The sequence below is a fragment of the Phyllostomus hastatus genome, unplaced genomic scaffold (assembly GCF_019186645.2).
Source record: "Phyllostomus hastatus isolate PE091 unplaced genomic scaffold, TTU_PhHast_1.1 phas_scaffold_755, whole genome shotgun sequence".
Taxonomy (NCBI): domain Eukaryota; kingdom Metazoa; phylum Chordata; class Mammalia; order Chiroptera; family Phyllostomidae; genus Phyllostomus; species Phyllostomus hastatus.
The window spans coordinates 5,288,039-5,576,396 of NW_025334039.1; the positions used below are offsets into that span (position 1 = coordinate 5,288,039).

The window sequence follows — 288,358 nt, forward strand, 5'->3', positions numbered from 1 at the left end:
ATAAATACAGTGATGCCATTGAGCCTGCTTTCTTGCAAACTATGAAGTCAAACATTTGCAGTAATGTCAACACTGACAACAATAGGAATAGCAAACATTTATTGAGGGCTTAGTATGTACCTTGCAAATTATAAAATGTAAATTAAAGCAGTGATGACTTGCTTAAGAAACCTGTTGGGAAAGATATGTCTTAATGAGAAGTGTACCCTAGCAGTGCTAAAAGAAAACTACTTTTTATTTAATGGGTTTCTTAGGTAGGTGCCTACCATGCAGAGTCTCATTAAATCCTGCCACATGGGTGTGGTCATTATTTCCAGATTTCCAGCGGCAGGGAGTAGTGTCAGAGTCAGACCCTGAGGCAGGGTTTGTGTGACTCCGAAGCCCACACTCAAACTCTGTGAGTTTCCTGGGCCATGTGGGCGGTGCCACTGGGAAGCCACGTGCTGCAGTCAGGTGGGCCAGGGACACGCCTTCCTAAGGTGGATTCCCTGGCGCAGACGTCGTATCCTTTCAACTATCTGTCCATCTTTCTGGTTATGCTAAGGGAAAGTCAGTTCGTTATCATTTGTCTTATATGTCTTCCTCATAAGGACATGTTAGTCTATGTTTTGAGTAAGACAACTGTATCTAACTAGAATTTATTCACACTGGTTGCTTTAAAGCATTTATTTTTATGACTATTTTTGGCATATGATACGGGTTTTCCACTTGTGGTAATAATGGAAAGTTTCTAATTAATATTTTTTAACTTAAAATTTTTTAAAGAAAAATAAAAAGATGTGTCCCACTTTTCTGTATCTTCTTTCCACTCAAAAATAACTCCTTCTTCCATTTTGGTCTGCTAGGTTTTTTGTTTCTGTTTTCTTTCAGTTAATCCTCCCTTTTTGCAAGAACTAGGAAAGTTCTTTATGAGCAGTTGTGGAATGAGGTATGGTGATTATTATTTTTTTAATTTTAAATTTTAATTATAAATAATATAATTATTTTGATTAGAAAAATAGATGTGCCATAATCTCTCCATTCCAACACAGTGCCATATCATTTTTCTTTCCTGTTTTTTCCTCATGTGCATTGGTTCTGGTTATGATAATATTCGTTGAATATTTGTTAATAGGCACTGTTTCTTAGCATTTTGCATCTAATAACTTGTTTAATCTTCTCAGCCACTTATGATACAGATACTGTTAACCCTGTTTTGCAGATGAGGAAACCAAAGCACTGCGAACTGAAGAAACTTACTAGAAGGACTGGAATCCAGGGAACTGGTCTGAGCTTGTGCTTTTCACCTCTCTACTGAGGGTTCCCACCTTTAGCTGTGTTTCATTAACACTGTTGTTGTTACGGCCTGTACTTATTTTTTTCCTTTTCATTTAAGCCTTACTTATAAACATTTTCCTCTTCCTGTGTAGTTTTCTAAATTTTTTTAAAAAATTTAAATTAATTTTGGTATAATTTACCTGAACTAAAATATGAATTTTAAGTGTTCGATGGATGAGTTTTGATGAATGCCGACACGTAACCATCACTATATTTAAGAGAGAACATTCCCATCACCCTAAAGAGTTCCCTGTGACCCTTCCCGGTGATTTCTTCCCCTGCCCTTCTGTCCCCATTCTAAGATTTCTTGTGACTTCATTTTCAGCCCATGAGTTATTTAGCAACATACTGTTTGATTTCCAAAATTTGTGAATTTTTCAGGCATCTTTCTGTTATCAGTTTCTAATTTAATTCCATTGTGATTAGAGAACATAATTTATATGATTTCACTTTCAGATTGGTTGAGCTTTTGGTTTATGGTCTAGAATCGTGGTTAGCACATTTATTGTTTAAAGGGCCAGATGGAAACTCTCTTAGGCTCTGTGGGCTCTATGATCGCTGTCGACTTTGCTGTTGTAGCATGAAATTCATATGAAACCCATTCATGCAAATGGGATTGTCGGTGCTCCAATAAACTATTCTCTGTTAATGTAGCCAACAGGTAGGCATTGGCCTCATGTTGTAGTTGGGTAACCCCTGGCCTAGAGTATGGTCCTTGTTCTGTGGGTGCCTGGAAAGAATCTGCATTCTTTTGTTGTTGGGTGAATGTTCCAAAATGCTAGTAAGGTCAAGTTGTTTTGATAGCGTGTCTCAGATCTTCTATGTCTTTAATGATCCCCTGTCTACTATTGATTACTGGGAGAGAAATGTAGAAATCTCTAACTGTGTTATGGGTTGGGCTATTTCTCCTTTCATTTCTACCAGTTTTTGCTTTGTGTATTTTGAAGCTCTGTTGTTAGGTGCCTTATACTCTTAGGATTGTTATATCTTCTTGGTGGACTACTTTATCATTTACTAATGTCACGCTCTGGCCTGAGGAACACTCTTGTTCTGAAGTACACTTTTCCTGATAATAAAATAGCTCCTCTGGTTTACTTCTCTCGGGGATCACTCCTACATTGCCTAATGTCCAAAAATAGGTATTTCCTATATTGTGCCCAGTGTTCTAATTTTTTGAGGAGGATAGGCAGGTCTAGTCCCTGTTATTTTGTCATGAATGGAAGCAGAAGTCCATACCTGTCTTATCAGTAAATGCACAATCTGCCGTCGGCAGTGGCACTTTTATCCTCTTAGGTGTTCTCTTAGTGAAGACTAGTTTGCGTTTTTCTCCTATTTTCTCTATTATAAACAATACAGTGAACATCTTGGCTGTAGTTTTTCACTATTTTGACTAGTTCCTTGGAGCGATTCCCAGCAAGTAAGATCATCGAGTCAAAAATTATAAACACTCTGATATATTTTAAAGTATATTGCAATTTAGTTTCCAAATATACTTTCCAGTAGCTTTTGAAAGTTATCTGAGATATGTTTTACCAATATTGAGGTAGCTATACTTGAAAATCTCAACAACATTGCTTATTTTTAAATTTCTTTGAATTCTAGAAATGTTGAGTATGCTTTTATGTATACTCCTGTATTGTTCTTTTTTTCTCTCTTTGCATATTTTGCTTATTAGTTTACTAGGGTGTCGGTATTTTTCTTGGAATAAAGATAAATTTATCTGTGCAAATGTTTTTTAATAGTCTGTTTGCCTTTTTTTAAAAAATGTAATTATACCTCCCCATCTTTTCTTTTGTGATTTCTTATACAGCTTACACATTTTTGAAGTTCTATTCAGATTTGATAAATATGTAATTATGTTTTTCTTTTAAAAATTATATTAAAAATTTTCATTCAACAAATTGAAACTTTACCTAACACTTACTCTGAGCCAGTCATTATACTAATTGTTGGGGACGTGATAGTGACCAAGATAGAAATGGCCCCTGACCATATGGGAGTAGGAGCAGGTGGGTACTTGTGAGGCTGTTAATCTAATTCTAGCCTCCTATGTGACAGGTGAGAAATCTATTAATTAAGCACCCATGATGCCTATTCTGTCATCTCTTAGAATTTTTTTTTGCTATAGTAGTGTGAGATTGTGTTTTAAATTAGTTTTTTTTTTTTCAGATTGCCAGCTATTTATTGGGTCAGGGTTTCCCACCCATTGATTTGCATCATCTTCATGACCCATAATCCATACCATGGAGGCAGTATAATGTGTGTGTTCTGGAGTCAGGCCGAGCTGTGTTTAGATCCTGGCTCTCCATGTACTGGCCAAGTCACTTCTGACATGTTGCTCATCCTTTCTAAACTTTTGTTTCCTCATCCGTAAAGTAGGCTGGTAATATCATCTACCATAGGATTATTGGGACAACTAAATGCAAAAGGGGTAACATTTTTTTTAAAGGCACTGCCTTATTATATAATTGTCAGGGGATCTTGATGAAAAATTGCTCTCTACATTGTAACATGATATGTCTCTCCATAGGTGAAAGCAATAACCATACCCAAAACAACATATGGTATGGGCCTGAGTTACATCAAGAAAAAGCTCATTCCACTAGGCAGTGTTCACTGATTTTTTTTTGTTTCTGAGTGAGATGCAAGCATAGCTTCCTTTTCACACTCTCAGCAAGACCCTTTCATCCTTGTTGGAGGGCACGTGGTCTTTCCATTAGCTCAGTGACATTGAATTCCCCATGCATGTAGGTGAGTGGAATATTGTATGAACCTGCATAACTTCAGAATTCAAAAAAGCACAGAACTCCATCAGACTTCTTTGCCTCTCAGGTGCAAGGAGGTCTTGGGCCTTATCATACTTCGATTTGTTTCTTTTGTTTTGATGTCAACTTCATACACATTTTCATTCTTGCTTCTTCTGGTCACAGTCACCAGGTCTTGGCTGGTACTTCTCCTAGATACATTAGGCACCTTTTCTGGATTTGTCTTCCTTTCACACTCTCAGCAAAGATCCCTTCCATAATTTTCAGATTCACAGGGGGCAGAAGTAGCAGCTAGCCGAAGGAATGCTGGGAAGGCGGAATGGGAGGCCGAGGAAAAGAGGGAGGGCTTTGTGTCCAACGCCCACTCAGCTCGTGGTTCTCAGGTCTTCAGCAAAAGCTCTAGGGGAGAACAGTGCACATGAGATCTTCCTGTCTCCTAAAATGAATGTGTTTTTTCTTTTTCAGTCCTAACTTAAACTAGATTGTTTCCAACTCTGACCTCTCCATTTGCTGGTTGGCATCTTAACCTTCACGTGTCCATCAGAAAGAAGCAATTTCTGGGACAAGATTTCAATCTGTGTGTAGCAAACATAGTTCAGAGGAAGTCCTAGAGGCGGTGGAGGTTGGTGGCTATGCCAGGGTGAAAGTTATGTTTTAAGTGTGATGTCATCCCCAAGTAAAGTGAAGTGAGCCGGATGGCGAACGAAGATGCAGACAGCTGTGCCCAACTCATGTCAAAGCCCCAGAAACCCATCCAGCCTTACATCTGCTCCACTCTGAATGATTTCAAAGAAGAGAGAGACTTTTTGGCAAACCGCATCTTCCCTCGGCTCAATGAACTCTGCAGCTCGCGGGGCACGTATTTCAAAGCTGTGGACCTGCGGCGGTCAGCGTTGAGGGGCCACTCGCCCTTGCCCTTCAGCCTGTGTAAACGGCACGTTTCCCTCCACTCCCAACATCTGAAGCTCTGCCTCGACTATGTGAACAGCTGCTTTCCCTTTTTCATCTGTATGCTGGGTGAGACGTACGGGGACTTTCTCCCCGACTACTTGCCTTTCATGTTCACCAAAGCCACTGACTTGTCAAGCTTGTCCCGAGTGGAGCAGAATCTCTACGTCGCTGCAGAAAACGGTTATCCCTGGGTCCTGGAGAATCCCAACTGCAGTCTGACAGAGCTGGAGATCATCCAAGCAGCATTTCTGAATGAGTCTCGATTTCAGTATTTCTACTTTAGGACCGGAGCCACGCTGCTGAAGGCTTTGGATGCAGAGAAGGAGGAGAAGCTGTCCTTAGGTTCTCTGATGGACAATGAGGAAAAATTGAGGATTGGCAAGCTTAAGGCCAAGATTATTAGCAAAGGGCTCCCTGTCAGATATTATAGAGACCTCCAGGAACTGGGTGAACTGGTTTTCAAGGACTGGTCGATTGTGATAGAAAAACTGTACCCAGCCACCTGCATGACTGAAAATATAGGTCAGTAAACATGGAGATAGCTAAATCTATTATCAGCATAAAGTTAATGTATTTTGTATGTCTGCCTTGTGAAAGGAATATAAAATGATTGAGTATATTCCTTAAACACTTAAAATTGTTACCATATTCCTATAACGTGTATTTCTCCACTTGAAGATCTTTGAAATTGAAACTAAGAGCAAATAATGGATTATGAAAGATTAGCAAGTTAAGGAGCTCACAGAACACCTAAAGTATCTAGCAGTTATAGATATTTTTTTTTGTAAATCTAGGGCAGAGGTTCTCAATGAGGGCTGATTTTGCCTCCAAAGGGACATTTGTCCATGTCTGGAGACGTTTGTGGTGTCCTGGTGGCATCTAGCTGGTGGAGGTCAGGGACACTGCCAAGCATCCTACAGTGCCCTGGATGGTCCCCCATACTAAGGAATTATCCAGCCCCCAAAGTCGGCACTGCCGGGGGTGAGAAACCCTGACCTAAACGGATGAGAACTAACTCTTATTGATCACCTGGTGCTTATGTTATCATACCTAATCTTTAAGTTTTAGCCTTACAACGTAGGTACTATAATTCCTATTTTACAGATGAGCACATGAAGGCTGTTTTGTAACAGTTAAGTGACTCACCTAATGTCACATAACTAGTGAGGGACCATTTTGGGATTTGAACCCAGGTTCTTATGACTCTAAAATTCATTCTTGTTCTCTTTCATCCTTACTGTTCAGAGGGTAATCATTGATTCTCTAGTATCCTCAGCATCACCTGGGAGCTTGTTAGCAAAGCAGGATCTTGGGTCCCATTCCAGGTCTACTGAGTTAGAATTTGCACATTCAAGTTTGAGAAGCACTGCCTGACATCATATTGCCTCTAAATGAAATGATTACCTTTATTTTTGAAAATAGCATCATGTGGATGTGCACCATATCAAAAAGGGAAGAGCAATGTCAAAGTTTCATAGTGCTTCTTCACCTAGTCAGACTTCAGGAGAGATGTGTGATGTCCTTACAATTATATGAAGAATGGAAAGTCCATATGCAATGTGCATTTTTTTGAGGGGGGATAGGAAGATGGACTTTGTCTTTAATTAGATTCTCAAAAAGTTCCACAACCCCCTGCCAAAAAAGGTTATGAATTACTATTGTAAGGGCCCAGTTAATACGGGAACACAGAACGAAGGGCGGGTGGTGCATTCAAATGCTTTTAAGGACCCGGCAGTTGGTAGTCCTTGTAATATGATGGAGCGCAGAGGAGTCTGTGGTGAAGGGAGAGAGCTGACCCACCTAAAGTCATTCAAATGCAGTGTCGTGGGCAGGGGTGCAGGTGGAATCCCATCTGTGCTGGTCAAACAAAACTGTCCACGAGTCAAATCATTTTGGAGCCCTGGAGAAAAACACTGTGCAATCATAATTCTTTTGGTTGTAAGTGACCCAAACTGGCTTCCACAAAAAGGAAATGTGTTCATTTATACAACTTCCAAGCCCAGGATTAAGTCTGATTCAGTTCAGTCTTTACCCAGGCCCTGGTTCTCACCTAGTCTCCCTGTGTTTCTGCTGTCCTGATGTTGCCACTACTCCGTGGCTTCTCCGCCATGGAAGGAAGAGGGCTGTAGCAGCTCCAGGTTCAAGTCCAGCAGAAATGGTTCAAGGTCCTAATGTGAATCTTTCTATCTCTGATTAGTCTGAGCTGGACTGTATTCTTGTATCTGTTGCAATGGCTGGTACTAAGAGAATGTGATGCTCTGAGGGGTAGCGCTGGGTCATGCGCTGCTTTTGGAGCTGGAGATGGAGTCAGACACACTGGAGTAACGTGAAGTGAGAACTGGGACAGGATGGGATCTCAGCTGATAATCTGGGGTTGTTACCCAAACTAGGGTAAGGGGAATGGGTGTTGGGCAGCTGAAAAATATCATGAATATCCACTACGGGCTTGGAGTTCTAAGGACAGACACACTCTCAGACCCCAGATTTTTCAGTTCCTATCTTGTAACCTTGAACAAATGACTTAATATTGGTAAGCCTTAGTTTCTTCTATGTGATATGTTAACATTAACCTTGAGAGTAAATGACCTGAAAACAGTGTGTGACACAGATAAGGCACAGGGTGAATAGCTAGTGAGAGTAAATAATAACAAATGAATCCTGGAAGAATATACACATTTGGTTAACATCTGGAATATAGTTAGTAGTGATATTCTTCAGCTAATATCAATCTGAACTGCACCTGCTGATTAATATTTAGTAATACGTTCAAGAATCAAGCCTTTTACCAAGGAGGGAGATGACAGGGGAAAGAAGGGGAAGTTTCAAGTCAAGGAGCAAGTATAAAAGACCCACAGACAAGGAAAAAGGGAGGGGGAGGATTAAATGTGGGAGGTGGGAGGTGGGCTGGGCAGGGGAGAGTAATGGGGGAAAGTGGGGACAACTGTGATTGAACAACAATAAAAAAGAAAAACAAACAGAATTAAGCCTTTCTATGTATTTGGGTTAGGGACAGATCATTTCTGCATAGTATTTTCCATAGTCTTTGATTTTGGTTATTATTTAAAGATTAGCTTGTTTTAGACTTTACTTTTGAATGTATGATATGTGGACCAAATGTCTGAATTAGAAGGTGCAGAAGGATTATAAAAAAGGTATTAGAAAGAAGTCCTAAATTATTATTATGACTGTTTTTCGGATATTCAGGGCCCTTTAACTGTCCAGTTTGTTCCAAAACCTCTCAGCTTGGGTAGCAACAGGCCATTTAGGTAGCTGGTAGTTACTGTAACACAATGCAGAACTATCAGGTCATATTCTTCACCCTTAGAAGCATCTCTGAGGTCCTTGGAGATGCCTGAGATTAGTTGGTGAGGTTCAAGATTGGTTCAAAAGACCCACTGAACTGTGGGGTCACCCCAAATCCTGTGTAGAATTTTGAAGTTTCAAGCTGCCCTTGGCCAGACTGTAGGTCTTCCAGGTCTATTCTGGCCCTAATGTGGACCACAGAGCAGCCCAGTTAGCTATGCAGGTGCAATGTGGAAACCTTGGGAAGTTACCAGGCTAATCTACCTGGTGTTCCTTTTCTGCATAACAACTTTCCCCTACCCTACCCCAGTTACACACACACACACACACACACACTCATACACACTCACACACTCATACCTGGGGAGTAAAGTTGCCCCCAGAAATAGGAGGTTATTTTGGCAGTCCAGAACACCCTGACTCTAATTAATTAGGAAATAGTTTAGAATCACAGTAAATTGACACTGGAAGGACTCTCAGAGATGATCCAGTCGTCTGGTCCTGCTCCTTATTTTACCAGAGAGAATAAGGGACTTGTCCAGTAGCAGAGTTGCAACTGTACCTATGGTCGTCATGGCATTAGGGTGTCTTATCCTAAAAATACACCCTCCGTCCCCAACCCCTGCCATCCATAGACACACATGTACCTCACAAGATTTAATCAGATATCTTCATTCTTAGCTAACAATTTGAAAAGATGAAGTAATATAGGTATGTAATAAAGCTACTTTGTTTTTGTTCATGTCATTCCGAAGTCATGAGATAACCTGGAACCCTAAGTAGGAGTTCCTGTACCCCTAGCATTAGGAAGATTAAATTGCTTGATTTGTGGTAAAACTGCTCACCTAGCCATGGAGTTCACTTCACCTCCAAAGACAAGTACAGCTCATCCTCATTGACCCTCTTAACCATCCATCCTCAACATTAAGGAAGGGCACGTGACACGGCTGAGAGTGATCACACTGGTGAACTTCAGCAGTACACAGCTAGCCCAGAGTGGATTTTTACAAAAGATTTTATTTATTTATTTTTAGAGAGGGAAGGGAGGGAGATAGAGAGAGAGAGAGAAACATCAATGTGCGGTTGCTGGGGGTCATGGCCTACAACCCAGGCATGTGCCCTGACTGGGAATCAAACCTGTGACACTTTGGTTCACAGCACGCGCTCAATCCACTGAGCTACACCAGCCAGGTGGATTTTTTTTTTTTTAATTTGAGACATATTCATGTGGCTGCCAGGGGATGCATTGGCTTTCACTCGAATATAGAAGGGGTTGTGGACTATGGAGCCAACCCAGAAAGAAGGTGATACAGGTACAGAGGGGTCAATGCCTTCCTGGGCTTTTATAGTAACTGTGTAATCGAAAGTGTGAAACTATGAATCTTAAGATATTAAAACTTATCTTTTTGGCCACAAAGACTACAAGCACAACTCTGAGCGTTTCTATCACGAAGAGTTTACTGAGAAGTGCCAGCAAGTGTTTGCGGCTTCCAAGGAGTCACACAGAACGTTTGAAATCTTGGAGAGATTTGCCTTAAAGGAATTGGAATTTGATTCTGACAACGCAGCAGCGGGTTCCCGTTCGGACTCTGTTCTCGGGTAAGACATTAAGAAATCCCAGCCTTTTGTACCAGGCTCAGGCAAAACCAGCCTGACTTTAATAAATGCGACTTCCCCAAATTTGGAATTTCTTCTGTCGCTTCTCCCATTCTGTGCCCATCCCTTCCTGTATGTGAGGCCCCTCCTGAAAGCCACCCCTGGCTGACAATTTCCTGATTAGATATCACTCTGCATGTGCAAAGGTTTCCTGGCTATTTCATGAACTTTCTTCCAGTTTCCTCAAGAAGATGATAAACTCTTGCAGGGCACGGTATTTGCCTCTTTTGTTTCTCGCATAGATCAAAATTGGTCTAAGTAATTCCTGACAATGATGGAATAGCTTTAAGGAGACGGAATTAGATTAGGAAATATGAATAATGCATCTGCACAGTGTTGCATATTTTACAAAGAGCTTCCCCACACATCATCAGCCCATTATTAATTACATTTACATATCCAGCCAGCACTAATTAAATGCCTACCAGGGGCCATGTCATTAATTGTATGTAGGCATAAGGAACAGAGTTACCTTCCCCAAAGCATGCGCTCTTTCATGTTTTAGCTGGGGTCCTCTACATGAAAACCCCCACCTTTTCCCACCCCGGGTGGTGACGTATGCTGTTTCCCACCCAAAGGCACGAAAAGGCTCAGATGTGAAGTAAGCACTGCGGTTGTCTCGGGTGTCCCTCCCAGTCTGGTCCTTAGAAATAGGGAGGTTTGGGGGACAGCTGTATTTCTTCCATCCTCATCCTCCAGCTCTTACCACAGATGTCACTGATGCTGTGGGAGTTGTGTGGTTTGAGATGAACCCCGGTGGCCGGATGGCTCAGGGCTGCCCTTCACCGTCTGTGGCCCTGTCTCAGTGCCCACCAGCTCAGCCCACTAAGGCGCAGAGCTCCCGGCATTCTTGTGTTTCTGGGAGCCCATGCCAGGAGGAAGAGAAGTTATGTGGTTAATATAGCATGGCACTCAGTTAAAGTTTTTAAGTCCATAGGATCTGAAACATATAGATGGCGTGTTACACATGCTTAGGTTTGAATAGGCAAAGCTATAGAGACGGAAAGTAGGTGAGTGGCTGTGAGGGGATGAGGGTGGGGAGGAAACAGAATGACTTCATGGGGGTGAAGTTCCTTTTTGGGGTGCTGAAAATGTTCATGGGTTAGATAGTGGTGATACTTCAACAACCTTGTGAATATACTGAAAACCATTGAATTGTACACTTAAAAATGGTGATTTTGGGGGGCATGTGAATTATATCTCACTTAGGTTATATTTTAAGTACTTTAGAGTGAACGAGAGATTTAATGCGTTTTATTGCAATTAAACAACTACAGTTGTGCCAATAAAATACAATTGAGTAAGTCCTTTGAGAAGAGCCATGTGGAATCATTCAGAACTCTGTTTGCTTTGCTGGTTGGAAAAAATACTATGTGCTATAATTTTCTGAATAGTGTGTATAGGTAACAGAAAAGGGCATTCTCTTGAAGTTTCAAAGTATTGTGTTGATAACCAATCATCTAGAGCAAATAGCATTTTCCCCTTGTTTTGAAAGGAGCCACAGAATGCTTTGCAGTGTTTTTATTTTCTATTTGTTTTTGAGAAGAAATCATTAGGACCCTAGCCTAATTATGTAGATGTATTATCTTTGTACTTTCCCCTTACTGATTTTTTAAAAAATTTTTATTTATTTATTTTTAGAGAGAGAAGGGAGGGAGAGAGAAGGGAGGGAGGGAGAGGGAGAGAGAGAGAGAGAGAGAGAGAGGGAGAAACATCAATGTGCGGTTGCTGGGGGTTATGACCTTCAACCCAGGCATGTACCCTGGCTAGGAATTGAACCTGGGACACTTTGGTTCCCAGCCTGCGCTCAATCCACTGTGCTACGCCAGCCAGGGCTTTTCCCTTACTGATTTTATCTGCTAAGAGCCCAGAAGAGTTTTAGACATGGGTGATATGGCAGTGAACAAAAGAGGCAAAAATCTCTGGTAATAATTTCACAATATAGACATATATCAAGTCATCATGTTGTACTCATAAAACTAGTATGATGGTATATGTCAACAGTCTCATTTTAAAACAGAACAAACAGAAGAATTGCATGTATATATATTCTAAGATCTACATAAAGGGAAAATGCATAGAAGAAGAGTGAAGGGAAATGGGATGAAAAGGGAGAGAAAAATCCCTGCCTCCATGGAACTTACTATGGAGACAGGCAGTAAGTATAATAAATGTGTGAAAAATATAGTAGATTAGATGCCTTTGAGGGCTATGGAGCAAAATGAAAACTTGGAAGAGAGTAGGCCGACTGGTAGGAGAGAAGGCAGCATGTGGGTAACTTCTGGAAATGGGGGAGGCAGGAAGCTTTGCAAATATGGGTTAGAAGGATGGTCCAGACAGAGGGGATGACAAGCACAGAGGCCCTGGGGCGGGAGGAGTGGCAGGGAGGCCGAGCAGCTGGAAGGAAGTTAGAGCTGCCTGCGGGGAGGGCGGTAGGGGTGAGGCTAGTGATGCAACGGGTGGGGGCAGGATGTGGGTTTTGTCTGGTCTCATGGGTCGCTGTAAGGACTTGGGCTTTCACTGCTTTTGAGCTGAGCAATGACCTGTATGACTCATTCGAAGGCTCACTCTGGCAGTGTGGCTGAGGATAGTCTGAATGAGGGACAAGGTGGACTTGGGACACAAAATCAAATCCTGCCAAATTTGATGGTTGAATAATTAAAGCAATGAGATACTAGTTTCTGATTCATATAAATGGAGATGGAATTCTTCTGGAGTAACTAGTAGTTAATGATTCTGCTCTAGGGTTCTTGGTTAAATGGGTTTTCAGACTGATCCTCTGGATTCGCTGACACTGAATATCAGGTTTATTTATTTTCATTCCTTCACTCACTCAACACTTGATGATCAGGTACTGTGCCAGCCACTAACTATGCCACAGGGAATGAAAGAAGCCTGGCATCTGCCCTCAAGGAACTTGCAGAAATGAAAAATCACTAGACACATACTTATTGCGCCGCAGTGTGTAAGGAGCAGCTCTGGAGCCTCTATGCAGTGCTACCCACAGACCTGGGAGTCCTCTGCATGCCCAGAAGCTTTTCACTAAAAATTAAGCAGTGGGCCAAGTTAATTTATGCTCATGCCAGTTCAAAGGAACCGTATTTCTGCTGTAGTACGAGCCAGAAGACCCCAGTAGAGGACCAGGCTGCTTGCTCCTCAGTGAGTCCCTAACAACTAGGGTCATCTCGTCGTTGAGTTTCTAACATCATGGCGATCAGGGTTGATGGGTACCCTCGGCATATGAGGGCTAGAGTTTTTTATTCTCTCCTAATATGATGTTACCTGGGGGACCACTCTGCTGCTGGTGGCTGTTACTCTGGGGAGGGGTGAGCAGGGCAGATACAAGGGCAGTGGCCTGACTTGGAAGAGTCTCCCTCCCTGGGCCCTTTACGTAACCCTGTGTTCATATTGGACAGCCCTTGGGTCTGTGTGGCCGAAAGGCCTTATGAGGTTGCCATCTCTGTACTGCCCTGACTTTACGTAGGACAAAGCTAAAGTCCAGAGGGTTTTATTGGGAGCCAATAGAGGCCCAAGTTGACAGATGAGAATTCATATCTCTTAGACACAAACATATGTGGGAAAAATTTTCTCCCTCTCTCCATCCATCCCTTCCCCTTTTCCTTGGTAAATATTCTTAGTCAAGAGGATGTACTAATATTTACTAATGTTTTACCCCTTTATTTTTCAGACTACACTCTCCCTCAAGCTCCAAGTCTATTTTGCTCTTATCTGGAGAACGTGGCTGTGGGAAGTCCACTCTGATTGCCAACTGGGTGAATTATTTCAGAAAGAAATATCCCAATATCCTGATGGTCCCTCACTTTGTGGGCAGCACCTGTGAAAGCAGTGACATCATGTCTGTGATACATTACTTCATCACCGAGTTACAGGGCAAAAACTATGGTAATGGACTCAAACTTCCAAATGTATTCAGAAAAGTTTGTTAGAAATCAGTTATTCTGTCTTCTGCTCATGTGGCTATTTTCCTCTTGTTTTAATTAAACCCCTCTATTGTTTCAGCTACATATGTGCCCATTTCTTCTCACAGAATTAAGTTTTCTTCCTCCCTCCCTCCATCCCTCCCTTCTCTCCTCCCCTCCTTACCTCCTTCTTTCCTTTACCAAGTATTGAGAACTTTGCGTGCCAGGGCACTATTCTAGGCAGTGGGGATACAACGGTGAACAAAATGGACAAAATTCTTTACCCTCATGGACTTTTTTTTTTATAAAGATTTTATTTATTTATTTTTAGAGAGGGAAAGGAGGGAGAAAGAGAGAGAGAGAGAGATCAATGTGCAATTGCTGGGGGCCCAGCCTGCAACCCAGGCATGTGCCCTGACTAGGAATCGAACCTGCGACACTTTGGTTCGCAGCCCGCGCTCAATCCACTGAGCTATGCCAGCCAGGGCACCCTCATGGACTTTTCATGTTATTGGGGAAGGGAGGGAGGACAGTGAGTGAACTCACTAGATAAAAGGTGTAGACTGTTTGATGATAATAAATTCTATGGAGAAAAGCAAAGCAGAGAAAGAAGGCAAGCAGTGTGTGCATGTAAGAACTGTTAGGATTTAAACATTGTAGCCTGGCAAAGCCTAACCGAGAAGGCACATCCGAGCAAATACGTGAAGGAGGGGGCCAGGCCAGCATCGCAGAGGCAGCCTCCCAGTCAGAGAAGACAAGAAGAAAACACCCTCCAAGGCAGGATGTGGCTTTCAACTATTGTCCCTCCTCCTCATGTATTGAACACACTCATTTACTCGTTCATTCATTCAGAATATGTGCTGGTTGCCTGCTCTGTGTCAGGCGCTGTCTGGGTTCTGGGTGCATTGTGAGTGAGTCAGGCACATGAGGTCATGGCTCCCATAGATAGGATGTCCCAGCTGAAAAAGGCAGATAAACAAACAGGAAACCTAATGGTGATGCATGCCATGCAAAGGGATGTGATGAGGTGATAGGGTGTCTATTTATATTGAGTGACCAGGGAGTGTGTCTCTGTATTATGGTCATTCTAGGTAATGTAACAAATCTCATTTCAGTGGCTTCTCTAATGTGGTTTCTCACTCATGAAACAGGCCAGTATGGGGTTCCTAGTTAGGTGACAAGTAGCTTCCCGCCACACAGTGATTTGGGGACACATGCTCCTTCCATCTTGAGGTTGTGTCGTCCTGTAATGCCTCAACTCAGAACCTTCTGCGTCTGGCTAAAGGGAGAGGGAAAAAGTGGAAAAGGCACACCTGTTCCTTTCAAGTTCCGGCCTGACAGCGATACACACCACTTCTACACTCGTTCTTCTGGCAAGAACCTGGCTACCCAGAGACTGCCCAGTCACACGGGCATGGGGGGGCTAGGAAGCTAACCCCATGCTCTGGCAGGGGGAGCATGAACTTCTGTAGGACAGGCAGCCCTCTCTGCAACAATCTCCAGGGACCTCTCACAGACAGGGAGCAGCCAGCCACGTGGCAATCAGAAGGAAGAACATTCCAGGTGGAGGGAACCGCGGAGGTAATACAGGCCGTGAGCTGGGAACCAAGCTGAGTGAGTGAGGAAGGGGAAGAAGAAGGCCAGTGTGACCAGACCGTAGTGGGCTGCAGCGGCCAGGTGCAGCCGGAGGTCAAGGCCGGGCTGCCTCACATTAGAGTCTTACAGGACGGAATGTTAGGTCTGGATTCTACCGAGTACTGTTAACCCAGAAGTAAAAGGCCTAAGTGGGAGGCAGCCAATATTTATTCAAGATAAAAGAAGAATTGCTATTCAGGAAGCACGGACTGGGGCAGAAGTCCAAACAGTGTTCTGATTCAGAGACAAAGACGATGGGTGTTTATGAGAAAGGGGAGGGAACAATGACATAGTAGAAGGAAGGCTCTTCTATGGGTGCAGACAAGCCAACCCAGTGACGGTAACTGTAAACAGTATTTCCATGTTAAGTCAGGTAGACTTCAGTCCAGTAGTCGTATATCCACTTTCTTGTTATTCTTGCAAACAGTTCTCCGGGACCCAATGCTGCTTTAGTGGGCCCAGTCCAAAGCTTATTTTCGCCAAGTTTAACCTTCCCAAGGTTTGAGGCATGAGACATGCAAGGCAGTTCCTCGGGGATGGCAGCTCTGACTCCATTTTAAAGTGGTTCCGTTTAATATTATTACTCTTTTTTACTGTGTAATGGGAGGCCAGTAGAGGGCTTTCAGCTGGGGTAGGACATGATTTCACTGATATTTTTGAAAGATCAAAATCAGGCTGAGGTGGAGAAAATGCATGTAGGGGAGCAAGCGTGGAGGCAGGGCCCTTGTCAGAGGCTATTGCAATGACTCAGGCAGGAGCTGAGGGTGCTGTGAGGGAGGGCAGTAGCCGTGGAGGTAGCAGGCTTGGGATGGATTGAGAATCTGCTGAGGAATCAAACGTCGGGGTTGAAGGAGAGGGTGGTAGTGAGGACAACTCCTAGTTTTTGGCTTTAGGGAACTAGGTGATGAGGGCCGTTCACTGAGATGGGACAGCATTGGAGGGGCGGGGCAGTGGCTTTTGAGGGGAATCAGAAGCTCTGCTTTGAATGTGAGATATTAAGGTACAAGGAATGCACAGGGAATGACAGCAGTCACGTGGGATCTACCTCTGTTCTAGGAGCAGTTGGGGAGCTCCACTGATACCGAGCTGTGTGACCTTGAGCAAGTTATTTTAACTCTCTGTGGCTCAACTCTCCCATCTGTAAAATGTGGGTAGTAAAAAAATGAAGAACAAAGGCACTTGGCACAGTGCTTGGCATATAGTAACTACTGATAAATACTAGCTGTTATCATCATCATCATCGTCACCAGGTGCCCACGGTGCGTTTACACGTTTGTGCATTTACATGTTTGTGCATATCTGACTGCCTGCTTTTGGGAATTCATCTGTTCTCCCCCGGGGCTGGTACCCATGTGTGCCTCTAGGTGCTGAGTGGGTACCTGGGGCCCAGGGTGAGTTGTGATGGATGTAGATTATCTCCGTGTGAGGGGACAGATATTTGAGCTTCTTTCTGTGGGTGTGGTAAATGTCTGTGAGTAAGTGGGGTGAACATGTGCACACGAGTTCTCCCTGGGTGCCTTTCTCAGGGTGTGTAAAGTCGTTGGTGTTAAAACTACAGGCAGCAGGTGTGAGTGGCTCCGGGAGGAGATGGCTAATCCTCCTCAGACACGTCCCGAAGGTGTTCATTGCAGCCACGCTAAGGTAGAGCTCAACCAGTTACACCCAATTATGAGTTTACTCCCAAAGTGAATTGTTATGTTAATGAGGTGTTTTTAGGTGCTGAAAGCCCCTAATAAAAACAGCTGCTATCTTTCAAACAAATAAATCTTTAGTGGGACAAAACTGAATAAATTCAGGAATGGCCTATGACACTTGACAGCCAGGTGACACCTTCTGTCCCTGAAAGAACACCCCTCCTTTTTGTCAATCGCTAAGTCATTTTGTTGCCAAGTATCATGGGATGATACTGGTTAACCGTTTTCCTCTCTCCGTAACTTCCCCCATCCCAACTGGGCATTCAAACACTCCAGATGTTACCATTTTAATTAGGTAACAGGCCTTGTCATTTAGTAGAGACATTTGGTCCTGCCAGAATAGAGAGAAATGTGTGGGGTCATTTTTCAATGCTAATAGTGCTGACTTTATCTTCAACATCATTTTGAGAAAAAATGATTTGATTGCCCAACATGTGATTTTATTTTTTTTATGTTTATTTTTTTAATTGCCCAACATGTGCTTTTAAAAACACTGAACATATGCTCTCCTCTGTATACCCAGATCTCGTCCACAGGCATCATCATCCTTGACTATTTGTTTGTTGGCCCAGGACTGTATTTTTGATGCTGATTATTAGTGATGTTGCGCTTCGTGGTTGTCAGGGTCTGTGTCCTTTGGGAGGTTCGCTCGCATTCATTTTGTAACTTAACCTCTAGGCCAGCTTTGAGACGGCTGAGCAATCCCTGCCTCCCAGGTGAGCTGTAAACACCAAAAAAACGGTGACAACAAAGCTTGAAATGCTGTCTTTAATGGTTCCTTGTTGTTTGAAGAAAGACTGTTAGAAAAATGTGTGTTTTAACAGCCCCTGATGGTGTGTGTGCTCACGTCCCTTCACGTCTCTAGGCCTCAGCTTCCTCACCTACAAAGTGAGCGGCTCGGACTAGACTAGATGAGGTCCGAGAACACCTTCTGCTCTAAAATTCTGACTTTTAAGGCCTGACATCCCCATGGTGCCCGTATTTTAAAGATTAAAACAAAACCTCAAAAGATGAAGCACCAAGATTAATATTTCTGCTCTTGCTCTTGACACATGTTATTTATCGTGTGACACAAGCTCAAACTCAATCTTTTTTGCTACCTTCTCCTTTATGTCTCACATTTGTGTGTAACTTTCTTTTTATTTATTTATTTATTTAAGATTTTATTTATTTATTTTTAGAGAGGGAAGGGAGGGAGAAAGAGAGAGAAACATCAATGTGCGGTTGCTGGGGGCCGTGGCCTGCAACCCAGGCATGTGCCCTGACTGGGAATCGAACCTGCGACACGTTGGTTTGCAGCCTGCGCTCAATCTACTGAGCTACGCCAGCCAGGTTATGTATAACTTTCAAGTCATTGATTTGATGATAATTTTCTCATATAAAAATATCTGTAAAATCAATACAACCCTCTTCTATAATATAAAAGAGGAGATCAAGTTATTTATTATAAAATAATGTGTATTTCCACATGCAAATGCGCAGACCTGATCCAATGGAAGGCAGTGGAGTAGGCAGGGGCCTTCCTCTCTGTGGCAAACGGCCGTGAAAGCAAGAGCTGCAAGAGCTCACTGACGTGGGAGTGTTGGGTTCAAGGCTCAAACATCATCCGCCATGTTGCTCTCAGGGTTGTGATTTTATGAAATAGTGGACAAATCTTGTTATCGTTTAAGATGAAATAATATATCATCTTCTATCAGTTTAAATGGCAATGGAATTCATAAAATTCAGTGTGTTTTTAACCCATGGGGAAAAGTATGTTTACTTGGAAAATGGGGTTGGTTTCAAGCTAGGTGATTATAAAGCTCCCCCTCCCCACGTTAAGTGCCTTGCAGAACATCTGACAGTCAGGTAGATCAGGGACTGAGCTTCCCCCCCCCGTGTGGTGGGATGTGTAGAGCCCCTGGAACGCCCTTGGTGAGTCCCACTGCTCTGAGCAACTTCCTGCTTCCTGAACGTTCACGCACCCCACTCGTTCCAGGCCTTCACCGAGGCCTCGTCTGGCTGGATGTAGCCTCGAGCTTGTCTCTACCTTCGCATTCTTCAGGGCTCATCTGAGATGTCCTCTCTGTGAACCTTGTCTTCATTGCGCTGGTTCTACATCAGACTCCAGCAGACTTCAGACTCATGTTCTGCCTTCAAAAGTGTTTTTTTTGTGTGTGTGTTCAGAACCCATTTCTACTTCCCTTAACTCCTTGACTCTGTATTATGGATCATTTTATCTCCCTCATCTCCAAGTCATCTAGTACAGAATCTTTCCCATAATAGGCATCCAGTAAATATTTGTCAAGCATAATTACTCCAAGTGGCTCGAACAGAATCTTAATGCATTTGAGAGACTTAATCCATCAGAGCTTCTTTGCATAACTTCATTTTTTAGATTCTAATGCGCCTAAGTGTCTACAGAAAATACTGCTTCTGAAAAATAAAAGGAAGAAGGAATCGTGTGTAGTAACATGCTCTTTGAATATTAGGTCGCTGATTATAAATTTTAGGTTGCTGCTACTATGTCACTTTATGGCAGTTTGAAAGGTGGTCTTCTCATATTACACCCTTTACCCTTTGCTGGTGCATAACTTAAGTCTTTCTGGTGAGTTTTGGAATCCAAGGTTCGGGGTCCAGTGTTGTGGGTAGAGGAGTTTAGGGTTGGTTATGTTAGGATGAAGATATGCTAGGACCAAAGAGACTAAGCACCGGGTGGGAGATGCCATGTGTGTGCACTGCTGCGCTGCCCAGGGTGGTGGCCGCGGCCCCTGAAAAGGCACCCGGAGTAAAAGGGGCTGCAGAAACTTCATCATCCCAGTAATCCAACCTCTCTCCTCCCGTTCCGCTCTTTGTAACATGCTTTTTGCATTTTGGAAAATGAGAGTAATGTTTTGGGTCATACACAATATTTCTTATATGAAATCCTGCAAATGTATAGGAGACATCTGGTGGTAAATATCATCATCTATTTTGGGTTGAATATTTTGAGGCTGCTAATGACACACAGACGTATATGTGTCAGCTGTACTGTTGTAATTAGCACCCATTGCTCCCACCCCTTCTGCTTCCCCATCCCATTAAATGTCCTAGCAATGATGGAACCATTTCTCTTAATTTAAGCAAATTTCTGTGCTATAGGTACTCAGCTTGAAACCGACGTTCTTAACGAAGACTCACATGTCTTGGTCTTCCCGCTTCTTGTACAAGTGTTCATTGCTTCCATCAGTTTAAAGCCGTGTGTACTTGTACTAGATGGAATCGAAGAGTTGGTTGGCATTTATGGCATTTCGGGACAGAAGGTAATCTCTTTTTTTTAGCATTTAACATTTGAGATTTTAACATTTAACATTTGAGATTTTAAAAAAAGATTTTATTTATTTATTTTTTAGAGAGGGAAGGGAGGGAGAAAGAGAGAGAGAGAAACATCAATGTGCGGTTGCTGGGGGTCATGGCCTGCAACCCAGGCATGTGCCCTGACTGAGAATTGAGCCTGCAACACTTTGGTTTGCAGCCCAAGCTCAGTCCACTGAGCTATGCCAGCCAGGGTGGGTAATCTCTTTTAAAAATAATACCTATTTTATAAGAAAAAAACCCCATAATTTAGAATGTACCTCTCCATTGCATTGCATATCTATAGCAACAGGCAGCATTGCTTACAGTTACTGCTCTACACTTTATGGAACAGATACTTATACAGCACTTAATGTGGGCCTGGCACCATTCTAGGAACTTCAGAGATCTTAACATCTTTAATTCTCACAACAACTGTATGAAAGAAAGACTGTGATCATCACCCTGTTTACATAGAGGGGACTCAGCATGGAGATGGATAGTGGTGGGCTGGGAACTCAGAAATGGGAAGTCTGGTGCTAGGAACTGTGGCCTTGACTCCCGCATGGTTCTGCCCCGCTATCCTATACTTTGGTCAGGCATTCATTTGGCCCCTGTTGTGTTCTTTGTGTTGTATATTTTGATCTGCCTCATCTACGCTGATTTTGCACTTACCAAATCCCGTTGATTGGTTACTATCTTTAGTTTTTTCCCCTGTTTGGAGTAATGTTGGATGAATGGAAGCTCTGACATGTCTTGATATCAATCATTACTTTGTAAAGCATTTTCTCTAAAACTATAAAATATATGTAGTTATAAATTATGTGAGTGATACATGTTTCTCATAGGAAATATGATTAAGGAGAATAGAAAATTAAATGTACTCACAGTCTCGCCACTGTTAAACTTGGTGTATAGCCCTCTTTTTCCTCCGAGTGTCTGTATCCACAGATCACACGTTTGCTTATGTAGATGAAGTTACACACCCTATTGTTATATAATTTGATTTTTCACTTAATACATGGCAACCACCTTCCATTCAACAAATAACTGTTGACTACTTACTGTGGGAAAGGCACTATAAGCCGAGACAGCCACGATGTCTGCAAATGGAGCTTTCATCCTAGCAGGAAATGGCAGCTATTAATGACGTCATCACACGAATAAGTATAAAAGTACCACTGTGACAAGTGCTGCCAGAGATCAGTGTGTAGTGTCCCGAGAGCCTCTACTGAAGGGACTTGACCTCTGGGGAGGGGTTTCTGGGAGAAGCACGAGGCAGAGCTCTGCCTGAAGGGGCTGTGCAGGCAGTTACCCGAAGCAGTTCGGTGCAGTGATTAGGAAACTGTCTCTGGAGCCAGACCCTCAGCCTAAGTCCCAGTTCTGCTTACTGTGGGAATGAATTAGATAAGACATTTAGCCTCTCTGTGCTTCCGTTTCCTCCTCTGACTTTCTAGAGGGTTGTTAGGAGGACCGAATGAGTTAGTGTATTAAATTATGCTCGGGATTTAATTTATAAAGGGGCAACGGAGTGCTGGGAAAGGCTGTTACAAGAATTTACAAGGATCTTATTAGGTGTTTATTTTATTCCAAAGTAAAACCATTTAGCGTAAGATCACATCACTGAACTAAGTGACAATTCTTCAGTGTAAAACAGTGTCTGTCTTTTTCAATTGCAAATGGCTCGATTTGCACTCTCTTGGGGTTCCTTTGGTCATACCTATAGTCCATTCTTCAGAAGTCTAGGATTTTGTTAAAGTATTGATATCTGCTTGTAGGAACCTCTTTTTAGAGTCCACATTTCACTATCAAATTCATAACAGACAGGTGTCAGTCAAGTGTGGTTCTAGGCGATGGGAATTGGTGTTTTCGTATCACCCTATTGCTGACTTCCAAGATACTACTTAACTTCCATAACTCCAACCCTTATCCTATACTTACTCCCTATATTCTACCAGCTCTCAGTTTAGAAACCATCAGGAAGTAGTTTTGAAATCTTTAAACTTTTCAAATGTCTTTGACTCCCCCAGGCAAAAGATTTCTCCTGGCTGCCACGCTCGCTGTCCCCTCACTGCAGGTTCATCATGAGCACTGTCTCCACCAGCCTGTCCCACAAGTCGCTGTGTGCCCGCCCCGACGTGAGGACGGTGGAGCTCATCAGCACAGAAGACGCAGAAGTGAAATTAAACATCCTGAGACACTATCTCTCCATTCCCAACAAAGACCCCTTCCAACAGATCAGACAGACGTTGAGCCAAAGAGCGAACCTCAATCCTCTAAAACTCACGATCCTTGCAAATGAACTGAAAGACTGTAGGATCTACCGAAATGAGTTTCAGTGTCTGAAGGAGTACTTGGCGGTGGACTCTGTTCAGGAGCTCTGGGGACTGATTCTGAAACGCTGGATTGAAGATTATAGCTGGACTTTTAAACAAAAAAAGGCACATTCAGATACCATGACTTCGGGAGGAGGTATGTGTTCACGGGGGGAAAGATATAGGGTGGACCCCCAACCCAAGGGGGAGGGTCTCGGGTTAGTGTTGTCAGAGAAAATATAGGATACCCAGTTAAATGTGAATTTCAGATAAGTAACAAATACTTTTCTCATGTAAGCATGTCCCAGACGGTGCATAGGACATACACTAAAAATTATTTGAATTACAGATAAACAATTAATCTTAAGTGTAAGTATATCCCAAATTTTAATGGGACATACTGCTATGAATAGTGAATTTGTGGTTTCCCTGACATTCAGATTTATCTGGATGCTCTGTGCTTTTATTTGCTAAGTCTGGCACCCTGCCCAGGCAGTTCTGTGGGCTGACTCTAAGGAGAATTGTATTAGGCACACATTTCAGTCATATTTTTCAGCGGTCTAAGAAATGGGCCTTTATTTATTTCTATAACTCTCTTGAATCTCTTTTGAGCCTACAGTTCAACTGACGGCAGAAAACCCAGGTAATTCAGGTTAATTCCATGAATTTTCTTTGTTTTCAGCCAATTTAGGGTTTTTTTCTCTTTTTTTAAATCAAGCATGGATTTGTGTGTCCTTCCTGGGTCCCCGTTGGGTTAAGCTGAGATCCGAGGGCCTTGGTGCTGGGTGTCTTTGATTGTCCTCTGTCCCTTCTGTGTTCCACTGAGGTGGCTGTGGTCCCAGATGGTCCAATGGTACTGACGTGGCTCCGTGTCTGGCATCCGTTAGGAGGCCTGCTTCCCTGTCTGTCCTTGGGTCGTTCCCTCTATGCTGCCATCTGCTGCCGCATTTCCTCGTCCTCCTGCGAGGAGGCCTCTCTCCTCAGCTAACTTCCATTCGCTTCTGGAGCCTACAGTCTTGTAGACACTCAACACGCCCGACATCGAATGTCTGCTCACTGCACCACGTAGAGGTCCCGACCCCACAGGTCTCCCCCAGCGCCCCAGGGCCATCTCTCCAGTCTGGTTCCTCCTAGGCTCCGGACCGGAAGCAGAGCTCAGGGCCTCCCTACTGTTGGGGGAGCATCCTGAGGGCCACTCCCCCCTGCTCAAAGCTAGCTGGGGTTTGGGGTGGGGGGCAAGGGCCCTGCTCAGCACCCCGTGGAGCAGCTCCATCGCTCTCTTCTCCCACTCCTACACCTTTCTTGGTTCAGCAAAGTCTCTTTTCTTCCTGGGCGGGGAAAAAAGTTTTCTTCCGATCCTCCTGTAATTGTCTGAACCTGTTGTTTTTTTAAAAACGTATTCCTTGAGTTGGCCAGGAATTTGTCTTTTTCATATTCAATGATCAGGCTTTTAAGTGTCAGAGTTTGTTCTCACGAATCACTGTCTGTGAGAACGTGAGTTTTTCTCTTTCGTTTCTTCTGTAACAACCTTCTTGTAAGGGCAGCGACTTTCGAATGGAGCAGGGATGGGAACACGGGGCAGGGAGAGAAAGAGGCAGAAATACAGAAGTACTTGGAATGGAAGAAACATGGCCTGGCACTGCAGCACGTTGTACACCCCCAATTTTTGCTCTGGAGTTTGCATTTTTGCAAAGAAAATTGACTTCAGATTGAGTGTGCCCTCCCTGACCTGCAAGTAGGTGAAAACAAGGTCTCTAGAAGATTCAGTCAGGCTGAGTGGTCCGTGGCTGTGCCTAGGACTACCCCTACCACTTCAGGAGTGTGCAGGAAGTCCCGCCTTCTCTCTCCCCTAGTGACAAGCCTTTCCCAGGTGACTTTCTTCCTCCCGGCACTGCCCACTGGCCCTACTCAGGCTCCGGGAGCTCAGCCACTGGTGCAGGAAGAACTTGGTGAACTGGGCACGCAGAGGAAGTTACACAGGTGGGGTTGAACAGCTGCCTCTGCTTGAAGACGGCCTGTGTTCTGGGCTCATTCCTCAGTCCTAGTACAGGAGGTCAATTCAGAGTGGGACCTCATTGTCATTTCTCTCAGTGGTCTAGGGATCCCTTGAGAGTTTGTTGATCACAAAGCCAGTGGGAAACCCAGCTGTGCTGGAAAAAATCTGAGGGTCAGGTGAGTAAGAACAGCTGGCTCAAGGGGCGTGTGCCAGCAGGAGAGCAGTCACACGGAAAAAGCACTCAGCCCGTAAATGCAAGCCTCATGTTTGGAAATCTTAATAAAGACTGCTCAGCAGAAATGCTAAGGATAATCATGGGCAAGCATGCCAGCTGGTCACCATAGCTAATATGGATTAGTTGTGACAATGTAGGTGATGACTTAATAATTAAGAATATGGGTTCTGGCCCTGGCTGGTGTGGCTCAGTGGATTGAGTGCCGGCCTGTGAACCAAAAGGTCACCAGTTCGATTCCCAGTCAGGGCATGTGCCTGGGTTGCGGGTCATGTCCCGAGTTAGGGGTGTGCAAGAGACAACTCATCAATGTTATCTCTCACACATTGATGTTTCTCTCCTCTTTCTCCCTTCCTTCCCGTCCCTCTAAAAATAAATAAATAAAATCTTAAAAAAATATATGGGTCCTGAAGCCAGGCTGTCTGCATTCAGATCCCTGTTCTGTGTGATCTTGGGTGAGTTATTTCACTTCCCTGTGCTTCTTCTCTCTCAGTTGTGAGACAGTGGCAGTTGTAGTATCTACCATAGGATGACTGAAAGAAACAAGTTAGTCACCTAAGACGTTTAGAATGGAACCTGGCACACGTGAGCTATTCTGTCAACCTCGTCATTATGTTGCCTATGCAGGGCTGGATGGCTGGGTGGCTGACACTCTGTGCTTACTGAGCATCTCACATTGTGGGTTGGCCGAGGATGAGATACTGCAGCTTTTGGACAAGCTGGGCTACAGGAATCATTACAAAGTGACCACGTTGCACTGGGCTGCCTTCCGCAACGCCACCAGACAGTGGGTCCAGGAGAAGCCCAGCGGGCTCCTGTACTTCCGGCACCAGTCTCTACGAAACGCCGTGGAGCACAAGCTTCTTGGTAAGACCTGAATCTGTGCAAACTTCTGATGGTTGAGGGGAGGTAAGTGTCGCATACAAGGGAAAGCTTGAAGCTGGGATTTCTTAAGTAGAAATGAATCTATAAACATGTATAAAAATGCTTATATAAATTAAGACTGGTACTTGGCTCACTTGAGTGGCTGAACATCCCAGGGTTTATTTTCTTATGTGAGACACTTCTGGTAGCAGGCATTCCAGGGCTGCTCTGGTGGCTCCACAGTGTCACCTGGAACCTAGCTTCTTGAGTGTCCCTGGTGCACCACACAGGCTTACATTCTCAAAGTCACCTCATGCTCGTGACCGCTAGAAGCCGCATGGCTGCTGGAGCTACAGCCATTGCATTTCAGACAACAGGAAGGAAGAAGGGAGGAAGAAGGGGTTGCATTTCCTTTTGAGGAGCTTTTCCAGAAATTTTCCACCAACATTTCCACTGTGTCTCTTTGACCCAGAACTTTGTCATTAGGCCACAGCTAGAAACGAGGGTTTCAACTGGTTTCATTCATTTCTACCTTAAGCCAAGGTGGGACTGTCATTAACAAAGAGGAAGGGAATGGATGTTGGGTAGGGATTAGCAGACTCTGCCCTAGTTCTGAAATCGAATTTTTACCCCCTTCTGAAAAAGACTGCAAGTCTGACCCTGAGAGACCGCGGCAATCACAGGCCCTACCCTAGAAGCAGAGAATGTGATGACAATTACTCTTACTTCAGGTCTGAGGACTTTATAAACCTTGAAATCACAGCCTCTGAAAAGAGTCTGAGTGCTGCGCAAATTTCCCTTTAAATTTCCTCTGTTCTTTTCCACTTTTTAAAAAGATAAATCCGGTTTTACTGTTTCCTTCGTACAGTGTAATCCTTCCCACCATCTATTACGTTGCATAATATAGCAAGAGAGCAGGGCGAGGAATGAGGTTGTTCTTAGATGTCATGTCAGCTTTTCTGCTCATTTGGTCTATGATGGGTTGCAATACACTCAACTTCTCTATTTTCCCAAGAAGGCTAACAATCTTGGAAGTGAGGGGACTAAAGCAGGGGTGTCAAGCTCATTTTCACTGGGGGCCACACCAGCCTCACGGTTGCCTTCAAAGGGCCGAATGTAACTTCAACTCCTTAACAGTCAAGGAGTAGTTACATCTGCACAGCCCTAAAATTATTTCGGCCCTTTGAAGGCAACTGCAAGGCTGATGTGGCCCCTGGTGAAAATGAGTTTGACACCCCTGGACTAAAGGGTCATGATGTGGCTGTTAAAATTCTGGATACATGCTGCACCCCTTCTTGGCCCTGTGAGCCCCCAAATAAAGTACTGCTGGTGATATTCACTATGGTCAGAGAACAGCAACAACAACAAGTGTCCGTGCTGCAGAAGCAGGCTGTACATACCAGGCTTTGCCAGCGGCAGCAGGAATGGTAAGCGCCACAGTTCTCTTCCGTGCTGCCGGGCATGAGAAGCAAGCCAGTCCTATAGGGATGAAAAAGACTCATAATCTGGGGCTATAGGACTTTAGTCTACTACCTTATTCTTTGGTAAAAGGCAAGTTTTTGACACGTTTTGACTAAATGTCATACTGATCATTTTGAGGCAAACTGGTCTCTTAGCCAAATGCACCTGTCCACTTCTTTCTTCTGAAATGCGTCCTCTGTCTGGTATGGTATTTGACTCGTAACTTACACTACTCCTGTTAGAAGCTGGCTAATCTAGAGAGACACTTTGATCCCTGGGCTCTGACGCAATAGCCTCTTTCCCCTTTGGTTACTATACTTCCCTCTTTGGTTGTATATACTTTGTTCACATGTGTGTACATGTGTGTGTACATGCATGCCTATCAGTGGGGTGGAAAGAGAAAAGGGCTATTAGGAGAGTCGAAAAGCTGACAAATACTCTTCTAGGGGCTCGAGGCCATTATCGCATCTGGTTAATATTGGCCATTCTAGCCACCATTTTTTTTAGTGCTTTCATGTTGGCATTCACTTCAGATACATCATTTCACCATAAGAAAACCAGATCTCAGCCAGGGGTCCGTCTCCCTTTGTCTCAAGGCAGCCAGGCCTGCAGGTGCCAGGGTGGTACTGGTTCCACTGAAGTGTGAGGAGTCATCTCCTGGGAGACCTGAGCCATGCATGCCCTCCTCCCCCAAAACCCACCCTTGTCAGGCTCTCAGGAGGCCCCTACTGGGAAGAGCCCTTTCTGTTTCTCCTTATAACCCCTAACCCCATGAGAGCTCCCCACAATCCAGTCTGCAAAGCCTATTTTTCAGCCTATGTTGAGTGGAAGGAGGCAGCAGAGCAGAACAGTTAGAAGTGGGTTCTGGTGTGAGACTGGGGGTGAGCCCTGGCCCTTCGACTTCCTGGCTGATGACCTTGTAATGCCATTTCACCACCCCATCCGCAGGCCCCCATTGGTAAAATGATAAGTGTCCCAAACTCAAACGGGTTCCTCCTTGCAAATGTTCAATGAATCAGTTCGCGTAGTTACGAGCACTTAGACGAGGCCTGGTCCACAGACAATTCTCAAGAAATATTAGCCATCATGAATTCCCTTTTTGTTTTCCTCCCCTGTCTCCTCTGCGGCCTCCTGCCCGCTACCTTTCCCAAGATGATCTGTACAAATTGACTGGGGAGGCCTAAGGATTATCCCGTTTCATCAGATACCCCCAAAGGGGTCTGAATTCCCTGGGGCCCACTCCAGTTGCACTCAATAGAGGCTTGCTGAATGAATGCACAGCTATTCCTGGATGCCGTTTTGGGGGGCTTGCCATTTTAGAAGCCCCCACACCTGTTGTTTAGAGAACCAGTACCGAACGTGGGCCTGTGGTGCCTGCCTTCAGCAGAGCCAGGATCTGGGGGGCAGAGCACTGGAGAGGAGGCGCCAGCCGCCTGCGCATGACGCTGCGGTCACGGGAGGGGCGCAGTTTCACTGCCCCCTGTCCTCACCTCACCCCCAGGCCTGCACGCGGTGTGGCCAGTGGAGTCCACCTCCCCTCCCACTGGAAACCACCATGGCCTCTACGAGAAATGATTTCTTCTTAAGAGGAAGGGCTTTGGAATCTGACAGAACCGGCGTGACCTTGTGCAAGGTGTTTACCCTTCTTTAAGCCTCAGTTTCTCACCTGCAAAATGGGGATGATTCCAGTATGTACCATAAGGGTACTAAAAATGCTAAGTATACTTAATGGAAGGTGCTTAATACAGCATCTGGCACAATGATGAGCATGGGGGTGACCACTTCAGCCGATTGCCAATATTTCCCGCTCTGCCCTCTACCATGGGAAGCACTGCCTGGTCCCTCTGTTGGGTGGCGCCTAGGGACTAGTTCTGTCCCATGAATCTTGACTTGCCACTGGCAACTTTCAAGGTAGCCACCGCCCCATCGGTCCTGGAGTGGATTTGGGGGTCCAGCATCCTGGGATGGGAATGACAAACCTTTGGTGTTTTAAGCCACTGAGATTTGGGGTCTGTTTGTCCACCCAGCAAGATGTAGCCCATCGTGAGAGATAACAGCACTACGTAAACGTCAGCCGGTGAGTCTGCCGCGAGAACTGCGCTGAGCTTTGTGTGCACGGGAGAGGCTGTGGCTTAGCCATTCCTCGCATCCCGTCTGCGATCAGAGGAGCACTGGAACGGAGTGAGGATGGTGGCACCCTGCTTCTGCAGTTACAAGTCATGTGCTGACCAGAGGCCAGCCGCCCGGTCTCTCTGGTTTTCAGTAGCTCTGTTGGCCATATGGGGATTGTATTCGAGTCCTCCAGAGAAACAGGACCAGTAGGAGATATAGAGGGAAACAGTGTAGATGTATAGAAAAATATTTATTATGAGGGATTGACGCACACTATTATGGAAACTTAGGATCTTGCTGTCTGTGAGCTGGAGGCCCAGGAAAGTGGGTAGTGTAGTTCCAGCTCAAGTACAAGGGTCTGAGAATCAATGCTGAAAATCCCAGTCCGTGTCTGAAGGTCTGAGAACCGGAAGTGCTGAGAAGATAGATATTCCAGCTCGAACAGGGAGCAAATTCGCCCCTCCTCTTTTTTGTTGCTATTCGGGCCTTCAGCAGATGGGATGGCGTCCATCTGCTCTGGTGGAGGCGATCTTTTCTCGGTCTACAGGTTCAAATGTGAACCTCTTCCAGAAACACCCTCCCAGACACACCCAGATGTAGTATCTCATCAGCGACCTGGGCATCCCATAGCTCAGTCAAGCTGACATGTAAAATTAACCATCACAGGGATTTTCACATCCTCCTCGAGAGACTGTTTGTAAAAAGATAAAATTGAACATGGTGTCTGATGTTAAAGTGTGTTGCACACTTTCAGTGCCACGTTTAACCCTCCAAATCCTGGACTCAAGCTAATATTTCTGCCAGTTTTCTGTCTCTCTCATTCCCCACCCATTTTCCCAATTTACGACCCACAAAAATGCCCGAGCCACACACAGTGCGGGGGGGTGGGCATTTCTTTTTTCCCCATGGGTTTCTTAGCGCTGCACATGCCACTTGGGAAAATTGGTGGCACATTTTAGACCAGCTAGCACAGAGTCTCCCCAGATGGGCAGGTAACACGGACGTCATTCCCAGCAGAAAGGCAGCCCCGGTCACTGTAGGTCTTACGAAGGGCTGGGCTGGGTGTGCCATCCAGCTGTGTGACCCACTCATCTCGCAAGAAAAAGTGTCCGACAGAAAATTAAAAATACTTGTGTATCAGTTTTCAAGGAGAGATATCTCCAAGGTTGAATGAAACAAAACCGTTTTGTTTTTGAGAAGCTTGCTAATGGGTTGTATGATCTGTTGGAACCATTTCTCTTTGGATATGAAGATGCAGTAACCTTGACCCCAACATTCAATTAGCCATTAGTTTGCCCAGCTGCCCTGTGGCCTATAGGAGATCCAGGCGGCGGATTAACTTCTCCAAAATGCATGCCCTCCAATATGTGAAAGTGCTTGTTTAAGCAGTAATGATGGTGTATATTTAAAATAGAAAAGTAGGTCACAAATATTTCCTTAGGGGAGGGAGGAAGCTCAATGTGACAAATCAACATGTTCACAAGCTTCTCAAAATCTAGGTCAGGGACCATAACTGTAAGTCATTATTTGGTAAATTTAGACTGACTTATAAGGAGATACATTTATAATATTTCAGTGTTTTTTCAAGCTACCTCATTGTCTCTAATTATGGCCACAGAGCTGTTCACTTATTTACTATTGTGTTTTCATACACTAAAAAGTCAGATGCGTTCAGCTGCAATTGATTTTTTGCATAGGTGTAATTACTCCTGTTCGAGAAAGCAACCCGCGTGCCTTTCAGAAACCAGTGAATCATAAGAAAACACATTTGCACCGAATTTTGGTCAGATACTTCCAACGGCAGACGGCTTTCTGGAGAGTGTACCAGGAGCTGCCGTGGCATATGAAAATGAGCGGCTGCTGGGGGGACTTGAGCAACTTTCTCTCAAGTCCTAGGTAAGTTGCCTTGTTTTTACGCTGTGTTTGGCAGAGTGAGCGTTTCCTTCTGCTGCTCTGCATTTAGTGAGCCCTGGTTCCCTTGAGCAGGGCTGAGCATCCCCTGAATGAATGAGCAAGACACACTCATTCATTCATTGGAAGGACCGTCATTTGGCATCAACTGGTGTGGCCAATGGATCCCCAGGGTTGCTCCCTTGGATCATCTGGCTCTACAGAGTGTTCTGTTCACCCTTTGACTCCCTGTGGGTTCCTCTCCAAGTTCAGAGGCATTCTGGGAAGAGGAGGACTTATAGCTGGGCAGGGATAAAGGATTGGCCATGTTCTCCTGCTAGACCCTCCTCTCCTCCTGCCTCCCCTCCTCACCCCCCCACTCCTATTCCCTCCCTCCCTTTCCCTTCCTTCCGTCCTCTTATGCGTTCCTTCTGCAAACATCTGTCGTTGGCCCCCTCTGTCTCCCACACTGCTGTAGGCTCTGGGGGATGCATGAGTGACTGAGATACGGCCCCAAGTCATTAGGTGCCTTCCATGTGGTGGGGAAGATGTGCAGCCAGAGAACTGCTGCACACGCTGGTAACGTGTGTGCACTGCCTCACCAGAGCAAACGCAGCCAGCTCTGCAAGCTCGGAAGAGGGAGCGGCTCGCTCTGCTTGGCAGGTCCTGGGAGCCCGCTCAGGGGAGGGGCCTCTGGGACAGATGGGTGGCATTGGCTTTGACTGCTGAAGGGTGACAGGCTCACAGTTATTTGTTGACCTACTCAAGGCATATCAGTTAAGAAGTTTATAACTGGGCTTACAGAATGTAAACAGAAGACTAACTACCTCCCTTCAAGGCATGAAATGCTCAAAGGACTTACGCTCACACACTGTGTTACAAGTGTCACAGACTTTGTATCGAAGATCCAAAGCCCGAGCTTCTGGACCAGGCTGCACCTCCTTCACTACTGGAACGTGTTGGCTGAAGTTGGGTACGATCCTGCCAGGGCCTACCTGTTCTCCGTGGCCAAGATTAAAGAAGACAAATGCTGCAAAATAAGGAAGAGGTGCACACTCTCAGGTACAGTGAGTAGTGATGTGTCCATGCCCCATTTTGCTGGGATATAGCACGGCCAAGAATTACCGTTTCCTCACGTAATTCTGATCGCCCCGACAGCCCTGTCTGAGTACTGCTCCCCACAAGTTAAGCCGACAATTTCTGAAGACAGGAAATTGAGAAAAAGTGTTCATTTTGAAATGGTTCTTCTTTCTTTTCTTGTTGTGATCTTTCCTTAGCGTTTTTTTTTCCTCTCTGTACTTTCTCATGGCTTCAACCACACCCCCAAGGCTGTATTTTCAGCCTTAACCTCTCTTTGGAGTATCCTGGCACAAACCTCACTTCCTGAGAGCTACTAACAGTATTACTGCTGCATCAGTGGCTTTCCCGAGTGACGGCGGACAGTTCAGATTAAGTAGTTGCGAAGCCTAAATCATTTCAGATTTCCCCCCAAAACTTCCTCTTGTGTGTTTCCACAATCGGCTGATGGCACCCCTCATTCAATGTGTAATTACTGTGGAGGGTGGCCTCGATCCAAGTTGGGAACACTCTTCCTTTTTAAATTTCAAATTAAAAAAAAATTTCAATTACAGTTAACATTCGGTATTATTTTGTATTAGTTTCCTGTGTGCAGCGTAGCGGTCAGACAACCAGGGACCGTTCTTCTTTGATATCCGTCCAAGGGCCTGGGCTCAGACAGAGCTTCAGTTAACATTCCCTCCCTTTGTTGTCCATCAGCATTTCCCCTTGCCTGCCTCTCTCTCTCTTCCATCCTGGCTTATTAAAGAGTCATAACCTCCCTTCCTTCTTCCAACAAGTGATAACTGCGCACCTGCCTGGGCCGTCGACTCACTGGGCACTGCTGACGCAACGAGCAGAGTCCCTGCTCTCGGGGGGGCTTACGGGAGGGACCGTAACAGCAGATGTTGAGCATTTGCCACATGTCAGACACTAAGTTAACTACTGCATATGTATTATTTTGTTTAATTCTCATAAAACCTCTGTAACACCATCACTACTGTATTTTGATTGAAATGGAGGAAACTGAGTCTCAGAGAAGTGAGGCGAGTTGCCCAAGGTCTTCCCGGATAGCAAGGAACAGATTTGGGCTAAACATGCCTCCATCTGTTTTGGTCCTTAAACAGGTAGCCTTTACCTTTATTCTCATTCCCAGGTATGACTTAGGTCATTTTGGAATTTGTCCGATCCACTGATCCTCCCTGTGGAAGGCCCCAAGTGAAGCCTGCAGGGTTGGCAGTGCTTAGGGACTGAGGGTGGAGGAAGGAGGTGGGGCTGAGAGACAGGGCGGGGCGGGGGTGTTCTGTATGCAGAGGAAGCTGGCAGCTAACCAGAGGAAGATTAGATCTCCTAGGTGAGGGCAAAGATTCTTCCTGATAATGCCTCAACTGCCTGTCCTAGCGTGGTTGTCATGGTGATGGAAGGGATGGGGCTGGGGGTTGAAAGCAGGAAGAAATCACTTAGCATTTCAGTGTGTGAGGAGTTTTAGGATGTAGGTGAGTTCCTAGTGCATCCCCTTGACCTAGGCTGCAGATACCCGTAGGGCTGTCCTGGCGAAAGTGCAAGCAGTTGCCTGCTGCTGTGTGACAACCATCTAGGATGCTGCTGACTAGTCTTTGTGTTCCTCTGGACCACGGGCACCCCAGCAGCAGTCCTGGCCTCTGTCATCGCCTTTGACACCTTCCTTCTACCTCGCCACTCAGGCTCAGTCGCCACCCAGTCCTGTAGTTTCACCTCCACGAAGTCTGGCACACTCATCTCGCACACCCACCACGTCCCCCATTTCCTCTCTCTGACCATCTTCACAACACGAGGCTGTGACCGCGTCACTCTGCACATGGCTGCCCACCTTCCTGGCTTGCCTGCCTCCCTGCTGGCAGAGTCAGTCCATGGCCAGTGGGGGGGGGGGGTGGCAGCTCCCTGAGGTACCCCCAGGACTGTATAGGTTCACTTTTCTTCCTTTTGGGTTGCCGAAAGTAGAAGTCACAAGGCCAAATACTTGTCACCAAAGCAATAGAAAATGTATTTTTCGAACTATAAGACACAGGTTTTTTTTTCACCACATTTTTTGCTTCAAAGTTTTTTCCCTATTTTCCTCCTCTAAAATCTAGGTGCACCTTATGGTACGGACCCCAGGTGCACCTAGGTTTTACAGGAGGGAAATAGGGGGAAAAACTTTGAAGCAAAAAATGTGGTAAAAAAAAAAGTGTGTCTTATAGTCCGAAAAATATGGTATTCTATTCAGTGGAACGAGGTTTAAGTACAGCAGGAACCCTGTATGATTGGCCCCAGGAGGGAGACCAGACCACAGTGGTTGGTAGTCTGGGGCTCCTCAAACATTTTTTGTTTCTACCCTGGTTGTGTGTGTAGCCACGCACAGCCCTGAGCCCATCTGCCCTCATGGGGTGCTGCTGGAGGTAAGGCCCTTAACTGGAATACCCTTTCAAAGCGGTTTGAGAGAAACCCTGTTTTATAGTCTGCAGTCTCGGGAATTGCTTGCCAGTTTACCCCTGCCTCCCTTTCTAATGAAGAGGCCTGCGCAAGTGCTCTCACTCCTCCCAGTCAATTCAACAGAACTTACCGAGTGCCTGCCTTGTGCCGACCATGGGGCTGGATGCCGGGGGTACAGCGGTGGGTGAGACACTCATGTCTCCTGCTTCACGGAGCAATTCGGCCTGAGAGGCGTGGTACCCAGTGCACGGAGCCTAGAGCAGGGGGAGAGGCCTTGTCTTAGGACAGTGGACATTATCCCAAAGAAGGGACATTTCATCTGACACTTGCAGGATGAGTGAGAACTCGGTGGACAAAGAGCAGAGGGAACAGCACAGCTGAAGATCCGGAGTTGAGCAGGAAATTAGCAAATCTGCAGAACTGAACAAGCCCAGCACAGGTGTCAGAGAGGCTGCAGAGGCCGCAGCAGCCCAAGTGCGGAGGGCTGTGCTCCAGCATGGGCCCTGACCCCGAGAGCAGTGGGAAGGCGTTGGGGATCTAAGCACGCTGGTGCCCGAGTTGGTCTTCAAAGTTCACTCTGGGTGTGGTGTGAAGAATGAAATGGACCAGCAGGTGAGAGGCAATGCTGGCTAGATGAGAAGGTGGCAGTGGGGATGCGGAGGACGGTTTGGACCTAGAATCCACAGCTTCGGTCATCAGGCAGGTACAGGAGGCAAAGCTGACTCCCACAGGTCCGACATGAGTGACCAGCTTGGTGATGCCTCCATCAGCCCCAACAGCAAGCACTCCCACAGAAGTAGGTTTAGAGGATGGAAGCCGTGTTGAGTCTGGAGTGAGAGCAGAACATGGGGAGCAGATATGCCCGGGCTCAGAGAAAGCTGGGCCAGGGACACACGGGTGGAGCCGGGACTGAGGCCCGGAGAGGGAAGAGGAGCTGGGTAGGGGTCGTCTAACTAGTCATCGGTTTTCCTCTTAATAGTCAATGGCTAGACTAACAAGTCAGAAATTCAAAAAGTAAGGGTGGATGCCAATTAAAGGCATTACATTAACTATCTGATACACTTTTAATGATTTTGTTCTCTGTGCTGGGTTGAAACACTCCTCTGATATCCCTCATTTTTAGTAAAAGCCTGTTACAGATTGTTTGGGGGCAGGAGGAAGAATCCAGCCGTTCCACATTTAAGACAGTGTGCATCAGAGAGGAGAGGGCTGGCAGCCCCGGGAAGTCAGCGCCGGAAGTGCAAGCCCAGGCGGGACAAGGGTTCCAGGTGGGACAGGGGCTCTGGTGTGAGCAGGAGTTTAGGGTGGACAGCACGGTCAGAGCCAGGCATCGCCGGAAGCAGGACGGGCCTGCAGGGAGGCGGATACGGGGCACATTCCTCTCCCCAGAGCCACCAGCGGGAAGAAGAGGCTTGAGGAGGGAAGGGCCAGATCTCGCTGCCGGGGGGAAGAGGAGCTTTCAGGCAGGCACACGTCAAAGTAGGAAGGGAGCCCTGGTTCTTGGGGACCAGCAGGGGCATCCTCCCAAATACAGTGCCTAGCCTCCCTCACCACAGATGAGTCTGAATTCCCTTTTCGAGGCTTAGTCTGTATTATCCCCATTTTTTTCGGAAAGGAATATAGGCTACTTACATTTTTGTCCCCTGCCTGCTTCTGGAAGGCAGTGAGAGTTTCCAAGGATGCCCGGCCTGTGTACTTGGGTAGCAGAGCAGAGGAGCGTCCGATGTAGCTCCCACTGCGGAGGATGTTAGTCCAGGACGGAGTGCACGCCCAGCTTCTGTTTCTCTCCCCTGGGTGTGTGGTTTGGCTCCCCCTCCTGGTTGCAAGGAGAACAAGCGGCCGGATGTCTTGGAAAGAGTCAGTCTGGACCGTGAACTCGCTTCTCCCCAGGTGTTTGTTGGCACCTGAACTTGCCGCTCCTCGCCAGCTGCATCCCTGACTGATGGCCCGTAGAGAAGTCCTTGAGCCTAGAGGACAACTTCTGTGGTTGAATAAACTTTTATAGATTATCGGATGCTCTTCTTTTTGGCTGGAGCCCCGGCTCGCATAAAAGTGAAGAAAACCCATTTCTGGCTGCAGTCTCGCTTTTTGGACAATGTGGAAAAAGAGAAGAGACAGAATAAGAGCAGGTGTGGCAGAAGGATGGGTCCCCAGCATGGGTCCATCTCCACAGATGGCTGGCTTCCCTGCAGGTGGCAGATGTGGTGGGGTGGGGAGAAGCATCCTGTCTTTAAGGGGCAGACGTTCTTATTAGGGCAAAGGGTAAATGGGTTACATCGCCGAGTCTTGTCAGAAGGTTGCAGTAATGGGACAGTGGCAGCTTTTTGAGACTAACGTGTGAAGCTTTGCCCTTGGTACCTTCAGAAACCTCTAAGTATTTTGGGTGGATGGAACAAAGTGGTTTATTAAAGAATTTAAAAAAACAGCTCTACAGAAAAATGAAAAGAACAAAAGATAAAATCTACAGTGGCCACAGAAAATATGAAATATTTAAGAATGAACTTAACAGGAAATGTACAGGATCTTGTATTTTTAAAAACTTTTCAGAAGTACAGAAAATAGCCCTTGTCAGTGTGGCTCAGTCAGATGGAGCATCGTCCAGCACACCACAAGGCTGCGGGTTTGATTCCCAGTCAGGGCACATGCCTAGGTTGCCAGGGCACGCTTGGGAGGCAGCTGATTGATGTTTCTGTCTCACATCGAGCTCTCTCCCTCTCTCTCCCTCAAGTCAATAGACATTAAAAAAATAAAGAAAAAGAGGCACAGAAAATAAGCTTTTAGTATGTAGAGACATATACCATATTCTTGGATGGAGCAATTCAGTGTTGTCAAACTATCTATTCTTCCCCAATCGATTTAAAGGGAGAAGACAATTCTAATGGATACCCCAATGGGATGAAAGCCTTTCTAAAATTTCAAAATGACGCCAATGTTCTTAGAGAAAAAATATGTGAGAATAACAATCTAATGAGGGCAATTTGAATATCAAATTATTTAAACCTATTATAAAGCTATAATAATTTTAAAATATTACTGGTAATAAAAGTGGACAGCTCTGTGGAACACAATAAAAAGCTCAGACACAGACTCAGCTATAGATTATGAAATTAGGAAGCACTAGAAGCATTTCAAATTAGATGGATTATGGAAAAAATGGTGCTTGGATAATCGCCCGCTATTTGGTAAAAAGTTACCTAAAACGTCATATCAAAATAAATTCCAGAAGGATTTAAGTTAAATATAGGAAAATAAAATCTTATCTACAAAGGGACAAGAAGAAAATGTAGGTGAGCCTGAGCAAGAAAGTAAAAGTAAATCGTGAAGGAGAAGATAATTGATAACTGTCTAAATAAATGCATGAAATTTCTATATGTAAAACAAAACAAAGTGAAATGAAACAATTCTGAGAAAACCAGAAACACAATTAGAAGGCAGGTGAGTAAGTAACTGGGGAAGTATTTGTAATATACATAACTGACAAATGATTAATATTCCTAGCATATAAAATGCTCTTAAAATCATTGGGAAAAGGACCAACCCGACCATGAAAACAGGCAAGATCGTGAACAGGCCGCCCAAAGGACAGTCCTTGTCTGACTTCGCTCCTCAGTGTCAGTGGCCGTTTACGGATGGTGCCCTCGTCTCCCACACAGGCTGGTCTGTCGGCTTTGCTCACACACACTCCCCGGGGTTATTTTCCATCTCTCTGGCTGCTCCTTATCTGTCTCTTTTGTTAGTTCTTTCTCTTCTACCTGGCTAAGTGTCAGAATCCTTTAAGGCTCTTCTCCTCCTGTGCTTCAAGTTCATGGTAAGCATACCATCTGTGTCTGTGGTTTTAGTACTTGTCTGCATGCAGGTGACTCTCATATCAATTTCTCCAGCCACACTTGACCCGCTGACCCCCAGACCCTTATATCCAACTGCCTATTTCACTCTCCGCTTGGATAGTGTCTCCAGAGCTCCTCAGACCCACTGTGTGCAAGACTGAACTCACCCACATCTTTCCAAACTCAGGGTCTCTTCCAGGGACCATCTCTCAATTTACCACCATGGAGTAAACCTTGACACTTCCCTCAAATCCATTTTATCACTGAACCCTGACATTTTTTACTTCCTAAATGTTTCTCAGATTTGTTCACCGGCACCACCGCTGCCCTTCTCTGAGCTGTCAGGACTGCTGTGTGCAGTTGTGCAGATTACTGACATGCACTTAAGGTTCTTCGGTGTCTTCTCATGGCCTGGTACCTCGTTTCTTCATGTCACCGAGTAATAATCTGTTGTTTGAATATACCACAGTTTGTCTATTCAGTTATCGAAGGACTTTTTTGGTTGCTTCTAGCGTTTGCTGATTATGAATAACACTGCTGTACATACTTGCATGTAAATATGTGTATGTATATAAGTTTTTAAATCAGCTGGGTAAATGCACCTAGGAGCATGATTGCTGGATCATACAGTAAAACAATGTTTAGCTTTATAGGAAACTGTCAAACTGTCTTTTAAAGTGGCTTCACCATTTTGCATCCCTACCGACAGTGAATAAGAGTTGATGTTGTTCTGCATTCTGATTAGCATTTGATGTGGTCAGTTTTTCAAATTTGAGTCATTCCAGTAGGTGTGTAGTGGTTATGCTATAGTTGTTTTAATTTGCAATTCCATAATGACAAATAACATTAAACATCTTTATTATTTTTTAATGTATAAAATAGATGATCTTTATTTTTATTTGTATATATTTTTATTGCTGACATTATTACAGATGTCCCCGATTTTCTTCCCCTGTGCACCCCCTGCCCCCGCAGCCTCCACCCCTGACTTTCACCACGTTGTCGTCTGGGTCCGTGGGCTATGCGTAGACGTATGCGTCTTCTTTGGCTAATCTCTTCCTGTCTCCCCTGCCTCCCGTCCCTCTGAGATGTCAGTCTGTTCCATGTATCCATGCCTCTGTCTTTATTTCGTTTGTCAGTTTATTTTGTCCACTAGATTGCACATATGAGTGAGATCACACGGTGTTTGTCTGTCTCTGACCGGCTTATTTTGCTCGGCATCTTTATTATTGTTAAGGTTGAAGAGTTCTTTGTATATTTTGGATAAAAGTCCTTTATCAGATACATATTTTACAAAAATGTTCTCCTATTCTGTCGTTTGTGTTTTTTATTCTCCTTACTATGCCTTCCACAGAGCAAAAGTTTTAAATTTTAATAAAGTCTTAACACAATATTTTCTTTCATGGGTTATGCTTTTGATGTTGTATTTAATAAGCCATTGCCAGATGCAAGATCACATAGCTTTTCTTCCATGTTTCTTCTGAAAGTTTTATAGTATTTCATTTTATGTTTGGATCTAGGATCCATTCTGAGTAGTTTTTGTGAAAGGTGTAAGGTCTGTGTCTAGATCCTTTTTTTGCACATGGATGTGTAATTGTTGTAGGACCATTTATCAATTAGGCTATCTCCATTGAATTGTCTTTGCTACTATGTCAAAGATCAGCTGGACATCACAGAAGATTTTTATCGAGACTGCAGTGAATCTACAGGTCAAACATCTTAACAGTGATGAGTCTTGCAATCCATCAACATGGGATGTCTCTCTGTTTTTAAAAATCTTCCTTGATATTTTCATCAGAGTTTCATAGATTTTGCATATAGACCACGTACGGATTTATTAGATTTTTTACCTAAGTACTTTATTTTGGGGTTGCTACAATAAATGACATTGTGTTTTAAATTTCTAATTCTACTTGTTCAATGCTGGTACACAGAACAATTGGCTTTTTGTATATTAACCTTGTTATAATTGCTTATTAGTTCCAGGAGTATTTTGTTGACTTTATTTTATTTTATTTTATTTTGGATTTTCTACATAGACAGTCATATCTTTTGTGAACCAAGACCATTGTATTTTTTCTTCCCGAATATTTCTTTACTTCCTTTTCCTGTCTTACTGCACTGGCTAGGATTCCTGGTATGATGATGAGTAGGAGCGATGAGAGGGGACATCCTGAGCCCAGCAGTGAGCCCCAGCCCCCCTCCCCTCTCTCCTGGCCTATTGTAACAGTCTCCAAGCGTCTTGCTATTTCCATTTTTGTTCCTACAAAGTCTATTGTCTGCTAAGTAGCCAGGATGAGCTCTTAAGAATGTAAACCAGGTTTGTCACCTCGCAGAGGAAGACCACTCCAATGGCTTGCTATGGCACTAATTCTAAAGTCTAAATTCCTCAGCTTAGCCTGCAATGCCTCGCATGGCCCCTGCATGTCTGGGTAGCATCATTTGTCGGATTCTTCCCCTTGACCTCTAGATGCCAGCTACCCTGGCCTTCTCTCTGTCCTTCAATTATATTCTGCCTTTGGGCCTTGGCAGCAGCTGCTCCCTCTGCCAGAAAGACTCTACCTACTCATTTGTTGTACGACTTCTTTCTGGTTATCACTTTCTCAGAGTGGCTTCTCAATCTAATATTACAATTGTCATTCTAGATCATGTTAGCGTATTTAAACTCTTTGCATAGCTTTTGCTGCTACTTGACTTCGTCTTGTTTTCTGTCCCTCTGCTCTTCTCTCCCCTGCCCCCTATCCGCCCAGCCACTGGAATGTAAGCTCCTTGAGAGGAGGACCCTGCCTCTCGGGCTCACCACTGTATCTCCAGCACCCGGAGCAGCACCAGGCATGGTCTGGCTGCTGAATGGCTCCTCCCTATGTCTCCATCCTGACTTTGAACCAAACGCCATGCTGTCTCTGCTCTGCAGTCTCCACCCTTCAGTTCTCTAAAGGCCATGCTCTTTTCCTGCCCTATGGCTTTTGCATGCATCCTTTTCACTGTCCAGAATTTCCCACACCCTCTCCCTCATTTTGCCTCAAAACCTTCTATTCTTTTCTTAACTCTCAGATCAGTTTCCAACCCATGGAAACCCTTCCTGAATTCATACCACCATCTCTTTCATGGTTCTTTTCATAGTTTGCATGTATATGCAGCTGCATGATTATGTGATGGTCAGTCCCCCCGGCCCTCTGACAACCCAGTTGGCCGGGCCCAGGTCTGGTCAGGCTTGCCCAGGACAGTGCTTGGCCCATAGCAGGTACTCAAAGTGCTCAGCAAATTGTTGTTGGAGGATTGAATTCACTAAAGAATGAATACCAGATTCCACTGGTTCTAAGAAGGAGGCTTTCTCGAAACTGAACATTTCTGAAATAGGGATAGATTTGCACTTGATGGTGCTTAGAGTTGATGAAGAACATAAATTGTTAATAAATACAATATTCTGTTTCAAATGCAAATTAAAATAGGGTGATATTTTTCAGGTACCAAACTGACAATGATGTTTTGTATAGTGAAATTTTTAAAATAGTAATAATATTGGTAAAGGTGTGAGGAAATAGGTACTTTTTCATGCTACAAGAAGAGTTTAAATTGGCACAATCATTCTGGGGACAATTTGGCAATATATACTGAAAGTCTTAAAAAGATTAATATCCTGAGGGTTATTAAATTTCCAGTAGCTGCTCTAAGAAAATGGGGAGGTTTAAAAAGATTTCTGCCAGGAAGTCTCACTGGATGAGATTCTATAATACTGAAGAGTTGGCCAATGGTAGTCTGTAAAATGGAATACGATCCAGTCATAAGTATGTGTATCCTCAAACAATTTTTAAGGTTGTGGAAAAATATTTACAAGGTGTTTTCCAATAGCTTAGAAGCTATGCAAGGGCAGGAACCATGAATATTATGTTCAATATCTATTCACCATCCAGTGTGGAATGGACATATCGATGTTGAATATGGAGGTCAAAAAGCAGGCATGAAACATTATGTATCAGATGATCCCAACTTTAGTTAGTTAATAAGTTTTTGAGGGTTGAAATGTTTTTTTTTAATATTTTATTTATTTATTTTTAGAGAGGGAAGGGAGGGAGATAGAGAGAGAGAGAAACATCAATGTGCAGTTGCTGGGGGTTATGGCCTGCAACCCAGGAATGTACCCTGGCTGGGAATCGAACCTGGGGCACTTTGGTTCCCAGCCCGCGCTCAATCCACTGAGCTACGCCAGCCAGGTTGAAATGGTTTTTTAAAATTATTTATTTTTCTTGTATTCTTTTCCATTACCATTTAGTCCCCTTATACCCTTCTCCCCACTGCGATCACCACATTCCAACTTTAATTTTAAAAAATTAGTGTGGGCACACACAAAAGATCAGAAATATCTACAGCTGTAGGTTAATGGAGATTATCTTTGAATGATGCAATTATGAGGGAATTTAATTTTTCTTTGTACTTTTCTATATTTTTCAATTTTTCCTAATGTGCACATATTAGGTTTATAAAAAGAAAAATTACTTTCTCATCGATTGCAACTCTACTCTGGTGCTAAGTGAGTGAAGGTGAGGATGCGGTCAATGAGAATAAGCAAGGTTTGTGAATGAAAATTTCTTGGAGCACATGGAATGTTGAATTGAGTATTAAACATAGTGGTGGGCATTGTCCAGTCCCGCCTGAGCCCTTGGCAGGAATCTGGACCCAACGATCCTTCTGGAATGTTCAAAAGCCTGGCCGTGGGCAGGAGCGCATTCCTTGGCTGTTTGTGTAGACCATCCCTGTCTGCCCACTCTGAGCAGCTGCTTAGAGTTCCGAGGTTCCCTGTTGCTTGACTTAACTCCTCAGTTCTCAGTCCGACCTCGGGCCCCTTTACTTGGACAGCCACCGTGGACAAACTTCTTGGACCCTCAGCGCTCACTCTCCCTGGACTCTGATTTCGTTTTTTGTGCTCTAGCCTGAGGCTCTTTAGCTACGGTTCAAAGCCTCCCAGCATCCCTGCAGGCTGAGGGCTGCAACCTCATCTGCTGTGCTGATGGACCTAGAATGCCCTCTCCCACATAGATGCTCAGTAAATATTTACTCCGTGTATGGATGGTGATCCACGGAAAAGTTGGCAGGAAGAAAGCAGGAGGGGACTCGGGTTTGGGTGGCCTACAGCTCGTGCAGAGGAGCGAATGTGGACCAAGGAGCAGAGTGGTATCAAACACATTAGGCGCGATAATTTGAAATGTAACAGATGGGTAAATGTAGAGGTTCAGCTAGTGGGACATTTGGGAAGAGAATTCTGAAAATGATGCCTTTGAAGTACCATGTATTAATTGGGCCTTCAAGTTCAAAAAGTCTATATGTTTTCATTTGTGCATAGTAAGATATAACCACACACACACATGCACACAAAGTATGTTCCTTATTTTGTTCTTTTAACATTCTGTACTTTCTGTTAAAGAAAGAACAATTCAAGATAGTTGCAACAGAGGGCAGAATTGGGTAAGGTATTGAAACACTTTCTTTCTTCTTGCTTGAAAAGCACCCCCAAATACAAATTACGGCGATTTTCAGATTGAGCTATAGAAATACTCTTCTTCGACCCTCTGGTTTTCAAAATTTACATACCAAGGTGATTTAAAACCATTAGAGTTATTTTTCATGTCATTGTTTAAAATAATTGGTAATATAAGTAAGCCTTAATAAAAGCAAAGTGCTGATCCCTTGAGAGAGCTACACTAAAATATGGGTAATATATTTAACTCCTGTACCAAGAGGCAGCAACAGGGATTCTTTGTTCTCTTCCAGTGTGATTTAGGACTATTTGCTTTTCCTTTTCTTCCAGTGCTGGAATGTGGGCCTCTGGAGGCCACTGCCACAGACAAGTGCCGACTAATATTCTTTATTGCAAGATTTTTGAAGCTGATGGGCAAGACCAAAGAAGCGGAAGAGTTGTTCTTGAGTGTTGAGAGCATGTTAATGCAGGTGATGTGGGAACTTATTTTATTTTATTTTATTTTTAAGATTTTATTTATTTTTAGAGAGGGAGGGAGGGAGGGGAGAGAGAGAGAAAGAGGGAGAGAGAGAGAGAGAGAGAGAGAGAGAGAGAGAGAGAGAAACATCAATGTGCGGTTGCTGGGGGTTATGGCCTGCAACCCAGGAATGTACCCTGGCTGGGAATTGAACCTGCGACACTTTGGTTCCCAGCCCGCACTCAATCCACTGAGCTACGCCAGCCAGGGTGCTTGTTTTGTTTTTTTGAAAGGGAACCTCTTAGGTAGATTTAAAAATCATTTAAATATTTTATTGTTTAAGCTATTACAGTTGTCTGAATTTTCCCCCCTTTGTCCCCCTCCACCCATCCCGCCCCACTCTCCCTCAGCCAATCCCCACGCGGTTGTCTGTGTCTGTGGGTCCTGCATCTCTGCTCTTTGACTAATCCCTCCCCCTTCTTTCCACCAGCCCCACTGCCTCCTCCCCTCTCATGGCTGTCAGTCTGTCCTGTGTCCATTCCTCCAGTTCTATTTTGCATGTTAGTTTATTTTGTTCACTAGATTCCACTTGTAAGTGAGATCATATGGTATTTATCTTTCACTGACTGGCTTATTTCACTGAACCCTTCAAGCATTATTCCTTTTATTATTTTGTTAGATATTTTTAGATATCATTGACCTGTGTTCCTTTTCAATGTAGCCCACAAATGGAGAAATCAATGAATTAAGTTCATTAATGAGGAAGCAATGACTTTAATCCATGCCCTAAACTGTATATGAATGACAAGTAGCAGTAAATAGATGGGCGTCAATATAGAACAAATGCCTAGCAACAGGCCTCATTTGGGGCGGGGGGGAGGAATGTCCTTCCAGCAGAAGGGGAAGCTGAGTGGTGGACTGAAGTGAATTAATAAAAGATTGGTTGCAGACTTGATTGCACTTTTCATAAAGTGTTGGGGAAAGTTGATCGATTATCTTATCTATATTGATTTGCTTTTTCAGAAATATGAACCTTCGGCTTTGTTGAACACAATGAAAGTTTCACTCATATAACTCTTAGCCATGCTTAGGACGACATTTAACTGCCCTTTAAGAAAACTCTAAATTTTTACTGATTTCAGTATTATTTGTGGACCAAATACAGTGTAATCCAAGACAAGGCTGTCTTTATTTTAAAGCAAATGCCTTCAGGTTTTCATGAAAGACTGCCTCCAATCCCCCTGGCCCACAGCTCTGCACAAGGAATTCCACCTAACAAGGTTTATTAAGAGTCAACTGTGCAAGTCCCATAACAGCAGAGACCATTCTCATCTACCAATGTTGGTATCCTCTATGGCACAGGACAACCTCTGGGCGCTTAAGAAATGTGATAACTGTATCAATGAGCCCATTTGAATATGCAAATACTCTGTGTCCTTAGAAGGAAGCATGGAGCAGTGAACAGAGCCCGGGCTGTTTGCAGACTGACCCAGATTTAAAGCTCTGCGGCGTTCACTGCCGTGGGGCCTTGGCAAGGATGCTCACCCCTGACTCAGGGAGTTCTCATTGTTGAGGGTTCTGCGGCCCGTCTCCTGGGGCTGTGACCAGGTTGGCGGAGACAGGGCACAAAGCACTTCGCACAACGTGTGGCACATAGCGAGGTGTCAAGAACGAGTAGCCATTTTGTTATTACTGTCTATGGGTTATAAAGTAATTGAAGCCCAGGCTATATATATTAAGAGTTTGATTGAAGCTATTTTGACCCCTCTTTCATCTTTTAGAGAGTACAGCCCAGTGATTCTCTGGTGTCTTATTATGGTTGTGGGATTTCCCCCTTACCAGGTGATTTTTCCCCACGAGGTCCAGGTTCTCATCACTGACATGTGTGTGTCTGGAAAACACTAGTCATTGTGTTAGGTAATCAGTGAGCATCTGACTGTGGCGTCATTCACTCAGCCTTTCGCTCAGCGGACATTCACGCAGGGGCTCGCCTAGCCCGAGCACTGTGCTGGGAGGTGGGGAGAGAGCCACGAGGCGGGCAGGCACAGCGTCTGCCAGCGTGGACTCCCCCTCTTGCTGGAAGCCCATGCCCACACTGACATTAGTGGTGAAGCCCAGCCTGTGGAATACGTTGGCCGTGACGGGATACGGCCGGCTTGGCCGGCTTCGCAGGCGCGTGCCGAAGCTCAGGCATGCAGAGAGGGGGACTCCTCTCTGCACTCCTTCCGGAGGCATGGGTCTTAGGATCCCATTCTCAAAATAGTTTTCAGACAGGTCTCTGAGACTAGCCACCATGGAGACTATTATAAGAATTTTCTTTAGGCTCTGCAGGCACTTCCAGAAGAGAAGTTCTAAAACTATTTTGGGCAATCACAGCTTCTTTGAAATATGTGCCTGAGGCCCTGGCTGCTGTGGCTCAGTGTGTTGAGCACTGGCCTGAGAACTGCAAGGTTATTGGTTCGATTCCCCGTCAGGGTACCTGCGTGGATTGCAGGCCATGTCCCCAGTTTGAGACATGCGAGAGGCAAACAGTTGATGTTTCTCTCACACTCTTTCTCCTTCCCTTTCTCTAATAAAGAAATAAAGTCTAATAAAGAAGAAATACGTGCCTGATAACAGATCTTGTTATTTGTGATGCATACATCCTGTATACCACTTTTAAACTTTCTTCAGCCTAGGATATTTTAAAATTTTAATGCAGGGGTTTTCTACTGGGAGGCAGTGTTGTCCCCCCGGGAACACCTGGCAATGCTGGTGACCTTTTTGGTTGTCACAGCTCGGTGGGGGTGCTGCCAGCCTCTAGTGGGAGGAGGTGAGGGGTGCTGCTACACACCCTACAACTCACAGGGCGGCCCTCGCAGCCCAGAGGTCTCCTGCCCCAAACGTCAGTGCTGAGAAACCCTGATTTAAATGGTACGTTTGTTACAAAAGCTACGTTTGTTACAAAAGCAGGTCTTGCTACTCTTTCCCCTACTGTTTCACAGGAGGTGCCCCAGGCAGCAGGAAACCAAAGGGTTTTTGTGTCAGAGGTTCCTTTGTTAAGCAAATGCACAGAAGAGAGCTTTGGCTTAGGCAGCTCTGGGTGGGATGCCTCTGTTCTCCCCCTTGTGAACCATGTGAGCTTGGGCGACTTATTTACCCTCACTGAGCCTCTGTTTCCCAAAACTGCAGCAGAGGACTAATAACCCCTGTGTCCAAGAGTCTCCGTAAACACCCGTCAAGGTCAGGCATGGCAGGAGCGTAGTTCGGCCCGTGCTCCACAGAGGGTGGCGGCCACTTCAGTCTGCAGCCTGGGAAGCAAATGGAATCTGTGCTTTGCAATCACTGTGAATGTCAGCAAACCTTTACTGACTGCCCTCGGGCCCGGAGCCCGGAGCCTGGTGCGTGGATTGTGGGCCCCCTGCCCTCAGGAAGTAGAAGGTCTGGAGTAAGAGGAGAGTATAAGGCCTGTCTTCAGAGAGAGGAAGCAGACTAGCTCCAACTGCATTTCACTGGCTGATTGGTGTTCCTGGTGGTAGGGGCGGTGAGACTCAGGGTTGGAAGGACCATGGCGGCCTGTTGATGAGTTGGGGGATGTCAGCCGCCCTGTGACTGCAGGGGGCGGTTCTGCCCCATTCAGACTGATTGGCCATGACAGTGGCCATGGGATGAACCAAGCAAACCCTGAGGATTTGAATCTGGTCAACAGAAGTGGGGGAAGCCAGAGGGAAAGCTGGATGTGGAAAGGATGATGATACATTTTAAACATTTAAACGGCTGGGACCTTTAACATCTGCAAGACGTTGTCACATTATTCCTATCTTCAAAAATTTTATTACCACTAACAACCAGGGAAAACATTTTCCAAGATTTATTTTTAGTTTGCAGTGTCTCCCAATAAATGCTTTCCTATCATCAACACTTCATAAATGTTTAGACATCCCTGAAAAATGATATGAAGCATACAGTTTTCTTCAAGTTTATTAAGAAAGGAGCCTTTCTTGGGGGGGGGTTGTGGCGGCCGGCCTAATGCTGCGTCCCCTCAGGGATGGTGTCCTCATTTTCTACAGAGTCAGAGCACCACAGACATGCTTCTCAAAGTCCAGACCGCCGTGGGGGAGCTCTACCTGGAAATAGGGATGACCGAGGAAGGGTTCCAGTATTTCAACAAAGCATGGTTGAGGCTGATGGAATTTTCGCCCAGCGACCTAAAAGACAACCAGGACTTGGTGAAGCAAAAAGGTTGGTTGGGTATGTGCGGAGGGCGTAACCTCTTGTGTTTCAGGGTCAGACTCCCAGGCGAGGCTCACTCACAAAGAAAGGGGAGTGAAGTGTGGCTTTGTGTGTCGGATTATTTTGGCAGGTGGGTGGATGTGTGAGGGTTGACCAGAAAGCACTCCTCGGGTGACCGACCACCCCTTTAGAACGACGGAGGCTGCTGTGATGAGCTTCAGGAAGGAAGGCTCTGAGCAGTAAACTGGAAATCCAGAGTTCGCCTCTGAGCCAACCTTTCTAGGTTCGAATCCTACCTCTCCACTTCCTAGCTCTGCACCTTCAGGGTCAGGACTTAACCTTTCTGGGTCCCAGGGTTGGTCCCAGTTTTCCTGTGTGTAAGGGAGGGATAAAAATAGCATGTGCACAGCACGTTGTGATGAGACTGGAGGTGTTCACAGGAAACTGTAAAGCACACGGGACAGTGCCTTGCATGCAGTTAAGGCATTATTTTATGCTGGAGGCCACTGCAACACCACTAATACAGAAAAAGAATGTTCAGTGGGAGAGATATTAAACATTTTTGACCCTGTGACTGACAGTCCTACTAAACTAAAGGACTCTAGACCTACGTTTGATTTAAGCAGCTATATCAAAACCACTCACAACTCAGCAGCTTAAAATAGCAGCTGTTTATTATTGTTCATGGGCCTTTGTGGGGTTCGGGGTTCCCCCAGTCCAGGGTGGGCTCTGGCAAGTACCCACGATCAGCTGGCAGGGCCACTGGGCTGGCTGTTTGGAGCGGGCTCCACTTAGAGGTCTGGTGGCTGTCCAGCTGAGGGGACGGGGGTGTCTGGGCCACGTGTCCCTCCTCCTCCAGGGGGGTAGCCTGGCCTGTTGGAGTGGTGGCTGGCAGGATCCCCGGAGGGAGAGCAGAAGCTAGGCCCAGCTTCGGGACTGGCACAGCACGCTCTGTGCTGCCTTCAGTTGGTCCCAGCATCTGGAGTTTATTCTCAGTGTCAGGGGGAAGCCATTGCCAGGAGTCAGGGTGCGTCATGTCATCTGATTTGTGTTTTGAGATCACTTTTGCTGCTGTATGGAGGATGGGTTTCACGGTGAGTGAGAGTGGACACAGGGAGGCCAGGTACGTGGGTGTCCCTCCCTGCCCACGTGCAAAGTGGGAGGCCCCGGGTGGATGGCAGGGGAGGGGAGCAGTGGGCACTGGTCCATGAGTGAGGTACTACTGACGATAGGAAAGAGGCTTCTTGACAATTCAGTGGTAGTCCTTTGTAATTAAGACTGGATTCATCCCACGGAGAGTTGAATCTGCTTTTCTTTATGAGTAGTAGTGCTGCAACAACACCTTCTGGGAACCTTAGCACGTTTTTCTCTCTTCCCAACAAAGCGTAGCTTAGAAAACACGTCCTGTCCTGGCCGGGTGGCTCAGTTGGTTGGAGTGTCATCCCAAACACCAGAAGGTTGCAGGTTCAGTTCCTAGTCAGGGCACATACAGGAGGCACCTGATAGATGTTTCTCTCTCTCCCTTCTTATCTCTTAACATGTCTTCGGGTGAAGATTAAAAAGAAGAAAGAAAAATAAATTACAAACATGTTTAAAAGTAATCATAAACAGAAGAAAACACTTTTTACTTTTCAGAAGTCTGTATTATTGTCAGAATATATAATTCTCAATAGAGGGATCAAAATGCTGGCCTTTGCAGAGGGCACTTCTCAAGGTGCTGTGGGTCCAGGCGGAGCCCAGGCCTGACCGCCTGGGTGTGTGGGGCTGAGTGAGTCACGTGCCTGCAGTCCCGAGGCTGTACCATTGTACTGTTTCTTCTCGCACTGGCCGCCCTCTGCAGGACTCCTTATCACAGTGACAACCGGGGTCACTACCTCTGTCACCCCGTTTCTGACCTGTTCATTTGCAAAACAGACTCAGAATTTGGTTTCAATCTATTGTCTTAGCTCTTTGGCCCAATAATGGCTATACACACACAAATATGTCATGTGAAAACCAAGCCCCATGGTGCGTAGGCCAGTCATTGATTTATTAAGGGAAAAAAAAATCCCTATTGGCAGTGATGAGGAAATGATATTCAATGTTCTGCCTATTGTCTTGTTATCTCTTTTGTGGAAAAGGAAGCATTAAGTATCCTCTTCTTTGCAAAAATGTCTTCCCTGCAGGCAGAGTCCTGAACAACCTGGCGAAGTCGGCGCCCGAGGAGTACCTGAAGGAAAACCGCATCGTGGAATGCGCGGCCGACACTTCCTGCCTGCTGGACGGCCACCCCCGCGACCAGGCCACCATGAAATACACCGAAGGTGTTCTGATGTAAACATGTATTTTTTTCTCTTGAGAATCTTTTTGTTTTCTCTACTAGCTTTTATTGTTATGATGGATATACTAAACTCACACTCGTGAATCCATTTCCCGCCTCACTGGCTGGGTTAAGAATAGCTGAACTGAAGTATTTCCATCCTCTGGGTCAGCGGGTCTCAACCAGGGGCAACCTTGCCCCCCATGGGAGCTTTGCTGGTGTCTGCAGACAGTGTTGTGTCGTGACTGGGGGTTGCTGTTGGCATCTGGTGGGCAGAGGCCAAGGATGCTGCTAAACATCTACACTGCAAGGGACAGCCCCCCTCAGCAAATTATGCGGCCCCAAATGTCAGCAGTGCTGAGGCTGGGAATAGTGCTCTGGTTTCTTATGAAGACACACATTTTCTCATAAATCACTTTGAAGGTCTTGCATCTCTACGGTTGGGAAGCGCTCTGCTGTTTTGTGCCCTCGCACACAAAACCCAGGGTGTTTGTGAGGATTAGTGTCGGAAGCACAATGAACATAGCCAACGCTCACCATGCCCGGTGAGTGACACGTGTGTTTTATTTTCAGATTTGCTGCTGGAAACAGTTCTCTTGCAAAAACAAAACTTCAAGACGGCCTAAATATCAGGAGAAGTTTGTTTGGGGAGAAAAACATGCTAGTTGGAGAAATTATGGAATTTTTAGCAGATTTACTATTTTTTCCGCTAAGAAATAATGAAAGGTAAGTTTTTATGAAATTGTTTCAGGTAAGCGTATCTCCCCCCCATCACCTCCCTGCCCAGTGGCAGGCAGGTCTGGGGACACCCATCAGGGGTGCTTTGCTTCCTTGGCTCCAGGCTCAGAGGGACTCACTGTGCCTGAGGGTTCTGTCCCAACTGACTCGTCAGGACACTGACCATAATGTGTTCTCAAGGAGCTCTGGGCCCACAACCTGCACTGAGGTTTCAGCAGCAGGGAAAGCACAGAGGAGCCTGATGCCACAGGGAGTGGACCCCAGCACCATTCCCAGGACGGCATACTGACTCTGGGCCTCTGTGTAGGTCTCAGCCCTTCGTCTGCTCTGCCCACAGCCCGCTGGTGTGTGTCTTCTGCCAGACCCAGGCCACAGCCCGCGATATCTCAGGCCATGCTTTCCCGCCCCCTCTCCTGGCCAGGGAGTCGTCTGACTCTCTTGCGATGTGTGGGGCCTTCCTCAGCTCCCCATGGGAGGCTGTTAGAGGCAAAATTATCCATGACATTTGTCCCAGAAAGTCAAGGCAGCCATTTGTCAGACTGTTCATGACAGGTACCTGTAGGGCCCACAGTAATGGGGCTTTGCAGAGGGGGAGGGAAACTGGACTCAGCTCCGAATGCAAGGAAAGGTGGGGTGGGGGTGTGAGTAGGTGGAAAATTACCAAGAGGAAACAGCAGGGGTGAACAGGGATCCTGCCTAAAGGGACTCCCAGGGTTCTTGCGGAAGGCAGGCCAGGCTGCTCAGAGCCCAGCTGGGGTGCAGGATGAGGACCGTGGCAAGGTGTCCGATGAGGACCAGAGAGCAAGGACGGCCAAACCGACTTAGCAGGTTTCTTGCTCACACTGGACAACGCAGAGATGGCCGTGGAAGTCGGAAGTCGAGGGCCAGCGGAGATAAAGCTCAGAAGAGCCTCAGGCGAGCTTGGTCAAGGGGGAAACTCTTTGTCGGCATCTGCGTTTAAACGAGGGTTGCAGGAATCTCCCTCTGGATCTGACCAGTGTTAGCATCGGCCAGGTCTGACCACTTCTCTTGACAGGCTGGCGTGGGAGAAGATCCTGTGTGCGTCCGGAGAGAGACCTATGCACCATGCCCTTCCTGGGGCCTGGCTTCTACCCTCCATAGCCAGTTCAGCCGACCCAAGGCCGGGGATGGGCGCAGTTACATCGTAAAGTTGGAAACATGTGTTTGGTAGCTGCCCTCCTGCACTCCCCTGTTCTGTGTCTTTCTTGTCTCCCGAGCTTTCCACTTTTCTCGAGATAGTTTTCCTCTCACTTTTTATCAGAAAACCGACCTCTTCCAGCTTTTGCTCCCAGGAAGCATGTGCTGTTGGTAGTCTCTAATATTTAAAACCCTTTCTAAGAGTATGTATCTTTAAAAGAGTTCAAATAGAGGAGTGCCTGGGGGTAAAATTACTGGTGTGATAGGGCAGTGCAGAGGTGGTGAGCCCTGGGGCCCTGGTGCCTGGGTTCAAATTAGTAACCGTGAGGGCCTGGGCACCCACCTAACACGTCGGTATCTCATCCGTTTCCTCATCAGTGAAAGGAGGGCGGTCACAGTACCTTCCTCGCAGGCTGACTGTGGAGAGCTGTGTGTAAGGAGCTTAGCAGAATGCCTGGCACAGACCGAAAGAGTCAACCGCTGGGGCTCACAGTATGCTTTTGCTCCCCAGCAGGTGATTTTTTTAGGCATCTGATACCACATAAGCCTCCTTTTGTTTCTCTGAAGAGCAGCACTGTGAGCAGAGAATAAGACTTTCTTTAGAGAAACAAAAAGCTTGACAATAGAACCCTTGTCTCGTCAATGAAAAACCTGAACACGTCCCCGCTGAGTCATCTCTGCCTCCCGGCTGCTCCAGCACGAAGGCAGAGCCAGCAGGGCGTGAATCACAGGCGGTTACCGGTGCTGCCGGTCCGCAAGGATGGCCTCTGTGCCGGAGGACCGGGTCAGGCCTGGATGCCTCCTTCCCAGGCTCATTGCCAACCGTCCGCCTTCTGAAACTACCGTGAAGCCTTTTTCCTTGTTGAAGGTTGTTCTCAGGTGGCCATGAATCCTCCACACTGGTCAAGATGGGGAGATATTTTGCAGTGCGACCGGACTCATGTCCTGGTGGCGAGGGCCCCCCCCCCGCCCCCCGAGACACCTTTCACGCACTGCAGAAATGACCCAAGGGATCCCGAGGCCCTTGTAGAATGGGATGGGTAGGGATGGATAAATGAGTTGACATTTAAAAATTAAAAGTAAAAAAAAAGAAGAACAGGACAGAGAAGAATGAACAAACTGTCAGTGGGGCGATCGTCACCCACTCTAAGTTTGTGTCCACTCACTCCTCAGTGTCCTCTCCGCAGACAAGTCCCTTCACTTCCTCACGTCTCATTTGCTGTCCCTTGACGTCAACCCTCCCTGCCTCCACTTTGTCCGCTCCCGTGGCAGTCATCAGGAACACCCCAGACGTGTCCCTTTGCGCTTCGGTTGTGTTGGTCCTCTCCTGCTGACGTATCTGAGTGTTGATAGCTCCCTCCTGGTTTCTGAGGTGCCCCCCTCCCCCTCCGCTTCATAGATATCTCCTCTGATTACACCTTCTCCATTTCTTTCGTGGGTTTCCTCTTTCTCTCCCCGACTCGTGTCCAATGGCGGTGTTCTCTTGGGTTCCGTTCGTGGGCTCCGTGCTTGTCTCAGCCTTAACGCCTCAGCCTCACCTGTGCCGGGGCTTCCGCCGACCTTCTAGGAGGTGATGGCTTCTCGTCTCTCTTCTCAGACCCCTGTCATCAGCTGCCCGCACGCGCGCCCACCTGTCTGCTGGACATGCCCATTTGGGTACCCCAGAGCATTTGGGTGTTTCAGAGTCAATATTGTGAAGAGGGAATGCATCCAGCCCCTCTCCCGACAAAATGCTTCTTCTTCTCCTTCACCCAGGGCAGGCATCCTCTTAATGATCCGTCTTCAGGATATTTATTATCGGTCGCTGTGCTAAACACATTCCATACATGTTCTCATGTAAGCATCACAACCACTTGATGGTCCTCATTTTGAACAGGAGAAAACTGAGGTTTAGGCGATTTAGATGCTCGCCCAGCTTTTAAGTGGTAGAGGCGGGATTAGCACCGGGAAGTGTGTGCCTGCCGACCGCGTCATGCCCAGGCCCGCCTGACTGAGACCTGTGGCCCTGACCGTGTCACCCTACTGCGTGTCCACGTGCCCCATGCCCCAGCACACAACATTCAGTGTGACGCCAAGGCTTAGCCAGTCTCCTTTCGCCTCTGTGGCCACTGCATTAGCTCAGACCCTCACCACCTTCCTCTGGACTCGCTGGTCTCCCTGCCTACAGCCTCGCCTGCTTCCGTTTATCCTCCATACGTCCACCCCGATGACTTTTCTAAAATGCAAATTAGATCACGTCATTCTCTCAATGAAACTCTTCAATATTGAAGTCCCAAACCCTAGGTTTGCACTCAGTGCCCTTCCTGAGGGGTCAGTCCTCTGCGTCGCTGTCCGATCTCTCCTCCTGCATGGGGAAATTCGGTGAGGACAAGGATGAGTCTTATGCACGTTGGCCACCAGCGCTAGCGCCAGTGCTCTGAAGTTTGTTGAGTGAATGAATGAATGGATGAATGATGACAATGCTTCTTTGATGCAAAATTTTAATTAAATGTCTCTTTTCTAGATGCCAAATGAAGAAAGCAATTGAATATTATAAACGAGTGGTAAAAATAAAGGAAAATGCAATCACTCTGGCCAATTCTTCGCTGGTCAGGAAGCAGCTGAGCATCAGCCTAAGCGATACCTGTTGTAAATTAGGTAACTGCTCTGGTCTAGTTCCTGTTAGAAGCAGGTGACTTCTCGGCGTCTCACTGGCATACTTTGCTTATTTAAAAGATGTCATCTGTGAAGCAAGCAACTGTTCCACATACTTTCAACTTTTTTTTTTTGCTACCTGTTTACCTTCCCTCATTAGGGAAGTGTCTCAGTCTGGCGGGGCTACTCTAATGGAACACCGTAGACTGGGTGGCTCAAACAGCAAGACCTGCCTTCTCACAGTTTCAGAGGCTGGGAAGTCCCAGATCGTGGCACCAGCAGGCCATTGTGGGATGATAAAGACAGTGAGAGGCCTGCCTTATGGATAGGTCAGAAAGGTTATCTTTGGTAGGCTCCTAATTTACATTCTCCTAGGTAGGTAAAGGGGAGTCCCCTGTAGAAGTTTCCCTGAAGCCTGAAGGGTCTCACTTGCCTTTACCTGAAAGCAATCCACAGACCACAGAGGCACATCTTGAGTCATCCCACGAGATTTTTAATAAATATACTAAAACAGTGTTGTGTCTTCAGAGTCATGAAGGGGCTCGAAGGACCCTTTTCTGACACTCATGTTCTGTTTCTTTGCAATGTGGGTATTTTGACCTCTTAAACAGACTGAACAGGTTCTTGTGATGTATTCTTCGTATCTTCAAAAAGCAGCAGGAATGGTGCTCCCATCGATGCAGGAAGGGGAGGGAGGGGGCGAGCAGGTCCTTTCTGGGTGTTTGCACAGTGGGCCTGGGCACGCAACAGAAGTGCTGGCTGGGCTCCAGGCTAAGAACAGCAAAGGCAATGGCCTCAATGGTATTTTAACCTATTGAAAACAGTAATCTTCCACTGATTTTTTTAGAATTCAGTTTGGATTATAGATAAACGACGATAACTGCTAGCTTGAAAAGTCTTGGCGCCTTCCCTAGGCTTGTACTATTGCATTTGATGAACGTGTAGAATACTGTGTAATCCACCAACGGGTATGCAAATAGTGGGTTTCCAGCCATGATAACTCAGATTTTAATTATCCTCATACTATTTTTATGCACGAGATGATAGTGAGCTCATGTTAAAATGATGGATTTGAGAGAGGGTGTTCAATCCTAAATCTTAATTCTTCCCATCACGGTTTTGTGAGGCACTTATTCAAAAGTGAAATCTCTTTCTGTTTAATAGATCCTTTACAGCTTATCTCATCTCAACTTATATATCTGGTATGTCTTAACTCAACATCTCAGCTTCAAGGACACGTCTTAACTTAATAAAACTTAACTCTAGAGATTTTAGGACTAATCTTGACTATGAAAGAGGGTTTTTGTGATGTACGTTTCAAGCTACCTCTGACACAAAGCCATCTCACTGTTATCCTTCTCTGGTAACTGGTTTAAATCTGCCTGTGGAGCAACCATTTCAGGGGGCAAAAAAACCAGACGTGTGGGTTTTCATATTCCACTGGGTCAAGCTGAGCTTTCTGTACTGAATTGTTTATTTTGGATGCAGTGTGGTAGATGAACATTATGTGACTTCCCTCTCCCCGGGGTGGTTTTCAAGAAGAAATGCCAGCCCTCTCAGTCACTGTCGAAGGAAGAAATTAAACAATGGCTCTAGTGGGTGACGTTCATTAGGGTGAGTCAGTCCTCTTCACATTTGGTTTCAAAAGGCTCGGCTCAGCCAGAGACTTCTCTGTAGCAGGAGGTGCCTTCATCCAAAAAGTCAGGTAAGTGATGTAGACCACATTTGCATTGTAATTTTAACTTAAACATGTAGCTGCAATTCTTCCGCCCCCAATCTTAAATTTAGGATCAAAGTCTTTTCTTAATGGGTCCTCGGATTGGTGTTAGATGTCGTCTTTCTCACCATTTCCCCACAATGCATCACCCACCATTTCTAATTTTGGCTTCTGTGGAGTGAGAACGTAGATGATTGTGACGCAGTGTGTGCAAGATCCTTCTAGATTGCTACCTTTTTCTCCCCATTTAAGTGGACAGTTTTTTTTATGGTTGCCTTGTCCTTTCATAATTTGAAAGAATTTCAAAGCGTTCAGCCTGTTTTTCATAGAGAACAACTCTTTTTCATTTCATGCTCGTAGGTGACTAGTTTGTACCATGCTTAATTCAATGACCAGAATTAGACTGACAAACCCAATTGACTCGAGGTCATGTTAGCACCCAACAGTTAGGAGCAGAGGATGCCAGTGGAGTAGGGATGCGCCTGCCAGTTGCAGGCACGTGGGGTGCCTTGGGCACCAGGTAGTTAGTGTGTGGAGGAAACAGAGGGCCCTGGTTAATCCGGCAATCCAGCTTGTGTGAACAGAGCTTCCTTTTCATTTGTCGTATGGGTTTAATCATTTCCAGTGGGTTGTAAACTTCTAAATGCTCCTGGTTGCAGGAATAAGTCAAATAGCTCTCACAAACTGGGACAGTCTTTAAACCTGGAAGGGACTCTAGATGATTCTTCAGCTAATTTTAAAGCCAGAGGAATAGCAGATATGTCATATGACCCACCCTAGTGCAGATGAGCAGAGAATCCTTTGACTTAGACATTAGAATCATTGAGGCTCAGAAAGACCCAGTGGCTTTCTGAAACCTCGAAGGCAGCAAGCAGTAGACTCAGTCCTCTGACCTGAATCCCATGCTCTTCCCATGTCTGTGGGCTCTCGGAGTTTGTGGTTTCATTGGGAGGATAAGCATGTGAGAGATAACTGAGGTCCAATGAGATACGTGCTGTCCGCGTCCATAGCAACGTCCACGGCTGACATTGAGAGCCGCCGTGGGGAAGCACGCAGAACAGGCAACAGGAAGACTTCCCAGGGGAAGTGGCTTGGCCGTGAGTCCTGACAGATGTCTGCCTGGTGAAGAAGGTGAGGCGGAGCATTCCGGGCAAGAAGGATCAGCATGAATAAAGGCAAGGGAGGATGAATCAGGGTGCTTTCTCTTTCCAGAGGAAATAATAAAGATACCACTTTATTTATTTAGTTCTGAAAAAAGGTGGGGGGGACTAGGAAAACTCACCATTGAAAATTTGGGAATACATTTTCAAGGAAGTTAGCTCGACCTTCCCCTGCATTCCCACCCTCAGTTCACACAAGGTTGAAAATAAAGTGGGTGTGGCTCCATGGAGAATAACAAAATGGAAACAGTAACTGATGGTTCCTTCCTAGCTGTATTTTTTTTTTTTTTTTTAGAAAATGTAAGGAACCAATGTGACTTCTAGCAATTATGGTCCTTGGATACTAGGGACCTAGATTTGAATCCTAGTTCTGCTGTTTTCTAGGCTTGTGAACATAACCTCCCTGACTCCCAATTTTCTTATCGGTCAAAGGGAATAATAATGACTGCCTGTGGGTTATTCTGAAGATTTAGTGAGGTGATATCTGCCAAACAACCAACAGTGTACACATCCTCAATGAAGATTTGAAGTGGGAGGAGGGTCAGTGGGCTCTCTCCAAGTTAAATGAACCCATCATGGCCTTTTTTTTCCCCCCGGGCTGGGAGGGCTCACCAGGCTGCATAGTGCTGCCCAGCTGGTACTGACCCTGAGGGAGGACAGAGTGGACTGGAGTTGGGCCTGAGACAAGGATGTCCCTTCCTGGCAGCTACTATGCTTGTGCCAGAAAGAATAATCAGACTGTTCAAGAACGTTCTGAAGTCAAATCCCTAGGTACCGATCCAGAACGGGTCATGAGGGTACAGATCCCGAGGACCTAAGTAAGGTATGTGACCGACCGAGGGAGAGTCGAGGGGGCGTGAGGCTGAAATAGGGTGTGTGCAGCGGCTGATCCATGTGACAGCCTCAGTCTCCCCATGAACAGTCTGTGGAATCTGGTTGCCGCTGTCTAGAGGATTTCTGGGAATGAGTTCTTGCTCAGCCACGCCATGAGACTTCCTGGTTCTGTTCTTCTTCACTGTCACCTGTTAAGGCCAATGAAGGCCAATGCAACGTGGCCATCCCGAGCGGGGGAACTCAGCATTCCGCTGAGCTAGACTGGGGCAGCTGAGAGCATCCCAGGGAGTCACGACAATAATTCAAAACGAAGAAAAATGGCCACAGATTGCTCAGTAGAGACAACAGCTGAAGCTCTCTATCAGATTTCCAGCAGAAGCTGCGGGCAACGTGTGACCTGGGCTATGACTCAAGAAGCAGAGCTTGCAGAGAGAGAACATCTCTGCAAGCGGGAGCCACTGCTGGTGCTCAGAAGGCCAGTCGTGGGGAAGAGGCAGCCTAGTGTAGAAGTCAAGAGCAGGGGTTTGGGCGTGAGACAGACCCCCCGGATTGTTTTCCCAGCAACTGGAGCAAGTTACTTAACTCCTTTGTTTTCTCCTCTTTAAAAGACATTGGACACACACAGATTCTCTGGAAGGACACGCACTTTAGGAGTAGATTGCACAGATGGGGACTGAGATGGGAGATAAACTCGTCACTTTGTATCTTTATACTTTTTCATTTCTGAACCATGTGGGCGCGTGTCCTAGTAAAAAGAGCAAATGAAAAAAGAAAAAGGCAGGTGATGATAGCTTAGACCTTACAAGGTTATAGAGGCCTGATGGATGGTAATTACTCACATAAATTTGCTCTTATTGTTGTAAATACAGGGATGCTGGCAGGGTCATTCATTGGTCAGTGTTTTTTTGCAGCCTTAATATCCAGCAGTCTCTCTCTCTGTTACATATTCGGATCGATGCCCCATCAGCCTTACATTATGTTTGTAATCAATGGTGTAAATTCTTCCCCTTAAAAGCTGCCTTTTATGGGTAAATTGAATGGATAAATTGAATAAATGAACAGCACTTGCAAATTAGATTGTAAAATGTACATTTTTTAACTTTTAACACATTATAGAGAATTATATCAGATTATTGACAGTGGCCTCTGGTGATGCATAATGAACAACACCTCTATAACGTTCATCTGTATTCACACCAATTGTTAACGCTTTTTGACACATTTGCATTCTCTGTCTTTTGTACACACACAGACACACACAACCATAGTTCTATTTAAACCATTTGAAAGTTGCAGATAGGACACTTTTATCTCTAGATACTTCAGCCTGTGTCTTCTGAGCACAACAAGTGCATCCTCCCACATAACGACAACCCATGATCAAACCCCGGTAACTTGGCCATTAGGTAAGACTATCATCTACCGTGCATCCGCATTCAAATGTCCCCAAGTGTCCTAGCTGTTTCCCTATATAAGACCCTTGGTTGCATTTGGCTGTGTCCTTTAGGGCATTTAAGTGGGCTGGCTTTGTCTTTCGTGACCCTGACATTTGTGAAGAGTCAGGTTTTGTCCTGCCCTCCCTGCTCCAATGTCCTTCAGTCTGTACCTGTCTGTTTCCTTGTAAGTAGACTCAGGTTAAATGTGTTTGGCAGAAATACTAGGAAAGGTGATGTTCCAATGCCACCGTCGATACATGTTTTTTATTCTTCTCTCTTAAATGTGTGAAGTCAGGAGTAATTTTTAAAGGTACTGATATTCTTATTTTCCAATATCCAGCAGGTCAGTTACTGATAAGCGACTCTAGTCACCACGTCATGATTGAGGCCCTGGGCTATTTGTACAGATCACTCGATTTAAGGGCGACTTCCCTGGGGTCTTCTCATTCATCAGTCCATGGAATCCTGCAGTGAGTTCCCCTTCTGTGTCTCAAAAAGAAACATGCTTCCTGGTTGTCCTTGTCTTGTGCATAACCTCTTGACAATTTCTGATCTTTTGCAGTCTTGTAAGGGAAATTGAATGGATCCGGGGCAGGAGATTTTGGCCTCAAGGCATGAGCTGGCAAGCTGCTGAGGGTTCTAGGAACGGCACCTCCTTGTGGAAGCACTTGCTGAGGTTAAACTACCACAGCGCCCAGAGTCCTAATACAGTGAGTTCTGCGATGTGCACAAATGCAGATAAGCTGCAGAGGGCTAAAAGCACAGAGTTGGCACCTGCTACAATTTCAGATAAATCAAAAATTGCTTCCAGAAAGAAGAAAAAGGTCTTGAGACCCATTGTTTCTATTTCTGCTGAGGAAAAGACCCAAGAGAAGACACAAAATACTGTTGAAATACAGAATGGTCCAGAAAAAGAAGCATCAGAGAAAAGTAAAGATTATTTTTCTAAGATTTTATCTATGGGTACAGAGGATGATGTAGTAAAGCTTTCACAGCAAAGGATTTTGTCAGCTGATGTGGGGAGTGGAACTGGGCAAGTCACCAACAGGTACCAGCATCGCCTGCTATGGCCTCTTAGCACAAACTATCCTTCTGAACCCATAACAGAGCTCATCTCAGAAAAGTGGCTTTTTCACAGGCCAGATTACCATTCTGTTCCTCAGAAGTGTTTTTTGCAGAGATCTCAGTATTTGTTGAGGACCTCAAAGGATGCTAGTAAAGAATTAAAATGATCATGGGCTCTTCCGTGTCTGTAATTTTTTTCTGCTTACTTTATTTAGAACTTTTTGATGAGATGTATACATTTTTAGCTGCTTAAAAATACTGTAACAGATTTTGGCTAAGAAGAACAATTTTTAAGTGACTCACATTTCTATGGTAGGTATGTGAGTGTTGATCGCACAGGGTTCTGTATCTAGAAGTGTAGTGAAGCAATGCTATAAAGCTCTACTTCATGTTAGCTTTATATTGTTACAGTTTATCTGTTTTTAACTTATGAGTTAATTTTTCTTGTAAACAATTGCTATCACCCAAACTTTTTAATGAAACACAAATAAGAAAAGATATACATTAGAATAAACTAAGGCCATAAAGTTTAAAGTAACAGAGCCCACCCCTGGCTGGTGTAGCTCAGTGGATTGAACACGGGCTGCGAACCAAAGTGTTGCTGGTTCGATTTCTAGTCAGGGCACATGCCTGGGTTGCAGGCCAGGTCCCTAGTGGGGGCCACATGAGAGGCAACCACACATGATGTTTCTCTTCCTCTCTTTCTCCTTTTCTTCCCCCCTCTCTCTAAAAATAAATAAATAAATAAATTTTAAAAAGCTTTAAAAAAAAGCTTTAAAAAATAAATTTAAAAAAGCTTTAGAGTCCATGGACTTGAAATCATATATGTTTTAAGCATTTTAATGACCTCTTATTTTATCAGTGATTTGTCTGATACTACCCATTAACTGTTAAGGATTACTTATTGGCTACCTTCTTCCTTAACACCCAACTAAATCCTACTTCATACATTAGGAAGCCAAAGGGAAGAATCAGCTCAGCTGCGTGATCTTAGGAAAGTTATTTCACTTCTCTCAGCCTCAGTTTCATTATTTATGAAATGGGAGAAACTATGCACCTACGTTTTCAGGATTACTGAATTACTGCCTGAGAGAGTGCACACAGTGTACCCTTCAATCAGTAGTGGTTATTATCTGTCATGGTTTAACCCAGAGGCCACCTTTTTCCATGAAGCATCTCCTGAACCTCCCCGCCGCAGCTAAAGCCTACACTAAAGCTTTGTGCTGTTTGTCTTCAGTCGTTCCACACCTATTTCGTGGATGACAGTATGGTCTCCCAGGCAGAGTGCCGGGCTTGAGAGTTATTCCCCTCACCCAATCCTGCTCAACAGTAGCTAATAGCTTCGGGAGTCCTCGCAGTTCAGTGATTCTCAGTGGGGTCCTGGGTGGGCCTTATCAGTCTTTCCCGCAGGAGCTGAGACATGCAGAAATGTTGCATGGTGGGGGTTGCTGTTTATTTGACCTTGGTGGAACCACAATGCACAAAACAGGGACAGCCTAGCAGGGCTGAGAAAAGACAAGTGCACCATGCCGGTGAATGCGTGCGGGAGCTGGGTGGCAGTGTCCCAATGGCCTCCCCAGCTAGGCAGAAATCTCCTGAGGGGCGCTGGCCTTCCAGGTTATGCAGTGGGGGGTGCCTTTCGAGCGAATCAGCCCAGACGCTCCCTCACCACAGTACTGAAAGGATCCAATCTGGGGATCTGGGGACGTCCCAGACCCACTCCCGCGATCCAGGGGAGATCCAGAATTCAGAGGTCATTAATGTGGAGAGAGGTCACCTCCAGAGTGAGGGGACAGGCACCGGCCGCGGGAGGAAAATGCTGCGGAGCTCTGCGGGCGGCGCAGGGGTCACGTTTAGTGGCCCAAGGCCGGCAACGAGTCATCCCTTTCCATGTGGCCTCGGCCTGACCCGGCGTCCGCCCAACCGCACGGCCACTCGAGTACGCCGCAGGGCCAAGAAGTGACCGTGGCCAACTGGGCGCGTGTCCCCTGCCACCCGGGCCCCGCCCCTACTCCGGCCCCCTCTCCCGCCCCGGCCTCTGAGCACTAGGCCCCGCCCACTGCCCCGCCCCTTCCCGCCCCGCCCCCGTAGATGCTCCGCCCCGCCGCGGCTGAAGGGGTGGGCCGCGCCGCCACGTGCTCAGACGCAGGGAGCTGCCTGCCCGCAGCACTGGGTGCGGGCGGAGCTCCGGCCCCGCGGTGCCAGGCGTAGCCCGGCGGAGGCGAGCATGGCCACCGCGGCGGCGGCTGTGGTGGCCCGTGGGGCCTGGGCCAGGGCGGTGGCGGCGGCCCTGCGGAGCGGATGCCGGACTGCGGCCGGGGGGGCGCTGCGTGCGGGCTCCGCTCGGCCCCTGTGCACCGCACCTGGAACCGCTCCGGACATGAAGCGCTACCTGTGGCAGTGCTACCGGGAGGCGAAGAGGAGCACGGACGGTGAGTGCGTCGGCCCCCAAGCCCGCTGTACCTGGGGGCACCCTCCCCTCCCCTCCCCGCTGGGCTGGGGCGCCGGGTCCTCTCGCCGGCGGTCGGCCGGCCGGGAAGCGTGCGTCGGACCCGTGCACGATCCCAGTCGTGACCCGCGGTCGCCCCGGTCGCCCCCAATCGCGGGCGACCAGGCGTCTGCATTGCGATTTGGGGAAACGCGGAAAAATGCGCCTCCAGAAACTTTGCAACTCTTGTCTTTCTACTGCCGGGAAAGCTGTTTTATACATTCTTGGGATTTTTAGCCAGACATCTGCATCAGAAGCGCTGTGGGCTCTCCCGGAGGGCTCGCCGACATCACTCCGGAGACGGTCACCCTCACGCCCCGTTAGACACTGTTATTAAGCAGCACTAATAATAGGAACAGCCCGAACCCGACGAGCCGCGGATCGCTTTGCATCGGGGCTGCTGGGCAGGTGGCAGTGCCCGGAGGCCAACCGATTTTCCTTTGTGTTAGTGGGTAGGTGGGATTTGCTGGGTTTGAAATGGGAGAGAATGCAGGTCGGCAGTGTTCTGGGCTGTCTACCAACCTTAGCAAGGAGGGGGTTGCCGGGGGCGACTACTTTGTGGCCTGGTGAACTTAAAATGAGCTTGGTTCCGTTGTTACTAAGGGGAATGGGAAAAGACAGAAAGAGAGAAAGAGGACGGTGTAAATATTAGCGCCAGGCACAAAGATTGTCTCCCTGAATTCTTCCTATGCCTAGAGGGAAGACCGGGGATCGAACAGCAACCTTGGCGCATCGGACCACGCTCTAACCGACTGATCGATCCGGCCAGGGCAGGACTCAAGTTTAAGGAGCCTGGCCACGGTCACACCTTGACGGATCTGTCTCAGCCTCTAACCCACTGCCTTATTTACTGCTTTGCTCTGCCTTCCAGTAGTCGCTGACCATTTGGGCACTGGCATAAAGGGCCAGTGATTTGGTGCTGCTTCTTTCAAGGAAGATTTAGAATGGAAAATTTAAACATTTTTTGAGGGTGGCAGGGAGCAGTGACACAGAGATAAGGAGAGATTATTTGGTGGGAGAGAACATTTTGTAGAGTCACATTCCCCCCCCCCCTTTTTTGAGGGGGGGGCCTAGAAGTCAATTTAATGCAAAAAAATCAATTAGGATACTTTTCTGAGGGAACTCAAAGTGGCCAGCAAGGCAGAATGCTATGTAACAGGGCTATTTTCTTGGTTTTCCTTTGCTCAGACTTAATTTTGCATTGGTTTTTGAAGTAATTGTGTGGTATGGTAGAAAAAGAACTGGCTTTGGGGACATTGGAAATTGCATATTTTTGGTGAAAGAAACATGGATTTCTTTCCGGCAGCTTTCCAGCAGGCAAGATTTTTTAAAAATTGAAACTCTTAATTGAGATAATTGTGTATTTATAATATACAATTGTAAGAATGAATACAGGGAGCTATGGCATACTCCTTACCCCAGTTTCTCCCAATAGTAACACTTTGCAAAACAGTAAGTAGCACAGTATCATAACTAGTGTATGGATATTGATACATTTCACAGCTCTTGTTCAGAGTCCTCTGGTTTTACTTGCACTTGGATGTATACCAGTAAACTTCAGTGTGTGATAATTAATCCCAGGGGAATTTTGGAGTATGACAGTTTGAGGGAGATTTTGAGATTGATTAGCCATGTGACCTTGGTGGCAGGCTGTTCTCCTCTCTGACCTCAGTGTTTGTCACTGTAACCTGGGGGTAATCCGAGGACTTTTAGTGTGGGCTTGACACCCCCCAGATGCTCAGTAGATACTAGCTATTGTTATCAGTTACTAAATAACTCTTTCAGCCTTAGACACACTTAACAAAGAGGGGGAGGTGGGTTACTTAGCTCTGGGTCTAGGTCTCCTTCAGCTGGGCTAGTGCCATAACTGTGTGGCCTTGAACAAGCCATCTGATCTCTTGAGCTTTCGTTTCTTCCTTTGTAGAATGAGGCCACTAAATAAGGTGTAAACCTTTTTGTGGGTGTGTGAATCAGATCCTCACGTGCCCCATCCCATCTTCACACCCCAGCACTTGGTCCGTCCCTCCATCACCCCTGGGAACACAGGGACTTTAATTTGACATTTCCTTCTTTGCCCTGTGTGGGCCTCGACCACCCCTACGCCCTTTGGCTGAAGTCAGTACCAGCCCTGCTTGCGGTCATTCGCCAAGCATTTATTAAGCACCTAGCAGTGGGTTTGAAGGCTGTGGATTTACAGGTGGAGGGGGTCTGAGAGGGCGGGGCCCACAGAGTCCAAGCCCCTGCCTGCCTGTGTGAGCAAGGGACCTGTGTTGCCAGGAGGGGGAGACTGGTAAACAGATAAAGGACAGTCCATCTTGGGGAGATACACAAAGGGCCCCAGGGGCTCTGACACCAGAGCAAACAACTGCTCAGGGATACAGGAAGTGCTTGCGGAGGACAGGGGACGGGGTCTGTTGGGATAGAAGAAATACAAAAGAGGTCAGAAGAAATACAAAAGCATGTAGTCGTTGGTTTGTTTGTTTCAGTTTACAAGAAGGCAGGAGAATTTTGTTTTCTCACTTCCTCATTATTTCCTTCTCGCCGCCCCATGTCTTGCTGTAACCCAGGAGATGTGTCCAGGTGCCTTCCTTCGAAGGGGCTCCTGGAGGGAAGCTGCTCAGGGAAGAGAGGGTTTTCACTCTGTTTTACTCTTTCTCTCCCAGCCTTTCTATTTTCATTTTAATTTTTAAAAAGTATTTTTTACAAGCTTTAGTTTTTAGATCAGTTTTAGATTTACAGAAAAATGATATGTTTCTATAAACGCTGTTAACTTCTTACATGACTGTGGGTTGTTGTTTTTTCTTTTTGAGATTTTTGGAAGTGTAGTATTTCTGTACTCTGTATCGAATTTAGCTCAAAGAAAACATTCTTTGTATTTTTAGGAAAAGAAATATTGGCTTATAACCTCTCGCAAAAATTTCCTGTAGAGCTATGGTCCTCAACCAGAGCTGGGGAGTGGGTGTGTATTTTGCTCCCTCGGGGGACCCTTGACAGCGTGTAGAGACCTTGCCAGGGGTGCTGCTAAACATCCCAGCGTGCACAGCACAGCCACCCACGGCAAAGATTAGCAGCCCCACACGTCAGTTGTGCCAAGACTGAGAAATCTTGTCCTAAAACGATGAATTCCAGGAAATCATTGTGCAATGATAATGTAAAGGGATGGCTGTGTTTGCATGTGGTCTGTTATTTCCTGTTATGCTGCATGCTGTGGGCATCTTTGAGCTGAATCCCTGGCTACCCCTGTGTTCTGATCAGTGATTAGCCAGCCCGTTATGCCCAGAGTGGAGGCATTCCTGCTGCCCCTGCCCTACACTTGGAGAGCTGGGTGGGCTTCCCCCTTTAAAGTTGTCTCAGAGCCAGAGATGAAGAGTGACTATTTTCCAAAGTAAAAGAACTTCAGAAGAATGCCTAAACTTCTAAACTTTTTGTAACAACTTCAAAACAACTTTTACATTTTTGCAAATTTCTGTGGTGGATGGATTAATGGAAGACTGCTAGCTTCTCGGGTCTGATTCTGCGTCATTCTGTTGCAGAATCAGAAATTTTATTTCGAATGTAGTTGCAGATAGTTTGGTTTTTGGAACTCTGGGAAGCGTGATGGATTTCTGTGGAGCAGAATTACAGATATTACTTACAGAGTAATAAGAGATATAATTTTAACTTTTGGTGGGAGTAGTATAAATGTCAGGTACTATTAATTATTCACATGAGTAATTTTATTTGTCATGGATTCATTTCCCCTGGAGATGATGTAAAATATCTACACTAGTGAAGAAAAGGGAAGCTTCTTTGTAGAGAAGCTCAATAAAAATAGTTTGTCAATTGCCGCCTCCCTGGGGGCGGAGCTGGGGGAGTGGTACGCCCCGCTCTGTGTTAAGTGCCTTGTATCTCCTCCCTATCTCCTCTGGCAGAGTCCCTCTCTTGGTCTCTTTCCCTGCCTCTGATGTTGCTCACTCTATTTTGTGCTTTACTCTTATTTATAAGCCCTGCACAGTGCCCCATATAGTGTTTGGCACATAGTAGGTGTGCAGTAAGTGCTTATTGAAAAAATTCCTGAGAGTTGAGTAAGTGGGGAAACCAATTGACCAAAACACTACATAGTGTACGATTTCATTGATATAGAATCCCAGAACATGCAAACAAATCTGATCAAGTGGACAGCAGTTGCCCGGGGATGGGCAGGGGTGCAGGAGAGAGGGAGGGACCGAGTTCAGAGGGGCGCAAGGAAATGTTTGGGGATCCTAGATATGCTCATTATCTTTTTGGGGATGATGGCTCCACCAGCGTGTACATATGTCAAACTGTATCACACTTTATTACACTATGTGTGATTCATTATATATCATTGGTACCTCCATAAACCAATAAAGGGGAAACAGACACAGAAATAAGGGATAGGCTCTGGTTTAGCCTGGGTTAAGGCAGTTCCCAGGAGGTGGGACCATCAGGAATGGCCCAGCATGAGCCATGAGGTCTACTCTGGACCAACAACTAGGGATGGAGGGATGGGGCAGGGTCCCAGGAGAGCCCAGAATTTGTGTTTTTAGAGGTGGGGAAGGGTTATTTCTTACCTAAGGGTTGGGGTGTGCTGGGCAGATTGCCCCGGAGATGTTCACCATCATAGTGAAAAGGACACCTTGGACATCCTGATACCTGTCACTGGACCATTGCAGAGGTAAAAGTGATTTGCAACTGAATGGTTATTGGAGACACTGGAGAAAACTGTCTGGCAAAGAACAGTTGCATTTAAATCTCTAATGCCTGACAGTAGCACACTCCTGTGAATTGTCTGTATCTCAAGTCATTGTTTCTGCTGGTTTTGATTTCCCTTTCTGTATATAACTAATTATTAGCAGAAAGGATGTTGAATGGACACAATCACACCAAATGACATTGGTTGGCAGGAAACATAACATTCTAAATGTACATGTGAAATTTGCATTATAGTCACACTATTCTCTAACATATCAATCGCATCGGAGTGAATTCACATTTTTCAGGCAAGTGTCGGTAGCACCACTGTCTGGCCTTTGCCCAGGCCTTCCTTGACAGAAGGAAGTTGTAACGTGTGAAGCTTGCTAAGAGAAAATACCCTCAAGTGGGCTTGTCGTCTTCTTGGCAGTGACAGATGAGAAGTTTAAGGGTTTAGAATTTGGAAGTAGGACCTTGAGTTCACTTGCCATAGAGACACACAGGGAAATGTATATATTGCTTCCCCTTGGGGACTAAAGTTCCCATGCTTTTTTCATATATTTTCCATCTATATAAATTGAAGAGAAATTTTGAAACCTTGTTTTCAATCTGCATGTGGACTTTTAAAAGAGAATTTGAAACCATCTTTAGTAAACAGGCACTAATTCACAAACTATTTTGAATATTTATGAGTATACATAAAATGTGGATATGATGAAGTACAATCAGACATTGAGATTGGTCAAATGAGGGAAAAGCAAATAGTTTCAATCTGCTGTAACTTTTGCTGATATGGGAACATAGAGAAATCTTACAAAGACATGTGACCTTGAGCTGTTAATCTTGTCTCATCTTTATTTTCGTCCTCTGTGAAGTGGGGGTATTAAGTGACGCCCACGTGCGTTGCTCCGTATGGTCCCTGACACACAGCAACTACACGGGGCTATTGGCCACTCAACCACGGGTTGTGCACCCAGCCCTGGGGAGATTCACGGAAGCTCGGTGGTGCTTTATGGGGACAAAGGGAGGCTTTCCTGTTCCTTGTACTCCAGGAAAAACATTGCTTCTTTCTCCCTTTTTCCCCCCTTTCCCTTTCTTTTCTTCTTCGGGTCTGTATATCCTTTTTTCCTGGGAGACCAGTTTGAAGTCTGGGGCACATAGCAAAGGAAAAACCCTAATTTAATTAATCTCTGCTTAGTCAAATTTAATTAATGAAAAAAATGTCACCTTAATGTCTCTGAGATTGTGGTTTGCCTTACTAAAAAATAAAAACTTAAACTTCGAGGATTTTCCTATGCATTTCAGCTTTTCTGTTTGATCGCATTCTGGTAAGCATGTTTTCTTCCCGAGTTCAGATATCTGAAATGTGTGTTTGGGCCTTCAAATAAAGCCTTTCACCCAGGTTTTGCTTTATTAATGTCACTGTAACCAGATCTTTGTATATAAATCTTTATTCACATCTTTGAGTATTTCCTTAGCACAGATTCTTAGAAGGAGAATTACTAGGCCAAAGTGTATGAATATTTTTAAAAGACTCCTGGTAGTTATTTCCAACCTGCTTTCCAAAAAGCTCGGGCTGACTTATTCTCTTTAGCAGCAAGGAGCGAGGCTGTCCACCCCCAACACCAACCTTGTGTTCTATCATTAAACACAGAACACACATAGAAAACCCCACAAGACAGCACATACAAATAACAATAATAGCAACCAATGCACTGCTGTAGTCTGATAGGAGGAAAATGGCGTCTACTTTTATCTCTTAGACAAGCAACACATGCTTATAAGAAAAAAAAAACAATGAAATAAGGACACTGATTCCACTTATAATTCTGCCTCAGGGGAGAGCAACTGCTAATTGTTTTAATTTGCTTTTTAATCATTAGAATGTTTGAACAGTTATGCTTATGAGTCATTTAATTTCCTGTCTTGTACGATACATATCCTTTATCTTTGCACTTGATGGAGTCTCTCTCTTTCTTGTTAACAGATTGGTATGGAGTTTTTGTTTATTAAGGATATTAGGCCTTTGCTGTTTGTCTTTTAATTTTTTTTGTCTAATAGACCCCTTCAGCCCAAATTGTTTCTGATATTTTTAGATGTATAGATGTTTCACATTTTATGTTGTCAATCTGTCAATATTTTTCTCTGATGATTTATTCTATTGCTTTTACATTTGGAAAGTTATGTTGTATTCAGAGATAAACTAAATAGTAATCTATATATTTTTAACCTTTCAGATATTAAAAAAAATTAACTCTTTCATTCACATGGTATTTATTTTGCAATACAGTGTGAAGAAAAATCTTATTTAACATTCTTTCCTTATAGCTAAGTGTTTATTTTGTTAGACTAAGAGATAGAATATTCTAGGTGAGCTTAATCCAAGTCAGAGCTGAACTACGGTATATTCTGGAGAGCACAGAGGAAGAGATTACTCATCTTGTTGAAAAAGGGGCATAAGAAGGAGAATTTAAGATTAGAAAGATGGATTAAAGTGTAAATGGGGAATGCCTTTGATACCAGATTAAAAACTTAAAATATATAGACTGTAAGAATTTTGAGTGGCTGAATATCCTTGAAATGAACTTTTACTTGGGACTTTTTCAGTTGAACGCAATAGAAAGCTCAACTCAAACCAAATTTAAACAAAAAAATACAAAATAGAAGAAATTATATGGGCTTGTGTAAATAAAAAATCCAAAGGTAGTACTAGCTTGAAGCATGGCTTGATCCAAGTTCAGATGATGTCATTGGGTTGGCTTCTTTCCTTTGACCTTGCTCTCTTCCTTTGGGCCTCTTTTTCAGGTTCCTAGTAGTGGCCCCTCACATCTCCAGATTTACATCCTTTAAGGTCCAAGTTTGGAAGAACAGTGTCTGTTCCTTGCAATTCCCCTACAAATCCAGAACCTTTCCTGATTGGACTCATCGGTGCACTTTGGCTGCAGGGAAAGTGTGATGATGATTGGCTAGAGGGTCCTCTGCCTTCCCCAATCAGTGTTGGTGAGGGAAATCAGGGGCTCTGTTTGGCCAGGCCTGGTCACATGCTCTCCTGGAGACCCGGAAGTCTGAATGTTGGTGGGGGATAGTTTCCAGAAGAAATTCAGCAAACATTAGAGGAGTAGAAGGTATATCATTCAGCTAGGCTAGGTTTTGCTGAGAAGCGACACCAAAATCTCAGTGGGTTACTGCAGACCGCTGTAACCAAAGTTTATTTCTCACTCAGGCAAAGTCTAGGGGTCTCAGGCAGCACTCCAGGGCAGTCGCCCTCTGGTGGTGGCTTAGGCTTCCGGGCTTCTTCCATCTTCTGTCTCCATAGCGTGATCGGCCCAGTGGGGGAAGGGAGTGTGCTGTGGTCTGGAAGTGACACTTGTCATTTCTGCCCCCAGTCTTTTGGCCAGAGCTGGCCAGAGCCGGCGTGAGGAGTGGAGGGAGGATTGCAATCCTCTGCATGTGCTTGGATGAGTGACCGACATTAGTGGGAGATGACGCAGCCACGCGGGGGCGAGCGCAGACAAGCAGTGCCTGCAACCACTGCCCGCAACCACTGCCCGCAACCACTGCCCGCAACCATTGCCCGCAACCATTGCCTGCAACCATGGCTTATCAAAGGCGGCCTGTAAGGCCTCCCCTTGTCAGATCCATCCCTTTCACCCCGCCTGTCTCATGCCAGGGATGATGCTGAGAGCCAGTAATGTATCCGGTAAACTTTCAGAGCCTTCCAGTGCTGTGTCCCCAAAGGCTGAGGAGGAGTCATGTAATGCCATATTTCTGAAGACAGGAAGAATATTGCTGACACAACTCAGGCCGTGGATTTGTACTCGACCCTGTCCCACGCACTGCTCTGTCAGGCACGAGGCCTTTATTGAGAGAGAGTCACTTAGCATTTCTGGACATTGAAGGACACGAAGTACTCGGCGAAAGTTGTATTTTCCAGACTTAGATCTTGACACAGTTTAAAATGTTTCCTTGACGAGGTGGGAAGCATCTGAGTTTTGTACCTAAGTTATGACTTCATTCATCTTCTCTGTCAGTAGTAAAGATAAACTTTAGTCAAGGAAGGAATTCTTTTGTGGTGCTCTTAAAAAATCAAATCAGAGAATGGTACAGGGGCTATGGAACAGTGTGGTGGTTCCTCAAAAAATGAAAAAGAAAATTACTGTATGATCCAGCAACTCTGCTTCTGGGTATACACTCTAAAGAAGTGAAAGCAGCGTCTCCAAGAGACACCCGCATCCCCACGTGCACAGCAGTGTTATTCAGGGTAACCAGTGTCCCTGGTGGATGTCGTCCCAGACAAAATGTGGCCGCCACCTACAATGGAGTATTGTCAGCCTTCAGAGGGAAAGAAGTTCTGACACATGCTATGATATGGATTAGCCGTGAAAAAGTTATGCCAAATAAAATAAGCCAGAAACAAAAAGATACGATATGATTCCCCTTTATGAGGTACCTGGAACAGTCAAGTTCACAGACGGAAAGTAGAGTGGTGGTTACCAGGGGCTGGGGGTGAGGGGTGTGGGAGTTACAGCTCAGTGGGTACGGAGTTTCAGTTCTGCGGGATGAAGAGAGCTCTGGAGAGACAGATGTGCTGATGGTCACACAGGGATATGAATGAACTTAATATCTGAACCACATACTTAAGAATGGTTAAGATGATAAATTTTATTTCACATATATTTTACCACAATGAAAATGAAAAAACTCCACCCCCCCAAAAAAAAAACTTACATGTTTTGCTGTAGGTTGCTTCCCACATTTCCCGGTGCTCCGTGGGATTAGCTGAGAGACCAGAAGCTGCCAGACGTGCCAGTGGGTGTCCTGTCGGCCACACCGACCCCTGAAAGGCACTCGGCTTCCAGCTCAGGGTGGCTGCGTTGAGACCAGGCTCTGGCCAGAACGTTGGCCAGAGCAACAGCGCTGTCTCTCTCTTTCTTTGGACCATTTATTCGCTGTCAACATCCATTAGATGCGAAAGGAATTCACTTTCTAAACTCATACCCACTCTTTTTCCGCTTTGGGAAAGTACCTAACTGACGAGTTAAGGGCCCTTCCGTTTATATTGTAAAGTCTACAGTTTAGTCTACTCACTCTCTTTGGGAGTGGTTGCCATTCCTTTCTTTTGCCTTGTAAGTGTTTGTTTTATTCTTAGCACTTTTTTGAAGTGGTTGCAGGGCATGCTGCGATCCCTGTTAAGCTGCTGATATTCTTCAGTTTATTTCGAGTGATGACAGACGTCCAAGAGTTCCGGTGACCGTGTTCATGTGATTGACACACCTTGGGCTCTCCGTCCGGTGGGGGCGCATTCCTGGGCAGCTCTCGGGGACGCGCTGGCCAGCTATTAGCGATTTTCCATCGTGGGAGTGTTTCTTTGAGAGCTTCGCATATTCTTCTTAGGTAGTAGAAAAGGGGAGAGACTTTACTGCCAATGCCATTTCTAAATATAAACTACTTATTTCAACAGGCTATTAGAACTTCCCTTGGAAAGTTTATTTGTGGAAGAGCTTTTAGGCACTCTGTAAGTGATCCCGCTTCACGTACTTCAGTGTGTGGTTCTACCCAGAAAACAGCATCTGCCGTGACGGCCCCTTGATTTCGTAAGGCCAGAGGTCTTGGACGTTAGATGCCCAAGATCTCGGGACTACTGGCCTCTCCCTTCCTCAGGACTAGTTCTTGTCAACTGTCTGCCTTCAGATTTCTTAAAATGTTGCTGTTTCCTTCCTCAGTTTAGTTTTATTTGGAAAAGAAAAAGAAGCCAAGGCTATTGTCTAATTAGTGTTTTTGTCAAAATCAGTGAAGAAATGGAATTAGTGAATCTTGACCATTTGGGTTTTCAGTAGAGTCGGCTGTATCTAGGCTGTCAATTCATTCGCCCATTTGTTCACTCATGCCTGCCCCTGCCTTCACTGGCCTGGAAATCCTGTGTGGGGATGTCCAGGCTGGGTTTGAGCTTAGGATAATGAGGCAGCCTCACTGGACACCATGGGTAGGTTCAGGGGTCAATCTCCCTGAAATTTTCTGCAAAATCTTTGTTTTCCTGGGGAAAGGATCCTAGAGCTTCTGTTAGTTTTGTTTTCTTTTTTAAAAAAATTATTTTTTTATCCCCATTTGAGGACATTTTTTCATTGATTTCAGAGACAGAGGAGGGGAGAGAGAAAAACATGGATTCAAGAGAGCAGCATCGATTGGTTGCAGACTGGGGGTCATACACACCCGCGATCTTTCATTTAGGGGACGATGCCCCAACCACTGAACCACACCAGCCAGGGCGTGTTAGGTTTTCAAAGGGTTTCATGCCCCGAAACTGTAAGGGGCCTCTGAAATGCTCAGAATTGCACCTGGGACCGGCCCCCAATTGGAGCTGTCACCTTGCCAGATTGGTACCTTTTGGGTATTTCAGGTGGCCCTTAGAACACAAGTGGATAACATGGACCATTCCTAGTCAGAAAGAAGTGAGCTGGAGGGAAAGGGGAAGTGCCGTAGACTCTAAAGCACTGAAGTTTGAAGGACTGAATCCATTTTATTTTTGAAAAAAAAAAAAAAAATACACCCTTCTCCAATGCTTGTTGATTCCCATAATCCTGGGGAAGGGAGTCAAGAGCATAGATTCCAGAGCTGGACTTCCCGGGTTCAAAGCCCAGCTCTGCCGTTTCGTTGGCGTGTGTCCTCCACCAGATTATATAATTTCTGTGTGACTCTAGTGTCCTCATATATAAATGGGATAGAGTACTTGCCTCGTAAGGATGACATGAGGTAACGTAAGTGCTTACAATGGCACGTAGTGTGTGGTAAGTGCCTAATCAGTATCAGCTACTATAATGGAGCCAGGAGGTTGGCTTTGGTAGCATAAAGATTAGAGGAACACAGAGGGTTCCATTCAGTGGTCCCATGTGGGCAGTTCAGTGTCTGGGTGCTTGTGTGGTGGTTTTGTGCCTGTCTCCAGAGAGACACCTGCCTTCAGCATTTGCCTGCTTACGAGCTGTTTCAAGTAAATTCTGGTGCGCGGACCTCACAGAAGGTGAAAGAATGTCATCACATACCCTTTTAGCAAAATAGGATGGTTGGTGTTCCTGTCACAAAATGTTACATGATGAGGCTCCTCCTGTTCGCTGCCTCCCTGCGAAACTGTGTGCATAGTGCCAGCTCAGCTGCGTCGGCTTAGAACAGTCTTGGCAAGAAGCACATGACATACTCATCTTCGTTTTTCTGGGTGATGACATGATAGTTGTGATACTTAAATTCAATGTCTGCTTATTTCCTGAAATCTCTAACTGACCTGTATTATTTTATAAACAGAACAAATCTTTCTATGATGTTGAAGCTAATATTCTTTCTCAATAACAGTTTTATGAAGGTGTTATTTACATACCCTACAAATCACCAGCTTAACACCTCCCACTCAGGTTGTCTCGTATATTCACAACAACTCTTCAGCCGTCCCCGTGATCAATTTTAGAACATTTCCATCACCCCAAAGAGAAGTTCTGTACCCATCCCAGTCAGTCTCCTTCCCCTGACTCCACGGTCCCAGGCAGCCACTGCCGTTCTTTCTGCCTGTAGGGACTTGCCCGTTCTAGACCTCTCACGTGAGTGGGATCACATGCGTGAGGTGCCTGGTGACTGGCTTCTCTCACTCAGCATCCTGTGTTCCAGGTAAAGCAGATGGCTCTCGTACTTTCATTTGCTCATTGTGTTGGAAGTCGTACTAACCCTTATTTATCACATGGTATAATGTGTTTGGTTCCTTTACTTGTAGAATTGGTTCCTTCAATTATGAGCAACCTGCTGAATCCGGATGCCATTTTCTCCAACAACGAGATGAGCCTGTCGGACATCGAGATCTATGGCTTTGATTATGACTACACCTTGGTGTTCTATTCAAAGCACCTCCACACGTTGATATTCAACGCTGCGCGGGACCTTCTGATCAACGAGCACCGGGTGAGAGCACAGGGGCGTCCCCTCCTCCTCTCCCGTCCCGTGGGCACGTGAAGAGCAGCCGTGAGCTGACCCGGCCTCCTGCCTGGCACATAGATGTCATTTAGAAAATTGTGGCTGAATGAATGAGGAGATTTTGTTCTATTCCAGATGACTCTACCAGGAAGATAGTTATTTTTTTAATTAACCATTTTATTGAGGTGTGATGACATGGAAAAAGCTGTATATAATTAACATATACACTTCCTCGAGTCTGGGGGTAAGTACACACCTGTGAAACCATCGTCACCCACACCAAGGCCACAGACTCTCCATCACCTCCCAAAGTTGCCTCCCGCCCCCTTATTGTTGTTATTGTTACTTGTGTGTCTGTGTGTGGTAGGAACACCTCACATACGATCTACCCTCTTAGCGATTTTTCAGTATAGAGCACAATATTTGCTCTAGGTACCATGCTGTATAATAGATTTTTGGGACTTGCTTACATAACTGAAACTTGTACCCAGAAGATAGTTTTTTTTGTTTTTTTTTTTTAATCTTTAGGTATCTGTCAGTGGAGATTCACCTGCAAAAATGAGTCTGTGCTCTCCTTTCTCACAGAGCAGCAACGTAGCTTCTCCCCATGTCTGAGGAGGTGGCAGCCTGTTGAGTTCTGGTTAAAAGGAATTCTTCAAATGTCAGGCATTGTGTCTGTAATAACCAGTGTTGTGGCTGCACCAGCCCCTTATGGTTCTTATTATAGTTGGAAGATACCCTTTAGCAATAACCATCAGGAACTTCAGAAAGATGCAGCTTTATTATTTATAAGACCTAGAAATTACACACCACACAGCTGGGGCTGCACAGCAAGGTGGACGTCAAGAGAGCATGTGTTCAGGGGCCTGGGGCTCTGCTTTTATTGGGGTTGAGGGTGGGGGGCCTACGGTGTCCTCGGCTCACTCTTTATTGGTGATGTAAAACATAAGAACCGGATTTTAAAGCGTGGGAAGAGAAAACAAACAAGCAGCCCAAATGGTCATTTACTGGTCATTTAATGGTCATTTACTGGTATCAACCATGACCTCTGAAACAAAGAGCCATGGTAGGCGGGGGAGGGGGCCCGGCCCTTGGCCTGGTCCTGCAGCTTGCGTGTGTTTATTCCAGATCTGAAGGGGATGCCTCTTTGAAATGGACACCTTGGAAATCAAACTTCAAGTCAGGCACTTGCATTACAAAAAAGCAAAATCAATGTCAGGGCTTATACTACACGATGTTTTACCCTCATCACTGATTGGAATCATGTTCTTTTGCAAAAAAATATTTGAATGTCTTCTGGCGCATAGTGTTGTTGAGGTCCCAGAATAAGGAAGGAGAAAAGAAACGCTCAGAGCCTAACATGCTTCCCTCTAGGCTGCTGTGAGTACAGTTTTCGGGAGTCAGGACAGGAGGCATCCTCAGAGCCCGTGGGGACTCGTGCCCTTGGGGGACCCCCGCAGCAGCCCGAGAGGTGCCGCTGGAGTCTCCGTCTGAGGCCCCAGTGCCTTACTCCGGGAGGCCGTTCTGATTCGGGGGAGAGTCATCCATGGGTAGAACCATTCTGCCTTCACAGAGATTGCCCCACCCATCTCTTCTCCTCCTTCATCCCTCTGCACGGTCCTGAAACCCTTACTAAGCGCCTCTTCTCTGCCAAGCCCTGGAACAGAAGCCGGGAGGATGAAGACAGGAAGGACCCAGGTTCCACCCTCGGAGACCGGGCAGTCCAGTTGGGGGGTCAGTCCTCCAGGCAGATGAGTTACTAAGCCACCTGGTGGGGCCTCTGCAGACACCTGACTGGAGTGGGGATGTGTGGGGGATGCTTGGGATGACTCTCTCTGCCTGAGGAAACTGGGAAAACATCAAGGAAGGTGGTATTTCAGCGGAGTCTGGAAGGAGTTTGTCAGCAAAGGTGGGCTGGGGGTGGGCGGAGTGGGTGGGTGTGAGTAGCCTAGAAACAGAAAACTTGACGGTTTAAGTAATAGGTTGGGTGTGGTGTGGACCAGCCGCTGTGCTCTCTGAGACTTCTCCCTTCCGAGGATGATCATTCTTCATCGTTCTTTCAGCCCTTCTCATTTGACCTCTTTTTACTATCTTGAAAAAAATTTTTTTTTAAATTTAGTGATTTGAGAGAAAACAGAGAAACATTTATTTGTTGTTCCACTTATTTATGCATTCATTGGTTGCTTCCTGTATGTGCCTTGACCAGAAATAGAACCCACAACCTTGGTGTATCATGATGATGCTCTACCCAAGTGAGCTACCCGACCAGGGCTCTTTTTATCATCTTGGTCACCCTCCTTTGTGTGTGCCCTGGTCTGCACCTCTCAGATGTAAGGGCTTGAACTGGAGATGTCACTGCAGGTGGGGTCTGACTAGTGTGGAATAGAGGGAGACCATCACCTCCCTGGTTCTGAATACCATACCTTTATTAATGCTGCCAAAGTTCCCACTGGTTTTGGATCCTCACCAGTTGATGCAGTGTATTCCCTTCAGCTTTTGGTTATCAGTGGATTTAATAAGCAACTCATTTGGTCCTCATCCAAAATGCAGAAATGGTATTTGCCAAAAATAACTTGACCTCTGCCTCTAAGCCATTGGCTATCTTAGTTATGGCCGCCCTACCAGGTGGCAGCCCATCTAGCCATCAGCCACTGAGCAACATCTCTCCCTTTGTTCAAGAGATTCTCTTCTGTCTAACCCAGGGTCCTTTCCCTTGACTCTGAGGGTGGACGCAGAATAAGAGCTAGGTGGTCCTGCCCTCTTCTTCCATCTGTGAACCTGCACCACCTCTCCAGCACCCCACCGGGAGATCAAGCTGAAGGGGTGTGGGCATGGGTGCTGGCATTCAAGTCCCAGGTCATATGCTGCAACTCTGACATCACCTGTAAAACTAAGGTCGTTACTTAGTAACGACAGCACCACCTGTTGCTTGCCTGCTAGGTACCAAACACACAGGTTCTAGAACCTGATTTGCTGGGGTTCAGATCCTGGCTTTACCATTTCCAGTTTGCATGACAACCCTGCAAATAGATGTCTCTGTTTTACTGGTGAGGACACTGAGGCTTACAGAGTTAAGGCAGTAATTCAAGGCCACAAGATCAGGGGGAGGCAGAACCAGGATTTGTGCTTCAGCCTGCTCATTTCCAAGTGCACATGCTCTCTCCTTTACTCCGTGTTGTCCCCTGTGGGGTGCATAACACCTGTCATTTCCACCCTTTGGGTTTATTGTTCATGCGAAAATAAAATGTCCATGAAGATTTAAACATTTAGGAAGATAAAAATACAGGATTTGGGGGAAAGGAGGTTACAATGATTATGATGAGAAAAGCTTCTAGATTTAAGATCACTGAAATTTCATTCCCATTATGTATGTTCGCTGCTTGGATAAGAGAAGTGTGTCATAACACTAATTATATCGGGCGTATTAATAGAGTCAATTATGCTTATGCGCATTTTTCTCTTTATTTGGGTCTGAAAATAATTCTTCTAAGATGCCGTTGAATGTACTGGCTTTGGCGCTGGTTCCCCTGCCAAAGACTGTGTGTGCTTGTGGAGTTGGAAAGACATCTGCTTCGAGATGCAGTAATAGAACAGCAAGTGGGCAATTTAGCATCTTCCCAAAGAGCAAATGTAAACTTCCAGCTTCTTCTTAATTACCCTGTTCCTTCCTCTCTCTCTTTTCTCTTTCTTCCCTCCCTTCCTTCCTCCTCTCTCTTCTTTCTTTCTTTTTCTTTCTTCTTTCTTTTACAAGAACATGTTTTCACAACAATAGAAATAAAAAATACTGGATAAGTACTGTATCTGCGCCTTCATTTCAGATGCCCACCGTGGGATAGAAAGGGAGTCTGAGAAGAGTTCCCGAGTTCGTGTCCTACATCCGCACCCTCCTTGGTGTCCCGATCATTGGTGACACCGACGCCCCCCTGGTGTTCCGTCTAAAGCCTAGCATTAGCCGAGACCCCTGAGGTTTTCCTCCATTCCACATCTGATCGCTCAGCAGATGCTGCGGGTCCTCTCTTCCTTTTTTGGAAACAAATAATCTTTTAATTTTAGTGGAGTCAGAGGTTTACAGAAAAGCTGCCAAGGTAACACAGAGAGTGCCTGTCTGTGTGCCCTACACCTGGTTTCCTCTAATGTCAACATGTGAACTTTTTTTTCTTTTTCTTTTAAAGTAATTATGGAGTCACAGAAAGTTGCGTAGAGAGCACAGAGTGGTCTTCTATCCCTTCCAGCTCGTCTTCCCCACTGGTTACACCTCAAATAACTAAAGTGTAATAGTTAAAAAATGAGAAAATTGACATTGGTATACTGGGTCTGTGTAGTTCTGTGTCTTCTTACCACATGCGTAGGTTCATGTAATCAGGAGTAGAATGAATGAATTCCTTTCAATGCCAAGGTTACTCTTACCCGTAAGGTTTCTGAGGTGGCAGCTGGCAAGCGGTAATGTGGACTCGGTCCACATTACCACGGTACATTTATCACAACCAACAACACGGCAGTAACGAATTATTATTAACTGACATCTGGACTTGATTCAGGCATCCTTAGTTTTTACGTAATGTCCTGTTCCTGCTCCCCTCGGCTGTGACAGTTTCTCAGCCTTTCCTTGTTCTTGAGAACCCTGACAGGTTGGATGGGCACTCGTTGGGATGCCCTTGTCTTGGGATTTGTCTCGTGTTTTTCTTACAGTCAGACGGGGGCTATGGGTTTGGGGGAGGAGGACCATAGAGGTGAAGTGCTATTGTCGTCACCTCTTATCCGGGGGACATACCATCCATGGGACTTAGCTATGACGTTGACCTTGACCAGGTCGTGCCTGTCGTCACATCTCACTGCCAGGTTTCCCTTTCCGCTTCCTGTGCTGTTCCCTTGGGGAGGATTCACCCCGTGCAGACGCGAGCTCTCTCTCACTCACGCAGAGGATATTCATTCAGTGTGCATCCGACTGCACCTGCTTCTCACCGCCCCCACTGCTGCCACCTCACCTCCCGCCCGGCGGTGCAGTGGCCTCCTGACTTGTTCCCCTGCTTCTCTGTTCTTGCTCCTTAGTCTGAGCTCCATTTGGCAGCGAGAATGAACCTTTAAATATCAATCGTGTCACTCTTGGGCTCCACACCCGCCCCCACCCAGCCTTCCCATCACACTTGTGATGACCTAGGAGGCCCCCAGGGCTCCCAGGCCCCCGCTTCCCCACCGGCCTCTCCTCCCACCTGCCCTCTCTCTGCTGCAGCCACACCAGGCTGCTTGCTGCTCCTCCAGCTCCCAGATGCGAGCCTGCCTTTTGGGCCTTTGCCATTTCCTCTGCTTCGGGACAACTGTCCGGGCTGCCCGAGTCCTTGCTTCTCTTAGTTTTTTCAGCTCTCTGAACCCTTGGACTGCATTTTCTTTGTCGAACTTGTCACTCTCAGGCACGATATTGTGTTTTTTCTACTTGTTTATGGTCCGTCTTCCCACGGTAGAGTGGAAACTTCTTAGGGTCAGGGACTGTGTCAATGGTGTTCATGGCCATATTCCCACGCCCTGGCACAAAGTATGTGCTCAGCAAATACTTGACATCTTGGTGAATTCCACAGTTGAGTGAGGGTATCGTGCCTGGCGTGAAACTCTCATTCTAGTGTAGTTCATTTGCCCTTGCTGACTGTTTTGTGTGGAATTTGGAGAGCTTTGCCTTTCTGCCCTTCTGCCCTGCCTCAAATTAGACTCATAATTTAGGCCCCTTTAAATAGCAAACTGAGACCTCTGAAAAATGGATATACTTATTGGCATCTGGACCTCAGGAACTCACGGGCAGTGTTGTAGCGTCCAGGTCATGAGCCGTGACCAGAGCTCTGTCGTTAGCCGAGAACGGGTGCATGGCCAAGCTGCAGATCGGTGGGGATGGCACGTATGGGGGCTCCAGGTTCTCCGCAGTGTTTTAGTGCTAACTTTCCTTGAATTTGTCAGGGACATTTGTGCAGCATGTTCCAGGGAACCTTGGTCTTTCCTTGTCCACACACACCAGCCTGCCCACATTGTACCCACAGCTGGAACAGATCCGGATATTGAAGGACACCGGTCTGGGCCAAATTAAGAAGTTTTTTTAAATAAAAATCCCGAGCAAAACGTTTTTATCTATGATATTTCTTCCTGCTTTTAGGGATACTAGTAATCTTCATGACATGTGAGGTGAGTCACGCTTTTCAGGATGGTGGAAAGTTTCTAAACTATGAAGGGTCCTGAACATCTAGCCATAGGCCATTGGAGAGAAGTGTGGTCTCCTGGCCGTTGGGAGTGGCTTTGGCTTCCTTGACCGGGTGTTACTGTGACCGGCTATTCCTTGAGGTGCTGTGCGTGCAAGCCCGTGTGTGTGTGTTGGAAAGGGGCCCATCATGGGGACCTTTGGGACTTGGCTGCATGCATGGGGAATCACAGTGTAGGGTCAGGAGCGGAGCACAGACATCACCCAGTTCCAGCATTTTGTTTTCCATTCGAAGGGAGAGGCCAGGAAGGTTAAGTGACTCACCTAAAGTCTTCTGGGGGAGCAGCAGAGGCTAGTGGAGGGGGCCCGAGAGCCCAGGCCTCCTGATTCCCCATCCAGCAAAGCAGCTCAGTTTTCTCGAGCAGCTGCTGTGTGCTGGGGAGACTGGGCTAATCTCCCACTGGCATCCTTTGGCTTAATCCTCTCTGCTCTCATGTAGGGCCGGGCTCTTGTTATTTTCACCTGGGAAATGAAAATATCGAAGCTCAGAGAGACACGATCTTGCAGTGAGCACATGGTAGGACTAGAATTTGACACGCGGTCCCTTAGCCCTGGGCCTGTATTCTTTATCAGGTGTTGTCCTGTGATGGCTCCTTCAGCTGCTTCTGTCAGTTCTCCAGGTTCTGCTGTGGTCTCTGGTCTGGACCATTTGAAAACCACTGTGTATCAGGAGGAACTCCCCAAGAAGCAGGGAGAATGACACTTATCCGTCACTCCCACGTTAAAAGGAGACTCCAGTGGGTGGTGTCCCATGGCCTCACTTCAGGGGAGTGGCGAAGTGTCAAGCATCCCATGGGACATGTGTTGGGTTCTGGGCACGGGAAGTGTATGAACTGTGCACAGTGTTCTGAATTCTTGGGAACGCCCATGAGTGGAAATATCATGGAGTGATTTCTTGGCACACACGGCAGGTGTCAGATAAATGAGCCTGAACGTGACATTTGAGTCAGTGCTTCGTGCAGCTGGAGCTGAAACCTCGCTGTCTGTGGTTCAGCCTGGTGGGGCTGGGACATTTTCTCACGCCGCTGTGACCTCGGCCGTGAGGAGTGAGCAGCACAGCCCTTGCAAAGAGGTTTCCTGTGCGTATGGATTATTGCCTACGTTTGTGTTTTTTGAGAGGCAACAAGATTTTATTTGAGATTATAGAATTGCAGTGCTAGTAAGCACGGATTCAGGCAGAAACCCAAATGGTATTTCTATTATGTAGTAACGGCAACAGGGTTTTGTGAGAAAGGGAAGGGAAGTAATGGCACAGATAGAAGAAAATCCTGTTGGGGGTAATAAACTGTTCTTCTTCAGCTGTACACAGACAGCACCGATTCTCACGAATGTCTGTATCACGCCATTGGGCTCAGGTCAGCCTTCCGGTTGGCTCTGCCGACAGTTGTTTGGAGGATGATGTTGCATTGGTCCGGTGCAAAGGTTATTTTGCCCAAGTCAAACATTCTAAAGGTTCAAGGAGCAAGGCATGCAGGGCAGCTCCCCTGGGACGGTGGCTCCAACTCTGTTTGCAGAGGCCTCTGTTTACATTGTTTTTCACAAGCTCCGTGTAGCCGAAGAAACTTCTGCGCCAGGCAAGCGTGTTGGTGGTACTCAGTCTGCCGGGGTCCTGCTTCTGGGGAGACGTGTGGACTCCAGAATGACGAGGCTATGGATTATTTAACCTTTTGGGGTTCAGGAAATGTTAATTCAGGTACTCAGTGTAGTAAACCTTCACTCCCCACCACGCAACCCCCACTGAACTCCAAACCTGCCCCTGCACAGCAGTCTGTGTTACCTGGCAAGGGTGTCCAACCTTTCGGCGTCTCTGGGCCACACTGGAAAAAGAGTTGTTTTAGGCCATATGTTAAATACAAAAATACTAATAAAAACTGATGAGCGAGAATAGGTTTTAAGTAAATTTACAATTTTGCGTTGGGCTGCATTCAAAGCCATCCTCAACCTCTTGCAGGTTGGGCGCCTGTGCCCTAGAGCATTGTAGGAAGTGTAGTCCGGAGGTGCTCCCTGTGGCCGCAAGCAGTTTTGCTGCAGGAAGGCAGGCACCTGGGTTTTTACTTAGGCAGTTTACATTGTGATTGGAAGATTCTGGTGACACAGCCTGTCTAGACTCAGGAGTGGATGTTCTGTTCTGCAGATCTGTGCTCTGAGGGCAGAGGGTGTGGGAGAGCAGAGGCTGGTGCCTGACTCCTCACCCACCACACCCCAGCTCTGAGGCCCAGGCCAGGTTGTTTCATCCGGTGCCTTTGATGTCCCGTCAGTGAAGTGGGAATGGCAGGGCCAGTGGTGCTTGGTTCCTTGGTGCTGTCAGTGGTGTAGCTGGTGTTCCAATTCTGATCCTCGGGGAGGAGGGAAGGACTCGGGCGCCTGGTGCAGTACATAAGGAGGGAGCTGCTATTTTTGTTTGCATTGTTTGAGGAATGGCTTAATAACCAGGAAATACCAGGGGAGCTGAGCTGCCCCCCAAAGCCGTGCATGTTCTGAGTCAGAGTGTTGGAGCGGTAACTGGAGCTACATGCTGAGAAAGGGCCCCTCCATGCCTGAGTCGGAGGATGCTGTCCTGACAGCCGTGGGGTCCCTCCAGCCCATGGAGGGTGAGCAGTGGCCTGCTGTCCAAATGGGAAGTGTAATGAAAGCTACATGGAGGGGCCCCTTTGAATAACTGTTCTGCTTTGGTGCCTTCATGAAACCTGGTAATGGGCACATCGTGGGGCTGTGACATGGAGGTACTCAAATGGGAGCTGAATGGTGGGTGACACCGTACTAAGGAAGGAAGAAGCAGATGTGAGTCTGGGGTCAGGGCTCTGAGAGTCTGGGGTGGAGGGGAGGGAGCAGTGAAGATGAGAGAAGTTGGGGGAGATGAGGCCCCACCTGTGCTGGGCAGATGCACAGGGAGCGGGGCTGGGTAGAGGGCTCTGGGGCTGGGAGGCCCAGGGTCCAGAAGCAGAGGGACACGATGTGATTTATCCCTTCTGACCCCACCTTCCCACCACAGTGCATCAGCCCCCTTGGCCTTTGTACAAGGAACACATCTGGACACTACCTTGAACCTAGTACATACTTAGTTAGCTAAAACCGGTTTCTTTCCTTCTTCTCAGTACCCCACCGAAATCAGGAAGTATGAATATGACCCAAATTTTGCAATTCGTGGACTTCATTATGACGTGCAGCGGGTAGGTTCAATTCTCCTGTTTTTCTAGTTTGATGGTGTTTGGGGATAAAACGTACTCTTGGTGCTTTTCTTTGCTCAGCACATAACTTGATTTAAAAACTTGTGTTCTTTGGGGTTGCAAAACTGAGTTCTTCAAAACCTCGTTGCATTAAGTCTTTTTCAAGAGACTGTGATTGGAAAAGTACGAATGCATGTAGCAATTTGGGAGATACCATTTTATTTCCAGTGGGCCCTTTTGCTGTTTGGAGGAACAGCCCGTCATCATACCTTCCAGTATGAGTTGCACAGTGCTTTAATCAGCAAGCAACGATGTCAGAAACTTGCCTGTGTTTCCTTGTGACAACTTCACATTGGCAGGATTTATAACGACGCCTGGAATCCTCATTCAGTGTGCAGACTGTGGTGCATTATTAACCTGTGCCTGTGTTTGTGTTTTCGAAGGCTGTGTTGATGAAGATTGATGCTTTTCATTACATCCAGCTGGGAACTGTCTACAGGTAAGAGTAAGCTCCCTGGCCCAGACACTTTAGCCCTTCTCTCCTGGACTCTTACGGTTTTCTGCAGAGTAATCCATCCTAGGCATCGTTGCTCTGCTGATTTACCGAAAGCACTTTCCTCAACCACCCTCTCCTCTCTCCCGAAATCCCGGATGGCTCGCCACTCTCGGGAGACTAGAGCCACCTCTCTCAGGTTTCCTGTTAGCGTCCTCTTTTTGCACACACAACTCCTTCACTCACTGGGTTGGTTACGACTCTTAGCTGCAAGTGACTGAAAGCCAGCTCAGGCTGGCTAACTGAAACACAGTATTGGCTCACTGCTTGTACAGTCCAAGGGCAATCCCCGGCACAGGTGTGGCCAGCTCCAGGGCCCAAACTGATGTCGTCAGCACTCTTTCCATCTCTAGGCTCTCTTGCTCTCAGGGATAGCTCCCTCCGTGCGGAGTTACCAGGTTTTCCAGATGGAGAGGCAAAGGGGAGTTTCTTTTCCCTATAGTTTCAACTGGTCTCAGAGGGCGTGGATGCTGGCAGGTGCAAATAATGTGTGTTCCTTTCCCCTGAGTTCTCCTTTCTCCCTGCTTGGCATCTGTTCATGCCAGCAGCCTGTCTACCAGGATAGTTTCCTTCTTCTCTGCTTCTCAAAAGCCCGACCCTGCTTCAGGGCCGACTTGTGGTGAGGCCTTTCCTTACCCCTCAGCCTGAAATGTTTTTTTTTGTTCTTTGCTGTTCTGGCGTCACATGATCCTGTGCTCTTAATTGCCTTGTGCAGCCAGGTGCCTGTGACTGCAGGTAGAGAGAGCCGTGGCTTGCGAAGGATTGGGTCGGTCTAGCGTGGAGGCAGGGAACTCGACGGCTGAATTTCTTCTACCTTTTGTATTTTCCTTCCAAGCGTTAAAACCTGAGGGGTGTGCACAGCTGACTGCTGCTACCTGAGCTCGAGCTGTTGTCCAAGGTCACCGTCTGGAATGATCTGGTTCAGTGCCAGTGTCTTATCTGATTTCTGGGACAAAGATAAACGGAAGTACAGTGCCTGTTTTGTTTTCAAAGGCCAGTAGTTGTAACAAGTTAATTGAGATCAGAGGCAAAATATTAATGAATCCATTCAGATATTTTTAAAAGTTATACGAAGGTGGAGAATGGAGGAAAGAGGCTGAAATTAAATGTTCACTGAAGTGACATCCCAAATGTAAATTGTGTTTTGTATGCATTTTAATATTGGCCAAGTAATTTTTTTTTTTTTTACCTTGAGCAACCTATTTGTTTGAGTGCCTAAAATTCTTCTTGAGTGATCTGTGCTCCTGCTGTAGCACAGTGTGCTGTTTGGCCCGCTCCTTCTGTGGTCCCTCCTCACAGGGTCTGTTTCTTCTAAAGAAGGGGGTAGAGGAGCAGGCCTGCGCCCTTTAGCACGCTAGTGTGCGCGATTCCAGGTGAGGAAGTATGAGGCCATTGAGCCCTGGGTAAAGGCATCTGCTCTTGGCGCTGGTGGCAGAGGCAGGGCTGAAATCCAGCCACACTGACTCCAGAATTAGTTTTTTCCTGCGTGCGGAGGAGCTGGATTCCCTTGCAGATTCTCCTGCAGCTCCGGAGGCAGGCAGGCAGGCAGATGGGCGTTACCTCGCTTTTACAGATGAGGAAACTGGCTTTCACTGTCACATAGCATTTGGGTCACCCCTCTCGGGGGTGGTGCCCAGGCTTCCTGCCTTGTGTTATGGGGTCTAGTCCATCTGAGCCCCGTACATGGCTTTTTCCATCTTGGCACTGACCTTTGGGTAGAGTGATGTGGACCCTGGCTTGTGGGGTCCGAGACATTGTGGATGAGACACGACAAATTCACATGGCCCACTGAGTCCTGTGGAGGAAAAGGGACGGCACGGCTTCTCTCTCAAGGGGAGAAAAAACCCCAGAGTGCCTTGGCCACCCTCTCAAGAGAAGAGTGCCCTGACCCTTGCCTGGACAAATTTTTATTGGGTTCAGTTTTCGCAGGAATACAGGGTATATATGTAAAGCTCATTGATCATTGTCAGGCAGACATGATTAAACAATAGATAACATTCAAAGAACTCTGAGGGCTTATTCTGAGTCAGGGTCAGATAGCTAAAGGGCCATAAAACTTTGGGGAACAAACTCACTTCCTGCTCAGACTCTTATCATTTAAATTGAGGGTCTTAGCAAAGTAGGTTTCATAGGATTTTAGGCATTCTTTCTTAGGCCTAATGCCCTAGGGAACCCACTCTTTCCAGCACAGGGCTGCACCCACCTCCAGCATTGTTTTAGGCCTAAGTCAGGCAGGGGAAGTAAGGCAGTCAAGGGATTAGGAGACTTCCCACAGACAGAATGAGGATTCAGGCTATGTCAAAGCCGAGGCGTGAGGGTCCATCACCCCCTTTTTCTATAGCCCCCCAAGTCCTTCCCTGAGGGCCCCTTCATGACTGTGCCTGTCTTAGGTCGTCCCTCTTTTGAGGCATCTTACCCATCATTGGCTAACCAGTCATCCGCCCAGGGCCAAGCAGGGTGAAGAGAAAGGGAGCAGAGGTGATGTCCCTACAGGGAAGATAAGCTTTGTCTCCTACATGGCTCATGGTCCCAAGGTCCTTTACTCAGCCTTAGCCACGGGGGATTACAGATTCTGAAACCAGGCAGGGCAGTTCCCAACAGCAGAGTATGAGAGGGTACAGGATGATGGAGACAGAACCAAGCCTTTCTCACCTTAATGTATTAAAAACATAAAACAACAACAACAACAACCCCAAAGTAAGGCATTAAAAGACCTTGTACCTTGTTGAGGGAGGCAGTGTAACACAGTGGCTGAAGAGCCACAAAACCTGGGGCCCAGTGCTGACCCACCATTTTCTACTTGGGTGACCTTGGCTGACCTTTTTGTGTCTCAGTTGCCTCTGCTGGGGAAAAAAGGGATATTAGTGTCTTTCCCCTAGCATTGCTGAGAAGTAGGTGAAGGACTATGTGGCATTCATGTCTGGGGTATAGTAGGTGCCATGTAATAGTAACTATTATTTTTCTGCTCTTACTGCCATTAGAATGGCAGCAGTAATAATAGTAGCACTTTGCCTGACATTTGTAGCAGTTCCTGGTGGCACACCTTGCCCCCTTGTGACAGTGTCTGACACCTCGGTAGGGAAACCCCAGTCATTGCCAGAGGTGTGACAATCATTGCCCTCGCTGGCTGGGCTGTTAAACTGCACCGCCTGTTGTTCTCCCAGGGGCCTCAGTGTTGTCCCCGACGAAGAAGTCATCGACATGTACGAGGGGTCCCACGTGCCTTTGGAACAGATGAGCGACTTTTACGGAAAGGTAATGAGAAATGCTTTATTTATCTAAAGCAGCCTGTGTTTTTCCGTCTCAAAGCATGGCCTGGGAGACTGAGGGGCTTGAATCCCTAGACTCTCTGACTGCCCACAGGGAGCTGACAAGGAAATGTGGGGTTGTGTTCTGAGAGACCCAAGGTTTGGGAGAGATGCGTGTGTTACAGGCTCCACGGGTTCATTCCCGGCTCTCCTTCCTTTGCCCTTTCTTCCCTCCCCGACAAAGGCTCTGTACACCTTCCTTGTACCTACTCTCTTTTCCACCACCCCTCTGAGGTGTCCCCACTTTCTGGATTGAGTCCCTGGGGGCTGTCAGTGAGGTGGCTGTCGCCTCCCCTGAGATTGAGGGCAGCCAGTTACCCTGAGCCTGAAGGGTAACCTCTGCTTCTCTGGCGTCTGTGGTTCTCTTTGCTCTCCGCATTTTTGCTTCCTGTCCTGTTAGGTGCATTGTCTTGTTTGCATCGTTAAAGCGCCGTGGGAGGTGGCCGGTCAGCTGGTGAACTGTTGTAACGTGCAGGCATTCAGAGAAAGGCTCTTTTTCAAGCTCACACAGAGGCTTATGAGGGGCTCGAACCCAGGAGAGTTAAGGGGCTTTTTCTGCCATTCCAAGGGCAGCAGCCTGTTTCCTGGTTCTCCCCTGAGTCTGGTGAGGGCGTGAGCTGGGAGTTGAGTGGGATAGGGGGAGGCTGGTTACACTTGGGAGGGTGGATCGGGGCATTTTCTCGGGTGTGCGTTACACTTAAGAGTGAAATGTCAGCTCTGTTGTGAGTGGTAGGAACAAGGTGAGCATTTTTACTTTTCATTGTTAGAATTTTCCTTTTCTCATGGAGAGGGACGCAGATGTTGACCGGAATCCCCCTCAGTGAAGGTCATGTCTGGCCCTGCTGGGGCGTTGGCCTCCATTTCTAAAGTGTGCCCCTCCCCCCACCCCCCACAGAGTTCCCACGGCAACACCATGAAGCAGTTCATGGACATCTTCTCGCTGCCGGAGATGACCCTGCTGTCCTGCGTGAACGAGTACTTCCTGAAGAACAACATCGACTATGAGCCTGTCCACCTGTACAAAGACGTCAAGGTTGTGTCGATAGTAGGAGGCTGTGGTTTTGCATCCCGGTTGCCTTTCTGTGGAAGGAACAGCATTTTTAGGCTCCTTTGTAGGTTAGGTGTTTGAAACAGCCCTTTGCCTGGGAGCTCTTGTGTTTACGGTTTGTTGCTGAAAATGGTAAGATGTTGCATTAGGAGAATTGGAAATCAGTCCAATTTGTTGTTAAAAGAAGAGGGTACTCGTATAGTTTCATGGATTTCTAATTCTTTCTGACCCAGGGCCAGGGCCAGCGCAACCTGGCCAGAGGGGCAAGTGGTGGCTACAGCCCAGCCTGTACCCAGGTCCCCCTGAGCCCGGCCACTGGCTGGGGGGGACTCTACCCAGAGACTTGGCATTTCCATCTCAGGCGGTGGCCCAGGGCCTGCAGTGCCCACAGGAGTCCCGTCTTCCCCTGCGCACACAGGTTCCATGCGGGCTTGCTGAGGCCCTGCAGAAGCTGGGTGCCGAGATCCACTCGGAGACAGAGACAGGGAGATCTCAATATTTATATGCATGTACACACACCTCATTTATATGACTTTGTATTTGTAGATTTTAATTCACGTTTATGTGTTTGTTTATTTATTTATTTTTTATTGTTGTTCAAGTACAGTTGTCTCCATTTCCCCCCACCACTCATGTGTTTATATATATTCTTTAAGCTGAACTTTTTTCACTACTTAAAAATGTTTGTGTATTATTTATTTACTATATGTTTCTTATATATTTCTAAGCATGTTATAAACATGTTTATATAAAATATATAATACATATTTATTTAAATACATGAATTTTTGAAAGGTCAATATTCATATACTACAATGTTGTAATTGTATGTTTGTGGCTGATTTGAAAATTCTCACTGCTCTGCATCATGGGATTTAGGCAGATAAAAGATGAATTACAGTTGCTCAGTGTCAGTCTGTTGTTAGGTGAACTGAATTTAAGTATTTAGTTTCCAGTGTCCTTTTCATGCACACGTACTTCGTGTTTAAGAACTTTAAGAATCACTTACGGTTATGTAGCCCTCTGCACTCACGAGGAGAGTCATCTGTTTAAAAGTTCAGTTTTCACTTTTACTATTACAAGTTCGCCAAGAGTGGACATGTAGGCAGGGTTTTTCTGTGTTCGGGCATTGTTCTTCTGAGGGCTTTATGCATATTAACTGATTAAATCCTTACTGTAATGCCTTAAGGTAGATACTGCCATCGTCACCCTCATTTTATAGACGAACGGAGGCACAGAGAGGTTGGGGAACTTGCCCACAGTCACACAGCTTATAAATAGCAGAGTCTCGATGTCAAGCCAGGAGGTTTGGCTCTGGCTTGCTCCTCACCATTGCCTTCTGCCGATCTCACATTGAAACACGCCTGTGCTGGAAGGTGATCGAGGTTGAGTTTACAGCCCAGGGTGCACACGCTGGGCAGAAATCGCCCACCAGTTTTCTAAGGCTCATGGCCCAGTGTCTCCGCACCCCAGTGGTGCCACCTGTGTAGAGGACCTGCTCATTGTCACCTGAGAGTGGGGGCTGTGCCTGCTCTTGGCACATTTTCCTAGATGGCTGTTGGGACCTAGGGAAGGGTGCAAAGATGAAAAGCTCAACGAGGTCTGTGGCCCAGATGACCTGGACTCATTTGTTCACGAAACTACGTATAAAAAATGGCTTATCGTGTGGGGCTTTTTTCAGAATTGTCCACACAGATTACCTCCTCCCGGTGAGCCTATTGCGGACTGCATTGAAAGCTGCCACTATCACTTAAGTTCTCCCCACAGGGGCCACCCATGGTGCTTGGATTGCCAGGCCCCTAGTGACAGACGTTATCATGAATGCCATTTCACTTGTATTGCTACTCAGGCTCACATGTTCACTGATTAAAAACGTGTCTTGACAGGATTCAATTCGAGACGTGCACATCAAAGGAATCATGTACCGAGCCATCGAAGCAGACATTGGTACGTACTCAGCATTACCCTGAAGACTGTCTTGAGCCTGCCCTTGGCCATGGCACCGTACAGGCATTTCACTTTCCTTGCTGGCGCTGAGCAGACGCCATAGCACCTTTCTGAGTGACATGCAAGCACCCTGCATCCTTGAGTCTCATCCATCTTCATCCCCTTTGCCTTAGAACTTGACACAATCCTGACTCCGAAGGCGAGGCGCTGGCTGCTGCAGCCCCTTAGTTATTTCCCCTTAGAGGGAGGGGGCAGGGTCTTGGCTACTGATGCATCAGACGCCGACAGCTCGCTCTGATGCAGGCGTCCTTAAGACTTCCTCCTCTTCCCCATGTGCCCTGGACAGCTCTGGGCCTGTAGGCCCTCTTCAGTAAGCACTTGCAGGCTGAGTGACCGCATGCTGAATCCCTGTGTGGATTTTTTTTTTTTTGCTCCTAGAGAAGTATATCTGCTACGCTGAGCAGACCCGCGCAGTGTTGGCCAAACTGGCTGATCACGGCAAGAAGATGTTTCTCATCACCAACAGCCCCAGTAGCTTTGTGTAAGTTGTTCTGTGTGTCCCTGGCTCCCTCGCTTCCAGCTCCCTGCTTGCACTGCCTTTCACAGTTGGAATTGTGTGAAAAAAGTTGCAAAAACAGTTCACCCCTGCAGTGTTAGACTAACCCGGCTGACGTGTTGTTTAGGGACAAAGGGATGCGGTACATCGTGGGAAAGGACTGGAGGGACCTATTTGATGTGGTCATTGTTCAGGCCGAGAAGCCAAACTTCTTTAATGATAAGCGGAGGTGAGTCTCTGTCCTTCCAGGGGACCAGATTGTTCTCATTTGCTGCTGTGAAGACGTAAGATTCAGTCTGTCTTGGCGAAATTCCATTGGAAATCATGAACATCTGACATGAAAGTTTTTGATTTTTAATTCTTTTAGCAAGTAATTGCAGGGAGGGTGAGATCAGTGTGTAACACCTCAGATGGATTGAAGTGGTTGTGAGGGGTGATTGTGTGTGGGGGGTGGTTGTGTGTGGGGGTGGTTGTGGGGGGGTTATTTTGGGTGGTGGTTGTGTGTGGGGGTGGTTGTGGGGGCGCTGTTCCCAGCACAGCACAGTCCCTCACTGCACCCATTTAATTTTGCCTTTGTTCTGGGTGCCTAGAATGAGAGCTGAATAATCCTCCACCTATATTCATCTCTGTGTTATTTTATAATGATGGAAGGTCAGCAATATCCATATGAGGGGATATTATGCAGCCATGAAAATGATGCATTTGAAAAAACAGCAGTGAGCATGCATTATGACTGTAAAAAATGATATCTGAAGAATATGTAATCACATGAGAAATTTGTCACAGCCTTAGAGAAAAAAAGATATGACCAATGTGCACAAATGACCCTCATTTTCTGTTCATTAGGAAGGGGAAAGATACGGATGCAGAAAGACCATAGACATCTACTGAAATGTGTTTGTACTAGAATTATGGGTGATTTTTCTTCTCTCCATCGTATTTTCTTTTTGCATTTCCAGTATTTTTTGCAGTGAGTTTCTATTTTTCTAATCAGAAAAACAATTCAAATAAGTGTTACGTTAAAAAAACTACAGGCAAACAGTCTCCTGTCCTTTGGACTAGCACCCCCAGCGTGAGGAACGACTTTGGCATTTCCCATTTTCCGTCATAAAATAGTATGCCTGTCCTCTGATTGGCTTTATATCTAGAGCGCCTGAATTTCAAGTACAAAGTTGGATATATATACTAAGGTAATATTTCCAAAAATGTGTGTGTGTGTGTGTAATAGAGAGGGTTTTTTTGCATAAAACCAATTTTTTGTACCATCAAATAAACTTGGCAAATCTGAGTTAAAGACAGTTTCTGTATAGGAGGGCTTTTCACAGCCATCAGTAACTTGTTAAAAAAGGGACATGGATAGGGCGTAGTGTTTTCCAAATGTATTTGACCCTGGAGTTCTTTGTCCACTGCATGTTCCTGGCTGCTGGGCCCGCAGCTTGGGAGACATGGCCCAGGGCCAGGGGCTGTGTTGGAGCCGGTTCTGGGCTCCCAGGCTGGTGCAGCCCCGTCGTGTCCACGTAGTGTTCCACGCAGCACACGGCCCGCGCAGCCACCCAAGTCATAACACTTCCTCTTTCTGTTCTCAGACCTTTCCGGAAGGTGACCGAGAAAGGTGTCTTGCTCTGGGATAGAATCCACAAGTTGCAGAAAGGCCAGATTTACAAGCAGGTACCTCGTGACCCGTTCATCCTTTTTGTTACTTTGTGTGGTCAGTGATAGCAATAACAGCTGGCGTTCACGGAGGGTCACCCTGGGCTGGGGGCTGTTCTGAGTGCTCCCTGCTCCCGTGGACTGTTGACGACTTGGTGGCAGAATTTAAGCTGAAATCAATATTTCAATTACCTTACATTGAACAGTTTCTTAAAGTAAAATGTAAAGCATTATTTCTTATAGTACATGACATTTAAGATACTGGTAGCAAAGCTTAGACTTTTTTTTTCAAGATTTTATTTTATTTATTTTTAGAGAGGGAAGGGAAGGAAAAAGAGAGAAAGAGGGAGAAACATCAATGTGCGGTTGCTGGGGGTTAATGCCTGCAACCCAGGTATGTGGCCTGACTGGGAATCGAACTTACGACACTTTGGTTTGCAGCCCGCGCTCAATCCACTGAGCTATGCCAGCCAGGGCTAGACATTTTTTTTTTAAGAAGCATTTAATCACATGGCATGTTACTTGCCCAAATTAGTAATTATTTCCTGAGAAGCTGTGTTTCATCTACAGTTTTAATATATTACATAAGGCTTGCAAATGTTTGGATAAGTGATTACATTGCTGACTCTTATCGTATCACTGAAATAAGTTTTTTTATTGATTTTTTTACATGATGCAGTTCTTGTGGGTTTATATAACAACCTGCTAGATTTGGCATTAAGTTTATTTTCTAGGCCTTGAAAAAATTAGCTTTGATAACAGCCATTCCACTTCTAGGACGTTAGCCTAAGAAGATGATTAAGATGTAGCTAACCACCTGCTATAAGAGTGAAGTTACTTACAAAATAGATAATAAAGTAAATGAGAACAACATACATGTCCAACACCAGGGAATTGGGTAAATGAGTCGTGGTATACGTATCGGGACCAGAAATTACATGGCAGGTCAGTATTTGACCTGGAGAGAGGGTCACAGCCTGGTAAGTGTGAACAGAGCATTGCAAAGAGGTATCTACAGGATGATTCTCTTTTGAAAAGTACATTCAACTTACAAGAAAGGCCTGAAAGATTTCACACTAACATGCTTTTATCTTTATATTTTGATATTTAAAGTAAATTATAAAGGTGAGGTAATTTTTTTGAAGTTTTTTAAAAACGTAAGTATTTGGGGCCATGGGTGATACCCAGGTCTCTGCACCTGTCACAGATACAATGCCTGTGTTTTCCTTACTGCAGGGCAACTTATATGAGTTTCTGAAGCTGACTGGATGGAGGGGATCCCGAGTGCTGTATTTTGGTGACCACATATACAGCGACCTGGCGGTGAGGGGGGGCCTTTTGTCCTAGTTCTTTGTTGGGGGGCAGATGTGGTAGTCCCACTTATTAAGGAATTTCTCTTTTGGTTAAGACAATTTTTAGGCTTTCATAAAAATCAGGAGTAGGCCACTTTTTTTTAATGTCTCATATTTTACAGAACAGATGCATCAGTCATGAAAAAGATAAATTTTGGGGGAAATGATGTAAGTTAGCAATTGACTCAAGAGTTTATCAGAAAAATCTTTGTGTTTAAGTAATAGTAAGAAATAAATGCCATTGTTCTTTCCTTTTCCTTTTATTACTGTGTCAGAAACACACAACTGCAACGTAAAAGCGCAGAGACCTCAGCCAGGGCTTCTGTTGCCAGCCTATTGCTTTGGAGACCGGCCTTTCTAGGAAACAACTGTTAGGTGAAAATGAGGCTTTTCTTGCCCTGTGGAAGGACCAGCGGAGCATCACGGGACTTCAGTTCTGTGATAAACCTATAACTGGAACAATATCTAATTGGAGGCAGAGGGGGGTTGATTCCAGGCACTTGCGTGTAGTGACACCTTTTCCAGGTGACTCCTGCACACACCTGTGTAACCACATCTGCCCAGTGGGCTGAGGTCTCGTGGGAGGAACCATGGTTCAGAGTGAGGAGACTGAGGGTTTCCACCCCAGCTCTACTGTTTATTAGCTGGGTGACCTTGAACACTTCCCCCAAGCCCTGATGTCCTCATGTGTAAAAGCGGTGAAATAAGATGATGTATATACAAGTGCTTAGTAAAGGAGAAATACAAAGGGCTACCAACAGGATGTTGGCATTCCCAGGATGTCAGGCCACTTGACATGGCATCATGGGCATTTGCCTCTTGCTAAGTGGGGTCTGCAGGCCCTGAGGGGAGACTCCGTGCTGCCCTGAAGTCCTGTGGGCGCACGGCCCTGGGAGGTGCCACCACACGCACACACGCACAGGTCTTTTGCTGACTCTGAGAGGCACTCACAAAGCAGTCGCGTTCTTCAAGTGGGATCCCGTGGCATCAGTGTCACCTGGGGCCTTGTTAGCAATGCACATTCTCAGGCCTCACCCAGGACCCACTGAGTCAGCATCTCTGGGGGTGGGGCTCAGCCATCTGTGTTTTAACCAGCTTTCCTACTAAAATTTGATACCAGGGTAGTGCTGGCCTCAGAATGAGTTAGGAAGTGCTGCCTCCTCTTCAATTTCTGGAAGAGTTTGAGGGGGATCGATATTAATTCATCTTTAAATGTTTGGTAGAATTCACCAGCGAAGACATCTGGTTTGGGCTCTCCTTGGCTGGAAGTTTTTTGATTACTAATTCAGTCTCCTGACTACTTAGAAGTCTGCTCAGACCTTTTATTTCTCTGCGATCCAGTCTGGGCAGGCTGCGTGTTTCTAGGGATCTGTGCAGTTCACCCAGGTCATCCAGACGTCATTGGTTCACCACCTGCCCCTTAACCATTTTTACTTCCGTCGAATCGGTAGTCATGGCGCCACTTACATTTCTGATTTTATGAAATTGAGTTTCCTCTCTCTTTTCTTAATCAAGGTAAAGGTGTGTCAATTTTGTAGATCTTTTTAAAGAATCAACTCTTTGTTTTGATGTTTTTTTTCCATTCTCTATTTATCTCTGATCTAATCTTTATTTTTTTCTTTGCCGGCTTTCAGTTTAGTTTTGTAGGTTCCTTAAGGTATAAAGTTAGGTTGGTTTGAGACCTTTCATTTTTAATGTCAGCGTTTGTAGCTGGAAATCTCACCTTTGGCACTGCGTTTGCAGCATCCCGTAAGTCTGGGTGTGTTGCATTTGCAGTTTGATTTGTCTCAAGGTGTTTTCTAATTTCCTTTGTGATCTCTTCTTTGACCCATTGGTTAAGAGTGTGTTGTTCAATATCCACATATTTGTGAATTTTCCAGGTTTTTTCTTCTGCTGTTGAGTTCTAGTTTCATTTCTTGTGAACAGAAAAGATACCTTGTATGATTTCAATATTTAAAAAATTTTTAAGACCACCCCACACTGTGTGTTTACTTGTTTGAGGGCAGGGATGTGTCTGTTTTTGTTCATTGTTTTATCTTCAGTATCTAGAACAGGGCCTGGCAGATGGTACTTGATAAATATTTGCCAAATGAGAAAAAGACTGACCTTTTAGTACAGTGATTGTGCATCTTAGATTTTCCAGGGCATAGTTGACCCGAGATAGTCTGGCCTATTGTCAAATTATGGAGTTATAATGTTTGAATGAAAAATGCGATCGTGTGTGTTTATGTCGTATGATCATTCCACGTTGGATATGCTCTGGTTCCCATAACCCACCAGGCCTGGCGCACAGGGGGAGCTCCCCAGCCATCTGTGGATGAATTGAACGAAGACCTTCAGTAGCATCTCGGTCCAGCCTCTTTCTGCCCGTGACCTAACTGTTGCTTTACAGGCCATGGTTAATGATTCCAGACCCTGGGATTCTGCAAGGACTGTGACTCATAGCAGTCATTTCCAGAACAGAAATTTCCTTGGGGTGAAATGATCAAAGCCTTGGGCTAACTGGTTTTAATTAAATGTAATTCATTGAATTTGGCTTGGTTAATAACTGACCATTGCAATTAGAAAGTAATTCAGTGAATGCCTGTTGTGTCTGGGTAAGGAAATGAAATGGCTTAAATTCTGTTGACATTAACGTTGACTCTCTGTGATCTCGGCGCTCAGGATTTGACCCTGAAGCATGGCTGGCGAACTGGAGCCATCATCCCCGAGTTACGGTCCGAGCTCAAAATCATGAACACGGAGCAGTACATCCAGACCATGACCTGGCTGCAGACCCTGACCGGCCTGCTGGAGCAAATGCAGGTTTGGGACCTTTTCCTCTCCTACTCTTTCTGTAGCCGGAAGTGAGTCCACTGGTCAAAGGTAATTGAAGTATTTATTATTTAATTGTGGTTATAAAGTTGGAGGCATAAGTCATCCAGCAGAATAACTACTGGGATTATTTTGCCCTGAAGAGTTTTGCCAGTTTCCCTGGCAACTGGCCTTTAAAAATGCCCCCAGAGCCATTTGGAGGAAGAGCTTCGTGGGGCCCACGCACAGGTGTCTGCCTACGTCCCTCTGGCAGGTCCCCCGTCCTCACTTTCCTGTTAAAGCCCCCTTGGGGGATGTCCAGTGGGGCAGTGGGATCCGAGAAGCCCTGCCACTGTTGGGGTCTAGTCCTGGTCCTGCCTTTAGCCTGCAGTGGTCTTCCCTGTTCTGGGCCTCAGTTTCCCCTTCTGTACAATGAAGCATCCTGTGGATCGAACACTTTGGGCTAGGCACCACGGCTTCCTGGAAAGCCTCGAAGCAAGAGTTAGGGTCCCTGTGTGCAGTCTCCATTTGGTTTTGAAGGTGACACCGACAATGAGCTGGCTCACTGGAGAGCAGTGGCGGGTTTTGCCTTCCCATAAGTCACGTGGCCAGTTTCCTGGCCTGTGAAGATGCCCCTGTGTGGCAGCCGTGACCGCCTGTCCAATCTCTTGAGGCACCGTGCTTTCTCGCTTGGTTCAGCTGCCCGGGCCCTCAGCCGTCTCAGCATGCGTGCCAACTCTTTCAGGCTAAGGGGCACAGAGGCCCACTCTCTGTGCTCACGCAGCTTCTGCCCATGGCCTGCCAGCTCGCTGTGGACATGGCCAGGGAAGTGCTTTGTCTGGCAAAGCTGGCAGCCTGCATGGAGGCGGCTGGCAGTGAGCTCTGGTGGAGCTGCGAGGGGTGGCAGGCCCGGTCCTCACTCCAGGGCGCTCCTGTTGCAGAGCATGGGGCGTGCACGCCCTCCTGTCTTGCTTCCATGTGCTCAGCTCCATTGGTTCTGGGCTCTTCTCTAACAAGGATTCGTTCTGTTTCCTCACTGTGCTCATCTGTGAGATGATTTTCTAAAAATAAAAGGCATCCATTCTGGGTTAATAAAGCCTCGAGTCTGTGCACAGGTCATACAGGAATTATAGTTACTCTTTTTTTAAATTTTTAAATTTTTATTTATTTATTTTTTAAGATTTTGTTTATTTACTTTCAGAGAGGGAAGGGAGGGAGAAAGAGAGAGAGAGAAACATCAATGTGCGGTTGCTGGGGGCCATGGCCTGCAACCCAGGCATGTGCCCTGACTAAGAATCGAACCTGCGACACTTAGGTTCACAGCCCGTGCTCAATCCACTGAGCTACGCCAGCCAGGGCATAACTACTCTTTATATGTACGCACACACAACCTTATACAGGGTCCTGCAGAAGTGCCACTGGGGAGTGTGGTTGGTAGGGTACGTGAATGTGTTGCACGAGATGGACAGCAATTTGAGCATTTCACCTAAAACATATGGTGTGCTTCAGTGTGATGTTATGTTACCGAGTTACATGCTTATGATTTTATAATAAAAGATTTGGTATAGACTACCAGCTCATAAAAAAGGGACGTTATTTGTGCCAGACCCTATATATATGTATGTATATATTATGTGTATGTATGTGTGTGAACATATGTATATGCATATGTATGTACATGTATAAATATATTACATGTGACACTCTACAGATGTTTGATTTCGCCACATCCTTTGTAGAGTTTAAATTCTGTGGTGAGTAATTTGCTGATTAAAATGTCAAAGCTCATTAAAACTAGGCTCACAAAACCGTCACCATCCCCACAAGTGCCGGGCCAGTCTCCCGGTGCCCCACTGACGCACCAGGAGGAGCATCAGCGTTGCTGCTCCCTGGCGGTGCAGGCCGTGTGCCGGGCGAGGACCCCACGCTGCAAGCTCAGGGCTGGGTCGGCGAGGCAGAGGCCCCGAGCTGGCGAGCGGGGCAGACGTGGTGAACAGAAGGGCCATGGCTCCCACATCAGAAGCAGATGGTTTGCTTGTTTGGTCTTTTTCTCTGGGTCCCACGGCTGCCCCGTGACCGTGAATTGCAGGGAGCCCACCTGTCCCCTGCGATCACGTGCGCCTCCGACTCTGGCTGAGCGTTTGTTTCTGTTCAGCCACAGGAGCCTTGTGGAGAGACGGGTGAGATTCCCATTGTCAGGTTGGGGGCAGTCGCCGTTTTCTGGGTGCCTTTTGCTCATAGTTCAGCTCAGCTAGAGAATTCTCTGCTTTTCCACCTGTTTGGGGGGCTCTACCTTTTTTTTTTTTTGCCTTTTACAGAAAACATTTTTTTCCTTAGATATGTTAAAAGATAATACAATATTAAGGAAGCCAATTTAAAATAAATTATAGTTTTACTGCCCTTGCACAAATTAAGAAAAATTTCCGTGTTAATTTCTTAATATATGCACATATTTTTGCATGCTTCCAAAACTGCTGTTTCTCTGTAACTGCCATTTTTATGTCGATGCATATATGTAATATATGTAAGAGATAGTCTGTATTAAGTATATGTTTATGTAGGTAATACATGTGTGTAATGGATACATACTGAGGTCTATCCAGAAAAAGTCCAGCCACTGTTAATATAATGAGAATGGTTTGTATGATGTAACCTGGCAGCCAAGGAGAGTGGACTGGAATGAACATGCTTGAACAACGACAACTTCACAGTACTAGTCAGTGGGAGTGAGCCATGTGTACTGTGTGGCTGTCGCAGTCAAAATGAGTGAGTAGAGCAATGAGTCTGCATCAAATTTTGCATTTAGCTTGAACGTCCTTCACAGAAACTATTCCGATGGTTGAGAAGGCTTTAGGGGACGATGCAGTGAGTGCAGCTGTGGGCAACTGGTGATTGGCAGCCTCATCACAACGACGTACCTGCTCATGCATTACGTCTCGTGCAGAATTTTTTGGTGAAACATCAAATCACCCAGGTGACTCAGCCCACCTTCAGCCCAGATTTGGTACCCTGAGACTTCTGGCTTTTCCAAAAACTAAAATCACTTTGAAACAGAAGAGATTTCAGACCATTGATGAGATTCAGGAAAATATGATGGGGCAGCTGATGGTGATTGGGAGAACTGTGTGAGGTCCCAAGGTGCCCATTTTGAAGGGGACTGAGGTATCATTGTCCTGTGTACAATGTTTCTTGTATCTTCCTCAGTAAATGTCTCTATTTTTCATATTACATGGCTGGATACTTTCTGGACAGACCTCGTATTTTATGTGGATATGTGTGTATTATGTTTTTACATAGCTTTTAACAGTACTTTCATATCTCTAGTTTAATAGTGACCTTGTTTAATACCTTCATAACATTCCATTTAACTTGTTAAACCATATTTCTCTTGTTGGACATTTCAAAACTATTTGGGTAAAGAAGGGAGGGTTGCAACTGGGAAATCTGAAAATGTATTTTTCATGCAAGTGCCTGTCTCTTAGACTTGGATAAAATTTCTCCAAGAAAAGCTGCCTGTTAAAAAATTCTCGTTACCTAGTGTCCCAGGTTCGATTCTCAGCCAGGGTACATGCCTGGGTTGCAGGCCATAACCCCTAGCAACCGCACATTGATGTTTCTCTCTCTCTCTCTCTATCTCCCTCCCTTCCCTCTCTAAAAATAAATAAATAAAATATATATAAAAAAACCTCCCTCATTAAAAAAAAGATGCTTCATGCTTAAAAAAAATTCAAAAAAAAATTCTAGTGAGTTTATTTGCCTCCAGAACATTCTCGATAATTAGCTGTGTCCTGCAGGTTCACAGAGATGCGGAGTCCCAGCTGGTGTTGCAGGAGTGGAAAAAGGAGAGGAAGGAGATGAGGTAAGCGCAGCCCACTGGGCACGTAGGGAGTCCGCCCCCTGTCTGCATGTGCTCAGCCCGCACACCACACCTGCCCGCGCACACTTCCAAACATCCTTTTTTAGCTCCCAGGTGTGACTGTGGCCGCCCCAGTGTCCAGAACCACCCACCTGCTGTCAGTGAGTGACAGGTGACATTTCCTTGAGGCAGCAGTGACCTCTCTCTCACCTCCTGCCCTTGCATTTGCTTCTGTTTTGAAAATCAAACAGGTGTGCTCTCCTTTCTCTCACCTAAACAGCCGCACACACCCTATCTCGGTGCCACGTGCCCTGCCAGGCCCTGCTGGATTTAAAAGCTGTGGGAGAAGGAGCCATTCCTTCCCACCCCTGCCTGCCTGTCTTTCCTGTTCAGGCAGCTGGGCAGCTGGAGGCCCACTTGTTGGTGATGCCACCTAACAGCGGGGCTCCTGGGTCAGCATTGGAGGCTGGCCCTGAGCCACAGTGCGTTTCTGGGGCTCTTCCAGCCCTGGTGCTTATTTGTCACCACGGCTGTGCCAGGAGTGTGCCCGGGCTCAGTGTCGTCATGTGCACATCCGCTCTCAGAAGAGCTTGCGGGGTGTGCATCTTGAGGGAACGGGGGTTCAAGGGGCCCTGGGCAGGCGCGCCTCGCTGAGAGGACACTGTGCACACGATCATTTCTGCTCTTGTGCCTGGCCTCCCCTGCCCCAGGCCCAGTGTCTCCAAGGTGTGGAAGGAGTGGTCACTGCCTGGGTTCTGGCCGCTGAGTAGGGCATGGAGCAGGGACAGAGCCCCTCCCTCGGGCTGCAGAAGCCGTGGAGGTGCTGGCTCCATCCTCCCCTCTCCCGGTCGGGGCCTGGGCTGTCGGGTGCTTGTTCTAACTTGGTTGTTACTCCAACATTGGGATAACAATGTTGGGTGAGGTGAGAGGGTGATGGGCAGATAGTGTGATTTGACTCTGGGCCCCTCGCCCCTGAAGGCCATACCATACCCGGGCGCTACACTCCAGGGACCTCGGATTATTAGATAAAGGGACCATTCCGCCCACCAGGGATTTTTGTTTTGACTTTGAGTTTCTAACAATTTCATATCTCAATGAGATTTTTTAGTAAAAGTTTAAATGCCACTTATGTCACTCCACCCACAGACCTGAGTTCTTTTACTTCTCTGTTTCTTGATCGTCAGCATCTACTGCCATTGTGTGATGACACAGCTGCTCCCAGCTAGTGGCTTTTGTCACACAGGTGCATGAATGATGATGTGTTTTGCTGGGTTTGTAAATGATTCACAGGCATGCGTTTTTTAGCCACTTTGCTGGAATATTCTGTGTCCAGGAGTCCTAGCCATCAGATGGCACGCATAATCTGTGTGCATGTGATGGGGTTTGATTTACACACAGATACACGTGTACACACCTGCAGGGGCCTCGAGTCCGGGGTGCAGTGCACAGCCTTGCAGAATGCTTGTCATCCGGGCTCCACGGAGGCTGTGCGGTGTTGGAGGCCGAGTAATGTGTGGTGGAGGTTTATCTACGTCACTATAAAAGAATCCTTCATTTCTCAGCTATCAAAGTGCTTTACAGTTCACAATATCTCTTATTTTTTTTGCCTTACTTAGTTTTCACTGTAACCTTACAGATAGGGGGTCTTGATCCCGGTCTGTAGATGAGGGAGGTTTGGAGACTGTGTGAACACCCCTGCCTCTCTCTGTACTTTCAGAAGCAGCTCCTGCTTCTCTGGTTGTTTGGAAGTGTGGTGTGCGGACTTAGAGGGGCACGCACGTAGAACTGGAGCCTCAAACTGTACTCTCTGAGGGCTCCGTGGGCAGTGGGACCACTCATTTGGTTGGATGGATGGATGTACAGATGGTTTTTCTGATGAGAAGTTGAGGCTGCTTCTAGGCTAATGTCTCTCCCCAAATGAGTCCTACAAAAATGGAAAAGCGATGTTAGTGTCAGTGACTTTGACCAAACAGACTGTGTTGAGTCACTCTTTGCCATGCCCCTGTTTTCTCGACCCTTCAGAGAGATGACCAAAAGTTTCTTCAACGCCCAGTTCGGAAGCTTGTTCCGCACAGACCAGAACCCGACCTACTTCCTGAGGCGGCTGTCGCGGTTCGCCGACATCTACATGGCGTCTCTAAGCTGCCTGTTGAACTACGATGTCAGCCACACGTTCTACCCCAGGAGGACTCCGCTGCAGCACGAGCTCCCCGCGTGGTCCGAGGGGCCCCACGCCTGCCGCCTGCCCCTCCTGCAGGAGGCCCAGGCCAAGTAACCCGGCGCTCACCTGCAGACACAGCCAGAAACGGCCCCGGCCCCAGCTTGGGCGGACACCACGGGGCTGACTTTGCGTGGATATGAGTGTTGCTTTCGGAAAAGACACTGATACGCCTTTTGATATTTATTTCATATCTCCTGGAGAATACTGCCCAGGTTGTTGAGACAGAAGATAGCGCACCGGTCCCACCTTCCGGCACGCGTCGGGCTGAATGGCGAGTGGCGCACGGAAGCTCTGCGATCAGTCTTCTTGTTGGCCGAGGCGCTGTAACTGGTGCAGTTGTCCAGGGACAGGTGAGGCGTCTCGATGCCATCTCCGCATTCCCGCAGGTGAAGTTTCAAACCTCTTCCTGACCCTGCCCTGGACAACACACTGAACACTCGCAGGCAGTGTGCTGTGGGGATGGAGTGGCACAGGGGCACGCAGCGGTAAACTGCCCGTGGAAAGCCAGTGATTTAGTGAGCTCTGCAGCAGCAAACACGGCGGTGCATTAGCAGAGGCGATCGCCACGCAGCAGCCGGTCCCCCAGCCTTGTGGTCGCACGGCTTTGGCGTTCTGGTGCATCACTTGGAAGAGAAAAGAACAAGAGAAGGGACAAGTCCTTAGGGATCGTCCTCAGTATCCGCTTCCTGTGTCCTGACGCATGCTGGGGAAGGACAGATGGTGCCACAAGTGATGGGCGGGTTCGCTCTTTTTCCCAGAGAAGGACAGAGGAGCTTCTGGCTACATTTCCGGCTGGCAGAACAGAGCAGACTCGGGAGACAAAGGCTGTGAGCAACAAGCAGGCCAGAGCCGATGCTTGGCGGTGGGTGCCCTGAAAATGCCACCCGTGTGTTGTTGATGTGCTCATTGGAGGACAGAAAATGAAACAGAAAGAAAAAAACCCTTGTAATGAAACGCCGTGCCAGGCCCCTCCCTGGGTTGTGTCGGCATTTCCAGAAACTGCCCTTTTCTGGGGGCTGCGAACCTGGCCCCCTCGCTCGTGTCTTGTCGGGGAGACATGGGCCTGCGTGCAGCCCTCGCCGCTTGGCCACCTCCCGCCCGCTGCTCTCCCAGCTTCCTTTCCCGCCCTGTTCAAGCGGCTCTTTGGGGGTCGGGGGGGGGGGCGGGGTTCTGCAGGTGTCTGTGTAAGCTGGGGGACGATAAAGGGCATTGAATCTAAGAGAAAAGCGTTAGAAATGACTTAGCTAACGGAGTATTTCTCACATGTGTCTAAGGACAATGCAAGTGACCTCCATTCTTAGACCTGAAGCGTGGCAGGTACAGGAAGGAGGCTTGTGGAGAGTGCTTGCTGACTGAGCATTTTTAGCTCAGTAATAAGTGTATCTCTTGGAACCAGCTCTTGACACAGTGCTAGCTTGGCATCCCGTGGGCTGCCCGCAGAAGGCAGGTATTAAACGAGTTCTGTAGCATGCTCTGTGATGCCGCCTGGTGTAATGGGGTTTTACTTGTGATGTTCTCTTGTATTTAACTACACTGCTGAAGGTGGCCACATAGACGCAGTAGGCCCAATCAGTTGGGCCCCTTCTTTTCTGCTAAGTTTTGTTGCAAACACAGTGGTCCGTTCCTTTTCTGGGAAGGAACAGGCTTTTGTTTACTGTTGGTTAGCTCCTAGGTGGTTTAAGCATTAGAGTTCATTGGAGACTGGCATTTATGGGGTGCAGGTGGGTGCCCAGAACTGCTCAGTGTTGGGGTCCTTGGAAGGACACGCTGGTGCTCTCGGCTTCTGCTTTGGAGATGTTGAGTGAGGAAGCAGTGATTTTTTAAAAAAATTTCTTAGTTCTTATCTAATTGGATATTCACTGGATGTCTCCTAGCTGCCAGTTACAGGGTATTTCATTTATTTTGTTTACTCGAGAATGAAGTAGACTGTTTTTAAAACCTGATTTCATGGGGGCCCAGGTGAGGTGCGGCAGGCCTCGGGGGGAAGAAACACATTTTCTGGGTATGAATAATGAATTTTGCAGTTTATTACTAGTTAAGTTGCGCCTGTGGGCCACCGAACGGGCCAGTACTGCGATCTGCCATGTGCGCCTGTCTCGGCAGGGCCCCAGAAGGCGTGCCTGGCAGGCAGCAGACCTGCGCCCGGGCCTGCAGCTCAGGCCGGGCAGCCGCCTCCGCATGAAGGGCGGTCCGTGCTCTGTCATTGTCAGGACTCCACGGGGACTCACCGCGCTGCCCCGGGCATTGTGTTCCTTCCAGTTCCTTCTCTCGGGCACCGCCTGGTGAGCAAGGCTGTTGGTGCACGGGAAGTGAGTCTGTTTTCCACCCTTCAAAATAGCAATGGGGAAAGCGACCGGAATAAAATTAGTTTGCACATTTAAAAATATTTTACATTTTTAGCATTGGCTAGACGGATTTTCTCAGAATCACGGGAACAAAAATTTATAGTCCAAGGCAGACCGTGCCAGCCAGACGCAGGGCGCGCGGTGCCTGCAGCGGGTCGTCTTGGGAGAGACCTGCCCAGCCAGTTTGCCGGAGTTGCTTCTGTAGATGAAACTTTGCTTTTTAAGTATTTTAGGATCTTGGCTTAGAGCTCCCATGTGTCCTCCTGACATCGTCTCTCTCTCTCTCTCTTTAAATGCTCTTTTGCTGCTGTTGCCATCATTGCCATGTAACATCAACCACCTGTTGCTGATGCGGGGCCCATCTCAGACTAAATTACTAGTTGCTTTGAATGCATTGGCCCTCTTCATTATTGCAAAGGAGAAATGGAAAGCAGTCTCTCCACCTAGCTAATTTGGCTTTGGATGAACTAAATGGGTTTTCCTCCCTGAAGGCCTTTGAATCAACAGAGAGCTGGGCTCAGTGTTGGAACTGAATTCCACTACGCCGAACACGTGGTTGCTGCCAAAGACCCACTTGGGGGCTCTTGTCTAGAATGCTCTAAGAGTAAATTTGGCCAGAGGCAGGGTTCCTTGATTGCTCTATTCAACCATGAGGGAGCCTCTGCGCTGCCCTCTTATTATCAATTTCCTCTTGTACCAATTTTCTTGTTTATTTTCTCTTTTATTTGCCTTAGCATTTGGGAGCTTGGCTCCAAGGTCAGTTAACCTCTCATATCCTAGTGGCTTAAGGAAAGGAAAGGGAGTTAAGTTTCTTTGATGCGGGGTGGGGGTGGGGGTGTCCATGAATTTTTCCTGTACAGGGCCAGATAGTAAGTATTTTCGGCTTTGCAGGCCATGTTCTGTCCCCACTACTGTAGGAGTGGACACAGCTGCGTTTCATTACAGCTTGATTTATAAAAGCAGGCCGCAGGCTGCATTTGGCCCTTGGGTCGTAGTTTGCCACCCCTACTCTAACGGCAAAAAAGCGTGTCCATGAACAGCCTAATTGTGGGGCAGACAGTAGGGAGGAGTTCCCTGGGTGAGTGCCCCATGTTCCCCTGGGAGCTACTCTCCGGGCGTAGTTACTTACACGGCCAGTGTGCGATGGAGCTGCTGGGCTCGGGCACCAGTTGAATATACCTCTTATTTTAGTTGTTTGTGACCGTGCTCATCACAGGTGATGGGCTTGGCTGCTCAGATGACCCTCAGGACCGAAGGACTGAGTCCCCCAGCTGCTGGGTACTCTGGCAGCCCTCTGGGGGCATGTCCTGATGAAAAGCCCTGCCTCCACCGGTCAAGGTCAGTCTGCCTCCTCTGAGCGGCTCCCTTCCCTTCTTCACCTCCCTTCCCTTCCCAGGTGTGGACCCCCAGAACACACCCTGTAAACTTGCATGTGCATCTGCATCCCAGCAGCGCCCACTTTCCGGGGGACCCCCCGCCCCGCCGCAGCGCTCCTGTGCTTTTCCAGGGCTGCGGGAGTGAAGTCGGACTTGGGAAACTGTTTTCTCACCGTGTGGCAGGATGACAGATGGTGCCTGCGGGAGAGCAGGCGCCACAAATGTGAACTAGGTAGACCTCCTATTTATTCTGAATGTGTGTTTGCTATTTATTTGAAATGCTGATTTTGTTATATGATATTGAATTTACTGCCAAATAAAAGAGTATTGTCTCATCCAGTTCATTGTAAGTCATTCGTTTTTGTGTGCTTACGTTGGTGGCAAAGCCATAACAAATTCCAATATAACCAGAAAGGACCATCCCTGTGGGAGGGGGAAGTTAGGGTTCAGTGCCCACCCCTCATCCCTTCCCGCCCAGCAAAGCACACTCGCACGTTTTCAGAGCTCGAAGACAGAGAAGTTAAGCCACAGACAGAAAATCGGTGTGAGCTTGGCTGTAGGCGCCCTCCCTGGAATTTCTTTTCTCCCACAGACAGTTCCCTCCTTGAGAATGGGTGAAGATCGTGGCCCACATGTTTGTCTGCCATTAAATTACCGGGACAGCTGGAAATTGGACGCAGTGTTCTAAGGGAAGAAAATACTGAATAATACAGAATTAGGAGCGAGTGCTATGAAGTCAGATCACTACTGGGTTTTGGATACATTTAAATATTTTTGAAGAGGTTTTTTTTTTTTAACACCTGTTTAAACATGTGTGTTTGTATTTGAACACCTTGGTATCCTTGACCTCTCACTCTGCCAGGACCTTACTCGCATTCCCTTCTGCATGCATAGCCTGCTCTTTTCCTTCCAGTCACTTGCCTTTGGGTGCCTGGGCTGGTGGTATTGGCGGACCCACCGCAAAGCTGTGCCACGTTCTTGCTGGGGAGCGACTTCCTGGAAAGGTGGTTTCCCTCCCACCATGGCGTGTCCTCCTAGAGGAGATGGTAGGCTCTTCCTTTGCCTGGAACTGGGACTTCTTCCCTCTGCTGGAGCTGTGGAAAGCTTACAAGACACTCTGGCGTTTCTGGAACTTTGGACTTGACACAGCAAAAACATAGCAAAACCCCCCGATGATGTGGGACAAGCTATGCGGGCTGTGAGGGCCACAGAGAGGAGTTGGAGAGCCGCCCTGCCCAGCCCGGCCTTGCATTTCTGCACCCCCGCAGAGATTCCCATGCCCGGCCAGTGCTACCCTCACCCCGGGGCAGTTTGGAAATGTGCGGTGGGTGGGTCGGAGGGTGTTTGGTTGTCACAGTCATGGGAGGGGGGCACTGTGCGGGCAGGAACCTGGTGTCGTGGGCATTCTGCTCAGCGTGGAGAGTCCTGCACATCACTGCTAAAATCCAGAGCGTTTTCATCACAGAAAAATACATCCCACACCTCGTGGCGGCTAACTCCATTCTGCCCTGCTCCAGTCCCTGGAAACTGAGAATCAACCTTCTGTCTCTGAACTTGCCTATTCTGGAAATTGCATGTGCATGGAATTGTGCCATAGGTGGTCTAGTGTGTTCTGGGTTCACCCATGGTGTTGCATGTTTCAGCACTTAGGTCCCTTAAGTGCTCTTTAGGTCCCTTTTCGGGTGGAATGGCATTTCATTCTTGGACATACACAATGTGGTTGTCCATTCATCAGCTGATGGGCATTTGCATTGCTTCTATTTTTTTGTGCTATTGGGAATGATGCTATTCTGAACATTTTATATTTATATATATATGTGGACATGTTTTCGTCTCTCGTGGGTATATATGTACCTTGGAGTGAAGTTTCTGGCTCACATGGTATCTCTGTGTTTAACTTTCAGAGGAACTGCCAAATTTTCTGCAGTGTGGTACCCTGTTTGGGCTGGACAGCCCCCCAGCAGGGGATGAGGGCTGCGGTCCCTTCACACCCTCGCGGCACTCATCATTGTCTGCTTGCAGCCATCCTAGTGGTTGGGGATTGGTGTCATTGTGGTTTATTGTGTCTTCTTAACACACACACAGACAAAACAGAATTAAGAAGAGTTGAGAGGCAGAGATTGGCTGCTGAAAAGACCCAAATTAGGGCCAGTAAGTGGATTTTACCTTCAAAGCTTGACTCCTTCAGTGGCAAAGAGCATTTTTGTTTGTTTCCCAAAACACTAGATTTGTTCCATGGGCTTTATTTCTGTTCCATAAACATTTATTGAGCACATTGCATGGGCCAGACACCGTGCTAAGGGCTGAGATACAAGATGAATGAGGCAGGTGCCTGCCTTTGGGAGCTTACAATCTAATAGGTAAGTAAGACAAGGGCACAGTTACTATCGAGTTGGGTAGAAGGTAGGAGGAGCATCTAAGGGCACACAGGAAGGACAGCCGAAGGTCAGAGGAGGGAGAAGTCCCCTGAGCTGGTGAATGGTGGATCTCACAGGGTCCCTTGCCCACAGAAACAAAACAGTCCCCCAGATGGAGCGAAGAGATGAGGTACGGCGTGAGTGCTTCATGGACTTCAGAAGGCTAAAGGACTTTCCGGTCCCCGGAGGCAGTGGGGGCCGAGGATTCACAGTTGACGGCCTCTGCGAGGAGGAGGAGGCTGCTGGAGCCCTGGTGGCAGGAGCGGGGCTGGGCCCTCACAGCGCCCCCAGGGGGTCACTGCCCTCCAGCTGCTGGTCTCCGGGGGAGTCCTGCGGAAGAGAGGTCTGTGAACACGCTGGAGGGCCCAGGGCCTTCCCGGGCTGAGCATCTCCTTTGGCCACGGGTCTGAGACCCAGATGGGGTCAGGACACACTACCCCCAAATAGGACACCTTGGCATATTCAATGTCTTAAGCTGAAAGAATTGTTTAAAATATGGCAGCAGTAGGGAGGTCATTCTGACCTCCTCCCCTAATGTCCCCAACACAGGTCATAAAACTTCCATGTGAAGGTCCCCTCCTTGCCCCAGGAGGGAAGAAGACACCCTTACCACCGGAGATGAGGAATGTGGGGCCAGAAAACCTGTACAAACCAGCCTTGTTCAACCAGCCTTGTTCAACCACCCCTATCTCCCTAGTTAGGTCTTCGCCATGTACTACCCGGGCCCAAACCTCCTTGTCTTACCAATTCTTCACAAACGTATTGTTTCTTTATTTAAAAGGCATAAAAGCTTCCTGCTCTGGTCACTTCTTTGGGTCTTCATTCTCTTGGGAAGCCTCTCATTTACATGTAAACACTCAATAAAATGATGATATGCTTTTCTCCCATGAATCTGTCTATGTCGGTTTACTTTTCAGACCCAGCCAGGGTCTCTGAAAGGGAAAACGCTTCCCTCCTCTGGAGCCTAAAATACGACTCTCCTCCAAGAGCCCGTGCACACACGTGGTGGGAACGCTCACGCCTCGTGTTGGGAGGCCAGATGGTCTGGTGGTTAGGGGCCCCGCTCTGGGGTCAGCTGCTGCTGTTGGAAGCTTGCTTGTGTGCCCTGGACAGATTACTTACACTCAGCTGTAGTTCCCTCACCTATAAAAAGTCGTAATAGGTGTGAGGATTGAATCAGATACTACATTAAGAAAGGTGTAAGCACCCCACAAATGGTGGCTATTCCTGTGATTACCATAAGACTCCTTTTAGGTTGAAAATGCATCTTCAGCCAGGGGTGGTCCTTGGGCATCTGAGAGAGTTAGTCATAAACGCTACTCCCAAGGCCGCTGCCGAAGCTTCCCGCTGGCTTTCTCTCTGACGAGCACTGGAACTTTGTTAATTAGCATAAAGCACGTGTTTGAGATGTGTGGGTTGGCTACAGATACAAAAGGCATGAGATTCTAGCACGTCTCTTTTGGGATGGCGCCCTTGGCGTAGGATTCCTGTTACTGGAACATTTTTGCCACCTGGGCTCCTCAGAAGGTCTAGATGAATCCTGCATCTAGGATACTCTCTCACCTGCCTCAGGTGCATCTAATGCACAGTGCTGACGGAGCCCTTAGCTGAGAAGGCATGGAGCATGGTGAGCAGGATGGGTGACTTTTCCTCTGCTGTTTAAGTGAGGCTGATTTCAGCGTCATGCTTGCAGAAATAAAATATTAATACATGCAACCTAGCTGGGCTTACCCTTGCAATTTAGACTAGAAAGGCTCACATGGGTCTGGTTAAAAAACAAAACAGGATTTATGACGTAGTTACTTTCCAATCTGTCACAACCACAGCGCCACAGGCACTCGGAGCCACAGGTCTGCATGTTTGGCTCGCTGCCGACAAGTGACGTCTATGGCGCTATACGAGTTTAAAATGGTGCAATAAAATACCAAATATACTTTTGTAATGTTCCAATGCAGCTTACAAAAATTCAGCAACCATAATATAGTCTGTGGGGCAAGGGACAGCATACATCTGCGCAAGAAACAATTACAGCAACTCTCTGGGCTTGGTTACTATTGCAGGAAGGTTCTAGTCGCACACAAGCCAAGTATTTCCTGAGACCTGAGTGAGGACGTCAGCTCGGTCTGCTGAGGTACAAAAGGGCGGTTGGCACATGAGCTGCCAGCTTCTCTTGTGTTTATATAGAAGGAAGAATTAACTTTTATCCCTAGCTTCTCGGTCCAGACCTGGAGATACAAGCAGGGTGCACTTTCCACATTCAGTGTGCCTGGGGTCCCTGCCATGGGGTCCCCCCCAGGTTGAAGTCAGTGGAAGCCCCATCTAAGCTCAAGGATCACTAGCTCCAGAAACAAACGGTCCTCTTCTGGAAAGCCAGGGCAGAGCGTGCTCCCCTGCATGTGAAAGACCTCACCAACGGAACGCAGCTTCAAAGGCCGGAAGCTGCTCTGACAACAGGCCATGTAAATATACGTTTAATGCATAACCAAGGAAACATACATTTCAGAGGCTTTGTGTCCTATTTCCCAGCAGCAACCTCACAAATATTTGCAGCAGAATTTAGCTCATTCCTTCTCCTGGTGACATGTCACCTGATCATGAGGTTGGCGTGGGGCAACCTCTGGTCTCCCCTGCTTCCAACTGCTGGGGCTTCTGCCTCCCACCCAGAGGAACCAGGGAGCACCGAACAACCACATGGCTTCCCTCTGCTCGCAACACTGGCGTGTGGGCTTGTTGCCCCAGACACGTCCTAGAGGTGAGCTTTTCTCGGTGTGAAGCTTTCCACGGAGGGTTGCTGACAGACATCGCTCCCCTGTGCCCCAGGGGAGCCTGTTCCTAGATAAATAATGCAAACTCACCAGGAAGGGGTCGTAGGAAGGCTCTGGGGGAGCCGAGGTCGTGCTCTCATACAGGGGATTCGAGATATTCTCGGGCGGCTGCTTGCCGAGCGCTGTGACATCAATGTCCTCTTCTGACTGTTTGGAAAGACCAGCACCAGGGCTGAGAGCCAGGATGTCCCCGGGCGGGAACTTCTCCTTCCCAGCAGGCAGGTAAAGCAAGCCTCGCCCCTACCTCCACCTCCATTATAGTACTTTAATAGAGATCTGATTTACACAGAGGGACATACACCAATCTTAAAGTGTTCAGCTCAGTGATTTCTTAATATGCCCACCCAGGTGTGACCACCACCCAGATCAGCATATCGGGCATTTCCACCCCCCACCCCCCACCCCCCAGTGTGCAATCCCACCCAGCGTAATGGCTGTTCTGACTTCCATCACCCCAGAGTGGGTTTGCCAGCCCTTGAGCTTAATTTAAAAGAATTCATCAAGTGTGTACACCTGTGTTTAAATCGTGGGTTTTTTTTTCTTTGAGCTTTGCCCCTGGCATTTACACTTAGGCAGGTTATCCGCTAGAACACAGGTGGCAAACACAATGCCCGTGGGCCGAATCCTGCCCTCCACCTTGTTTTATCTGGTCTGGCACCTTGCTTCTACCTGGCGGCAGCGCTGAGCTCTTGCTTAACTGTTAAGGAGTATTTACATGTATACAGTCCTCAAATGACATTCGGCCCTTTGAAGGCAACTGTGAGGCTGATGTGACACCCCTGCCCCCCCCACCCCGCCTGGTGAAAATGAGTTTGACACCTCTGTGCCAGCAGGAAGTGGACTGCTTGGGGGCTCTGCTCAGTCTTTGCTGGGTGTGTCTGGAGGAGGCGGCCAGCCGAGAGGAGAGGCCAGGGAGGGGTGGGAAGCTCATAAGGGAGGGTGCTCAGCCACATGGTGGCTGCCGAACCTGGTCCCAGGGTCACTCCACGGTCAGCCAACACCTGCTGACCTAGACGTGGGCTCAACAGTTCAAACAGGGCAAAGTGCATTTCACGGCTGCCCCAGGAGGCCCCATGGTGCAGGTCCCTGACCCTGTCCCCCACCTCACACTCAGCCTTGAAGCCCAAGCCGTCATGGTGGGCGTCTGTCTCGTGAATCCCCCAAGACGAGCACACCTCCTGGCTCCGGGGAATTTGCCTCCAGGCCAGACCCCTGGCAGAGAGGCTGGAGGATCTGTGCTATTGGCGGCCCCACCGCCCTCCTGAGCAAACTCTGTCTCAGCCAGGAAGAGGGGCTCCAGGCTGCCGCTGCTGCTGCTCTTAGGGGCAGAGACCCCACCGTGGAGGCAGGAGGTGTGTGCCAAGCACCCGCTGCTTCTCTTGGAAGCCTGCTGGGCGTGCTCTTGGAAGCCGCCAGTCAGCTGACATAGCCCAGAGCCAGGGGCTGGGTTGTGGAGAGGACCCCCATCACCATGTTCCCGTGGTTTCTCCTTCCTACCTCAAAATGCTGGAAGCCCATTGTTCTCCGGTTGAGTCGGAAGTAAGAGTATGCACCCAGAGCGATGGCTCCGATGACCAGCAGGATGGCGAAGAATATCCCCGTTCCCAAGCCGGTGTGGGCTGCAGTCTGAACACAGAGAGGGGAGTGGGTGGTGTGCTTTCTAGAGCCCATCCCCTTCTTGCTGGCCTGGGCATCTTGGAGCAAGTTGGAATAAAACTAATGATCAAATAGTTAACATGTGTCTTCCCTTACTACTGCCAGAGCCTGTTCTACCACTCCCTTGCATGAAATAATCCATTTAAATATATGGTAGCCCAAAGAAATAGGGACAATCATTATCGTTTCCATTTTACATGGGGAAACTGAGGCACAGACAGGTTAAGCACTTGCCCAGTATCATAACAACCAGTGAGTGGTAGAGCTGGGCTTTGAAGCCGGCTTGGCTATGGAGCTGCTGAGCTTAACTATGCTGCCGTGGAACTTCCCGGCGTCCCGCTGTGCTCCCCTTCCCTCACACTTCGGAACAAGGTTAGGATGCTAACAACATCAACCACCCAGCTCTTACAGAGCATGGACTATGTGCCAGGGACTGTCCTAGCTATTTTGCATTAACTCATAGTCCTCCCCAGAACCCAGGGAGGAAGGCATTAGGACCCTCACTTTGCAGGCAAGAACAATGGGGCTCAGAGATGTTGTGGGACTTGTCCACGAGCACACAGTTATGAAGTGGAGGGGCTCAGGGTTTCTCATTTCCCTTCCAGTGGTTTCTGCATTGGCCCACCCTGTCCCTTTCATTCGACAAATATTAAAGGTGCCAGGTGTTGTGTTGGGAATACGCAGATATTGGGCTGGGCTGAACCAGGGCCAGGTGTCCCCGAGGCCAGCTGCCATGACTTGGGGAGGCTCTCCTAGTCTCCAGGGGAGTCGTGTGCAGGGCTTCCAGCACGAGTTTCCCCTTTGGAGAGTGGACACTGGGCTCTTCCTGGCCCCCCTCCAGGAACCCTGGATACTCACCATTGGGGCAGGCGGTGCTTTTAAAGGTCCCGAAATGACATGAATGATCCCATTGGAAGCAAAGATGTCCCATTGCAGAATGGTTCTTCCGTCAACAAACCTGGTCCCCTAGGGAAATGAGAAGGGGGCTGACGGAGATTGGCGGTCACCTGGCTCTTTCTCCCCACGTGGTGGTCCTTCCTTCCCACAGAGGGAAGTTGTTCATTTTGCCTGAGATCTCGGAGCCTGGGTTTCAGGCCTGTGTTCACCAATGGGCAGCCCAGGACTCTGCTCCCCAGCAGGACTCAGCCCAGAGCACATTAGTTGCCCCTGTGCAACCAGCTTGATCCAAGAGCTGTGGAGAACCTAAGGGGTCACCTGTGCAGCCCACTTGCAGATGGGTGAGGGTTCAGGAGGCAAATGGTTTGCCCAAGATCGCCCAGGTAGTAAGTGGCAAGGCCCTTGCCTCTTGCCTCCAGATCCATTGCTCTGAACCTCACACCACACTGGAGAAGAGTAGGTTTTAAGGGACCGAATCCCTAGCTGATCAAAGTGTGATCTGCTGGCTTGTGGTGAGGGTGGCCCCCTGAGAGGTCACTGGACATGCACAACCTGAGGCCCCACACTCCATCTGCCGAATCACAACCCAAATTTTAACACACCTGCAGGTGATTTCAATGCCTGTTAAAGTGCGAGAAGCACTGGTCTAAACTACCGATCTTCAACAACTAGAAATCTTTTATTTCGTAAAAATAAAAAATACTTATTTAACATTTGCTACATGTCAGGCACTATTCTAACACATCAGAGGCCCTGAGTCACCGAGTCCCGGCCAAAGCATACTCTATGCTGTGATCTGACATCACGGTTGTCATGGTCATCACTACCACCGCCACCACCACCATCAGCAGCAAAATAAGCACCACCAGCAACATAACCATTAATATCACCAGCACCACCACCATCATCGACATCATCAACACATCCCATCATCCCCCTTTTCAGAGGAGGAGATTGGGTTGCAGAGAAGTTGGATGGCTTGTCTAAGTTCCTAAAACTAGTAAGTGGCAGAAGTAGTTTTCATTGCAGGATTACTTGACTGCAAGGCTCAGAAGTTAACACTTGGGATAGGCTGGCAAACTGACAGAAACAAAGGCGGTGGCCAGACAGCTTTCAAGTGGCTGCATCTGTAGTTCCTCGTTAGTTACTGGCTTCTGAGGCTGGAGGTCACCAACGGCTCATTTCCCAGTGGGTAGGGGCGGTCTCACAGTCAGTGTGGTGTGCTATGGTGTGCAGCGAATACCATCCCCTCCCTGCAGGTTTACAGTATACTTTCCCGTTAGAATAGCTATCATCTATAAGCACCTACTGTATGCTAGGAGCTTTGCATGTATTATCTCCAGTCCTTCTAATAAGCCCAGAAGACTTTTCATACCAGTTGGCTCTGGTTCTGGCTGGAGGTGATGAGCAGATGGCTTCCCAGCCTAGTTTGCAGCATGGTACCGTTGACGAGGTCGTTGTAAAAGAAGATGTTGACATTGGTGAAGTGGTGCTCGATGTCCCGCCCGGACAGCTTCTAAGAGGAAAGAAGCAACACAACAATGGCCTTGAAAGGCCTAGCAATATTTTTTCTTTCTAATGATAAGGATGACATAGAAAAAAACCATCACTTCTCATGGTTGTGGATCATTGGCCTTCTGTGGTGACCAGGGAAGGGCAGGTTTATCTCCGGCTTTGGGCTGTCTGGGCTCTGCCAGAGGTTCCCCTCCAGCTAGGTCCCAGGATGTGGCACTGAGAGTCAGCCTTATGATCGAAGCAGGGCTTCCCAGTGGTGTCCTGGGAAGAGTGGGTCTTGAGCGGGTATCAAATGGGCAGAGGTGTTGTTCCACTTGGCCCTGGGGGCTGAGAAGGGCCCAGGGCTGTCAGAGCTTGCAGGACAACCATCTGGGAGAGGGCTGAGTACACGTTGCCAACCCCTCTGAGTGCCATGTGTGATGATGACGACGTTTGGGATGGCGGATTGGTTGCATCAATGGCTCTCATTCTCCACCCCTTCCTGTGTCCTTGCCCTCTGCCAAGTAACTCTGAGGGTCTCCCACTCTGGCTTTGGGCTCATCTGTGTGACTTGATTGGGCCAGTGGTATCTTAGCAAATGTGACCAGATAGGGGCTTGAAAAATGCTGGCAGAACTGGGTTTACTCTCACCACATCCTGCCGTTGCCATAACAACATGCCCCGGCTAGCCTGCTGGAGGGTGAGAGCCCTGAGGAGCAGAGCCCCAGACTAGCCAGCCTAGATCAGCCGAGAGCCAGCCCATCTCAGGCACACCAGCAGGCTTGGCCGAGACCGGAAGAACGGTCCACTGACCTGCAGATGGGAGAGCTAAATAAATGTGCAGCTGCAGAGTTTGGGGGTGATTGGTGACATGGCCTCGTTGTGGTGATGGGTCACTGACACTGGGTAGGAGAATTAGTCCACAGCACAGACACCAGGGACCCGACTCACCTCATCTTCTCCCAGCTCGCTGTTTTGGGGCACAAAGAGGGTGCCGCGGACCGACAAGTCCGTCAGGAGGTTCAGAAATGCCCGGCCCCTGGCTGAGCTGTTGGAGTAGGCCAGCGTTTCCTGGGGAGGGAAGGGGAGAGATCAGATGGGCAGTGGTGCGCAGGGATCGGGGTGGCTGGAGAGGACCCCATCACCCGTCTGGGAGTATCCCTGATATTAGTAGCCCCAACTCAGTGGCCACTAGCCTGCTGTTTCTCTTTTTAGTTTTATTTTTTTCCCATTACTATTTATCCACCTTACCCCTTCTTCCACTTCCAACCATCCCCCCCTCCCCCCAGTGCTGTCATTCTGCTCTCCATCTATGGGTCTGTTTCTATTTTGCTTGTTAGTTCAGTTTGTTCATTAGATGCCACGTATGAGTGAAATCACGTGGTATTTGTCTTTCTCTTGTGGACCTGGAGAACATCATGCTGTTTCTTCTGACTGGACCCCGGCGGAGTTTCAGGAGCACTTTCCCTTTCCTCAGTGAATCCTGTGGTCCTAAATCGCAGCTACGTCACAGAGCATTCTCAGTGTGGCCACCTGCCCAGTGCTTTGAAACGTCAAATCAAACCTTGAGTCTCCCGTTGTCAAAACCCTGCCCTGGCCCCCACTCCACTCAGGGAAAGTCAGAGTCCTTATAATGACCCATGAGGCCCAAAGCTGGACACGGTAGCTCCTCTGACCCCATACCCAGCTGTCCCCCCTCTTGCTCACTCTACTCCAGCCGCACTGGTGTCCTTGCTGTTGCTCCAACTTGTCTGGCCCACTCCTGCCTTTTGTCCTTTGCTTAGCCTTCTTCCTTCTTCCCTGAACGATCTTCCTCAAATCTGCACATCTCAAATGTGACCGCTTGCTAAGGCCTTCCCTCATCACTCTATGCAAAATGGATGCCCCTTCCCCCCACCCTACCTTTCCCCCCATACCACCTTCTAGCATTCAACACTATGTACCTGTTTATTCCATTTGTTTATTTTGTTTGTGTTCACTAATATAGCTCAAGCACATAGTAAGTGCTTAGTAAATACTCACTGAACAGGTTATGAGAAATCACACTACCCAGCTCAACCCAGTCATTGTGCAGACAGGACTGTTAATGCCCAGTGAGGTTAACTAACTTGCTCAAGGGCACATAGCCAGTGGGTTTTACTCCGACATTGTCTTTTCTTTGAAATGCTGTCAGAAGCTCCCACATAGCAGCAATGTGGGTTTGGGTGATTATCTTCAGAGTATTTACGGTAACCTTGATTTTTAGATCAGTTAGATGGCTACCTATGGTCTGTGGACAAAGATTCACCACTCTGGGGTCCTTGGGCTAACTTCTGCCCTGATCCTGTAAGCCTTATATTTATGCCTAGTCTACTCTCCTTGGCTGTGTCCATGACCTTCCTAAACTTCAGTTTCTTTGTCTACAACATGGGAATAAATAGAAGTGACCTCATAAAGCTTCATGAAGATGTATTCCTTCTAACAAGGATTTACTGAGCACCTAATACATGTAAGCCTCAAGGCAGAGAGAAAATCCTTCCTCTCAGAGAGCTTACATTCTGTGAATTGAGTGAAGAGTGCTCTGAAGGGGCTCAGTGCAAAATAAATGCTCAGGAAATATTAGCCTTTTCCTTATTATTATTATTAGCTAGATCTTCGATCAGTCAACCTCAAACCCTCCTCCAGTTGGGGCTTTCTCTTCATTAGACATAACCTGTGGATGACTGAAGTGACTTTAAGTGCAGTGCAAAATACAAGCGGACACCATGTTGATAATTTGGCTCATTGGGTGATCACCAGGCAGGCTTAGCTCACCGCCATCTGTGATGACAAAAGAGCATCTCAGACCTGCAGACCAGACTCTCCCGATGCTCTAGATGCAAACAGAGATGGTACTGCTAACACCAATATGGCACTTCCCGTGGGCTGGCCTCAGGTCCAAGTGCTTTACAAATACTGACTCATTTAATCATCACAATGATTCTGTGAAGTTGGTGCTATCATCATCCCCATTTTGTAGATGAGAAAACTGAGGCCCAGAGAAGAAAGTAACTTTGAGGTGCTGTGACAAGGGGCAAATTCCAGCTCCAGATTCAGGCAATGTGCTCCAGTGCCCAGGCTCTCAACCTTGACTGGAGCCTCTGCCTTCTTTCAAGGACTCGCCTCTCTAAGACATGCCTTGAGACAACCCCTCCTTCCCTGAGGTGAAAATGAGCAGACACAGTACATACCGCTAGGAAGTTTGTGAGCGAGGGGAAGGACATCAGGACCTGCAACAGATTCCCGCTGCAGGAGAAGCCATCTCCCACGTAGCCCTTCTTGCAGGTGCAGTTCACATCTGGAAGGCAGGAGCAGGTGGGGTCCCATTCCAGTGGGGCAGAGGCCCCGGCTGCCAACCTCACCTTTGGAGATTGGCTGGCCAGGCTGAGCATGGCTCAGCAGCTGTGTGGCCTGGAGTCTGAAGTGTAGCTGGGATAATTACCTTTCACCCGGTAGCAGAAGACATCCCACGTTTCACTCTTGTTTCTTGGTCCGTAGTCGACTATCCCAACAATGCCAGAGCCACAGTTCTGGGAGGCATAGGCTACGGGGTAGGCAACCCGGCCGCTCTCAATCCAGCCTGCTGAACAGAGGTGGTAGTTGGCCTGTAGGGACACAGATGTGGCCATGGGTCAGCTGCAACTCCCTATCTGTTGTGGAGTCCTTTGGTTAGTGTCTGTTCCCCCATCAGACTATAAACTCTACGGAGTCAGGGGTCATGGCTCATTTTTCCTATTGTGGCTCTCTGCCTGTAACATAGCAGGTGCTCATTAAGTTTTTGTCGATCGAGCCATTGGATGGATGAAAGTGGTGCCTTCTCTTTCATGTAGGTGCCTGAGTCCTTCGCACTTATTTCTCTTCTCTCTGCTCTTGAGAAAGGATTTGCTCTCAGCCATTTCCCGCTGGGTGTAAATTCTTCTGCTTGTGGACTGGCAGAACTCTAACTGATCATCACTACCATCTTCATCTCATCATCACCATTATTATCATCATTCTTACCATTATCACCAGCACCATTCCCACCTTCATCATCACCATGCACACTGAGAGCTTCCTCTGGGCCAGGTTCTGTTGCAAGGGCTTTTCACCTGTCAACACCTTTATCCCTTGCATTAATCCTTTCAGATAGGAACTTAAAAAAAAATCCCTATCATATAAATGAGAAAATGGAGGCAAAGAGGAGTTAAGTAACTTGTTCCAAGTCACACAGCCAGCAAGTAGCAGAGCTGAGATTCAAACCTGGGCAGTCTACTCCAGAGCTCTTAATCTTAAAAATTGAGGTCCTACAGTAGCACGGGTCACTGTGTCATATTACTTTTAGTCTTATACAACCACACCAAGTAGGACAGAGGTGTCAATGGCTTGATCAAGGCCACACTATCAGGAAGCAGGAAAGCAGAAAGTCAGACCCTCCAAGATGCTGGGTCTTGGCATCAAAGGTTTGTTCCTTGATAAAAAAAAAAATGTCAGGTCTGAGGAAAGGTAGAGGGATTTGGTGGTGATGGAGGTTGGAGGAAGAGTCCTTAAATTATCTTATGGAGGCGGTCACTTCCTCCACTCCCAGCGAACAATCACTAGGTAACTCCAAGGTGCTGGTCTTTCCTAATGGGCAGGGCTTCTGGTTTTCGAGGGCGAGAGTAGCTCTGGCCAGAGCTCTACTTCTTACCGGGCTGTGGCTGAGAGCTGGGGCTACCCCCATTTACCCACTTCTCAGCCCTTCCAGACACAGAGAAGTCCAGCTATTCCAGAGAAACTCAAATGCTTTGTGGGTTCAGGGAGACCCCAGGCTTGTGGTTATTGTTTTTTTCTGGTCTCCAGCTGTGATGCATGCACTCCCAGGCTGTACTCCTGCCTTGGCAGTTGAAAGTCGTGGTTGAGAACAGACTTTGGGAGTCAGGGCTACATTTGAATACTGGATCTGCCACTTCTTGGCTAGGTGACATTGGACACATTACTAAATCACTTAGAGCCTTAATTGCCCTATCTATACCTCCAGGGATATTGTAAAGATGACAGTAATGTCAACAAACCACCCCTCACAGTGCCTGACACTTGGTAGACACTCAATGGATGTGACAAATTGTGATTATAGCTCCAGGAGCTTCCTGCACTCCCCTACAAGGAGGCAACAGCATAAGTGTCCTCGCGTTAAGAAGAGCCTGTAGCTCCTCCCTGCATTGTGCTCACTAATTGGGGACCCACCTTCTGAGCATAGGAGAGCTGGTTGTAGGTTGCCATGGCTGCAGCTTCGTTGGCACAGGCCTCTTGGGCTTTGTCAAAGGTCAGCTTATACCGGCCCAGCGGGGAGCGTAGATGGAACACTCCAACAGTGGTATCTAGATAGGGAAGGAGAGGAATGGCCCAGGTCAGTGCTTCCGGCAAAGAACTTTGAAGGTCTTTGAAGGAGGAAGGCCAGCTACCGAGTCTCTGTATATGGAATTGTATATTTGTCTAGTGGGTCTTTAATGCTTTCCCTCCTTCAAGATGCCTTATCAGCTGTTCCTCGGTATCTCTTACTTTTCTTATACTCGTTGGTTTATTATAAACCATTCAAATCATCCTTGGAAGTAAGTGGGGCCCAAGCCAGTCAATGTGCTCCTATCAAAAGAACTGGAAAGAAATTGCTTCTGTATGTGGTCAGCGCTTCCTGTTTGTTGTATAAACCCTAAGCTGTGCTCTTTAGATTCAAATACAGTGAAGGGTGGCAGGGATTACTAAGTAATTTGAAGAAAGCAGGTATCAGGAGATTCGTGATAGAGGGCCTTCGGGCTCCCGTCTGGTTCTCACGGCTCAGGTCCAGTGCTGAGCCCACTCGCCCCTCTGCTGCAGGAGCCGCTGCCTCCCGGGCACCAGACAGCATGGGCTGTTTGGCTTCCAATTTATTATTGAAAAAAAAAACCCCTTTAATTAAACTGTAAAATTTAATGAAATTAAAATTTTTACTTTTTTAAAGTTAAATTTTTTTTTCTTTTGCCTGAAGCTTGGGGGCCGGAGCCCCTGGCCCACTGACCCTGGAAGTGGAGGTCGGCACAGCTGGCGTCCGCGTGGCACTGCCCGTTGTCCTGGAGGCAGCGGTCCACGGGCAGCTGCTCTGGCTCGCAGCTCACCCCGTCTCCTATGTAGTGGCTCTTACATTCGCACTTCTTCTTGCCCTGTGGGGAGAATGGAGAAGGTAAGGAAAGCCCCTTGTCTAGGACCCCAGGGCCCCCCAGCGCTCTGCGGGCCGCCCTCCAGCGGAGGAGATGTTCAGAAGGATCAAGAACGTATGCTGCTCCTGTCCAGCGGGAATGGAGTAAGTGCTACGTCATGTGCTCGTGCAGGATCATGAGGAAGTGCCATGCTTTGCATCTCAGCTCAAATGTCGCTTGCTCAGAGAGAGCCTCCCTAACCCTCCGAAATAAGAAGCACCCTTCCAGTCCCTTCTTGCACATTGGCTGGTTTAGGTTCTTCCTGCCTCTTGGTGCTCTCTGAAAGTACCTTCTGTGATCGTTTCTGCACTGAGCATCACCCCTCCCTCTGCTTGCATACAAGCTTTATATTGTGACAACTCTGGCCCCAGCAACAGCACATAGTAGGTGCTTGGTGACCATTTGTGGAATCAATGAATGATCTCACTTAATCCCCACAACAGTCCTATGAGATTTGCCTTATTGTTAGGCCCACTTTGCAAATGAGGAAACTGAGGCTCAGGGAGATTTGGTAGCCAGCCCCAGGCCACACAACAAGTCAGTCCTGGAGCTAAGACTCGAAGTCTGTCTCACATTTATAACCTCAGGGGACATTATCTCCCACCGTTTTCTCTTCCCACCAGTTACACAGGGCGTGGGGTGCCGATCCCATTCTAAAAGGACTCAAGGGTGCCCAGACCTGCTGCACTTTCCTTGCCACTTAACCAACTCTATTTGTTATAATGAAATTTCTAGTTTGAATAATTTTAGATTTAGAGAAAAGCTGCAAAGACAGCAGACACAGTCCCTCCCGTATGCTCTCCAGCCATTCCCCTAATGGTAATATCCTACATCACCTTAATACATTTGTCAAAGCTAAGAGATTAGTGCTGGCACCTTGCTATGAACTAAACAATAGACTTCATGTGGACCTCACCAGTTTTTCCACTGATGTCCTTTTCTGGCCTAGGATGCCACCTTGCACTTGGCGCGCTGCCTTACCAAGAACTAGACTGAGGTGGGAAGGAAGCTTAGCAGGAGGCTGAGTGGGAAGCAGAGTGGAGAAGCCAGGCTGAGTGAGGCACAAGGAGCTGATCTCACGGTTCCTCAGGGAAGAGAGACTCACCGGGCCGGTCATCTTGCAGGTGGCATGCTCATGACACCCACCGTTGAGGCCGTCCGCACAGGGGTCTATCTCTGAGCAGCTGTGGCCATCTCCCTTGTAGCCCTTCGGGCAGCTGCAAGAGACCTTTGTGCCCTTCTGGGAGCACTTGGCGACCTTCGCGCACCCTCCGTTGTTCTGTTTGCAGAAATTCACCACTGCAAGAGCAGGGGAGGGAGAGCTGCATCAGCCACTGTCTGTGTATCTGGGGCTTCAGACTGGGGCATGAGTCACCCCAGGGCCAGGACCACTGGCCCTGGGGGGAGTAAATGGGCCCCAACAGGTTGGCACCTTGTCTCCCTTTGCACCATGGCCTCTGTGCTAGCGTTTGTGAACCTAATATCCTGTGGTTGATACCCTCATAGACCAGGCCTGATGACATCTGTCCACCTCTGCCCCTTTCACATGCTTGTAGGTCCTACTTCGGCAGCACTTTTCTGTGTGAGTTTGGGTTTTTCATATCAGGACAGTTATGCGTGTGTATGTGTGTGTGGAGTTGGCACAGTATGGAACACCTGTGAGGTCGATGTTGTGCCCCTTTCTGCGGATGAACAAACTGACACTTGCCGAGCGAGAATGAGGCAGAGCTGGGATTTAAACCCAGACTGGTTTGACTCCGAAGCCCATGCCGTCCCCGCTGTGCTGTGCTGCCTCTTAGGACCTTTGTGTTCACAACCCCCCAAATGTCAACCCAATAATAGATTAGCTCTCGCCCTGGGAATAGCTGGAAAGCCATCTGCTTTCTCTCGCCTGCCTTTTTGCCTAGAGTTCTTGTGGCCACTTGAGGCCACATGAGGGGACAGTAGGACTCAAGGCTTCACCCTAAGGATGGCAGGGTAGAAAGGCAGACCTGGGACTTTGTTGCCATTGTAGGGGGCCTTGTGCCACTTCTAGACCACCTTGTGGCAGATTACAAAAGAGCAGGTATAGCAAGATTTGTAAAGAAAGTCTATATCTCTGTGAATAAATTATTCATGAAAAAGCAAAGTACTTGTGGCCAAGACTGGTAGTTTTCCCCGGTACCTACTATTTCCTTTATCTATAATAGTAGATATTTAGCTGGGCTCATGGTTGCCCAATAGAAGACTATATTTCCCAAGGCTAGAAGTGACAGATAGTGAGGGCCCAGCCAATAGATGGAAGCAGGCAGGATTTTAGCAACTATTAGGTATGTCCTGAAATCTCCCTCCTCTCCTGGGAGGTGCTTATGGTGGTGGCCATCTCGGTCCAGGCAACTGCATGAGCCGAGATAGAGCAACAAGATAGAAGGCAGAGCAACAAGATAGAAGGAGCCTGGGCTCCCTGATGACCTTTCACAGTGACACCCCATGTTAGCCCTGCATGCCTCCATTCAAATTGTTATGTGAGATAAAAATGAACATCTAAATACTAAATATCAGTGTTATTGATGCCACTGTTCCTCTGGGTCTCTGTGTGGCTGAACCTATATCCTAACTACTGAAGACAGACATTGCAATGTTCAGAGTGGTTCTCACTGAGTGGTGAGAGTATGTGTAGGCTTAACTCTTCTTCTTCACATTGGAGTGTATCTTCCGAGTTATTTGAAGGAAGGCTGGATTACTCACACAGTTAGAGAAACACTATAAAATAAAATGCATCGCAGTTTGCAAAGCAATTTCAGATCATGACCTCAGGCATAAGCAAACCCATGAAGGAAACTGAGTCGCAGAGAGGGTAGGTATGGCCAGGGGGCCCAGGCGGGAGGTAGAACAGCCGGGATGGAGCCCGTGCACTGAGACCGAGTCCCGCTCTGCTTCCGCATCGCGCTGCTGCTTCACACATGCACCAAGGGCACCCACCTGTGCACGTCATTCCATCGCCTTCATAATTCAGGTTGCACTCACACGTGTTGTTCTCCTTACAGGTAGCATTAGCAGAACAAGGAGGTGTGCACACGGGGGGCAAAACTACAAAGAAAAAGGTCACCATTCATCTTGAGTCACGGTGAGAAGAGTTGAGACCCACCGAATGTGTCTCCCCAAGACTCTCTTTCCCTCGCCTGCCGCTGTGTTTCAAACGGGTCCCTGCCTAGCAGGAAGGCGGGGTGGTTTGCTAAAGTTCCTTCTAGCCCGGAGATTCAGAGATTCTGGAATCATCTCATTTATATTAAAACATTATCTCTGCAATGGTAATCAGATTAAAATGCAAATATGTTATTTTGGGGGGCAACCAATGAAAACTTCCAAGTTTGCTAATAGAGGTGAATTTGGCAGATTCCTTCTCTGGTCCTAAGGGCATGGGGTTCCAGATGGAGATGGTTACATTGGAGGAGAACTTTCATGGAGGGAGAGGTCTGGAGCTTTGGGGATCAGATGGGGCTGCGGCATCAATAGGCCACGTGAAGCCATGAGGCGGTCAGGGGTCAGGGGAGCAGGAGGAGGGAGGAGGAGGAACTGAATTAAGGGCATTGTTGGAATTCTGGAACTTCAGGTTGCCAAAGCCCAGCAAAGGAGCCTAGTCTGCCCTTGGGACCCCAGGGAGGATGAAATAACAGTGGTTCACATTAGATAGCTCAACCTTTATGTCTCAGACCTTCTGCCAGCAACAGGACTTTGGCCCGAGGGAGGCCTCAGAAAAAATGACTGCTCAATAAGTATCCAGACAGCGATGACTATGACAATGAGGATATGATAATGGCAGCTACGGTTTATAAGGGCCCACATACGCCGGGCACTTCAAACCATGACCTGCAACCCTCACAACCATCTTCCCACTACAAAATGTGTAACACACACTTCTTTTCAAGGATGAGCACATCAAGGCTCAGAGCAGGTGGGTCATGTGGGGCCATTTGTATGGTTAGGAGCAGAGTCGGGGGTCAGATCCGGGATTCCAGACCATGCCTTTTCTATGGAACCAGTCAGCCTCTGGGCCCAGGACCAGGATCCCGAGGGGCCATTCCTGCCCCATCCTGCATTCGGTGCCTGAGGGAGGGGGGTCCTTCCGTGACTGCACACCAGTTTCATTGAATTACATATGTTCATCTACTTTTCCTTCAAGTCACCACTCCTCCCGAGGCCTGGGGCTGCATGGCCACGCCATCTTTTCCACATGGAAAAGGGAACACCTGTTGTCTTTTTTCTTGTCCAGGTGTTGCTCAGACCCAGCCTCAGTTGCAAGCTCTCGGCAGGGTCCACTGCAGCCCCGTGCTGCTGCCCACTCCCATGACAGACCTGTCTGGGTGTCACAGAAGCGGCCAGTCCACCCTGCTTCACAGAGGCACTGCCCAGAGCCCGTGATCCCCTCATCACACTGTCCGTGGTCCGAGCAGCCACAGGCTGTAAAGCAAATTGCAGAGCGATCAGTAATCAATGATTGGAGTTTGAAATCCAACCAACCAGCTCACACCTGTTGGCTGTGTTGCCAATGTGGGAGGTACCTTCCTTATGCCACTGTCATTCATTCATTCACTCACCCATCCACACATTTAAAAGATCACTTATTCAGTGGCTATCCTGGGGCAGACACTGCTAGGCCATGAGGTGACACTGGAAAACATAAGACATAAGGTCCTGGTTCCATGGAGCTTACAGTCTAGGAGTAACTGACTATTGAACACATAATGATAGATATGGTGAGTGCTCTCTCCCTCTCCTATTATCTATAGATATAGCTAAGGGACAGAATATTATCTGGGGCCTCCTAACAGAGAAACCTATTTAACAGGAAAAACCTGCAAGATACGTACTAACACTTCCACTTCTCGTCACCCCCAGCACTACCACCATAGCCCAAGGCAGCACATTGTGGCATTAGCTTCCCTGGAGGTGACCCTGCCTCTGCACTTGCTCCCTGCAGTTCGTTCTCTCTCCACAGGGCAGCTGGAGGAGGCAGATCCCTTCTAATCTGCACAGGACGCTTCTCCATTCATAACCCTCCACTGGCCGCCCCTCGCACTCAGAATAGATGCTGTAGTTCTTTCTCTGCCCGAGAAGCTTCCATGTGATCTGGCCCCCGGCAACCTTCAGGCTTCATTCCTTCCTCCCTTCTTTGCTCAGTGTGCTCAGTCACCCTGGCCTTTCTGCTGTTCGTTTCACGCTGAGCCCGCTCCTGCTTCAGGGCCTTTGCCCTTGCTCACCTCTCTTCCACCATTCCCTGTACCTGCTTCTTTTTATGTATACCTTTACAACTAGTTTGGTTTCTGCGGTTTTTGTCTGTTTCCTCCCTTGGAATGCACACTCTCTGAGAGCTGGGATTTTGTCCCCTCCTACACCACTGTAACCTCGCATCTTAGAACCACTCCTGGCTTTTGAGCAAGACACTGAGACTCTTTGTGTCTCTGTTTCCTCATCTGCTAAGTGGGAATAATAACAGTACTGATCCCAAGGTGCTACTGTGAGAATTAAATGGTAAAACATATCTGCCTGGCACATAGTAGGCCCTCCATAAACTAGTAGCTATCGATATTAGTGAGGACTGAGTGATGTATGCTGGTCAGATAACTGAATGAATGAATGCCGCTTGCTTTGGAGGCTGCAGGGATGTGAGCTTCACTTCTTAGAGGTGAAGCTCTTTCAGCAGATGGAACTGGGAATACAACCAAGGAAGGAAGAAGCATGTAAGGGCTAGTAGAGGGGGTGGGGGATGGGGGGAAGAAGGATGGCGTCAGGTCAGCAGGACGGTGTGGAACAGGACAGGGAGCACGCAGCTGAAAAGCAGGCGGAACACAGGGATGGGGGTGTCACCTACGCTGACAGTCGGGCCCGAATCTCCCCGGCCAGCACAGCTCACACGCCGTCCCGTTGAAGCCGGGGTTGCATTTACACTCTCCCGTGGCTGAGTACTGGTCGAGGCAGACACCCCGGTTATTACACGGGGCATCCGGTCCTCCAGGGCAGGCTGCAGGAAATGAAATAGAAGGGACTCAGCAGTCTCCCCAGCATGTGTAAATGCGCTGCTGACCCGTCCTCAGCTGTGGGTTTTGACCTCCATTAGCTCAGAGGGATGGTGGCCCTGGAGACATACCCACATAAGTGTTTCGATGTTTATGGGACATGAACTTAAATGCATCTGATGGGGTCCTGGCTTGGCAGGGCGATACCCTGAACTGTGCACTGCATTTGGGGATCAGGGGCCCTGGCTTGAGTAGATCTGGGCTGAATAATGAACTCGCTCTGAGCTTCACTTCTCTTAGCTCTAGATGATGCTGCTGTTGCTGATGCTGCTGCTGCTGCTGATATAATGTCCTATACCACATTGTGACATGAGGGTCACACGAGGTAGTATAACTGAGAACAATTTAAAACTATAAAGCGCTGAACAACTATAAGGGATGGCACTGAATTTTGTGACTGTCCACACTTTGGTGACGGAGAGTGGAGAGTGGGTGATTGCAGGGACCCCCAGGCCAGAATCTTCTCAGCTGAACCAGAATAAACACAGAATGCCTGGTAGTTAAAACCCCAGCTTCTACAAACAAATGCACTGTGGGACCTTGGGCTTGTTTCTTATCCTCTCTGCGCCTCCATTTTGTCCTCTGTAAAATGGGGATAACAGCATAATCTGCTTCTTAGGGGTCATTTCGAGGTAAAGTATAATCATATACATGGGAAGTAGCACTCACGTAGTGTGCTTACTTGAAACAGTGCATGGCCAATGGGAAGTGTCATGACCTTCGTTATGCCCCTGTTGCTGATGTGTTACTGGCCAGGAGTTGCACCTAGACACAGGGGTTTCAGGATGGGCCTCCATTTCCTGGTGAGGTGACGGGGCGGGGGGGGGGGGGCAATGCAATGCTATATACCCAACAACAGGGTGGTGTTCCGTAAATAATGGCTCACACATATCATATTAGTATGGCACTGTGCCAGGGTAGAATTCTATTAGATGCATTTAAATTTGCGTGCTTATCCTGTCACGGACTAGAGTAATGAATGAAATCTGGTGTCTGGAGCGCCATACAAGGGGGAGTGTCTTATGCTATAGTGGTAAGCACAAAAGCCTGCTACACGATCACAGGCCATGCACAGAGTTGAGTAGACTCTCTCAACTCTGTCAAAAACAAAATGGCACAAAAGAAAAAAGTCAAAGAAAAGCCACACAGCTATTCAGAATGATTGCTTTGGGATCTTAGCAGCACCATTTAGGGGATGTGCCCCGCCCCCTCCCCAAAACACACACTTTATCATTTCAGCACTTTCAAAACTTCCGGATGCTGCATAGTGATCGTGCAACCCGTTTGGAATCTCACGGCGAGAAGAGGCGCCTCACCCTGGCAGTCTCTCCCGAAGTAGCCCTTGCAGCACCTGGGCAGCTGTATCACCAGGGCACACCGCTGCCGGCAGCCTTCCACCTTATTCTTGAAGGACAGGTTGTACTGACACCTCTGCTTCACGCCCTAAAGGAAGAGAATGAAGCATCCCTCTGCCTTCCGCAATCCTGAAGTTGGGCTCTGGGGCTCTAGCTTGCTCCCAGGAGGGGATCTGGTAGTGCCCAAGTGGAAAACGGGACTCCCTGGTCTTTACAGGGAATTCTTTTCTTGGAGCTTTAGAGAGGCAAAGGAAGGGGGAGGGTGAAGAGCTAGAAAGACTTCTTTCTGGTCTGAAGGCCCTTAGGGTGTTTGCAAAGACAGTGGTTGCCTGGTGAGAGGGTGGGGCATAGTCAGGTAGGTTTCTATCATGGGAGGGGTCTTTCTATCAGACAAAAGACATTGGAAGGGAGGGGAGGAGTTACATTTTGTTTTGCAGGGGTGTTTTTTTAGACGGTTTCCTAGTAGAATAGAAAGAACTTGGCTTTGGAATCAGTAATAAAACCAGTATTTAATGAACGCTTAGTATGTGGCAAGCTCTGTGCCCACATTTTAAAACTTACTTTTCCTAATACCCATACATTGCATAGTTATTAGCTCTATTTTACAGAGGCAAAAATGTATATAGATTAGGTGATTTGCCAAAGATTACCCACCGAAATACGACCCCGTATCTATGAACTCCAAATCCCATTGGCTAAACCCTTACGTCTACATTGCTTTCTGGACTCCACTGCTAGCTTTGCTCCTTACAAGCTGTGTGATCTTGGCTGGTTGCTTACCCTCTCTGACACACATATTTTTCGTAAGTGGAGATGCAAATAGCTTCTTACGATTATTATAATGAGGAATAGGGACACGAATAGCAGCTAGCCAAATCCAGCTATTATTTTTATCATTTTAATGTTATAATATTATAATAATATTACAAGTCCCTTCTAAGTCTACACTTCCATGACTTTTCTTGACATATTCTGGAAGCCAGGTAGTGGGTTGATAGGTCGCCTGGGTTAAGGATGCTCATCTCTCACCCTGGCTGGTGTGGCTCAGTGGATTGAGTGCTTGCTTGCGAGCCAAAAGGTTGGTGGTTCAATACCCAGTCAGGGCACACGCCCAGGTTGCAGGTCAGGTCCCCAGTTAGGGGCATTCAAGAAGCAACTGATCGCATATAGATAGTTCTCTCCCTCTTTTTTTCCTTCCCTTCCCCTCTCTCTAAAAATAAATAAAGTCTTTAAAAAATGTGAAAAAAAAAAGAATGTTCATCTCTCACCCACTGGCCTGGCTGTTGAAAAATATGGCCTAAATTACAGTTACGCGATGCACGCACACGCCTACCAGAAGACTGGGGTCTGATAATGAAACGGACCTCCTGCCCTGTGAGTGCCATCCCTGCATTCATAATTACCTTTGGTTTCGTCCACCTGGGGCAGCTAGGCGTATAGGAACAGCTTCCACATTCCCCCTAGTAGTCAAGAAAAAAACAACACAAAACCACTTAAAAATCAAGAATATTGGGAAACACAAGGAAATGCCCCTGGTGAATGTCTCGATGAGTTGACTAAGAACTTAATCTTGATTAAGATTCTGGCTATGACCAATCATATAAAAGCAAACACACGGCAACTTGCCATGGAGAATTCTCAGGGTCCAACCAAGCATTCTGCCTTGGATCTCAGCTCCTTGCTTAGCTCTTAGAGGTGGAAAGTCCCCTGCTCGGCAGAGGTGGGCCGGGGCAGCCTCACACAGGCACGTGGTGTACAGTGGGGACCGTGGACACAGGGGTTGGGACCATCACAGACCCGCTGGGGTGCTTCTGGCCAGTCACATTCTTGGGTCCCTAGGTTTCTGATCTACAAAACAGGGATGATAATTCTTGATGCTATTTCATCTTTAGGGGATTGGTGAAGAAAACTGATTAACTGAAACAATGGGTGTGAATATACTTTGGAAGTTAGGAAGGCCACCACGTCCACAACAGAAAGGACAACTGGGTTTGCATCTCCGACTCTGGCTGACAGGTACCCTGATAATTTGGGATATTTATGAACGCCTACACGTTGCCAGATACCAAAATCGACTGGTGACAGACTTGGCCACGTAAGGCACTTCACCCCTTTGAGACTCAATTTCCACATCCATGCACTAGAATTGAGGACATCTACTTCTATTGTTGGGTTATTGTAGGGACATGGGGAGCATCGAGCCAAACTCAGAAAATGGTCCTGGGTGGATGAGTAAGAGTGAGATGCCTTGTATACTGCAGGGCCCAAAATAGAAGTTCTGCCAGTGTTGTTAATGACTGAGCAAGTGCATGGAGGTGTGGGTGGCATAAAGTATTAGATTGAACCACGTCAAACTGCCATGTTTGCAGTCACAGCCTGTTAAATATGGCAATTTCATGTGGTTTAGTATAGCAGGAGCTCAAAAAATGTTTGTTGAGGAAGTGAGCGAACAGCTGAATGGATGGGTGGATTTGAGAGTGACTGGCAAGGCCCGTGCTTGGCACCCAATGATGTTTCCTTAACGGCGAGGGAAGGAATGGAGGGGCAGGTGGGTGGGTGGGTAAATGCACATTTGCGAGGCCTGCGCAGGGCTGGGAAGATGCTTGTTGATTGAGAATCTGAAGAACACTGTCCTTTAGCTTCTGCCCTCTTGGGTCCCAGGCTGGCCCCAGCAGTTTTACAGCAGAGCCTGTGCCGGATCATGAGGGCTGTTCATTCTCTCCCCACAGTAAGAGTTAAGTGTTTATAGGACTGACCGAGATGTTGAATGTGGTAAAAATGTCACAGCGTCCCCCTAGGGTGGGGTCAATCAGCAGGCAGTCAATGCCGTAGGCCACGCCCAGGTCAAACAAGAGCTCCCGTTGTATAATTCTGCAGGTTTGGCCGTTCAGGAAGAGGTCTCCCTGGGGGGTTGGGGGGGGTGGGGGAGAGAGAGAGAGAGAGAGAGAGAGAGACACTCAACAATCCTTCTTAGATTTCTTCCTAGGCTGTATAATGTAGCCAGCACTTGCAAGACTCAGAAAGAACTGAGATATATATTTGTATACCTCAAACACTCAGCGCATGTTATGTGCCAAGGACCGTTCTATGTGCTTTACCTGTGCAAATTCTTTTATTCCTCCCAACAATCCTAGGATGTAGCTACTATTGCTCGTATTCCCATTTCCAGGTAAGGAAACTGAGGCAGTGAGAGGTTAAATAACTTGCCCAAGGTCACTGAGCAGGAAGCGGGGGGCAGGCATTCATGCCAGGCAGTCGGCCTCCGAGCCCACACGGTTGGCCACTCTGCAGCACTGTCTGTGCCAGAGCAGAAACAGTGGCGGGGAGGTGACACAGTGGAGGAGGGGTGACCTGGCTGTGGTTCAGGATAAACTTTGTTGACACAGCCACTTCATGTGCAGTGACACAGTTTTCTTATTTAGTGCCAGCGCCCAGCAAAGTGCCCGACACAACTTTCTTCCCAGGATATACAAGTGATGGGCTTTACCTTTGTAATGAAAACAATAACTTTTTCTTCAAATGTACTAGGCATTGTCTAAATGGTGCTTTAGATATGTAACTTCATTTCATGCTGCAATGATCCTAGCACTTTTTTTCATAAGGGCCACCCAGCAAAGTTGATGGATACATTCCTCCCCCACAGGAAGCAAAATATTTTCAGAAAGTTGCTTTAAAAGAAGAAAGATAAATCTCAGCATCTATGATGCGATGGATACAGTGTGATTCAGTGGAAAGAACACTGGAAAACTGATTAAATTCCCCCACTGCTACTCATCACTGTGTGGCTGGGCAAGTCAGTGGGGGGTCCTTACCAGGTATATAGGATTAAAGATTCCATTACACAGGGCTGTTATAAAGATCAAACTAAATAATAAATTGCAAAATTCTCTGAAAGCTGTATTAGCACACAGAACGAGCAGTGGGCATTCTTATGATAATTCTTTGATAGGCATCCAGTTTCATCTATGGAGGTAGTACAGCTGATCCCCAGGGTAAAGACACTGGGGTGACTTTCCAGAAGTTGGAATGTAAATATGCTAACATTCTTCATATTCAGTTATAAATTCAATGCAATTCCCATCCAAACCCCAAAGGGATTCTGGCTGGTTGTCAGTTGTAAACAGAAAGTCGTATGGGCCTTCCTAGAAGGCTCCTTGGAAAGAATCAACTCATCTGGGAGCTGCATCCCTTTTGCCATTTCTCTTTCTTACTACTTGGAAAGTAGACATGGTGGCTGGAGCTCCAGCAGCCACATTGTACCCTGAGGTTACTTTGAGGCTGGAAACATGTGGCGAAGAGCAGAAAGACAAAAGGAGCTCTCCCATTGAGCCATTATACTAGCTCTGGATGGGCCACTTCCCCACTGCTTTTATGAGAGAGATAAACCTTTATATATTTAGGTCACTGTCATTTTGGGTTTTCTGTTATATGCAGGATATAGGATGTAGCTACTATTATCCTATCCTATCCATTCATCGTAGGGAAGTAGAGGGAGGTAAAATTGTTCAGGAACCAGCCAGGGCAGGTGGAAATTGCAAACTTTCACTCTGTTGACTGATTTAAGAAGCCATAGCCTGGAGCTGGTTCTGACTAAGACTGGAGATGAGGTCTCAGGGAGGCTAGGAAGGAAAGGGAAGGAATGAGTGTTCTTTCCTGCTTCAGCGAAGTGTCTCCCACTGGAAAATAAATGCTCCATCAATAACTAACTCACTCACTCACTCACTATAAAAGCTGCTCTCCACATGTGCAAGGGAGGGGGCTCCTTGATTCCTGCTCCCAGGGCATAGGTGGGCCAGGGTGTATCAGGTTTTCCATGCTGGCTTACTTACTCTCAGGGGAATACCTCTCAAGGCCGTGAGGGAAAAGAGCTCGCTGTCAGCGATGGGGAAAAAATGAACATGTTGAAAGGGGGGCAGGTGGGGAATGCGGACAGCGTGTCCCCAGCCCCCACCCGTAGGACAGCACTCACGATGTCACTGTCAGCTCCGCACCGCACACTCAGCTCCGAGCCCTGCAGGGTCTTCAGGGAACCATGTCTGGGGAGATCCACCGCTAAAACCTGTGGCAGCGAGGATGCCATATTAACACCCCAAATCTGGGCTGAGGGAGGGCCCAAAGGATCTTGGCTAACAAACTGCATTCAGACACGAGTTTTCCCAAGAGTGCTAATAATTCCAGCTTTAAAATGACAGCAGGGAGAGTCTAAAAGAATAATCATTACAGGCTCTCTGGAGCTTGGAAATTCTTTCTGCAGGGAGTTCCCAACAGCTGGCTGTGGTTCGGTTGCCCTTCCGTCCCCCATCTGTGCCTGGGAGTCCACGGAAGGTGCCCCCTGGGTGTGTGAAGCCAATGGCAGGGTGAGTGGGTTAGGGACATGGCGCTGTTGCGGGTGGAGTTATGTCCCCCACCCCAAAGTCAGAGTCCTGACCCCACGACTTTAGAATGGGATCCTACTTAGAAATAAGACCATTGCTGATGTAATTGGCCAAGATGAAGTCACACTCGAGTAGAATGGGCCTTTAATCCAGTGTGACTGGTGTCCATACAAGAAGGAGAGAGAAGACAATGCCCTGTGAATACGCAGAAACACTCAGGGGGAAGACAGCCTTGTGACAACAGAGGCCGAGGCTGGGGGCATGGCTACAAGGCCAGCAGTGCCGAAGATCGCAGCCACCTTCAGGAGCTAGGAGGGCTGTGCGGAGCGGATGGTCCGGATGCTCTGTTAGAGCCGCGAGAAGGGACAACTTTATCAGCGCATTAATTTCGGACATCCAGCCTCCAGAACTCCTAGAGAATCAATTTCTGTTGTTCCAAATCACCCAGTTTGTGGCAGTTTGTTATAGCAGCCCCAGGAAACTAATACAGATCCTATGAATTAACCAAAGTTTGGACATTTGGCGTTTTTGGATTGGACAAATTCACTCCTGGAGAGGAACACGGGTCCTGGTCGGGGACCCAGAGTGACAGGGCTGTAGCGACATCTGCCATGTTCCTGCAAGGTCTCCATTCCCGGAGCACGGTAGACCAGTGCAGCAATGAACAGCTGCCTGTGGGTGCATGAATCAGCCTTTGCCTGGGAATTGCAGAACTGGGAGAGAGTCCATCTGGAGACACGTGGGGACTGCTGTCAGCAGCCGTTTTGCCATGTGAATGATGGAGGCAGTAAAGCTGATCTGCTGTACAAGGCAGACATGCTGTTCTTGGGTACTGGTGAAAGTTGGAAAGACACAGGTAAGTCGGAGAAACAGAATGAGGTGTGGTATTATACTGCAGGGGTCAGTTAATGATAGCTGGTCAGAGGACACCGTGGGACAGGGCCCGGTTCCCAGTTCCTGGATTGCATCACCCCTGGGGCTTCCCTGCACTCACATCTGCACTAAAACATAACACTGGTACCTTGGCATCTCGGATCACGTGGAACTTTAAGTACTCCTTCAGCTTGTCCTTGTTGTCTTGGTTGAACAGGAAATCCTGTTGCTCAGGGGATAGGGCTTGGAGGGCCTGGTCCGAGGGCCAGAAGAGAGTGATCGGAGTGTGGATTGGGTCAGTGATGATGCTCAGCAAACCAGCATCCTGAAACACAGGATCGGTCACGTGCTCAGCAAAACCCAGTCTGTGGGGAGGACTAAAGGCAGCTGGTCCCCACCCCCCATGACCTCCTGTGACACAGCCAGAAACCAGAGGCCCATCATATTCCAGCCATTTGGACCCTCATTGTCTTAGAAAGCAAAACCGGAAGTCAAATTCTGGGCTTTGTTAATAGGAAAATAAACTCTAGTGAGCACCTTACAATTTTTTTTTCTTTTTACTACTCCTGACCAAATACTTTAATTTCTGGAAGACCCATTTAGTACTTTTCTCATATTTCATTTTAAAAAGTGAAACCTATCCAATACTGAGATATTTCTGTGTATTTACAAGATTTCTAGATCACCTAGACCCAAAAAAGAAATTGCCAGATGAATGAGGAGGGATCGTCGGAGAGCTTTCTGCAACCTGGGTGCATCATATACATTTTTTTCTTGTAATTTTTCCAGCAACCTTGTGAAGTAGGCTTTATTATTCCCTTTTAGTCAACCCCAGAGAGATCCCCTAACTTGCTATAAAAGCCTGTGTTTAACTAGACCTGATGCCCAGGTGTGGTAGGGACCCTATGGTTCTGGGAGGGAGTGGTGGGCAAAGATTACTGGTCTGTAACATCCTTGGGATTCTCAATTTGAACATCTTGAAATCTCCATTTCTTAAAAGCTTCCCAGAGAGTGTGAGCCCCAGGTGGTCTGGAAATTCCTTGGGCAACACAGAGAGTCCTAGATGGTGCTCTGGTGGCGGTGGAGACAGGGGGTTGGAGGGGGAGCTAGGGTTCTTACAGCCCTCCTGGGACTCCTTGGAGCAGGAGGAGGAGAGGGGGCCTTGGAGAACCCTGATCCTTGCTGATGCTCCTCTGCAATATTGGTTTGAACAAGAAGTTTATCTACTCAATTCCTGGGAACACTCTCTGAGGTCGGAGAGATATGGTTTTAAATGCAATTTCTGCCTGTCTCATGGACATGGGTTCCCTGACTCTCCGCCTCAGGTCCCCATCGCTGTCATGGAGGTGACAACTCCAGACAGGAAGCCCCCAGCTCAGGGTCTGGCACACCCGAATTCCTTTCTCTTGCTCCAGCCAAATATACTTCAATTTCTAACTCGGCCAATGTGCACTATACAGCTGAACAAACCATACCACGTTTTGGGGACGGAGTGGCAGAGAATGACTTTGTTCTGTAGAACATTAGGACTCCCCTACACAGATCCCAGAACAGCTGGCTAGTGCCCCACACAAACAAAAACCACACACACATGCGTGCACACACACACAAATACACACCCTAACAGCAAAAAACCAGAAACAAACATAAAACCTCCAAAACAAACCTCTTTAGTCAGGTTATCCCCTGAGGTAACTGTCCTCTGAGGTTTTTTTACCTGTATTAAGTTGCTAAATTTGATGTAGCCGTGGTTCTCTGCCACTGTTGTAAGATTTTGCTGCAAAGATAGTAAGAACGGGAATGATACCTTTCCTCATGCATTTCACAAAGCAGTTCAACAAAAACTCAGCTGAATGCAGTGAGGGTAAGATAACATGGCGGGTACTGTGGATTGGTTCATTGACACCCACCCCAGCTCCAGTCCACCCTCAGCTTTCTGCATGATAGAGGCTGGAAGGCTAAGCACTGCATTTCCCAGACTGCCTTGCAGCTAGAGCCTCATGTGATAAAGGGTCCTCCAAGGAGAAGCGCTTGTGCAAAGCACATGGGTGGAAAGAGACAACAGGAAGGGGCAGTAGCTGCTGGCAGGGAGATCAGATCTTCTGACAAACACAAGGTGAGACCTCAGGTGTCCAGACCCCTGTGTCCTAGGTGGTGAGGCTGGAGACAGGTGGTTCTGGCAGAGCTTACAGTGGGGAAGCCAGGGGTCTTCCCTCTGCAGAGGTCCTCAGGCTGCTTTGTGCCCACTGAGCTGCACCTGAATTAGGATCTCTGGCTTTCCAGAGCTTTGGGGATGTGAATATCCTAAGAAAATCCTTTTTGTTTAGATATAGTGTATTCTGTTGTCTACAATGAAGAACTCTGGCCAATATGAATAAATAACAATAAAAGTTAAGATTGTCTTTTCTGTCTATTTGAGAGGGAGTTTTACTCCAGGTCTAGTTGTAGTGATTATCTATCTATCTATCTATCTATCTATCTATCTCCATCCATTTACATAATTTCTCCATCTTCCAAACCTATGCAAAACCACCCGCCCTTGTGGACACAAAGAAAAAACTGATGCAATCCACTCATCTCTTTAAAATAGCCTTATTTGCTTCTTACTAAGAATAACATTTACTAGGCTTTTCCTAGTTGAAGCAGCAAAGTTAAAATGTTTCAACACGATGCCTCAAAATCAGAATTGAGTTCCCAAATTATTAGTATTATGAGTCCCTCTGTGCTGAGAGTGTGACTGTGAGCTCACCCACCAGAATCCTTCCAGCAGCATCTCTAGGGGCGATGAGCAAGTCTTGGGGAGATAGCAATTTGTCTATGATGTGGATGACCCCGTTGGTGCTGATGATGTCACTGGATATGATTTTAGCTTTCTTATTGATATGCACTGTGTCCTGAAGTCAACCAGAAAAGGAAAAATGAGCACAGTCAGAAATAGACACACAATTACTTCTTTCCGAATGTTCGCCAACGCGTTCAATTGTCATAAAAGTGCATGTTTAAGGAGATCCGTGGGAGAAATCTGAAGATCCAAGATTAGCACATTTCTTGTTATGATGATAAAAAAAGGAAACAGACAAGAACGTAATTTTTACCTGGAGAAGTTAATAGCAAGTAATCAACCAAAACAGTCCTTTCACCGCGATTCTTAAATACAAAATAGCAAACAGATCAAAACTGGCTTCTCGCTCGCGTGTGCTCTGTGGATCGCCAGCCCTCCCCTTCTGCCCCAACACACACTTTTCCCCCTTGGCAGTGGGCCCGGAAGCCTTCATTGGCTTCTCTCTGTGGTAGGGCGGGAGTGGGTCAGCGCGGATAGGTGGCTTTGATCAAAAGCTTTCATCCTTCTCCAGCTTCTGACCAGTGCTGCCAAAAACAGGTCCGTGGACCTGAAGCTGCCTCGCCTCTGAGTTTGAATTCCAGCTCTACGGCTTCCTTCCTGTGTGACTCGTGTAGCTTCTCTGAGCTCGGTTTCCTAATTTATAAGTTGAGGAAAAGAAGAGTATTTACATCAGGGGATTGTTTCAAGGATTAGATGAGTTAGGACGGATGAAACACTTAGTACCTTGATGCAGCGATCACTCAACCTGTGTTCGTTATCGTTGTTGGTTGCACTGTCCCTGGTGTTACTCTGAGGGAGGGGAGAAGAAAGGAGGCCCGAGGAGAACGGGCACCTCCCTGAAGTGGCCTCCCTTACCTGAGAGACGGAGATGACAATCGACTCCCCTTGGAGAGAAGTAGCATTGGGGATCAGTTTCAGGTTTTCCAGGAGCAGCTGGTGGCAGGCGACCACGTGGTACCGAAGAACCTGGGGCATGAGGCCCTGCTTGTCCCAGTAAGCAATCTGGAAGAGAAGGTCAGAGGGTCCCTGCCAGAGCCAGGAGCTTTTGCTCCTGCCCGCCCGTTTGCCGTCCTGTCCTCCATGCGCCCCCCGCCGTCTCTCACTGCCTGGGCCCTGGGAGGCAGGGGTCAGGGCTGGCTTGGGGTCAGGGTGGGAGGTTGGGGACTGCTCAGACGAGAGGGGAAAATGGCCATAGGTCCTGTCCAGCTTCCACTGTAGGACCTGGGAGGGAAAGAGCCCTTGGGGTTCCTTCGGCCCAGCATTTCCCATGTGGCAAGGACCCCAAGTCCTGTGAGATGCTGCTTGAAAAAAAAACGAGTTTTCTTGTGAAAAGTACTGGGAAACACCGCGTTTGTGTCCCCTCTCAGAGAGGCACCCGGGCCAGACTGAGATCGTTAGGATGGGAGAGGCCACGATGCTTCTCCGCTTGTGAATCAAAATGCAAACCAAATTACTTCAGGTGTAATGAAGAACCAAGTGGTTCTCACTGATTTATGATAACTCTTTTGATGTTTTTAAAAACGGATCAAATGTCAATTTTTTCAAAAGTTATTTTCGTGTCCCCGTGTTGCTGCTGTCCCAGGTACATGCAGAGAGAGGCGGTGTGTGTGGTGGCGGAGAACGCAGGCGCTAGGGGTGTGTTCGGGTCCTTGTGCCACCGTCGGCTGGCCGGGCCGCCTTGGAAAAGTTACTCCTCTCTGTGTCCTTGACTGTAGAATGGGGGTAATAATAGCACTCAGCTCACGGGGCTGTCATGATCAGGGCTGGAAACAGTGTCTGGTGCGTTCAGTAAATGTGTGCTGCATTATGATATATTAATAGGCAGCCCAGCATGAAGAATCCCAGGGAATGCCAGAATATTAAAGGCTCTGTTAAGTCCTATAAGGAAAAAAATATTTAAATTCCTTTAATCCTCCCCCTCTTTTTTTTTGTTTGCGGGAAGTTTGGATCACTTGAGGATTGCTGATCTTTTTCAACCTCCTACCGATTCAGGAATGTCCTTTAGAGGGGCTCTGGCCAGCGGTTACCCCAAGTCCACTTGACCACTCCCCCTGGGAAGCGTCCCTATGCCGAGAGGCAGTCCCTTCCATTGCTGGGCAGCTGCAGCTGATCTTCAATCTCCCGCTCAGAAATGTCTCCACCGTTGGTTCCAGGGTGACACCAAAGACTGTGATCCAGCCCCAGCCCTCTGCCACCGGCCTCAGCTTCACACTTACCCGCGGGTCCTCGTCAAAGGCTGTAGATGAGGGTGCGAACACGGTGAAGGGGCCCGGGCCAGCCAGGTCTCGAACGGAATGCTCCTGTGGGAAGGAAATCGGGGGGCGCATGCGCAGACTTAACATGCATACAGGCAGGGGCTCCAAGCAAGAGCAGAGGGAGTCGATGGTGGTGGCAGAGGGCGTGGACATTGGGTGGGGAGACCTGTGCTTCGTTTACTCTCCGATTCAAATTCATTCAGATGCATTGTCATTGAAATAAAGTTTATTTTATCTGGTTATCCAAGTAATGTAATGCTTATTATATTAGAGATCAGAAAATATAGCATAAAGAATAAAATCACTACCGAGAATCCCACCACCTGTCATTTTCAGGTATTCCTTTCCAGTGCCTCTTCTACATGTAAATATTTTATGTACTTGGGATAATAATACAAATATAAGTCACAAGATGATCTGCTTCACTGTTCTGTCTTGCTGCCAATATTAAAGTCATATGGTTATATTTTTGTCTAATTTTTATGATTTCATTCCACTGGATTTTTCTCTTTGATTCTTAACATATCTAGAACTTAGGTACATAGTGTGCAGAAAGGTCTAACATAATATTTTCACCCAAAGAGCTAACCAGTTGCCCCATAATGCTTCTGTTTGCCACTGGTACGATGGTAGTTTTTTCATGTGCCACATCCCTAAGTGTAGAACGGGCCAGTGTGGCATTTTTCACTCTTTCACGCTGCCTGCCTGTGGTCTGAAAAGTTCACCAATGACCAACACAGAGCCCGCTCCAGAAATCCAGGGCTCCAGACTTTCTTCTACCCTCCCCTAGCCCAGAGGCTTGAGACCCAGCCGGAACAGCAAGACAGACAGACACACAGTATTCTTACCAGCAGCTGGAAGAAATACTGGGAAGTTTTGGGGTTCCTGGGAAGCTCCTGGAAACAAAGAGACGGCAGGTGCATTTAGCATCTGTGGATTACATGTGAGAACAGCACAGGGTTATTGCAGGACGATTTCTCTAAGGTCGAGGGCATCTGCCATCCTCTGAGCTGGGAGTCTGCCCCCATGGGCCTTCTCCAAGCCCCATCCAAAGGCAGCGTAACTGATGTCTGGGATGACGGTGTGGACGTGCTCTGAGTCCCACAGCCTTTCTGGAATCTCTGTCCGATTTATCAGAGAAAGATCCTGCCATGTCCAGAAGCTGCCGAGCTTTAAGAGTATTTTGAAAAGTTCAACTGCTTTTATTATTATTATTACTTTTCAAACAACAACACAAATTTGTTTTTTCACAATTCTGAGGCTGCAAGTCCAAGATCAAGGTGTCGTGCTCTTCTGAGGCCTCCCGCCTTGGCTTGCAGGTCACCGTGGGTTTCTCACTGTGTCCTCACATGGCCCGCCCACTGTGTGTACGTCCCTGGTGACTCTTTTGGGTGTTAAAGTTCAAATATTTCTAAAAAAATGAGTTATAGTTTTATGGTGGATTTAGTTTCTCCATTAACACACATTTTGGATCAGCTGGAATGCTCTAGCTTCTCTTTAAGTCAAATAAGGGGATGCAACCTTTCTAAGAGGCAGAAATCTGCGAGCGTCATGGCGCCTCCTCCTCCGTCCCGTGCAGACGCATGCGCTCTCCAGCAGCAGCCCAGGCCATACGCCGCGCCTTCGGCAGCTGCGATCTCTGTGCCCGCTGCACACACGATCTCACTGAACACTTTCGCCCACCCGATGGGGTGGGCACCATTGTTTCCTTTTACAGGTTGGAAAACTCATGCATAGAGAGGGGATGGAATCGGCCCAAGTTATACTGCTAACGGGTAGGGCTGAATTCCAACCAGGAGCTCTGAATCAGTATGCCCTAAGTCAAATGAATTCCCAGGGGTAGATAGCACTTCTTGTCACTTCCAATTTGTGTGAAAATAGTCTTTGACATTGCCAGGGAGCATCCCATGTTATAAGATTCTTGCATGCTCCTTAGCAACCTGGGTTCTTAGCACAGACTGGGAAGTAGAGTTTACTGTACGGAAATGCGCCTCGCGTTACCTGATGGATGTTGCCACGGCAGGTGAACCCGTCCCCGATGTAGTTCGGCTTGCACGTGCAGGTCCTCTCTTCTTCCCCAGTGTGGTTGCAGATGGCAAATTCACTGCAGCCGCCGTTTTTCTGGTAACATTTCCGAGGGGTGGGGGATAGGAGTCAGATCAGTTACTTTGCCCACTTTGCCAATATTCATGAAACTATTCTGTGTTGAAATTTATATTTTGCTGCCTCTTGGACTGGTTTGCATTATTTGCTCTTTCCTGAACTGGCCTTCTATCCAGTGGTGGGTACATTGATAAACCTAGAATTGCCAAATGGGAACTTTGCTGGCATGTGGGGGTTAATTGGAAAGGTCCCGATCTTGTTTGGCACTTTCTAGCTGTAGGCTGAACTCTGATCCCTTGGTGGCAAAGGTAACAGTCATCAGCTAGAAGGAAATAGGTGTAAAATGATACAACACGCTGTCCTTATCTGCAAAGAGCTGATAAACTGTGGAAGATGGGGCAGAAACCTAAGCTATAAAAAAGCTAAATGCAGTTCAAAGCTGACACCCCTGGGAACACCAAGAAGGACTTTGTAAGCCCAAGCAAAGGTCCTCAGAGGGGAAAGAATGGAAAGTTCAAGACGGACACATCAGACAAGGTTGAACAGATGAGGTGGTCAACTGCCAGCTGCCAGCAAGTCTAGAAGGCCAGCTGCAAAATCTCCCCTTGCGATCCCCATTCCAAAAGTATTTGTGGACCTGACTGGTGTGGCTCAGTGGGTTGGGTGTCATCTCACAAAGCGAAAGGTTGCTGGTTTGATTCCCCATCAGGGCATATGTCTGGGCTGTGGGATCAGTCCCTGGTCCCTGTGTATGAGAGGTGACTGATTGATGTTTCTTTCTCACATCAATGTTTCTTTCCCTCCCTTCCCTTCTCCCTAAAAATATATAAATAAAATGTTTTTAAAAAGTATTTGTGGAGCATGATATTTCAGTCCAGGAGGGACCTACCACCTCAGCTTCTTGCAACAAGTCAGTGAGCTTTTCAAGAAAGCTGACTCCTGAAAGACCATGGACCACCTCCTGGGGCCCTGGGTCTCCCAGCTAAATTCCTTAGATTTATTTGTCTCAATGCCCTGCATGCTCTGAGACCACTAAGACGCCCCTCTTGTCCCACCTTCCTGCTTATCTCCATCAACAGCAGAGATCTAGGCACCCAAAGTCACCTCCTACTACAGGGATACTCCCTACCACGTTGCTCTGTACACCTCCCACTTCCCACCCTCCCAAACCCCTCTCCGTGCCCTCTGGAACTCACCACTGTTAGCAAACTCCCGACAGTCTCCACCCGTTCCTCAAAAGTTCTCATAACCTTTTACTGAAGAGGTGTCCGTCTCCTGCAAACACTGTTTGCCCTGTGCGCTGGCCCTTCAACCCCAAGAAGACATTTCACTCTGTCACCTCTCTCCTCAACTCCCAATCACTGTCCCCCTTCTCTCAGTTGATAAGCTCAACTCACATCTCACGGAGAAAAGAGACGTAACAGACGAGAACCTCCTCAACTTCCTGTCCTGAAGTTCACCGCCTCCCTGAGCCTAGACTCACAGCGGCTTCCCTCCCAGTCGCTGAAACGGTGCCTCGTGTCCAGCAAATGCTCCTCAACCGCCTGTGCTCCCTGCTGTGCAAGGCTCTCCACGGGCTATCCACCATGCAGACAGTCTCTGTCTTCACGGCAGTATTCATTTAGAACGGCCGGGCATAGACATTTTAAAGTTAATTCACAGTAAAGGGCCCCATGAAGTAGGTGCCCATGAGGGACTCATTGACTTGACTGACTGTTTGAGTAACTAACTGATCAGCTAACCAACTAACTAACTGCCTGACTGACCCACAAATGGACTGACCTACTACCTACCTACCTGTCTACCCACCCCTGCCTGTGCTTCCATGTGCGGCTCTCCTCTCCACCTGCGGGCTCTGGTTCCATTCCCCTCACCGACTCATGCACTTTCCTCCTGTAGCAATCCACCTTCTCTGCTCCAGTACCAATTTCCTTCTCTCTGGGGTATTTTTATACTCAACAGAATAAACACATCCCTTAGCATTACTCATCTGGAGAGAAAATAAACTTCCTTTCTTTACAAAAAGAATCCAGTGGGTGGTGGCAGTCAGGGGCACAGATGGAAGGACAGAGGCCGTGAGTTAGTGACTCTAGTACCGGACTGTCAGGCACAAGTGGCTTCATTGCATTAAGTGCCAAGATAAGGTGGCCATTTTTGGAAAAAGATAAAAATGGCCACTGGAAGAACTGCTGTTGAAATAAATCTGGCCAGTCCTGGCTGGTGTGGCTCAGTTGGTTGGAGCATCATCCCATAAACTGAACGGTTGTGGTTCAACTCCCAGTCAGGGCGCATGCCCAGGCTGTGGGTTTGGTCCCGGCTGGGGCACATGCGAGAGGTAATCTATCAATGTTTCTCTCTCTCATTAATATTTCTCTCCCCGTCTCTCTCCCTTTCCCTCTCTCTGAAATCAATAAGCATGTCCTAGGGTCAGGATAAAAATAATCTGGCCTCAGTATTAGTTGTGATAGCTCTATACCCCAGCTCTCTGCTCTCTGCAGAGCCTTCCCTCGTGCCCCTACATGGCCATTTCATGTGGGGACGCTGTTCTCCAGATGAGCTTGCCACCCCAACCCAAGGCGACAGTAGGGACCTCCCTTGAAGAGGAACAGCTTTCATTACAGTGCGTCTGCGCTGTTCTCGTGCCCACAGCTGGAGGCTCTCAGGTGGGCAGTGTGTATGAGTAAGAAAAATAAGGTGTTTCGATGGGGCCCCACTGAAGTCACCGCCTTGTGGGAGGAACAAGTACCTCAAGGAGTGGTCAAGACTGGCCTGTGAGTCAGACAGATGTGGCTTCAAGTTCTGGCTGTGCCTGCATCGCTCCATGATCTCAGGCAAGGACCTTCCCTCCTCCCATTTGCAGGGGGTTGAATTTTGGCCCTCCCAAAGGTATGTCCACCTCCTAAGCCCTGGTGCTTGTGAGCGTGTCCTTGTTTAGAGAGTCTTTGCAGATGTCATTGAAGATCTTGAGATAAGATCATCTTAGATCACACGGGTGGGCCTGAGGTCCACCAGCGTCCTTGTTAGGAAAGAAGACAGATACAGAGGCGAAGGCCACGAGAAGACAGAGGCAGAGACTGGGGTCTCCCCGACATCACCACTGGAACGTGAGGGAGAAATGAGCCTCAAGCCCGAAGCAGCTCTGAGGCAATCACCCCAATACCCCATCTCCTAGAAGAGGGCACAAGGCACCCCACGCCTGACCTGGGGCGCCCTCGGTCCTAGAGTTGCACTCACGGTCAAGCAGATGTTGATGAGCGAGCAGACCTTCCCATCTCCAGTGTATCTCGGCAGACAGTTGCACACGGCCTGTCCGGGAGGAGAAGGCCGTGGGTCACTTCACAGATGGGTTCTGCGGGCTCTCACACTTCAATTCCATAACAGAAATGGTGATGTTCACAGATTTTTACATTGGCCATATCTATTTTGTAACGATAACTGTCATCTGACGTTTTAGCACCTTGGGCCTACCTCACTCTAGCACTGGGATCTCCTGCCTATTCTATCTTTGCTACCAAGATACTTTATTTCAAAAAAACAATGCTTTGTTATCTTATTTGGTCCCTTGCCTTTCGGGCACTCACCTAGAAACAAACTGGGTTTTCTCTCTTGGGTTGGTAAAGGTTCAGTTGCAAGGAAGCTGAGCTCTCACCCATTCCCATGTACACTCGGTTCTTGCTCATCTCCACCCAGGCTCGGGCCCCTGGCATGAACACCAGGTGATGGCTTTGCAGGCAACTCAGTTGCCCATGTGAAAATAATCAGTCAAACCCACAGTTTGACCAAGGAGGTCAGCTGCACACTTCAAGCTGAGGGAGGAGACACCGTCTACAGGAAGTTGGGGACTGCCTGGTTCATCCCCGTGTCCCATGCACCATGCTCAGGAGGACCTGGGCATGGGGGTGAGTGGGGCTGAAAGCCAGCTACGCTCTAGTCACCAAGTTGTGTTTCCAGAAGAAGGGGCACCTGCTGCTAGTGTGCCCCCCAAGGGGTGGCTTTCCCCTCCTTTGGAACCCTCAGATTTTTCCACCTGCCTGTGTCTGTGCATGAGGGAGGCCCTGCAAGGTCACTGTGTTAGGGAATAAATGACGGACAGAGGGCCTAGAAATGTTATCTCTGCTGTGGCACATGCATTTCAGCCTCGAGCCAAAGAAAAATCGTGGGATTGTGAGAATCAGGGAGCTGAAAGAAAGGGGAGAACTGTTGAAGATCTAGGTGCTTCTGGAGCCACGTGGTGTTTGGAGAAGACCACTTCTCCCCACGCTAGGAAAGCCCCTTCTCCTAGGGACCCTTTGTCCCCCCCACCCCCATTTCTCCTCATTCCCAAAGAATGGCCTCGTTGGGAATGCTGTCAACATTTCTCCTAAAGTGTTTATTTTCTGCTGAGATCTCTTCTCAGCCCCCTTCTCTCAGGGCTAGGTCTAAAGACCTTTAGCCCCATCCCCAGGGGGGCGGAGCTCACCTGGTTGGGTCCTGTCTGGGTGCACTCAGCGTGCCTGTGACAGCCACCATTGTTCTCCAAACACGGGTTGATCTCTGTAAAACAAAAAGCCAACACCTGGTGTGAGAATCACGCCTCATTTTCAAGTAAAGGCATCCTGAGAGACCAGCCAGATGGCTAATTGAGCAGGTGTCAAAGTGTGATTCCTTTTCTGACACCCCTGAGGCAGAAGTAACCCAATGGAGAGGGTACCAGGGATGATTTCTCAAAGTTGACTCTCTGGGATGGGGTGTGCCAGCAGAGCCACCATCTGTGGCCTTGAATCTGTCCTCTGTTGAATGAATATAAGCGTTTGCAGCCAACGACTTGAAATAATAGAATCTTGGAGTTCAATTCAACAGGTTATGAATGATGAGATTTAGGAATGAAAAAATGTGTCGCAACCTTCACAGTATAATTGATTCAGGGAAGAATCATTAGTAGATGCTAATTTTAGGTGATATTTTTGATGAGGAGCCAAATATTTGCTTGGTGTTAAGGTGTCTTCTCACTGATTTGCTTATCAGTCCCAGTGGAGAAATCAGATAGCACCTTGACCGAGGGGTCAAAAGTAACGCCCCAAATGAGAGGTGGTTGGGAACCACAAGCTTCCAGTGTGATATGGGGCCTGGAACACCAAATCTGAATATAATCATGAAAGAACATCGGACAAATCCCAAATGAAGGACATGTTAGAAGAAAAAAGTTGGGGTGGTGAATGATACTATTCCAAAATGCCATGTCATAAAAGACAAAGCAAGGCCGAGGAAGCATCCCAGGTCAAAGGAGAGTAAAGACACAAGATAATGAAATGCAACACCCAACCCTGGACTGGATTCTGCACTAGAGGAAAAAGACTGTCCAAAAAAGACCGTTATTGGGTCATCTGATAAAACTGAAGTACAAATGATAATTAGACAAAAGTATTAGATCAATAATAAGTTGACTGCAGTCGATAACTGTTGTGGTTCTCTAAGAGTCTATCCTTTATTCTCAAGTACAGTCAGGTATTAAGGGATAAAGGCAATATGACGTATAGAGCTTATTCTCGAATGGTTAAAATATAAATATAAATATATAAATGGAGAGAGAACAAAAGATAAAGCAAATGGGGCAAAATATTAACAATAAGCCAACCTAAGTAAAGAGGAAATAGGTATTTTTTTTCTGAAGAATTTATTTATTTTTAGAGAATGGGGAAGGGAGGGAGAAAGAGAGGGAGAGAAACATCAATGTGTGGTTGTGTCTCACGTGCCCCCTTCTGGGGACCTGGCCTGCAACCCACGCATGTGCCCTGACTGGGAATTGAACTGGTAACTCCTTGGTTTGCAGTCCAGCACTCAGTCTACTGAGCCACACCAGCCAGGGCTTTTGCACTGTTTTTGCAACTCTTGTGTGTGATTTTTTTTTACAGCTAAAAAGTTAAAGTTTAGACAACTTAACAATGGCATATCTTTAGAGAAGAACAATATTTAGCTATGAAACTAATGATTTGGAGGTATACTTATTTTCAGGGCGGGTTGTTCTATCATGTTGCTAAGCACAGTAAACATTATGTATCATAAGACACATTTTTTTGTCTTTAAAAAATACATGCATACAGCCCTGACCAGTGCGGCTCAGTTGGTTAGGTATCGTCCAGCAAAGTGAAAGGTTGTGGGTTCAATTCCCGCTCAGGGCACATGCCTGGGTTGCAAGTTCACTGTATGAGAGGTGACTGACGGATGGATGTTTCTCTCTCACATCGATGTTCCTCACTCTCTCCTTCTCCCTCCCTTCCTCTCTCTCTAAAAAATAAATAAGTAAAATCTTAAAAAAAATACATGTATACATAGCAAAACGGGGTAATGTAATAGTAGCAAGAGTGGTCATCTCCAGATTCCACCCTCTCCCCAGCCTATATGCATCCTCTAATTTTTCTATATTGAGGATGTGCTACTTATATAAAAAAAGAACTAGTAAATGCTTTAAAATTCAGTTACCATCAATAATGTTTAACTGTAAAAAGTATTTCCCCTTTCTGCTTTCAAAGTGATCACGCACATTCATACCCTTGTGGCCGCATGTCCATACCTCACACCCTCCTGCCCCGGCACACCAAAAGATGGCCCAACAGCGCCCGCACATTGGGCTCGTATATATAACAGGGCCCCGACTCTGAAACCATTGCCCCTGCAATGATGAGGGGTGGCACGTACCTAAGCACACGATGCCGTCGCCAGCATAGCCTGCCTTGCACACGCACACTCGGCTTCCTGGGGTGGTTCTCTTACAGGTGGCCTTGGCAGAGCAGCCTCCGTTGCTGATCTCACAGGCATTGATTGCTATGGGAGACAGACGACACAGAGCAGAGGCGGGTGAGGGGGCAAAGATTGACGCATTTCACCTGTCACTGAGAAATGGAAGTACTTCAGAATGGCAGACGTTGGATTAAATATGAATAATTCCAAAGAATGCAAAAAGGATCAAATCTGTTCACTGTTGATGCCTACCCAACAGTAAAAGAAGAATAAATAGCCCTGGCCAGTTAGCTCAGGTTAGAGCATCGTCCCGATACACTAAGGTTGTGGGTTCGATCCCCAGTCAGGGCACATGTCAATAAATGCATGAATAAGTGGAACAACGATGTTCCTTTAAAAAAAAAAGGAGAATACCAAATTTTCACAAATTCTTCCAAAAACTGGAAGAGAAGGGAAGACTTCCCAATTTATGTTATGAAGCCATCATTTCCCTGATATCAGAACCAGACAAAGTCATTGAAAGGAATATTCTAACCAATGTCCTTTTGCATATAGGCACAGAAAGTCCTAAAAAAATACTTGCAAGTCAAATTCAGCAATATACAAAAAGGATTCTCCAGTATCCCCTGTTATCCATGAGGGGGCACACTCCAAGCTTTCCATGGATGGCCGAAACTGTGGATAATATCTCGCCTTATGTACACTGTTTTTTCCTATACACAGAGGCCTAGGATAAAGTTTAACTTATAAATTAGGTACAGTAGGAGACTAACAATAACTGATAATAAAATAAAACAATTATAACAATGTACTATGATAAAAGTTATGTGAACGTGGTCTCTCTCTCTCAAAATACCTGGAATTTTCTATTTAATATTTTCAGGCTGACCCCGAAACCGTGGAAAGGGGAAATGACTCTACACCATAATCATGTGGGATCTACACAGGAGCACAATGTGGTTTAATGTGAAAAAAAAATCAATTAATGGAATACAGCATTTCAATAGAATTAAAGACAAAAACCACATGATCATCTCAATAGAAGGAGCAAAAGCATTTACTGAAACAAGTTCCACAGGGTTGTGAGGGCTCAAGTCTCCTTTCTTCCTCACTCCATAGTCCCCATGCCCAGGTCACACCCTAGGTCCATTAAATCTGTGTTTTCAAAAGCTCTTCAGCCCTGGCTGGCATAGCTCAGTGGATTGAGCGTGGGCTGTGAACCAAAGCATTGCAGGTTCGATTCCCAGTCAGGGCACATGCCTGGTTTGCAGGCCATGGCCCCCAGCAACCACACACTGATGTTTCTCTCTCTTTCTCCTTCCCTTCCCTCTCTAAAAATAAATAAATAGAATCCTTAAAAAAAAAGCTCTTCAACTGCAGTCCAGGGTGTGAACCACTACTTGGAGAGAGTGGGTGCAGCCCCTAGCTCTCCAGCAATGGTTGTCCAGCAACGGTTGGTAGCAGCTGCCCACTCAGCCTGCAGGAGCATAGGTCTCCCCGCAGCTCATGCTGGTCTTTCCCCCCAGAGCAAATTCTGCTTCACTTGCCTGTGCAGACTGTCCCATTCCCTTGGAATCCCGCCGCACATTTGCACGAGGCTGTGCCATCTGGATTGAGAAGGCAGCTGCCGGGAGAAAGGGCAAATGCTGTTTGTAGATAAGCACTTAACACCCGCCCCGTCTATGGCCAGCGGTCCAGCTCCTGCCCCAGGCGGCTCTCAGAAGTCCTGCCTACGGGCTCAGGAGGACACAGGCGCCTAAAATCGCAGTCACTATCAGGCAAACTAGAGGATGTATAGGTGGGCGTGAGCTAGGGGATAAGGGGTAGCTACCCATCTTCAGAGAGTCAGTCACCTGTGTGTTAGGGGCTGCGCTCCACGCATTGCTGCCTGTAACTTACCCAATATCCAATAGCCCTGACGGGTGGGTATTATTATTATTCCCATTTACAGGTGGAGAAACCAAGGCTTAGAGGCATTAAATCATTGAGTCAAGGTCATGCAGTCCATGACAATGACAGAGGCTTATCTGAATTCACCCCTAACTCCAGCGAAGAGGCTCCTCATTGATTAACCTGGAAGCCCTGCTGGGAGTTAGGAAAATAAAGCTGAAGCGTGGGGCAGGCTTTGGCTGTGAGTTTGGAGGAAGCTCTGACGAGAGCAGAGGCCTCCCTCCGCCTGTGCGAAGGGGTCGCCATGATGCGGACTGGGGATAACAGCTGGCATTTTGCCAGCGTGCCAGGTAATGCAGGGGGCAGCTTGTTCAAGATGCTGGGTCTGGCAAGTTGATGGCAGTCTCTGTGGAAACCCTTCTAGTTTTACATTAGATTTATCCTAAATCCTCAGAAATAGCCTCAGAAAAATACTCATGTGAGGACAGGGCCTGGGGTGCATGGTATTGGGCAAGAATCCCCTTCGCGTCGTCCCCAGGGGAGGCCCAGAGGGCACCCACCTGGCGCTGGTGTGGCACGTCCCGTTGCAGTTGTCCTTTGTGATTGCTGGAAAGGAAATGTGCTTTGTCAGACCTCTTCTATCCAAGTGCACCCAAGACCTATTTTTTAGTACTGGGTGCTAGGAAAAGATTCGCTTTTCCTGTTGAAAATGATATGCATCAAGTGTACTGTGTAAAACTGTGGGTCCATGTCGATGTGTTTAAAAAACAATGTTTTAATTTTCAGTTACAGTTGATGTACAATATGACATTAGTTTCAGCTGGACATCCTGGTGATTAGATGTCACAGGACTTACGAAGTGATTACCCCAATGAATCTCGTACCCACCTGACACCATGTATAGTTATTATAACATTACTGACTACATTCCCTGTGCTGTACTTTACTCCCCATGACTGTTTTGTAACTATCAATCTGTACTTCCTAATCCCTTTACCCTTTGCATCCATCACTCAAGCCCTGTCCCATCTGGTGATGTCGTGTAGATCATGTAGATCTCTTTTTCATTGGCCGCCAGGAAGCTCAGAGCCAAATCTGAAGGTCAGATATACTGGTGGAGTGTCTCCTGTGTGCTGGGTGCTGTGCTAGGGGGTGAGGATGCAGGGCTGGGTAACACTCAGTGTCCTCCCTCAGGGCAGGGGTGTTGGGGCAAGTCCCTCCCCGGAGCTTTATTTTCTAATTTATTTATAGTTCCCACGTTTCTTATTCTTTCTAGTTCTTCATCACTTTCTTACGAAGTGATATAAATAAGTAAACACCTAGTTATAACAGATATTAAAGGTGAGTTTTTTTGGGTATGTACAGAAATAGCTCAGAGTCTGGCATGCAGGAAGTACTCACTATCTATTTGTTGAATTAACTCCTAATTTCCTGGAACAGTATAGGTTTTTGCTCTTGAATGCTTAGCTTTTTTTTTGTTTTTGTTTTGTTTTTTTTTGGATGCTCCTGGCAGGGGAAGACCCAGAAATTGGTTAGAGATGAGAAAAGAGTACCGTTTGGGCAGGATGCTCATGCTGAGAGCTTCTGGGAGAGAAACCTCCTTAGGCCTGGCAAGTCGCACAGCAGGTCCTGACGTGGACCTGGCTGCGGCAGTGGCCTGCTTTGTGTCAGAGGGGCCATTCACAGGCTCAGATGGAATCGTGCGGATGTGATGCAATTTTGTGCTTTGTCCCTCGAGCCTGGAAGTCTGCTTCTTTCAATTCACTGTCTATTGAAATCCCAATCATCTTTTGGGTCCTCTTTTCTGAAACCTGCTCTAAGCCTTTGAGCCAACTTCAGTGAATTGGTAGTGACTACACGGTGTGCTCTTTCGACGTGACCCCAGCCCCCGCCCGGCCTCAGAGGGGAGGAGTGCAGTGATGGACCCGGGACGTCTGCCATGGGAGGGAGACTGAGGAGTCTGCACACAGACACAGGAGCCGTCTTCCTTGCTGCAGCCCAGAGGCTCTGTGCTCCCCACCCCCGTACCACCGTTTCCGAACCCTGTTGAACATTCATGTCCTTTTCTAGACTGGAAGCTCCCGTGCAGAGTGTGCACTGGAGGCCAGGCTGGAAAGCACGGCAAGTGCCAATTGGTGAGTAGCTTTGAACTCCACCCTGCTCAGGTGTTTCTCTTGGAGGCACTGAACTGTGTCCTAGAGACAATGAAGAGCCACAGCTGGTAGGAGGTGAGGGACGTGACCTTATCTATTGCTACAGACTGAATGTTTGTGCCCTGCCCCAATCTATATGTTGAAACTAATTCCCAATGCGATGGTATTTGGAGCTGGGTTTTGGGGAGGTGATTAGGTCCTGAGGGTGGGGCCCTCATGAATGGGATTAGTGCCTTTTAAAAGCGACCCCAGAGAGCTACCTTGCCTCTCTTGCCATAACACAGGAAGACGGCAGTCTGCAACCAGGAGAGGGCTTTCACCAGAACCTGACCGTGAACTGGACTTCCAGCCTCCCAAACTGGAGGTATTAATTTTTGTTGTTTATAAGCCACCCATATATGATACTTTGTTACAGCAGCCTGAACAGACTAAGACTCTATGTTTTGGAAAGTTCTCTCTGGCGGCAATGTGGAGAGTGGAACGGAGGGAAATATAATACAAGGCAACGAGATGTATCACCAGGCTATTGGTGAGAGAAGCAGCAGAATGGAGGAATAAAACAAATGCAAAAAGATGTATGTGTGAGATGCTCACTGCAGCATTGCATATGATAGCAGAAAATGGTTTTCAAAAAGCTTGGTGCAGTCATATCATAGAGTATTATATGCAAGTTAAGAAAATAGTGATGTTGACCTATATTTACTCACACAGAAAGATATCCATTATATAAAGTGGAAAAATAGACTACAGAGTAGTCTGTAGACTGCAGCCCTATACACATATGTTTGTATGCCTGTAAAAATTTTGGAAGAGTAATACAAAATATCAAGGATAGCCTTTTTCTGCCTTGGGAGTATGAATAATTTTTATTCTCTTCTTTCTGCTTTTCTTGATTTTACAAACTTTTTGCTGCAAGTAGAGTTACTTTTATTGCTCAGGGAAGAAATGAAGATGTCACTTCTATTCGAGAAGGGGGAAACAAGATGGGGCTGCCGAGAAGGGAGGCTGAGGACAGATCCTAAGTCCCGAGGGGCTGGCTCTTACCGCTGTCACATTTCACTCCTCGCCAGCCGGTGTCACACTCACAGGAGCCGTCCCCGGAGGGTCCTTGGTTGCATCTCCCATGGACACAAGAACACACTAAGTGAAAAAGTGCCCACACATTGTCAGACTTCCGAGTTGTGTTCCATAACTCACTGATCATGTACTACGAAGGTTCACTTCAGTGCACGTTACTGTCCGACCTGGCTTCAGAGAATAGCTGTCTTTAACGGAGAGCTGGATTCACAGGAGGGGCGGGGGCCCGGGAGGTGGAATCGAGCAGGCTAACAGGCGAATCAGGTCATGCCTCTACAAGGACCATAGTTTTGGGACCGTGTCGCACGGTGGGGCAGCCGCGCAAGGAGTGAGAGTGCCCTCAGCTAAGGTTATTAGAGGATCCACGGTTATGTGGGACCCCCTGGAATCCTTTAGAGTGGACTTTTAAAAAAGCCTATTTACTACTGGGTTTATATAAACCTGGTGTGATACTGCCCTCTTCAACCCCATAGAGATGACAATTCCTTTGTTACGCAGCAGTAGCATGAGTCCCTTTGGGAACTGGATGAAAGATAGGGATGCCTTCCCCAGGAAAACGCTTTCAGCCCAGGAGGGTCCTCTAGGGGTCCCAGGTCAGCAACTCCTGCACAAATACGAAGGGGCACTCTCCCACGTAACACAGAACAAATCAGCACTATAATGCCGATGATATATGATACAGCCCAATTACAACGAGTCAACTGTGTATTGATTTTGCCTTGCTTGGACCAGCTGATGATAAAGCAGTGACAGCTGGGTCAAATTTATGGTTTTCAGTACAGAGTAGAAGAAATACTTTGTTTTCTTATCATGAATTAGGAAATCCCACCTGTGAAATTGACCAGGTTGTGTCCCTGGGCACAAGAAAGTTCAGGGTAAGAGAATGCAAATAACTTGGCTCATATAGAGTACTTATTTTTTTTTTTTGTGAAAAGAAATGAAGGTGTGTGGTTTCCTGAGGGTGAATCTATAGAGTGATCTTCATATAAAAGACAACACCTTGCAAGAGCAAAACTTTGGAGTTGAGCAAAGTATCCATTCAAATCTCAGTTCTGCCTCTTCCAGGTGTGGCCTCGGGGAAAGGCATCTAACCTCTTCACCTTAATATCTTCATCTATAAAATGGGCATGATCTTATATACCCACCTGTATAAGGTTCCTGTGTGGATTAAATGAGACAAGGTGCGCAAATCTGCTTTTGAAACTATCAACACTGTCCAAAACTGAGGGTGTAACTATGAGCACCAGCTATACCGGTAAATACACAAACGTGGTTAGGATGGGGAGTGCCAATGAACAAATGGGGTGGTGGGTTGGTAGGTCTAGGTTAGAGACGGACTATGTTGGGAAACGCTGTCCTATGCAAATCACACAACACAAATGACGTTGTAATTCACATGGTCATGGAGGCAGGATCACAGCCTGCCTGGGACGCAGGCCGAGTTCCTCTTCCCCTCCGGGCTCGGGCGGGGAGGGGAGGGGCGCTCACCTTGGTCGCAGTGGACGCCGTACTTGCCCTCTGTGCAAGTCTCACAGGCTGTCCCATTGAAGCCCTCTCCACACTCGCACACGCCGGTGCCATTCACTCCGTCCAGGCAGATGCCGTTTCCAAAACAGACGTTCTCAGCTTGCCTGGGGCAGGGCTGGCACTGGGGGCCAAAGAAGCCCGCACAGCATTCTCGTTTCTGAAACGAAAGGCCAAGGCTGGGCCTGCACTCCCCTCTCCTGGTTTTGCCCAGCTGCGGTGCAGAAATCCCACTGGCCCGACTGGCTGTGTGCCCTGGGCTGGGACCCCAACTGTGAAGGGGTTGCAGGGACCCCTGAGAACCAGGGAGGCTAAGCAACTTCCAGGGGTGCCAGGAATGGATGGAGGCCTCCGCCAGGGAGGTAGGAAAGAGGGAAAGGAAGAGAAGAGGATGAAGCAAAGCAGGAGAGAAAGAGGAGTAGCAAGGACTAAGTAAAAAATAATGCAGGTGATGTGAAAGGGGAGGGACTTCGAGGGCTCTCCCCAACCCTAACCTGACCCCTTCCCATCGTATGGCATTTCGCTGGGCACCGAAGGTGGGAGGCCCATGCCGGTGAGGCTTCTGTCCCTCTCAAAACAAATCTCTGGTAGATAGTTCAGGGAAACCCTGCATGATGTCTGCGTGGCTTGGCCTGACTCTATTCTTAAGAACGTGAAAACACAAGATCTCCTATAGCCTCGAGCTCTGAGGCTTATGGGTTAAACCCTCTTACCTCCGTGGATAGATAGACGTCATGTTGGGTCTTCTGGGAAAGCAGGAAGACAGGAAGTGATAAAGAATCTTCCTGCAGATTCCTAAGCAGCAGGACCTCACAAGTAAGACCTACTTAGCTCTGGGGACCTGCTTTCTAATTGCCCAGGTGCATCTTCTCATTCCTTAGGCAGTTGGCCGTGTCTGCCGTCTCCTTTGCTTACAAAAGCATGCTCAGAGGGCAGTTCACCTCTCAACTTTTCAGTCCCTCAATTTCTTCATCATCTAATTGGATATTGTAGTGTTTACCTGTTTGCTGACTTAACAAGGGCTGTCTTGAGCTTCCTGGCTGTCACCAGTACTTTGAATGACAATGATAACGAAGATAATAAGGTGGAAGATAAGATGGCAGAAGGCGTATGTGTAAAGGCACATTGGAAAACATGGCATATGATGAATGTTGAAAAATAAGCGTATGGTTAATTTTCCCAGTGCCACCTCTATCATTAGAGGAACGATTCAATTGTGATACTCACAATGACAGTTTTCACACAGATGGGTTGACATCCAATGAACACGGATCGTTTGCCCATGAAGTAAATGGCATAGATACATCTCTTTGCCTCGTCACTCTATGAAATAGTAACGATTATATCAGATTTTCAGTCAGAACAATGTTCTCTGCTCTCTAAAAGCAAACAGGTGGGTGACACAGGGCTGTCTCTCTGACTGAAATGCTTTCGAAAGGGTCAGGGATGGTTTCTTGGAGCTGCTGCATAGGAAAGAAAACATAGACACACAGTGCTGGCTGCTGGAACACCAGGTGGGCAAGTCCAAGTGTTTCTGCTGTGAAGTAGCATTCTGTGAAGAGAACTGGTCTCTAGAAGACTAACTCGTGTTAGGAAGACTCGTTGAGTAAACCAGACAAAAATGTCCTTCCAGCACCGTATACCAGTCGGTCTGAGCCTGCATTTCCATCCACTGATTTCCACTCTACCTTGATCAGAGAAAGGATTGAAGCTACTTACAAAGAGCTATGATGCACAAGATTAAATTAAAACTCAAGTGAGAATCAGCATTGTGACTGTTATAAACAATACTAATAATATCCTCAAGTGAGGATTTAAAAGAATAATAATTTAATTAAATTGTAAATGACAATAATTATTATTATTGTTATTATTTTAAATTCTCACCTGAGGACATGTTTTTATTGATTTTAGAGAGAGAGGCATGGTGGGGGGGCGGAGAAAAAGGGGGGCAGAGAGAGGGAGAGAGAGATGCGAGAAACATCAACCAGGTGCCTCCCATACGTGCCCTGACCAGGAACTGAACCCACAACATTTTGGTATATGGGATGATGCTCCAACCAACTGAGCTACCTAGCTGGGGCCTGTTATAAATTATTATTATACAGTCTGGAAGGTGCACAAGTGTTTATTCTTCCTAATGGTTGGAGCATTGTCAGAATTAGTTTTTATTATATAATAAATAGCTATAAGAAACACAGGTTGGTAATTAATTTAAAGACAAATCCACTCCCTCCCCCCACAAGTATGCCATCTGTTTCTTAGAGAAAACCAGTTGTATCTTCAAGTGTAGAAGGAAATCTGGCAAGGGGAGCTCATCCAGGTTGGACATGGTTTTGGATACAGGAGCTGCCTTCCTCATAAGATGTCTTGCTTCTGGCCTCAGCTGGCTACCAGAATATGTACAAAGCGAACAAACTCTCTCTGCATTGTGCATTGGTGGAGATGAACTCCAGTTCCAATTTATTTATTAGTTAACATTTTGATTTCATTCAAGAGAAATGGATTCCAGACTTTAGAAAGATGCATACCACATAAGGAGGTAAAACAAAAGTAAAACCAGTGAAGGAGTGCGGGTGGTGAAGAGGAAGGGTCCTTGAGAGTTAGACTTCCCTGGGGTCTGGGAACTATTTGATCAAAGCAGGAAAAATACTTACTAGTGGTTTAGTTCCAAACGGGCAGCTTGGTTCCCCAGCATGGGGGGGACACTTCCAACACTTCCCCTTGACAAAACACAGAGGCAAAGAGAACATGTCATGGTTATTGCTTTTAGTGCAGAATGCGGCTGTAAATATTTTCCAGACTTCAGTGCTGAAGGTTTTGGGTTACAGAATTGAAAATCAGGAAGATATTAGGGAAGGTCCTCTGGTCAACCTCTTGAATACTCTTTGACACAAGCACTTGAACTATCAAGACTTCAGGTCTCGGATATTTGAGCATTGCTACTGATGCTGATAACCCTTTAACATGAGGAGGTCTTATCTCATTTAAGTCCAGATTTCATTATCAACAGCCCTCACTTATTGGTAACCCATTTTTAGTGGATCAGGCCAGATTCAGTGCCCAGCTGTGGGAGCCCATGGTCCAGCAGAAGGGTCAGGGTGGAGATAATGTATACACTATCACAAAACAAAGAGCACAACTTAAGAATGACAGAAACTCTTAAGTGTGACATGTCCCTAAAACAAGAACAGGTCAATACATCTAGCTCTTAACTCAGCATCTACTGGAGAGTATGGTGAGGCTGGTTGGGAGTATGGAGAGTATGGTGAATGAGGTCTGGGGCCACACTTGCCGGACTGGAACTCCTTCTCTGCCACTTGTCAGCTCTGTGAACCTGGGTACATTAGTTCACTTCTCTGTGGCTCATTTCCCCCATTGATGGAACGTGGATAGTAATAGTCCCTACTTTGTAGGGTGCTGTGAAAATTATGTGGGTTAATATATGTAAAAGGTTTGGAACAGTGCTCGGTACATAGTAAGTGCCCAATAAAGGTCAGCAGCTGTTACTATTACTGAAAGAATAGTAATGGACTGGAGTGAAAAGTCTCCATTTCTGTATTTCTCTCCTAATAGATCAGGCTTAGCCAATGTCTGCCAAGTACCATAGTCCCCTCCCTGTGTGTATGGTAGGCATCGCACATCTTGCCTTTGAGAAAGACCCTGGCTTCAAAATCCTGCTCAACACAACACTCCAGGCAGGCTTTCCTAGGCATGCAAGGTACAAGTTACTGCACTAGATTGTGAGCCCATCCAGGGCGGAGGCCATGTCTTATTTATGTTTGTGGAGCCACAGCTGGGGGTGTGTGATGATCCTGTGCACATCAGAGATGCTCACCCTATGTGTGTGTGTGTGTGTGTTTTTTAACTAAAGTGAGATATCCTAACAGATTAATCTAATGCTTAAAACATGAACAAATAAACCAACATTCAGATGCATTGTTGGCTTTGGATATAACTTACTCGTACAACAGTAGTGTCGTTAATATCACATCTATTCTTCTGAATTTCCAGAACTTTCCCCAAGCCATGGATCACTCCCTTGTCAGTGGCTACGTTGGTGTAGTTAACTGGAGCTTCATTGACGTAGACCTGTGAACAAGAGGGTTCAATGTAAATTTTTATTGTAGTGATTTCAAGGGAAGTAGGGAAGATGGGGATTGGAGGCCGTCAGTGTGACAACAGCCTGAGAGACAGTCCGACATTCACCCAGAGGGTAGCGTGCTGCCGTGGGAAGAGCTCTGGCCTCGGAGAGGGGAGTCTGAGTCCTGCATCTGGCAGCTGTGTGACCTCGGGCCCGCTGCTTTTCCTCTCTGAATCTCAGTGTTCTCTTTTGTAAAAGAAACACGTTGTTCTACATAATCTTTGAGGTTCCTCTCCACCCTTCAAGCTAACTGGTTTACGATTGTTTAAAGAATCTTGAAGCATGATCCCTATGTGAGTGACCATTGGCAATATGGCTCCGTGGACGGACTCGGCTGTGCTGCGGACTAGGGGCCCTGGTGGGGTGCATGCTTCCCAAACCAGGACGTGCACAGTGAGATTCACTGTCCTTTCTGTACGTCTCTACTTCATGGTTAATTTGCAATTAACCCTCAGAAAGGCTAGGTGACACTTGTGTAAGAATAAAAGTAAGTAACTTTTTTAGAGTTTGTAAAAAGTGTCCCACCAGATAGCATCATTTCCCAGCGTGTGGAGACTGCTCTGAGGTCAGTATTACCCCATGTTTCCCTTGGGGTTCCTTTGGGGTTCCTTTGGGGTGTATGGTATGTTTGTATCCATCTTTGCCTAGTGTGTCCCTAAGCAACCAAGACATGGGCGCTAAGTCATTATCTATATGAGGTCAGCTCAAATTCAACTTTAAGTTCAAATTTGTTTTGTTTTGATTTTTAAAAAAATTTTTAAATATTTTTATTTATTTATTTTTAGAGAAGGAAGGGAGGGAGAAAGAGAGAGAGACACATCAATGTGCGGTTGCTGGGGACCGTGGCCTGCAACCCAGACATGTGCCCTGACTGGGAATCGAACCTGTGACGCTTTGGTTCCCAGCCTGCACTCAATCCACTGAGCTATGCCAGACAGGGCTGTTCTGATTTTTTTAAGGAGATGGCCTTAATGATTGATGAATACAAGATAAGCTAATCTATTAATTCATTCATTCACATAAGTAATGTAATTGGAAATAAATGGTTCTTTGAAAAATCAGGGCGGTGTGTGTGTGTCTCTGTGTGTGGGTGTGGTAGGGCTGAGGTTGGGAGAATTTTTTATTGTACCAAGCAAATGTCAAGTTCATATTCAGTAAGTGTTTACAAATGATTAATAACATCTTCCAAAGTCCCCACAACAGCAATATTAAAATGACTCCGCCAAATGCTTAAACTTGAAATTCCACTGAATGTTGAGTCCCTTGTGATGATTTACTTGGAGTCAGGTGAGTTGCCCGTGGCTGAGCTCCCTGGAGGTAGTGCAGGATCTGTGTAAATCTGAATGACCAGCGGTAAACCTTACTAGAGGTGTCAAATGATGATTACAACACAAACATTTCCAGAACTCCAAGATGCTGAGCTAATTTGAAATATCAAAATGGCAGAACTTCTGATGCTATAATACTGTTGATTTGATATTAAAAAATGTGCTTAATTTTCACTGTGAGACATATCCAGAGAATTTTGTGTTGCATTAAAATTTTGATTTGGACACAAGTCTATTCATTCAGAGAACATTTTTCTACAGCTCCATTGTCCTAAGAGCAAGTAAGTGAGTTATTGATAAAAGAAAAACCTTGATTGTAAGATAGAACCATTTATTGGTTGTGAGATGAAGCCTCTGTTTTAGGATTGTTCTAGACCAAAGAATTTCTGAACAGATGGAAAATAAACATGACATAATTGAAACTGACGCAACTAACTGTGCATGAACATTTCTATGTGATGAAGTAAAAGATGATATAGATTAAAAATAGAAATGTAGGTTCTTAATATAAATTGCTTTTCCTGAAAAAAAAAAGAAAATATATTTAAAAGAATCTCCTCAAAGTTATTGTAAAATAGGTGAGATATTTGTAGGAGTCAGAGAAAAATCTTTGGAGTTCTATTATTCCCTAAGTAATGAAGAGTCAGAAAGACTTTCTTTTACCCAAGCAGTTTAAAAACCATGCACACAAAATTCACTCGGCACTCAATGATGATACCAGTGAGAAAACTGTTTGTAAGACTGCCTTTCTTAAAGAGAGTCAAGTAACATCCTTGATTAAAAGTTACTATGATTAAGCTTCTTTTATTTTAATATAGAGCTTAGTTTGTCTTAATAATTTGTTTTCAGCATTTTTTTTCTTATGAGAATCTATACTTGAGTAACTCTGAGTTTCTTGTTGAATTTTCATAGATCGATCTTCTCTCTTGATGTTTGAAATGACATGTGTGAATAAAATTCCCTATTTGCAATATATTAAGTATGTAGTCTCATGAATTCTTTTTTAATGAATTCTAAACATTTGAATATTTGGGGGTTGTGTGAGATGAATACTGGCGTGCTGGTGTGGAGGTCAGTTGGTCCTAGGACCTCAGTGTCCACAGCCAAGCAGTGATCATGCTCATTTATCTGGCTGCTGTGTCCTACTTATGCCATTAGGCTCCTTGTGGCCTGGAGCCCGTGACACTTTCTGGGGGTAAGGTTTTGCGGGTGGTTCCCTTCCCACTTAGAGACCACTTGGGGACCACCTGCTGGGTTTGACAGGAATCAGCCTTGAGGGGCACCTGTTCCTGCTGGGATGCAAATGCTGTGATTAGCAGAGCCACACTGGTTATCTGAAGGCTGATGACAGACGCTCTGGCTTAGTCATTTCTTTACAGTGAAACACAGACACCTGTCTTGCGGACAAGGTTTAGGGAGCCCTGGTGAGGTGACTCCAGTATGGAGGTGATGTGGGAGGATGGGAGCTGAGACGCCCGGTCCCAGGTTTGGAGTGACAGGACTGTACCTGGTCGTTGTGGACAAAGAAGCTGAGGAGGTAGGAGAAGCCCAGCATGGTCTCCCGGTGCATGCCGTTGTGCAGGTCATTCTTCAGGAGTTTCTCCTCCAAGACCACGTGATACTTGAGTATGTCCTCCTCCTGGACAACACACAGAATTGGAAAATCAACCCACAGGCCAGCCAGTGCCCAGTTGCTTACCAGGCTGCTCTCGTGTGCCAGCCACTGTGGGCCATGACAGGAGCAACAGCTTGTTGAACCAGAGGTTTTGACTGAGACACCAGGGCACACTAGACTTTAAATACTAAATCTGAGGCAGGTCACCTTGGAGAACGTGCACATTTTCTGTATGAGATAGTCGAAAACTCATTAGGTGATCCTAAAACCCAGACTGAGGGCATGAAAGGCTGGGGAGGAGTTTGCAAGATGATTTCTTTGGAAAGAACAGCTGTGAAGAGAGAGAGTGGCCACACCCCAGCCTGCCTTTCACATTACGAGCCATGAGAGGAGGTTTGATGGGGCATGTTAAAGAGCTTGCTGTGTTTCCCCTGCAGAGATGCTGGCCTGTGGGACTGGGGTCTCACTCAGGCCTGAGCGACCTCATGCCAGGGACGGCTGGCAGGCTGGCTGATGCACAGGGGAGTGAGGAGGGTTGTCATTGCACTGGGACCCTGGCACTCCCAGTGGCGGCCGGGACAGTGGACACTTGTGTCTTGTGGACACACATCCAGGTTCCTGGGACTCCTGCATTCTTGTGTACATGGACCCAAATGTTTGCTTCCATGAGTAGAACCTAAATACAGTACATGGGCATCTCTGGCACATATATGGGGAGGCGTGTGTATTACAGCATCTCCTCATGACTTTATGTGAAGTATCTGGTTGTGAAAAGGAAGTTTTTGTAGAAGAGTAAAAGGATACATGATTGATGAAATGTGAAATGTCGAGTGTCTGAATTTCCAGAAAATGATTTTCCTGGTTATCGTTCCCAATACCTACTAGACTTTTGACCTTCTTTTCCCGGATGTAATTCTCGATGGCGTCATTGTTTGGTGCAAACACTGTGTAAGCGTCAGAAGCCTCTATTCTGCTCACCAGATTGTATTGCTGTGATGGAAAGAGATAAGAAGGCATGAGGGATTTCCATTCCCAGACACCTGAGCAAGGAGGTCACGCAGAGAACATGGTACTTGCAATGACGTAGCCCCGGAAGATGGAGTAGTCAGGCATCTGGGCCAGCCGGGTGAGCAGATTTGGTAAGGAGCCACCTAGACCTCTTTGGGGAACCAGAACCTGGGAAAGGAAGCCCCAAAATTCTGTTAGCAGGTGTTGGTTGGACTACGACTCTCCAATACATGGGTTCATGTCACAGAACACTATTCAATTTTCAGGGCTACCCTCAGATGCCCTCTGGCATCTGGCGTTAGGTTTACCCTCTGTAAACCTAAAATAAGGCACCCTTTGCTCTGATAGTTTGCTATACCAATAGGACACATGGCTCGGGGCATGAAGTGGGCTGGATTTCAGCCTCACTCCACCTTTAGGCCAGGTACCCTTATGCAGGGCACAACCTGCCCAGCCATTCATGGTGGCCTTGACAAAGGTGAGCACAATGTCCAATGGACAGGTGTAGAAGGAAATCCTTAGGGAGCCAGTGAATCCTAGAGGCTAGGCAAAGAACTTGAATTGGTGGACATGCATCCCTGAAACTTTTGTGTTCATATAACTTCTTCCTCAATCCTGTTACTTAACCATGAGGATGCTCAGCCGCCTCACTTGGGAAGTGAGAACAATAGCACCCACTTTCCCAGGTGTTGTCAACATCAAGTGTGATAATGCGGCACATGATACTTGTCACAATGCCCGGCCCCTAGTGGGCTGTTAATGGTCCCAATTATGACTGCATACAAGGCGAGGTGCTCACGCTGATGAGAACCACAGAAGAGATGCGGATCCCCCCTCTAGGCTAATGCACCCAGGAGCCTTTATAAAGAGCCTCCCTTTTCTGAATGGAAATAGTTGACCTTTTCTCTAACCTAAAATAAGAAAATGAGTATGTAAGTGCCAAATGAGAATAATTTTAGTTAAAGTGCAGTTAGTTAATTGCTTTTTCTTAATCTCCCACCTTTCAAAAGCTCCCAACATACCCTAAACTCTAACTTTAATTTTAAATAGAGATTCCAATATAATAACTAAGAACTGTTGTATAGCTCCAAACCCTATTTCACATTATACTTTATTTTCCATTTCATACCTGAATATTGTTGAATGGTACCTTAGAAGAAAATGAAAATTTCATAATACCTTTTCTACCCTTTTCTATTTTTTTAATCCCTACCTGAGGACACATTTATTGATATGAGAGAGAACCATTGATTGGTTTTCTTTTCTTATGCGCCCTGACCAGGAACCACTCATAAGTGCCCCAACTGGAGACTGAACCCACAACCTAGGCATGCACCATCACTGGGAATTGAACCTGAGACCTTTCAATTTACAGGATGACTTTCTATGTGAGTAAGCCATCCTGGCCAGGGCTACCCTTTTCCATTTTTCTAGGGCTTTACCCACCCCATTGTTTTAGGGTGCAGTAATGCAGAGAAGGGACTGGAAAAGTGACAAGCTAGCACTTGCTTCTCCTCCAGTTCTTGACTACATCCCATCTGGATGCATGGACTTCCCAGTACCAAGGCTCTGTGTGCCTTGTAAGATGTCCCCATACATAAGTGTGGCTCTATGCGGCCACACTTTACAGAGGGTGCATTGCAGAATGTGGGCTGAGTAGGTAGTAACTGAGTCTGATTGAATGAGCAGAACCTTGAAATAGTTTTAAAATAAAACCTTAAGCACATTGCAGGTTACTTTTATATTCAGGATAAGTATTTACGCTCCCTCCCTCCCCCACCAAAGATACTGTCCAGGAGGATAAATAAAAGGGGAAGAGAAGCTACCTGTGAGAGAGGATGGGATTTTGTACCTTGTTGATGATGTGTATCACGCCATTTGTGGCTGCATTGTCACTGTCAATGATAGATGCTCCTTCAATTGTGAGGTTCTGCAAATGCAAACCACAGTGGGAAGGTGAGTCTCCATTGAGTACATCTAGGGATCGACATTATTTCTGGGTTTCCCACTTCCTGAGAAGCAGTGACATTCTCCCTTTTGGACCATGACCCACAGTTAGAAGTACCTTCAGTTGGGGCCCATTAGACATCACACACACATACAAACACACAGTCAGAATGAAACAGTACTTTTCTTTACTCTGTGGGAGGCAGTCGACCATTGATGTTATTCCACTCCATTCTATTTCATTAAAAAAGTGCTGACCAGGCACTAAAGTGACCTCGATGGTTGAAAAACGCTGTAGACAATGTTGTGGGTTGGACAATGTTGTCTCTCCTTCCTCCCCACAATTCATATGTACAAGTCCTAACCCCAGCACATCAGAATGTGACCTTATTTGGAGGAGGATCTTTACAGAGGTAATCAGGTTAAAATGAGGTCATCAGAATGGGCCCATCAGAACGGTATGATTGGTGTCCTTATAAGAAGAGGAAATTTGGACACAGCTATAGGGGGAGAATGTCATGTGAACACGAGGACAGTCATCCACAGGACAGCCTGGAACAGCTCCTTCCACAGCCCTCGGGAGGAGTCCATTCTCCCCACCCCTTGACCTTGGACTTGCAGCCTCCAGAGATGGGAGATAAAGATTTCTGTTATTTGGGCCACCCTGTCTGTGGTACTTTGTTATCGCAGCCCTAGCAACCTTACACAGACTGTCACTGATGTTCCTGGTTAGAATCCAACTATTTTTCAAGAATAATAATTACAAGGGGAATGGAGCAAAGTCAAACCCAACCTGCCCACCCACGTAGCCACCAACCGACCATGACAGCCGGGCTCCACCCTCTCTGGTTTCTCTGGTTTCCTCTCTTCATCTCCCCACTGTGACCCTTTGTTTGGAATTCCTCCTGGGCACTTTGGGTGCAGAGGGGACTTGTCTCACCCTGAGCAGCTCCAAAGTCACATCTGCAGAGGCCCCGAAGAAAACATTCCTGGCCACCTAGTGCACCTCTTTTGGTTAAAGGGAGACATTTACATCAGATATAGGGATAAACTCATTAAAATGAGTCTTTGATGGTGAGCTCCTCCTGATCAGAGATCTTGATTGATTTATCTTTGAATCTATAGTCTGGGATAAGCATGACCAGGCTGAATGTTCACTTAATGCTTGCTAAGAGAATTAGTGTTTTAAAGCACTGATAGAAAATAACCCCATTATCTGATATATGTATGTAATGCACAAGAATTATAATAATATGTAAAGAACCCATGGGGCCATAGGTAGCTCTTTTCTGCTTTCTAAAAGGACTCATCTCATGAAGCACATACATTTAGGTAATACTAGTGATGGAACCTTTTCATAGTGCTCACACTGATGAATAGGAAGGTAGAAATGCTTTAGAGCAATAATTCTGAAACATTCTGACTGTGGCCCATGGTGCACTGATGTAGCAGTTCTCACTCTCCAGTAGAATCTTTGTTCTCATCTTCTGAGATTCACAGGAAGAGTTTTAAGACATCACCATGTGCAGCAGGGCAGCCAGACTTCCTTGGGGAAGACTAACTCCAAGTCCCTGACACCCTGTAGTTAGTAGGCGCCAGAAGGTGAGCTTCTATAGGGTTTGGTTCTTCTCTGGGCTCCACCCTAACTCCAGTACTTCGATCAGTTTCTGGAGCATAGCAGGTGCTCAATAAATGTGTGTTGGCTGACTGACCCTAACATTTTAATATAAAATTTTAGTAACTTGTAATGACTCAGTCAGCAGGTTACACTGACAAGCTCTTGGTTACCATACATAAAAATCAAAGTGGTGAAATCGTACAACTTTCACCCAGGAGAACTGAGAGATTTGACTTTCTGGGTCAGTCTGTGGTCTGTTCCAAAGGGTCTTGGGGCTAACCAGTGGGTGGAGGGCCACGTTTTATAGGGTCACGGCCATACAGTCCCTGTCCGTGTGTTTGTGTGTGTATCAACCCAGGTTGGTGATTGTTGAAGCTGGGCGAGGCTTACATGGACATTTGAGGTTTTGTTTTTGCTCATGTTTGGAAATTCCCACAACGTAAAAATTTGGAAAGTATGATATGAAGATAGCTGGCATGATTCCACTAACCAGACGAATGACAGCACTCTTACCCCGTCTGCCTTCGCCAGGTGAAGGAAGTTGCCCTGCAGCGACGTTGCCAGCGTGTCTGAAGATGACAGAGCCCACAGGTCTGCCACTCTGTATGTGCCTTGCAGCATATGGTTTCTGGAACGACAGTCCGTAAGGGCTATAATGAAGTACCAGGGCTATAATGAGGCAGTATCGTTGAGTAATTTAAAAAAAAACTGGTTCTGGAGCCAGGCTGCCAAGTTCAAAATCTCCCCCTGCAATGATCAGCCATGGCACCTGTGGGTTAGTTACTCAATCACCCCGTGCCTCAGTTTCCACATCTGTAAAAGGGGAATAATTATAATGCCTATCTCATAGGGTCGTTAGGAAGATTAGCTGAGTTATACGTAAAGCAGTTAGCACAGAGTGGGCTGTCAATGATGTTAACTGTTGCCACCCTGCGGGGAGGGGAGGGGAGTCCTAGAACACGCTCAGTGCTGTGAATCTGAAGGACCAGGTGGCTTCCCTCCAAGGAGCTTGTTTGCAGTGACACCAGTGAGATATCATGAGGAATAAAGTACATAATACTTACTTTATCAGGGCAGGCATATTGCTCTTGGACAACCAAAAGTCTTTCTCATCTTGGTCCATGGCCTTAATAGCTTGTGGGGAAGGCACAAGGACAGTGAGGTTGGAGGCAGCTGCCAGCATGGGATGCAGAGAAGCGTTCTGAATCACAGAAGGAAAACACAGTGGCCTGACTCATATCAGGGGACAGACCACAGCTGTCTTCATGTTTCACAGAGATGACACTTTCCTTTTAATGTAATTTCAGGGGTACTGGAAATGTCTGAAGGACCGCTTTCCCAAATCATTCCTTTTATTTAATTGTGTGGGCATTGTCAAAAGGCAAATTTTCCTGATCAAGTCATACTTTGAGTCCTTATCAGTCCTTTACCCTTTAGTCTAAATGAAGAGTCAGAGAAAATTCTTGACAGGATTGTGCATGTGTGTACACGTGCGTGCATGTATAATCCTTGGTAATTTTGGCATAGGATGGTGGGAAGATTACAGGAACGGTTTCAGCCCAGGAGACAGTGGAGGATTGAAATCAAACTTTACCTACTTTCCATTCTTACCTAGAGCTAGTTGTGGATAGAAGCAATGGTGCACTTAGGTTTAACAATTGGCTCTCCAAGATAAACAAACAAATGAAAAGCCCTGGTTTATAGTGTTTGCTGATTTCTGTGGGGTCCACATTCCCACCATGGCTGAATTCAAGCTACCAACAGGACAGTGGAGATGGGAAAGGTGTGCTCTCGTGAGCGGGGAGGAACTGGGTCCAGCACACCACTGGGCAAGCTTATGCGTGTGAGGCTGGTCTGTGAAGAAATCAGCATGCACAACAAGACTCCCAGTCCCTGCTTTTCCTTGTGATGGGGCCAAGGAGGCCCCACAAAGAAGCAATAGGAAGGTGCTGACAGGACAGCTTCCTGTCTTTGCATAAGCCTATTTAAGGGGATAAACCACTTGTGTGCTGGCTGGCTGACCTTGGTCCCCTCAGGAAAAGATGACAGATTCAGTCAACGGGGTAGGGTGGGGACTAGGTTCTTTGTTATAGAACTTTCCGGGCATGTTGTGCTGAGAGCTAAGCACACACAAAGGTTTCCAGATTGCAACTATAAATCCCAGCTCTAACTCTGAGTTACTGTGATGAATTATGCTCACTTTTTAAAAAAGACCTCTGTCATGAATGAAGCTATACATGTATATTTGAATTGGTTGAAAAGTTGACCACCCCAGCTTGTCATAGACCAGAAGTTCTCAGCCCTGGTTTCACATTAGAATCACCTGGGAATCCCCTGACCCCCGGAGCAAACCTCTGACCAGGTCAAACCAGTGTCTGGGGTGGGTGCCTAGGCATGGCTCTTTAAAAGATGTGTCCCGTGCGATTCTAAAGGGCAGTTGGGGTTGAGAAACTCTGCTCTAGACAATGGCCCTCCCTCCTCATACCAGCTGCACTTTCAGTTTTCCATTATATGCATTCCAAGTTTCTAAAATTATGTACATTCCCAATGTTAAATTCCAACAAAGGTACTCACATTTATCCACTGGTTAAATACAGTTGCCGCAGAGAGAAAGGACAACTCCTTTTTCATCGTGCAAGGCAGGGAGGGAGAGAGGAGAGAGCATGTGAGCGAAGGAACAATGGGCAATATAATCACAGCGCATTTCTGGGTAGCCTGCACTTTGCCTGCCTTTGCTCGGCTCGTGTTCCTCGCCAGCCTCCCTGATCCGACATGAGTGGGTGCCCCAGCTACTTCAATTTCCTTGTTGCCAGAGCTGCTCGTTTCTTTCAGGCTCAGTGGCTCTATTGTACTCTGTATTTGAGGTGAAGCAGTAATTCCAAGAACATCAAATGGAACAACTACCTGCAGGTCTTCCAAGTCAGAATTTAGGTTGTAAGGACATGGCCACCCAACCCGCAGGAGGGTCACAGAGCTCAGTAAAGACCCCCCTTTCAGAGCCAATGTTGAGCAGTGGCTTAGAACATGGACCCAAAGTTCCCTAAGCAAGCGACTTAATTTCTCTGGGCCTCTATTTGCTCATCTGTAAATTAGGGATAATAAAAGCTCCAACTCAGAGGGTTGATGTGCGAACTGGAGGAGTTAATGTTTTTGAAGTGCTTAGAAAGAGGCTGGCAGGAAGGACAGGCTTGTTTTTAATTTATCCCATGGAATTTACTCATGAACATATAAATGGAACGGACCATTGGTACCAGGCTGGACTGCAGGCAGGGTATGAGAGCTGAGAGGGAAAAGGTGGCTTCTGCTGTTACACAACTTACAGTTGTTCTAGGGAAGTGAGGACTTGAGGACTTAAAAAGATAATCAACAGAGCCAGTGGATCGGTGACATCGGACGTATGAGAGGAAAGAAAGCTCCGGACTATGAGTTAAAAAACGCCAGTTTCTTTTCCCAAGGCTGCCATTTGCTAGCTGTGTGATCTTGGGCAAGTCACTGAACTGCTCTGAAAACTCAAGTGTCTAATGTGAGCAATGACCAGGATGATGTCTTGCACCTGGGATTATAAATATGCCATGCATTAATGTGTGAAAAAGGATTTTTAAGCCATTACACACCATGAAAATGGCAATAACAATTATGGAAATTTCATAAAGATAATAAATCTCAGGGCTGTTTCAATTTCTTTTTGATAGTAGGTGAGGTTATTAAGTCAGTCAGTTAATACCTGTTAGAAACTAAATTAGTGAACAGATAAGTACAAGAGCTGAGATGCTCATGTAATTGGTCAGGAGCTCAGCAGGGGCCAGTGAGTTGTCCATTTAGGAAGTTTGGGAATGGAAAGAGGCAGAATGACCAGAAAAGGAAGTCAGGACTGCTGGGTACACAGCAGGTGCCAAATAAAAGTTAGCTCCCATCAGGGAGCTGTATAAAATATGTGACCCACAGGCCCTATATGCCATCTGGGAGAAGCAGCTTGCTTCATAGAAAATCTCCTAGAGCACCTGGTTTGTACAGCACTTTAAAGGTATCTGAGCTCAGAGCACTGTAAAAACGAGTCCTGTCTTCATTCTGTGCTGAAGTTCATCTCTGAGGACTTACCATCGCTGCGTTTCCATAGCACAGAAAGCCGTCTCCTTCATAGCCCTCTCGACAAACACAGCTCCAGATGCCAGAAGTAAACTGACAGGTCGCCTGATAAAACGGAAATGGAAAATAATGGCCTCATTTTCTAACCAAGGAGTTCAGTATGAGTTACATCTGCCAGACACCAGGCTCCATCTAAGGCGAGAACTACGAATTTGGGGTTGAAAGATGGCGGGAGTGACCTGCAGACCCTTCCAGGTTTCAATGAAAGGCTCTGGTCTGCGTGTTTGGGGCAGCTCTTACTTAATCATAGTTAAATTCTTTCTTTTTTTTCATCCCTGCCAGATGTAGCAAGAAAAATCCCAGGACACACAGCTAATTTGACCTTCAGATAAACAAAAACGTTTTAGCGTAAGTAGGTCCCGTGTAATACTTGGGGGCATTACTTGTGGCTGCAAAAAGATTCATTATGTGTCTAAAGTTCATATTTCACTGGGAGTCCTGTATTTTATCTGGAAATCCTACGTTGGTCCTTCCAAGCTTTGGAATGGAGTGAAAGTTAGAATAATTACTCCCATTCTGCTTAAGGACAGCCTTTGGCACTAAGAGAAATTCTGTTCCCATCTACAGGCTCACATAAGAAATAACCTAACTTTCTTTCTCAAGTAATTTTTTTTTTGGTAAGAATAAAAGAAACCAAGAAACTCACCATGGGATGACATTGCCAGGTTTGTTCCAAGCATGAAGTTATTGGTTCACATTCAATCCCATTGCCTCGGAATCCTTTCTTGCACTCACAGCCATTCTGTAATTCCAAGAACAGAGCCCCAGGGGGTTACGGAAAACAGCTGCCCTTGGTGCCATGCCCTCACGTGGCACTGAGAGATGGACTATGGAAACCATAGCTCTCTGTCATACTTCAGATTCTGGAGCTGTTGGTCATCCATATTCCACATTGAATTTCTCAGTCTGCCAGTTTCCTGGTACTATAATTATTTTTTGTCCTCACTGGAGGACATATATATTGACTTTAGAGAGAGGGGAAGGGAAGGAGAGAAACATCGATGTGAGAGAGAAACATTGATCGGTTGCCTCTTGCATGAGCCCTGACTGGGGACTGAACCCGTCACCCAGACATGTGCCCTGAGCCACACCAGCCAGGGCTCATTTTGAATTTATTACCCGAAGAGGACCCTGTGGAGAGCCTCAGAAAACTTAGACTCCAAGGAGCATCACATTGGAAAAGTTGGCCCCTCCATTGAAGAGGGAAAGATTAAGCGAGCCATGAGGTATCTATCCACTTGGCGGAGCTCCATGCCCAGGGCCATTGCTAGACTACAAGGCACTTTGTGAACTTTAAGATAGACATCCCCTCTGAGCAGGTGAATCTGAGTAAGGCACCACCTCTACACGCACAACCAGTACCTCTGAATGTGAACTTACTTGGAAAGAGGATTGTTATTATGTAACTAGCCCAGTTAAGATGAGGTCATACTGGAAGAAAGTTGGTCCCTAATCCAACATGACTTGTGTCCTTATGAAAAAGGGGAGATGTGGATACTGACATACACAAAAAAAAAGGGGGCTGCCATGTGAACATGGAGACAGAGATCATGCTGATGCATGCATAAGCCAAGGAACACCAAAGTCTGCCAGCAAACCACCCAGAGCTAAGACACAGGCATGGAACGGATTCTCCTTCACAGCCCTTAGAAGGAGGCCAACTCGCCAACACCTTGATCTTGGACCTCTAGCCTCCAGAGCTGTGACACAGTAGAATTTTCTTCTTCAGTGCCACCCAGTTAGTGACGCTTTGTTATGATAGCCTTAGCAAACTAACACCTGTACTGAGAAATCTTTTTTTCTTTCTCAAATACAATTTGGCAACTCAGGTGAGTTAAAAATAAATGCTTTTTTTTTTTTTGCTAAATGCTTGGTGAGACAGGAGACTGCAGTGAGCTCTTCCATGATTAGTACTTTTTTGCTGTTTTTAAACCTCACTGAGGATACGTTTGTTGATATTTTAGAGAGAGGAAGGGAAAGGGAGAGAGATAGAGAAAGCACTGAGTGGTTGCCTCTCATATGTGCCCAACTAGGGATTGAACCCACAACCTAGGCATGTGCCCTGACTAGGAATTGAACCTGCAACCTTTTGGTGTGTGGGACGATGCTCCAACTAACTGGGCCACCTGGGCAGGGCAGGATGAGTACTTTTCCATGGCTGCAATCCTAGTGCAGTTGTCATCACCTCTCCTGAATTGCATAAATTCCTGAGCAGTAGCTTTTCCTGCCTCAGTTTCCCTTAGATGAGGCTAAGTGAAGGTGGTCGACAGACTGCAGTGCCACAGAAATGGAAAGCACGGTCGAGGGTGTGATTAAGAGGGCAGCTCTGGAGTCAGACCGGGTGTGAATTGCACACCAGGATTTATTTTCTGTGTGATGTGAGCAAAGCATTTAGCCTCTTTGTGTCTCTGTCATAAGAAATATTAATAATTGTACCTATGTGGCACCAAAAGCAAAGATAAATGTGTGACATCAAACTAAAAGGCTTTATACAGTGAAGGAAACCATCAACAGAATGAAAAGACAACCTACTGAGTAGGAGAAAATATTCATAAGTCATGTCTGATAAGGGGTTAATATAAAAAATACAAAGAACTCATACAACTCAATGGAAAAACCCTAAATAAATCTAAACAAAACATGGAATAGAAGACTGGAATAGTCATTTTTCAGAGAAGACACAGAGACGGGCAGCGGGCACATGAAGAGATTGTTCAACATCTCTGATCATCAGGAAACTGCAAATCAAAGCCACAACGAGTGGTCACTGCATACATCTGAGAGTGGCTATCACCAAAAAGACAAGAAATGACAAGCGTTGGTGACGCCGTGCAGAAAAGGGAACCCTTGTTCTGTTGATGGGAGTGTAAATCGGTGCAGCCGTTATGAAAAAAAGTATGGAGGTTACCAAAAAATGAAAAGCAAAACTACCATACGATCCAACAATTCTACTTCTGGGTGTTTATCTGAAGAAATCAGAACACTGATTGGAAAAGCTATGTGCACCCCCATGTTTCCTGCAGCATTGTTTACATTAGCGAAGACATGGAAACCAGCTTCCGTGTCCACTGACAGGTGAACACTGAAGAAAACGTGAGACACATGTGAGCACACATGGGAATATTATTCAGCCATAAAAGGGAATAAAATCTTGCCATTTGTGACAATATGAATGGACCTTGAGGGCATTATGTTAAGTGAAGTAAGTTAGAGAAAGAAAGACAAATGCTGTATGATCTCACCTATATGTGGTATGTAAAAAAAAATAAAACTTTCCCAAAACCAAGGTCATAGAAACAAAGAACAGATTGGTGGTTTCCAGAGGCACTTCTATGTCTAGAGGGAATATAGCCTCCTTTGCTCTCTGCCACCACACACCTACCTGCCCAGGGCCCACGTACAGACAGGTTGCATTGCTGTGGCAGCCGCCAGCGCTGGGCAGCCGGCAGTTGTTGATCTCTGAGCAATCTCTTCCGTCCCCGGTCCATCCCTGCTGGCACACGCAGGCGTGGGTCCCCACGCCAGTTTTGATGCATTCTGCCTGCAGGAGGAAATAAGGAAGCAAAACTTTGGAAAGCTCAGTCCTGCCACGTGATTCTAAAAGCAAGAAAGGATTTTCTGAGGTACATTCTCTCTAGAATGTACCTCACACATATTTGCATGGAAGCCCATGGAAATAATGAAAGCACACATTTGCATTGAGATCAATGGAAAAGATGAGATGGTTTAAAGAGCAAAATTGCTTGGAGTTGGCCAGCTAATGGCCACCACTAACGTTACTGTCATTTTATTGAGCCAGGGACTCTTCATATTTTGTAGGTGTATGCCACTTTTGAGGAGGGTAGTGTTATTGCAGATAAGCAAACTGAGGCTCAGAGGGGCTCAGTAAACTGCCCCAGGTTACACAGCTACAAGGAGGCTCAAACCCAGGTCTATATGATGCTGAAGACCAAGCTTTTAATCACTGTACCTTTTCTTAGGATGACCACACCAGGAGGCCAAAAAACATGGTGAGAGGGGGAGAAGTGAAAGGTGAGTTGTTGAGATGAGGCTGTCTGAGGGGGTGGGAGTAGCCCAAGAGGAGTCTCCTGGGCTGGGGTGAGGGATTTGCATCTGATTTCATCCTCAGAGCCAGGGAGAGTAACTGAGGGGCTCTCAGCATGGGAGAAACATGGTCTGATCAACTCCAGGCCACTCTGGCTGTGGGTGGACAATGAATGGACTGTGGGTTGGCAAGAGAGGCAGCAGGGAGACCTGTTATTAAACTGTGGGTAAGGGATGAAGGTGGTGATGGCCAGGTGCTGGTGGTGCTATTCACAAAGCATTCATGAAAGCAATGGTGGGTGAGGGATGAAGGTGTCAGTGAAAGCAGTGGTGGGTTGGGCTACACCCTGACAACAATAGAACTTAGGGCGAGTCACTTAATGTCTCCGAGCTTCAGTTTCCTAATCATTAAGGTGGGGGTTATGAAATTTGCTTCATTGGGTTGGTGGGAGAGTAAGTGAGATTGCACACAGTAGAGTTGCTTGAAAGCCGTAGCATCTGAATCAAGAATTTATTTATTTATTTTTAAAGATTTTATTTATTTATTTTTAGGAAGAGGGGAAGGGAGGGAGAAAGAGGAGAGAAACACCAATGTGTGGTTGCCTCTTGCATGCCCCCAACTGGGGACCTGGCCCAAAACCCACGCATGTGCTCTGACAGGGAATTGAACCATGACCCCTTGGTTTGCAGGCCAGCACTCAATCCACTGAGCCATACCAGCCAGGGCATGAGTTTAATACTAATGATCTCAATAGCTGATTCTCAGGCTGTGTTTTTAAGAGCCCCAACCCCCTGCACATGTGGACTTAGGAAGCGGAGCCTCGCGGAAGGTACCTGGCACCGTCTTTAACATGCAAAGTTCAAACGAATGTGCTTCACATGATGAAAAGCCATCAGACCCTGCCTTTCAGAAGGCCTTCCTTCAGGATTTCCCCCCCAAACCAGACAGTTTAGAAATCCAAACCAACACTCACATTGCGGCTGCAGCCCCCTGGGGTTAACCCCGTGCAAGGGTCCATCTCTGAACAGAGTCTTCCGTCCCCTTTATATCCTGGTTTGCAAACACAGCTGCAAGAAGGGGAATGCACGCAATCAGCCCCAGAAATATAAGCACCAACCACCCAGAAGATGGCCAGCCAGCATGTGGTTCAGGGCATGACCTATGCACCGTGGTGGTTGTAGGAATTTCTGGGGTCTGCAGCCAGACAGACCTAGGTGGGAATCCAGGCCTCGTCTCTCAGCAGTCACATGACCCTGGGTGAGTCCCTTACCTCCTGGGAGACTTCTTTTCTCTTCTGGAAAGTGGCCCTAATCATTCCACCTCCCTCCTAAGAATGAGCTAATGCACGTGGAGCAGTTAGCAGGGCATTTGCACCTCATAAGGCTCAGCATCTGCCAGCTTTTCTGCTCCTACAGGACCAGAATCTGCCTCTTTATAATTCTAGTTACTATCTCTGATTTGGCAGAAAACCACTCTACCCTCTTTTCTATGCTACAGCTCCTAAGCTGTGTGCAAAGGACAGTCCTGTGAGACTTCCCTACTTTCCCTCTTCTAGTCCCTCAGTCCCCTCCCCCCACAAACACAACATTCTCAGGTGCCTCATTCCGTGAATTGAAATGGTTTCCTGACCCCTTATCCTCTCAGACACTCTTCTCAGAATGTTCCTCCATGATACTCTCACTGTTAAATGTGGGGCCATTTGTCCAGCCAATATTTATTGGGGGCTTGATGACAGGTGCTGGGACTCCCCATGGGTCCATCATACGCCCACGTTCCTGCTGCAAATTGTGTGCTCACAAAAAATAAAAGTAATATTTTTCATGTATCAAGGCCCCTAGAGAAACTAAGTATTGTATCTGGCGTCTGAATGAAGACATAGGTAGAACTGTTCCAACACTGATTTAAACTGAAGTTTATATACTCTATACGGACCTACGTCCATAGTCCTTTGTGGGTGATTTAGGAGGTTTTAAGGGTGACTTTGGTTACTTGTGGTTTTTGCCTCGTGCACTGACACAGATCCTCACCCCTAGGAAGGTGCATTTCTGTTGTGAACCGTGGAAGAGAAAAGACACTCGCTGGTCCCAGGCCGCCTACAGTCTGGTGGGGGACACAGGTCGCAACAGGTGAGCACTTAGCTATGTAATCACGAATTAGGAAAAGTGCTGTAGAAATGAGGCCAAGAGTCCAGACGTGCTCTGCATTTCCCAGAATATTTTGGGGGTGGTGACTGACTTTGAACCAAATATGCTGGGGGAGGAAATTTTCTCTCTGGGCCCAGGGAGTATGTTACCATTAAGGAAACAAATATTGACCCAATGACCAAGGGCCCACGTTCTTGTAAGATGCCTTTAATAGGGGAGTTATTATCAAGGGCCTCAGGAAGCAAAGATATTTTTAAAGGCTCGGAAAGTTGGTGGACAACTCCTTATTTCCTTCACGTAAGTGATGATAATAGTTATAGTTTCCACGACTGAACATCTATGCTGTGCTAACCCTGGTGCTGGGTGCACTTAGAATTTATGCGACTGCCCTGCCAGATAGGCAGCATCACCCTTATTGCACTGTTGAGGAAAGTAGGACTCAGAGAGGTTAAGTAACTTGCCTAAGGTCACACAGCTGATAGGTTTCAAAGGAGGGAGAGCAGCAATTCAAACCCAGCTTACTTCGAGGTTTTTTCCACAAAAGCCACACCGGCAGTTGGTGAGAACAAGCTTCAGTATATGGGTTGGGTCTGTTTACAGGTAACAGAGCAGCCATCGGCCATGAAGGGTAGAGCCCCCCTCTCCTAAGACTTACCTCGCTGTCCCATTGCTGTATTCGCAGGTGGCGTGGATGTGACAGAACTGCATGTAGGGCCCACAGGCTGAGGTCTGCTTGTGGCAGAATGTCCCCACGGAGCCCTCCCTGCACGTGCCGGCGAGGCAGGCCCCGTCACTGTCTACCCGGTTGTCACACGTCCCGTGAATGCACAGACATTCTGAAAGAGAAGGAAGAGCGACATTCAGGGCTTGAGGGGGCCAGCTTAGCCTTGGGGCCCACGGGTCACGGAAGACCGGGGCCAGCTCCCCTGGTGTTCCATTCAGTCCTGTCGGAGGAGACGCTGAGGCGGAGCAGGGGGACGCTCGGGGTGTCACTTCTTAGGGTCTTTTGGTGAGGCTGACTGTCCCATCAAGGATGAGAAAAATGTGGACCCAGAGCTGCTCTATACATACGTGTCGGGTACCCAGGGAGGGTTGCGATGGTGTAACAGCCACCCAGGAACTCAGTTTTCACCTACTTCACGGTTGGAGAGTTTAGTCTGGAAATGCCTCACCTTTTTGTGAGGACCTTTCGGAACACAGAGAAGTGTTTTCTCATGCCAGCTCGGATGGTCTCGGATTCCAGCTTACGTATCTCTTCTTCACTCTCCGTCACAGCAAACTAGTGGTAATGGTGGCCAATGTTTGCCCATTGGCCGTCTTCCAGGCATGGGGCCAGCATTTAACCTGTACCATCTCACTGACAGCCACCAGCCTCAGGAGGTAGGTACTTTTATCATCCCCGTTTTCCAGATGAGATAACTGAGGCCCAGAGAGGTGAAGCAAATTGCCTAACCTGCTGCTTAGTTCCCAAGCACGGACTTGAACTCAGGCCTTCAAAGTCCATTTCTGTTAGTAACCATGTGTAAACACAATGGATCAGTGTATTCACTGGCATCACCATATGCCCATTGTCATTTTAAACTTTAGCTGCTTACTCTGCTTTGGGTTGTAGATATTTAAGAACTGCAGTGTGAGCCAGCCTGTCAGACTCGGGCTCCAATACATGCAGGAGGGAATGATTCTCAGAGGCAGGAGGCAAGGATTTGGGGGCTCAACACTGATCGGAAATGAAGGAACCTGTGGTTGTGCCCCTGAAGGGGCTGATGGGGGAGAAATTAGTTTGCGTGTTTGGAGCCGACATCCAGGAGAGGGAAGAGAAACACGGCGAAGGGGCTGGAACAGCATGGCAGGATTTAAAATAAAAAAAGACTTCTCATAAACTTTTAAGCAAGTCAGGGCTTAATTTGCTAGAAACAGGACCCCGGAAAGGAGGCTCCCCTGCCCGAGACCGCGGGCAGCCCCAGACCTGGGATGAGAGGCGTCCACACGGGAAGCCCCGCCCCTCTGCCCCGTTGGCCTCATAAGACTGTCAGCGTTGGCAGGCTTCGGAATAAACCCTATTTTTCTTTTCTCAGGAAACTCATTTGGTAAAAAGAGCACTGAACTAGGACCAGCAGCCCCAACTGTGGTGTGCTGGCTTCCTGTCCGGTTTCCAAGGTAGTTGCGAAGGTCAAAGCAAGGTCAGAGGGGGAAGGGCTGTGCATTTTGTAACAAATGAGTGAAGTTAGTAGTAACAGTGGTGAGAATGGCTTCACTTTTTGATTAGTTGCTGGGTGTAAGCTCTGTGCTAAATCCCTAAATTATGGTCTGACTTAATCAGTGGTCCGTGCTGTGGGTACCGGTGTTAGCTTCTTTTTGTGGATGGGAAAGCCATCCACAAAAAGGCTCAGAGAGAGACCTTTTCTAAGGTGGTAGGGCCAGTAAGTAGCACAGTGGGGATTTCACTTTAGTTGGGTCTGGCTTCACAGCCAGCTCTAATCCGTTCCCTTTATTCTTGTTAAATTCTAATCTTAGTTTAGAAGTATGTATCTAAATGTATTTATGTACATAAATATACACATACTGTCACTTGAAAGAACATATGCAGTTTTTAAGGTTATGTAATTGCATTTTCATTGTCTCTTGTTGTGGAACTTTCTACATTTTTTATAAGCCTCTTGACATTTTATGTCACTGAACTGAGAATAATAGTGACAGTGGCAACAGATAATAGATAATAATACAGTATAATAGATAATAATAAGCGCTAGCATATTCGTAGTGCATACTGTGTGCTAGGCATTGTTCTAAGGCAAGTGCTTTCCATTTGTAGCTGGTACTTACAGTACAAGGTAGTTAGTACACCTCCACAAGGAAACAAGGAAACTGAACCCTAGAGAGGCGTACTAACTTGCCCAAGGTCCCACATTTTGCAAAGGGAGGAGCTGAGGGAAGCGAACTGCTTGAAAGGCAGGGAGCAAGTCTGTTCCTTGATATGGAACCCACTATCACTTCAGGTATGTGGAGACTTTAAGAGATTTTTTAAAAATTAATTTATTTTTTAAATTTTATTATGCAGCAGAAAGAAAGAAGGAGCTCCTATCCTTTGCAACAGCGTGGATGCAGCTGGAAAGCATTATGCTAAACAAAACAAGCCAGACAATGAAAGACAAATACTCTATGATCTCACCTTTGACAGGAACCTAAACAACAAAACAAAGAAACAAGCAAAATATAACCAAAGACACGGAAATAAAGAACAGACTGACAGAGTTCAGAGGGGAGAGGAGAGGGAATTTCAGGGGAATTTCAAGAGACTGGTTTTGAAAGTGAGGGTGCTTGGACCAGCAGTGGGCAGCCTTCCCAGGGAACTTGTTGGAAATGCAAATTCTCAAATACTGCCCCGGGGCCACCTCTCAGAAGCTCTGCAGGTGCCCAGCGGCCTGGCAGGTGCTCCAGTTTCAGAACCAAGCGCTTCAGAAAAGCCCTGTGACGAGGGCATTCACCAAGCAAAGGGGCACGGGACACCGGCCTGTTCCATCGGCTTGCTGCAGTGCAGCAGGGAGCCCGGCTGAGGGGCAGAGGGGAGCTCTGGAAGTGTCACTTACTCTTGTCACATCGAGGTCCGTATTTGCTGGGGTCCGAGCAGAACTGGCACCGGGAGCCCTGGAAGCCATCCCGGCAAATGCATGTTCCATTGCCGCCGAGGCGGTCTGCGCACTGGGAGCAAAGACAGGCCCCGTGGGCTGTCAGGACATCGCATGCCCGTCCCCGAAGCAGCCCCAGACCCTTCTGTTGCGTGCCCTGACTTCTTGGAACTCAGATTCAAGCCTGCTCGACGTGACTCTCTGGGACCCTTTGGGACTCACGTTGGTATCAGGTAGGAAGCTTCGGTGACAAACTTGGGGGTCCCAGGCCAGGATTTAGGACTTTAAGGGAAGTCGTTCGAGTGAGGGGGAGTGAGGGGCGGGTTTGGGGAGTCATAGCGGGGAACTGGGAACCTCCAAACAGTGAGTGGCAAGACTCTGACCTCCAGAATCAAGACCGGCTTTTCTTCCCAGACCCTCACTTGCGCAGATCTGTGACTTTGCACTGCAGTGTTTCTCCCCTGAGTGGGAAACATGTTCCCCTCCCACCTCCCAGCGATTTTAAGGTTAGACTTCTAACGATTGACACTTTTTGACACTTATCCGAGTTGGGTGCCGGTGCCTTCCGGACCACCCAGCTGCAGTGATTAACTGGTACCAGGTCTGCCCCCGTCTCTGCGCCTGCGTGGTGTCCCCACTTGGGGTGGTGCAGTTTTTCCTTCTCCTTGTAAGCAGCATATTTTAAAATGTGGATGTCCTAAATGCACGGAACTATGCTTTTTCCATATGAATCACAGCTACTTTTATTTTTAACCTTCATTTATTTAGCTCTGGCCTCCCAGCTAAGTGAATGAAACGTTGGCCTTTATGTTTCACTGGGTTTTGCAGATAGGTTTTAAGAAAGCAGTCACTGGGCAGTGCTGTTTTTTTAAAGTGTCATAAAATCTTAGTCCTGGAAAGAATCTGAAAGATTCAGCCCTACTATCTCCCCCCAGGAGGAAGCGGAGTCCAGAGAGCCTCTGTCAAATCGCCCAAGGTCATGGAGTCACAGAAGCAAAGCAAAGACTAGATGTGACATCTCTGGGCCCCAGGGGTGTCAAACCCATTTTCACAGGGGGGTCACATTAGCCTTGCAGTTGCCTTCAAAGGGCCGAATGTCATTTGAGGACTGTATACATGTAACTACTTCTTAACAGTTAAGCAAGAGCTGAGAGCTTGGCACTGTCTCTGAGTAGAAAGGAGGTGCCAGGCCAGATAAAAGAAGGTGGAGGGCCGGCCCGCAGGCCTTGTGTTTGCCACCTGTGCCGTACCCCACCCCCACTCCCTCTTCCCAGGTGAGATTCCTTCGTATGCCTGTGCTTTTAGTAACTGATCCGTTTTATTGTTACTTCCTGGGAATAGTGGCTGGCCTTGTATCATTTCTTGGTTCAGTGGTTTTAAAAATGATTTTTCGACTTAAGAACGGTCAACCTCAGCATTCATCAAAAAGTATGCATTGGGGACTGTCCTTATCACCTGTCCGTTTCCTGAGCATGGGTTGATGAAGCCTCCTGGACACTGGTTGCAGCTCGGCCCATAGAAGCCTTTGCAGCACTGTGGTATCTGAGAAACAAAATGCGTTGTTGCCTTTTTCAAATCCAAAGTGCAGAGTGCCAATTCCTCAATTTCTATTATTATCATAAACAGCATTAGCCCCCTCCCCCATTAGGAGCTTGACTTTCCTTTTGCCCAGGATGTCATGGCTGGTGCTCAGGCATCTGCTCACAAGTCTACTGAGGGCTGACCATGGGGATCTGCCTGGCTCTGGCACCTTGCAAGCAAGACAAATAAAGGCGTGTGCTCAGGTTCTGTGTGCTGTCTAATCAGGAAGAGATAATAGATAAGAAAGAGGAGGAGGACAGGGGAGAGGGGAGGGAGGCGAGGAAGAGAAGGAAGAGGGGAGAAGGAGAAGGAGGAGAAGAAGGAGGGAATTTCAGAGCTGGGAAAACAAAGTACTATGATAAAGCAGCAGCATGTGAAGGCAGAGGTGGGGAAGACTGGGGAGGCCACTGTGGACTGGGTGGTGACAGAGGAGGTGAGGGTGCAATGGAGACATGAAAGGTAACTCAGCCCCCAGAGAATCTGAAAGAGCATTCTGAGGCTGGGAAGGGCCGGTGAGCATGCTCTGAGGTGGGAATGAGGGTAAGGGGCAGGTCAGAGACGGAGGGCGGGCTGGGCGTGGGAAGCATGGAGAGCGTGGGCTCTTCATTAAGAGTGAGAGGGCACCGTGAGCAAGGTGGATGCAAGGAAGGGGGTGACCTGGCAGCCGTGTAGAGAATCTACCCTTCAATTCCCTTACAGGAAGACATTGCCAAGGCCACCCAGGCAACCTGTGACTGCACGGAGTCTGGGGCCCAAGAGTGTGGCCTTGGCGCCTCCCAGCCCTGCTGGCTTCTGTGTGAGCCCTGGTGGCCTGGACGAGGGCCCGGTGGCACATACTCCTCACCTTCACAGTGGCGTTACAGAACTGGGCGCAGCCAGCCTTCGGGCTGTTTGTTCTGCTAACGTAGACACAGCTGTGTTTGAAGATTGCCTGGAAAAAAAGCCAATGAGAAAAAGCGTTGCTGTCTGCCTTTTGAGGTCCTTTGGGCATTTCTCAGCGTTTGCATATACCAGACGGTCTACTTCCATTTTACCAGTGACATCAAGGAGCCGCTCTAGGCCACACTGGCACAGGTGGGTCCCCGTCGGAGCTTGGTAGACTACAGGCCAGGGTTTGCACCGGGACACATGTAACTTTGTGCCCCTGCTCAAGGGACGGCAGACATCAGGGAACACTTTCCGGTTCATCCTGGATATGTCTTGGCTTCCCCTTCCAGTCAATTGCCATCCCTAAGCTCCTCTTATGTAGCAATTTTGGAGTCAGTAAAGAGTCTATCTCTAATTTTAGAAAGATGCCCCCTCCCCCCCACACCCAAATAGTGACAGTCTGAATTTTCTCTTGTGGGGTGGGGGCAGATGTAAATGCTTCCTTCTATTCTCTAACCCCAAGGCCCACTCAGAATTCTCTAGAACTACAATTTATTGAGAGATTACTACGGTTGGACACAGTACACATATGAGGTTACCCATCTTCAGCCCCATGTGGATATTTTTGATCCCTTTTTATAGATGAGGAAGCTGTGGCCCAAGTAAGTTGTCATTTTCCCAAGGAGCACTGCTCGTAAGTAGCAGTTCCAGAGAATGGGGCCTGCCTTACCACAGACGAACTTGAGGATATCAGAGGCAAGTCATGTCGTCTCCATGGGCCTCAGCTGCCTAATCCATGAAATGGGACAATCACGCACCTCAAATTTTGTCAGAAGCATTCGTCCCTGGCTCAGGCTGTATGTTAGATAAATGTCGATGTTGAGCTGATTTCTTCATCTTAGGCTCTTGCTCAAGAAGAAAACATCAAGAACGTCATGGACTATAAAATCCTAACGTCTTAGATATATTCAGCGAGGAAGGAATATTCAGTCCTCTCGGTGGATCTCAGGATCCATAACCAAGTGTCAATCATGGAACCTGGGAGGGGCAGTTTTGAGGCTCTTCCGGCTGCAACCCAAGTGTCTCATCTCTCTTCTCTGCCTCCTCCGTCTTTGGGCTGAGGTCATGTGGGGTCAAGGTTCTGTCACATATCAGCTGAGTGACCTTGTGTGAGGCGTTTTATATTTCCTTGCCTTAGTTTCTTGATGACACCGTGGTTATGATAACAATCTACCTCCCTCATAGGTTTGCGGCATAAAGCGTTTAGAAGAATGCCTGGCACAGAGCAGCCGCTGTGCTACCGGCCAACGCGGTTTCCTCCTCCCCCTTCCCTCCCCACATTCCCTGCTCGACTGCATGCTGAAGGACTCAGGGGCGATGGCTTCTTTCAGCAAAATACACATCCAAACACCTGTGCCTACTTAATTTTAATGTGTTCTTTGTTAAATGCTTCACAGTAAGATTTCATTAAGAGCTCATCACCTTCCCTAATGATTTATTCCAGTGTTGAATGAAACTTCTGGCCGGGGGAAGTTCTTTCTTAGGATGAACTTGTGGGCAGACATTTCTCTCATCAGCTGAACCTTAGAACACTTTGTTTTGGCCACCAAGAGAGTACATGGCACATGGATTATGAACCGTTACAACCGTCTGTTTTTCTTTTAGATTAGAGCTCTCAAGACAAAAAACAAGATAAAACAAACTAACTATCTTACTCATCTTTTTGTCCCCAGAGCCAGCACTATACTCCTCAATAGATGTGTATAGAATTCAATCAAACCTGAAAAGGTTTTGTTGGTTCCAGTGTCTTTTTTTTATATTTCCCTCCAGAACAATGTTTTGGAAGAGCAAATACAAATAAAAGGTGGCAGAATATGCCATCCCAAAGTATGCCACTTTGCCATAAGGATATTTTGAGCTAAAGGTACCTGAGCTAAAGGTATCTGTATCTCCTGTAAAGGAGATACAAAAGGGACCCTCTGATTTCTTTTTTTTCTTTCTGAAAAAAGGAGATAAAACTCCTATATGAAAGATGCCCTCACTGTACCAAGAGAGAAGAAATATCTTGTCACTATAAACAGGGATTTGAAGCCAAGAAAAATCTGTACACACAGAGTTTGTTAAAATTACTGATCTTCCGTTAGCCTCCCCATACATTTTAGTTGCTTTTCCAAAATTGCCATTTTTTGTTCAACCTACTAAATAAGCACTTGGGTTTTGTCACTTGTCTGGGTCTTCTTTCTCCTATGGAGCCTCTCACTATAGGTATAAAAATCTGTGAGCTTTTCTCCTGCTGATCTGTTTTATGCCAGCTTAATTCTGAAGCCCAGCCGGAGACCCTAAGAGGCTGGATGTAAGGTGTTGCCTTCCTAACACAAACTCTGTGTTTTATTTAAGGGGGAAAAGTAGAGAAGGAATAAACGTTTACTGAATAGCTACTTGATTCAGGCATTGTGCTTGGGTATTTAATTTATGCTAATCCTGTTGTGGTGGTTATTATTCTTATTACATACAGGTGAAAAAAAATATAGTAAAAAGGTTAAGCAGCTTACATAGGGCTAATGTGCAAGGATTCAAACACAGATCTGTGGGCTTTCTACCATCTCCCAACTAGTAGGCTAAGAGCTAATCTTATAGCACACCAGTTGGGGTTAACACCTTTTAAGAGGAAAGTAGAAAGGATGAGAAATTACACCAGTGGGGTGCTTGGGTGATGTGTGCTTTCATGAAGCTGTCACACTCACTGTGGGCTCGGAGTTGGCAGGACATTTGCTCCAATGTAACAGGGAACAGCTAACACAAGTGCCCTGGAAGGAAAGACAGTGGATCAGCACAGGTGCCCCTTTAGAAGCAGGGGACCACCCTGTCTGGCTTCATGCTTCCTCCCTGCAAAAGGGATTCTACTAGAGTAACTCTTGGTCTCTCTCCCCATCCCCTACTGACTCAGAGAAAAGGAGTAAAGACAATGCACGAGGGTTTGGGGAGAAGGAACTGAATATGCTCAGCCCCTTCCTCTCCCTCTTTTAGGGTCAGACAGGTAAACTCTCTGCCATCTAGAGAGGCACCTGACCCTCAGAGGATGCTCGGGTGGTCCACCTGCGCTAAGGATGAAGTCTTAGGGTGAAGTTCTTGTTCTCCAATTAGCCTATCAGTAATGAGGCTGAATATTGCAGCTCCACCTTTCAGTCTCCTGGGCTTCTTGCTCCAGTGGTTCTGAATTCAGGGGCAAGGAAAGGGGTGTATGCCTCCAGATCTCTCCAGATCCATTCTCCTACCTTCTCTACTGGGCTCTGTGCTCCAGCAGGCAGACCTTGAAGGATAGTCTATTGGGTTTCCTTGTCCACTGCTGATTGGTCTTGGTCAATGGGAGGCACCAGCAGGATATTGAGGGGTAGGAGAACAAGGTCAAGGTATTTCTTCCCTGCTCTCTGTATGCTTAGGTACTATCCCTACAGCTCTTGATGGCATCACTTCGTCCACTCTTCCCATCAGGTAACTGTACTCCCCTTCTTGACCCCCCACCATGACTCTTTGGTTCTGGGGTGTTAATGATTTCCTGCCATTGCCTCTCCCTGGATGCCCTAACATAACTTGTTTGTTTCCTTAGCCCTGCCCATCTCTCGGCATTAGATTCTCCATTAAAGTCTCTCCATATGAACCTTTGGGATATACTCTGTTTCCTGCAGGGACCCTAGACCTTAACAAATACAGGGTGCTATTTATTAAACCTCTAAAATCTAAAATACATGCCCCTAAATCCAAACATACATGGCCAAAGGGAGCGATGGGTTCAGCCTGATGAAAACTGAGACTTCTAGAAGGTGCCAGGAGCTTCTATTCTTTGCTAGCCCGCAATGCTTTCCAGAGAATGCATTTGTGCTTTCATTAGACAATCAAAACCACCCTAAACCATACGGAGCACATAGACTTGACTTTAAAGCCAGAGAAAATTGTTGAAGATTCCATTCTAAGACAGCTATTGCAAAGGCCTTTCTCCTATCCAAAATTCTTTGGGTTGTGGTTCAAAGCCACATCTTGATTCTATTCTTTTCGGGAGATGGAGAACAAACTTTTGAACTTCCTGGAGTTAGGCAACCTTGAACTCAGTGCTGCCCTTGTGACCCCACAGACTTTTTTTCCCCGAACATGAATGGCAGCTGCTCGAGGTGGAGGAGCTCTGAAGGAGTCTAATTACTGATTTCTTTTCACTCTTCCCTGCAGAGGACATATTTTCCTAGTCTTTGGGCCAGGAGTAGAGACTGTTTTCCTCTGGCCTGTTCTGATCTTCATCCTGGCTGAAGTTGGGTGAAGGATTTATTTAAAGAATTAAATAAGTATCAGGACTTATTTAAGTATTTATTTAAAGGAGTGAACGAGAAGGAAGAAAGAAACAACCAAATAGAAAAGAGTGGAGAAATAAAAATTCAAACAAATGAGGAGAGGCTTAGGGACCTCCAGGACATCTTTAAACATTCCAACATCCAAATTATAGGGGTACCAGAAGGGGAAGAGGAAGAGCAACAAGTGGAAAAGTCATTTGAACAAATAATAAAGGAGAACTTCCACAATCTGGCAAAGGAAATAGACTTCCAGGAAGTCCAAGAAGCTCAGAGAGTCCCAAAAAAGTTGGGCCCAAGGAGGAACACACCAAGGCACATCATAATTACATTAGCCAAGATAAAAATGAAGGAGAGAATCCTAGAAGCAGCAAGAGATAAGGGGACAGTAGCCTACAAAGGAGTTCCCATCAGACTGTCAGCTGATTTCTCAAAAGAGACCTTGCAGGCAAGAAGGGGCTGGAAAGAAGTACTCCAAGTCATGAAAGGCAAGGACCTACATCCCATATTGCTCTATCCAGCAAAGCTTTCACTTAGAATGGAAGGGCAGATAAAGTGCTTCCCAGATAAGGTCAAGTTAAAGGAGTTCATCATCACCAAGCCCTTATTATATGAAATGTTAAAGGGACTTATCTAAGAAAAAGAGATAAAAACATGTATAGTAAAATGACATCAAACTCACAATTATTAATAACCATACCTAAAACAAAAAACAAAAACAAACTAAGCAATCAACTAGAACAGGAACAGAACCACAGAAATGGAGATCACATAGAGGGTTAGCAACAGGGGAGTGGGAGGAGGAGAGGGGGGAAAAGGTACGGAGAATAAGTAGCATAGATGGTAGGTAGAAAATAGACAGGGGGAGGGCAAGAATAGTATGGGAAATATAGAAACTAAAGAACTTATGACACATGGACATGAACTAAAGCGGGGGAATGTGGGTGGGAGAGGGTATGCAAGGTGGAGGGCAGTGAAGGGGGGGAATGGGACAACTGTAATAGCATAATCAATAAAACATATTAAAAAAATAAAGGATTGAACCAAATACAAATCACTGCCAGGGACTGGGTGGGAAAGTGACCAAGTTACTGCTTCCTAAAAAGTGGTTTTCAGAGTAGAATCAAATTCCTCAGATGGTATGTGACTGGTACAGGGGACCAGTACCATCACAATAGCCTAAAACATATCAGAGTAATTATATTAATTAAGAAATCTGAAATCAAAGCAATGAGCCACAAGCCTGTGCCAGGTATTCAACTATATATTTCCACCCTTCATGACAAGAAGAGGGATCAATGAAATAAAATCTATAAAAAAAGGTCATTATTCCTTGTTCAGTGCACGTGTTCCAAGAATATTGTGAGGACAATTATAGATATAATATTAAAGTGTCCTGAAAAGAAATACCCAGACTTATTATTGCTGTGACTTTGGGGTTGTGGTTTCCACGGGAACTGAAAGACCACATGTAACAGCAATATTAAAATTTGGGTGCTCTGATTAAAACCAGCTGAGCCAAAAAGTTGCTGTGGAAACAAGAAAAGCCATTAGAAGGTTCACAAACTCATAGGCAAACAATAAGTTTCGTATTTGAAAAGAAGTGCAGAAAGATGGTTGATTGGCTAGACTAGAGCATCCACCTGAGAAAAAATTCTACTTTCACTTCCTCGTAAAGTATTTTGAAGTACAGTAAGTTGAATAGTGTTACCCCAAAATTTACATTTGCACAAATCTCAGAATGTGATCTTATCTGGAAGCGGAGTCTTCACAGAAGTAATTAGTTAAGATGAGGTCATACTGGATTATGGTGGGCTCTAAATGTAATGACTCGTGTCCTTACAAGAAGAGGAGGAGACACACAGTGACACATACAGACAAGAAAGCCACGCGAAGATGGGGGAAGAGATTGAATTGATGCAGTTACAAGCCAAGGGACACCAAGGATCTCTGGGAGGCACCAGAAGCTGGAAGAGGCAAGGAAGAACCCCCTCCACCCATCTACCTAAACCTTCAGAGGGAGCATGGCTCTACTAATACTTTGATTACTGGCCTCCAGAGGTGTAAGAGACTAAATCTCTGTTGCTTTAAGTCACTGAACTTGTGGTGATTTGTTGTAACAGCTTTAGAAAACTTGATACACTCAGGCAGCACCTATCGTTGTGGCACTCCCCTGCAAAAGAACCTTAGTTCGCGCCTGCCTCTACATGAAGACAGAAGCCTTCTGGGAAGAGGCTCCTCAGCACGGTGAGAGCTGGAAACATTATCTGCTTTGTGGGGCTGTTTAGGGGTCCTCATGTACTTCCCTCGTTTTCTTACCAGTTTAATTTTTGTCTCTACTTCATCACACCGGTGGGGCAGAATTGGGGTGATGGAGGGAGGAATCAGAACTCCAGTCAGTGTGTAAATGTGGCCATTTTTGGCAGCGACCTCCAGTTCTTCCATGGCCACATCATTTGCCAGAATCTGCCCCTGGAAAGAAGCAATGACATCTTTCATTCTGTCTTTCGGGAACACCAGTGGTCCCCCGGTAGATCTGCATGGTGGTGACCTCGCTGGAGGACTTCAGCTTCACTTAACTTTTCAGTGAGTGGAAGATTGCTACTAGGAGGGCTTGGCTGACAGGGAAAGATGAATCTGTTAAATGAATTTTTGGCTAATGCCAGGCAAGGATGTTCTTGCAGAAATGGACCTTGCAGGTGGCACACTAGGGAAGAGTTATAACAATTTCAGCTCCACAATATATTTGCTATGACACTTCGGGCAAATTATTTTACCTCTCTGTGGTGATCCATTCACATTCATTCAGATACATTTATTGGCCTTGTGATATATCAGTAAACAAACTAAGACATGTTCCTGCTCATGTTGTAGGAAAGGGAGCAGAAAATGGACAAAGCAGTGAGAAATTCCAGCCTCCACTCTTCCCCAAATCTGTTCCACCTGCAGTACTAATGGCAACTCATCTCTGTGGTTGCACAAGTCAAAAGCTTGGGACTCATGCTTGGCTCCCTCTCTCTTTATCCCCCAACCCATCAGCACATTTTGTTACATCTACCTTCAAAATATCTTCAGAATTCAACCCCTTCTCATTACATCCCTGCCACCACCCTAGTCTGAGTCACCATCATTCTCAATTGCCTCCTGATCAGTCTCCCAAAACGTATGTCTGATCACATCATTCCACTGCTCAAAATCCTCTGATGGCTTTTCAACTCATTCAAAGTTAAGAGCTTATGTCCTTACCTTGAATTCTTAGGCCCTGTGTGCCCTGAGCCCACCTCTCTTTCTCCCTCCCACTGTCTTGACATCCTCTCTAAACTCTGTCTCTTCTGCTCTGTCTCCTCTAGCCACACTGACCTTGAAGACTCCTCAAACAGGTTGGACACGCTCCTTGCCTTTGCACTTACTGCTCCTCTCCCTGGAATGTTCTTTCAAATAGTCACACGGCTTTTCCCTTCACTTCTTTCAGGTCTTTGCTGATGTGTTTTCTTCTCCATGAGGATTTCTTGGGCACTTTATCCACAATGCCAGCCCTCTCCCTGCTTTCTAGTCCCCTTCCTTGCTTTGTTGCTTTTTATCTTCTCACTCCCAGTTCCCTAATAGGTGGCATATTTCACTTTTTGTTTATTGTCTATCCTCCTATTTACTAGAATGAAAGTTCCATACAGTCAGAGCTTTCGTATGCTCGTTGATCTACCTTCAGGACATAAAATGGTGTCTGGCACAAAGTAGGCACTCAATAGATATTTGTTGCAAGGTGGAGTGGCCATTCATCGTCACCATCAGCAATGAATCAGCAGGAGACATAATCTCTATGCTGCCAGACTTCTGCTGATATTACAACCCGGGGAGTTAGCTGAATAATGCTGCCTTCTTTGAGTTTCTTTTTTTAAAAAAATTAATTAATTAATTAATTTTTAGAGAGGGAAGGGAGGGAGAAAGAGAGAGAAAGAGAGAAACATCAATGTATGGTTGCTGGGGGTCATGGCCTGCAACCCAGGCATGTGCCCTGACTGTGAATCGAACCTGCGACGCTTTGGTTCGCAGCCTGCTCTCAATCCACTGAGCTATGCCAGCCAGGGCTTCTTCTTTGAGTTTCTTAATTCAGTCATGTTGTCTCCCACCTCAGGGCCTTTGCACATGCTCTTACTTCTGCCTAGAACTCCCTTCTACTCTTCTTTGCCCAAGTTCACTCTACTTTCAAATCTTGGCCAAAGCCTCACCTTCTCACCAAGGACCTCTGGACCCCCAGAATTCCTCAGATTCCTCCTGCTGCATGTTCTCACGGACCTCTTAACTTCCACTTGGTGGCACTTATTACAATTGTAATTAAATAACTAACTAGTTACTAATTAGTTATTTAAAGTCTCTTTTCTTCGTTGGTAGGGAAGCCTGTCTCTTTCACTGCTTTACCCTCGGCATCTAGTTCAGACGCTCACACATGTAGCTGCTCAGCAGCCATTTGGTGGAAAAGGTAAAAAGTGAATGAAATAATCATAAAGATTTTAAGCCTTTGGATTAGTATAGAGGTAGGATAACCTAAAAAATAATTATAAGAAGAGCAAAAAATAAGTCACAAAACCAGTGGTAGAATTTTCACTTACATTGTTGGTTGTGTTAAATTGTATGCGCTGGTTGGCCATGCTCCTAATGTGAAAGGTCGGAATGAGGGTGGCCACTTCAAGCTGCAACGAGAACAACAGACAGAAACACTTAGAGCAACACACAGAGCCCTGCTTTCATCAAGTCTTCACGAGAAGAAACAGCCTGCAAGTTTACGGACTAATAATGGGAGCTTTGATGTCATGGGTTTTGAGGCTTTGAAGATGTCTTTGATAGAAGGCTCATCATTCATAGCTAAGGGTGCACTTGAAACTACAGAAAAAGGGCAACTGTAACCTATTTTTTTTAGCAGCAAATATTGCAACTTACAACTAGGTCAGATATCTTCAAAGCAAGGAAAAAAAGAGAGCAGGAAAAATGGGGCCAACCTGAGTAAAGGGGACAATGTGGTATCTGACGAGTTCCAGAAGCTTCTGAGATCCCTGCAAAGGAATTAAAATACTTCTTTAGTCAACGAAGAAAACAAAACACCACCCCCCTCTTGTGGGAACCTCCTCAAATGACTTTGGATACTTAGTCAAGAAAAGTAAGTGACCCATACTCCCTTTATTGGGAAGTCCAGGTTGAGAAAAATCCCATCCCCTAAATAGCCAGTATTCACCAAATTCCTACTCTGGCAGAGGCTGTGCTAAAAACATTATGTGCACATTTCCTTTATTCCCCTCGACAGCCCTGTGAGGTAGGGACTACTATCAAGTCATTGTATGTGGGATAACACTGAATTTTAAAGACACATCCAAGGTCACAGAGCTAACTTAGAATATAAGTCTAAGAATTAGCCCAAGCTCCCAGTCACTCTTCTCCATGACCTCTTTGAATGTCCAAGGCTATCTTCTGGATTATCTACTACAGCCTTAGTTTATGATTCCATTTCACTTTTGCCATAGTAAGAGCATGTGCAAAGGCCCTGAGGTGAGAGACAACATGACTGAATTAAGAAACTCAAAGAAGGCAGCATTATTCAGCTAACTCCCTGGGGTTATAATATCAGCAGAAATCTGGCAGCATAGAGATCATGTCTCCTGTTGATTCATTGCTGATGGTGATGATGAATGGCCACTCCACCTTGCAACAAATATCTATTGAGTGCCTGCTTTATGCCAGACACCATTTTATGTCCTGAAGGTAGATCAACGAGCATACGAAAGCTCTGATTGTATGGAACTTTCATTCTAGTAAATAGGAGGATAGGCAATAAACCACATACTGAGTATGGAGGAGTATACAGTCCTTGTTTGAATCACTTGGTCAGGACGCTTTCCCTTCTGGGCTCCTTTGGTACATGGGCATTTCTCTTGCAAAGCCCTTAGCAATATTTCGCATGCCTCAGAAAACGAAAGCAACAGCGGAGGAAAAAGAAAGTCTTGGGACTCTAAACAGGACGAGCAGTCCCCCTAAGGGTGTCCTGGAGAGAGCACACAGAGTTGAGGAGCCCAGGGACCACACTCTTTGGGGGAAGAAGCTGGTGGCAGTGGTGGTGGTCTGTGGCAGGTGGTCACAATCTCCCAGCTGAGCCAGAGCTGGGAGTTGCAAGCTTCACAGCCTTTGAATCTGCTTCTTAAGTGGCGCAGCCATAGTTACTAGGTGAGCGATTGCAAATCAAGATGACAGTGATGCCCAAGAGGCTGACCATTCTAGGGACGAGTTCTAACAGTGTGAAGTCCCAGATCAAAAGAAAGCCCTGCTGAATCTGAGTTGCGTTCACCGAGACTCCTCTCTGCATTTGGCCCTGGTTACCTGTGCAGAGAAGTTACCTGTAAGTAAGGTGATTGCATATCCTGGTTTTTCTGGTACAACCCTCACTGTCCTAGCAGCCCCAACTACTCTCCAAGTTGTCTTGGTGTAAATGATAAGTTATATGGCTACCATCTCCGTAAGTCAATAGCATTAGGTGCAGGGCATGGTTGACAGAAAGAGTGCTGAAGTGGACAACCATCTACAGTATTGGTTCTGCTGCTATGTAACCTTGAGCAAGCCACTTGGCCACTGGGTTTTACCTTCTCCTTTATGCTATTTTATGGAACCCAGAAGTGAGACTTGCAGGCAAAAAAACAATGCTATTACAAACTTGGATGTTCAGGGGCAGAAGGGGTGAGAAAAAGTGGGGACCACTGGGGAAAATGTCAGAACAAACTGGACTGCAAACTTCCGGAAGGCAGGAACTGGGTCTATCTTATTAATCACTATGTGCCCATCCAGCACAGTATGGGGCACAAACATTTATGACAATAAATTAAGAGGAGGGGGTTCCTGGGAAGATCACCGAGCTGGACCTCAGGATCCTGCATTCTGCTTCTGTGTGACCTTGAGCAAACCACTTAACTCCTCCAGGCACAGCTTCACCTGAACATGAAGGGACTGGTAAGGATTCCAGCCCCCGAATTCTATATGGAGGACTTTACTGATTGAGTAATCCCCTTCCAAAGCCTCGATAATTAATTGGTGTTGGATTCTTTTTACAAGAAACAGGAGAGTGAAAGGGACAAAGGCATGGATCGGCATCACCCCGGCCACTGTGTGTGCCCGCTGCCTTATCTGGCTGAGGGCCATCATCCCACTGGAGTTCAGTCCAGTGCGGCTCACAGTGACAGGATGCGTTCCAGGTATTGTTGTAGAAAATTCTTTTGGGGCAGTGTACCCTTTCCCTTATGAGGACATCCACTTCCTCCCAGCTGTTTTAGGTAATAAGAACAACAACAATAACAACAAAAACCAAACCTTTGGGTGCCAGAGACAGAAAGAGAGAGTTTTCTCCCCAACTGCAGGACCTTGCATTCTGTAAATCCACTTCCGTTTGTCCTACTTAGGTTTCAGGATATTCGAGAATTGGTGAGGACCAATCTCCACACGCCCCGCCCCTCCCTTTGCTTTTATTTCTGTCTAGTTCAGGGTCAAAGTCATAAACTGGGGCTTATAATCAGCAGCTGTGGTCTTTGTGGGGATGGGATGATTTTGAGACTGAAACGTTTTTTTTTCAGGGAGGAATAAAGAGATACACTGGAAGGGAAACATGGCATTCCAAATGAGAAATTGAAACCACTCTTCTAATGAGATTGGTTTGTTTTCCATTTTATTGGTGTCGCTGATGGAAATTTCACTGTCTCCAGCTGAGGTTCTTCTCGGAAGAAATAACCAAAGGGTGCTATTAAGATGAATGGAGACAGAAGTCGCTTCCAATAGGCTGAGAAATTTTAAGCCACACAGGCTCTGTACTTGAGAAAGAGGCAAAGTGGTTGTTTTATCCCTTACCTAGAAATTGAAGTGGAAAAACAGTTTATGACGGAGGACAAAGAGACTTGAAGGGTTATATTCTTTGCAGGAAGAAAAATATTGCCTTTGAGAGAAAAGAGATTGAGAGCCAGGAGCAGTGGTATGTTAGTGGTCATTTCTACGGGGAAAAAATAAGCCATGATTTATAGTGTTGGCCAGTTTCTAGGGTATAAATCACCATGGGCTGATTTCAAGCGACCAGTGGGATCTCAGTGAACAGAGCTGGGAAGAGGTACTCACATCTCCTTGGGAGAGTCTGAGGGTGCCAGCTCCGGACACCATCGGAAGGGATTATGAGCGAGGAGAAAGAGAAAAGCTTTCTGAGCAAAGGTACTTGACACAAAAGCAGGAAGGTTGATTTGTTTTCTATTCTCGTTAAAAGGTTTTGCTTTAATTTTAAGTGTCCCTGATTATGCGTCTAAGAACTCCTTTATTATTAAAAAAAAACTTATATCAGAAGCTCATGCACTCAGAGAAGACATATAATCTCAGGATTTTAATAATTTTTCCAGGGGAGCAACATTACTTTTTCAGCTTTAAAATTAGGTAGGTATAAGTTTGAATTCTAAAGAGAGGTATAACAGATTTTTTTTTCTAGTAGCTAAATTTCAGAAAATTTGAGTGTGAATCATATGTTTAAAATAAGATCCTATTTTTAAGACACTGGGAAATCTGGCATTTTTAATGAAAACCTGTAGCAAATCCTTTAATATGTTGAACATCTGTTTGCAATGTAAGGGAGTTTACCTCCTTATTTATCTCCTTGATGCATATCTTTTTAATGCATAGTTTTCTGAAAGTAAGATATCCTTATAGTCCTGGAAAGTATTCTAAAAATGGGTGTATCCATGTGAACCTCTAAGCCACACACAAACAAGTTTCAGGGTCCCAGAAGGAGTGTGGCCTGGGCTACCTGAGTTAAAGCTGGTGTTGACCAAAATGTCTATTTCTGGGCCCCCTTCTAGTACCATTAAATTGGAATGCTTGGGGAAAAGGTTCTGAAATATGCCTAGTTTTAGCAAGCTCCATTGGTGATTCCTAAGCATATGAAAGTTTGGGAATTATTAACCTAAAATATCTGGATCCTCCCCTTCTGTATAATTGGCCCTAATCTACATGAGGTTATGGGTAGTCTTGCTCATTGCCAGGATGGAAGCATGATCCCAGGATGCTGGAAGAAAGCTGTGGCTCTGCCACCATTTGACATTTTAATGAACAAAACTCCATAGTTAGCTATTCTTCTCTTCACTTGAAGGCTGTTATTTCTGGGAGACGAAACTCTTTAAGTGCTTTCAGCCATTTACACCTTAGCTTGAAGGAGTAAAAAAAAAATCTCCTTTTCTACAGAAGACTGTGAGAGAATTGAAGGTGTATGGTTTACAAAGAGAGGATTACAGTGGAGAGAGATGAAAGCAATCAAAAGGAAAGGCTGAATCATCTAAAATAAAAAAACAACATTTGTGCCTTTTAAATTTAGAATGGCCTCATTTATAGACTTCATTTTCTGGATAGTTTTAGAGTTGTCGAGAACTTAAAATACTATTTTGCTACTGAGAAATATTAAAGGAGACAGGACTAATTAAGCCAGCCATTTGGATCTGGGGATGCAGATAGATTTTATTTCCTATGCCTAGTCTGATTGACTGGTTACAACTACTTGGAACTCCATTGAGGAGAAGTAAGCCACTGAAACACCAGGCTTAGTTCCAGAGAACCGTGATTGATTAATGATGTCTGCCTTGGTTGTAGAAGGATAGATAGTGATATGTGTGCAACTTTTTTTTGTTATGCCTAGTTTAGAAAAAGCTTGTATGGACATAGACTGAGGCAGTGGTGCTGACATGATACCATCAGAGTAAGTAGGAAACAATACCTCTGGAGAGAGGAGGTAATGGAGAACGCCATCCTCCATCTTATTCAATGCTTCATTACTTGGAACAAAAATGGTGTATGGTTCACCAGCTCCATCCCCATCATAGGCATGCCCCATGTTGGTTTTCTGCATTTAAGACATAAAATTTTATATCTGCAACTATCTCAGATAAATATCTAAGTCCTCAAAATATTGGTAATCAACACATTTGCTAATTTTACAAAGGCTGAGCATAAAAATTTCCCAGAAATTCATGAAAAGTACATACCTCTAACAAAGATCTGAACTTGCTGTATCTTGGTTGCAACATTGTCATTATGGTTTGCTAAAAAGAGACATTTAAAGCAAATTGTAGACAAAAAAGGTGGTTTAGAAAATAGACACCCTAACATTAAAAGACAGAGTTTATGTGCAAGTGTGGATAGATACAAATGTTTTCTGTTGATTCTGAAACAGTAGTTTAGACCTGCACATTCAGAAATAGCCTTGAACCATCATCAAATAGGTCAGAGGGAATAAATGTTATTGAAATGAGATTGCCTTCCTCCATAAAGCATGAGGGATAAGTTTTCACTGGTCACTGGATTGAGTTGTCAGAGGCAACCCTAAAAGAGGTCACAAAATCAAGGTCTTTCCTACACCTACTGCACACCTTTCTCTGTGTAGAGGTATCTGGAGTTCTGTTGAAAACTGACAAATGATCCCATCTTCCGCATGGTTGGGGTCCTAGCATGACAAATGAAGGACACATATATATTGCGGGCATGCATTTTCTTTTTGGATGTGACCCTCCATGGAACAAAGGAAGATGAACTTGGGTTGATGTCACTATTAGCTGAAATATCTCACCTCCGTGTTGCTATTAAATGTGGGCGCCATCTTGTCCATGGCTCTGTCAAGGATGTGCAGGATCCCGTTGGAAGCAATTATGTTCCCCTCTATAATTTTTACCTTCTTTTTACCTCCATGGAGTTTAAGCTTTAGTTGATTGTCCTATAACACCAAGGGAAAATAAAATAAAATTGGTGAGGTGGCCTTGAAGGGGTGAGTACTGGACTAGAAGTCAGAAGTCCTTGGGTTCAGCCATTTATTGGCTGTGGGCTCTTGAATAAGTCACTTAACCTAAAATGTGGGTGATGGTATCTGCTGGATTGGCTTCATGGTATTTTCACTAAGATCAAATGACATAGCTTGTGAAATCACTGATGACTATCATGCTAAATGTGAATAAGGCATTACAAGTCTCCCCTAATAACCTGCAACCTCCAAAAAAGGCAACACTATTCAATTTACTATAAATACATCATCTAATTTATTTATTTATTTATTTATTTATTTATTTATTTATTTATTTATTTCTCACCCAAGGATAGATATATTTGTTGGAGAGAGAGGGAGAGAGCGGGGGGGGTGGGCGGGGGGAGAGGGAGAGAGAGAGAGAGAGAGAGAGAGAGAGAGAGAGAGGGATTGTTCAGTTTTCTCCCATACACATTCCAACTGGGATCAAACACACATCCTAGGTATGTGCCTTGACCAGGAATGAAACTCTCAACCTTTTGGTGTATGGGACAATGATTCAACCAACTAAGCCACCTGACCAGGGCACATCACGTACTGTATTTTATTATCTTGTACAGAGAAGTCACACAATAATATTTGTTGAGTGAATAACCAAAGCTAATTCCTTCTTCCTCCCATGTGGCTCCTATAAGTTACAGACTTAGTAAATATTTGTTGAAAGAATGCATGTATGTCCTTGGGAGAAAGAAGGCCACATCTTCATCTTTTCTTCCTTCCTTCCTTCCATGTACCCACTCACCTATCCATCCTCACACCCATGGTACAACATACTGGTTAAGGAATCAGGTTTTGGAGTCAGGCAGACCTGCATTTGAATCCTGGCTCTAGCAAAATGTCCTTCACAGGGTTGCTGTGAATCTTATCTAACATGAATAAAGATTTACCCTGGTACCTTGCGTAGAGTAAGTGCTCAATAACCCATCAACTATTGGTATTTGGTGAAACCAAATAACTGTATAACTGTATAGTCCATAATGTATACACGCACACATTCTGTTGATTAGTCATGTGTACCTCAGCGAAGTCACAAAAAGAGCTATTTATGAAAGGGGGGATAGTTTTATTATAAAAACCAAAAGAGAGCTAATGGCATTAGGAAAGATGGAATGTTAAGCAGGAGAGGATGGACACACTCCAGCAAACTAAAGCAAACATAATCAATTTCCTTTTAAGAAGAAGGCTGATCTAACTTTGCGCTGATACTTCCAGGGAACAGGTTGGCTGCAAAGTTTCTCCTTCCTGCTCGCAGTTCAATGGTTACCTTGAAAATCAAACACTTTATGGCCCCCTTTTTATAACAGTGTGCCACTCTCCTCTATGGCCCTTTCTGGTGTTGCTCCCCACTTCTTCCTATGTAGGGAAGTTCTTTGACAGGCAGAGAGAGCCAGCTGTGGGAGTTGTTGACTCGGTGGACAGTTCTGTTCTGGGAGCAGACATCAGAGAAACCCTTACCTTATCACCATTGAAGATTTCCCCCGACCTTCCCGTCAAGGTGTAGAATGTGTCTGTGTTATTCATATTCTCGGTGCTCATCTGCCCGGCAATTATGTGGAGTTTCACGAAGTACTGAGTAGCCTTATCATCCATCTCAAGCCCATTTACCTAAGAAAAGGGAGCCCACTCCTTTAGTCATCTCCATTGTTGGAAAGAGCAAGTGGCGTTTATGACTCATACATTGACTTGTTCATCACAGCCATCAAAGTCATTGTGCTCTCACTGGGCTTACAGATACAGATGCCTTTCCCTGAGTGCAGCTGCCCTGGCCAGGCCTTAAAGGGAGTGGAAAGCTGGAGAGTGAGAGGTGATGCCGATTATACTCTCCAGCCAGGGAGGTGCTCTAGCCTGGAAACTGACACAGTGGAGAGAGCACAGCATCTGGGCCAGGAGGAATGCAGCGGGGGGTGGGGGGGGTGGGGGGGGTGGGTACCGAGGAATCATCTTGAGCTCAGGAAGCAGATGAAAATGAAATACAAAGTTAGGTGAAAAGAGCAGGCAGGGTGAACCAATGGAACTTTTGAACAGTAACATTAAGCTTTTTGGAATCCATTGGACCAAATCCACATTTTTTAGGATGTCATCAACAATCAACTAATGCAGACTTTTAAAAAATTAAGTTTCTGTAAATTAAAGCAACCTGTTTATTAAACAAGAGACCATATGCGAAGTTCCCAGCGCAGAGGCATACAATCTTTACCATTTCTCCCCAACGGGCGAGAAGGGAGGGCATCTCTGACGGTTAGTGACAGATTCATCTCAGACAGATGAAAGGTGGTGGCATATTAGGGCCAATGAGTCTGGAACTGACTGGGTTTTTCTCCCATGCAGCAGCAATGATCACAAAACATCTTACAGTAAGATATACCCGTTTTATACAAACCAGTGTGTCCATTATGTACATTAAACCAAATCTAACTATTGGACACCATCGTGATGGGACACCAGGCACTACGAGTTTCATTCCCATGGATGACATTGTCTCAGACAACAGCTGCTCACAGGGGAGATGACAATTTTCTAGTTTCTCCCATCACTGTGACCACTTAGGATTTTAAAGAAACAAATACCTAGCTAATGCATGAATGTAATTCTTCCTGTAGGAAGTGAGCAGCTTTGCACTATTCAAATCTTGTTTACCACATGACTGTAGCTACGAACCCTCAGTGATTGCCCTTGAAGGGATGATGATTGGAAGGGGCATCCGGGGTCTTGACAGGAGCTGGTAATGGTCTTCCTAGACACACAAGTACATTCACTTCGTGACAATTCATTGAGCTGTGCACTCAACCCTTGGCATACTTTCTGTCAGGGCATTATGTTTCACTAAAAGAAGTTTACCAAACCATCACCATCCTAACATCCTTATCATCAGTAGTTTTGACTTTAATGGGGGTTTCTCACTTTATGTAAAAGCAGGTAGTGTCTACTAAGATTTTTGTTGTTGTTATTATTATTTTTGCATCAGTCTCTCAGTGTAGGTTTCTTTTAAATACTTACATTGAGTCCTTTCAGCCCCTTGTCTGTCGTCAGCAGCACAGTGAAGGGTCCCAGGTTACTGAGTGGCCAGGCGTAGGCTTTGCCTTAGCGGTCGAAACACACAAAGAAAACACAATGGGTCAGTGGCACGTGCAGAGCACAGTCAGGCAATGGCCCTTGCGGTCCATGTGCACCCTCGACTCAGGGCTCCTCTGTCCTAAGTGTCACATGTGGGCCCTTTGCAAACTGGGAAGCTGTTTAAGAATGTATGGCCCCAAAAGCTTCCTCATAACGGTGTGATTTTCTCTGCAGCCACAGTTTTGGCTGTAAGGACACCATGGGATGACATGAGAGGTTCTGTGGGGGTCATGTGACCAGCTCCTCAGACAGCCCCAGCCAGCAGGTCCCTGACCCTGTGCCTGACCCTCTGTGCTGTCACCATTTCTGTGAGTAAAGCCTTTGTTCCATCTGGAACCAGATCAGACAAGCCCCATGCTTGGTGATTGCTCTGATCTTGCCATCTTGAAGAGGTTAATTTTTTTTTAAATCAAAGGACTCTGCCTTTTCATTCTGCAGGGGCCCTGCAAGGCCCGTGGCTGGTCATGTCTCCATGCTGCTGGGAAAGCTGTGCTCTCACACAGCAGGCAACGTGTGTATCAGCACTTTGCAAATGGGGCGGGTGAGAGGGTGACTGAGCTCTGTCCAGGGCAATGTTCGAGGGCCCAGCCTGCAAAGGACACTGTCACTCCAGTCTGCTCTCATCTGATATCTCAAGAGTCCTTTGAAGAAGGCTGTGAGGAGCCTGGAAGATTTCCCCCGAGCCCTGAGGCACGCTAGTAATGCTTAAGTCCCCTTAGGATGCCTCAGAAGGAACAGGACATTTATGCAGGTCACACGTTAAGATTTACATGAGGGACATAGCCTTGACCCATGCAGGACATTTCTCTCTCTGTGCTCTTTCTGGGGAATCATTTTTGGTGACTGGAAAACTCAAGATACTTATATTTTAAAGCTTCTGTGGATGGGTTGAGTCTGTGTTTTATTTTCCATGTGTTGGCCATATTTGTGTTTTATTGAAAGTGTTGTCTAAGGCTGCAACCAGCCATCAGATTTGATTCTTAATGGCCTAGAGGGCATTTGGAAATGCAGGAGGGTATTTGGGTCTGTCACCTTTCCTGGGGGAGGCTAGTGGAGAATGTGTCACTGGAGACAATTAGTGGTGGGTGCCAATGATGCTCAATGTCCAGCAACGTTTGAGATGGTCACACATAATCAAGACTATTCCCAAAGTCCAAACAGCACCTCTGCTGAGGAACACAGATGCTGCCTTGTGGCCTTAGTCATTCTTTATGCCCAGTGTTACCTGCCAACCTTGTTTCATACCTGAAAGGCCCATGAGGTCAAGGGAAAGAGGATGGCCTCCCTATTCATATTAGTAGCTGCCCTGTCTCAGTGTTGTTGCAGACCTGGTAACCTGTGGTGACCCAGCTCCCTGTCTCTTAACTGTGGCATTGCTAGGTCTCCTGGCACTAACTCCTCTGTCTTTGGAAACAGCTGCCTGTCTTTTCCTTCCCACCTGCATGGCCCTTCCTGGAAGTGCTGATCCCCATTCATAGCCTTGCCTAGCCTGCCCGCCCTTTTTGAATGATTGTGCCTTGCAGTTGCTGTTGCCTGAAAGAGGGCAGCCCTTTCTGTGGAATGTGCACCCGTAGATGCATACCCAGGAGCGAGATGAAAGAAGTCAGACTTCCTTGCCATTTTCCTCCGGGTTCAGTGTTTAAGTCTCTGAGTCTGTCCATGATGTTTCCGTAACACGTTGAGCCATCACCAACGTAACCTTTCTGGCAAGTGCATCTACAGAGAGGGTAAAAACACATTCTCAGGGTCTTGGAGCCATTGAGCTTTGAGATCCTGCAGAACAGCTCCTTTGTCTGCATCCTTGTCTGCAATGATGGGGAGAACGGTGGCCAGGGTTGGCCAGGGATGAGGCCAGGAGAGGAGAGGCACTACACAAGTGAGCCCTCCTAGAGCGGTGCCTGACACAAGGCCAGCCCACAAGAAATAGATGTTTAATAAATTATGTACACCTATAAACACCAGATATCTTTGTATATTTTCTCAGTATTTTTCAAAGCATGACCGAGAGACCATGTACATCAAAATCACTTGGAGTGCTTACTATGAATGCAGAGTCTAGAGCTATAGGCAACCAATCTGCATGGCAGTGGCAAATGTAGCTCAGCTCTGGTTCAGAAAACCAGCAGGCATGAGGTGGCACATAAGAGCCAGGCCCACAGATCAGCTAACCCATGGGCAACCAGGCCTGCATTGTACCTAGGCTGCTTTGAGGCTTGCTTTTGCTAAAACTCCCTCACCCTGAATTGAAGCAGAAAATGTTTACTGCATATTTTTAAAGTAACTTCCTAAAGTCTGTGCTAATCCTCCCAAGGATGGAATGTAACCAGTTAAACCACTTTCCCCCTTGCATTTGCAACATCCTTTCCTTTGTTATCTGTAAAAGGTAATCACCTAAAGCAAACCAATGCATAATAAATGAGGACCATCCTTGATGTAAGGTGCCCAGAAAAAACAATAGAAGCTTGTCTAGGCAAGAGTCAGGGCCCTGTCTCACTCTGAGAGTGGCCACACTGTCCCTTTTCTTCACAGGACTTCTGCAGTCCCTGTGAATTTATTCATCACATCCACAACACACAGACCCTGCTGGTCAGAGTCCACATCATAGAGCCCCACCATGGAGCCAGTGAATCAGAATAAGTTACTGATGTCAGCCTCAGAGCTGTTGGTCTGCTTAGAAGACTCTTCCCTTCTACTTCCTTCCTAGCTGAGGTCTCTGCTCAACTCTCCCTTCCTTAGGGAGGTATCCCATGATGGTTCACCCCCTCCCTACTCCCCAGTGTGGATAAGGCCCCCCTTAGTGTGTACTCTCGTGGTACCACATAGCTCCTCTCTGTACCACCAGAGCCAGTTGCAATTCTATCCTAACCGCGTGGTTATTTGACCCAATCTAATTTGAGAAGAGAGTGAGGGCAAGGGCTATGTATGTATTTATTCACTGTTGTAACCCCAGGATTCTAGATAATTCTAGAAGGATACATATGAGTTTCCCAGCAAGACAAATTTAGTGACTGAGTTTTCAAAGTTTTTATAGAGCATCCACTCTCAACCAGGAGCAATTTTGGCCCCCAAGGGGCATTTGGCAACATCTACAGACATTTTTGGTTGTTGCAGCTACAGAGAAGGTGCTAGTGGCAACTCTCAATAGTAGGTAGAGGTCAGTGATGCAGCTATACGCCCTACAATGCACAAGACAGCACCTACTACAAAGAGTTACCCAGCCCCAAAGGTCAACAGTGCCAAGGCTGAGAGACCTCATTATAGGACATCACTAAGGTAGTTCTAACCACAGAACGGTAGTCTATTTAATACAATCAAAAAACAGATTCTTACTTAAACATCAACTTTTTCTGCAAGTACTGTGCCACAAGATGGTGGATTTAAGAAGGCCAAGAGTGGGATTGGAAGTGATACAATAGTCATTGCTGAGAACTAATCTTGCTCTAAATTATATAAGTTTCATTAGAAGACAACCATTAGTAGCTGGACAAGTAACCTTTACAAACCACTAAGTATGTTTCTCTCTAAAAGTTCCCTAAGTCGTTATGAGTCCAATGATCTGTTTTGTGTAAAATGACTTGACTTGTTTTTTCTAAGAATGATATTTTAATGGCCTCAGTGTGGAATGGAATGTATGAGACATAAATATTGTTAAATTTTTATTTAAAATCTCGGTCCAAAGTCTGAGACTTCATGAGATCACTTTCTGACTTAAGTGTTCTCCATTGGGCTATGGCACATTCACAGCATTGCCTTCTTTATAAATTAGTTCCTTATTAGGTGTAAAGGTCTACTGCTGTCTTAAAGCTTTAAAAACACGCCTACGTCAAACCCTCGTGCACTGTTGGTAGGAATGCAGGTTCCTACCAATGTTGGTAGGTGCAGCCACTGTGGAAAACAGGGTGGAGGGGCCTCACAACATTAAAAATAGTACTGTGTTATGACTCTGTGATTCCACTTCTGGGGACATATCCAAAGAATCCCAAAGCACTAATTTGGAAGAACATGGGCACCCCTATGTTCATTGCAGTGTTATTTACAAGAGCCAACATAGGAAAGCAACCCACTAGACAAGTGGATAAAAAAGTCATAGTGCATATATACAATGGAATATCACTTGGCCATGAAAGGAATGAAATCTTGCTATTTGTGACAGTACGGATGGACCTAGAGGGTATTATGCTAAGTAAGATAAGCCAGTCAGAGAAAGACAAATACCATGTGATTTTACATATGTGTGAAATCTAAAGAACAATATAAATAAGGAAATAACACAGGAACAGACTCACAGAAAGAGAGAACAGACCAAAGGTTGCCCAGGGGGAGGGGGTTGGAAGACTGGATAGAAAACGGTGAGGGGATTGAGAGTACAAATTGCTGGTTATGAACTATTCAAGGAGACATAAAGCACAGCATAGGAAATATGGTCAATGACTATGGTTGGTGCCAGGTTGATATGGCTGGCGATATCGGGGGGATCACTTTGTAAAGCATATGGTTGTCTAACCACTGTACTGTACACCTGAAACTAATATAAAATAACATTGGATGTAAACTGTAATTAAAAATTAAAAAAAGAAAATTGTGAGTTTTAGCTCCCCTCCAAACCAAACAAACAAACAAACAAACAAAACTACCAATAACTGTGGGTCAGAATGCGTATGACTTGTCTGAGGTCACCCCACAGGTGAATAGTGGAGCTCCCATTGAACCTATTCTTCTTTATCGGGTGTTCTTTGGTGCTAATACAGTGTGATTTTGAATATTCTGCATAAACTAATTACCATATCGAGGAAGCATAAACAAAATAGATCTTTATCTGAAGCAAACTAAATTACCCGAATTGCTGATGGCCCTATATTTTATCCAAGTAATTTGGCCAGCCTTTAACCCAAGCTTCTTCCCTGCTGAAGACAGGCCATTATTTGGGGAGGGGGCAGGGAGGGTCAAGGCAGTTTGTAAGTGATACACATACCCCTAAAATCCATGGTTAGTTCCACTGACATTCTAAACAAAAGTTTTAATGCAATTTATATTTTTCTAAAGTCCATTATTTTCATTTTTTCAATTTTATCTTCTCAAACACGAAAGAAAGAAAGTACTTAGAGTATGCTCAAGCTTCCCCGGAGGATGGTTGGAAGTATGTAACCTGGCTTGTTTAGTTGTCAGTGTTACCAGAATCTGTGTTTAAAGAGGATGTGCCTGTATACTGTGTGTGTTGGTGCATACGTGACTATACACACAGACGGGGTGTGTTTGTGTGTGTACACACGTGTGGAGTGATTTCCACGTGCCAGGTTCTGCTCAGAGACCGATGGACGTAATCTCATGGTAGCCTCACTATACCCCTCGTTCAGAGAGGTTAAGGTGTGTGGCAGAGCTGTGACTTGAACCCGGATGTTCTGATACCCAAATTCTTTCCGCTTTATCCACGGTGAGTGTGGATTCACTTATTTGCATAGACAGAATGGGATGACCACAAAACCTATGTGGACACATCCACACATTCAAAACCCAACCATGAAAGGAGGTAGAAGGGGCTCAGGAGCCACAGGAACCCTTACAGTTCCGTATGATATTGGGCTCACAACGGCATCGGAGTCCTTCTCAGACGCCCATGACAATAAGAACTGAAAGTGGCACCAAGATGGAAGCCTTGGTCTGGTAAAGACTTGGGTTCTGGCCTCAGTTCACCCGCTAATAACAACGTGAGACAGAGCTGTGCTGCAGTTTCCAGAACATTCTCTCCTGTAACCTTCAGAACAACCTTATGATGTAGACATCACCGTGCTCATCTCATACACAGAGAAATGGAGGCCAGAGAGCTGGTGTCGCTTCCCCCAGGTCGTACGACGGAAAGACACCAGTGAAGAGACGCAAACCCAGGTCTTTAGACTTCAAATACCACCTCCTCCCCACCTCGCCAGCTGCCTCTGCCTCAGGAATTTTCACGCAAATATTTTCACTCACAGTAAACCCCTGCTTTTAAGTCCTAGAGTCCAGGAAACACCATTAATATTTTTTAACTTTCCCTTCTTTTGTTTGGCACTGCTAACAAGCCATATTTCATGGGTGAGGAAACAGGCATATACATTAGAGGCCAACCCCTGTAATCGCAACAGACATTCCTTTTCCCAGGGCCAGCGGCTTCCTTCTCCCACCCTCTGACCACTTCACACCAGATTAGCAGCCGTGTCAGTGTTTCAGGCCTTTCTAACGGTCATTAGAAAGGAAACACTTTCTGAATGATTCATCAGTTACACAAAGATTCGTGGAGTGCCTACTGTGCTTTTTGCATTGTGCTCTGTGGGGGTAGGGTGGACATACACAGAATAAGACACTTTCTTCCAGGAGAAACTGACGCCATTGACTGGCCACCACCGTCACCACTTGGAAAGAAGGTGGTGGGACTGCAAAGACTTACTTGGTTTGGCCTGGTGCGATGGTGGAGCAGTTCGCTTTCCTGTGACAGGGGTTATTAGAGACACAGATGTCGGTCATACTGCACCCCAGGCCAGGCACGAAGTTGTGGTAATGCTCTTTACACTCACAGTGAGACTTCAGTGGACAGGAGAAAAAACAAAGAGGGTTCTAGTCAGTCACTGAAGCTGACATTCTCCTTACACTCTTGTCTTTATACCGCCATGAAAACTAACTCAGGGTAGGTCCAGAGTGTGGGCTGGAGCGAGACCTTTGTCAAAGTGTGTAGAATTGGGAAACCTCTCTCGATGCCTTGTCTGTTTGGAGACTCATACACCTTGTTGGCAGTTTACCCTTCAGTTCTCTTGTTTGCAGACCCTGGGCCTCGCTGGCACCATAATTCTTGATTTTAAATCATCTACAGCTGAGTAGAGAGTGGCGCTTGGATGGGAAGTATTATTGCTCTAGAATACTGGGTTTTAGCCACTCAACTCAAGTGGCATTGAGCTATGTCTGGAGATTTTTGATTTTCACAATGGGTGGGGGGGGTGGTATCACTAGAGGTCAGGGATGCTCCAAACATCCTACAATGCTCAGGACAGCCCCCCCCGCCAACAAAGAATGATGCATGTGGTCCAAAATGTCAATACTGAGGTTGAGGACCCCTGTGACCCACCTCAGGATAAAAGACCTACACATTCTGAAACTGAAGGGCTGGAAACAAATTTTCCAAGCAAATGGACAGGAAAAAAAAACCCCGGGGTAGCAATCCTCATATCAGACAAAAAAGACTTCCAAAAAAGGGCCATAAAGAGAGACCCAGAAGGTCACTTTATAATACTCAAGGGAAGAATCCACCAAGAAGACATAAACATTGTAAATATATATGCACCCAACATAGGAGCACCCAAATATATAAAGAAAATCTTAGAGGACTTCAAGAAAGATATTGACAGCAACACAATTATAGTGGGGGATTTTAACACCCCACTATCAAAAATGGACAGATCTTCCAAACAAAATATCAACAAAGATATTGTGGCATTGAACAAGGCCCTAGAGAAAATGTACTTAACTGATATATATAGAACCCTCCATCCCAAAGAAGCTAAATACACATTCTTTTCAAATGCATATGAATAATGAAAGTAATGAATGCTCTGCTTCTGTGTGAGTAATGGGGGTTTCTAAGACTGGAAATTCTGCGTTGGAACGCATATCTTAACAGATAAAATATATTTTTAACTTCACTCCCAAGGTCCTGGGACCTCGGTTCAGGGTGTAACATGGCTTTGCCCACAGGGGACCTTGTTTAAAGGATACAGTTCAGCCCTTTACATTTCTTGCAAATCTGCCCCAGAAATTGATAGCAGAAATGTTGTGTGATATATTCTTTTTTTCTACAAGATAATATTGGGTAGATTCTGTGCAGGGATCTCTTTGCCAGGAGCACTCCTGTGGGGTGCGGAGCAGACAGCTGGGGACCCATCACTGTGTCTGGGTCAGGCACGGAAGCCTGTCCTCCTACCCAGGCAGCAACAGCCTTGGGTGTGGACGGATTTCCTCCACTGAACACTCAACGTGCAGTTCTGGGTTTAGCAGGCATGCACCCCTGCATATTTGATAGATGAATGAGATATTAGGAAACAGGTTCTTTCAACTGGACTCCTCAGCAAAGGTCTCCTGACCAGGCTGAATTTTACCAGTCAAGGTCATGATGTGATTTCGAGGGTCAGGGTCTCACCCCAGAATATCCTCACTGCTCCCTACACTCTGCCAGTGCTGCCTGGCATTTTCTCAGTGTTCATCCCTTTGACACGGAGTATTTTTGGAAAAACAAAACCACTAGAGTGACTGGAGGATTGCTGGTGAAAGTCACTTACACAGTCACCCAAGACTGGTTAACAGTTTATTTGTTAATCTAATTTGAGTTGTGTATATATTTGTCGATCACCATATAGGACTAGGATGGGAGAGAATGTAGGACAGTTAGGTTTTGACCGGGGAGCTTGGAAAGTGTGAGTGTAGAGGGTGCCCGGGGGAAGGGGCATGCTGCAGTCACCCCAAGCACGTGCAGGGCTGTCTGGAGAGGAAGCCCAGCTGGATGCTGAAAGGGAGCATCGGGAAGGCCCAGAAGACAAATGACACCTATGGCCTGTTTTACCTTCGGGGGGTTGTCCTACTTCTACGAGCGTCAGTTCCGCGCAGCAGTAGCTCACCTGTCCCGGCCCGTCATATTTGCACACCGTGGACTTTGCAGGGCAGTTCCCGAAGTTAGTTTGGCAGGGGTCAACCGGTAAGCACACGTGGCCATCCCCGTCGTAGCCTTCTTGGCATGTGCAACGGTGCTGATTCGGTCCCAGGTAGGTGCAATGAGCGTGACGATGGCAGACGTTTTGTAAGCACGGATTGATGGCTTGAGAAGCAATGACAAGGCAAGGGGCAGTTACCACACCCGGGAGGGAGAGGGAACACGGAACGGCGAAGGCACTGCCAATCACAGCTCGTCAAAGTTGCACAGGCAATCCAACGATTTTGAAAGGAGGAGTCAGAAACATTCCACCCTACCCTTCCAGATCACCCCACCTACCAAACAGAGTTCCATATGACCATCAGAGATTATAACTATACATATTGCATTGATACATCATTGTGTCATGCAAATATAAATACAAAAGAGTGTGAACGAAAGCAGTGAGGCTTATGGAATTTATAATATGTACTGTGCTCTGTTCTAAGCATTTGTCATACATTAACTCTGTTAATCCTCACAACCCTCCGTAAGTACCATTATTATCCCCATTTGTTAGATAGGAAAATGGGGGCACACGTGGGTTAAAGAATTTGTCCAAGGTCGTGTAGTCAGTAATAGGCAGATCTGGGATTTGAACCCAGGCAATCTGGCTCCAGTTTCATGATGAACATTTTGCTTAGAACTGTTTATGTATTTCTTTCATCGACATAGAGAGAAATAGAAGTGGTCATTGCATTAAAATTAGGGAGGTTGGGAGGGTTTTTTTTTCTTCTGCTGAGTAACCTAAACATCTCAGCTAATACGCTAGCAGGATCTACATTCTACTCACGCTCGCAGGATTTGCCGTCGCCTTTGTAGTTGGGAAGGCATTTGCATTCCAGTCTCCTTCCGTCTCCCTCAGAAAGCGAGCATCTGGAGTTCTCTGGGCAGAGCAAGGCTGCACACTCAGGGATGGCTGCGAAGGGAGGTTGTGGAGGTAACTGCGTCAGTAGAACAACCCGTTCTAAACAACTCAACAAATGCAACATTCCCTGTCACTAAAAAGGTAACACAGACTTGTTGTGGTAATTCCAAAAAAATAGAACGCATAAAGTGAAAATTAACTGTCTTCCTATTCTGACGATCCCACCCCATTCCTAACATAACCCGTGTCAACAACCAATATATGTATAAGTTTATTTATATGGTTTTTAAAACAATGTAGGGTCCTGTTAAAATATTTGGAAACTTGTTTTTTCATTTAACAATATATTATGGAGGTCTTTAAGGATATACTTTAATCTCTAATAACTGCATAGTATTTTACAACAGCGATGGAACTTAGATGGTTGTTAAAAACTATAAAGAGTTTGATATAAGCCCTGGCTGGTGTAGCTCATGGATTGAGTGTAGGCTGCGAACCAAAGCATCGCAGGTTCGATTCCCAGTCAGGGCACATGCCTGGGCTGCAGGCCATGACCCCCAGCAATTGATGTTTCTCTCTCTCTCTCTTTCTCCCTCACTTCCCTCTCTAAAAATAAATAAATAAAAATAAATAAAAAAGAAAAACAAGGTAAAAATATTAAAAGACAAGAGTTTGACATAATAACCAACAGGCAAAGCTAACCAGTTGGGCTGGTTCAGTTTCATGGGTGCTGGTAGAGGATAGGAGACCAGATATAAGACACTCTGGGTCAGAGAGGAGGGCAGTTTATTACTCCTACAAAGAGCAATAGCCAGAGTGTCAGCATCACTGCTCCAGGCCTTCCAAGCCCCAGTTCCCATGGGGCAATGCAAAGAGTCTGGATGGAGACTGAACATGCAGGGGATTTTGCTACAGGAGAGGAGCTCTGATCTTAGGGAACCTAAGGGTTTTTTTTTTTTTTTTAATGGGCAATGTATTAGGGCCCAGGCAGGAGATAGAAAACACACGATAATTTGAACAGAGGAAATTGTAGTGTAAAGCATTATGACCAGAGAATTAAAAATAATGGGGAATTCCGTGTGAGAGTTAGAAAGAACTCTAAAGAATAAAGGAGTAGCAGAAATACAAGGAGCAGCTATCCCCTTGGGTTGAGGTAAGTACTCAAGGTAGGCCCCCCTCTGCCCAGGGCTGAGGGCCAGATGCCCCTGGAAAGGGCATGGCTGCGGTCACTGGATGGGGAGAAGGGGCTGAGATGCCTTCACGGCAAGATTTGCCAGAAATCTTCCCTCTGGGGAAGGCCATACACAGGGAGGTACTAAGAGTCAGGACTCACTTGGTGTCTGGGGAAGTTGCTGGGACCGGGAGCTAACTCTCTCTTGGAAGTGTAGTGGACTTCTGTGAGTGGCTGGGGCTGAGGTGGCTTCAGGGGCCAGCTGTGCAAGATGCAGATAGGGTGGCCAGCTCCCCGGGGTGGCCAATCCCATGAAGCCCTTGGTGGGCACAGGGCTGAGGAGAGGGTGTGCAGAACAGCACGCCCCTGGGCTGGGCCCAAGCCTGTGCGGTCTGAAATGCATACGTCTGTGCCCAGCTGACCTGGTGTGTCATTGAGGAAACTGGTGGTACTCACGCTTGTCACACTTGGGGCCGGTGTATGCGGAGTAGCACTCACAAGTTCCATTGCCATCGACTCCGCTGTTGCACACTCCATGCACGCAGCTGCACACTGCAGACGGAAAATGGGGATTTTTCAGCCCCTGAATGAATAACGTTTTCAGAGAGTGTTTATGGAGAATCTGCACGATGACGCAGGGAGAACCATGGGTTTGAAGTCCTAGACCTTGGCTTGAACCTTGACTTCAGTTTCTTTTAATAGCTTCGATGTATTTTATGCATAACACATAGATAATGATACCTATCTCATGAGGTTTCTATAGAATTAAATGAGATAGTGTCTATAAGGCATACTTCGCATATCACATGTACTGGAGTTCCTTTCTCTATTTTCAAACTAGTTACATCATTCTTGGACAGCTCGATGAAAGATTAAACTGGATGTCTTACATACACCTGTCATGCTTAAGAGAGAAATGCCACCATTGATGCCATCCTTGTTGGTAACAGGAATCTACGGGAATAAATTCTCCTTCCTGAATGATGAGGCAATGAGAGTGAAAGAAGAAGTTCCGAAGGGCAGAGAATAACATGAGGGCAGAGAATGCCATGTTTAACAATTTGAAATAGGTGACATTTCAGCCCCGAGACAGGTCATTTCAGGGATGAGAAGGCCAAGGGAAGACGGCAGCGGTGACTGAGAGGATGCCACCACGAGCCAAGGAGTGCCTGCCGCTCCCAGAAGCTGGACATAGCCAGGAAGGGTCTCCGCTGGGGGCTTCTAAAGGAGACTGGCCTGCCAACACGTTGATTTTGAATTTCTGAGACAACACATTTCTATTTTTTAAGCCACCCTGTTTGTGGCATTGCACTTTGTCACACCAGCCCTAGAGAACTGATAAAATGATTTCTCTTGACTATTGAGGTTTTGATGTCTCCTTAAGTTCTGCACCTGAGACATACCCCTCATCTACCTCACCCTGGAACTGGCCCCACACCTGTTTTCGTTGAGCACTCATTACCTACCAAGTATTCTGCTGCAGGCTTTACATGTATTATCTCCTTTAATGCTGACAGCACCCTGCGACGTAGGGATCATTCATTCAATCATTTATAAGTATGAAAAATACGTATGAAAAAATGGGAGATGACTAGCTCAAGAACTCATTCAAATGAGTGAAAGATTAAATCAGATCTGCATTTGTCATCTTTTCTTCAAAAACCAGTTTGTCACTGCTTCTATTTTGGCAAAGCACTTTGACATCCACCGACGGCTGTAGCTTTTGGAAGAGTTGAGAACCGAAGGGAAGTGAAATTGGTCCTGGAGATAACTGGGGTGAGGAGGGGGTGCACTACGAGCTCAGCAGAGAAGACTCAATTCAATTCAATTTAAAAATATCTACTCAGCTCCTACCTAGTGGCAGGCACTGTATTAGGCACAGGGAATACAAACACGAGTAATTCACAGTATCTTAATTCAAGGAGCTCACCGGGCAGTGCAGAAGGCGGACCCTAAGAGATATAATGACATTGTGTGATCCGAGTGTCGTCATGTGGTCCATGCAAGAGGGTGAGGGGGCAGAAAGGGGAGCTGAATGTGGCCCTGCCCCTGCTCCCGATTTCCAGTTCGATGCAACAGCTGTCCTGGTTGCTGAGCTTCCCCTCAGGTGCTGTAGCGGGAGCCCAAGAATCTGGCTCCAGCCTTTCCCTGTGTCCTGTCCTTTAGCGTGGCCTTGGACTGGATTAACAGCTTTCTGGGGCTTCCGACACACATTGCAGGGCTGCCAGCCTCTGTCAAGAAGGTGTCCTTGAGAAGGAGAAATGAGCAGCAGAAGGAAGCCCAGATATCATTTAAAGAGCCCTTGGTATTTGTTGCCAATCTCTAGAGACGCTTGGAACTTGAGGTGTGTGACTTCGGAGTGGTCAAAGCCGTGGCCATCTGGGTCAGAGGGACAGTGCACAAAAGCCCCTGTACCGGGACACTTGGCAGAGTGAGCTGCTCCCTCTCCCATGTTTTTGTGGCATCCACGGCACTGTGCACCCTGGGACAGCACTGTCACCTGTGTTTCCAGCTCCTTGAGGCTGGGCACCTAATCTCTCCCCTGTTTGGATCCCCATCACCTGTCAGGGGTCAGATGGTGCGTGCTCACCCGAGCAGAGTGGCGCAATGCTTGGGCACCCAGGTCCAGGTGTCAGACACTTGGGGTCAAACTCTGCCTCTGTCCCTATAAAATCTGCGTGACCTTGAGAAACCCCTCTGCGTCTTCATCTATAAAATGAGAAACCCAGCTTGAAGAGTTGCTGTGAGGATCTTCCCACACTACCTGGCACAGAGCAGGTGCTCAGCAAATGCCAGCTACCGTTAGTAACAAGACATGCTTGTGGGACTGATCTGGGGGTCATGTCAGAGGAATGGGCTTTGCATTCGGCCCCAGCCAGGAGTGAGGCACTGAGTGAGCTCAGGCCTTGGCAGCAGAGATGAAATCATCCCTTGGCAGATGCAGCTCTAACTCATGTCTAAATTAATCACCGGTCGGGCAGGAGAACGCTCCAGCAGCAGGTTCAAGCCGGCGTTAAAAATAAACTGCAGCTAATAGAGCTGTCCTACTTACAGGCGGAATGGCCACCTCTGAGGGACCAACTCCCCGCCGGGAGCAACAACACTGGCACCCAGTGGATGCCCAGCTGAAAAGGTTTGCAAGTTCCCCAGTGCCTGCCAATAGGCAATGACCAGCCGTCACTGAGCCATCCATCCATCCATCCAACCATTCCTTCATAGGTGAATAAATAAATGTTCACTTTACTGTTGGATTGCTTTTGTCCTCACTTAATACTCGCTTTTGTTGGCTGAGTGCTTGTGCTCGGGTGCTAAGAGCTTTGCTACTGTGTCAGCCCCATGAGGCAGGGGTTACTGTTCTCACCTTGTAGCTGAGGGCGCCTGAGAGAGGTTGAATAGCTTGCCCCGGGGCACACAGCAGCTCATTTCAAACTCAGGCCCGTCTGATGTCAAAGCCTGTTCTAGCGCTGAGCAATCCCATAGGGTAGCCACGAGCCATGTGTGGCTATTTAAACTTAAATGAAGTATGTTGAACTAAAATTTAAAATTCAGTTCCTCAGAGGCACCAGCCGCATTTCGGGCCCTCCGTGGCCACAGGTGACCTGGAGCACGGTGGGGCGGCCCAGACACGCAACGTGCCCATCACCACATGGGGTGCTCCTGGGAGCTAGGGTTCGGAATTTTTTCTCCTCGCTCTCAGTTTAGGTTTCCAGTTTTCTTAGCAATTTAGGTTTCTGTACCATCTTTCTGCCTTTCGCTTGTCCTTTCTCCATGGCACAAATAAGTGTGAATAAATGCCACTTCATGTAGAAATGTTTGGAATCTCTGTGTACTTCTGTGCTCATTGGCAGCCCTCACCAGCTTCTTGGAGGCAACACGGACTCACCTTCTTTCTAAATTTTCATCCGAAAGCCAGGACTTGGCTTTCCTGGGAAGTAAGCAATGCTAGATGCTGTCTTTCTCCCTTCCAATTTCAATGTTTATTTAAAATATGGGATTTAAATTCTAGTATTATGGTAGGGAAGGGCCAATTTAGGAAACACATAATTTCTAAACACTTAATATTTTAATGTCCTTTAATATAATGTATAATCTTAAAACTATACAGACTACCAATATCTGTTTTAAATTTGCTTTTGCTAACATTTTTACAAAATAATAATCATTTACGGAGTGCTGGACAGGGCCACTAGGGGATAACAGGTAATCTTAGTAATTGCTAAAATTTACCGTGCACTGATTATCTCATTAAATCCCCTCAACAATCCTAAAGAAGACCATATTATTTCTGTTTTTGTCAATGAAAACACAGACATAGAACATGCTTGTAAACTTACGGTTCCCACAATTAGCAGCCTTGGGGCTGGAACCTGCCCTGAATCTAAAGCTAGAGCTCCATAGGCTGCCTGGCAAAACCATGGTTTTGAGTCAGGTCAACATGGCTGGAGCAAATTAGATCATTCATTCTTTCATTCACTCCCTCACTCATCTAGCCAACAGAGGTGGGATGAGCATCTACTGCACCGACAGGTAGCACTGTGGGAGGTACTGGAGATAAAGAAGTATAACAGTAGCCCTGGCTGGCATAGCTCAGTGGATTGAGCATGGGCTGCGAACCAAAGCATCACAGGTTCAATTCCCAGTCAGGGCACATGCCTAGGTTGCAGGCCATGGCCCCCAGCAACTGCACATTGATGTTTCTCTTTCTCTGTCTCTCCTTCTCTCTCCCTTCCCTCTCTAAAAATAAATAAATAAAATCTAAACAAAAAAAAGAAGTATAACAGTGTCTGCCTTCAAAGAACCCCAGGGTTATTAGAATGAGACAACACCTCTGCTATTGCAGATAAAACATATCACCGAGTGGGCACGCTTATGAGGGTGGGGTGTCTATGTGTACGTGCAGGGTTTCTTCAAGAAAATTTGAATCAATGCAGCATCTATTGAATTTGATTTTTCCATAAAATCCAAAGCCGAGCTAGTGTTCAAGAAAGGCCACCGGATATGTCCTTCTCGGAGGACTGTGATTCTGGCTGACGCTGTCCCTACCATGCCCATGGTCTCCAGGCCTTGCCAGTTCTGTGCATGCCAGCTGACTCCCAGTAACCTGGGAACGCTTCCCAGGAAGGCTGCACCACCTGGATGTGCGCTGGGGACTGGAAGTGCCAGGGAAAGGGCAACTCCCCCGTCCACGACTGCGTGTGTTAGTTTCCTACTGCTGTCGTAACAAAGTACCCCAAACCTGATGTCTTCGAGCAACACAGATTTATTGTCTTACATTTCTGGAGGTCAGAAATCCACAATTCCTATCCTAAAATCAAGACGGCAGGGTCATGTTCCTCTCTGGAGGGAAAAAAAAGGTTTGCTTGCCTTTTCTGGTTTCTAGAGAGAGGCTGCCCTTATTGCTTGGTGCCTGGCCCCTCTCCTCTTCAAAGCCAGTGGGGGTGGGGGTCTTCCTCACGTCTCACCACTGCAACATTGCATCTTCTTCCTCTGCTTCCCTCCTCCAGGTCCAAGAACCCTTGTGATTACACTGGACCCACCTGGACAATCCAGGGTACTCTATCTCAAGGTCAGCTGAAGAGCAACCTTAATTTCCCTTGCCAGGTAAGGTAACATATTCTCAGGTCCTAGGGATGAGGTGGTGGACATACATTTTTTTGCGGGGCAAGGAGGGGTCCTTTATTCTGCTTGCCACACTGTGATTCCCCATCCCCTCTGCTGAGAGAACTCTGAGGTATGCTTGACATGGACTGCAGAGTTCCCCAGGGCATCAGGCTCTGGTCCTCACACTGGTCTCCGGCTTGACAGCGTACCCTCATTTCCTTTCTCAGTGTGTCTGGGTCACCTCCCAAACACGCTACTTGTACTAGAATTTTGTTTCAGGGTCTCCTTCTAGGGGGAAGTGGGAATGAAATATAAAAGAATAGACAAACCAGTGTTAGCCGTGTTTGTTTGCTGGTTTAACCTGCAGCATGGAGCCCACAATCTCTGATCATCTCGGGTATTTATTTGTGAACTCCCCGAAGGAAGGGACTGAGTAGAATGTGGCGCGACATGTGGTGGAAGGGAAGACCCCTGGGGAGGAGATCACTGCTGAGCCCAGGATCTGGAAAGCCCTCAGGGAGAAGCTGCACAGGCAAAGGACGGGGGATGTTGGATCCTGGAGTCTGGAGAGGTGGACCTGCCCACCCTGGAGTTTGCCAGAAGCATCGCTGGTGAGCAGCGGCCTGCACGTGCTGAAAGCCACACAAAGCACTGTCTCTTTTTCTAAGAACTGCAGTTTATCAGATTTGTTGACAACCCTTTGTAGATGTGGTTATGCATAACTGTTTGGTGTTTACCGCCCCCCACCCCGTGTCCCCACATACAGTCTTTCTGGGGTCTTCAGCCATGTAAGCCACGTTTGACTTTCAGTCTTTCCAAGTGCCCCGGATCACACAAACATCAGACATACCTCCTGTACAGTTGGGTCCAAATAAGTTGTCATCCGCACAGATTTCACAGGCTGTTCCGCCAAACGCTTCCTGCAAAACACCCCAGGTAGGTGCCATTAGACCCCAAGTGACCGATGTCACCCAGGAGGCCCATGGATTTCTTTCTCCCTGGTGGCCTGGTCAGGGTTTGTTTCTCAAATATACCTTTCCTCTGTGCCTATCCTGAAGCTCCTTCTTTATATTATTTCCTGTATTCTTTGCTGTTTTTCTGTTATGATGTGTACCTTAATCCCTGCACTGTATTTTTACTGTGAGTTCAGAGCTCTTCATAAGAGAGCTGCTTTGTCGATCCAAAGATATAAATACAGAGCAAGTGATAACAGCCACAACAGACTTTCACCCAAGGTTGAAATGAAAACTCAGTGTTGCATTTCTAAAGACAGTTGAGCTCATTTTCAGAAGGATTTCTTTGTAGTTTCACCAAAGGCTTGAAACTTGCAAAAAGTCACTTTCGTGGGATAACAAAGCAATTGGCAGGCCCGGTGCTTGCCAAGGGGAGCTGTGGACAGCGCTGAGAGTGGTCGGCTAACAGCGGGGATTATCATCAGCAACAGCAAGAGATTCTATAACCCTGCACAGTGTCACAAAGTATTTTCACACATGTGACCTCATTTCACTTTTCAACAAATGTAAGCACATGGGGTTATTATCAAACCCATTTTACAGAAGGATACACTGAAGTCTCAGCAGTTAACTAACTCCAAAGCCCCCAGACTGAGACATCATTTTGTTGCAGATTGCCTACTTTTTCTTTCGTCTACTAGTATCACTTCCTAGAAACTCCATCTACTGTGTGTGTGTGTTTTAGGGAGGGACAAAAGTAGGGAGAGGGAGCAGAGTTAGGGAGAAAGACGCATTCATGAACTTACTTGGCATGAGCAGCTTCCGTTTCCTTCCATGCCTTCGTCACAGCTGCCCCTGCCGCTGCAGGGCGACCGCGCACCTCCCGGGCACTCTAGGGGACCAAAGGGCTCAGATTCATTCATTCGTGACGGCACACAGACATTCTGCAAGGGTGCCTTCAGCACCTCCTGTGTGCCACATTCTAGATGAGAAGCTGAGGCCCAGAGTAGTACGGCGGCTTGCCCAAAGTCTCCTAGCTGGCCAGTGGTCCCCCCTCTACTTCAAGAGTCCACCTCCCTGCCCACTTTCCACATCTACGCCATCAACAAAGATCTCTGTTCGAATCTCTCCCATGCCACCAGCTTTCTAGCCCATATATCTTCTGAGAAGTCATCAACCAAAGAAACTGAAAAAAAAAAAAAAAACCCAAAAAACAAAACAGTTCTTGGAAAAGAGACCTCTAAAAAACAGACCACAGAGGGAAGCCTTTCTGCCCAACATACTTCGGTGGCTCACTTGAGTGACTAGGCTGGCTCTTTAATGAAAAAAGATATTTTTACTACGCTAGTTCTTTAGAAGACTACGTGTAACTCTCAGGTCCAGGCAGGTGAGAGAATCGAGCCGGCACCTGCAGACTGGGTTCTCTCTGGGCCTCCGTTTCTTTCCTGTGTGCAGAGCATTTGTAACCTGCAGGGTCAAAGTCATGCACTTTTGAGTCTGTGGTCTTTCCTTCCACAACAGTGGCAGGGCTGGGTTTCAAACCCAGGCAGGTGCTCCAAGTCTTCCACACTGTTCATCACCATGCTATCTACCAGCCAGGAGCTACTGAGCCCCTGAGCCACAGCACAGATTACAAGGATGAGTATGAGGTGAGTGAGGGAGAAGACATGCTTGGAAAACCAACGCTTTGGTTCAGGCTGTTCTCCCCGGTTAGGGCAGTGGTTACATAAAATGCAGGGGTGTCCTGAGAGAATAGCGACTTTGCAAGCAGAATGTTCTGGGTTCGAGCCCCCAGGCCAACTCGTTGCTGGCTGCATTCCTTTGGGGAGGTCAGTGCCTGTTTCTGAGATTTGGTTCTAGTGTTGCTCGTCCTGGCAGGCTGTGGCAGGGACTGGAAATAGCAGATGCTCAATAAAAGGGAGTTGTTAGAGTGGATACTCTCCATCTTCTGTTCTTTGAGACTGAGAGTATAACAGGCAATAGCACTCAGAAAATAAATTATCCATCACCTGTTTGAATCAGGGCCAAATAGGGTCCTGGATACACAAGGTGAGCACACAGACCTGGTCTCTATTTCCATGATCCTGGTCTCTATTTCCAGTCCAGTGGGGAGAGAGTCAGCGATTTGCAGACCATCAAATAAATACTGGTTTAAAAACAAGCCCTGGCTGGCATAGCTCAGTGGATTGAGCGTGGGCTGCAAACCAAAGTGTCGCAGGTTCGATTCCCAGTCAGGGTACATGCCTGGGTTGCAGGCCATGACCCCCAGCAACCGCACATTGATGCTTCTCTCTCTCTCTCTTTCTCCCTTCCTTCCCTCTCGAAAAATAAATAAATAAAATCTTTAAAAAAACTAGGATGGGGGTTGTTACGGGGTAGAGACCAAGGACTCTCAGTATTCCATCTCCTGGAGGTACCAGCATTTACCAAAATCAACCTAAACCAGAATGTTCCGGCTGACCTGGAGCTGGTCTCAACAGCAGGCAATAGCAGGGTCATTAAGGAATGGCCTAGTTAAAGACTGTGGTCTTTATCTTAGAAAGATAAAGGAGGAGGATAGGATGAAGAGGGAAGGAAAACCAACGGAAGCACCTGAGCTCCCCATGGAGGACACAGGGTGCCAGGAGCGTTTCCATGAATTAAGTGACCACCAAATGGCTCTCATCCCATTTCCTTTGCTCTTAGGCTCTGCTTGGGCTGAGATGGTGCTTTGGAAACCAGGCCCAACTCTGGGCAGGGGCAGAGAGATAGAGAGGTGACATTTTTGCCACCGTTACTTCTCTTGGCCCTGGTGCTTCTCCCTGGGGCTAGGCAGGCAAGGGGCTCTCTGAGAGACCCCCAGCCCCCCTTCTGGACTGGCTCAGAGGGACGCAGAGCCTCCTCCACTCTGGCACTCAGAGATCAGCGCCACCTTGCAGAAATGCCCTCCCACACATTTTTACTTCTGCAGGCAATGCCAGTCTCCTCTGTGTGCTGCAGCCTGTCTCGCATCCTTTCTGTGCACCCCAGCAGGCTGCCCCAGACACGCCCTTCCCTCCACATCTTGCCTGTGCCCTTCCCATCCACACAGAGGCTCTCCCGGATGCCTCCTCTGAGGCCATCATGTGGGTGTCCCTTACACTCGGCCCGTGCTTTGTGCTAATATATAGAGAAGAAAATAGGTCAAGGTCATCTATTGAGAATATAACCATATTCTAGGCTGGTCACTGAGGAATTGGGGACGTTCCCCCATCTCAGCTCCCAAGATTGTGACACTGTGTCCTTTTTCTTTAGGGGACTGTTAGCAAGCCTTTCTTCTTAAAAACTATAGGCAGGCGTTCCCCTAAGGGTATTCACTGAACCATCTGTGTCTAATCACCTGGGAGTGGGGACTGCCCAAGGGCAGATTCCGAAGGCCTTCCTCTGCAGGAATAGTAGCCACAGAAAAGCACTCCTTGGATCTCTGTGGTGGGAGCCTAATTTTCCTGAAGTACACCATTCTGCTCAGCAGACCACAGTTCCCACGGCTGCCTCCAGCAGTGACTGAGCATGGCAGGGATACCAAGGCAGGACTCTTCCTGCACCATGGGGGGCTCCTCTGACGGGTGACCTCGGCTGGAGGAAACCCCATCAGCTTCACTGATTATAATTTTTTTTTTTAGAATTACACGTAGTCTGAGACTCTTCCATTCAACCTTCCTTGGCCCCCTCCCTTACTCACACCTGTCTGCTGGCTCCCCTGCGTCTCCTGGCTTCCTTCTCACCTGCCCTCACAGGCACTTCTTTTCATTAACCTCTTGTAGCTCTAGCCGTGTCTTGGAATCTGCTTTTCTCAGGACCTTGGCTAACCCACCAGGACATAGACAGCCTTTGTGCAAATTAGAAAGAGCTCCCCCACCCTACTGCCCTTTCCCGAATATCCCCAGAGACACTAAGCTTGGCAAGGAGATGAAACTAAAATCACAAGATGGTCATTCCCTAGGGTGGACTAGGCCACACCAAAGTGTATGGCTTGGTGAGTCAAGGAGGGGCTGAATTCCAGCCCATATTCACCCTATTGGTCAATAATAACTTATTACAATTTTAGGCTGGGTTCAGCATTTCACACCTATCAAATGGGGATTTCTGGGTGTGAAGCCCTGGAATATGCATTTTCACAGGCTTGATAGTAACTTTACTGGACATTAATGCCAGTAAACCACTGGGAACCACTGGGTATGGGGGACAATTAATGGAGATAGTCCCAGACAGGAAGGAGATAAAGGTTTTTATGCAAAAGTGTGTTTCTTTCCTGCTTCTCAAATCATTTGCTATCATCTCGGGCTCCCATTAAGAAAAAAGATGGTACAAGGGACATCTCAGCAACCGCACTTGAAAGAGAAATTGCAGACTTTGCTCTAAGGACATGTTTCTGAGACATTGTGAGGCCCAAGGAGCTGACAAGGGCTATTTTAGGTTGTTATCACATTTCCCTTTGGTCACTGCTCTTCTGGTGGTCTCTTGCTTATGACTCTCCTCATGCAGGGGGCTAACACATTATAAACAGTCAGCAAATCGTCAGCTGCCTGTTTCTTTAAAGGAAGATAATAAACTTCCTGGCCAGCAAGAGGCCAAAGACCTTCCTGTAACTTTATCTCTCAAGGATCCCTGGAGGTGCCTACTCTGTGTCACCACTTCTGTTTAAAAGCTTGGCTCCCAGCTACGCAGAGAATGTGTCCTGCCATTCCATTTAAATCCATGGCTGAAACTGTCTGTCCGGGAAACTGATGTGAAATTAGCTTCCTTATGTAAGCTCAGCATTATTTGTTACTCAGAGCCGAAAAGGACCTGCCGAAAAGAATGGTTTCAGATCTCTATTGTCTGTTATTTGCAACCTGTGCAGTGAATGGCCAGGAACATACAACAGGGAAGAAAAAGTGGTCTGAAAACGCCAATGACACGACCCAAAAAACAAGTGTGCATAGTTCGATGGCATAAACCTCAAAAAGTAGAATCAAGGTCATTTCCTTTTGAAACAGTCAGATTGTTTTTCCACATTCCTTTCCCATTACTGTGGGTTGTAGCACACATCCATTAACGTTAATGGTGGAAGGAAAAGAGCGGCATGTGCAAATAGAAAATCTGTTTCATCTTAAATAGAACTTGGTTGTTTAAATGTATGAATTTTCAGGGTTAAAAGTATGCTTTTGTGCTAATGAGAAAATGCACTTCCAAATGCACAGCTGATAAAGCAGTACAAGTTTTAATGAGGGGTGAGCACATTTAAAATGGGTAGAAACACCTTTGTTATGTCAGGATGATTTTTTTTCTTCAAGTGAGAATTCATGCCTTCTTGTTCCTTCTTTTTTCTTTTTGGCTATGAAGATGTTTATTGGAGTTTCATTTAACAAACGGAATATTGGAAATAACTTAAATGCTCAAAATAAGGCATTTGCTAACTAAGTGTTAGAACATGTAGGCCATGAAGCATTTGCTACAGAGTCACCCCCAAAAGTGTCACTAAACCACTTCTATTGGCATAGAAAATTTTCAAAATACACAGTTGAATGAAAAGGACAAATTGCCTAAGAGTATATTAAAAGTATGGTATTTTAAATAAAGGCAGTGTGTAGGTCTCCAAATTGTTACACCTCAAACAAATAATAGCAAAAGGTAATAACAATAGTAATAATAACAAGTTAATAGTAATAGCTATGTTTCCTTTTTTGTCTTCACCAAAAAACATGCTAATTAGCATTTCCATCATGCAGATGGTAAAAGCGAGCCCTAGTTTGGTAAAGTAAATTGATCAAGAGTAGTGGAGCTCATAAATTGTGGAGCAGGTATTAAATTCAAATTTCATAGAAATTTGAATTTAAGCCACTGAAGGCCAGTTGTGGCCTTCAAGCCACAACTATATATCACCCCGCCAATTCATCAATAGTTTAGCAGTAGATGTCTTTGGAAGCTTATTGATGTTTATTTTCTTTATTTTACTTATTAGTGCTACGTAATTTTCTTTAGAAGACACATCTTACTTCTGAAAAATCAATATTTTAATACTTTTTATTTTTCAACAATTACAGTTGATATGCAATACTAGTTTCAGGTGTACACCCCAGTCATTAGACATTTACATAACTTAGGAAGTGATCACCCCCATAAGTCTAGTATCCACCTGACCCCATACATTGTTATTACAATATTATTGGCTGTATTCCCTAGGCTGTAGTTTTAGAAGATGATGAGCCATTTTTTTTCACTATGTTTTCCATGTTTTCAGAATGGATCATAGAGTTATTTTCTAATTTGACTAAGGTGCTATTAAGATCATTTAAAAAGTAACCCCGAGGTGCAGAGTATGAATGTATATCACGGTACATTAAAGAAGAAGTGGGTGCTGCTCTTGCCTTGGAAAGAAGGCCGTTCCAGAGCTTGTGCTTTCTCCGAAAGAAGGATGGACACGTGTCAGCAGTTCTGAATGGCCTTATCCCGGGGGAAATGTCATGTGATAGGCAAGATCTCTCTTGTCATCACCATAAAATGTGAGGGAGAATTGAAACACGCAGCCCAGTAGAAGACTTATCTCTTTCCTGAACCAAAGGAAGGAAGCCTTTTGAGACATTTAGTATGTTTGGAAGACAAAGATAAAGGGGAGTACACTTTTGCACCAACAAGAGGACAGCAGAAAGAATGTCCAAGCCTCGGTTTTCATGTGTTTGGCTGCAATGGCTTTGAGACCTATCAGAAGAAAATGACTGAATCTTTAAGGAATCCTCTAAGACTCCTTCGATGTTAGGTGTGAGATCTTAGGTGTCACATTGGTCCCTAGCTCAGAGTGATGGCATGAAAGACTTTGAATCCTGCGTGCCTGCTCATGTTTTCTGAGTTACCCACTGCTGTAGGCAGAAAATAGGCAGGGGGAGGTTAAGAATAGTATAGGAAATGGAGAAGCCAAAGAACTTATATGTACGACCCATGGACATGAACTAAGCGGGGGCGGGTGTGGGTGGAAGGGGGTGTGCAGGGTGGAGGGGAATAAAGGGGGGAAAATGGGACAACTGTAATAACATAATCAATAATATATATTTAAAAATAAATAAATTAAAGGTCTTGGAGGAAGGGTGTCATTTTGTTTGCCTTTCATTATTAGAGCTCTCTTTTGACTGTGATTCATGCATTCATTGATTCATAACATTTTTATAAAGTATCTTCTTAGTGGCATACATGTTCCCTAGTATTTTTACTTACATCAATGTTTTAGAGTCTCTATTATACTTTTGTAAAGTAAGACTTTTTACCACCATTGACAGCTAAGGAGACTGAGGCATGAGCAGGAAATAACTTGTCCAAAGCAGTAATGATGGAATTAGGTTAAAATCTAAAACGTGGTAGTAGACTCAGAATTCTTTTTCTCTCCTGGTCTCTCTCCTTTTTCTCTCATGGTCTGCCTGTCATTCATTCTGTTGAACATGCTGACTTTTATATCTTGGACAAAGCCTTTCTTCCCTATGGTGTGTCTGATCAATAACTTAGCATCAGATTGCTTTTTGTGGGTTAGAAAGAGAAAAGTAAATCTAAGAGATCTTTCTATTATATCAGGGTGTCTATAAAAATGGAATGTGATATGACCACATTGATACTAAAAAAGTTCTCAAAATCTGGAAGTCTGGGTTAATCACTCAGTTTTGACCTAATAAGCTTGTAGAAACACACTGTGTCAATATGCTGGGATGATGCAGAACAAAGCAGTAAACCAAGAGAACGGCCAGGATATCCTAAACCCCAAACCTTGACCTTTGCAGGTCCAGGTAAGGAGCATAATCCAGGCATTGGCTGGGGGTCTGAAGGGAGTACCAATCAAAAGAGAAATTTATAAAAAAACCTCTTGGAGGATACTAACCCCTCCTCCGCTGTGGCAAGTGTGGTGCCAGCAGCCCTGAACTTGAATTTGCATGATCACTTAAAAGCTCAAAGGAAACTGGCAAGAAACAATCTTCAAATATCTGATTCCTCATATACAAAATGGAGATAGAAATGTCTAACTCAAAGATGTGTTTCAAAAATTAAATCAGATGATACAGGCCAAGGACCTCTCTAGTAACTAATGTCAGCAACGTTGAGTGAATGGAAGATGACTCATTTCATCATCAGTTACACAAAGAAACCTGTGACAACATTATGCAAACACTGTAGGCTCAAGGATTTAGAGGCCATATATGGAATAAAAGATCAGGAAAATAAACCAAAATATTTAGGGTGTCCTATGTGTGACAAAATACAAGTTTGCTATTTTTCTTTCTTTGTACTTTTCTTTAAAAGCTGTGTACAATTTGCTTATATTATTTTAATCAGAAAAAAAACAAAGCTAAAGAGAACTAATCTCTTCCCTTATGTGCATACTTGAGATATTTTCATTACATTTTAGAATATGACATGTAATAAAGAGTAAGTTCATGAATTAAAATCCCTGATTTTTTACTATCCGAGAAAAAAAGAGGGATCTCACACAATTTGCATGTCACAGCCAGGATGCGGTCACTACTTGAGTGTAAGCATCTATAATCAGGATAGAAGTTCAATTTCAGCTTGCAAATGCTGTGCTTGTCCATAGGAGTCTAACTATACTATTGACTCAGATTTGGCTAGTTTTTCTTATAGTGGAAACTGGTCATTATAGAGTTATTCATTCCATCCTAAAGCTTAAATTTTCAGAAGGTTGAATGATTATTTTGGTTGCCAGACAATAACTACAGCCTTTGAGATTCTGTCACAAAACTTCTTACAGAAAATTGTGTCTGGGGTCATTAAAATCCCACATTCTTACTTCTTCTCTATAATCAGTTATTTTTTGTTGTAAAAAATGGATAACCTTCCCATTGTCTCTCTTGCTGAATTGTAGAGGAATCCTCTTGAAGACAAATCTCTAACGGGAGGAAAGCAGATTTCTTTAGAAAAGCTGAGAGGGCAGGAAAGATTGTCTATATACAGACAGAACTGTGACTTTCTAGATGCTGACATTTTTCTTTTATCAAGTTTCCTTCCTCTCAGTTTGCCGTCAGATAGGACATTGAGCAGGAAGTCTCCGAATCCACGAAAAAGCATTTGTCACTTACCCATGCAGTCTGGGCCCCAGTGGCCCGGGCAGCACCGAGGCTGGAGGTAGTCCTTCCTGCAGATGTGGCGGCACCCAGGGATAGACAGAGAGTATGACCTCAGCTCAATGGAGTACCTTGAAGGGTAAAGCGAGATAGGACCCATGATCAGAGCAATGCATTAACTCTGGGCAGTGGAATCGCCCTACATTTTTTTTAGGTCTTTACACTTGCCTATATTTAAAAATGTGTATATACATGGAACATAAAAGTTAGAAAAAACCATTGTGATTTATCTTTAATTGTAAAAAATAGATGAAAAAAACCAGGGCACAAAGAAAATAGGGGTGAAATAGCTAAAATAATGTCAGGAGTAAAGTTAGGAGATGAAATAAATGATGTTAGGGTCTAGGCACAGACTACAAGTGGACTTCACACTTGTGACTGAGTGTCCTAGCAGCCCATGCAAGAAGAGAAAAGTCATGAGTTGTGTGGTGCACAGGATCTGTGAATTTAAATCAAACCAACAGCTCAGGATACCGTAGATGTAGAAATTTCTGTGAGAGGTGGTGTAATGTAGTGAGCAGCGTCCGCCACATTTTTCTTGAGGGAAATCCAATGATGAGTTCCTTAGAACAGTTTTTGTACCATCTGAGGTACAGTTCTGGAACAGCCATTCTATGGAGGCTAAGCATTACTGTCTATGTACAGGGATCTCTGCATGGATGGCTTATTGAGGGATTTGACTCCAGTGTTTCTAGAGATTATCTTCCACGAATATTGTTTCTTTCAACTGGGCCATTACTAATAGTGTTCTGGTGAGTTCAAGGTTGTACTCCTAAACCAGTGCCTGTTATGTAGCTGATTAATCACAGAGCTACCGGCTTTATGGGCAGTCAGGTTGAAGAAACAATTGACAATTTCTTTGAAAGGTTGAGAATGCTAGCAGGGGCACCTCTTTATAAAGATTGCAAAAGGGAGGTTCAAAGGCAGAACTAAACATCTCCTCAAGAACCAGTCTTGGGTTTGTTTCAGTATAAATTAATGATAAATCAAAATCTTCAATACTAAAACAGAGAACAGGAGTGCACTAATCTACTAATCTTACTCTGTGTATGTGCACATGTGGGTAGAGTGGGCTGGGACATAACCAAGTGCCAACCTTGGCCATGAAAAAAAGTAACCAGTACCAAAAAGTTCTCACTAAAGCCACTATGCACTTTTAACTTGAACCCTAAGTCTTTCGGATGTGCTTTCTAAAAGAAACTAGTTGCAAATGTGCACCCACTTTGGTAACTGAGTGGTCAACTGCCACATGTGCTTGCTAATTCCAGGCCAATTAGTGTTGGGAAACCTCTATTAAAAATGATGACCTGGGTTTAGAATATGGGGCAGCCTCATTAAGCAAACATGAATTTAGAATCGTGGGATATGGCAGTGTCAAGGTTTCATTTTGTGCAAAGAAATCATACTTATTCTTCATCCCTGACTTAAAAATGAAACTCACTGAGGGATGCCTAATTTTTGAATTAGTAGACTGAGTAAATAAAAGATATTGTGTTTGCACTTGAACTACATGGCTGCATCCATTAGCTGGTGAGTGGAATGGCTTGTCATTCTTTGCCAGAATTAGCCTTGAATCCCGAGGGATTTGAATCTTAGGAGGATTTCAGGAATGCAGTACTCACATAAAATGCGACACAGCTATAATTCAGTTGTCTCCCTTCTTTGGGTTCTAATTAGTACCAGGGTCCTAGCTAGTTAGTAGGATGACTGTGGGACCCAACCAGGCTTTCTGACATGTTCTGCCTAGAGCCCTTTTCCAGTAACACAGAACCCAGATTTTCAAACTAAAGGAGGGCAAAATGAAGGAAGAATGTTTCTGTATCATGTAATACAGTTCATTTTGTATTAAAATGTGAATCAGTAATAATACTTTTTTTAGACTCAAGGTCATAGTTGTGAATTACCTAAGATTGGGCTCAATGCAGTCTTAGAGAAAGAGAAAATCATGGAAATGCTTTGCAGTTTTTGAGACAATTCTATTTGGATTCACAATCCCTCGAGTTTCAAAACTCGAGCACCTCTATTTTCTCATAATGAGTACCTGCAGTCTCGAGCCCCTATGGAGTCACTGATAACCTTGGTGTAACCTTCAGGGCAGTTTATTTTTGAGTTGAGTAAGCAAGATTGGCACTCAGTCCTAATGATGAGCTGAGACTTCTTATCGCATCTGTTTGTCTGTGAAAACATAAAAGAAAAATCAAGTTCCACTAGCAGAGCCTTGCTTGGCCAATCTTCTCCATCAACTTTATATCAATGGCAGACAAGGATGACAATGAGGTCGATTAGTCATGACTGGCAGGCTGCCTTCAATCTTATTTGGAAAGAGTGCTGGAATCTACAAGCCATGTCTGCCATGGCTGTGCTATAGGCTGCTTGTAACCACCCCGATCGGAAGCCTAGAGTCCAGCAAGGTAAGGTAACCTCATTACATACCACTTCTAAATGGAGAAATATATTGTAGAGCACTCTTTTCAAATGAAATGGTTAAGGCAGGTCATTCAAGGTCGATTGGTCATAGATGGACCATAGGCTGGTTTGGGTGTTAAATGCCATGGAGCATACGGTTTCTGCTCCAAAGATGTTTGTATTCTTTTGATTACAGACGAGCTAGAACCTGGGTTCCGTGAGAGCAGCAGTCTTTTCCTATTTTATTTTCTGCTGCTTTGTCTGAAACATCTAGAATAGTGCCTGGTGCATAGGAATGCACAGTAGTTATTTGTTGATGGGACAAAAGAATTGTAGGAAATCAGACAGGCACCCTAGAAAATATTAGCAACCGTTGGCAAATATTGCAGAGAACTGTTACAATGAACGATGCAGCCATCCTCGGGCCCTGTCTCGGGATCCCTTAGTATCCAAGCTGCTGGTGCTGATCCTCCCAAATGAATTTCCTCACCTTTTAGGTTTCCTTCATTTCCCCATCCAACTGAAACAGAAGCAGCTCTGTACAATGACAAGAGACTGAACTTGTGAGTCAAAAGACTTAAGCTGGGAATCAAGCTCGGTGTCTTGTTCATTGCTCAGTCTGGAGCGAATTCCTTAGTCTTCACCACTCTCTGTAAGGGGAATGTATTGATAACCGCTCCCCAGGACACTGAGACATTTGAATGGTGTAACATGAGCACATTGCCTGGCCCAGTGCTGGAATATCACAGGCAGTAAGTGCTCCTTCCTGTACCCCTTCTCTATCCCATCTCTGTGTTTTGCTCTGTTGCTTCTCCTGATAAGTATGTTCTTCCCTCTCCCCTTGGCTACTCAAACCTGTAATCTTTCAAGGCCCTGTTTAACACCACCGCATACACAAAACCACACTCATTCCTTTTCCTTTGCTCAGAGGTTGGTCAACAGAGCACATTTGTTGTCATTGCTCTTCACTTAAACACTACCACATTTATGTTTTTTTTTTTTTTTTTTGTCATCCCATGGGCCCAGCACTGTGTTAGGGGTCATGGGAACATCATAAATACTTCTATGTTTATTGAAACCCGTGAAGGCTGCACAAAAAGAAACCTCACATTCATAGAGCAGCCCGTGGTTAGGCATACTTCCAAAGGCAACATATCGTATTTGGTTTGACGGCCCTAAATATCAGCAGGGCCGGGAGCATCATCCTCATTTCAGAGGGGAACACACTGAGGCAAGGGAGGCTCAGCGACCCGCCCAAGGCCACGCTGTGCGTTACAGGTCTTCTGGCTCCCGGGTCGGCCATTTCTCTTCCCTGCACGCTCTACAGTGGTGGACAGAAAAACAAAACCTCTGTTTTTTTTTCTGGGGGCTTTCATGTAATCGTCACTATGAACCAAAATAGCATAGGAACGGTCTTTATGGAATAATAACAAAACCACCCTTAGATATAGTTTTAGTTAAACTCCTTTCATGGTCACGAACTTCTATATTTTTTTAAAAAGATTTTATTTATTTTTAGAGAGGGAAGGGAGGGAGATAGAGAGAGAGAGAAACATCAATGTGCGGTTGCTGGGGGTTATAGCCTGCAACCCAGGCATGTACCCTGGCTGGGAATCGAACCTGAGACACTTTGGTTCACAGCCTGCACTCAATCCACTGAGCTACGCCAGCCAGGGCTTAAATTTCTATATTTTTTAAAGCAGAATGTTCTTTACATTAGGGTTTCCCGTGTGGGTAAGTATATGGGGTGGCATTACTTTGCCTTTTCTTTCTTAGTAGGCCAGAGTTAATATTCTCTTTTCAAAAATCCCTTGACCATCAAACTGATCTTTTCACATGGAACGGCCCATTGCGCTTCTCATACGATCCCTTCTGGAAGAGCAAACTCATCTTTAAGCATCAGTCAACACCTGATTTCTGCACTAAAGCCGGGACTCACGATGCTGATAGTGATGGTGATGGCAAGGATGGTAATCACTGCTGATTGTGGAGCACTGTCAGGGGAGAAACTGAGGCTCAGAGAGACTGAGTAACTTGCGCAAGGTTGAACAGCTAGTAAGCTGTGGAGCAGAAATTACTGATCCTCGGGAATATTTGCTAAACAAATGAAACCATCATTCAGACTCACCCCTATCTAGCCTCACAGCTCAAGTGAGTAACGGTTACGGCATTTTTAAAAATGTTTCCGTGAAAAGTATTCTTAGACTACAGCCAACTGAAGTAAAATTGGGGTTGATAAAAATTTGCTGGAGCCCTGGCTGGCATAGCTCAGTGGATTGAGCTTGGGCTGTGAACCAAAGTGTTGCAGGTTCAATTCCCAGCCAGGGTACATGCCTGGGTTGCAGGCTATAACCCCCAGCAACCGCACATTGATGTTTCTCTCTCTCTCTGTCTCCCTCCCTTCCCTCTTTAAAAATAAATAAATAAAATCTTAAAAAAAATTTGCTGGGCACAGACTCAGAATCACGTTTATCATTCACAGAGCAGAAACCGTATCGTTGGAAGTGCATTTTAGATAAATCCCTTGGATTGACTCCCACACCCCACACCCTCTTTAGGCTGGCCTTGTTGCGGATCTGACACTGAACTTGCTCTATGATGACAACTCATGGGCGCTCGCTTGAGAAGCTGGCGTGCAGGTGTCAAGTGCCCTGGGTACTTTCACTACAACTTGGGAATGCAGAAGGGGGAACACCTAATACATTCTGTAATACAGTATCCCTCAGCCAGAAAGCACCCAGCCTGGAATTCCTCAGAACATCTCTCCACCCCATTGTTGTCCTCCATTCCGAATGGTACGATGGGAAGTGATGAGACTATTAAAACAAACAAACATACAAAACCCTGGATGCCCAAATCCACCGTGGAACGAGGAATGTGAGCACTAAAATCAGAGATTGCCCACAATAAAGTTTTAGCACAGACATAACCAGCTGGGTGAGCACGCCCTCAGAAAGACGGCGCATCACGCTAGATCCTGTCCTCCACAAGCTTTCTCTTTACTCCACGAAGCCCAGATAGTACTCTCTACCCGTGACAACACAGGAAAGCAAAAAGCTTTGGAATACATCCTGAAAATTAACAAATTAAAAGACTGAAGTCTCCTCTTACCTGCTGTGTTATTTCCGGTGGAGAGCAGAAATTTTGTACAACCAATCCAAGAAACAGAAGTAGTAAATTTTGTAGCATAGCGAGAAAATAGTTGCTCCTTCTCCGTGCCAAGCACCTGTTAGAACTATTGCCCTATTTTGACTTTGTCTGGTGAACTCCCAGTGAATTCTTTCTCATTTCAGTGTCCGTTTTTAAATCCTTCCCTCTCCTTTCCCTGGACTGAACCAGATGATTTGCGGGACCCGCCTCTATACAGGAAAGACGGCAAATCCAGGGGTTGCAGTGACACTGGCCACCTCGACTGTACACATGTGCCCTGGCTGAATGACAGGATATCCTGAAGGGGCTGCGGGAGGAACACGATCCGGAATTTGTGTGCCTCATGAAACTCTCGAGAACAAGCCACTGCCTCCCGCCACTCTGCCTGTCCTGCCTCTGGTCCTGCCTGCTCCTGGACCCAGAGACCCGTCAACATTTCCACAACCACACCACGGAAAACGGCAGCCCTTTCTGGCCGAATCCAAGCTTGCTGCCTGGCAGCATCTGTAGGAGTGCCCCAAAATGAGTGCAATCCTCTGAAGGGAATGTTGCAGAAGCCCCTGCCCTTGACTTTGAAACCTAGGGGTGGCCTCACCTGGTGTGGCTGGCAAATTACTGCAATGAAATGTCTCTTTGCAGATGTCAACAGGGGGTTTTCGACTTGTCCTTTCTCATCTTCCTTGTCAGTTCAGGAACAAAAGACTGAGCCAACAGGTCTCAGCTTGCAAGGGCCCCCTCTTTGAGGATCTAATGCCACCTCCTCTGGGAAGCCTTCCTGTCTTGTCCCTCTAATAGCATCTTGGAAACCCTCCTGGCATTACTCACACAATAGTATGATAGCCCGGTCACATCTGTCACAGTTCACGTCTGTGTGTCTGCCTCCCATGCCCAATTGTGAGTTCCTTGGGGACAGGGACATAGCCTTCATTGTCTCTGTACCCCTGGCCACCTAGAGCAGAGGCTTGCACTTGACAATAATAAAAACTAATAATAATAGCTAACATTTGTTGAAAACTTAGTATGTGCTAGTCATTATTCTAGGCCTCTCCGTGGATTAACCGGTTGAATCCTCACTACACTTCGTATAATATTTATAATTATTCTGTCCATTTTGTAGATGAGGAAACTGAGGCAGAGGAGTTAGACCACTTTTCCAAGGTTATACAACTAGTGGGTGGGAATCCAGTTTTCATATTGTGTGACTTTTAACCACTACACTCTACTACCTAAGACAATAACCGTTACGAATAGACACATAGCAAATGGTGCTCCGGTCCCACCGATGTGATGGGAAAGTGTCAGGAAGGGTAAAATCTGGGTTTATCCACGGGGTGGGTTTAGGAGGGTACATCTCATGACCCTGAGTTAACAGGAGGACTCACACAGTTATAGAGGCTAGTGTTGGTAAAACAACTTCTTTCTGCCAAGTGTTTGTCTTTCAGAATTTTTGAAACATTACATTACACTGATCAATAATCTCAAAAGGTCCAATACAGACAGTTTTCAGAAGCTCACCCGGAGGTCTGAGTGGGAAGATGCCCAGGGGGTAGTCCTTACATCCCCTTGGTTCAGTGGGTTTCAACCATGATTTACAATCCTGGAGGAGCTCAGAAATAATTCCTTGATGTCTGGCCCTACTCTAAGTGATCCAATCAAAACTTCTGCGTGTGGAAAACAGAAGGGGTATTTTTTCAAGCTTCCCGAATGATTCTATTTGCATGGGACTGTTGCCAGAGACAAAATTACGGTAACTATTATTCTGGGGAGTGAATGAGGGTTTGAGGTTTATCTGTTACACAGCCGTGTCACTTTAACTGAACCACCAGGAAAAGTAGTTGGAAGCTCCTTTCTGACTCTTTCCTCTTTGAAAGGCCTGGATAAATATTTGAGGCTTAGAATGTTCTAGATCTCTGGGAAAATAATAAAATGAACTCATACTTGCATTTTTAAAAATAGTTCTGGAAAATGCTGCAGGGGGTGCTGGGAAAGGGAGAATTCTCTCATCGGGTGATTTGGAAAAGTCTGCCTTTGATGTCCCTTTCTTATTAACTGGCCATGCTCCTTCGCCTCTTGAAGGTTCTGAGAAGACCTGCAGTAAAACCTAATGTGACAAAAGCAAGGAAAGACAGTTCCACTTTGCTTAATGCACCATTTTCCAATTTTTTTAAGACTAAGAGATGCTTTTTCCCTTTGCAAACTAGCCTAGCAAGCTCCAGATTTAGTGCTCTATTGATCTATATGAGGGAAATAGGGCCCTAGACTTTAGCAGGTGGAATATTCTGTTTTTAGAAGTGAGCCTGCCAATGGCCATGGGGGCTCCACAGGACCTGTTTGTTCATGTACCAATGAGTTGCATTAAAAAACACATGTAAGTCACATGACTTTGTTTAGAAATGGAGTATTTTTGTTAATTTTTTTTTTCTGTTAGGCTCATTGGAACAGAGAGTCTTCAAATTATTTCAAATTCTCAACACTGTGTTCCCCAAATATACCTGCCATCAACAAGTAAGGTGCTCAGAATGGTGCCTAGCACATAGTGGGCACTCAGTCACTCTTAACCATTAGTATTACATAATTAAAAGATGCCAACTTCGTAGACAGGTGCCACACAAATCTCTGCCTAGTCCAGCGTAGCTGCAAGGTGGGTCCGGATTTCCTCTGTCCTGCTGATACCTGTGTCCCTTGTGGGGTGGGATGCCACTTTCCTATGGTTCATATTCCTTTCTGCAGCTTGATTAATCTCTGCCTCTAGCGTTCAAAACTGTTTTGACACAAGTTTTTCATCGGTAGTATTTCACAGGCAGTTTGCTTTTAACAGAGTTCTCTACTGTGTTGTCAGCTCCTGAAGACCCGGGACTGGCTTTCTTCTGCCCAGGCCACCTTTCTGTACTCTCACTGCTTTCGCCTGCACCCTCCTCCACTACCACTCACCCCCCATCCCCCCGGGGTCTGTCCCCAGTGGTGGTGGTGTGAGAGGATTCATTTCATGATTGGATTCTGCAGAGACTTTTCCCATATTGAAAAAAGGAAAAGAAGGGCTAGGACACTTCCTGGGTAGCACTGTTGAGCATCACCGGTGGCTACAGGATTCTGGATCATTTGTGTTTAACAGCTCCTTTCTTTATCGTGGGCCAGTTACCGAGATTTTACTCACTTTGAATAGTAAAACATTTTATGTGGGGTATGAGTAGCACTCACTATCGCCATCATTACCAATTCCTCCTCCTCCTTGTCCTCCCTCTCCCTTTCTCCTCCTCTTCCTCCTTTGTCTTGTTCTTCATCTTCATCACAAACTCAGGCCACTCTTAATCTTTAACTAATTTAATTAGTCTAACTTGTGCCAGACACTTTAAATCTTTTAACTAATTTTAGTGTATTACAACCCTGTGAAATAGGCTGGACAGAGGAATGTATGTTGATTTGGTAAATGTCAAAATTGAGGCATAAAAGAATTGAGTGATTCTTATAGGGTCAGTTGGTTAGTATGAACTAGCAATAGCTGAATTCGTAATCTTATTCTGATCATATACTCTGCCTGTTATGGTATACCACATGCTGATAGCTGATGCCTAAACTACTAAATGCATTATCTGTGGTTCATCTAATTCAGCCATTGAAATGCTGAACTGCTCTGGGTGTTATCTATTTGTTGTCACACTGCAACAAGGCCATGGACACAGAGCCCTGAAAAATGGATATAAAATCAAGAATATGGTTGAGATTCCTATAACCTGAGCATGCTTGGGCCAGAGCTGAGTGTTGGGTCACTGATCCCCAATAGTCCACTGCCTGGTCTACTAGTCTTGTCATCCACTGCACACTATAACATGGGCAAATTTGATGGATTGAGGCTTCCTTTTCAACGTAAAAGGAAGAAACGGCTACCATCTCAGCTTTTCAGAGTGCATGATGAAGTATATACCTGCCAGACATGCCTGCCTCTGCTTAGTGGTTTGTTTATGGCCTGGAAAAATCAATCTTCCCCCAAAGAGCCACTTGACTCACTCATATCCTTCAAGCACTTGTTCAAGTCCACCTTCTCCGTGAGACCCATGCAGACTACTCTGTTGAAAACTGCAAAACTGCTGCATGCACTCCCCGACCCCAGGAAACCTGGCCCCTGCTTCCTCTTACCCCGATCTTTCTTTTCCCTTTCCTTGGCACATGTCACTTTCTAAGTCACCACACTATTTACTTGCTTATTTTATTCATCGTTTGTTTTCTGTTTCCCCAGTTAAAATATGTGCTCATTAAGAATGAGGTCTTTTGTTTGTTTAACTGATTTATCTTAAATATCTGAAAGAGTGCTTGCTCTATAGGAAGGGCTCAGTACAAATGACTGAGAGAACAACTCACTGACGTACAAATGTCTCAGCTACACAGATGACTAGGTTAGATGATGTAAGGAAAATGCCACCATCCTCAAAAAACTCATGAAAACATTCTTCTTGTTTCATTAAGCTCCCTGATCCACTTACAAAATCAGTTCATTCTGCTCTTTACGTCACCCAGCTCTGCCACAGCACCTTCCTAGAGGATCGTTCTAAAATCTCCTTGTTTCTTGGTGAGTTTTTCCACATCTTATTCTGTTGGATTATTATTTTGATATCTGGGAAATCAAATTCTTGTAACTTGTGTTAAATATTTTTCTATTTCTTACAAATGAAGTGGTTTTCATCCACAAAGTCCCAGACTCTTTCCATATATAATGAGTACTGATTCAGAAAAGGTAGTTGCTTCAATACATATGAAGGTCTGGCTCCGGTTTGGCCCCAAACTGCTGACCTTGACCTTGGGCAAGTCCTTGAGCTCTATGATAAAATAATGGTGTTGGATGAAATGATATTCACTCTACTTCTTCACATTTACAGGATTGTAACATATTTCTTTTCATATTTCTCACCTTAAGGAGATTTCTCCCCCTCCAAATTTCTTTAAATCTTGAATATTTTGGTGCTTGGCTTGAATTTTGGGTGCATCCTAGAGGAATACAGGTAAATTATTTTCTCTCTTACGTATCTGAAATTGCTTTAATTCCTTAATATTACTTTCTTAAAGGATACAGCAGGGCATTCTATGATTTTGAGGAAAGGATGGGGGTATATTTAATAAAGTGAAGATTCATTGCCACAGTGATATTTTGCCTGTTTCATCAAGCTGCAGAGGCAGATATGATGCTGAACCACATGACACAGTGACTCTTTTAGGTAAAAAAGGCACTAATGCCAGCAACTTCCTATGGTGTACCCTAACATGGACCTGTTTAGCACTGTCCATAGTTAGAAAAGAGTCTCAGCTTTCAATCTTCCTAGAGAGGTTCCCCTTTACTCCATTTCCCAGGAAATGAATTTTGTAGGAAGGTTATTATTATAGCTAAATAAGATATGTGATGTCTTCAGGTAGCATGTACATCAGGATCACAGCTTTGCCTCTGTGTAAATGTTTCCCATCCCGCAGACAGGGCCAGATGAACAGACCGAGAAGTGTCCATGCCTTCACCTGGCCCCCCAAAGCCCTCCTGGTTCCTCTCACCATCCTTTGAGAGGGTAAAAAAACACGCCCGCTTGCTATTAGGAACTGACAGGGCAAAAGAGTTTCCTGCACACTCATCAGGGCTTGGCCTCTCCTCAGTCAGCTTTCCCGAGCAGGGGATGTGTCTGAACACGTGTGTCCCTGTCCTCCTGACCCTTTCCTGTTCCTTTGTTAGTTCAAATCTTCCCATGCAGCAAACTTTCTCTTTTGTGTGCATGATTTTGTTTTTCCTTTCTGTGGAGAAAAGTCAGCAGGTCCTGCTTTAGGCAAAACTGTAACGTTGACAAAGTTTTTCTTTAGCTTCCTCTTCCACTTCCCCCCTCGGCATCCTTCCTCCCCCCGTTCTTTCATTGGAGCAACGTCTACTGGGTGCTCAGCACACCCAGAGCGCCTTTCTGCTTTGGATGTGATTTTATGAAAACATCCTAATTCTTAATTAGGATTAGTTTTCATGGATTGTTAACCAATACGTGTTATTAATCATCTGGTATGTACTTAATAATCTTTGGTATTCACATAGTCATCATGAACATTTATCCACCCAATTTCTCAAGAATCACTTTTGATTCTTTTCTTCTCCACTATCAGCAGCAATTCCCATTGATTCTACCTCAATAAGTAGAATCTTATTATAAATATGACCCCTTCATCGCCACCACTGTCCCCTTGGTTCCAGCTGCCATCATCTCTTCCTTACATTATTGTGGTAACATCCTGCTTCGCTTCTCTTTCTTCCTTTGCCTCTCCACCCAAATCCATTTTTCAAACGGCAATCAGAGTTAACTTTTTGAAAAAAATCCTCACCCGAGGGTATGTTTATTGATTTTAGAGAGAGAGGAAGGGAGAGAAAGTGTGAGAGAGAAAAACATTGATGTGAGAGGAGACATCCATCGGTTGCCTCCCACACACACCCCAGCCAGGGACCGGGAATCCAAATGGCAACCTGGGCATGTGCCCTGACAAGGGGGTCTAACCCGAACCTTTTGGTGTATGGGATGATACTCCAACAACTGAACCACCCGGCCAGGGACAGAGTTAACTTTTTTTTTTTTAACCTGAGAATAAAAACCTTTATTACATGTGTGTTCTTTTTTTTTTTAACATGAGCTTTAAGGAAAGGAGGGAAGAGGATTTATTTGCCTTCCCAGGCCTTACTGTTCCTCAGCTAGAACTCCAGCTCTTTGCCCTCCAGCACCGAGCCATCTGCTCGGCCACGCTGGCCTGGTCGTGAAGCGATGCACACGACAAGCTTGCCCTGCTGGAACTGCTCTTCTACAAGATTGCTGATATCGTCATTCTTTTTCCTTTTCGTCATATTTCTTCTGAATTTTCTTTGATCCTTTTTTGTTTAAAATGTCTTCCTCTTCAAGGTCATCTTGGTCCCCTTCTTCTGGCCCAGGGGAAGTGCAGAGTGGGATTTGTATCACTGTCAGTGTGGTGTGCTGTCAATGAGCACGGTGCCGTTCTTTACTAGAGTCTTGGTATGGGCCAGTTCATTGTTGGTGCATTGTAGACAACGTCAATAATCCATGTTTTGCGTATACAACACTCTGAGCCCCAGAAGCTGCCCACGTCCAGCCTCAATGCTCAGTACTTCTTGTTGCCTCCCTGCACATGAATAGTGTGTATGTGGCAGGGGCCAGTCTTAGTGTAGGTAGCGGGGTACCCCAGCTCATACTTTGCTACCTGGGGTAGGGCTTTCTCTTGCTCCCGGTCTTGTGGCACGTTGCCAGTTGTCCCAAGAGATACCCATGCCTTGGTGCTGGCTGGAAAGAGCCAGTTAACTTCTAAACACATAAGTAAGACTAAGTGTTCCCAGCTTAAAACTTCAATGACTCACCATGACACGTTTAACCAAGCAGCACCCATTGCTGTGGCCTGCTTGATCTGGGCTCCACTCTTTCCTCTGGCTTCATCCGGAAGCACTCTCTAATGCACTCTGCCACACCTATCCTGCCTTTATTCTTGTCTCTGACACCCCAGTTAGTTCCCGTCTTTGGCATGTTCACTACTTTCCCTCTGCCTGGAATGCTCTTGCCTCTAATTTTTGCATGGTTGATTTTTTTCTTGTCATGAGTTCTCATTTAAATGTCACTTCACAGAGAAACCACCCTTGATGACCTAAGCAACTGTGGTCATCTAGCCACTCTGTCACATGACGACATTTTCGTTCTTGACATAGTACTTACTCCATGTGATGGTATCTTGTTTGTTACTTCTTCTCTTTCCTCTACTGGAGTGTAAGCTCCTTGAGAGCAACTTTTCACAGGCACTTCCCCAGTGCCCAGAACAGTGCCTGATACATAATAGACAATACATTCTTATTGAACAAATTTATAAGCTTTATTTGCCTCGTATCTATATATTATTTAATCCTCTCAAAATTCCTATAGGAAAAGTGCTTTTGTTATCTTTGTTTTACAAATCAGAAAACAGAGGAAAGTAGAGATCTTTAAGTTTGGCTACATAACTTGTGGGGCCCAGTGCAAAATGAAAATGCAGGGCCCTTTGTTAAAAAAATATTAAAAATTTCAAGACAGATTAAGCAGGGTTGAACAAAGGGCTTTGGAGAGAGAGGAAAAGCATAGGGCAGTCAGGGTATAATCCTCACTGTAAAGGTGAAATATGGGAAAGACTTAAAGGAGGTGAAGGATATCTAAGAGTATTCCAGGTAGAGGGAGCAGAAAGGGCAAATGCCCTTCATTAGAAGTGGTAATGGGAGATAAAAGATCAAGGGGCCTGGTGACGATTCTGGGAAATATTGGAGGGTTTTAAGTAGAGGAGAAACATAATCTGGATCTTATTAGGAATCCATCATCCCAGCTGCTGTGTTAAAATTAGACCATGGAAGAGCAGTTGAGAAGACCTCTTAGCAAGCTAATGCAACAAACCAGGTAAAGACACAAGAAAAAAGAAAACTACAAGCCAATATATCTGATGAACATAGATGCCAAATCCTCAACAAAATATTGGCAATCCAGATTCAGAAATCCATCAAAAAGATCATGCACCATGATCAAGTGGGATTCATCCCAGGGATGTAAGGATGGTACAATATTTGCAAATCAATAAACGTAATATACCACATAAACAAAATGAAAAACAAAAATCACATGATCATATCAATAGATGATGAAAAAGCATTTGGTAAAATCCAGCACCCATTTATGATAAAAATACTTAGCAAAGTGGGAATAGAGGAAGTGTATCTCAACATAATAAAAGCTATATGCAAGAAACCTACAGCCAACATTATACTCAATGGGAAAAAACTAAAAGCTTTACCTATAAGATCAGAAACAAGGGTGTCTATTTTCATAGTACTGAAAGTTCTAGCCACAGCAATCAGAAAAGAAAAAGAAATAAAATGTATCCAAATTGGAAAGGAGGGAGTAAAACTGTCATTATTCACAGATGACATGATAGTGTACATAGAAAACCCTAAAGTCTCCATCAAAAAACTACTCGACCTAATAAGTGAATTTGGAAAAATAGTTGGATACAAAGTGAATATTCAGCAATCAATGGCATTTTTGTATACCAACAATGAAATATGAGAAAGAGAAGCTAGGAAAAAATTCCATTTACTATAGCAACCAGAAAAGTAAAGTATCTAGGAATATATTTAACCAAAGAGGTAAAAGACCTGTACTTGGAAAACTATAAAGCACAGAAGAAAGAAATTAAGGAAGACACAAATAAATGGAAGCATATACTGTGTTCATGGATTAGAAGAATTTACATCCTTAAAATGTCCATACTACCCAAAGCAATCTATAGATTCAACACAGTTCTTATTAAAATGCCAATGGCATATTTCACAGATCTAGAATAAATATTTCAAAAAATTGTATGGAACCAAAGAAGACCCCAAATAGCCCCAGCAATCTTGAAATCTTCTTGAAAAAGAAGAACAAAGCAGGAGTGATCACAATACCTGATATCAAACTATACTACAAGGCCACTGTAATCAGAACAGTTTGGTACTGGCATAGGAACAGACGCACAGATCAATGGAACAGAATAGGGAAATAAGAAGTAAACTCAAGTCTCTATGCTCAGCTAGTATTTGACAAACAGGGCATGAGCATACAATCGAGTAAATATAGTCCTTCAATAAATGGTGTTGGTTGAACTGGATTGGTACATGCAAAAAATGAAACTAGACCACCAACTTACACCATACACCAGAATAAACTCAAAATGGATAAAAGACTTAATAAGTCATGATATCATGAAAGTCCTAGAGGAAAACATAGGCAGGAAATTTTCAAATATTCTACACTGTAATATTTTTGCTGATAAATCTCCTAAAGCAAGGGAAATAACAGAAAAAATAAATAAATGGGACTACATCAAACTAAAAAGCTTCTGCACAGCTAAAGAAGCCATCATCAAAATGAAAAGGGAACCAGACTGAAAGTGACCAGAGGGAAGAGGGGAGGGGATAATGGTGGAAAGAAGGGGAAGGGACTAGACAAAGAACATGTATGAATGACCCATGGACATGGACAACAGTATGGGAATTGACTGGTAGCTGCGGGTAGGATGTGTGGAGGAGGGCAGAGGGGAAAAATTGGGACAACTGTAATGGCATAACAATTAAAAATGATAAAAATGAGAAAAGGGAACCAACTATATGGGAGAACATATTTACCAATGATACATTGGTTAAGGGTTTGATCTCCAAAATATATAATGAACTCATACAACTCAACACCAGGAAGACAAACAACCCAATTAAGAAATGGGCAAAGGACCTGAATAGACTGAAAGGACCTGAATAGAAAGGACCTGAAAGGACTTCTCCAAGGACGTACACATGGCATGTAGACATGTGAAAAGATGTTCAACATCACTAACTATCAGAGATGCAAATTAAAACCACAATGAGATATTACCTCACACCTGTCCGAATGGCCATCATTAATAAATCAATAAACAAGTGTTAGCAAGGATGCAGAGAAAAGGAAACCCTGGTGCACTGTTGGTGGGAATACAGAGTGGTGCAGCATTGTGGTAAACAGTATGGAATTTCTTCAAAAAATTAAAAATGGAACTGCCTTTTGACCCAGCGATTCCACTATTGGGGATATACCCTAAGCATCTCAAGTCACCAATTCAAAGAACTTTTGCACCCCTATGTTCATAGCAGCATTATTTATAATAATAAATTATTTATAATAATAAATAATAAGTATTAAAAGCAGCCTAAGTACCCATCAGTAAATGAGGATAAAACAACTGTGGTACATTTACACAATGGGATACTACACAGCAGAAAGAAAGAAGGACCTCCTACCTTTTGCAACAGCATGGATAGAACTGGATTATGTTAAGTAAAATAAGCCCATTGATGAAAGAAAAACACCATATGATTTCAACCCAGAAGAGAAAACGAATGAGCAAAATAAATTAACTAGAAAAATGGAAACAAGAAACAGACTGACAGCGACCAGAAGGGAGGGAGGTGGCGGGTAAGGGGGGAAAGAAGGGGAAGGGACTAGTCAAGGAACATGCAGGAATGACCCATGGACATGGACAACAGGGTGGGGAATGACTGTGTGAGTGGGGGGGGGTGGGCTTCGCGGAGGAGAGTGAAGGGGGGAACACTGGGACAACTTTAATAGAATAACAATAAAATATTTTAAAAAAGAAAGGATGGGAGGAGAGAAATTGGAGATGGAGTAGATCTCTTTTTCATTGAGTTCTGCAGAAAATGGGGAAGGAAGAAATAAGGCAGTGACTGGGGAGGGTGAGGTTGGAAATGAGTCAAGGAAAGATTTTTAAAAGATGAGAAAAATGAACAAATTTTTTATGCACCATGTACCATGGTGCATGCATTTTCCATGCACCATGGGGCATGCTCATGGGAATGCTCCAATAGAGAAGGAAAAATTAATCATAATCATGATTAATGTCAATATTGAAAAAGCCACCCCTATCTCTATCATACTGATTAATTCGATATCTGGTGTTACTGGGATTTGCAGATACTGAATTGGTAGTACTTCTGGACTCTAAGCTTTGAATTGGAAGCTTTCAATGTTAAGTAACTAACTATCCCCAGTGTTTGTATTCCAGATAAGAGGGAAACAAATTTTAACCAGCTTCCATGATAAAGGTCAAAACTAACAAATAGACACACACCAATACACCTTACATAATCTATCCTAAATAATAACCTGATACCCACAAACCAATGGCTTATGCCCCACATCCACCCACCTCTGACTTGAACATTCCCACTCTCCACATTACCTGCTGGAGCCCCAGCCCCAGGATTGGTCCTCAAGACGCAGAGCCTTCAATGGCTTAGATGGCCCATGCTAGTCTCCAGGACTTCTTACTTTGTGGCACGTTGCTGGAACAGATACCTTTGTTGGAGACGGGGGAGACGTGGAGTTGTTAAGGTCTCTCAGACGAGGCCCAAAAACCAAGGTGTGAGAATCCCTAAACCATCACACATTCTCCAGGGTTTTCGTTTTAGCTCCCCCATTAACGAGCTGCATAATCTTGGACAAGCCACATACCTGTTAGTGTCCTTGCGTTTCTCACCTTAATTCCACGTTGGTTTTGACTTTTTATTGTTCTAGCTTCTCTGAGTCTTTTTGGAGGTCTGCAGCAGAAATTTTCTTTTTTTTTTTTCATTTTCCTTTTGCTTCACTCTGTTTAGTTGAGGACCTCTAGCCTAAGAAAATACAGCGCAAGCATACATAAATTAAAAGACAACTCACTCTTTTCTTTTTTTCCTGTGGTAAAAACATACATAACATAAAATTGACCATGTTAGTTAATTTTAAGTATACAGTTTGGTGGCATTAAGTATGTTCACATTGTTGTGTAACCATCACTATTATTCATCTCCAAACTTTTTCACCATCTCAGACTGAAACTCCATACCCATTAAACACTAATTCCCCATTTCTTTCCTCCTCCCAGCCTCTGGGAACCACCAGTCTACTCTTCTGTCTCTGTGAACTTGACTATTCTGGGTACTGCACATAAGTGAAATTGCAATATTTGTCCTTTTGTGTCTGGCTTATTTCCCTTTGCAGAATATCTTTGAAGTTCATCCATGTTGAAGTACGCATCAAAATTTCCTTTTTTAAGAAAGACTGAATAATATTCCATTGTATGTATCTACCACATTTTATTTATCCATTCATCTTTTGATGAACACTTGGGTTGCTTCTACCTTTAGCTATAATGAATAATGACACCACAAACATGTCTGAATCTCTGCTTTCAATTCTTCTGGGTATATACCTGTCCACCTAAATAAAGAGGTAAACCAAGGAAGGCTCAAATTCCCAGAAATTAAATTTATCCAAGAATAGAGGAGGAACTGCAATTTAAGAACCAAATGCTGTTAACAAGCCATAAGCGAGTCCACTGAGGGTTTGGGGTGGGCTGTCTTTATGGGTAAAGGGTGCAAAAAGGGTTTAGTCCCGTGAGATTCAAGCAGTAAGTTCATTGGCTTGAGGATGGGGAGGGATTCTTGGCGGAAGTCTATTGGTCAGGAGAGTCTCAGTCTTCTGTAAATCAGGCATTTCGTGGGAAAACAGTTTTTAAGTTCTGTGACTCTGAGGGCGCATGCATGAGATTTTGTGTTGTATGTCCTCTGGTTCCATTTTAGGTTCAAATTCTTCAGTGTACTCAAAAGCAGAATTGCTGGTGTGGGTTCATAACGTGGGAGCTTCCTGAGCAGTATCTGAAACTGGCCCGTGCTCAGAATGCCAGGAGGGGCAGAGGAGAGGGGCAGATGGCTCCAGAGTCATAGATGGCAGATTTAATGAGCAGGGGAACTTATGAGGCTTGTCTTGATCAACCACAAGACCAGTAGGTCTCCTCATGTGCCTGTCAGAATCTTGAAGTTTAATTAGAGGCCTTAACTGGGTTCAGCCACGTATTTGCTTCAGGTAGTCTCAACAACACTTGACTCTCTCGTGGCTGTGTCCCCAGAACAGCTCCCACTGTGGGAATGCTGTGTAGAATGTATAGCCCAAGGATGGGGAGCGGGTGAGGAGCCTCTAATGGCTGGGGTCCAGCTCTCCCGTCATGTTCTCTGGATGACCTCCAATAACTGAATCATCTGATAATTCTGCTTAATTTTTTTGAGGAGCTCCTATAATGTTTTGCACCATGGCTGCACCATTTTATATTCCCACCAGCAGTGCACAAGTGTTCTAATTTCTCCAGATCCTTGCCAACACTTGTTATTTAAAGATTTTGTTGATAGTAACCAACCTAATGGAAGTAAAGTGGTATCTCTCACACAAATTTTGATTTGTGTTTTCCTAATGCTTAATGATACAGAGCATCTTTTTATGTGCTTATTGAATGTTTGTTTATCTTCTTTAGAGAAATGTCTATTCAAATCCTTTGCCCATGTTTAAATTGGGTTGCTTGCTTTTTGTTGTTGAGTTGTAGGTGTTCATTATGTAGCCTGAGTATTAATTATTTATTAGATACATGATTAACAAGTATTTTCTCCCATCCCCTGGGCTACCTTTTTACTTTGTTGATAGCCTCCCTTAATGCACAAATGTCTTTAAATTTTAATGAAATCAAATTTATTTTTTCTTTTGTGAGGTCTACTTCTGGTGTTATATCTAACAAATTGGCAATCCAAATGAGCGTCATGAAATTTTTCCCCTATGTTCTCTTAAAAAGTTGTTTTTTAGTTTTAGCTCTTATATTTTCATAATTTTGTATGTTTGTGTATTCAATGTAGAAAACATTCCACTGAAGCTGTTTCTTTAAGAAGACAAAACATTATGTCATATTTAATAAATACATTTATTAAAGCTTTTCAGTTGAATATGGCCAACAGTCAAGGGTGCAAAAAACTCAAAGAGCATAAAGAAGTGTGAGACAGTGAAACAGGAAGAAAGAACAGGAGAAGAAGGTAGAGGAGGGAAAACAGGAAAAAGGCCCTTGTAGTTGAAAAAGCAAAGATCTGATTTAGTAAACCGACTCTTAAAAACACACGCACTGCCATAAAGGACACATGGACAAAACCAAGCGGGGGGTGGGGGTGGAAGCAAGGGAGGGAGGTGGGTTTGGCTGGGGTGGGGTGGAGAGGTGGGGGGAATACGCAGACAACTGTAATTGAACAACAGTAAAGTAATTGATTAAAAAATACACCCACTGCCAACATTTGTTATAATACAGTGTATATTTTAATGGTTATTGAAACTTTTTGTGCCTAGGTTGTTGAAAATAATTATAATGAAAAAAAGTCACTGTATGTTCTGGGAAGCAAATTAGGTAGAAAACAAAGGTTAAAAAAATCTCATGTGCTTCAGTCATGGCTCATTTTGTGGTCTTTTGTGGCTGCTCTAAAACCGTAGGAGCCACCCCGGATAGCCCACAAACTACCGAAAATGGTCCAAAAAGGAGAGTGAATGGGATTGTAGCAAAAATGAACACAAAACTGTGGATCTAATGAAATTAACTGAAGGTGTTGTATCAGCCGACAGGGAGCAAGCAATCTCTTAAACGAGAGTTCACAAAAGTCTGGGGGTGGTTGGGGCAGAAGTTGGAGGGTACAAACCTCAAGTTCCTTTCCTTCCCTCACTTCTCGTCTTGCCCTGGAGGTGACAGCAAGGGGCAGACTTTATCCTATGGCAGGAGGCATTGCCTGATTTTAAATGTGGTATCTGCCCTCTTCTGTCATGAGAGAGGTGCCTTCTGGAATCACAGAGGACAATTTCCCTTCAAAAGGCATGTCCCCAGGAGCCACTGAGGAGGGTCCCCTCAGGGAATGGGGGTGGGGTGGAGGCCCTAAGGCGGCCACTTTGAAAAATGGTAACATTGCAAAGGAAAAGGCAGGCGGAAGGTGATTCTCTCCTAAAGGTGGCAGATGCTGGAAAGGATACCTAGTTCTGTGAGCCTGGGGTTGGCTGACGTTCAGGAAGGCAGCGCTGGGAGTGTTAGCTGCAAGAGCCGGTCTCTGCAAGCGGCATCCTGGGAGCCCAGCAGGTTCCCCCACTATTCTCAACATGACCGTGGCCTTCCCTGAGACCAGGACATGACAGCCTGCACAGGGACCAGGGTCAACAGGCACCATGGCTGCGAGGACCTGCAGCATCTGCCTGTGATAGTTCCTCTGTGTGGCCGCAAGGGGCAATGGCAGTATCTGAGACTCTAGTTTTCTCTTGGCCTGAGTGTGGGTACCACATGGACCCCCCTTTTAGATTATACAATGCCATGGGGTTTGTGGACAATCGGGAGATGGAATGCGCAGAGTATTCTAGAAAGAGATACTAGATTTTATGACAAATAAGGTTCATGGGGAGCTGTTCATGGAGCTTACGTTTCAGTAGAGTGAGAGTGGCATTTGGGACTTTGTACTCCAGTTGCCACCTGTTACCTTTCAGAAGAGGATTTTCAGTCACAGTGCATGGGAAATGCAGCTTTGGGCCTTTAATAGTTTCATCTTCTGTGTGTGTATCTCTCTGGTTGCTAATATATGACACCCGTAGTGTCCCAAAACTCCATTTCATCCAGGGTGAGCTTGAGAATCTGTTTGGGGTTAGTAAAGTGATTTGTTTTGTTCCTACAGTCCATGCCAATCAAGTGAGGAGAGAGGTGGCTGTGGAGGGAAGGCGGAGAGAGAAACGAGGCACCAGGAGGCTGAAAGGGTGATCGCTTCCTTCAGGTGAGGGCAGAGAGCAGTGTGGGACTGGCACACCACCGCAGTGCTAATGCGAGCACTTTTCTGTCTTATTAATCATTATGTGCTATTCCCAGCACTTGCTTAAATTATCTCACAGATTTTCAACAATCCTATGCGGTAGATGCTATTCCTGTTCCTTATTTATCGGTGCAGAAATGGAGGCACAAAGATATAATGTGCCCAAGGGCAAGTGGTAGAGCTTGGGGTTCAAATCCAGGCAGTTTGGCCACAGATTATGAACTCTTAACCTCTCTTTTCTTTCCTGCCTTTTTTGCCATCAACAGATTGAGGAGGGGAGGAGGGCAGGGTTCATCGATAGCCAGCACTAATGGTGTGATTCAGATCATTTTAGTAGCAAGTAAAGAAAACCCAAGTCAAGTTGGTTGAACCAAAAGGGCCGTGCAGAGCAATGTGCTGAGCTCTGTGGGTGGACACAGGGGTCCGAGCTGAGCCTGGGCCTGCACAGAGCGCATGTTCTGATGCGGAAGACCGGGCGTTTTCAGTCAGGTTAGGAGTTTTGACGGAAGCTTTAGCAGACAGTTGTGTTCACATAATCGAGTCCAGCCCAAACTCTAGCCATGCATACACCCAAGTTGTTCATTTTTTTTTCTTGCAGAAAGACTGTGCTCATTGTTCTCTCTGACTGTGGAGGTTTACTTTTCTTACTGCATTCTGTAGAGAATTCATTTAGGAGGATCAGGACTCAGATGCATCCTTTTCCTTTACTCCAACAAGAGACCAATGTGCCATTTTAGAGTCTGCCCTTTTGCTCTCTACTCCCTATAGTATCTCAGCGTAAAACTCCATGTGTTTTCTGCTATCATCGGCTTCCCCTCTCCTTGAATAGGGCAGAAGATGGAACACTTGAAGCGGACTGGCAGGAACCCAGTACTCTTGTGTCTGATTCACAAAGTGATATTTATGCCCTATTCATTCCCAACAATGGCACAAACTGTTCCCCGGGACAATGATAGAGCTGACACATCAGTATGAAGTGGTCCCGAGTTCATGAAGACCTTGATAGGTCAGGACCAACGATAAATCAGCTGCTTCCTGCCTATTCATTTCACTTATTTTTTTTCAACACATAGTTACCGATGACCTACTATGTGCCAAATGCTGTTCTAGCCCCCTTCCCTTCTTTCTAGCTCAGAGGTCAGCAAACTTTCTCTGGAAAGGGTGAGAGAGTAAATATTGGAGGCCATGTAGACCACAGGATCTCTTTGGCAACTGCTCAGACCTGCGACTGTAATGTAGAGGCAACTATAGACAATATATGAGCTAATGAGTGGGGCTGTGTTTCAATAAAACTTTATTTACGGAATAAAAACCTGGAGTTGCCTGGCGGGTCCTGGTTTGTTGACCCTGTCACTCTGACTTAATTCCAGCCAGAGTCCATCTCCCCCCCTTATAATAGTTCACCTTCCTTTTTCTTCCCAAATTGCAGAGCAGAGGAACCCATTAGTTAACTGATTGGTCAAGTTAATTGAGTTCTGGTTCCAAAGATTCTGTAGCTTGTTTCTTGTTCAACAATAATGATAACAATCATGAGATCATCAACAACAGTAATAAGAGCTGGCAGTTACATAGTACTTATCATGTGCCAATCACTGCTCATGATCACTTTCCAAAAAGCAACTCATTTTCATATATATATGTATATATATATATATACACACACACACACACACACACACACGCATATATATGCACACACACAAATTCACATAATTATTTTTGGCACTATCTTGTGTATTTTGGTAAAATGAATAATACCTAAGATTTGTTGAGCTCCTACAAGATACCAGATATCAGGCTAAGCATCATTTGTATATTATGGCACTCACCCCTCGGTAGCCCTTTGTAGGAGGTATGATTTTCATGTCCATTTTACAGCTGAGAAACTGGAGTTCCAAGTAATTCAAGAACTTGTCTCAGTTAGCAAATGTGGACGTGGGACTTGTTCATGCCTCCAAATCTTATGCTCTCACCACTCCGCCATAATAACTTGTGTGTGCTAGAGGAGAATTGATAAATTAATAAATTCCAGAGAGGAGGCTTTTACTATGATTTTGTTTTATTTTTAAATTAACAAAATTTCCTTTAATGGTGCAAGCTTCTCAGAAGGCAGAACGTAAGGTGGTTGTGTCTCTGGTGCTTGGGCATTTTGATGACTGTCATTGATAAACACCGTGGCCAAGAGACCTCATTAAACCAACAATACAGTGGGACGCATTAAAACCTAAGCACAGCTGCTCTGCAAAGGAATGTCGCCTGTGGGATGGAGCCAGGCCTTTATCCAGCGAGCAGGGATGGCGCTGGGCAGAGGGCACAGGCTGCCACTCCAGCCTGTGGCCCTGCTGTCGACAGCTGACAGCCACCCTACTTGCCCGGGAGGGGGTGGTCTTACCCATAGATTCATCTTGAAAGCTGCCTCTTTTCGTCTCTTTTTGTTGTGTGGCTCAAAAGAGTCGCTCAGCTGGTGCAGTCGCGGTCCACAAAAGGAAGCTCTGTTTGAACAGGAGCAGGGCAGGCCTGCTTGGGGAGGCGAGCTGAACTCGGAGGCAATGGGAAGCATGGGTGTTGAGTAGGAATTTGAGAGCTCAGATGCTCCTGGTCTTCGCAAAGTAGGATGGCACTGGGTCTCGCCATGGTTTGAGGAAATCCCCAGCCTCTGCATGAGCAAACTGTTTTGTAGATGCACTTAGTCTTTCTGGTAGAGCTTGTGTTTACTGTTCCGCAAAAGGAGAGCAATTTCTCTCTCAACTCAAGTTCAAGCGCTACAAACAAAGCCAGCCCCAAATGACTTTTCTTTTATTCCTTAGATGCTGTTACAAAGATGATCAGAAAAATAGTGGAAAATGCAATGATTAGGTTTTAGAAAATCTGAACATCAGGCTCAGTTCTGTCCCAGAGAACCGTGTCATCTTGGATTGGTCTTTTCAGCTGAGTTCCTGTGCCTTTGTCTGGTAAGTAGTGGGGTTGGGAGAGATGCCTTTTTATTTCCTTTCTGGTTATGGAATGTTATAGTTATATTTACAAATGTAAATGACTTAGGAAAACTATTGTTTTTAAGTGTTGCTACAGAGAAATCAGAATAAGAGAGAAAAGAAGGCATCTCTTCCTGGGCCTAGTAAGATCCACGGGTTGGAAATGACCACAAGTCTTGGGATTGAAGTGGGATATGAGACAGAACTAAAACCTGTTTCCCTTTATAATGGACCTGTTTTTCTTCCTTTCTTCTTTTTTTTTACTTCCTTCTTTTTTTTCTTTTGTGGCCCAGTATGCATTCTTCTTCCTTTTATTACAACTATTATTATTTTCCTTTGGATAGGGTGGCAGGATTGAGCCCATAAAAACACAGAAGAACCACTTAAATTTAAATTTCAGGCAAACAACAAATAACTGTTTAGTATGTCCCATGCAATATTTTCAGACATACTTATATTAAAAAAAACTGTTGCTTACCCTGACATTTAAATTTAATTGGGTGTCTTATATATGAACCAGGTCTTCTTTCCTGTTGTCCTGGGTCTGTGTGTCGGGTGACAGGATCTTCACTAGACTTGGGGCTTGGGGGGTGACTATGGAGTGAGTCCCAGAGGCCACTTGGAGAGAACCCACGTGTGAGAGGAGCCAATATGGGGAGAAACAGAATCAAGAGGAGAAAATGGGCTGTAATCATACTGTACCTCAACAGGAAGGTCTTTAGCAAGCTCTACCCCTAGTTTTTCGGTTCACTGTGCTCAGAATCAATGTTTTGCTTAAGCTGCTTTGACTCCTGTTCTCTATCTCTTGCAAATGAAATTGTTCTTACAGATCCATTCCTCTTATTTTAAAATCTTTTTTCCCAGCCCCTCCTTGTGGCGAGCAGAGGGAATGGGCAGAAAGGACCCAATGTCTGCAGTACATGCCAGGCACTTGCTGCACGTCTGTCTCATTGAACACCCACAACACAGTGCTCCGAGCAGGGCACCTTCTGGCTTTGCCCGTAAGGAAGCTGCAGCTCAGAGATGTGCAGTAACTTGTCCCAGAGAAGTACAGCTTTTAAGTGGATCAGCTGAGAAGCTAACCGAGGACAGCTTGACTCAAAACATGTACTTTTCCTGACACATGACACTGATAAAACGAGAAAGAGGCTTGGGGGGAAGTCAGGAGAGGTGCTGCCCGAGGTGGTGCTAAGCAAATTGTTTATAACATCAGAACCCAGAGACTGAACCTTGTGGGATGGATTGTTTTTTATGGGGAGCTGCACAGGAGCATGTGTTATGAGCTAGAAGTCTGGTCCCTTTATCTCTTCTTACATTTGTACCATTTTCCATGTGACTTTGTAGTGAACCTCCTTGCTTAATGCTGGCTCTAGCATTGTAACTGGAAAAGACACTGGCATTCAGGCTGCCTGTCACTACCAAATCCAATAAGCAATGACAGTGATTGAATCTTTTATGGGCGCTTTATTCAGATGGCTGGCGATCTGAGAAGATGGCGGGTTCATATCCTAACAAACCATCTTCCCTTCTTTTTCCTGGCCAGATCTTTTATAAGGGGGTGGGGGAGGACAAACAAGGTGTGGCGAGGGCTTTGAGATTCAGAAGCTGCAACATTCCTGTCCTGGACAGTTAACTGATCCCAAGGGGGAGGGGTAGTAGTCTACTCTCCCTGGAACAAAGGTTTGGATGTCCCCAGGCAGTAATCTTCTATCAGTGCCCCAGGAGGTCAGCTGATTTCCCAAGAGCCAGGATGGGCTTTATCTGTAGTTTCTGAAACAAAAGCTTTAACATACACATTATTGGCTAGACTCATAACTTTTTACCTTAAGCTAACATTTTCCAAGCCTTGAGTCCCCTATCAGCATGACTTGCTTTGGCCAATGGAATGTTAGCTGATGCAATGCAAGCAGAGCCTGAACTTGCCTTGAGCACTGGGATCGGTCTCCTGACTCTATGCCGTAGCTGGGAGAACACATCAGGGCTGGTCCACTGGAGGATGAGAGACAAGAGGGAGCAGAGCCGAGACCCCCTAATAGCCTCAGCTGAAGCCAGTCTGTATCCGCTGACTGGAAGCAGACTCCCAGATACGGGTTCGAGCTGAGAGGAGATGGAAGAACCCCCAGGCCAGCTGAACTCCGGCCTGTGAGCAGTAAATGTCTATTGTATGACAATGAGGTTTTATGGTCGTTATACAGAGAACTGTATATACACAGTCTATACACACACACTCACATACACACGTGTGTTTGTATGTACATATATATATATATAAAGAATGAATGAACAAAGAAGCGAAACAATTAGCTCTTGTTATTGGTTCCATGAAGGAAATAAATAGGGTGCAATGCTGGAGAATGACATAGTGGGCTATTTAGGGGGATAGTGTAGATAAGGTACCTGGAGAAGACCCTCAGAGAAGGAGATCTGGAAGATGAGGAGGATTCATGCCAGCCAAGAGTCCGAGCAGGGTATCTGGGGAAGAGGGGAGGGCAGGCTCAGAGCCTGGAGGCTGGGTCCACGCTAGGAACAGAGGAAACTGAGGTTCCTGGAGCACTGTGAGTGGAGAGGACAGTGGCTTCAAAAGGAAGCCGGAGGAGTCTTGCAGGCCAAGAGGAGGAGTTGGGGTTTCATTGTAGGCGCAGTGGGAAGCTGCTGAAGGTTCTCCTGAAGGGAAACTGGCTTGTTTTCAGATGGTCTCTTACATTGCTATCTGAAGAATAGACTGGGAAGGACGAGTGTGGAAGCAGGGACGGGCTGTTCGGGAGGCTACCGAGGCAGTTTAGCAGCAGGAGATGTCGATGGAGGGGACGAGGGCAGCGGCAGTGGGGATGAACAGTCGTGCACATAAGAGATGTTATGGAGTCGGAACTCGTGTCCTGATGGGCAGTAGCAGGCTTGAGGTTGAGAAAGAGAAGTTCTATGTCTAATATTTTAGATTATTTTCTAACATTAACATGGACTTGGTAGGCAGTTCAGAAGGAAGTCTTAAAGAATAAAGAAGCATAAGCCTCATGTTTTGGGTTGTGGTTCTGAATCGCTTCCAGCTCAGTGCTTTCGAAAATTTGTCTTAGTTTGGGCTTCCCGAGAAGGACCTTCAGAGAGGGACTCAAAGGGAAGTGATTTCTTTGGGAGGTGGTCCCAGGAATGTTGCTGGGAGAGCAGGGAAAGGAGACAGGAGGGGAAGCATCACCACGGAGCAGATTAGCGCTCTGGGCATCTGGGGCTGAGTCCTGCTGGGGACTCAAGGGTCTGGGACGCCCAGCCACTGCTGGGGTGCGTATAGCTTGACTCTGGTCAAACACCGCTTGCTTGAGGGGTACTCCTGGGGGCTCTTATTTCCCAGCACTTCACCTGCCATGTCCTGAGGCACGGTGGGCTCTGGCGGTCCGAGGAAATCCCCAGGCTAAGGGGCACAGAGGTTGGCAGTTGGGCTCAATTGCACTGTAAGGGTAAGACCCCCAAGGCAGGGCCTGGACAGCTTTTGCCGCACAGTGGGAATAACACCAGCAGTTACTGGGATGCTCTATAAGCAACATGTGCTGTGGCTTTCTTTCAGAGGGTTAGCTGATGGCATGCTCGAGCAAAAGGAATGTACTTTAGCTCTGGTTTGTTTTTTTTGTTTGTCAAACCACAGTTCTTTTAAGTTAAAAAATTTTGGGTGTATTTTCTGTGATTTCTAAATTTTGTGTCCTTCCCTAGGCTCCAAGTTTCTTCCTTTCATTTTGCCTTTCTCCTTGCGTGGACCTGGATAAACTCACATGGTTTCTTGGAATTGAATATTGTTTCTTTTGCTCTTGGATGCTGAACTAGTTTCCTAGTGTGGTCATAACAGATCACCACATGCTGGGTGACTTCAGGCAACACAGATGCATCCTCTCACAGTCCTGGAGGCCGGAAGTCTGAAATCAAGGTGTGGCAAGGCCATGCTCCTTCTGAAGGCTCTGGGGGAAAACCCCGCTTTCTTCTTCCGGGCATTCCTCTGCATGCGGGTGCACAGCTCCCCCGTCTTCAAGGCCCCCTTCCTTTCTCCCTGTGTCTCTCCTCTGTGTGCCAGTTAGAAGGACACTTGTCATTGGACTGAGGGCTCGTCTGGGTAATCTAGGATGATTTTATCTTGAGATCTTCAGCTCAATCACATCTATTAAAGCTCCTTGTACAAATAAGTTCCCATTCACAGGTTCTAGGGGTTAAGATGTGGACATATCTTTTGGGGGGGTTGCCATTCAACTCACTACAGACCCTAATTGGTTTAAACTCACTGACATTCACAAGGGCCAAAAGTTCTCAGCTGAAAAGTAGCTAACGCATCTTTTCAGGATTGACTTGCAGGACCAGGTTAACTCAGGCTGCTTCTCTGCTCTTCGTCAGACCTTCTGCTCCAAAATACAGGCTCCACCCAGAAGCAGCCTAACCCCTTGGAGGGTGGTGTGAGGTTAGTTTTATGTGTCAGCTCGACTGGACTAAGGGATGCCCAGGTGGCTGGTAAAACATTACTTCTGTGTGTGTCTGTGGTGGTGTTTCTGGAAGAGATTAGCATTCGAATCCATAGACTCAGTTAAGAAGATCACCCTCATCAACATGAGTGGGCCTCGTCCCATCTGTTGAGGGCCTGAACAGAATGAAAAGGTGGAGGAAGGGCGAATTTGGTCCTTACTGGTGTGGGGACATCTATCTTCTCTTGCTCTTGGACATGGGCGCTGTGGGTTCTGGGCCTTACTTAGCCTGGGACTCACACCATTGGCTTCTCTGGGCCTCCAGCTTGCAGACTGTGGGACTTCTCAGCCTCTGTAATAAATTTCTTTCTCTGTATCTCTACCTATCCTATTGGTTCTGGTTCTCTGTAGAACCCTGACTAATACACGTCATTTTTCTGAGTTCTTACCCTGGTATTCATGATGACTAAGTTCTATGAGATTTCAGTGCTGAGTAATTTCAGTCCTAGCTTGGCAGAAATAACAAAGCCATAATAATAGGTGTGATTTTTGAGTACTGGTAATGTGCTTGACAGGAAGGAGTCCAGGAGGGTTTAAATATCCCTACTTGCGGATGAGGACCGAAACTTAGAGAGGCTGCAATTCTTCGTAGACTGCGTTGCTCCCAGAAGCCTTTTTCTCCACTTGAAGGACTGCGGTACTGCTCATGCCATTTCCAGGGGAGGATGAGTAATGCACCCGGGAGTCCTCTGCTTTCTTAAATCACCCAGGCTTTCATTTTTGCTGTCAGAAAGAGAAGAGCTAAGATGAGACCAGTGGCTCTCAACCAGGGGTGATTTGTGTCCCCCCAGAGGACATTTCACCACGTCTGAAGACGTTTTGGGTTGTCACAACCGTGTGTAGGGGCAGGTACGCCCACTACTAACATCCAGTGGGCAGAGACCAGGAGTGCTGCTAAGCCCCTCACGGCGTCTATGGAAGAGAATAGTCCAGCTCTGAATGTCAACAGTGCTGAGGTGGAGGCACCCAGTATTAGACCATGTGCTCGCCTGCCGCATTTTTGTGGGTGTACGTGGACCCAGTCTTTGTACCGAACACCCAGTATTTCTGCCTTCAGCTTTGTCTCTTCCTTGAAGCCTTCCCAGCCCTCCTTGAACCCCCACAGAGGCATCTTTTCACCCTTCTCTTGTAACAAGTACTTACCTCCCTTGCAACGCCGATCACACTCTGGCAATTACTTGTCTTTCTTCTGTGCTCTATTAGTCAGGGCTCTCCAGAGACACAGGACTAATAGGATCTATATGGACATATGGAAGCAGACTTACTATGAGGGATTGGCTCATGGTTATGGAGGCTGCAAGTCCCACGGTCTGCCGTCTGCAGGCTGGAGGCCGATGGAACCACTGGTGAAATTTCAATCCACAAACAGTAGAGACAAGCAAGAGACTGACTCTCAAATTCTTGAGAAAAGAAGCTATTCAGGAAAAAAAATGAAGCTATAGCAGCTCAACTTGTACCATAACAAGTTCTTAGGTGTTAAAATTTAAATATAAAAAATAAAATCATAAGTGAAAGAGAGAAATGTAGGTAAACACTTAAATAATTCTGGAGAATGGATTTCTAAGAATAAAAAAATATAAAATATTAACAAAACTGTAGATAGTTGTAAATATTATTAAGAGAAAAACTGAACAATTATAACAATGTTCATATCCATAATACATAAGTTAGTGTGATATAAGAAAACACCAACACCAATGGAAGTAACAGAAAAAGAACAATTTATAATTCCATGATAGTTGATAAATAGATTATTTTATAATGGCACAGAAATTGAACTTTATTATCTATTAAAGAAATATAAATAAAAACAAGGAGATATAATTTTCTAACTATCTGATTTTAGGCACAGCTTTAAAAATAATTATTATTTTAGCAAAGGTGTAACAAATGGTTGTGCCTGCACTAAGCAGAAATGTAAATTGCAACTATCTTTTTGGAACATAACTCATCCATGTAGGCTTGTATCAAGAGTCTTAGATAATTGACCCAATAAACATAACAAACATGTTTATGCCAGGTTTATTTACAGTAGAAAAAAGGGGGAGTAAATGTCTAATAGCATGAACGTGATTAAAATCTATTAACAGTATATTAGAACGCTGGAATACTCTACCAACATTGGGAGACTGCTTTTGTGACCTGAGGCAATAACCTTCAAGGTAATTTTAATAGAAAAAGACACACAGCTCAAAACTTCTGGGGATCCCAGGGCCCCAGAACTTCAAGCACCTTTTGATTCCAAATTAGGTAAATATAGTGTCTGTTTCTGTAGGTGTTTGTATGTATAAAAGTAGGAGAACAAGCGTGGAAAGGACCGAAATGAAAGGAAATGCTTCAGAACGGTAATACTGTATCATCAGTGGATGAGATTCCAGGTGACTTGAATTTTCTTTTTCAGTACATTTTTTGGCATTTTGGTAACAAACATATATGTATTAAGTTATATGTAATAAAAATAATATTTTTGAAAAGAAAGTTCTGATACCATAGTACCATAGAATTACTAGAATATCATTTCTGAGAGGAACATTTTCCTTTTTTTTTTTTTAGATCCCTGGGGTTCAGAGAGTGAGGTAGCTGCCAAGGGTAAAACTGGCCTTCAACACCCTTTTAGAAATAGCTTTAAAAAAAGAAAGAGCCCTGGCTGGCATAGCTCAGTGGATTGAGCGCGGGCTGCGAACCAAAGTGTTGCAGGTTCGATTCCCAGTCAGGGTACATGCCTGGGTTGCAGGCCATGACCCCCAGCAACCGCACATTGATGTTTCTCTCTCTCACTCTATCTCCCTCCCTTCCCTCTCTAAAAATAAATAAATAAAATATTAAAAAGAAAGAAAGAAAGAAAGAAAGAAAGGAAAGGTGTGTATTAGGGCCTCATCATCCACTTGAACAGCAGCTGAAAACTCCAAAGAGGTCCTATAATTTGTATGGATGTCATTGGAGTGGGGTGTCTTGAAGACTGGCTATCAAATAATCTACTGGGGAATATTTTTTAAAAAGGCTTAATTCTGAGTGAAAAGTACTATTTAGGTACTATTTTTAATTTATCGACTGATTTGTCTTGATAGTTGTCAGGAGTCCCTTCTTGCCTCCCCTCCCTTCATCCTTCCGTTCTTCCCCCCTGCCTCCCTTCACCAACATATAGAGAACATGGCTGATTTGTCAGGCACTGTACCGGGAGCCAGGGAATCCAGAACAGCAGGATACGTAAAAACAACGTACGCACTCCAACAAGAGCGTGTGAAACTGACGGAATCCGAATGAACTCTGGAGTGCACGAGCATCCTGGCTTAGCTCGTGCGCCCTCTCCACCATGCTGCCTCTGGGGAGGTGGAGAAGTGTGCACCGGCCCTTCTTGCACATCCCACTCTGCAACTTCCTGGGGATCTACAATTATTTCAAAATAAAAACCAAACCAAAACAAAGATCCTTAAAAAGAACGGTAAGACACAGACACTTTAAAAATGATGAACGAGGACAATTGGGTGACGACACAAACAGGCTCTATTTGAATGTGAAGCAGGCAGTCTCCACTGCTGAGGGTTCGGAGAACTGAAAAACAGGGCAGAGAGGGCGAGAAACTTCTGTAGGACCAGAAATAAGGGACAAGGAAGAGAAAAACAGAAAACGAGTAAGGAACAGGAAGTTGGTGTAGAACACAGAGTGGACTTGGCGCTGGAGACCGGCTGACTGGGCCTACTGACAGGCTGACTCGGCTGACTCAGCACGTTCACACGTGGTCGAGTGGGACGTGTGCAGGGATCTGGGAGCTGAGTTTGGGTTTGCGGAGGTGGCACCCTGGCAAGAGCAGCTACGTCCTGGGCCTAGAAATTTATTTCAGCACACGGGTACATAATGTGATAGAGAAGGAGGGACTGCTCTGAGATTTTACAACTCCTTACAGAGCAGTAAATAAAGGGCTTGGAAGCTAGTAAAATGCAAAGTGGCACTTGATTAATGTCATAGGCATTTTAGAACTGGAGGTGTTTTTGAAGTTCACCAAGAATTTGAAAATCATCATTTTACAGATAAGGGGAGTCCAAAGAAGTTAGGTGACCTGCTAAGGTTGTAGAACCCTGACGTGATACTTATTTGAGCCATCAAATTTTCCAGATGTTGTGACAGTGATACCCATGAAAACTCAGGTTCTATTCTTTGGGAACTAGGATCCCCAGAAGTTTGGAGTTCAAAGTGGTCCAAACCATTCCTCTCCACTTTTCCCAAAGGCGTGCTCTTAGTGTTCTTGCCACTAGGTGGCAGTAGAACATAAGCCATCTAATCAGCGTTGCTACTAAGGTACTGTGAGTGTTCTTTAAGGGATTATTATCATCTACACATGGTTTTGACTGTCTACCCCCCCCCCCCCCCATTCGGCACTGCTGTATTAACACATGCACATTAAAAAACACACCAACAAATAGAATTAAAAGATGATGTAAAGATTAAGTAAGTCACTTTGATGTTTTCATTCTACCATTAGCTAATAGCTTAAGGCAGTGTGTACATTTACAGTGAGGTTCCTGGTTAAGGATAGTGGATACATGTATCGGTATTGCAAATGGTATGGATAATTCCACCTTCTTGGGGCTCACTTCTGTCAATTCGCTAGATGGCTATTGTTTTTGCCTTATAACGTGGTTGATTGGCCGGTCCCAGGAATAGGGCCACTTTCCCCTTGTTTGCAAGCATTAGTTTGAACCACATTAAATTGCTGTTTTTCTTATGTAAAAGCTGAGCAAATGTTGGCAACTTCACGTGGTTTTCCTCAAGATACATTCTTTGCGGTCTGCTTTTTGTGTGACAGAATTTTTTTTAACTGCTTGTCCGTTTTGGAAGACTTGAATATTCATTTTATGTAACACATACACATGCATCTACTAACAAGGTCCCCAGCTGTAATACGTCACCACACGGTCAAGGCAAAGGGCTGAGGTCCCTCCACGCTGTGGAGCTCTCGCTCCTCCCTCAGGGTTCCTCAGCACCTTAGGTGACCACAGACCCTCTGACGCAGCGCAGGTGGGGGCCTGTTGTCAAACCAGATTAGTGAAACCTTACTTCTTTCTCATCTTTTCACGTTAAGAAAATATAAGTCGTTCGAACTCGATCTTTTTGAGATTGCAAAGGATTATCTTGTAGTCCAACTTGCTCATTTTACAAATGAGGAAATAGCCGAGACAAGCCTATTTACATTCCTTTTTGGAGGAATGTGAAGATACAGTTTCACACAGCTTCGAACCCCATTAACCACATGAGGTCAACCTGACATGCTCCGTTTTGCCCTGAAAATGGTGCAGCAGAGAAAACTTTAAAAGAATCCCAGTCTTGGATTCTCTGCCGGAGACCTACATTGTCACATGCAGAAATGTTATTCTGTCATCTCCAAAGTTCCAGAAACCTTCCCTTCAGCACTAAAATTAGAGAGTTTGGATTGTGGAACCCATCACAGTTCTAGCCTTGGAAGAAATTGTGCTTAAGGAGAAGTTTCCCGAGTTCTTGCAGCTCCTGAAGCAGGTCACATGTGTTTCTTCCTCTCTAGGTTATAAACTTGAAGGCGGGAGCTGGGTCTGACTTGTTTTCCTGTTCCCCCCACTGCCAGTGGTGGATTCCCTGTCTTGCATCTAGAAACCGGTTAATGAAGGTGGGTTGAGGTGACACAATTTTCACATAAGACATTTAACTTTAGATGGACATGACCTACCTTGAAAATTGCATCTGACACCAGAGAGGGTGGCCCCTCCTGAGCTATAGTTCTCAGTTCAGTCCAACAGAAGGGTCTACAACAGCAGGGGTTTTCTGTATCTGAGCTCTCTGATGCCCTAGTTCCTAGCGACCAATTACCTGTTGAGTTCATGACACGTGTCTAGTGAGAAGGAGGAATTTAACTGTTAATTTTATTTAAGTTAAATTGAAATAACCTTCTGTGGCTGGTAGCTACCCATGGACAACATAGGAAATTTAGATGATCAATTATGAAGTTGTAGTAGCTTCAAATGTCAACGTTCCTCACTTGTCCTGCAGTGACCGCCTTGGAAACACCTCGTCATTCTGTCCCACCTCACCGTCGAGGGGCTGTTCTACTTTCTCCCACTCTCTAAGATCCCCAGGAAATATCCTTTCTCCTAAGTGTTAATTTTGTTTAACCCATTGTCTACACAGCAGATTACAATAAAAAATCAAAGCTATAAGCAACTGAGAAAATTATGATAATTTTGAAAATGGAGTTGATCCTGTTATCCGTTTAGGGAAGACGTGTCACCGGTCCTGCCAGAGGGAGTAGTGACGGGACCGCTTGGCCAGAGCCCTGAGCTCACTGGGACTCCAAACACTGGCTCCTCTGGAAAGGGAAATGTGTGTTCTGGTCTTTAGAGGTGGGGGAGGCAGGGGAGAGCAACTGGGGGGAAATTGGGACAACTATAATAGAACAACAATAAAAAACAAGATCTGAAACACACATACACGCACAAATATGTATATAGATTCCTTTGCTAGTGAAACGGTTAGTGTTGCGTTAGTGCACGCTGAGTTTCCTGGCTTTCATCCCGCGGGTGTGCGGTCCCCAGTTTCACTCCGACCCGTCCTCCAGGACTGGGCTTCCTAGGCACTGACTCAGGATGCCCTCTCGGGTCTCCCTCACTCATTGGGTTTCGCTAGGACGCTTCCAGCCTTTGAACCTCTTCTCTCAGGGCTGTTGTCAGTACAACTAGAATAATGCACAGCAAGTACCCACTTAGTGTCAGACACAAGGTAAGTACTCAGTAAATACTAGCTGTTCTTATTCCCGTAGAAGAGGCGGCCTACCCAGATAAAGAATCTGAGCACTAGTGAAGTTTCACCAATATTGAGCTTTGGGCCTAAGAATCAAGGAAAAATTGTAAATACGTGAAAGAATTCCAAGGTCGCCAGCAGGCCAAGGTGGGTACTGTGGATGGAAGGAAAAGTAAGTCTGGAATAAGGCAGAAGAAGTTGTTCAGGACCAAGTCTGGGAAAGAGAAGAGATTACTGTGAGTCTGTTGTAATTCAAGGCTACTTAAGTGGCAATTTAAAGCATATGTGCAAGATCATCTGTTAATCGTTTTATAATTGGGCAAGGCAACACCTAAACCACAGGTGGCAAACACAAGGCCCTTGGGCTGAATCCGGCCCTCCACCTTGTTTTACCTGGCCCAGCACCTTGTTTCTACCTGGCGGCAGAGCCGAGCTCTTGCTTAACTGTTAAGGAGTAGTTACATTTACACAGTCCTCAAATTACATTTGGCCCTTTGAAGGCAAATGCAAGGCTGATGTGGCCACCAGTGAAAATGAGTTTGACACCCCTGACCTAAACCATCGAGACGTTTGTCCATGTTACCTTTAATCCTTGTCCATAAACTCATTAAACTTTTTACATATTTGGAAGGATATTTTGCTGTATATTTTATTAATTTGCATATTTTCACTGTTTATAGTTTTTTCCCCTTGTTTTCTCATAATCTGTCCTGCTCATTCTAAAGTAGCCAAGTTTTGTACGTAATCCTTTACATCTTCCCTATGCTCACACACACACACACACACACACATATTTACAGTTTTTCAAGTGTTTATTTTTACAAAAATTGTTTATGCTACATATATTTATTTGCGCCTTGCTTTTCATATATCACCTATACCCAACATCTGCGTGGACTGCTCACAGACACCCTGAGATGTGTGCTACCTATGGTGTCTGCTTTTATTCCTGATTTAAAACAAGCTGGTTTTCTATTTCTGGAAGAATGGTGGGTAAGATAGTCTGACTTAGCCTCTCAGTGAAATCCTCGAATGCAGGATAAAATTTTTAAAAATCCTAAAATGCATTAATGAGCTGTTAAAAGCAAAGAGAATCAAAGAGGTAAACAGGTTACTAAAGATACTTTCATTCTGAGGACATTTGCCAAAACCCCAAAGAGGCTGAATTTTTATTGTAATGACCTCTCATATATGGAAAAAGTGGTACAACTAGATTCCATGCAAAGTGGGAAACATAAGGGAGACCCCAAGTATAGCTGGGACCCCACAAATCCATACAGGCTGAGGGTGGAAGGGTTAACTAAAAATAAAGCTGCCCATCCCCCTACATTGGGATTAGCAATGTAAATGGTCTGCCTTGAACCTTACATTAGATAAAGAGAGGAAAACAGCGATGGATGGATTTTAATTGTAAATTAGACACAGTAAAAGAGAGAATCGATGCATTGAGAGCAGTCTGAAGAAAATATCCAGAATGAAGCACAAATGAACACAGAAATAAACACACTTATGAAAGGGTAAGAAACACAAGGCTAAAGTGGGATGGGCTAGCATGTGGCATTTCAGAAGGAGAGAAGAGAAGTATGAGGTAGAGGGAACGTTCGAAGACTCAATGGTTAAGTATTTTCTCGGACCAATGAAAAGCACTGGTCCTCATGTTTTGGATCTAATCCATTCCCATCAAGTATTGATAAATAAAAAATACAGACTTTGAAACTTCACAAAGTTTATAATCCTCAAAGAAAGATATCATCTTAAAAGGAGGCTGAGAAAAATAGAGATATTCTATAAAAATGGCAATGGAATAGAACTGGCTTCTGAATATCAACAATGTAGGCCAGAATGACCTAGATTTTGTGATTGTACAGAGAAAATAACTGTCCACCTAGGGTTACTCAGCAAAAAAATCTAATAAAGTAAAATAAAGACATTGTAAGGAAAATTAAAACCCAAGAAAGTTTGCTATCGAAAGAATCTTAACTACTGAGAATTCTAAGAGGACTTACTTGAGGAACAATAAAAGTGTTTTCAGCCTTGGCTGGCATAGCTCAGTGGATTGAGTGCAGGCTGTGAACCAAAGCATCGCAGGTTTGATTCCCAGTCGGGGCACATTCCTGGGTTGCAGGCCGGGTCCCCAGTGGGGGCCACATGAGAAGCAACCACACATTGATGTTACTCTCTCTTTCTCCCTCCCTTCCCCTCTCTAATAAATAACTAAATAAATAAATAAATAATCTTAAAAAAAGTTTTTCCAAATGGAATGTTCTTAGGTGCAAGCAGGAATGATTAGTGAAAAGTTGTAAATATACAGATAGGTCTAAAACAAGCATCAATTGTATAAAACATTTATGGTTACAAGACAGAATTCATTACACAGAACAATAACAGCATGCAAATTGACAAATGGCTAATTAAATTAAGTGTTTTAAGGCCTTTGTATTGCATGGGAAGAGATAAATATATGATTAACTTTAGACTTTAATAACTTAAATATGCATGCTACAATTTATATAGGATTCTAGAGAATAATAAAAATGTGATTATAAATTCCAAATTGATAGAAAAGACAATGGAATAAAAAAATTCAAAAGAAGGCAATAAAGGAAGAAAATTAAACACAAAACGTGATACAAGACAAAAATACAAAGTAAGGTGATGGAAGTAAAGCCAAATGTGTTTGTCATTGCAAAAAATTAAATGGTAAATATTCCAATTAGAAGACAAAGATTGTTAGACTGGGTTTTAAAATATATGCCATATGCTATTTAAAAAATACACATTAAAATATCAGCATATAGAAAAAAATAGAAGTATAAAAAATTAGATAGCAGGCAAATGCTAATCTTAAGTAAGCTTGTGTAGTAATATGAATAACTTTAGACTATAAGGCAAAGAACACAATGAAAAATAATGAAAATCACTATTGTACATAATGATAAAAAGTTCAATTCATGAGAAAGATGTAAAAATTCTTTCTATGTACTTGCCTGGAAACATACCCTCAAATGCATAAAACCAAAATTAACTGCATAGAATAAGTGCCAAATGTAGCATCATACCATGGAGATTTTAATACACCTTTCTTGGTGCTTGATAGATCAAGTGGACAAAAGTGTCAGTAATAATATGAAAAAATTAAGAAGTGCAAATAATATGCATAATCTGATGTTTAATAAAGTTTGAAGTGAAAACCTTCAGTCTCAGAAGTTTTAGCCTGCCACCTTTTATTAAAATTAATAAAAATTAACTTTAGTATATATGCACACAGATGCATCCTAAGAGTGTATTTTATAAAGTACAAGTGTGATGAAGACAAGATTCAGTATGATGAGCATTTCAGACAGGGAGAGTCAGGGGGACCGAACCGGGGAAGCACATAGGTAAATGCACTTGTCAATGCTCTTGCTCGTATATTGGATGTGAGTAGAGAGGTGATTTGTCCTTACTAGAATAAAACATAAACAAGAACCAAGGATAATGTTAATCCGATTCTGTGCCGCTGGGTACCTATGCCTGTATGTGTATGTGTATCTAGATCTATCTGGAGATGGACTGCCCAGGTTAAAATTTTGGCTCCGTACTCAAACTCTCTGTACCTCAGCTCCCTCCTTTGTAATATGGAGGCAGTGATACTTTTGCTTACCTTATCACATCATGGCGACCATTAAATGAGCTAATACATTTCAAGTCTTTAGATCATGGACTTGCATCAACGCTCAAAAATGGTAGCAATTATTATTATTATTGCTTCTGAGAGAGAAAAAACTTTGGGATGCACTTGGATGTATTCATACTTATCCTTGATTTCTTCTTTTCTGACAGAATTAGGGAAGGATTCCTTCACCTCTTTAAGGCTCATTTCCTCACTCAAACTCTGAGGCCCATCCTGAGCTCCATCACCTGCATGTGTGGGGAACTGTTTTGGTTCCGTCTGGCAAATGTGACTCAGCTCTGTATGGAAAACCTGCAGGAACGAAGTGGTGGGCAGGAGTCAGACCCTCAAACTGGGGTTTCCCGTGGGAATCAGGCCTAGAAAATGCGTTCGGACTGTTATGGCTTGCTCTTGCTAAAACTCCCTCACCCTGGTCTGAAACAGTAGATGTGTATTGTCTATCTTCAAGGTAGTTTCCAAAGCCTGTGTGAATTTTCCCAAGGATGGGGCTAATCAGCTCACCATCTTTCCCTTCTGTGTGTTATTTTCACTTCTTTGATTGTACCTAAAATGTAGACAATAATAGTCTATCTAATAGATAACAAATCCTTCTTTGATGTTAAGACCTGAGAAAAACAATGAAAGCCTGTCCAGGCAAGGGTCGGAGTGCTCTCCCCTTGAGGGAAGCAGCTGCAGGACTCTCATCTTAACACACTGTATGCGGGAAACGTATTTATACATTTTACATTGACTGGTAGTAGAGCGTGCGATAAAAACTATGTATTAAGAGAGGACCAAACCTTCCCTTTTCCTCCACAGCACTGCTGTTGTCTGCGCATTTGTTTTCATCTTTGGCCATGACACTCAGACTCTGCCGGCCGGAGTCTGCCACATTCCTGTCCTCACCCCACACACTGTCCTGCCCTGTCTTGCTTCTGCCATCTCCCAAACATGGATCAGCACGTTTGGGTCAGGAAAACAGAAACCACGTTAGGTATTTCAAGCAGTGAGGGATGTATTAGAGGGAGTTGGAAGCTCACAAAACCATTGGAAAGGCAGAGGGTGGGTCCTTCATACATTTTTGGTGATTGAATTGAAGAATTAAACCCACTAAGTACTCACTATATGCTCAAGGACAGGGCGAAGCACTTATACATTTCATTTAATTTGCACAATGACCTGTGAAATAGGTGCTAGATCAGCCCCATTTTGCTGACAAGGGAACTGAGGTTTAGAGAAATGAAGGTTTGTCTCTGACCGCGCTGTTCAGCGACTCTGCACAGAGCATCTCTCTGCCCAGAAGGTGCCGGTGTTGCAGGGTTACCATTCATTGAGGAGGAGGGTGGTGGAATATTAACCCGTGTTCTGCATTATCAGTGGATCAGGATCTGATCCTATGATTTGAAAATCTGTAGCCTGACAAGGATCGTGTGCTTGAAAATCAAACGGCTGATCTTTGAAACTTTTGGCCCCACAAAACGTCAGTTTCACATTTTCAGCCTCAACTATGTGCCGTGAACCTCAGCTCAGCAATGCTGCTTTCAAAAAGTTGCACTGAGGGGTGTGCTTTCGTTCCTCGAATTATGCCTGGACCCCAGTTTTACTCTGTGCCTAGGCCCTGAGGTCATCCAATGGATTTCTTCATGGAAAATAGGGAAAGGCAGTTTCTTAACTAAAATCCATAAGGACCAAAAGCATGGTGGAAAAGAAGAACAAAAAGACGACAGCAGCTGCAGAAGACCCTGAACTGGTGAACATCAGATTAGCCAAGGGCCTTCTGGGTTATTATGAATATTAAACTTTATACTGTCAGAATAAATTCCTGACTAGAAAGCTGAAGGGACCGTTTAAGAAAATTCAAGTTCCCCAAAATGAATTTGCTGTTTTCAGCAATGACAAATCACCCTAGTATTCAATCAGTCCCGTAATTATTGAGTTAGAGGACATAACCAGCATTGTGGCTCAAAGTTAATCTTCGAGGCTAAATGTTCATTGACATCATTATGTTATGAAATGCAGCCAGAAAACATCCAGGAGCTCACTGTGCTGGCGCAGCCCATCTGAAAGGAGTCACATCCTGTCAAGGGCTGAGCTGAAGGCTGAGCTTTTGTGTGATTGGCAGTGGTTCCAGTCGTGCCCGCAGACACACAATTCCCCGTTGTCCCCGTGATCCGCACTTCACCTTGCCTGTGGGGCAAGAGTGGTTTGATGTGACCCCTTTGAAGACTCGATGCTGTGTCTCGCCCGTTGCTAGAGGAGACTGGCAAGCCTAGATACGGCAGTAATGGCCTCGGCGGTCGTCTGCATTTCTCCGCGTCTGTCCCAGTTACATTATCGTTAGGTCACATATCCTAACGATAATTTAATAAGCATATCATTCAAATGGCAGATGACAATGTTTGATTTGGCTGTGGAGGTCAGAGATCTGAAAGTCAAGAGCATTCCATGTCACCGTGTCAGGAGTTCGTAGAGAATGAAATAGAATAAGATAGAGTTATTTTCCTTTCTTGTTACATTTTCTTTCACTTAGAACATTATTTGTCATAAAGGACTGCCAATCAAATGTTTTATTTTATTTTTATGATGGTTAAAATACTAGTTTACAAATGTATTGTATGAAATGTTTTAAATGTAAAGGGATCATTGAAAAAGTGAAATTTTCAGCATTCATGGACAATCACAGTCATTATTTTTGTAACTATTTTTGATCTAGGCATATAAATGAATCCACTTATAACACAAATTGTTATCACACTGTACACACTTTTGGTATCTGGCATTTTCCTACTTCAGATATCGAAACCATTTTCTCATCTTAACAGATATTCTGCTCTTCCCTGTTCTGTTTTGTGGTTGTATGGAACTCCATGATGCAGATGTGTGTGAAAATCAATGGGGCTTTTCATTCACAGGATGAGAAGTCTCTGAGTGTTAGGGTTGGAAGATGCAGCTTTAAACCTCAGCTCTTTGAGGGCCTCACTTTCCGAACCTATAAAATGGGAATACTAATATTTGTCTGGCTGCCGTGTTGTCGTGAAAATTGAGTTTCTGTGATGCTTAGAACAGGATATGCCAGAAAGGAATTCTTTTTAATTTTTTAAAATGTATGTATTTACCTGGCTGGCGTAGCTCAGTGGATTGAGTGTGGGCTGCGAACCAAAGTGTTGCAGGTTCGATTCCCAGTCAGGGCACATGCCTGGGTTGCAGGCCTCGGCCCCCAGCGACCGCACATTGATGTTTCTCTTTCTCTGTCTTTTTCCTTCCCTTCCCTCTCTAAAAATAAATAAATAAAATCTTTAAAAAATGTATGTATTTAAAACATTTTTCAATTACAGTTGACATACAATATTTTATTAGCTTTAGGGGTACAACAGAGTGATTAGTGATTATATAACTTACGAAGTGATCACCCAGTAAGTCTAGCACCCATCTGACTCTTGTTTAAGGTGTGTTTATGAGACACGTGGGTAACACTTCACAGATAGGCCATAACACTGGGGTCCACCTTAACTGCCTTGTCTTAAAAGTGGAAAAACCAACCAACCAAACATCACAACCCAAGTTATGGCAAAACTTTAATCCGATAATGCCTCATAGTACAGCTCGTCAAGTTGAAGTTACAACAAAACTTGGAAAGAACCAGCACGATCTTTTAGAGATTTTCCTTCCAACGAAGGAGTGGAGTTCCCATTTGCAGACATGACTAGGCCTTCGACCTTCAGACAAGATTGCTGATGGGCTTTGGTATCAGGAGGGAATTCCGGGAAGCCTCTGAGCTTCCAGGAGGTGATGTTGTGATGGATGCCCGTTGTGAACAGTTCTCAGGTTAATATTCTTTGACCTAAAATGTGGACTTGCCACTCGAGCCACTAAAATCATGAGCTGGGAGAAAATCCAGGGTTCCCACTTTTCCCAGTTCTGAAACCTAACTCTGTGCTTTCCTATGGCAAGAGAAAACCCACTTCAGACCAGCTGCACCCCTTGGTGAGCTGCCTTTGTCTTGTGGTTCGAGACGGCCCTTGTGGGTTAGCTTTATGTTCTGATGACAGGGGAGGGCTGGCAAGAAACGGCGCTGTCCTTCCTACAAGGTGCAAAATTTCAGGTCCCGTGTTGCTCACAAGGCAGGATGAGGCAGGGCTTATTAAAAAAAATAATTTAAAAACTTTGAATTGCTGTCCAGACTAAAAGTAAGCCAGTGCTCCCTTTTCAATGATAGCCAGAAACTCTCGTGTCAGGCATAGACAGATGCTACTTTCTGTTGCAGAGAAAGACAATTTTAGGAGTAGGTCACAAATCTTTCAGCGTGGAGGAGAGGAACCTGACGGGTTCTGCCTCTTTATTGTGACAGTGATTTTTACCCCTTTTCTTTTCCAAGTAAGTCCCCTGCCATCGCTTGGCGATGTGGGAAAATATTGTGACAAACACGCCTGTTTACGCTTGCGGTGGGGGCCACGGTTTTGTGTGCGTAGCTTGCTGCCTCTGCCCCTCCTTTTCATGGTTGGCAGTCCCCCCCAGACAGCTCAGATTCCTCTGCTGACATCTGTTATAATGAGAGCCCTGGCGGGAATAGATTTGCAAAATGATGGACTCACAATAGGACGGGAACTGTTCCCCAAACTTCCCTTGAGATAAGCAGATGGGGTCTGAAAATAGAGCATTTGAACTGATTAGGTCGAGGTGAACGCATTTATTCAGTGCACACTGAGGAGCCATTCTGCCCCTACCCGCACCCCACCCCAACTTCTCTCCCTCCTCCTCCACCCCTCACCTCCCCCAGTGCAGAAATAGGGAGGCTTCCGATGGCTTCCTCTGCTGGCCTCCGGAACACTCGCCTGGAGACAGGCCTTCCCAGTTCCGAAAGCAGAAGCATGCTGGGTACTTACCTTGTGCCAACTGTCTGAACAACAGAGCAAAACCACCCCTCATGCCTCATAAAGAGAAGCTGGGGCAACACATGGGGCTTTCCCACTCGTCACAAATGACGGCTGTTTGTGCTAGTTAACCTTTTCCAAGCCCGGGTCAGCGCCTGCTGGGAGGCAGGGCAATCCGCAGCGAGTGAAAGCCGGCGGGCCCCAGAGTCGCCAGCACGCCGCGGCCCCCCAACACAGGCCACTGCCTTTGCAGAATACCAAACGACCCCGCGTCCGCTCCGCAAAAGTCAGCTCGGCTCCATGTGCCCGTGACAGTTCAGATTCCAGAGGAGAAGGGCCTGGGCCTCCAGGAAAACTCCGCAAATGCTCCCCGAAGGCTTGGATTTCCTGGTGCGGTTCGCTTGCTCTTTTCAGAGGAATCTTTGAACAAGGATCTAGTTGAATTTTTTCCATGTTGGGCTTTATTATTTTCAGTCTCCCCACTGGTTCCATCAGTATAAAGACAAGACGTGTTTGTGTTTTTAAAGGCTCAAGTCAAGTCCGTAAAATATATTTTAATAACTTGTGCCCTACGCCCATTGATTGACGCAACGCTAAGCGCAGTTGTAAGGAATAGATTCCTAAGAGCCATTCTGTGGCTCTCTGGGGACAGTTTTGGCAGCGTCAGGGGGGCACTGCTATGTTAGGAAATAGGATGAAGAAGCGTGCCCATAAAGGGGGATTTTGAAAACAACTTTTCAGAGGGGGAAAAACAAGAAGCTTAAAAAAAGATGGGAGTTCAATGCCCAAGGGAAGGGTTGGTTTTGCCTCACCGTTGGAATAGCCACACATCATAAAAGGATTAGATTTCTGCCAATTGCGGACTGAAAAGATCAGTGGAAATGCGTTTATTGCAGCTGCCAGGATTCTGAAGAACAGGACTCATACCCTCTAGTTCTTGCCAGAGAAACCCAATGTCTGTAGGGCTCAGATCCTCAAATCCCCTCATCCCTGGCTATCTCCCGCTGCCAGCCCAGACCTGTGGGTTTTGTGCTAACTCAGCACAGTCTGTTTATGAGGTAGTATTGTTCAAAATCGGGTGTTTGCCTGGCAACTGAGATCCTGAGACTGGAGAAGGAGCTGAGGCACAGTGGAAATAGTTCATGAATCATGAAAACAGTTAGCAGTGAGGCGCTCCAACACTGGGCTACCACAGCATAACATTTCAGCTGTTACGTTCTGAAGAAATCTACCTTGGGGTTGCACCCTGGCTTATCAAAAGAAATCATTTGGCATCCACTAGAACTTAACACTTGTGTCTATTAATAGTGGTAAAGAGAAGAGTGAAATAACGAGGACAAAGGTTGGAATCTCGAGCTACTGTTCATCGGGATTATTGGATTATTTGAACAAGATGTATGTAAGGGACAAGAAGCATCTCTTTGTAGATGTGTCCTTCAAGGAAGCTCTTAGGTTCTCGGAGGAGAGGCATTTGTTTTTACGAGATCATGGGGCCAAATATTAAATTCAGTTTGCATCAGTGCTTTTTAAGAGGTATTTACTCTCAGCATCTTTTGAGAATATTAAATGGTAGAAAAAAGATTCATGTCCAAACATTTTGAACTTTGGCTTTACCACTCATTGTCCGTGTAGCTTTGAACACGTTTCTTAGCTTCTCTGAGTCTTGGTGTTGTGCACTGAATGTTGTATTCCCAAAAAACTCACCAGTTAAAGACCTGGCTCCCAGTGTGACGCTACTAGGAGACGGAGCCTTTGGATGGTAACTAGGTCATGAGGTGGAGCCCTTATGAATGGGATTAGTGCCATTCTAAGGAGGGACGTGAGAGAGATGATCCCTCCCACCTTGTGAGGATACAGCAAGAAGGTGCCTGTTGTCAGCCAGGAAGCCAGAGTAACTTAAATATGTTTTTTTTTAAAAAAAAGCAAACCTATTTTATTCTGCCTGAGGATTGTATTTCTTCTCAAAGGTAGCTTGGTAATTTTGTTGAAGATTAAAAGATATATGGTGGAAAGTTCTGCAGAGTTGAGAGATGAAACACTCTAGGGTGGCTGGCTTCTTGTAGGCAGCACAGTGGGTTAAGAGAGCAGTGTCTGACACTGGACTGCCAGCGCCACGATCCCAGTTCTGCCTCTTACTGGCTGTGTAATTTTGAGAAATTATTTAATTACTTGATGCTTGTTTTTCTCATTTGTAAAGTGGTCACACTAACAGCACTTATCTGATAGGGTTGCTATGAAGATAAACTGAGTTCACACACACAAAGTCCACAGGCCAGTGTGGTAAGCTCGTGAGTAAGCATTGTCGTCATCATCATCATCATCACCATCATCACACTATAATGAATAACTTCGATGCCAAATCTTTGCATGCATTAAGATGAATTCCGAGAGGAGCTGAACTGCTGGGTTAAAGAGCATTTGCCACACTGCTTATGACTTGAGAATTCCATCTAAAGGGTCTCATAGTTAATTTTGCAGCTGGGCCAGGTGTACTTTGTGATTAGCATCCCTTGGACTCCAGAGGAAGCAATTCTGGTCAAAACCAGATCCAGATCCTGCGATGCTGAGCTTCCCTTGAAACTGTGACACCTCAGGTGTTCCTGAAAATATTTCCTGGAGATGTCCTGTTGACTGTCTTCACACTGTGTTCACCCACATCCTGCCTGTTGATGGATCTGGGAACAGTACTTCTGTTCTTTCTGCCTCTGAGCAGCCATTCATCATGAGACACCCTGTCAGGGAACAGCCAGGGCCATTGTGGCAGATAAAGCTACTTGGAAAATCACACATTTCAAATAAATCAAAACTGATGTGGTCCAGTCTTACTGTGCTATTGGGCTGACAGTCATTCTGATAAGTGGCAGGGTTGCTGGCTGCCCGGGTTTTCTGGGCTTGTTCACTGGTGGCGTTTTAAGGGGGAAGTTGCCCTGGCTTAGCTGTCACTTAGTGTGTTGCCTCCCTGGTTTTGAAACTAAAAGGGCACAGTCGGAAAAGGCAACCATCCACTTCTTGCTTGACCCCACTTGGTGCCTAGGAAGCATGATGGGGCCCTGTTTTTGATCCCTCCCTGTAGACCTAAGCTCTCCTCCCAGGCAAGAGGAAGAAATTGGGGTGACAGCAGACACCCAAGTCCCTGGACTTGTTTCTTCTTTCATCTTTCTTTGTAGCTGTGCAAAAAAAAAAAAAAAGGCCCATGAAACAAATAGATGATAAAAGAGCAAGAAATCCTTGAAAAAGAATAGGCAAGATGGGTCTTAGGGGTTGTGAAAAGAAGTTAAGGGAGAAGGTCAGATCCTGTTACACTTTAAACTTGCTTGAGCTATAACAGAAAGGCAGAATAATTGAATTGAATTGGCAGAGGGAAAATGTTTGGAGGAGCAGGGGTTAGGTGAGGATATGTTCACACAAAGTGTACAACATATGCCACGTTCCCAAACACACCTGTTCAATGAGTAGATGAATGAATGAATGGTGGTGACAATAAGGTCTCATAGGCCTGGCTTCTGACCTTAGTTTTGTCACTCACTATCTCTGTGGCCTTAAGCAAGTCCCTGACACATTCTGAATCTGTTTTCTTACCTTTAAAATGAGACAAATAATACTTTCTTGCAGATGATTAAGAGGTTTAGGAGAATACATATAGACACTCAATGTAGAGAAGCTACTATTTTATGTTAACATCACTTAAAACACGGAGTTGTCAAACTCTTGGAATATGGACATCCCTTTATGACGTTGAAGTAATTTGCAGATAACTGTCGTGGTGTAACGGGGTGCAGCCAAGAGGGGAGCCCCAAATAGGGATTTGTAATAGGGTCCAGAAGAGCTTGGAGATAATTGGCTCCACACCACAGGGCCACACCTGCCCAGAATGCGGGCAGCTGTGGCCAATTGTGGGAGGAGCCGGAAATGGGGCTGCAGAGGAAGATTAGCGCTGGGATTTAAATGGAGGCACAGCAACCTTTGGGCGTCTCTCTTTTGGGGATCAAAAAGAGAGACCACGTGGCTGTTTAGGACCATGCGGCTGTTTAGGACCATGAGGCTTTTGTGTCTTGGTTGGGACCATGAGGCTTGGGTGAGAGTCAGGACCACGAGGCTTTGGAAGTGCTCCCTTTTGCCACGTGGAGGGTGCTGGGAGGACTGTGTGCATTTGTGGGGAACTTTAGTTTGTGCTATTTCAAATGAATAATAAATTCCTTTCCTTTTCACGAATCTTGAGCATTGAGAGATGTCTTTCCTTTGGCGGCAGACATAACGAACCTGGGGGGTTCCTTTCAGGTAATAGTATATTGCCTCAGATGCCCTTGGCCCCCCCTTTTGTACTGTAACAATGGTAGGATATGTATTATTAGCAGAGAAAATATATACTGGCTGAAATCAGTAACATTCTTGAATGAATTTCTATTTCATTAATCACCACACATCTACATACCTAGGTAGCCATATGAGACATCTATTCTCTCTGCAGACAAGTCACAGTGCTTATATAAATTATTATGGGCTCTTGCAAAAGCCACACAGACCTCCAGGTGGTTGGAAGCCACCATCTGAAAGGATTGAGCTCTAACCATAGGTGGGCCATCTTTAGAAGAGAGGATTAATTTATCTTGCTATGGATATTATGCCAAGTTAGATGCCCGAGATGGTCTCCCTACACAAAGATGGTCTTTCAGGCTAACATCTTACAAAATTGGTACTGTCATCCTCTCTGGGACTGATAGGCTTGTGTTTTTCCAGCCACAAGAGCCTGCTAGGTGCTGTCTCCTTTCGTAATCTTCCCAGCAATGAGACTTGTTGGAGTCCAAGTTGACCTGTTGAAGCTAGAAGAGTAATCTTTATGGACATTTTGTCGCCTACTGAGCTTTGCAATGAAAACCATTGTGAACTTGAACCTTATCAGATGCTGAGAAGAGGGCTTGTATTGTATGTTTTGAGAAGTAATTTCAAGGTGTGTATGGTGTAGTGGCTAAACAGAATGGAACTGGGGAGGAGTGAAAGCCAGTTGAAGGGTATATTATTAGCTAGTTATTGGTGGCAGCAACTGGAATGCAATCCCCTAGGGACCTTTTAAAATTGCCCCCTGAGACATGAAAGAGTGGTCCAGGGTTGTCCCATGGGGTGTTTACTTCCTTTTCCTTCTGGGTTTGCACCCATGTTGAGATGGCTGGATGGGGCTGTGTTGGAGAAATGTGAGTACAATTGAGGTACAAGATTGCCAGGTAATTCCTGGGCACAGCTGGTGCCATAGCAAAGGTTGGATCAAAAAGGCAACCCAACAAAATGCAAAGTGGAATGCAAGAGGTGCCCAAATAGTGAGATGTAGCACGACCAAGGGGGAAATAGAACCAAGGTCATTGTTGGACACTTCATCAACATTTGTTGAACACAGTCTGTGTACCATGCATTGTGTTTGCTGCTGAGCTAGAAGGTTTGATGGAGCACTGGGCATGCCATAGCCCACAGCCTATAGCACATAGAGAAGCATGACAAGACAAATAAAGGAAGATTTTTCTGCCTAGTAGGGAAGACGGGTAAACACTGTAGTAGATGGAAGCATAAAAGCTTCTCGCTGGGAAAGGGGTGACTTACCCTGTTTGTAGTCCTGGGAGGAAGGATTCACAGAGAAGGCAATCAATGATTAAGCTGGGTCTTGAAGGATGACTAGGAGTCTACCAGGTAGTGGCAGGGATGAAGGGCATGGACCCAAGACAGAGAAAGGTGAAAAAGTACGTGTGGTTGGGCACACCCACGAAGTCTCGGCATTTCCATTCTTTCTCTCAAGGGTACCCGGCTCAGGTCCCGATTATTTTAGTTAGGTTTTTTTGGTTTGTTTTGCTTTTGATCATAAGAAATGGAGTTATTCTTGAGGAGGGTTCATTGTATGGTAATATGTAGGAAATCAGGGGTTACACAGAGGAGAGATCTTTCATAGGCCAGAGATGATGAACTCAACCCTCTGCCCCTGAGGTCCAAAGACAGTGAAATCTGCTCTGTGTCCCCACGCCCCCTACCTGGCACAGCCTGTGCCCAAGAGTTGTGGGTATTTTGTTTCTCTTATAAGGTGATACAGCCCCATCAGACATCACGGTTTTCCAGTCTCCTGTGATCCCTTTTCTGGGTCTTGCAGGTCATTTATATTCACTGCTCACTCTCCACGTTGGTCAAATGAAATTCATTGCTTGTCACTTTGAGCAATGTCTGGCCACTTCCGCAGCCACCTCACCCCTTTTCACCTTTAGGGTCAGCCTTCTTTGGGGTCCATCTCCTGCCACCACCAGACAGTCCAGTGCCCTTTGCCTTCTTCGCTCCTCTTCTGTAAATCTGCCCTCAGAACAGGACCTCATAGTCATCACTCTCACCTCACCATGGGTTGTTCGATCCACGATCTTGTCCACTTCATTTATTTTAGATGGGTCCTGTCATCTCCTGACTTAGGTCATCAGTGAGCAGGGGTGTGTGTGTGTGTGTGTGTGTGTGTGTGTGTGTGTCAGGCTGGCTGCGTGAGGGCTGGGAGGGCTTCCTGAGACCTTGGAAACCACACAGCCAGGAAGCCACTTACTCTATTAATGCATAAGTCCTGATCCTGTGCTCCTTCCTTTATGTGTGGACCTGATACTTGTTGTGTGCCTGTCCTGGTTCAGGCCTGTGCCTCATTTCCAAAAATGTCATCAGATCAACTCTGTGAGACACTCATCATTCCCACTTTGTGGATGAAGAAATAGACTCTTAAGTAAGTAGTTTGCCCAACGTTACATAAGTTCTAACTGGCTTAACTCAGACTACATTCCAAGCATTAAAAATATAACTGTTGAGCTCTGGCCAGGTGGCTCAGTTGGGTAGAGCATCATCCCAATGTGCCAAGGTTGTGGGTTTGATCTCGGGTCAGGTACATACAAGAAACAACCAATGAATGCACAAATAAATGGAACAACAAATCAATGTTTCTCTCTCTCTCCTCCACTTTTTCTCTAAAAAATCAATAAAAAATTAAAAAAAAAACCTGTAACTGATGAAATGAATTAAGTTACTATCATAGTTCATGTTACTAAGTACCTAAAACAGAGAACTTGATGCTTGGGGACAGGTTCTAAGATAAACTTTAAATCTACTCTCAACACACGCCTGAGATATAGATCCTGGATCTCAAAGCAGTGTTGGGTTCAAATTCAGATTTTTTACTTCTTAGTAGTTGTGTGATCTTGAGTAAGCTACTATACCAGGTCTCATATTGTAAAGCTGGAATATAGGGTGTGCAGGAAAATCAAGAAATCAGGAACCCTGTAAGTTCTTTTCAAGGTAGGAGGTAGAAACCTCATGTCTCTGGACTCTCCTGCACATGGGATGCCCATGTGTGCCAGTTTTTCCAGTGGGACCTGCCCATATGAGACTTGGGTTAGAAAACAGCACTGGGAGGAGTGGGCCCCACACAGGGGAGAGGCAGTCTTCTGGGTGTGGTGGGGCAATCATGTCCACTTTATCTGGGGCAGCAGTGGCAATTTCTGGTGTCTGGTCCCAAGCAGGGCCTGCTGAGCAGAGGTACCAGTGATGTTTTGCTTGAAAATCCCATGGGATGGCTTGAATTCCTAGACAGATGCCCTTCAAGTCTAGCTTCTCTTCCCCTTCTAAGATTCTATGAGCTCCCTTATTTAATTTGAATAAATTCCTATTCTGCTTGAACCAGATAAAGTAGGTTCTATTATTTGCCACCAAGGACTCTGACTGATACAGCGTCAACTTGTGGAGGGCCCGTGAGCCAATTTATGCTCAGAGTTCAAAGTAACATCTGTGCATCTTTCTCATGATTTACAATTTCTTTAACCCTTATATGCTGACAGAAGTGGTTCCATTTCTGCTGAGCCTTCAATGGCATTAAAATGTTTCTACTGCCTTTTGAATACTGCTCAACATTTTTTTTTTTTTTGCTCTCCGACCCATGATAAATAAACAAAGGGAAAAATATACAGGTGTGATCCACAAATTTGCCAATAATTTTCATCCTCTTTCAGAAGAAACTATTTAAAGTTGTTTTCAATGAATTTTTTTTAAATCTTAAAGATGTCCTCTGTGACTCTGTTCTTTCCTCTGAGCAGGGCCTTGCTTAAGGCTGTCTTTAAAAGCTAAGTGCCTGGGCTAAGAGAAACATAAAAATCACATAATCCAGTTTGAGAGAAAAGACATTCTCGTTAAGAATTAATACTCCAAAGCTCAAGAGATACCCAAAGGCCAGCCTCTCTCGTGCCACTTGGCTGTCTTGTGGGTGTCTTTTAATCAGAAAATGTCAGAAAAGAAGCTTCAGTTCATGTAACTCTCCAACCACTCAACTGAAACTGTTTGATTTGTGGGTCATCCAGCCACTGGGTCAGGTCACTCCTGAACTTTAAGCGGGCGGCATACGTGTCATGTTGGGCACCTGCAAAGACATCCCGAAGTCCTCCTTTCCACCTGCTCTCAGTGCTATGGCCTTGACTACTTCTACCAAAAGCTCTTGAGTGAGCCATCCCTGCTGCAGGAGGCAAACTTTCCAATCCATGGTTTTGTTGGTGTCAGGGTGTTGACCTGCAGGGAAGGTGGGGTGATGTAGACATGCAATTTCTTGATTAAATACAATGGTTAGACCAGGGCCAGCAAAAAAAAGCTTTTTTGTTTTTGTTCTCAGAAAGTTCTCAGGCAAATAGACTTGGATGTATGTACATTTACAGTAGAAAAGAGAAATATACGCTGGATCTGTCTTACTCTGTCACTAACCTGACTGGTCCAAATGTTTTCCTTCTGTAATTGTGTCATCACTGTGTAGGAAATGGACTGATTGGATGGCTTGGTCTGTGCAGCCTTGTCTGACTGCTGTCTTGGTCTTCCTTGGTGGTCTTTCTAATAGACCTGTGGTTGGCTGGTTCTCTTCCAAGGCTTTATTGCATGGACTGTGCTTGTGGTCAAGGCCAAGCAAGAACCTGTCCTCTCTATTAAATCTGCAGGTATCAGTTGGTGTGAAACCGATAAGTATGTTTTCTCACTGCTTTTGTCCTTTGTACAGCCCTCTTCTTCTTCAGACTATTAAAGCCTATCTATTTATAAAAATGCTACTGGAACTTGAACATATCTTTGATGGTCAATTTTGATCCCCATCAGGCTTATCTCCTAAATTTTTTGTATGGGGATTTTGGTTTTAGTCCCTCTTTGAGCAAATGCCCATTTCATAGAAACAAAAAAATGTTCATCTCTTCTAACTTTCTGTTTGTTCTTAAACATCAAGAGAAAAACATCGAATGATAGTGGTTTCTTTGAATGATTGCCTGCTCACAGGCTGGTTATGTTAATATATTTTAATTATAATGATAAAATATTAAATTTTCCATGAAGTTATGAATTTATGATGTTTTCAGGTCCCCTATTAAGATTTTGTTGCAGATATTTAAAGAATTTTTCCATAGGGGGTGGAGGGATTGAGCAAAAAAGAAAAAGGACTCACAGGCATGGATAGCAGGGTGGCGATTGCTGGGGGCAGGAGGGTATGAGACTAAATGGTGATGGAAAAAAATATAATAAAGGTTATATATTAAAAAACGGATTTTTCCAACTTTTGTTAAAACAAGTTTTCAAGTTTTCAACTGTGACATATTGTATGTCTATGACCAAGCAGAAAGCTCCATCCAACACACATATACACGACCACATATCTTTACCATGCATGATGTTAACTAGCACACCAATGTAACATGTTGTTTAGTCTCTCTCTAAATGAAATCATCAGTGAGCTAAAAATCCGGAAAGCGTTTTTATTTTCCAGATAAAATGGAAATAGCTCTCTTTTCTCTCTCTCTTTTTTTTAAAGAATATTATTCCATTGTACATAAAATACCACATGATAGTTTACTTTCTTGTTCCAAGGGAACATTTCTTTTTATTAAATACCGTTTGCATGTACAACTTAGCATATCATTAGAAAGCAGGCAGTTTGAAAACATAATATTTGTAGTTCACACTTTTTTTTTTTGGAACCACCCCTTCTGTAGCAGTGAAGGCCTTGATTTGCACTTCACTGATGAGGGGCCAAAGCATTGAGGGATTTAGCTTTTCAAGCTCAGATTCAACTCCAATGTGCTGGAATGGAATACAAAGTACAGCTCTGCATTCATTATCACTTAATTATACAACTAGTTGGGGTTTCAAAGGCGTTTTCCTCCCCAAAGCAAGATCTGTGCCAGGTACTCCTGTTTCCCTGGAAGGACGTTTTCGTGTTTTAAAAAACCGAGTCGTCTTCTTGTTGCAAAGATAGGAATATTCTTATGTCATTTTCCCTCTTAATGATGTATTTGAGAGCATAGGCTGCTTTTTATTTTAATTTTTTCAAGAAGTTGTTTTGAAATGTAAAGCAGTAACTCCAGTCTTTGCCTTTTAAATAATTTAGCCAAAGAGGAGAATAATCACACTCAGATCGTGCTTCTTGGATTTTGTATTTATTGCAAATTTGAGAGTCACTAACAGAGAAACTGAGAACAACGAGTGTTTACATTCTCTAGATGAGGGTTTTTCCGGCCTCGGCACTGTGGATATCTGTGGCTGGGTAGCTCTTTGTTGCGGGGCTGTCTTGTGCATTATAGATGCTCGGTAGCCTCCCTGGCCTCCATCCACAGATGTCGGTAACACTTTCTTCCCTTCCTCCCCCCGCCACTCGTGACAATCAAAAAGGTCTCCAGACACTGCCAGATGTCTCCTGGGGGGCAAAATGGCCCCTGATTATGAACCACTAGAACTATGAGGGTCGAAAAGAATTATTTATGTGCTACGGTTTTGAACTCTTTATTTCCAGGTATATTTGGGAATTATTTTTCAATACTCAGTTTTTCACTTCAGAGCAATGTAGTAGGCTTCTAGCAGAGCATCTGGATTCAGAGATTTTATATTATCTGCATCTAAAGGCATGCATACAGTTGCCTAGGGACACTACCTCTCAGTTTCTGTCTGTTGCCCCAATTCGTACCTATTTTCTGTACAGCAACGAGAGTGAAACTGTAAGTGGCGTCAGATCACATCTCTTCTCTTTTCAAACATCCTTCAATGGCTGCCACCTCACTCAGAGTCAATATGAAGTTCCTAAAATTCCCAGTGGGCCCTGTATGACCTAGCCTCCTTTTTAACCCAGACATTACCTCCCTTTGTGCCAGCTGCACTAGCCACCTGGCTGTTCCTCGGTCCTGCTCTGCACATGTCCACCCGGAACTCTGGCGTCTGCGCTGTGTTCTGCTGCGAGCACCTTCCCCTCAGAGCTGCTCACGCAGCAGCAGCTCTCACACCCTCTCCTGGTTCCTGCTCAGATGAGAGGTCTCCCCTATCGACACATCCCCCACTCTCTATGCCCCTCACCCTACTTTATTTTTCTCCAAAACACATGTCACCATGTGACATAGTACTTGTTTATTTTTGGCTTCCCTCCTCCGGGGTGTGAGCATCTGGAGGCAGACAATGCCTCTTGTTCAGAGTCTTGTCCCGGTGCCTGGCACATTGATGTGTCTAGCAGGCATTGGTGCTCACTAAATACCTGTTGAAGGATTGAATACTCTTTCTGCTAATAAATTTAGTTCAAATGGGTCTTAATTTTCTTCCTAATTAGAGTGTCCCAGATCCAGAGATGGACTATAACCATCCTTAGAGAAAGACCCCGTTTCCTAATCTGAGGGTAAATTTTTTTTTTGTTACTGTTATTGAGGGGAAGGCTGATCATGGAACCTGCTTTCATAAATCCGGACTTTTTCAGATGCGAGAAGCAGAAAGTCCACCTCAGGTGGGCTTAAGCAAAGAGGGGGAGGCATCCGCTCATGTAACTGGAATTCAGGG

General features: G+C 45.8%; 3 protein-coding genes and 1 pseudogene across 3 annotated transcripts; 2 read left to right on the forward strand and 2 right to left on the reverse strand.

Annotated features, from left to right (window-relative positions):
* Positions 1-4,777: 4,777 nt before the first annotated feature.
* On the forward strand, positions 4,778-62,110 carry LOC123810574 (putative tetratricopeptide repeat protein 41). The gene is made up of 15 exons (XM_045826358.1): positions 4,778-5,555; positions 9,755-9,929; positions 13,666-13,895; positions 20,362-20,522; positions 22,584-23,025; positions 25,724-25,963; positions 31,231-31,429; positions 32,307-32,485; positions 44,564-44,703; positions 48,740-48,911; positions 51,068-51,215; positions 51,775-51,927; positions 55,601-55,734; positions 61,219-61,348; positions 61,441-62,110. Exons 1-15 carry the CDS (start codon positions 4,778-4,780, stop codon positions 62,108-62,110), a joined length of 3,951 nt encoding a protein of 1,316 aa, XP_045682314.1.
* Positions 62,111-64,090: 1,980 nt separating this feature from the next.
* Positions 64,091-109,822, forward strand: NT5DC3 (5'-nucleotidase domain containing 3). Its single transcript, XM_045826494.1, has 14 exons — positions 64,091-64,375; positions 76,877-77,061; positions 86,407-86,481; positions 86,922-86,977; positions 90,196-90,286; positions 91,235-91,372; positions 93,274-93,334; positions 93,773-93,875; positions 94,018-94,119; positions 95,477-95,558; positions 96,777-96,863; positions 99,557-99,697; positions 103,480-103,544; positions 105,564-109,822. Exons 1-14 carry the CDS (start codon positions 64,171-64,173, stop codon positions 105,814-105,816), a joined length of 1,644 nt encoding a protein of 547 aa, XP_045682450.1. The 5' UTR covers positions 64,091-64,170; the 3' UTR covers positions 105,817-109,822.
* Positions 109,823-111,624: 1,802 nt separating this feature from the next.
* On the reverse strand, positions 111,625-237,988 carry STAB2 (stabilin 2). Its single transcript, XM_045826606.1, has 69 exons — positions 237,501-237,988; positions 234,025-234,158; positions 231,939-232,054; positions 223,671-223,756; positions 222,762-222,831; positions 216,767-216,862; positions 215,065-215,190; positions 214,201-214,397; positions 211,986-212,119; positions 207,147-207,280; positions 205,448-205,530; positions 203,906-204,055; positions 202,223-202,366; positions 201,642-201,698; positions 201,374-201,499; positions 196,599-196,652; positions 196,212-196,292; positions 193,924-194,076; positions 190,012-190,074; positions 187,245-187,331; positions 186,275-186,361; positions 184,781-184,892; positions 181,849-182,029; positions 180,023-180,116; positions 178,387-178,545; positions 175,651-175,746; positions 174,957-175,049; positions 173,433-173,480; positions 171,923-172,059; positions 171,372-171,486; positions 169,146-169,223; positions 167,363-167,461; positions 167,168-167,275; positions 166,178-166,309; positions 163,162-163,290; positions 161,856-161,921; positions 160,426-160,521; positions 159,163-159,358; positions 157,642-157,737; positions 155,005-155,050; positions 154,102-154,178; positions 152,513-152,638; positions 150,297-150,370; positions 149,072-149,143; positions 145,736-145,855; positions 144,583-144,630; positions 143,696-143,779; positions 142,335-142,481; positions 141,391-141,531; positions 140,355-140,414; positions 138,786-138,962; positions 137,359-137,448; positions 135,146-135,292; positions 133,793-133,849; positions 132,351-132,477; positions 130,830-130,979; positions 129,314-129,418; positions 127,940-128,047; positions 126,084-126,277; positions 124,801-124,942; positions 123,993-124,126; positions 122,233-122,395; positions 121,982-122,088; positions 119,724-119,843; positions 118,654-118,794; positions 117,240-117,347; positions 116,223-116,351; positions 114,756-114,872; positions 111,625-112,230 (listed from the first exon to the last, which is right to left on the reverse strand). Exons 1-69 carry the CDS (start codon positions 237,576-237,578, stop codon positions 112,177-112,179), a joined length of 7,656 nt encoding a protein of 2,551 aa, XP_045682562.1. The 5' UTR covers positions 237,579-237,988; the 3' UTR covers positions 111,625-112,176.
* Positions 237,989-244,203: 6,215 nt separating this feature from the next.
* Positions 244,204-244,824, reverse strand: LOC123810682 (annotated as a pseudogene).
* Between the last annotated feature and the right edge of the window lie 43,534 nt (positions 244,825-288,358).

Excerpts from the sequence above, each read along its gene's own strand:
- LOC123810574 (XM_045826358.1), top strand. The coding sequence starts at position 4,778 with ATGGCGAACGAAGATGCAGACAGCTGTGCCCAACTCATGTCAAAGCCC. Across the intron at positions 44,704-48,739 it reads TTGAGAGCATGTTAATGCAG|AGTCAGAGCACCACAGACAT; the intron begins GTGATGTGGGAA and ends CATTTTCTACAG. Across the intron at positions 48,912-51,067 it reads GGACTTGGTGAAGCAAAAAG|GCAGAGTCCTGAACAACCTG; the intron begins GTTGGTTGGGTA and ends TCTTCCCTGCAG.
- NT5DC3 (XM_045826494.1), top strand. The coding sequence starts at position 64,171 with ATGGCCACCGCGGCGGCGGCTGTGGTGGCCCGTGGGGCCTGGGCCAGG. Across the intron at positions 93,876-94,017 it reads AACAGCCCCAGTAGCTTTGT|GGACAAAGGGATGCGGTACA; the intron begins GTAAGTTGTTCT and ends CGTGTTGTTTAG. Across the intron at positions 95,559-96,776 it reads AAGGCCAGATTTACAAGCAG|GGCAACTTATATGAGTTTCT; the intron begins GTACCTCGTGAC and ends TCCTTACTGCAG.
- STAB2 (XM_045826606.1), bottom strand. The coding sequence starts at position 237,578 with ATGCTACAAAATTTACTACTTCTGTTTCTTGGATTGGTTGTACAAAAT. Across the intron at positions 178,546-180,022 it reads CAGGGGGCTGCAGCCGCAAT|GCAGAATGCATCAAAACTGG; the intron begins GTGAGTGTTGGT and ends TTCCTCCTGCAG. Across the intron at positions 175,747-178,386 it reads TGTACGTGGGCCCTGGGCAG|AATGGCTGTGAGTGCAAGAA; the intron begins GTAGGTGTGTGG and ends TTGGAATTACAG.